A 284,000-nucleotide genomic window follows, 5' to 3' on the forward strand; every position below is an offset into this window, starting at 1 on the left:
AACTAATGGGTGAAGACTTTGTGTGTATAAGCGGAGATGAAGCGATGGAGGCGCTGAGTGCTGCGCACAAAAAGGAAAGAGAACGGCTCAATACGCTTGTGGAAGAATCACCTCCCGTCAGGTGAGATTTTTTGTTTATCGATGTTCAACCCGGTCAAACCATTCGGAATCCTGAATGGAGTCATTATGGATTCCAGCTCAAATGCAGCAACCGATTCCGAAATCGATTGAATTGGAACCGGTTGTTGCATTTGAGTTGGAATCCATACTGACTCCATTCAGGATTCCGAATGATTTGGACCGGGAATTCTTTTACGCCCAAGTTGACAAGTTCTGACCATTCTTGAAGTATTCAATTTAATTTTGTTTATTGATTTAGGAATTTGTCTAAATCTGATGGATTCTTACGAAGTTATCTAAAACTACAAACTACCCTAGAATCGCTACCTATAAAGCTCTGTAACACCTCAACAAAATGCTGTTCAATGCGACGATTTGTATTAGTAATATTAATTCCTGTAAGGATATTGTACTTAAGCTACACGTATTGTGATCGCAGACAATTTAAATCATATTACACCATTTTTTGAATGCGTATTTTTTATATAACGGAATAAAAACATCGTAATTCTGAGACGTAATGAAAAATGTGTGTAACAATTTAAATGGGGAAATCCAATGTGCTCCTGTAAATTAAGGCCTAAGGGCTTAACAAAATATGTTTTCGATCAGACGGGAACAGTAGATGGATCGGTAAACAATTTTTTCTGACTCATCTTCGAATACCGGTTTGTAAGTGTTTCTGTAAATCACTCTGTTGTTTACAATCCGACACGGTCAAAGTAGGGGAAAGAGGGTAACAGTGGAACTATGAAAACGTATTGTTTTCATAGTTTCACTGTTACCCTCTTTCCCCTATATCTTCATTCATTCGATGCTTGATGTTCTCATCTCGTTTTGTAAGCGCAGGGCTACCTAGCATTATACTGATACATCTGAATTTGTTTGGATAAAGAAGCGCTATGCATATTCAGAACATTTTAGATTTTGATTATGAGATTTAAAAAAAACCCAATCGAAAATAAATGTTTTATTAGACCCTTCCTATAGCCGTACAGTACAGTGGCATTTTCCTCGATGAATTATTGTCAACCGAACTATAACATTTTAAATTGCAAAAATAGTGATGATACTCGATAGATTGGATGTTTTTGTAGGTGGAGATAGGTCCACCACAAAGAACAGACGTCAACCTTCGGCATTCAACTTCAGTAAAATCTCTAACGGTTTCGATGGTAGTTGGGATATCCAAACCAGGTGCGCTACTGTCGTCATGTTTTTTTGTGGCTGAGTTCGACAGAATTGACAGCGGTTATTCCTCTACCCAGTCAAACTAGTCCGGAACCGGTTCGGACTTCCAGCATGAATTCCAGCTCAAATGCATCAATTAATAGTTGTTTTCTTTAAGCAAGATTCCTTACTGAATCCATTCAGGATTTCGAACCGGTTCCAGAATGGATTTGACGAATAGTTGGGATAGGTTGGTGTGGCGGCGCTAGTGTTTATCGTATATTAATTTAAATGTTTACACACGTTTTTTAAATATTTTTATTCGATCGTGGATGTCTGTTCTCTGTGGGTCCACTAATCTCTTCCCGGGACTTCGATAAACCGAATATCGGCGGATACATTCAAAGCGCGCGATCGCGAAGTATGAACGAAATTGAAAAATAAGCCGGAATTCAGGCTTAGTATTCAGGCTCCAGTGACAACCAATTCTAATTAGAATTGATTGTGTCACTGGAGTCGGAATACTAGCAAGAACCTAGCCAGAATTCCATTTTTTTTATAGCTGAACTTCACTGGAACCGATAGCGTTACAGAAACGTAAAAGAAACGGAATCATCCTTGATTTTCTCTAGAAGTGTTGACAACCGCCATGGACTGTGTCATTCCAGTTCACTGGCGCGGGGAAAATATCACTCGTATCAACAATTTTAACTATTTTGTTGTTCTCATTTCAAATTTGTTTTTGAAGTGTTAATTTATGGCTAATTCGCGAACAGATTTAGAAGTAGAATACTTTTAACGTTTCTTTTGGGGGGTCCCATTTAAAAAAACCCGTTTTGATTCGTTTTTTATTAACTTTTGTGAAATCTGAATGAAATCAATAGTGATTTTCACTTTCGTAAAATATACGACTACTATACTGCCGTTCTACGCATAATTTTCCCATGTAAAAAGGAAATCCCATGGAACGCGGGATAAATATGCTTAAAACGGCAGTATATTTAACTGAAATAATGGATTTTGTGAAAGTAGTAACTATCTGCGGGATGGTCTATTCCGCACTATTCGAACGAGCAAGCGAGTGCTGTTAGGACTGCCCCTTTGTCATCAAATCAACTGCGACAAACGTATAAACGAGCGCTATAAGAAAAACGCGTCAGTTTGCGGCAATATATTCCATGACTGCCGCCAGTCACTGAGAGCATTTCATTGCAATGATGCACTGACGTGCCAGTTTCATGCATTCACCGAGGATCAGAGTTAAAAATAATCGAAGCTCTTTTTTGACGGCTGAAAATGAACCTGACGCGACTCGCGGTGAATAGACAAAATATTCATTCAAGTATCCATCCTTATTCATTCAGTTGAATATCGTACAATATATTCATTTCACTAATTATCTAGGAAAATGTTTTCAAATGTCGGTAAAGCATATGAAACGACAATCATCATCGCTTACATTGTGCCAGGGCCTACTTTGATGCGTTTGATTCGTTGCTGCGCGGTCGCTTCGTGTAATAATCGGAGACGAATGAAAATCTGCGTGGATAAATGGGCGGTTTGTTCGTTTGACGTTTTCAGCTGCGTCACTGAATATTGAAAAGGAATGCGAGTGAATATGATCAATTTTCATTCAATGTATTTGAATATTTTCAACTCTGCCGAGGGTTCAAATACAATGACGACACACCAGTGTGACAGCCAGGGTGGCCAGATAGAATTCCTTAATATCGGTAAAGTCACTAAAAGTTTATCGGTAGTTATCGGTAGGCCGGGTTGTTGTCCCAAAAACGTAGTGTTGACATAGAATTGTAAAACACTGAAAACACAGATCTCAGACCAAATCCAACTCAAAAATGAATGTTAATGTAGGATGTGTCCAAAATCCAAAAAAATCGGTTGTTTTCGGTAGGGATAAGAAAATATCGATAGTTTTCCCTTGGTCGTCTGTGAATCGGTAGGGAAGACCAAAATCGGTAGGACTACCGATAAACCCTGGTGACAGCACAGAAAAAACAGAACGTTCTTTTTTTCGGAGCTGAATTAACGAATTTCAAGTGTACACTGGCGCCCACTAAAGTTCAGCTGGAAATGAGCCGGAATTCCGGCTGGTTCCAGTTAGTATTCCGGCTCTAGTAACACAACTGATTCTAGTCGGAGTTCCGGCCCATTTCCGGCTGAACTTTATTTGGCGATTGGGTAGTTTGGTGCGAGAACCGCGCTCTCTTGAGCTTTAATTTCTATGTGGCATGTTCAGATAAATTCACCAAGGCGCGCGGCTCTAGATTGGAATGTACATTGGAGTGTGCCCTGTAGTGTGCACTGGTATGTACTCTTTGGTTTGTTTTCTTCTGGCAATCGGAGGTGCGTGTCCGATATTTCTGGACCAACTGCGGACAGCGAAAAATATCTGGAGGAATTTTGGGGGTTTAACAGTCTATCACAATGCCAGTAGAAATGCAACAATCGTTTCTGGTGGAAAATTTCGCCTTACAGTTTAATAAGGATTTGGTTCGACCGGGCTCGGTCAAACCATTCGTAATTTGAGTCGGAATCCTGAATGGGTGCAGGATGGATTCCAGCTCAAATGTAACAACCAATTCCAAAACTGATTGAGTCGGAACCCATTCAGAATTTCAAACCTGTTCCGGAATCGGTTTCGCTGGGGAGTCGCTGTAGATTCCTGCCCTTAGTCAAATTCCCCAATAAGTCCTGCCGGAATTCTAGCTGGATCGATTTTTGTATTCTGTCCCCACCCACTGAGAAGCCCAAAAAATTGTTTCAAAATCGTTGAACAGTTAATTGGACGCTGTCCTACGTTGGTCCAACGAACGTCCTTCATTGAACGATTTTAAGACCAACCGTTCATAGAGGGCAGTGACAAAACCTATATAATTCTATATAGAATCGGTTGTATACTAACCAGCACCGTTTTGGAAAGAATGCTTGATCTTTGACAAACACCATCGATTTACTCTTTTTAACAAGCGTAATTGCCTGGGGTGTTAAATATTGCGCCAATTTTGTATTCGCAATATGAATTACTTGAATCCATTGTTAGAAAAAATATGAAGCCCTGGTGTATTTGAAAAAAATCCGAGGAACAAAAATTCAAGTAGTGGAGACTAAGGGATGATTCCGGGTAAGTCAACGGTAAATCGTTAGTGTTGCATGCGATTCGTAGTTGTATAAGCTGCTCGTTGTAAGCAAAAGCTTCCACAAAAACAGTTGGTACAAACCATCCTTCCCCAATGCTTCACTAGGAGAGTTTTAAATCCTGGAACCACATCGGAAGATCTTACACTCCCCGAATCGTGCTACCGCGAAAAATAAGAATTTAGGAGCAATTGGAATTTGCATGCTAGCTGTCAGCAACTTTACAACAGCAAAATGTTTTTTTTGTGATGCAAAATAAGCCACCGATAATCTGTGAGAAAAGACAACCCTAGAAAGAGCAAGACACTCCCACCCACTGAGAAGCCCAAAAATGATTTCAAAATCGTTCTACACGGAACCAACGATGGACGCCTGTTGAACGGTTATTTAGACATCGTCCAACGTTGGTCTAACGAACGTCTTTCATTGGACGATTTTGAAACCAACCGTTGTTAGGGGGTTCCCTCAAAACCGACGGTGGAATCCTGATAGAAACGGTTGTACTGATTTAGCTGCATCCCGGTCAGCGTGGCAAGCAGAAAGATAGCAAAAGTTGAGCAAAGCGAAATTGATGCTGGCAGAGTTTCTGCGAGCGATTTGTGCGAGAATTCGCTCAAATGCAACAACCGTTTCTGACAGAAGCGGTTAAACCAACCGATGCTGCTCACTTTTATCCAGAATCCAACCAGGAATGTATGGCCAAGATCTCTGTACGCTTCCTGCCACATCTTTATCAGATATTTTGCTCGAATCGTGCTAAATTCTACCAGGTAGGAATTGCCAGGGTCTTTGCACAGTTTATGTCCGAGTTATGTCAGGGTTTTGCTCGGTTCCTGTCAAAATTTGCCAGAAAACGCGAGCGAAACCGAGTTCGCCCTAGCTCAACTAACCCGACTGAATACGCGCAGAAATCTGACAGGGCTGCCAAACCAAGACTGACAGAAATCTAGCAGAGCGGTCTCTGCCAGAAAAGTTGATAACTGGGTGGGTACATACTTCGTCGCATTAGTCGTACTTGCTGGGCTGATCCTATGCTCTAAGCCATATATAGTTCGTAAAATTGACACATTTTCCGCCTTCGTCCAAATGTCACAGAGAACAGACATCCATGATCGAACAAAAATATTTAAAAAATACTTTTCTATTGAGAAAGGCAAAACGTTTTTTTTTTTATTTATTAACAGATTAAGGCCGAAGTGGCCTGTGCCGTATACAAAAGATTCCTCCATTCCACTCGGTCCATGGCCGCGCGTCGCCAGGCACGCAGTCTGCGAAGGGTCCGCAAATCGTCTTCCACCTGGTCGATCCATCGTGCTCGCTGCGCGCTACGTCTTCTTGTACCGGTCGGATTGCAATTGAGAACCGTTTTCACCGGGCCATTGTCCGACATTCTGGCTACGTGCCCGGCCCACCGTAGTCGTCCGATTTTCGCGGTATGACAGATGGGCGGCTCCCCCAACAGCTGATGCAACTCATGGTTCATTCGCCGTCTCCATGTGCCGTCTTCCATCTGCACTCCACCGTCCCAGTTAAACTCATTCCGGAACCGGTTCGGATTTCTGAATGGAGTCATTATGGATTCCAAATCAAATGCAACAACCGATTCCAACTCAGAATCGGTTGTTGCATTTGATTTGGAATCCATAATGACTCCATTCAGGATTCCGAATCAAATTCCGAATGGTTTGACCGGGGTAGATGGTACGCAGCACTTTCCGTTCGAAGACACCAAGTGCGCGTTGGTCCTCCACGAGCATGGTCCAGGTCTCGTGCCCGTAGAGAACTACCGGTCTAATCAGCGTCTTGTAGATGGTCAACTTCGTACGACGGCGGACTCTGTTCGACCGAAGTGTCTTGCGGAGGCCAAAGTAAGCACGATTTCTTGCCACGATGCGTCTACGAATCTCTCTGCTGGTATCATTGTCGGCGGTCACCAGTGAGCCCAAGTACACGAACTCTTCAACCACCTCGATTTCGTCGCCACCGATGCAAACTCGAAGCGGGCGGTTCTCATTCTCTTCTCGTGAACCTCTTCCTATCATGTACTTTGTCTTCGACGTGTTGATGGCAAGTCCGACGCGCTTGGCTTCTCTTTTCAGTCTGATGTAGGCTTCCTCCATCTTCTCAAAGTTTCGTGCAATAGTATCAACGTCATCGGCGAAGCCAAGTAGCTGAACGGACTTTGTGAAAATCGTACCACTCGTGTCGATCCCTGCTCTTCTTATTACACCTTCCAGCGCGATGTTGAATAACAGACACGAGAGACCATCACCTTGCCGTAACCCTCTGCGTGATTCGAAGGGACTCGAGAGCGTCCCTGAGACACGTACTACGCACATCACCCGATCTATCGTCGCCTTCACTAATCGCGTCAGTTTGTCCGGGAATCCGTACTCGTGCATAATCTGCCATAGCTGATGTCGATCGATAGTGTCGTATGCGGCTTTGAAGTCGATGAACAAATGATGTGTGGGCACATTGTACTCGCGGCATTTCTGCAGTACTTGACGAAGAGCGAACACCTGGTCCGTGTTAGATCGTTCGCTCATGAAACCCGCCTGGTACTGCCCGAACTCTCTTGCAATTGGTGATAGTCGACGGCATAGTATTTGGGAGAGTACCTTGTAGGCGGCGTTCAGCAGGGTGATTGCTCGGTAATTACAGCAATCCAGCTTGTCGCCCTTTTTGTAGATAGGACACACGACACCTTCCATCCACTCCTCCGGTAAAATCTCCTCCTCCCAAATCTTGGTAATCACCCAGTGCAGCGCTTTAGCCAGTGGCTCGCCACCGTGTTTTAGTAGTTCGCTTGGTATTTGGTCAACCCCAGCGGCTTTATTATTTTTGAGCCGGCTGATCTCCTCCTGGATTTCTTGGAGATCCGGAGCCGGTAGTGTAATGTCTTCCGCACGTGCTCCCAGGTGCGTTACCGTGCCATCCTCGTCGTCTGCTGCATCGCCGTTCAGGTGTTCTTCGTAGTGCTGCCGCCACCTCTGGATCACCTCACACTGGTCCGTGAGAAGATTCCCGTTTGTATCTCTGCACATGTCGGCCTGTGGTATGTGGCCCCTGCGCGAGCGGTTCAACTTCTCGTAGAATTTCCGTGTGTCTTTAGCGCGGTGCAGCTGCTCCATCGCTTCGCGATCTCGGTCTTCCTGCTGGCGCTTTTTGGTCCGGAAAACCGAGTTCTGCCTGTTCCGTGCCTGTTTATATCGCGCCTCGTTCGCCCACGTGCGGTGTTGCAGCATTCTCGCCCATGCTGCATTCTTCTCTTCGACTAACTGCTCGCATTCGCCGTCGTACCAGTCGCTTCTTCGGGGCCACCGTACCTAGTGCAGTGGCTGCGGTGCTACATATGGCGGATCGGATATCTCTCCAGCCATCTTCAAGGGCAACTGCGCCTAGCTGCTCTTCCGTTTGTAGTGCCACTTCCAGCTGCTGCGCGTATTCTTGAGCCACTCTGCCATCTTGTAGCCGCTCGATGTTTAGCCGCGGCGTTCGGCTTCAACGAGAGCTATGCACTGTCGAAAGTTTTGAGCGCAAGCATACTGCAACCAGGTGGTGGTCCGAATCTATATTCGCACTGCGATAAGTGCGGACGTTTGTGATGTCCGAGAAGAATCTACCGTCGATTAGAACGTGGTCGATTTGATTTTTTGTTACTTGGTCCGGTGATCTCCAGGTGACTTTGTAGATATCTTTGCGAGGGAAGAAGGTGCTTCGGAGTACCATTCCACGGGAGGCTGCGAAGTTCACACATCGTTGGCCGTTGTCATTTGATACGGAATGCAGGCTGTTAGGCCCGATCACTGGTCTGTACATTGCCTCCCTTCCTATCTGTGCGTTCATGTCGCCGATGACAATTTTCACGTCTCGCAGAGGGCAACCGTCGTATGTCTGCTCCAGCTGCATGTAGAATGCTTCTTTCTCGTCGTCGGGTCTCCCTTCGTGTGGGCAGTGCACGTTGATGATGCTGTAGTTGAAGAAACGGCCTTTGATCCTCAACTTGCACATCCTTGCGTTGATCGGCTGCCACCCGATCACACGTTGGCGCATCTTGCCCAGCACTATGAAGCCGGTTCCCAGCTCGTTAGTTGTACCACAGCTCTGGTAGAAGGTAGCCGCTCGATGCCCGCTTTTCCACACCTTCTGTCCCGTCCAGCAAAGTTCCTGCAGCGCCACGATATCGAAGTTGCGGGGGTGTAGCTCGTCGTAGATTATCCTGTCACATCCTGCGAAGCCAAGCGATCTGCAGTTCCATGTTCCGAGTTTCCAATCGTGATCCTTTATTCGTCGCCTGGGTCGTTGCCGATTGTTCTGGGTCGTATTCTCTTCTGTATTGTTCGTTATGTGGGTTTTTTAAGGGGCGGCTTATAGGGCCTACGCCAACCACCTGTCTCGCCGGTGGGCCGTCGTGCCAGGACTGCTTAAGGTCCCACCTGGACACCAGGACAGGTTTACACCTTCCGAAGAAGGGTAACCCCCCCTTCCCTGCCAGCATACGACCAAAGTTCCTACCGGGGTTGGTTACCCGATCTTCACTAAAGTTACTCGTATCCCAGTCGACGCCACGAGGAGGCCAGGGCTAGGAGTTACTGGGCAGGAAGCTAAGGACCGCAAGTGGGGTCTATTTTATGCCTTCAGGTACGCACTTCCCAGTCATTGTCGACCAAAAAAACGTGTGTAAACATTTGAATTAATATACGATAAACACTAGCGCCGCCAAACCAACCTATCCCAACTATCCTTCAAATCCATTCCGGAACCAGTTCGAAATCCTTAATGGATTCAATATGGAATCTTGCTCAAAGAAAACAACCGATTCCGACTCTATCGGTTGATGCATTTGAGCTGAAATTCATGCTGAAAGTCCGAACCGGCTCCGGACTAGTTTGACTGGGTAGAAGAATAACCACTGTCAATTCGGTCGAACTCAGCCACAAAAAAACATGCCAACAGTAGCGCACCTGGTTTGGATATCCCAACTACCTTCGAAACCGTTAGAGATTTTACACAAGTTGAATGCTGAAGATGGACGTCTGTTCTCTGTGCAAATATTGACCAAACACTAATCGAGAGTACTAACTCACGAAGAAACACTGTAAATTCCGGCTCATTGCCGGATGAACTTTACCGGATCGTATGCAACAATCGATTACGACTCAATCGCAGTTTCGGAATCAGTTGTTGCATTTGAGCTGGATCCAGCGATGCCAGATGTGAAGACATGTCCTCATTTTGAAGACATTTGAGAGGTTGTGAACAGAGATGCCAGATTTGAAGATTTGTCTTCATTTTCAAGACATTTGAAATGTTGTGAAGACGTGTTTTTCATTTCGAAGACAAATTTTTCTCGGATGTCTGACTGATTTCTGGTAGAATTCTGGCTCAAAATCAATAACCGATTCAGAATCTTGGCCGTTGAAGACAAATGAAGACATTTTTTATGAAATGTGAAGACATTTGAAAAATATACCTGGTATCCCTGGTTGTGAAGGTTTTTAAAGACAATTTTTTTTCGGATGTCACAAAAGCTAAAACTGATTCAGAATCCTGATCGGTGAAAAAAAATAAAGATATTTTTATATGAAATGTGAAGAATAAACCTGGTATCCCTGGCTAGAACCTACACTGACTCCGTTCAGGATTCGAATCAAATTCCGAATTCTTTTATTTCGTTTATAGAGGGTGTAACCTTATGGTAATTCGCCTCTATTTTCGAGTTAGAAAAATCACTAATCCTGTGTGTGGAGTTGGGAATCGAACCCAGGAGAGCTGTGTATAAAGCAATCGATTTGTCAACTACGCAATGCCCATCCCCTTCCGAACGGTTTGACCAGGTAGGATCCGACCCCATTGACATAACCGATTCTAATTAGAACCGTTTGTGTCGCTGGAGCCGGATACTAACTAGTGCCATCCAGAATTCCGACTTATTCTCCGATTGGACTTACTGCCCAGGTAACCAACAAGCATTAGTGTAGGCAGTAAAATAGCATATAATTTGCATTTCAGATGCTTCTTGCAGTATATTAGCGTTCTTTATGCATAACTGTTGTTAATCAGCATTCAAAAAACTGTTTAAAAACTTCTTGTCAGTAAGCAGCATTCTGAATGCACACAGCGGTAAAAAAGCATTTTAACCCTAGAACGATTTTGTGGGGTACATTTGTACCCCACAGCTAATTGCAATCCATGTTATTCCGTTACGGTTCATCGAAAATGCAAGCAATCCTTATCATAAATCAATTTGATCATTAAACTTCCATAAAAGCAGATGCAACCTATTTGTTTCACTTGACCAACTTAACAGTGCCCGCTTAAAGTTTGTCTGGGGTACAAATGTACCCCCACAAAACCGTTTACGTTAGTGTTTTGTCATGTGTACATGATTCGGAAAATTTATTATATTTTTTTTAAAAGAAAAATATCAATACATGGTAAGCGATAAACATGTGTCAAATTGTATAAACTTCAACATTGCTGAACAATAGAATCTGTTATTTGGTATAATAAAACTACTATAGCAAAGTTACTAGAAATGCGCTTGGATCGTTATAGTATTTTTTGCTTTTACGGATAAAACTGACAAAATACATTCGTTAATATAATTTGTATATGATATACACCAAGCACCACACGATTCGCAATCTTCTGTAGCCCAGGCTCTGGAACATTCTTACTTTTCATACGGCTCTACCTCTCCCTTCGACGCCTTACTGTTTTATCACCGTTACTGCATTTTGTTGTACTTTTACTGTTCGTATTGGCCGTTGGTCAAAAAAGCACCAGAATAAATGCACTTTTTGACCAGTTTTTGGATAATTGACTACTTCTTCAAAAGGCAATTTAATAATCTTCACAACGCCGTATAGATGGTCAAAATCAGTTTTAACTACCGGAGTTATAGCATAATTAAGCAAAAAAGGGAATTTTGATGTGTTTTAAAGACTTGTTCTATAAAAAATGAAATAACACATAATAAAATAGACAAAACACGAATATTTTTGAACAGGCTGCTTTACGAATGATTTTAGAATAAAACTCCAATTTAATTATAAATCCAATGAAAATTAGACATATTCAGGAGCGATTTTAGTTCTGGGGTACAAATGTACCCCACAAAACCGTTTACGTATAGAAACAGTCACGAAACAGTTGTAGGGTTAATGGCACAGCAATAATTTGGCCGAATATTTTGCCAAAAGCGACTTTTAAATAGCATTTAAAACGACTAAATGCTTATCAGGTAGTCGTTAACACGCATTTTGTATGCATATTGGTTACCGGGGCGGGCACGTTTGAGCAGGATTTGTTTACATTAAATTGCATTTGTTAGGCTGATCGCAATACTGTGATGTAAATCTGAGTCAAAATGACAAGCCGTTGGATATTTTGATCTGTCAAAAATACATCTAGAACACGGTGTTCTCAATACGATGAGTTAGCCAACTGTTCTGAATATTGCTTATTCGATTTTGTTACTGTTTATCACTCATGTAACACACTCTTATTGTTTTTTTCTGCTGTCAGTCGTATATTGCAGACTAAATTTTTTGAAACATAGTGTTCTATTTGTGTTCCAAATTGTGGAAAATTTAAAACAGAATAGTCAAGCTTTCAAAAAAGTGCTCGAAAAATAAAACTGCATCTTCCCCATAAAAAATCCTCCCGATTATTCCACCGACTAAATCAGTTTGCGTCGGCACGATCGTCCGACTATGCCACCAATTAATCGGTCGATTGTTGCACCGATTCTTATGGGAGCTTAACATAGGCGTCTACCGACGCGACAACCGATTAAATATGTCCGACGAAATTTGCTAAAATCGGTCTATTTCAAACAATTATGCATGTAAATGAATAGGGGAGACTGAGGAGACTTGATCCCCTTTTTTATTTTTCAATCCTACTCCGTGGAATGATACAAAAACTATGTATTTTTTGTAGTTTTATATTGTTTCTAGGGTTGACTGATAATCATAAAAAAATTACATGGAAATATTATACTGGACATGAGCTATGAGCATTTTTGGAAAACAACGAAAAACTGGAAAATTCTTTGATTAGTGGAGACTCGATCCCTAATTTGGGGACACTTGATTATTTTTTGAAAACGTGTTTAAAAGAGCATGTAGGGTAGTAAGCCTATTTTTACCCTTTTTCTATTATCATCCTACCCATCTGAAGCCTTTGGTTAGAGCAGCTTCTGCCATCTTGGCTCAACGCATTGGCTCAAATGGTGTTGCGATAATTGGGGTACTCGATTAGAGTTTTTGCTACGCTCAAACAGAAGATATTCACCATTCTCAAGACAATTTTGTTATTAATTATAATAAGAGGCGAATGACCTTAAGGCTAAAACCTCTATAATCGAAAAAAAAATGGCTCCTAATAACAAAGCAAAGAAGCTGAAATAATAAAATGAATAATGAAATAATGTGGTATTCTCCCTAATAGGACAAAAATAGGTACCTAACTCCATTCAATGTTATAAATGTATTGTGGTATTGATTAAATGGTTGTGATTACATATTACTATTTTTGTTACTACATATTACGCATCTCTCACAAGATTTTTTTACGAATTCCCCAAATCTCTGTGCAATGTCGTTATTATGGTTGAGGAACATCAAATGTGGGATGCATGGTTGCTACGTATACTGTAGTAAACAATTACAGTTAAGTTTCTGTACGATGAAGCGTTGATTTTTGACAGTATTTTTTGTTATTTTATGGCAACAATGACTTCAATTGTTCTGGTGTGAATTTGGTTATTTTCAGTGGTGTGTATGAAGCATGATGAAGGGGATCAAATCTCCACAAATTTGAAGGGATCAAGTGAACCCATAGCATCTATTTCAGCAAATTTTAGCACAAGTGTAGCTGAACAAAAAAATCAGCTCAATCATAACGTATTCATATAATTGACATTCTCCTGTAATTCTGTATGCAAAAATATAGTATGTAGTGGGTTACTTTATCAATTGTATAAAAGTTTGAAAATTTAGAAAACAAATCTTCTTCAGTTCTTCCGAAATTTTTTTCTTTGAATCGGTAAAAATTCAGTAACACATGTCCAATTTATTTTTTTCTGTTAAAGAAACATATGTTTAGATAAAACTGCGCAACTTTCTAGTATATTCGATTAATGTATTCTGATCCGCCTTTGAGTTACAATGATGGGATCAAGTCTCCCCGGGGATCAAGTCTCCTCAGTCTCCCCTATAACGAGTGTTTTTTTTTTCGTTTGATGTTAATAATTCTGGCGTTTACTTTGTAAAGATAAAGACAAGAGATAAAAGTATTTCACGTGAGATCTTTCGATCTTCAGAGAAAATGTATCAATACTCAATGTTTATCTACATTACTGACCTTTGGAGATGTTATTAGCTGACAATAGATTTATCCAGGTGCGTTGATGTTGAGTTGTTTTAACAATTGAATGTGAAGGTAAACAAATCATTTACACGGCGAATTTGGAGTCAATCAAACCACTTCTGGCTTTAAGGGATAGTATAAACATACGAGATCTCAGTGTGCGTATTTTCAACAACAATCAATATTTCGTATCCAGAAGATTCAAATGCTACACAAGAAGATGAGCCTACTACAATAAGTTTACTAAAAACTCATCATCGCAATTAAAATGGCTCGAGTTCTCTCGAAAAAATAGCAAGCGGTCATATTTGGTCCACGTGATGACAACTCACAGTATGTGTACATAACTAATTACTTTATTATTAGTGAAATCAAGTGTGCACTTGAAAAAGAAAAGTCATCGAATATGGGTTAATTCTGCCCATGCTTTGCAAACATTGCAAGTAGATAAAATTGCGCCTCATGCTAATTTCTCAACGCTACCGGACCGGATGATAAAATAAAAGAACCCATTCCACTCTGGACCCAAGGTGCTAACCGTGTCATTCCTCGGCTGTCGAAAGAATCTGTTTTGACAAGTTGTTAGCATAACGATTGGCACCTCTGATCAATCAATATTGCTACAGTGTGATAAGCATCGCACGGTTTTTTTTCGGTAGGAGCGAGCAGTCACAAATCAGACCCTGTCAGGAGTTGTAAAATATTCCCTTTTTGCCGATACGGAACGGGCGCAATGGCAAAAACCGTCCTTGATAAGCGGCTTTCGGCCAGTACAAGCTCAATGTCATCGATGGACAGTGACATCGAGCAGATGCGATTCCTTCAGAGAATGTAACAATCTTTTAAATCTTAGTTGCTAATCAATTTGATCATTTTGAATTTCTATGCAGTGAACAAATGGCAGCACCGGAGTTTCAAGTAGTAGTAACAAAGCCACCACCGGATATCGGCAGTTCACATTCACCCAGAAAGTTAACGCCCAACACCAGCTTCGTGTATAAACCGGAAAGTCGGCGGCAGACCACCATCAGTACACACAGCGATGATCTGCCCGAAACTGGCTCGCGACGACCTTCGCTATTCAACGGACAACCGAGACCGTCGTTCAGTGTGTATAAAAAACAAATGATGGAATTCCTGCAGCGTCACGGCAGCCGACTGTCACTATCGAAAAAGGACGAACTTCCGATTGTCACTGAAATGCGCAACAGAAACCGAGCGGTTGCCGAGTAGGTCTTTCGTGCGTAGTAAACTATAATATAACTCGACTAATCTATTGAACTATTTCACTTTCAGGGATCAATTCAGCACTGCCATCTCTGCGTTGTACGCCAAACTACTTATCGTACTCGGTATTGCATTCCCCATCACTGATGTCATTTCAGAGCGAGCTGTACACGGTGCCTTCCAGGGATTCTATCTCTACCTGTACTTTGTCAGTGTAGTTTTCGTAGGTTTTTTGTACATCGTCCGATTGCGACATCAGACTAAGCTGAAGATGCTCCTGGAACAGTACCGTAAGTACCATTATAATCCAATAACGCAAGAAAATTCTCCATCACTGGTCCCAGTTTGAAAAATCTGCCCTATCATGAATCAAGCGCTTTAAAACTTTCTAAATTAAGACAGACGCATCAGCGTCAGTGACGGATTGTTTTGTCGGGCCTATCATAGCAATCTTCAATGGGAATTTATTTGCGGTTTCTTTTTTCTTGTGTCGAGTGTTATCACGAGACTATTATAAGACTAGGTCTAGCTATCGGCTTTCACGCGTCATTACCGCTTTATAGCTCTCGTGCTGCAATTGCATCTATAATGCTAACCAGTTAAGATTAGATAGAAATTCTTCAAAAGAAGCATTTGCCGTCCAATAATTAGATTGAATATCTTGTTTAATCTGCCTTTGCTGCCCTCCCAAGTAGTACACTGAGAATTTTTTATAAATTGAAAGTGATGACATATAGCAGCACTTACATTTTTGAAAATGTTCAAAAGCATCCTTGCAAGAACTTGGTGTCACGTCCGTCCCCACACAGTTGATCACAAAAATACTTAATTCTATCAATTTACAGAACATCCCAACACCGTACCGGATCTGCTGAAGCCCAGCCGAACTCGGTTCGGATCGTTTTATCTCCGTGCCGGAGCAGTTGCCTTTGGAATCGGCAGCATGGTGCACTCCAGTCTGGAGTTCGGTCAGTACTTCGAATTGAAACGTAAGTCAAATATTAGCTTCAGCTACGACGACGAGCTGTCGAAATCGAATTTTACACCGATTCAATTCGATTCAGTCTCTCTCGGGAGGATCGAATCTATGCTGCACTTTCGAAACTAAAATTCAATCTGCTCTGTTCAGTGATGGGGCCATTTTGACATTTGGGGTGATGGTCATTTTTAGAACTTTACAAATTTTTCATTTTAGGATTAAATTTTCACATCTTCTCAATTTTAATTTCGCTTTATATTTTTTTAAATCTATTTTTAATAACGCCAACACCCTAAACCAATCGCAAATATTGAAAACCCTGCCGTAATCTCTATGCTCTCCGGTTCCGTCCAAACACGCACACACACACAGGCGATGAAAGATGTCAAAATGTTCTAATTGCATTAATTCCGGCCGCCCGGATGGCCCTGTGCCTGGTGCAGATGCAGTTCATCTTCTTCAGCAGCGGTCAGTTCCACATGGACCGCCACAAGTTTGTAGCCCGCTTCGGCCTGATGCACATGCTGGCCACCAACATCTGCGAGTGGTTGTACGTGATTATCGAAGAAGCCAAGCACGAGATTGTACACATTGCCCACGGGGGGTTGCACGGCGGTGCGGCGGCGACTGCGGCAGCATCGGCAGTTACGGCGGCTGCATTAACAGGTAAGACTGCGTACTGGTGATGGTTGGCACGGTGGGAAATTTGTTAGTCAATAAAATATCATTTCTTACATTTCATCAAAGAGAACAGACATCCATGATCGAAAATATTTAAAAAAAAACGTGTGTAAACATTTGAATTAATATACGATATACACTAGCGCCGCCACACCAACCTATCCCAACTATCCGTCAAATCCATTCCGGAACCGTTTCGAAATCCTGAATGAATTCAGTATGGAATCTTGCTCAAAGAAAACAACCGATTGATGCATTTGAGCTGGAATTCATGCTGGAAGTCCGAATCGGTTCCGGACTAGTTTGACTGGGTAGAGGAATAACCGCTGTCAATTCTGTCTAGCTCAGCCACAAAAAAACAAAAAGACAGTAGCGTACCTGGTTTGGATATTCCAACTACCTTCGAAACCGTTAGAGATTTTACACAAGTTGAATGCTGAAGATGGGCGTTTGTTCTCTGTGATACGACCATGAAGTATTTCCAGGACTCATTTTTTTTAAATGTTCGGTATTCCATTTGTCAATTTCCAACTATTTAATTTTTTTATTTTGGATGACTTTTTCTTCTCTAAATTACTAATTATCCCAATCTAATTTTGGAAATTAAAAATTATCCTAATTTTTTATTTCCAAGGTAACAAAATATTTATTGCAAAATCTTTAATCACTATTTCTAATTTTGGATTACTTAAACTAAACAAAATAAAACTAGTCATTTTTTGTTTAGAATCTCCTAAATGGATTTCGGATTCTTCATGCCCTCCATCTTCTTGTTCACCGGAACAAAATGTTTAGAGAAATCGATCGACGTTTTGATACTATAAGTAAACCGTCAGAGTAACAATTTAGCACTGGGTGGAAATATACCAGTTTTTGCGTACTCTCCCTGTAGAGTGTATTTGTTTTTAATCTTTTATACTCACCGCAGTTCTGGACCGTTCACATTTAGTTGTAAATTGTCGTTTATTTTCGCCATTGTGAACGGTTTTGTTCGTGCAGATAGGTTAGATAAATATCGTTTTATGTTTGTGAATAAGTAATATAAAGTTAGATAGGCCACAATCCTCCCTCGCTGTCGAAAAGTGTGCTGAATTGGTGGAATAATGAGAGACAGCGACGGCAGTGGTGGAAGGCAGGCGATTTGTTTACATCGTGCAGAAGACAGCCATCGAAGTTTGGGTATAAAGTGGCGGTTTAGGACAAAGGTCTGGAAAATATTCTATTTTTTTCGAGACAGTTTCCCGCCACGACCAACCAGTGAGGTTAAGTGTGCACGTGCGACAGTAAAAATTTCTGTCGAAAAGTGCCGGCCCGTGGTCCGGGTACTCAATAAAGAGTGGTACTGCTTTGCCGAAGGGGGACAGCTAAGTGCCAAGGAGTTTTTGCTTCCCCGGGTAATCGTCAAAGATCCTAAGTATCCGCCCCTCTCGCTGTAGAGGATAAGTCGAACGAGTCTTGCTCTCCTCTACAGCCATGCGAGGGAAGCAGGTAGGACAGCTACTCCGCCTGGGAAGAACACTGTGGGATCTTCCGGGATTTCTTACGAGGAGCAACCCAATCCGACAATATTTCGTCACCGACGCTAGGGAGGTTCCAATAAAGGAGCCTAGCTCAACTCCATTGATAAACGTTAAATTGTAGAGTGGACGTGGCGACTTAAAAGTTGGTAAATTTAAAAAAAAATGTTTTGTTTACCTTTTTTGTTTATATACTTGATTCCGAATCCGCGTTAGAAGCATCTAGGCCGCCCTGTCAATAAGGGTCCGCTGTCAAGAACCCAAGTAGTGGGGACACCACTACTTACATACGGAAACGACTGTCTGGATAGTGCGAAGTCTTCGTGCAGTTTGACAAATATGACGCGTGGTGGCACATGTCGTGCGCTGGTGTATCGGAATCGATCGAAGGTCGAACATTGCAAAAAACAAATACTGGAAGCGGAAAAATGACATCTGTTCTGAAATGTTTCAACTTCGAAAGACCTAACCGGAATGTGCGGAAGAAAACACGGATGTGAACCGGAAACGTGAGAAGGATAGTATCAATGAGTTGGATAACCAGTATCGTCATCTCCAAGGACTTCCGATCGCCAGTTAGAAAAATGCAAACCCAAACTGTTGATAGGAGTAAACAACTTGAATCTGAGTGTCCCACTGCGTACGCAAGAAGGATTACGTTACGAACGAGCTGTTATCAAGACCAGATTTGGGCTGGTGTGCCCAAGACGTAAAAAGTGTAACGGTATAACACATACAGTGAACTGTCATTCTTGCAGCCGCTCTTGTACTCAACAGCTTTATGACACAGTGAGAGATTTTTTTTGCGCTAGATGATGTTGCGATCGTATTGGCAAATGCTTCGAGACGGGGCTATTATGGAGGTATGATCATATGGAGTTCCCTGACAGCTAAAAAATAGTTCTAAGACGTCTGGAGAAGAAACTGGCACTAGAACCATAGCTTAAGATCGTCTAGAAACAGTTGACTGCATACCAAACAAAAGGCTACGCTCATATACATCCAAAGAAGGAACTACTCTTTGCGGATCTGAAACGAGTTTGGTATGTACCACTAAGAGTGTTGATGAACCCTCGGAAGTCAGACAAAGTGCGAATAATTTTGGATGCAGCGGTGGAATCTCAACGCGGCGCTTCTGAAAGGTCCTGATCAGCTGATTTCACTAGCAGCAGTCGTGTTACGCTTTCGTCAGTTCAAAGTTGGAGTTACAGCATACATCAAAGAGTTGCTCCATCAAATCTTCATACGCAATGAAGATCGCAATTCATAGCAATTCTTCTAGCGTTCGGATCCCTCACGCCGTCCGGAGATCTTCGTGATGGATGTTTGGATCATCATGCTCATCCGTGTCAGCGCAGTTCGTGAAAAAGAAGAGTTCCGGGAACAATATCCCCAATGATGGATCGATAGATGCAGGGCACAGTCGAATACCATTATGTGGACGACTGCTTGGAGACTTTTGAGAGTGTAGAAGAAGCCTTGGGCGCCAGTCGAGAAAAGCGTATGATACACGAGGAAGGAAGTTTCCAGTTAGCATTCGAAACAGTGTAGAAGAGGTGACACATAATCAGCTAAAACGAAAAGCGTCGTTTTATGCGGTGGATTCGAGCGTGTACTGGAACTGCTGTAGAGTGTGGAAGGAGATGAACAAACAATGATCTACAACGATGACGAACGATATTCAGAACTTGATGGAAAGCTATCAACGGCCAAATAAGAGACAAAAATGTTGAAATGCCTAACGAGTTTCTTTGATCCACTAGGTTGTATAAGTTTCTTCCATATCTACCGTAAAATCAATGGGATGATGTTGAGAGTAGGCTGAAATGGAGAAGATCCTTCAGCGATGTTGGCGGCGTTACTTTCGCGAAGCGACTCTAGAACTCTATCATGAAGTGGAGCTACATATTTTCGTCGATGCTAGGAAGCAGTGTTGGGGACGCAGTTGATGAAATTCCTGGATGTTGCTCATAGTTTCATCATAGCGCTAAGGTATTTGTGGACCGCTGTTCGTGACCTGTTGTATCGGAGAAATACCACAACGGATTCCGGCGACTGGCATATTCCGAATGGTTTGACCGGGTCGATTTCGAAACCAATTGACACCCCCTACGCCCCCCCCCACCAAAAAAAAAACGGTTGGTTTCAAAAGCATCCAATGAAGGGCGTTCGTAGAACCAACGTAGGACAACTTCCAAATAACCGTTTAACAGACGTCCATCGTTGGATCCGTGATGAACGATCTTGAAGCATTCTTTTTTTGGCTTCTCAGTGGGAATTCACGTGCAGTTGCGTTAGTGCAGGATTACGGTTAATCGGTTGTAATTGTTGACAAATGAGGTTAAATCACAATACACTCTTATTTCATATACATTGCAACTGATTCTGATCGCAGTAGGCGTACGCGTCGGTCGCGGGCATTTTTCTCGTTCCCGTCAATTTTTTCAACAACAGAATCGAAGCGTATCTTTTTCAATTTGTCTTTTATTCTGGTGAAGCAAATATCATTTGTGTCGAGAAAGGATTGTGAAAAATTGATCTTCCCGATTAACAGTAGGTATCTAAAGAAATTTAATTTCAACGCGTATCATTCGGAAGAGGTGATAGGTTGTCCCGTGGACGGCAGATTCTACGCGTTTTGCAAGTCGTTTGTGCGTGCAAAATAAGATGATCTGTGGGCCGAATTTGGTATCCAGTCGAATATCGAGTTAACAGATAGTTGCCCTCCTATACTGAGAAGAACGCTTTGACCAAACGCGGACGCGATTTCTTAATCTGTGACGTTTTTCGCAAAAAAAACCCGGCCCTTACACGTTCAATATTTTTGTCAATACACAGTATTGACGATATTGCTTCACTATGTCAATCCCATTTGAAATGCACAATACAACTTTTTTCCATTAAACGTACAATACTTTTGTCAATACTCTCTATAGTATTGAAACGTGTAAGGGCCGCTATATATGTCCATACACATTGCAACTGTGCTATTGTCCTACACGTCAAATAACTCAATAAAGCCGGATGTACCTGTTCCCAGTTACCTAGTCAAATCCACCTGGAAATCGAGCCGAAATTCTTCATGATTTCCCCCAGAATTCCGACTCCAACGAACCGTCAAATTCCGAGTCGGAATCGGTTTCCGCAAAAGCCAACCAGAGTTTCGCTTCATTTTCTGGCAAGTTAATTTGAGGAAAACTGTACAGAATTTAAGTCTCTATCCCGGGTACTTCCCGTCGGAATTTTATTACTTAAATGGCTCAACTGATTCCGAGTAGGCGTTTGTTGTCATTTGAGCTGGAATTCTGTGCAAAACCAGTCAGAATTTCGGTAATCATTTCAGTCCTGTCACATGCATATATCCGGTCAGCGTGGCAAGCAGAAAGTTAGTTGAGCAAAGCGAAATTGATGCTGGCAGAGTTTCTGCCAGCATTTTGCGCGATTTGTGCGAGAATTTTGGCAAAGAATTCGCTCAAATGCAACAACCGTTTCTGACAGAAGCGGTTAAACCAACCGATGCTGCTCACTTTTATTCAGAATCCAGCCAGGAATGTACGGCCAAGATCTCTGTACACTTCCTGCCACATCTTTGTCAGATGTTGTGCTCGATTCGTGCTAAATTCTACCAGGTAGCAATTGCCAGGATCTTTGCACAGTTTATGTCCGAATTATGCCAGGGTTTTGCTCGGTTCCTGTCAAAATTTGCCAGAAAACGCGAGCGAAACCGAGTTTGCCCTAGCTCAACTAACCCGACAGGATGCGCAGAAATCTGACAGGGCTGCCAAACCAAAACTGACAGAAATCTAGCAGAGTAGCCTCTGCCAGAAAAATTGGTGACTGGGTGGGAGTCGGAAATCGGTTCTGTATTCAACCAAACCCAGCCAACAAAGCCATCCATAAAATAAACCTGAATTCTGGCTTACTTTTGCCAGGATTCCAGCCCAGAGACAACCGATACCGAGTCGGAGTCAATTGTTATTTGAGTCGGAATTCTCGCAGAAATCAATCGGAATTCAAGCTCATTTACCCAGTTAAACTCATTCCGGAACCGGTTCGGATTTCTGTATGGAGTCAGTATGAATTCCAACTCAAATGCAACAACCCATTCCGACTCAATCGGTTTCAGAATCGGTTGTTGCATTTGAGTTGGAATCCATGCTGACTCCATTCGTTATTGGAAAGGAGAACTTCTACTCAACCACCAACGACAACGCTTGAGCTTGTGCGACCACCCCTGGCTACTACTCCGTTTTTGATCTGGACTAGCTGAAGTTGTACAGGGAATCAATAGATAATTATGCACAAGTGTCACGGGAGGACGATATTTGTTAGCAAATATAGAAGTTGGATTCTACTTCTTCTTTACCGACACCAGAGAGGTGACTTTAATATCTGGACTAGAGATATCGATCCATCAACTCATGGACCGGAGACCAACGGTTTTACTTCCCTTCCGAAGGAAGACGTGACCACAGATTTTTTCACCTCAGAATAATCTCAACGACCATGGCAGGAATTGAAACCAGGCCAACTGAAATGAGGGTCGGTCACGCTTACCGTTTCTACTCAACCACCAACGATAACGGACTAATAATATTGGGCCGCAGCCAGATTTATTCTGCACGGAAGAAGATTCGAAGCACTTGGAGACTCCTAGGGATGGACGAAAAACTAGGCCTGAAGCTGAAAGCCTGCAGCGGTTAAACGTCAGAAGAGGGAACGATAGGATGAGATGGTAAAAAAAATACATGAGACGACAGAGGAAAGCTTTGCTAGAAACGACGCGCGAAGTTTAACAAGTAGAGAAAGCATGAGTACAATGAAGATAGGGAATAATCAACGAGCTGTGGATCCACCCGCGCTAGACAAAATGCAAAGGTTATTCAAAAGCTGAAAATCGAGAAGGTCATTGGGAAGGACGAAATCCCGACCGGACTTTTAACAGTCGGAAGTGACCGGCTGTACGAATCAAGAAGGACCATCAGGACATGTTTGATTCGATGAAATGAATAAAAAACTGAGGAACATCCAGCTCGTTCGCGACGTTAGATTGATTAAAGCAGGGCAATGGCACTCTCCGATGTATTGTTCAAAATAGCACTCGAAGTTATGATCACAGAGAACAAACATCCATGATCGAACAAAAATATTTTAAAAACGTGTGTAAACATTTGAATTAATATACGATAAACACTAGCGCCTCCAAACCCACCTATCCCAACTATCCGTCAAATCCATGCCGGAACCGGTTCGAAATCCTGAATGGATTCAGTATGGAATCTTGCTCAAAGAAAACAACCTATTCCGACTCTATCGGTTGATGCATTTGAGCTGGAGTTCATGCTGGAAGTCCGAACCGGTTCCGGACTAGTTTGCCCGGGTAGAGGAATACCCCCTGTCAATTCAGTCGAACTCAGCCACAAAAAAACATGACGACAGCAGCACACCTGGTTTGGATATCCCAACTACCTTCGAAACCGTTAGAGATTTTACACAAGTTGAATGCTGAAGATGGACGTCTGTTCTCTGTGGTATGATGCTCAGATCTGACGTGCAAAGGAACGGAACCATGATCACGAAATCTCACATGCTTCTTGGGTTCGCGTACAAAACCGACACCTTATTGGCGTTGATCGCAGAGTAGTGGAAGAGGCGCGTGTCACTTTTAAAAGGGAGGCTGCAAGAATCTGACTGCCTTAATAAACCCTGATAAGACAACTTCCATTATAGCTGGTAGCGAGCGAAATAGTCCGAAGGGTATTGGTTCCGATTTGGAAATCGATGCGGAATGGTTCGAGATTGTTGATTCGTTGAATATATCTTAGAATCTTGTGACAAGTGCGAATGGAACTTACTATAATTTTTGGGCGACTAACCCCGACACCAGAAAGGTGACTCCACCTTACTGAATCCTAGATATCGACCCATCAACACATGGACCGGGACCAACGGCTTTACTTCCCTTCCGAAGAAAGACGTGAACTATCACCGAGGATGAACAAAACTGAGTGATCGGCAATCCATAGATAGATCCATTCAGATCCGTGTTATCCATGATTTTTCTCATGTCGTTAAGAAATAGGTAAAATAAAAGAGGTTCTAGAACACTACCCTGTAGAACACCAAGGCCAATTTCGGCTTCCGTTGATGTAGTTTTTAAACCTTGGAACGGACGTACATCTGAGTAGCTGCGAAAATCACTCGAGTATTTCCTTATACGCAATAAGACCTACTCGCGAACAAATTTTGAACCCAAAAATTTGTGTGGCAGAAAATTAATACAACGTTTGCTTTTGAATCTTATATTTTTACTTATTAGGATGCATGCTTTCGTAAAATCTAAATTTCTAAATTATTGATGTGAACCCAAGCTTAATTTGCGGACTTTCGATTTTATCCACACAGCGGTTCTCAACCTTGTTTGCTCCGCGGACCCCTTCGAAATCGCCTTGGGTCATCGCGGACCCCTTCGAAATTATCCTGGGCGGTCGCTGACCCCTTCCAAATTACCCTGGGCGCTCGCGGACCCCCACGGCTTAACATCGATTTATATGCTGTCAATATATTTTCAGCCTGATACGATAAAAAAATTGAAGCTTCAATATCCGTCCGGAAAAGATTTTCCTCTTCGCGGACCCCCAGCAACGACTTCACGGCCCCCAAGGGGTTTGCGGACCCCAAGTTGAGAGTCGCTGATCCACACCATTAAAGTTTTGATCGGATTTAATTGCGATTTTTGTTGCAATATTCGACATTTTTAAAAAAAATTCTAGTTCTAGCAGCCTGTTTGGGTTTGAACAGTTCTCGTTTCACGAGAACTCAATATCTTATGATTGGGTGCACCTCCGGGGGGTTAGGTGCATTGATCTCTTCAGTATAAAATGCACAAAATTCCTAGTGAAAAAATGTTAAATCTAGTTCCGAACGAGCTAAGTTCCCTTTGAGAAAGTAACAGACAAGTATTCCTTCGCTCATTGAGGAAGATGTCCTTGTTAACCATTCAATTATGAACTGATTACTGCTTTTATCTGCAACTACAAATAGCCTGCCACACGGAATAAGCCAATTTTTTGCCAGCTGTCTAATGGATTATCAGTGCGGCCGCACATATTCATTTGTCTTGCGCATTTTTCTCTCGATTTCATGGTTGACACTATTGATGTATTTAGTTATCTGACTGTGTTTATATGGACGGTACTAACAGGCCACTATTTCCTTCAGTGTCTTGCATCTCTTTCCCATCAAAATCTGCTCGCACACCGTCATCACCGCACACCGTCACGCATTTTCTTGTCCCACGCACGCCTCCAAAAGTTGCCTAATTGATGGAAAATTATTGTCCACCCCCTCTTTTTTCAATTGCAGACAACGACGACGGTGGGCTTAGCATTCGCAGCAGTATCGCCCTGAACGGGAGCCATCATCATCATCCGCTGCGCCATGCAACCAGTCGGGATCTATCGTCCAGTGCTTCCATCCACGGTTTCGAATGCCAGCGGACCAACATAATGGGGTCATTGGTACAGAATGCGGCCCCATTCCTGTTTCCCTGCACGATTGAGTACTCGCTAATCTGTGCCGTCATTCTGTTCGAGATGTGGAAGAAGGTACGCGAGAGCACCCGGGAGGCTAATGGATCGCGAAGAGGTTCCCGGAAAAGTCTGACCGGAAAAAGTGCCAACCTGCTGTCGGTCGACTGTTCGAATGCCCAGCGGGGGATGTTCGGTGGGATTCTGGTCATCGTACTGACCATTATAGTGCTGATTATGTACTTTGTGCTGCAGAAGGAACGATTTTATAAAAAAGCGGCAACCATTGAAGTTACAATCAGCGAAATCATCATCTATAGTATAACGGCAGGGGCCGTTGTTTGGGCTATGTTTCGAATGAGAGATTTGAAATTTTCCCAGAAGAAAGGTGACGCTGGAATAAGTCTGGACTGTCGGTTGCTGGTTCTGGCGCAGGTCGGCATTTACATCTACTGTATGTTCAGTATCATTGGGACATTTTTCTCGATTGGCATCTCCGAGTATGCCACCGTTTATTCTTTGCTTGCTGAAATAATTTCCTTGATTCAAACATCCCTGCAAACGCTGTTTATCATGAACGCGTGGTGGCGTCGCTGCAAGGGTGCCAAACAGAACCGGACCAAACCGGGACGAGAAATTATCACGTTTCTTCTAATTGCCAACATGTCGATTTGGTTCATCAATACACTGATCAAGACGAACGCTAGCTTTCGGCCGACTTTGATGAACTTCTACGGTGTGTGGGCCTGGACGATCATCACGCATCTCTCGATGCCGCTGGCCATCTTCTACCGGTTCCATTCCACTATCTGTCTCTTCGAGGTATGGAAGAATACATTCAAAGTGAGATACGATCGCGGTAATTAGAGTTGAAAGACTGGGGTGTTTACAACGAAACCATGTGATTTCTAGGCTAAGGTTTTATTAAGTTTTGTTGATGACATACCATGTCATTTTCGTTTGTTCAACGAATAAATGTCCATTTTATTTTTTAACATGTGTTATTATTTATTATTCACTCTTTGCTGAAATGAAGTCACGACAGTTTTATTTACAAAAACGTAACTGATGGTCATGTCATGCATTTTAAGTGGTGATCAATTAAATTGATTCTGGACCAATAAAAGCAGTGCAGAGAATCCAAATCATTTGGTTTGGAATTGTTCTTTTCAATAAAATGTCCGAAACCACAATCTATTTCTAATCATCTCGAAAAAGACGCTGAATAAACAATGATAAATACTAATCCTACTGTGTATCAGTTTCATACTCCTACATTATTTATGCTGAAAGAAGTAGCGCTTAAATCTATCACGAGCGTGAGACTAGACCGATAGTTCACCCGAACGACTGGAACTACCATACGGTTAACACGTCAACATGTGGCCAAAACTATCGTATCATTATATATCAGTCACCGAGGGCGACAGGTTTGGCTTGGGCCGAACCCCGAGACCTGTTTGATTTATGCTACACAAGGCAGCTAGTTTGCCACTGGATAAGTGTGGCTACATTTACTAGTATGGAATTAAAGGCAAGCGAAACGTTTAATTTCATGCTACCTCCGTACCGGTAGAAGCTGCCGTTGCTTGACTAAACTGTGAGCAATTTATTGTGAACTTATAGAAAATATGCTGAGTTAATTATATTGACACCAGTCTCGCTAGCAGACAAATTGCATTCTCGGAGCTCTCGTAAATCAGGAAGCCGGTTTCAAACCGGACAGCATGATGGTTTAAATTTAATGCGTGCGTTCAAGAAATATCCATGTTTGAAAAACGGTTCAACAATTCGGTCATGTTTTCTTTTAGTTTCCAACTCTTTTTCTTTATTTGCTTTATTTGCGTAAGTCTCAGTTCCAATCTCAAAAAAAATTGTCATAAATCATTAAGCTAATCTTGCAACAACGCCAATCACGGTAACGCGATTGGCTGTGATTTGGTAATTCAGGAACCGATAGCAGTTGGAACGCTTTTCGATATCGTCCAAAAACTTGCAATCGAAACTTAAGCCAGGGCCACGAAGAAGCCGATACGATAAAAACTAATCCCTACTTTAAATTTATAACAACCCGATTGATTGCAGCCAGATGTTGATTTGATGTAGCACCACCGTTCGAAAAGTTAAGTTGAAATAACAGCTCGAGGTCATAAATGAATCAATTGAGTTTACGGTTTATTACTGATTACACAGGGCATGATCCATGTTCAATTCCCGAGTCTTAAAACTTTAACTTAATGTTGAAACGCTGCGATTGCGAGTATGGTGATAGATTAGATTTCAAAATCGAGCTGGTATTATTGATGTCAAATGACTTCAAAATGCATAAAGCGTCAAAATTTGATGTTATCTCGAAAAATAATTTTTGACGAAAATTAACTTTTTTTTGGTAATTTTTGTTCAAAGGGGGGAGTAAAGAAAAATTTCAAAATCGAATTTGCATTTTCGATGCCAAATGACTTCAAAATGCATGAAACGTCGAGATTTGATGGAATCTCGAGAAAAAATTTTTTAACGAAAGTTCTTTTTTGGACTTTTTTTGTTCAAAAGGGGAAAAATTTCAAAATCGAGCTGGTATTTTTGATGCCAAATGACTTCAAAATGCATAAAGCGTCAAAATTTGATGTTATCTCGAAAAATAATTTTTGACGAAAATTGACTTTTTTTGACGATTTTTGTTCAAAGGGGGGAGTAAAGGAAAATTTCAAAATCGAATTTGCATTTTCGATGCCAAATGACTTTAAAATACATGAAACGTCGAGATTCGATGGAATCTTGAGAATTTTTTTTAACGAAAGTCCTTTTTTGGACTTTTTTTATTCAAAGGGGGGAAAATTTCAAAATCGGGCTGGTATTTTTGATGCCAAATGACTTCAAAATGCATAAAGCGTCAAAATTTGATGTTATCTCGAGAAAATAATTTTTGACGAAAATTGACTTTTTTTTGACGATTTTTGTTCAAAGGGGGGAGTAAAGGAAAATTTCAAAATCGAATTTGCATTTTCGATGCCAAATGACTTCAAAATGCATGAAACGTCGAGATTTGATGGAATCTCGAGAAAAATTTTTTTTAACGAAAGTCCTTTTTTGGACTTTTTTTGTTCAAAGGGGGAAAAATTTCAAAATCGGGCTGGTATTTTTGATGCCAAATGACTTCAAAATGCATAAAGCGTCAAAATTTGATGTTATCTCGAAAAATAATTTTTGACGAAAATTGACTTTTTTTGACGATTTTTGTTCAAAGGGGGGAGTAAAGGAAAATTTCAAAATCGAATTTGCATTTTCGATACCAAATGACTTTAAAATGCATGAAACGTCGAGATTCGATGGAATCTCGAGAAAAAATTTTTTTAACGAAAGTTCTTTTTTGAACCTTTTTGTTCAAAAGAGGGAAAATTTCAAAATCGGGCTGGTATTATTGATGCCAAATGACTTCCAAATGCATAAAGCGTCAAAATTTGATGCCACTTCGAAAAAAAATTTTTGACGAAAATTGACTTTTTTGACGATTTTTGTTCAAAGGGGGGAGAGTAAAGGAAAATTTCAAAATCGAATTTGCATTTTCGATGCCAAATGACTTTAAAATGCATGAAACGTCGAGATTCGATGGAAATTTTTTTTTAACGAAAGTTCTTTTTTGGACTTTTTTTATTCAAAAGGGGGAAAATTTCAAAATCGAGCTGGTATTATTGATGCCAAATGACTTCAAAATGCATAAAGCGTCAAAATTTGATGTTATCTCGAAAAATTTTACGAAGATTGACTTTTTTGACGATTTTTGTTCAAAGGGGGGGGGGAGTAAAGGAAAATTTCAACATCGAATTTGCATTTTCGATGCCAAATGACTTTAAAATGCATGAAACGTCGAGATTCGATGGAATCTCGAGAAAAAATTTTTTTTAACGAAAATTCTTTTTTGGACTTTTTTGTCAATCAGATACTAAAAATGCGATTTAGAAATCTTAAATAGTTTCTGATTAAATTCAAATTAGTTTAATCAATCCGGTTGGAAAAAATTGATCCCGAATGGCAGAAGCATTTACTAGCACAATTCAAGTAAACTCGCCCACCAATTAGGTTTAAACATATTTCAAAATCCTCCAAAACGGGTCAAACGATCTGTTGGACGTCGTCGGCATCAATTTCTTAGGGGGTAATTAAAATCGTCCCAGTACCCAGTCACAAAATTTTCTGGCAGAGTCCGCTCTGCTAGATTTCTGTCAGTCTTGGTTTGGCAGCCCTGTCAGATTTCTGCGCGTATTCTGTCGGGTTAGTTGAGCTAGGGCGAACTCGGTTTCGCTCGCGTTTTCTGGCAAATTTTGACAGGAACCGAGCAAAATCCTGGCATAACTCGGACATAAACTGTGCAAAGATCCTGGGAATTGCTACCTGGTAGAATTTAGCACGAATCGAGCAAAACATCTGACAAAGATGTGGCAGGAAGCAGGCAGAGATCTTGGCCGTACATTTCTGGCTGGATTGTGGATAAAAGTGAACAGCGATTTAACCGCTTCTGTCAGAAACGGTTGTTGCATTTGAGCGAATTCGTTGCCAGAATTCTCGCACAAATCGCGCAATATGCTCGCAGAAACTCTGCCAGCATCAATTTCACTTTGCTCAACTTTTGCTAACTTTCAGCTTGCCACGCTGACCGGGTACCCCGATACACATCAGTTGACAAGCCCATCAGAATACGTTATCTTTAGGTATTTTAATATAATAACCACAGAGAACAGACATCCATCTTCAGCATTCAACTTGTGTAAAATCTCTAACGGTTTCGAAGGTAGTTGGGATATCCAAACCAGGTGCGCTACTGTCGTCATGTTTTTTTTGTGGCTGAGTTCGACAGTATTGACAGCGGTTATTCCTCTACCCAGTCAAACTAGTTCGGAACCGGTTCGGACTTCCAGCATGAATTTCAGCTCAAATGCATCAACCGATAGAGTCGGAATCGGTTGTTTTCTTTGAGCAAGATTCCATACTGAATCCATCAGGATTTCGAACCGGTTCCGGAATGGATTTGACGGATAGTTGGGATAGGTTGGTGTGGCAGCACCAGTGTTTATTGTATATTGTATATATTGTATATTAATTCAAATGTTTTTTAAATATTTTTGTTCGATCATGGATGTCTGTTCTCTGTGCTTTCTTGTTTTAAGATTATTTTCTTTTGTTTTTCTTTTATTTTTTTGTACATTATTTCTTCTTTTGTTTTGCCTTTCTCATATAGAAAGGTTATGCAATCACTCTAAAAATCGTCAACCTAACCTCCGGGCCGGGAGTCATATACCATTCGACTCAGGTCGTCGAGATCGGAAAATGTCTGTTTTTTTTTGAGAGCAGTAAGGAGGGAAGGGAGGGAAAATGTACAAAAACCCCAATGTCTCAGGAAACGGGTTTGGGCTGCCATCACCCGACCCGCTAAAAAGCACTGCTCTTGCCCAGAACCTGATTCCTCTCCGGCACTACCATACGGCATTACTTCGGGGAGGGGTTTTTATGCGCATAGCACACACTCTAATTCAACTACTTACTAGTTCGTTTCTTCCGCAGGGTTACAGCACCACTCCTCGACTCACCATCAATTCTCCACCATCCACACAGACTGGCAATTTCTGCATGGCAGTCGGAAAGCTGGCTGTGAGTCAAGACTTAGTGCTCCTCCCCTACGAAAACTTCAGACTGTCTAATTCACCGAGCCCTTCGGTTCCCTTGTGCCAGTTAGCACCGCAACTCCCTTCTCGCACCATTCAGCGCCGTTTACTCGTTGAGCACCAGACTTGTTCGCGAACTACTCGGTCTAGTCCCCGACGATGGACCTAGCCTACTCCGAAGGAAAATCTCCCGGCGAGAGAAGTTCTCCCGAAACCGAGCCAACCAACCAGGTGTCGAGGTCAGTTTGGCGATTCCGGTGGAGCAGGGCGTCCGGTTCACTGGCGCCCCGATGACCCGAACCCGGTGCTACGTCGCGTACTACTCAACTGGTCCCCGTCGGTGGACCTAGTCTACACTATGGTCGATCTGGCGATTCCAGTTGGAGTGTAACTTCCAGTTCATCGGAGCTTCAATGGCTCGAAGCCGTGTACTGCTACGTTGATGGTCGTTGCTCCTCTCGCCAGCTTCGTTGCAACGCTGACATGATTTGAACGACGGTCTTTGGACAATATTGTTCATGTTAACGTCCTCACCGACAATGGTTCTCATCTCGTTTTGCTCGTGCTCGAATCGCGGGCATTCGAGGACCACATGCTCAGGCGTCTCCTCTGCATCACCGCACGCGATGCAGAACGGCGAACTCGCGTGGCCGAACCTGTTCAGATACTTTTTGAAACAGCCGTGACCAGACAAGAACTGCGTCATGTGGAAGTTCACCTCCCTGTGCGCTCTGTTCACCCAGACCGACAAGCGTGGAATTAGTCGATGGGTCCATCTACCGTTAACAGCATTATCCCACTGATGCTGCCATTTGATTAAGGTGTCAGCTCGGACTCGTTTACGGACTCCTCTCGTGCCTCGATCCCTATAACACTCGCTATCTTCTTCGAGTAGGAGGTTTATGGGAATCGTTCCACCTATCACGTAGGCTGCCTCTGACGAGATAGTTCGATACGCGCCAGACAACCGCATGGCCATCAGCCTAAACGTGCTGTTCAGCCGAGATGTGTTCCTCTTCGTCTGCAGTGCCGTCACCCAAGCAGGTCCTGCATATCTGAGCACCGATGAGTCGCTTTTTACTGCTGCTGATCGTCGAATTGTTGGGCATGATCCGAGATAGTGCCGAAATCACTTTTACGGCCTTCCCGCATGCATGGTGGATGTGGCTATTAAAGTTTAGCCGGTCGTCTATCATCACTCCCAGTTGTTTAGTTTCCCGCTGTGAGTCGATGATATAATCTCCGACCGAAATTCTTGCCTGCTGCACTGCCTTTCGATTGCTTATCAGAACCATTTCAGTTTTGTGGTGAGTCAACGTCAGCTTCTTCTCGCGCATCCAGTCCTCCACAACATCTATCGCCTCCGTTGCGAGTACTTCCACTTCCTCAAGTGATTCGCCGGTCACTAGGAGCACAACGTCGTCCGCAAAACCGACAATCTTCACGCCCCTGGGGAGGCTCAGCTTCAGCACTCCGTCGTACATAGTATTTCAGAGAGTTGGGCCGAGAATGGAACCCTGTGGAACGCCCGCTGTTACAGTTACATTTCTTGTGTGTGTGTGTGTGTGTGTGTGTGTGTGGAAAAAAGTGTCACCTCCGTTTTCGAGATGGCTGGACCGATTTGCACAAACTTAGTCTCAAATGAAAGATACAACCTTCCCATCGGCTGCTATTGATTTTTTTGTTGATTGGACTTCTGGTTCCGGAATTACGGATTGAAGAGTGCGAACACACAGCAAATTCCCATATAAACTGAAATGAAAAATTCTCAAAGGGGGGAGTAAGGGAAAATTTGAAAATCGAATTTGTATTTGGGATGCCAAATGACTTTAAAATGCATGAAACGTTGAGATTTGATGTAATCTCGAAAAAAAATCCTATTTCAAGTTGTGAAGCAAGCCATTATATGGAGAGATGTCCCCATTTTCCCCACTCTCCCCATCCAATACGCTTCAAAGAGTGCTCAGACGGTTCCTCCTCTTTTCCAATAATGACGTGATAAACTTGCTGCCAGCTAGACAATATACCCGAACTAACACCGAATTGGCGTCAGTTAGACACTAGATCAAAACAGTTCACACAACGTGTGTGAACGCCTAAAGCTGCTTGACTGGTACCGAGTGATGTCTCGGTTACCCAAGCACAGAAGATCTGGGTCGCTGACGAGTGTAGGGAAACAAACTGTCTTTTGGCACGAGAGCGACATGCTTGTGAGTATGCAACCTTCATTTTTCCCTAACGGAAACTATCCTTAACGACGGTAGAAATACAAAAAAACTCATTGGTTTGGCAAGCAGTTGGTTCCCGCATACTGAAAAGCGAATTTTCGATAAATCTTTGACAGGATCGTAAAACCACTGAGAACAGACGTCCATCTTCAGCATTCAACTTATGTAAAAATCCCTAACGGTTTCGAAGGTAGTTGGGATATCCAAACCAGGTGCGCTACTGTCGTCATGTTTTTTGTGGCTGAGTTCGACTGAATTGACAGCGGTTATACCTCTACCCAGTTTAACTAGTCCGGAACCGGTTCGGACTCCCAGTATGAATTCCGGCTCAAATTCATCAACCGATAGAGTCGGAATCGGTTGTTTTCTTTGGGCAAGGTTCCATTCTGAATCTAATCAGGATTTCGAACCGGTTCCGGAATGGATGTGACGCCTAGTTAGGATAAGTTAATGTGGCGGCGCTAGTGTTTATTGTATATTAATTCAAATGTTTACACACGTTTTTTTTAAATATTTTTGTTCGTTCATGGATGTCTGCTCTCTGTGCTATTAGTTCGATTACGAAAGACCTTTTATTCATTTACTATCCTTTGAAATGTACTTTACTATCACTTGAAGATGTAATTACCGGTTGATAAAATATTCGACAGTCATCCTCGTCAACCATCCGTATCAATGGCAGTATCTTCAGCAAGTGCGCAACCACTTATTGACGGTGCATCTGTAATAATGCACCATACAAAAATTAAACCAGATTAATCAAACGGTCGCTCTTCTTTCGCAGGAAATGTTATGGTTTTTCGCCAAAAAGGAAAAAGAGTTTTAAATGGCAGCTTCGAGCGATAACTCCCTGCTGAGTAGATTCGAGGGAGATTTTTTGTCAAATGATTATAAGCCTCTATCGAACCACATTTGAACGATCGCAAGAGTTAATCTAATCACTTCATTGCACTACAATAAAGCGCTGACGTGTGAAATGTAGCCGGACGTCCATTGATCTTGGCATTGTGTGACGATGCTTCGCCTTTTTGGGAGCAACTTTGTTTCATATTTGCCGCAAGAAAACTGACGTCATTGGAAAAATTATGAAGGGGAATTGTGGGAAAAACCGACACTGTGGGTAAAACCGACACCCCACAACTTTTCCTAGAAATCAAATTTTTATTCATTTCATAATGATACAATATTATTAGTACGTTTATTCAGAGCATTTGAAGAAAAATTGGATTTACGTTGGTGCGCCGAATGTCATAAAAATTAACAAAACATTCGACAGCAGCGTTCATATTCGTCTGGATGTAAAATTTCGTTGGTAGATTTTAAGGTTTTAACCGAACGAAAGCTTTTCAAATCACCCCATTTTTCAATACCTATTATTATCAGCCTGTCCTATGATCAACTAGGTGCATTGAAGACGAGTTTGAAAAATTCAATATTTTTAATTGCTTTTATAAAAAAATGTGCGCTGTTGGGGTAAAACCGACACTCTATGGTTAGGGTAAAACCGACACCCTGTTAAGATGGTTGTGTATAGTTGCGATTCATTTCAAAATACTGGGGGTCTTTGTGACACTTCAATTAGCCTATTAGAACACTATAGTATTAGCAGAAATACACAGAAATACTTTTATTGTGTTTATTTCTTGTAAGTCTCCTTAAAAATCAAAAATTGGAATTTTTGCTTATCTGATTCTAACGAAGCTTTTGCTATTTCTGCAAAAAGGTCATCAAACCGAAATTTTAGTGTTCTCTTGGTTTGTCATAGACGAATTTTATCACAATGAGACAATGATATTATGTATACCCCAATAGATCGTTGATGATCAGAGTCCGAAAAATCAAATCTGAAAAAGATAGTTTTACTAAGAACTGTGGGTGTGTCACTTATAAGTGAATGAATCCAATTAGCAGAACGTAGAACGCTTGAAAATCTTCTCTTATGAAATAAAATGACACTGGAGGTTGCAATGATGTGCGCAAGGATTATGTGGAAATACTCATATCAATAAATAATCCTATAGCATAAAATACTCTTATTTATAGTACTACGCTTTCGAACTTTCTTCCCCTCACTACATGATGAAGCAATAAAAAGCACATATTTGCATCATACATACTCACACTTTTTTAATCACGCATATATCTCATTTTTAATAAAGATAAAGATTTTAATAAAGTGGAGAGAAAATAAATTAAAGGGGTGTCGATCTTACCCCTATGGGGTGTCGGTTTTACCCGCAGTGCTTACAAAAAGTCACTTTGTTTTCCAAGTTTTACAACCAATATTTTTTTATGAAATTAATTTTTTGAAGCGCTGAAAAAATTAAGTCTTGTTAAGAATTTTCTGAAGAAGAATTCTGCATAAAAATTATAATTTTATTGGTTTTGTGGCAACTTAGAAAAAGTGTTAAGCTTAAGGTGTCGGTTTTAACCATAATTCCCCAACCCTAAATCTCTCTCTCGGGGAATGACGCGTTTGAGAATAAAAAATAATGAGGAATTGCGAAACATGTTTTACATATAGTAGAACCGATAATAACGCTGATAAGCTGAGATTGCAGTCGATCGGTTCCTATACTGTAAATTTTGTGTAGGGATTTGATGTAATCTTGAATATTTCAGCAAGTTCAATAATCGCATCGAATGTTCTGCACTGATTTTAACACTTGGGCTATTTTATGTTGATCGATCACATAAGGATTGGGCAGTAAATTATATTTTCGGTTATTTGATAACATATCGATATGGTTGTGAAAAATAGGTGTTTTGAACAAGCGAACGAATGAATCATGATATTTAAAATTGGGCTAAGCAATTAAAGTGTTTTCAATGAAAGCTTAAAATGTCAAAAAAGCGACCAAGACTTTGTAAATAATTATTTTTATGACCTTGAATTGGATATTTTCGAGCGATTACATGAGATTACGATGCGCAATGAAGCAACATGGTGAGTTTTTAGACGAAACTCAAAGACGAATATATTTTTAGATATTATTAAGTTTAAAAAATTAAAAGGTTCACAAATATCAGTTTCAACCATAAAAGTTTGACTTGATTATTAACACATGTTTAATGCTGTAATTTGTACAACATTTCAAATCGAATTAGGTGCGAAAGCTCCACAGAAACCATCGCTTCAACATACATTAATTATAGATTTTTTTTATTTGGATCGACTAAATATAGCAATTTAACTATTGTAACCTTTGCTTAAAATATCGACATTTCTGATTTGTTCCATTTATTTCGTGCCATTTCCAATCCAACCAGCAGAGGTTAAAAGTTATTCAGTTGCGCCAACCGCAACCGAACCTGGCATACCTCAATTTATGTATAATAAAAAGCTTCGAACATATTTTCATTACCATCAGCCATCCATTCCGCTCACCCGGCGGAATGGCACGTTCATTTAAAAATAAACCAGTCACTTGCGCGAAAGCCAATGAATAAAATCATAATTCAGTGCACTCAGCTCACGTTCCGTTGTGCATTGCATAGCTACCTACATACATGTGCACTCCTTTCGCGCCCATTAATTAAATTCGCATCGATACCAGCTCAATGCATTTGGATCGGTTTTCTTCTCTCACCGTGCGTTGTCTCCAACTCCGACAGTGGATAACATGACTCACGAGTTCGGTATCACCACCGTTCAATTCTGATAGCAATTTACATTTCCACGAGCCACACAATAGGGTCAGATACTCGAATATGCGTACCCTTGCTTTTTTTAACTCACATAATAAAGCAATGTTTGAAGTAGATGGAATTATTATACCCAATCTGATGAAAATAACACATTAAAATTCATTGTTTCATGACGCTTGACATTGACAAAAACACATCAGCATAATCGACACGAACCCTATGCAGCAAGGTTGACATCGGATGGCAAATACCCCCTTGCAAAAAAATATGAGCAAACTTTGTAAGCCAGTAATTATTACTTGTATTAATAATCAGCTTTTAATGTCAAATTGTCCACCGTTTTCGCCCACAAAGATCAAAATACTGCTCGATACGTGTATAGAGACATTTATGAGAAATTATTTAATGTCATAAGTCGAATCGAAGTTGGCCGGCCTGCTAGTTAGCCGAGTGCAGTGGAAAATCACGTGAACCTCTCTGAAACGGAAAAGCACATGACATTAACGATCGAACATGCCCCGTAAGGCAAATTTGCCGTTTAACATGACACTATATAAGTCAAGCCTGTTTTGGGTAAGTTGGGGTAAGAGTTGAATTTGTCACATTGTATCACTATGCGGTGGACCAACTGTCAAAATACACATGAGGGATTGTATGGACGTAGTCTTACTTGATAAGCAGAGCTGATAACAGTTTCACAGAAGAGAAAAGCTTCAAATTGTATTTAGACAGTGATCTTTCACATGCAGATCATCACGAAACTTTTACAGAAGCATTGGTTTCCCATTTGGAGGCAAGTGTTCAAAATATTATACACTTACAGATAGGCTGACACTTTTGCCTCACATTCTCCTCAAGTATTACAGCAGTAGTGGCGCCAGTCAATCATGCCTGCAGCCAGTTCGATCTCTATTCAAACAAAGTGATTGTAAGTGATCGACATGCATCTCGTGACACCGGACTCCATAGCTACCGGCGCTGGTTATATTGTTGCTGGGTTGACACACTAAGCACACCGATATCTTTTACGTCGACAGGGCCAGGGTCTCACCGGAGACCCTAAATGTCCAACGTTGCGTTGCAATAACATCAACCGAAAATGTTATGGGCTGTTCTATTTTACATCACCGACTAAAACAGATCGATCACAATGATGTTCTATTTTTCGAGCACTTTTTTGGATGAGATTTGGAACAGCTCGACTATTCTGATTTAAATTTTCCACAATTTGAAACAAGAATAGAACACTGTTTTAAATATTTTTCATTGGTATGTGACGATTGGCAGCAGAAGTCAAATAAGTGATAAACAATAACAAAATCGAAAAAAAAACATTGGAACAGGTGGCTAAATCATCGTATTAGGAACACCGTGTTCTAGATGTATTTTGACAGATCCAAATTATCCGACGGCTTGTCACCTTGAAACGAATTTACATCACAGCATTGTGACCCAGTTAAACTCATTCCGGAACCGGTTCGGATTTCTGTCATTATGTCATTATGGATTCCAAATCAAATGCAACAACCGATTCCGACTCAGAATCGGTTGTTGCATTTGATTTGGAATCCATACTGACTCCATTCAGGATTTCGAATCAAATTCCGAATGGTTGGACCGGGGAACAGCCTCAGGGGGAAACTGCATACACGAACCACCCCATTAACGTTCAAAAAAATTGTTTCAAAATCGTTCAACACGGGTCCAACGATGAACGTCTGTTGAACGGTTATTTGGACGTCATCCAACGTTGGTCCAACGAATGTCCTTCATTGAACGATTTTGAAACCAACCGTACTTAGAGGGAACCGATTTTAGTTAGAATCGGCTGTGTCACTGTAGCCGGAATACTAACTAGAACCAGCCAAAACTCTGGTTCATTTTCCGGCTGAATTTTACTGGGACTATGTGCAAATTCGAAGTAGATCTTGTTTCATGGGATGTACACACGATGATTTGCGATGTGCATACTCGATTCATTTGGGTTTGGATTGAATCCAACTTTCAATGTTTATTCATGGCACAGAGAACACACGTCCATCTTCAGCATTCAACTTGTGTAAAATCTCTAACGGTTTCGAAGGTAGTTGGGATATCCAAACCAGGTGCGCTACTGTCGTCATGTTTTTTTTTGTGGCTGAGTCGACAGAATTGACAGCGGTTATTCCTCTACCCAGTCAAGCTAGTCCGGAACCGGTTCGGACTTCCACCATGAATTCCAGCTCAAATGCATGAACCGACCCACTGAGACGTCCAAAAAATTGTTTCAAAATCGTTCAACACGGGTCCAACGGTGGACGTTTGTTGAACGGTTATTTGGACGTTGTTCGAATTGGTCCAACGAACGTCCTTCATTGGACAATTTTGAAACCAACCGTTCTTAGAGGGGATGGAGTCGGAATCGGTTGTTTTCTTTGAGCTAGATTCCATACTGAATCCATTCAGGATTTCAAGCCGGTTCCTGAATGGATTTGATGGATAGTTGGGATAGGTAGGTGTGGCGGCGCTAGTGTTTATCGTATATTAATTCAAATGATTACACACGTTTTTTAAATATTTTTGTTCGATCATGGATGTCTGTTCTCTATGTTTAAACCTTTGGAGCAAAAATATATTTTCACCGATCGAGCTAAAAATTTGCACAGTTGTTCTGGGAGCTAAATGGGACCCAAAAAGTTACTCGGAGCATAATTTTATTTTTTTCATATAATCATGTCCCACTCTACTATCCATAAAACCCATTCCGGAACCTCTTTAGAGTCCTGAATGGATTCAGTATGGATTCTAGCTCAAGGTAAACAAGCGATTCCGACTGAATCGGTTAATGCATTTGAGCTGGAATCCATACCGAATCCATTCAGAATTCCGAACCGGTTCCGGAATGGTTTGACTGCCCACTGAGAAGCCCACAAAATTGTTTCAAAATCGTTCAACACGAGTCCAACGAAGGACGTCTGTTGAACGGTTATTTGGACGTCGTCCAACGTTAATCCAACGAACGTCCTTCATTGGACGATTTTGATACTAATCGTTCTTAGGGGGTGGGTATATAGTTACTACCCTCTAAGAACAATCCGTCCAATGAAGGACGTTCGTTGGACCAATTTGGACAACGTACAAATAACCGTTCAACAAACGTCCTTCGTTGGACCCGTGTTGAACGATTTTGAAACAATATTTTGGGCTTCTCAGTGGGCAGTCAAACCATTCCGGAACCGGTTCGGAATTCTGAATGGATTTGGTATGGATTCCAGCTCAAAAATTGTAAAAATTGTTTCAAAATCGTTCAACCCCGGTCCAACGAAAGACGTCTGTTTAACAGTTATTTAGAAGTCGCCCAACGTTTGTCCAACGAACGTTCTTCATTGCACGATTTTGAAACCAACCGTTCTTAGGGGGTTGGACTACATTCAGGATTCTGAACCGCTTCTGGAGTGGGTTCGACGGGGTAGTTGGAATGGGCAGGACTGGCTGCACTAGTGTTTTAACGAATAATCATTCAAATGTTTACACAAGTTTTATTGATATATTTGTTTGATCATGGATGTGTGTTCTCTATACTATCACTGAGAACTGACATACAAGTAAAGTTTTCAACTTGTGTAAGAAATTAAACTGTTGCTTTGAAATGACAACAGCAAGTAGCAACTTGCCACTGGTTGGCGCTTCGATCGGCCTGCAATCGCTATACGGAACTTGTATGCAAACTTGGATACAACGGTGATTCACGCATGCGAACCTGTATGCGATGATTTTCAACGTATTTTCATTTAAATGTTTACACTGTTTTTTCGGGAAAGTTTGTTCTAGCTTATATGTCTGTTCTCTGTGGTACTATTGTGTAGGTATATGTATTACGAAGGTTATTTCCAATAAGTGCAACCGGAATTCTGACTGGCTCTAGTTAGTATCCGGCTCCCGTGACACAACCGGTTCTATTTTTGCGCACATACGTTTGATATTTCAAGTGATCAGTCGATATTTCTAAAGCACGGGCAGACTTAGATGGGTTTTTTCAATACAAATTTAAACCATTGAGCTCGCTGTTCATTTTCCGTCGAATCAGATTACCACAATTTAGTGGCCTAAAATCAACTCGGATGAAACCAAGATCAATGAAATTGTTCACCGCCAATTGCACATTGTTTAAAGTGTATGAGAAGTAGAGTTGTGGTAATTTTCCATGAAAATTTCTCATCGCAGACCTGCAATCAGGAATCAACAACTGGTACCGAAATTCAGTGGAACGGCGTCGTCGAGGCTTATCACAGACCAGTATATTTAAGCGGATTTGGTATAGGAATTGGTGTGATAGAACAATGCGATCCCAGTACAGCTTGAAACGGGTATTTGCCTGTGCCTGACAGGCAGATAATGGTAGTTCGGCACGATCTCTTCCAAAAGACCATGTTGCAGCGCCAATTGTTGTAGCAAAATCTTAGCAAGGCTGTTGTGATGCTCGGTGTAGGTTGCCTTAGCTAGTACGCAACAGCCTGCCATAATGAGGTCGATGGTCTCCCCCGGGCGAATGCCATATATCCGCGACATCTTGGACAAACATACCTCCTGCGATTCCTCGTCGGATGGCTATCCTGTCGGACTCGATTACAAAAGAGAATATACCTCGTTTGAGCCACAGGTTCGATGCAGCCTTGTCGACGTACGGCTACGGCGGACGAGTCTAGCTACTGGACCAACCTGTTCGAAGTTTGTATGGTATTTTTCGACAATTTACATGAATGAAGTGTACTGACATTTTCACCACTAGGTGGCACTGTATAAATCATTTTATCACTGCAAGTGCAAATAAGAAAGATAATTTTATTACCTACAACTTTGTCAAAGACTGCAAACCAATCTAAATTTCTTACGAGAAATTGTTAAACTTCTAATGAAATGCTGTCTGAGTCAGTTTTGCATGGGGCCTAACAGCACATGGTGGTGAAGCACCAGTTGATTCCCATGAACTTAATTTTTTGCGAATTAATAGTTTGGTTTTACTGAATAGTATGGTTGGAACAATTCTAGAACATAATGAGTCACCTTTTGACTACAAAATTTCAGTTCCATATTTCACCGAATAAAGGGCGCCAACACAAAATTTAAAAAGGGAAATAGAATATGGACATTAGAGTGGCTCGCGGTTGTATGGGAAAACTTCAATATGATTTAAACTAGCGGGCACAGTACTTTTTGAGTTCCTTTTGTGGTCCCAAATGCCTGTGCAAAATTTGGTAGCGGTTGGTTGCTTCCCGGGTTTGCGCGTTCAAAGTTTGTATGGGATTTTACATGGGGAAATCAATTATTTTGCATTTACGTTAAAAAAATTGCTATTTCACTCAATATGAAAAACCAGCTTTATAAAACTATAGTTCAAACGTTGGTTAACAACTTTGTCGAAGACCGTAACTAGTTATGAGTTTTCAAAAAATAGTTATAACGATTTTAAAACTTATTATCAAAAACCAAATGCAGCAATTTATTACTTTTCCAACACTGCCGGTGCACCACCGACATCGACATAAAAACACAGAGAAAGCCTTGAGCGCAGTTAGGGTTGTGGTATCGGTAATACCGGTACCGAAAATCCCGGGAATACCGACCCATTTTGGTACCGCAATACCGGTACTGAACAAAAGCCAGTACCGGTATTGTCGGTACTATACAATTTTTTATGACAAATATGTTAACTCTGCAGGGAGATCTGGTTCAAAATATCGGTCTGCAAGGTAACGTTTAATTATATTAATTTTCGTTCTAGATAAATCGTTGAGATATCATCTTCATAATAATTCTATAAGTTAAAGTTTTATTAGCGACATTCTGATTGGTTTCCATTATTCACTTATCTATAAAAGAACGAACAGCGATTTAGTAGCTAACAGTTTTAAACTTGGTGAACTGCTTCGAATGGGGCGATTTATAATTATTGGTGATATGAAAATTCAGCAAAACCCCATAGTTTACAGGAAAGCAAGGAGCCTTGATATGCATTAGAGAATAGTAGGCAAACGACATAAAGGTCGAATCCAATTTTCAGAAAAGCAAGAGAGGAAATGCGATTAACCTGTTCGGATTTACTGCCATTCTCGCTTTGATTTACTGTTGTTAATAGGGTTTCATACATTTACCATTTGTTCAAGTCGACGAAAGTCGCACCACTTAGCAGTTATTGATTTCAAAGTGGCCTAGATTTCGAAATAAAAGAAGGTGCCCTATATGAAAAATATTTTCTATAAAATGAGTCTTGCCATTCCGAAGCAATTAAAAACAATAAACATGTTTTTTGATCAGCGCAAATCAATCATCTGAGAATAAGATCATCAGTTTGAGCATTCAATTTCAGTTTGAAGCTTTTTTCGAATTTTTTAAAGAAATTTTCGAGTACCGGTACTTTACCGGTACTGAGGGCTTCAGTACCGTAGTACCGGTTCTCGCCAAAAAGGGTCAGTACTGCGAACCCTAAGCGCAGTCCACTGGACCTAAAAATAGATAATGAGAGTTTTGGTCCGATCGGCGAGAGGGAGAGGTGACGATCTGCTTATAGGAGATATTGGGGGTCGATGGGTCAATCAGGAGGTATTGGAGACTGCAGCGGTGATCACAAAAACTGTTGGGAACATGTGATGGCATCATCACAGTTTCTCGATGGCGGAGTGGTTAACGTACCCAACTAGAGACTGGGAGATCTCAGGTTCGATTCCTGCTTGAGGACATCTTTTCTCAGTGTTTCCAGTAAATGTGAGTTTTCACCGTTTCTTCATTCTCTCTGTTCCGGTCATTCTTTCTCTGTCTGTTTTCCAGTGGACACGTTCATAAAGAATCCTTAAGAAAGGAAAAAAACAAAGACTCACGTCCAAACAAGGAATATATAAAAAAAATTGTTCGATCATGGATATCTGTTCTCTGTGGCATACCGTTGGTAAGATCATTTCTTCTTCTCTCCAAAGCACTCCAAGAATTTAAAATCGGTTGAAAAATGACTGCGAATGTTTTTTTAGTGTTTTGAGTACCGAAGAATCTTTTTTTTTGCTATAAAGATTTTGAGGGTATATTAAATTGATCAAGCGTGGTTTTGTGTTGTATTTGACCTGATCTACAACCTTTACTATATCACTTTTAAAGTAAATTCAATTATTTTTATTTTGTAGCACCGTGGAATCCATACTGAATCCATTCATGATTTCGAAACGGTTTCGGAATGGATTTCACAGGTAGATGAGATAGGTCGGTGTGATGTTGCTGATGTTTAAACGTATATGGTATACTCTTTCAAATGTTTACACAAGTTTTATTAATATACTTATTCGATTATGTATGTCTGTTCCCTGTGCCAATAGTATTTCTATATTCTAGTTGAAAACAGGTAGAAATATTATTACTTTTAAAGATCGAAGGCCTTTGAGCAGCAGATTGACGGAGATTGCCTGCCAAAATTACCAGTTCCGTAAGCACAGATGTTTCAATTTCTGATGAGGTCATAATGGAAGATGAAGTATAATTTGGCCGGCAAGCCAATTCAACTTGCTATATTTCCCCTGGCAGAAATTTGAATTGATCATCCGAGAAGATTCGATACCTGCACTACACCTGCGCTTTATTCTGAGTTGTACTGTAGCATCGGGTAATCCGTTAGCGTTAATACAACTTCCTGCTTAGAGAAATATATCGGTTGCTTGTGTCCGCAAATAAGTGTTTCTTTATAGATTCAATGTCCATCTGTGTGGCCCAGTCGGCGGTCAGATACTGACGAGACAAAGCTGATTATCGAATCGCCTAGATAAATCTGAACTAATCTGGATGGGATAAATAATAATGTTTGTTCTCAGCGAGAACCTAAATACTTTAAAGCGGGAACCTAAATATTTTAAAATGAATTAGCTTTGGTTTACTTAGCTTTGGCTTTGTCTTGGCTATGCTCTGCCTTTGCTTTGTCTTTTCATTTCGATTGGCATTGCTTGACATTAAATATGTTTCAAATTTAATTATTAGTATCATACAAAAAGATAATCGAGTTAATTGTAGTTGTAACTTGCAATGCAAACTGCCGCAATTAATATATCACATGACTGGACTTCAACTGTGGATTCCCTTTCCCAGATGGGAATTCGCCCTCTAGCGCTTTGGCGATTGTTGCCGCAAGGTCTAAGTTGAAATCAACTATATTACACGTGATTTAAAACACCCTACCTACCTACTTATAGGCAGATCCGAATCAGTCGATCACACTAAAGCGTGTTTCGCTTGGATCTCACCTTTGCGTGTACAGCTCTGCATGTGACATAAATAAGCCACATTTTTCAACACAAATTGGATCTCATGGAAATTGAGGGCATGCGCTCATATGTACGTTTTGAACATAAAATCTCGGCTCCCTTCCCTTCCCGATAGGGCTTCCAACCATACAAAACTAAAGTTCTGCAATTGGTCGCAAGTCTATAACCTATCGTTGCCCTTTTCTGCGCCAAACACTAACTTCAACTTAAACTTCGTTTTTTTTATCGTCAATCTGTCGGCAAACACTAGGTAGTTGTGGACCGCCTTCGGCGTGTCGTATTTGTTCCCATACCGGCGGCTACCCTTACCGCAGTTTTGCCCGTTAAATCCACCGCCGCCGTCGGGTCAAAACAACCTTTTTTGCTATGACGCGCTTCGCGGAACGCGCTTTATGCTGTCATCAGCTCCGTTTCAAGCAGTGCCTCGCCGGTCGTCTAGCTTTCAACAACACAGCTCGATCGAGGATCACCGTCGTTGTCGTCGTCGTCATCGTCGGGTATGGCAGCGCGGAGAAAAGCATACCCCGAATCTCAGACACGCCTTTTATAATCGATTTCCTTATCAACAGTGCGATAAAGTTTAACTCTCAATCAAACCTGTATTGGATTACAAGCTTGTTTAGTGTGTAGCAAAAAAAATGTGATAATCAGATAATCATGCCCTCATTGCTGATTTTTACAATTAGACTGGTGTCGACGCTGCGAAAGCAGGTTGTGAGTGTGACCTATGCGTTAGGCTAAGATAATTCAAGTTGAATCATTTACTGCATTGGTCTGAGTAATGGTTTTCGAGAAATAAAACTTCAAACTGCTTGACCTTGAAATAGTGTCTTGGTAACAATAACTTTGGAGGATTGGACGATTTTGGCCTCACAGGAACAAATGATCGAGACAAGTCCTCCTTTCCAAAACCAATAATCATACGTCAACAATACCGTATCCACTCGTCCTAATTTATTACCTTATTATTGTCATGGCTACAGTTCTCGTTATCTGTCAGCAGAGGTACCCTCACCTGTTCAGTATAGTTCTCTATGGTCGAAGTAGCATACCGGTTTCATGTTGTATGTAGTTTGATGTGAAAAGCTGTGAGATTAATGCACTACTGATTTAGCTCGACAGGAAGTGAGTGCAGTATTCAGTGCGAAAGGCGATTTGTCGGATCAAATTTGACCGGATATGAACATGAGTAGCAGCAACGGCGGCAACAGCAGTGGAGGCAGCAAGAATTACAAGAAGAATTCGGTGACCTTCAGGTAATGATGCAGTATAATTTTCAATTGAAAATGCGACGTAATCAGTAAGCTCATAAATTCGTTGGTGTAGCCACTATTTAGTTATCACAACTTTTAGGAGATTGACGATTCTTATTCCAGTAAGTTTTCTATGTTCAGAAAACCATACGGGTTATTATTTTCCAACCAAACGGTGTTCTATCCAATAACCATTGATATTTACTCATTAACACCTATCGCAATCGTACACAGTAATGAAAGATACTTAAACATCAAACAAAATCTGGGAACGAAGCACCTAACGAAATTGGGTAATTAAATAAAGAATAAAATTCTTCTTTGATTACGTACAGTTCTCAACAAAATAATAAAGTCACTCCGATGTTAACATTTCTTTATACACCGCAACTACGTTAAGATTACGATGATGTCATCTAGCGGTGGCGCCGAGACATCCTGTTGTCAGATGGGACAAACGATTGGTTCGAAGTTCAGAAATATCTGATTGTTAGCCACATAACATTTAAGCATGAAAGGGAGAATATTATTGTTGAGTGTTGTTTCTCTTGGTCAGGCTTGTTATTTGCATTTTTTAAAATCAACGAAATTAAATGCATTTAGTTTCCATCGAAATATATTTTAAATGTATTTTGCGTTGCGTGTAAGACGTCTAAGCCCTCCCACTGAGACGTCCAAAAAATTGTTTCAAAATCGTTCAACACGGGTCCAACGATGGACGTTTGTTGAACGGTTATTTGGACGTTGTCCAAATTGGTCCAACGAACGTCCTTCATTGGACGATTTTGAAACCAACCGTTCTTAGAGGGATCTAACAAACCATCGAAGTAGATAAACGTAAGACGTTTTTCGAACAGATTTTTCGACGAAGAAGCGCAACGTTCGTGCAAAAAAGGGAAATGAAATGCATTTTTTTCGAATTGGAATGTATGACGAATTTGCCCCTAGGAGTAGCTTCTATTTGACTGTTCATACCATTTATGGACAAAAATTATTATGCACAAATCTTTGGAGATCATACCTTCATATACTGAATGATAAGTGTCTTTGTAGTGGCAGTTTTTACAAGACTCTGAACCAAAGAATTCCGCTAGAACCGTTAAAAAGTGGTCGAACGACCATAACATCCCCCTAAGAACGATTGGTTTCAAAATCGCCCAATGAAGGACGTTCGTTAGACCAACGTTGGACGACGTCCAAAGAACCGTTCAACAGATGTCTATCGTTGAACTAGTGCTGATCGATTTTGCAACCATTTTTGGGATTCTCAGTGCGATCTGCCAAATGAAGCACCAAGCTCAATTTTTGAATAATTCAACTAAAAATTTGTAACAGATTGTTATGAAAAATCAATCGACCTAGAAAAATCACGATATAAATAGTGGAAAAAGGTACAAGAATGCCGAGTAAAATCCGAGCATTAGTAAGAAACACTGGTTATGCTACCTATTAGGTTTTACACCAACCGACATAACCCCACAAAATGACCCGGATGAACTTTGTTTGACAATTCTCGGTGGTTTGTTTACATGGAAATTACGTGAGTTCGAATGTAACAGATGAGCACCCGTTGCACTCGCACTCACGGAATTGACAAAGTAAACAAACCACCGAGAATTGTCAAACATGAACTTCATTCATCATGAGTTCATTCGTGTCGTCATCTTGTAGAACTCAATGCCACGCGGCTAACCTCTTTGAAGACTTTCCGTGAAATGCTTCCATTCGCTGACGCCAGTAGTGTATTTTTTCTCTGGTACACATCTTTAACACAATCCTTCACTCACCTGGTAAAAAAATCCAACCTTTCCCTTCATCCGGGTGGTAGAGTCGGGTGGGACTCGGCGGCTTGAGGTTATTTTTCCATTATTTGCTCAACGGTAGAACTAAAACTGAATGGAAATTGAGGAAAAAGCTATGGAAATTGAGTACAGTGACGCCACAATCGTTTAAAAATGTTCTTCTGCAATAATTATAACAATAATCACACTGCATAACAAACATACAAAAAATCAAACAAAACAGCATCCCGCTTGATGAAAAATCCGGCAGCATCCAGGCCCAGTTAAAACCATTCGAAAATCTAAACGGAATTCTGGCTGGTTTCCGCAGGGATTCCGGCTCAAATTATGCACTCGATTCCGAGATTCTTTTGAATGTCTTGAACAGCAATATTCGTTCCATTCAATAAAAAGTCACCTTTGGTGAGCATTTTGGCTGAATTATTGGTGTATAAATCCCTATGGCTTCAAATAACACTTTTTCTCGATTTCGTTGTTTTCAAAAATTATGCTTGAATTGTTTTCCATTCTATCCCAGTAAAGAAAAAGGCGGCTAGGCGCCCTCTAAGAACGGTTGGTTTCAAAATCGTCCAATGAAGGACGTTCGTTGGACCAATAACCGTTCAACAAACGTCCATCCTTGGACCCGTGTTGAACAATTTTGAAAATTTTTTTTGGGCATCTCAGTGGGTGGTTTTAAACTAGAAAAACTCTAATATCTAGTAAAGTTCCGCCGGAAATGAACTGGACTTCTGGCTGTTTCCAGTTCGTGTTCCGGCTCCAGTGACACAACCGATTCTAACTAGAATCAGTTGTGTCACTGGAGCCGGAATACGAACTGGAACCAGCCGGAATTCCGGTTCATTTCCGGCTGAGCTTAACTGGGTAAGAGAACTGCGGAGAGAAAAACAGCATTCTTGGCATCTTAAATGGAACTGTCAAAGTTTTATTTGCAAAAGTTAACTTGTGACAATATTTCCACAGAGACATCCATGATCGAACAAAAATATTTTAAAAACGTGTGTAAACATTTGAATTAATATACTAAAAACACTAGCGCCGCCACACCAACCTATCCCAACTATCCGTCAAATCGATTCTGGAACCGGTTCGAAATCCTGGATGGATTCTGCATGGAAACTAGCTCAAAGAAAACAACCGATTCCGACACTATCGGTAGACGCATTTGAGCTGGAATTCATGCTGGAAGTCCGAATCGGTTCCGAACTAGTTTGACTGGGTAGAGGAATAACCGCTGTCAATTCTGTCGCACTCAGCCACAAAAAAACATGACGACAGTAGCGTACCTGGTTTAGATATCCAAACTACCTTCGAAACCGTTAGAGATTTTACACAAGTTGAATGCTGAAGATGGACGTCTGTTCTCTGTGATATTTCTTTGTAGCAGGGTGGCCAGACCTACCGATTTATCGGTAGTCCTACCGATTTTGGTCTTCCCTACCGATTCACAGACGACCAAGGCAAAACTACCGATATTTTGTTATACCTACCGAAAACCACCGATTTTTATTGATTTTGGACACATCCTACTCAACTTTCCTTTTTTGGGTTGGATTTGGTCTGAGATCTGTGTTTTCAGTATTTTTCAATTCTATGTCAACGATGTCAACACTACGTTTTTGGGACAACAACCCGGCCTACCGATAACTACCGATAAACTTTTAGTGACCCTACCGATATTAAGAAATTCTATCTGGCCACCCTGCTTTGTAGTGGAAATTGGCGGCAAACCTCGACACCTACCACGTCGGCTCGTTGAGGATGCTAGATCTACCACAGAGGACTACAACGAGTAAATCGCGTCGAAGCGGGGAGCCACATGACTCCTGGTATTGTGACAAAACTGGGAACTTTTTGGTTCACGAAATGGACATCGGTACCGAGAGAAATTCCGCCACATTCTGTAGTCCTTGACTGACGGCGTACATGGACTGAAGAGTGTGCGAGAACTGTCCCCATAGCGACCACCAGGCGATTCGCTACCACATCGGCCTATGGAACTCTGCTGCAGCATGGAGAAGGACGACCCGCAAGCTAAAGTGGAAGACGAAAGTCTTTAACAAAAACCTCTTTGTTGAGTCACTTCAGCGAACAGCGGAACCAAGTACGTTGATGCGGCTGATCTAACAAGAAGGAGCGTGACGCCTTGTTACGTTACAATGCCGCGCAGTAGACGGCTCAGAGCCAGAAGGCAGGCTATGAGGGCATGATCGAAGAGTGAGAGAGGAGCGCAAGCGCGGTTTGGGAAGCTAGGACCGCTTTAAAAAGGGATATTAAGCTTAGCAAACCAGTTTTCCAGAAGGACCTGTGCTGAGAAGTAGACACCAATCCCTGAGGGACGTACGATCCAATTTCCTGGTCACCGACACCGTAGGGCGTAGAAGAAGGAGCAAGCATAGCCGAGTGGCAAGCGACTAACGAAGAGCTCATAGAAGCGTCGATGCGACTTAAATAAAAAAAAAGCCCTCGGTCCGAATGGCATGTTCAGGACGCTACTGCGGAAGTGTTTAGATGATGGCAATTTCCCCGAAATGTGGAAGATATAGAAGCCGGTGTTGCTGTTAAAGTCAGGGAAGTCACCCGGCCACCCAGCCTCGTATAGCCCAATGCCGCAGCGCTGCATAGAAGATTGAGCGAGATCCTGAAGAGTTACTTCCAGAGTAGAGTACTGCTGTATGGGAAGAACGAAGGGCAGAAGTCAATGCGAGTCACAGCGGGCATTCCTCAGGGCTCCATTCTCGGTCCAACTCTATGGAACTGGATGTACAATGGGGTTTTAACACTGCGGCTACCAGCGAAAGTGAAAATCGTGCGTTTCGGGGACGACGTGTTACTAACGGTGATGAGTGAGACGCTTGGAAAAATGGAGTTGTCAGTTAAGGAGACAATAGATCAACAAAAGACGGATGTGTTGTAGGTCAGCAACTGCAAAGTGGTTCAGCAGATACAGATCACCGTCGAAGGGCACGTGATTGCATCGAAGCGTGCACTGAAGTAGTTGGGAGACGACCGGTTGAACTTTCACAACCACGTTGAGTACTTCTGCGAAAAGTCGGTCTGTAATCTGGTGTTCTGTTAACGATACTGCGATACGGGGTTCCTGCCTAGCGTGCAGCGCTGAAAACGCGGAACTGCGAAAAACTGAACATGACGTTCCGGTTGGCGTTCGTAGGAGTTGCGATTGCGTACAGAATAATATCTTCCCCTAGAAGACGTTAATATAATAAAAAATGAAATTTGGCCAAACAGTCACCATATTCGATCCGCCATTTTACATTTACCGCAATTTTACAGAATCAGAATCAGTGACCTCGAAAACCCCCTTGTAAGATGCTTTGGGCCAATATAAAAAAATGAAATTTAGCCAAGCGCAGACTTCCAGCATGAACTCCAGCTCAAATGCGTCAACCGATAGAGTCGGAATCGGTTGTTTTCTTTGAGCTAGATTCCATGCTGAATCCATCCAGGATTTCGAACCGGTTCCGGAATCGATTTGACGGATAGTTGGGATAGGTTGGTGTGGCGGCGCTAGTGTTTTTCGTATATTAATTCAAATGTTTACACACGTTTTCTAAATATTTTTGTTCGATCATGGATGTCTGTTCTCTGTGGTCAAACCATTCGGAATTTGATTCGGAATCCTGAATGGAGTCAGTATGGATTCCAAATCAAATGCAACAACCGATTCTGAGTCGGAATCGGTTGTTGCATTTGATTTGGAATCCATAATGACTCCGTTCAGAAATCCGAACCGGTTCCGGAATGAGTTTAACTGGGTGGTTTAGATATCCAAACTACCTTCGAAACCGTTAGAGATTTTACACAAGTTTACATAATAATTTTGAACACAGAGTCTTACCCCACTGGCACTTCCAAGTGCATTAGATTTATACATCTGCCCAACATCGCTGACTTTAGACGATGTACACAACTGCTTACGGCTTAATACCGCCATAAAAAATCAATATTTCTAAAGACCTCACAGGAAACATTGATTAGAAGAGCTAAGCGATCACTGTATCCTAGCTACAAAAGAGCTTCCTCCGGAGAAAGAATACACACTGCTTACTGGTTCGATTCTCGACAGTATGGTTAAAAATAGGGCGGAACGCGCTCCAGACGTAGGTGCTCCACGTAGTAGAACAAATAGTGCTCAAATTTTCACAGTTATAAACACTTCGAGAAGGTTGGAATGTTTGACAACTGCAGGATCTACGCAACAGTAGAAACGAGAAAGAAGAGTTTGATTAATGTCAAAAAACGTGATTATTGGCACGGATTCGTCAACGTGTTAACGAGAGAAACGTCGATGAGCACTGTTTATTCCAAATACTGGATATTCGATATCGCCGAAAAAAGCCTACCTGAGCTCACTAATCACTCTTTTGCCGGTGCACTTTTGGTCGTTAACCCTTTCATGCCCATGTTGTTTGTGGACAACAACGTTTTTAAACAGCTATAACTTTTGATTGAGGCAAGATTTGTTCACAAAAACAAGTAAGGCTTGTAAATGTGACTATAGCCTTTCATTTGAGTACTAACGGTTACAAGGATCGGCTCTAGAAATGAAGTTATTACAGTTAGTCTGACTGGATTCCATTGGAGCAGTGCTGCCAGGGACAGTTTAATTTGACGACCTAAAATGAATTTTTCATATATCTTCGTTATGGCGCAATATTATTAAAAACTGATAAAACTTATCAATTTAAAGTAGCTTTGGCTACGTTTTCCACGCAATTGGACTATTGTAAATATTCTAGAAGAATTGTATTGAGCATTGGAAGGTAAAAATTGAGCAGCTTCTAGCACTGCGAGGGAAGCGCCTATCTTTATGAAAAACGGCTTTTTGTGTTTCTTGGCCCCACCTTTTTGAAGGAAAAATAGTTTTGAAATCCTACATGAACTAGAAAAAAAGTTGGGCATGAAAGGGTTAAGCTGTTTTCGGTCTTTTCCGTTGCAGTTATCACTAAAGATCTGTAGTCAAACTTCTTTTCCCTGTTGTACGTAAAATGATAAATAATTTTTTTTAATCAATATTAATAGAGAGTCTCTATTAGAGACACATTTTTCATTCGATTCCTTTTTGCTGGGTTAAGTAACCATCGGGATAATAAAAGAAGAATTTTATTCATTATTAAATGACATTATTATAATATGTAGTTCTCAAGCAGTAATCGAAAGTACCGATAATAACTTTTTGTGGCAATTATGTATCGCAAATATTAAAAAAAAATCTGCTTCGTTAACCTTACGCATTGAGCGGATTAAAATAAGCTAATTACAAAAAAAATCGATCGATCACTTTGCCAATAAAGTTTCTATCAAATATACCTACTACTATATGTAAAACAACCGAAACAGGGCACACGTACATAATCAAATCCGTATCGATCGATAACACTCAACCATGACATTCGATAACGATTCCTTATCGGAAAATTCGCACAACTTCTCTCTCTCGCAAACCACCCACAGTTTAGCAACTCCACCTACCCGAACGAGCACATGTCATAATCTTCGGTTGCAGGCACTAACCGTTCACCATATAAAAGCCAGTTGCTTTTTCTCTTTCCCTCTTAGTATGCCCATAACCTCCCACCCGTAATGACCGCGTCGGAGTTTTTAATCGAACCGTCGGTGACCAGTGCGGTGATACCAGTTCAAGTACCATCTAGTCCTAGTTGTAGTCCCAGTGTCCCGACATTCACCGACGCCGCGCGCAATAAAAGTACAACACCCACTGAGCCACCGATAATCACGTGGTCTCTTGGCGCCGATTGTGATGGTGATGATGATGATCGTCGCCTGTACACAAATGCTTCACGGTAATTGATATTTTTTAATTTAAATTTTTCAAGATATCGAACGCCAACAAATTGATCGATTCACTAATTGAACACACGACTCACGGCTCGTTAGAAAGGTGATAAACGGTCAATTAGCGCGCGCCGTTGAAATAAATCTTCGAACTATGTTGATAGTTGATACCTGCTGGTGTGGATCTTAGTAGGAAACAGTCTGGTGTAGATAGTAGACTTGTAAAGGTGGTTTGTCTATAATTGAATGTGCACCCTCGCAAACAACAAAGTTGGCATCAGGAAAAATAAATGTACCCCTTCATGAAGCTTAAGCTAATCGAAGAAATTATCACGGACGGGTGCGTTTCAGTACAGCAGCTAGGAGAAGAGAGGAAAATCTAGTTTCCCAGTACACGATCGTTCATCCCTAACGCTCATTCGCTAACATGCATTAGGTTTTCAGTTATATTTAAACTTTTTTCAAACGAAATACTCTTCAGATTTGAAAGATACTACTTTTCAAAGTTTCAAAAAATATCCAAATTTTTAAAATTTTGCATTTTAAAGCGAAAGTCGGAGAATGGAAATTAACATACTAACAAAAAGTGTCCAAGTGCTTTAAGAAAGGTGATATACTCAAAGTAGTAATACAATTAAAATGTGGTTGAAATATGTGAATGCTTTAAGGAGTAACTATGCATGTCATGAAAAAAGATCAGTTTGAAAAAATGGGAGTTTTTTAATGAAAGCTATCAAACGTTCAAAATCTTGATTAAATGTATTTCAAAGCACAGAAAAAAAATAATTATTCCAGTTTTTAAGTGTAAAACGGACTGATGTGAGGTTATATGAGAGGCTGTACCTAGGTTTGTGGTACCGGTACCGAAAATACCGGGAATACACCAACCACCCCCCTGACCCATTATTAGTACCGAAATACCGGTACTGAATAAAGGTAAGTACCGGTATATTCGATACTATGCAAAACTTTGGATGACGAATATAATTAACCATTTTAGCATATATAGGGGCCTGTTTTAAAACATCGGCCAGCAAACCGTTGGTTGCATATGGATATTTTAACTATCCACAATTATTTAAATTTTAATGAGCTTTCACCAAATTTGTGTGCTTAGAACTACCATGAATAATATAACAATTAATTCGAACCTCTCATAAGCTACATTCGGGTTGGTTCTCATTAGTCGATGTATGCCGGCATAATAAGTTTGTGGCCCAAGTCACGCATTTACTAATTTTGCTGTTAAATATTAATCTATAATTTATTTCGACATGAATCCTTTAAGGAACTCCAAGTTAGTGTGCGGTCCATATACACGGAAATCATCTTCACAATGATGCTTGCAGCTTCAGCTAAACTTCTGACGTCCTTATCACCTTTTTAGAACTATTCCATCTGCCGCACATTTGGTGTAATCTGAGTTTGTTTAAAATCAGTCGCAATGGTAATTCTCGCAGTGGAGAGACACGTTTCACTTCTGCAGTTTTCTGATTTCACTGTGCAGCCGGAAGATCGATACTGTGTTGTTTGTGCAGTGGATAAGCAACAATGCATTAGTAATTGAATTTTTTTCCTTCACCAGAAAAAGACTGACGTAGACAGACCGAAATTCACATCCTTAGCTAGTAAACTTGGTTTGGTAGCAGAATTCAATTTTCTTGTCTTGGAAAATCAAGACATGAGCGCATCAAAATCATTAGCAGCAAAGATTGCAGCAACTATGGGGCAAAGAACTAAAAAAACTTATCATCAAATACCACGATATATAATTTATTTCTATTCGGGTCTTACTGCCGAACCTCTTAGTTCTTTTTCCCTTTTGAGGATTAGGGATTGTTTTCCACACATCAAACAACGGATACTTTTGCAAACAGCGTCAAGAAATGGTTGGGTGTGATCTGTTCAAAAACCCGAACTTGACCCGAATTCGAAAATTCCAAATTCGAAAAACTCGACCCGAGCCCGCAAGCTTAAAATTTCAAAAACCCGGACCCGTCCCGAACTCGAGAAATTGAAATTTGAAAACCCGACCCGAACCCGAGAAGTTTAAATTTTTAAAACCCGACCCGAAACCCGTCGGGTTCGGGTTTCGGGTCCAAAAAACCCGAACTCGACCATCTATAATTCCGGCAACAATGACAAAACCGATTCTAATTAAAATCGGTTGTATCACTGGAGCCGAAATGCTAACTAGAACCGATCAGCGTTCCGGTTCATTTTCCGGCTGAACTTACTGGCGTTGGGCCCTGTCGGACAAGCCGTTTGCACTTCCTAAAGAATTTTTGACAGAAATCGAGCAAAATCATGGCAGAATTGTGATAGGAACTGTACAAAACTTTAGTAATAGCTTCCTTGCAGAAATATAGCAGGAGTTGGGCAGAAAATCTGATAAAATGCCGACAGGAATTTCTATATCAGATCCGGGTTCATCTCTGGCCGAATTTGGTTGAAACCGAACAGCACTGCTTACCCAGTAAAACCTATCCGAAATTTGAGTACGAATTTTGACTATTTCTGCCAGAATTAAGACTCTGGCTTGTTTTTCGACCGTTTTAACTAGGTAGTTTTGCCAGAATCAGTCGATTAATTTAAGCTATTACTCTGCTAGAAACAACTTTGCTTTTGCTCTGCTTCTGCTAATTTTCTGGCAGGACGCGGGGTCAGGGTTTTGAAGATTTCCCTCAAAGATAGGTTTCAAGTGTTTTTTGCCCAAGATAATTTCATGAGGCGAAAACATTTAATTTAGTGGGTCTACAAATCGCTTGTTACATAAAAATATTCCAACAAACTCCATTGATTTTTTGTTTTGCATTTGCTTATTTCAGAGCACGGGAAATCTTGCTGGAACCACAGAGAACAGACATCCATGATCGAACAAAAATATTTAAAAAACGTGTGTAAACATTTGAATTAATATACTAAAAACACTAGCGTCGCCACACCAATCTATCCCAACTATTCGTCAAATCGATTCCGGAACCGGTTCGAAATCCTGGATGGATTGAGCATGGAATCTAGCTCAAAGAAAACAATCGATTCCGACTCTATCGGTTGACGCATTTGAGCTGGAATCCATGCTGGAAGCTGGAATTCATGCGAATCGGTTCCGAACTAGTTTGACTGCCCTCTAAGAACGGTTGGTTTCAAAATCGTCCAATGAAGGACGTTCGTTGGACCAATTTGGGCATCGTCCAAATAACCGTTCAACGAACGTCCATCGTTGGACCCGTGTTGAACGATTTTGAAACAATTTTTTGGACGTCTCAGTGGGTGGGTAGAGGAATAACCGCTGTCAATTCTGTCGCACTCAGCCACAAAAAAAAACATGTCGACAGTAGCGCACCTGGTTTAGATATCCAAACTACCTTCGAAACCGTTAGAGATTTTACACAAGTTGAATGCTGAAGATGGACGTCTGTTCTCTGTGCTAGAACTTTCAATTCACTCTCCAGCAGGCATAAAACCTCCTCATCTTTTATATCAACAGATAACAAACATCCAGATGTCACATTTCAACACTTATCACGCTCAATTCGCCTCGGCAATTTTCCAAAAGCCGTGTAGTAGTCGTTTGCTGATTTTCGGTGAAATATTTTCCGAGTATCAGCTATCGAACGTCACTTTTACTGAGATCTCAGTATAAAAATTGTTTACTGATATCTGCCCTGTTGAGATTTCGGCCAAAGATACGATAAAACTGAGTTGAGATTCAGCAGAAAAAATTAACAGTGTACTACAATTTAAATGAACAGCAATAGATTAATATCTATAGGAACTAGCACTAGACTACAGCTAACAAGGTAGCGAGCACGAAAAAAGGATTTCTTTACAACATTACGGAACAAATAACAGTCGAAGACATTGGAACAGCGATAGAACGACGACACATACTGACGAAAAGTTCGTTATAACCGTATTTTGTTCTAGTTACTGGTATGTGAAAAAATAGAGAGTCCCACGACTATGACGACGCATGTCGGTTTGGGATTTAGGTAGACTCCCAAATCTTGAAAGGACGATTCCCGTTAAAGAACGGTTTATGAGAAGTGCAAGAATGCTGCACCTTCGGAATTCTTGATAAAGTGGAATAGTTTGAAGCCAACAAACAAAAGTTTCGTACACTTCGACAAATGGATTAAACCACAGAGAACAGACATCCATGATCGAACAAAAATATTTAAAAAACGTGTGTAAACATTTGAATTAATATACGATAAACACTAGCGCCGCCACACTAACCTATCCCAACTATCCGTCAAATCCATTACGGAACCGGTTCGAAATCCTGAATGGAGTCAGTATGGAATCTTGCTCAAAGAAAACAACGATTCCGACTCTATCGGTTGATGCATTTGAGCTGGAATTCATGCTGGAAGTCCGAACCGGTTCCGGACTAGTTTGATTGGGTAGAGGAATAACCGCTGTCAATTCTGTCGAACTCAGCCACAAAAAACATGACGACAGTAGCGCATCTGGTTTGGATATCCCAACTACCTTCGAAACCGTTAGAGATTTTACACAAGTTGAATGCTGAAGGTGGACGTCTGTTCTCTGTGGTTGAACCGTTATTTGTACGTTGTCCAAATTGGTCCAACGAACGTTCTTCATTGGACGATTTTGAAACCAACCGAGAGGGAAGTCAAACCATTCCAGAACCGGTTCGGACTTCTGAGTGGATTCAGTATGAATTCTAGCTCAAATGCATCAACCGATTGAATCGGTTGTTCCTGTGAGCCAGAATCCATTCTGGATTTCGAACTGGATCCGGAATGGATTTGACGTATAGTTGGGATAAGTTGGTAAGGCGGCGCTACCCAGTTAAGTTCAGCCGGAAATGAACCGGAGTTCTGGCTGGTTCCAGTTCCTATTCCGGCTCCAGTTACACAACCGATTCTAATTAATCGGTTGTGTCACTGGAGCCCGTGTACGAACTGGAACCAGCCAGAATTCCAGTTCAATTCCGGCTGAGCTTTACTGGGTAGTGTTTTAAAGTATATTCATTCAAAAGTTTACGCAAATTTTATTAACATATTTGTTCGTTCATGGATGTCTGCACTGATTGCTTTGTTCACGGCAGGAAATTCGAACACAAAGATCGTTCGGGATATCATTTTAAGTTGTGCAAAAGTTTTGTGTACCGCACCATCAAAAGATACCATGAGACCGGTTCTACCAAGAATCCGTATGATGGTGGACGTGAAGCTACCGCAACATCATCTGCCAATTGCAAAAAAAATCCTCGCTATGACGCAAATAATTTGGCGAAAGATCTCAAAATATCCGAACCAAGTGTCCAACGAATACTGAAAAAAGCTCAATTCCAAGCCATACAAGATCTAAAAAGTACAGGAACTGACAGCACAGCAAAAACTGCAGAGAGTAAAAAGAATGAAGGCTAGAAATTGTTCTACTTACGGATGAAAAAATCTTCACTGCCCAACAGTTCGTAAATAAACAAAACGATAGGGTATGATTGACGGAAAAATCACTAAACAGTTCGGCTGAATTAGTGGCCGTGATGGTTTGGGCAGGAATTACCCACAACGGTCGAGCTCCATTGGTTTTCGTTTCTGAGGGAGTGAAAATCAACCAACATATCTTCTTCAAATTGGTCTTGGAAGGACCAGTGGAACCATGGGCCCAAGCTCACTTCGGTTTAACACCTCGAGTTTTCCAACAGGATTCAGCACATCGACATAAGGCGAAACACATTTCTTGAGCGTTTTTTCAAAACGTCATATCTGCAATGAGTTACTCTCTTTGTTTACTTTCTCTTCTGTTAATAATCCGGTCACTTTAACATTTATCCCTCAACTCTTTGCATAATATGCTAGTTAAAACCACCGTCTTTCGATCTGTACTGTAAAATAAGTGAAAAGTGTTATAGTGACGCCGTAAAAATCGAAAGAGAAAGTAAACAAAGAGAGTAACTCATTGCAGATATGACGTTTTGAAAAAACGCTCAAGATTTAGCTGTGGATTACGGAGCACTTTCCAGGATTCGTTTCTAGACCCGAATGACCGCAAATTGACCAGATTTTAACCCGATGGAATATTCTGTGTGGAGTGTGTTGGAAGCCAGGGTCTGATCCAAAAAACACGACAGCATGGAAGCTCTCAGAAAACATCTTGTGGTTGAATGGAATCAAATTTTTGAAGAATATCTGCAGGCAGCGTGCAATGCGTTCTTAGGTCGTCTGAAGTAGGTCATTACAGTCAAATGCAGACAACTTGAAGCTGTATTGTACTACAATGTACTTTTTTAAGTAAAATGGATTGAAGTTGAAACGAAAAAACATTTTGTTTACTTTTTGTACTTTTTTATGAAGCATTTAAATTGCCGGACGCTGTATGAAAATCAGACACATATTTTTTAAGACAGCTTGTTAAATCATCGCATTAGAAACACCGTGTTCTAGATCTATTTTTGACTACAACTCTTCAATTTGAAAATGATTTACATCACAGCGGAAATTCGTTTGAATACAGGCATTACTGAATATTCCGGCCAGTTGATCATTTTCAATTTCGATTTGAGTAAGAATGATCCGGAAGACGGCAATGCACGAACAGGAATGTGTTTGACCATTTGCTCCAAAAGAAAATCTTTCAGCAGATAATCTTAAAAATCTGGTTTCGAAGACAAATTTCAATCTTAATTCCCAAAATATTCATCCGGCAACCAAAAAATTAACCGAGGAGACGTCTTGTCTTTGTAGCATTCTTCCCATTCTTCTGGCTCTTATCGCACAATTGGACACCGAAAAGGTGCACTTGATAACAGTGAATCGAGTCATTTAGATTAAATTTGATGACGAATGTGGTTTCTATAGCTATATCGTACCTGTCGCCGGAAAAAAATATGCTAGTACTGAAGTTCAATTCAGTAGTGAACCGGCTCGTGAGAGGATTAGGCCTATTTTTAAATGCTAAGCAATCGATGATTGAAGACCCGCTTAAGGTATCGTTATCGTGGGTGTTCGAGGAAGTTTCCGCACGCGGTGATATAAGCACGATTAGAATGCAAATAAGTTCCGAGGTGCTAATTGATTGGTGTCACGTGACGGTATCACTGGCTTCAACAATCGAAGTGCAGTGTTTACACAACCGGAACTCATCTGTCCAATAGGAGAATAATTCAATATGAGATGATTGTTGCCCGGATTGCATTGTGATTGATCCCTATCACCTATTTTTAGTTCCATGGGTGTCATTTAGATAACATCAGTGTTTTTTCCTTTCACTGAACGATACCCGGACTCGGACGACAACCCAGAACAGGGCTTCTGTTTATCAATCGCACGTGAAGATGCTTGTTTTGGCACACCACCGCATCATTTGAACCTAATTTTATTGTTATAGCGCAATCTTATCGGACTGTCGACTCTCACGTAGATTTTTCTTGTTGATGTTTACTATCTCGTCTACCTCAGTGAGTTACTGTCCGGTTATAAGGTGTATTTGATCATTCATTTAGCAGAGATTACGTCGGTTGCACTAAGCTAGGATGGTTCTTATATCGTCGCGGCTCGCTTTAATTAAGCTTTAAACGTGAAGCCTTTGAGTTGCAATTAAATAATAAAATATTTATCAACGTTTCTTTTTTCAGCGAACAAATTGACATCGACTCCAAAAATCTCCACAATTACCTGCCTGTGCCTAGATCAGATGGCGAGTCCAGTCAATTGATAACGAAAGCTGCCTCCATTGCAACGATGCCCGTAAAGTATAACCATCATGGATCAGCCACAATCCTTGATCAAATCCCAGAAGACGCTCAACCAACGAAAAAGGGCACTACAACAACCCACACGAACGGTGCAGCACCCCGAAGACCATCGGTCGTTGTGCAAGACATCCTATCGACGCACAGACCTTCAGCAATTCTCACCGCATTACGGAGAGGGTCGCTAGCATGGCTTCCAGGGAGAAGAAAAAGTGTTCTTCAGACCCACGACACCGAATCCAACATGGGTAGCAAAGCATCTCTGAGCCAAATTCCGCATGGTTCCGGTGCCCACAGTGAACTAGCGATAGAGTCGCGCCGGAAGAACCGACGAATCGGAGAGTAGGTAACATCACCAAAATAGTAACAAGCAGTAGGCTAAACTCTCACTTCCAGCGATGCTCTCAGCACAGCTCTCTCTGCGCTGTACGCCAAGGTCATTGTGATTCTCGGAATAGCTCTACCCGTGACAGAGATTCTATCATCCCAGATACCGGCGAACGTTTATCAAGGTTTCTATCTCTATCTCTACATAACCAGTATATCGTTCGTTATCTTTGTGTATGCGTCCAACATGAGGCGAAGGGCAGTGATGACGCTGATCAAAACGTATCGTAAGTTACGCATATCTTTACACCTAAAGGTACTAAACTAATTCGCAACACTTACAGATGAGAAAACCAACAGTTATCCGATCAAGAAACGTGTACCTCACTTTGGAAGTTTCTATCTGCGAGTAGGCGCGATCGCCTTCGGCATCGGTACAATGGTCTATTCAGGTCTCGAATTCGGCCAATACTTTGAACTGCGTACGTCGGAAGAGTGTTCAAGTATTTTCATAGCAATGACACCAGCGGCCCGGATGATCCTTTCCATCGTCCAGATGCAGTTTATCTTCCTGAACACCTCGGAGTTGGACATGGCACGCCACAAGGTTTTCGCACGTTTCGGTTTGATGCACATGGTAGCGACGAACCTCTGCGAGTGGCTGTACGTGCTAGTCGAAGAAACGAAACACGAGATTCATCATCTGGCACACATTGCTGGACATAGCAAGATCGGTAAGTTCGCAGGTTGAGTTAACGAGACACTAAATAAGCCTTTCTCGCTTTAGTTTCCACCATCGTTGAAGTCACCACAGCAACACTAGCTCCATCTACGACAACCGAGGACACGTTCTTAAGAGATTCAACTGACAGCAATCACACGCTTGTCAAACGAGCAACCCAGAATGCCGTCGATTACGTAGACTGTCAGCGAACCAACATCATGGGTTCGTTGGTCCAGAATGCATCTCCCTTTTTGTTTCCATGTACTATCGAATATTCGTTGATTTGTGCCGTGATCCTGTACGAGATGTGGAAGAAAGTCAAAACCATTGCCGAAATCGATCGCACTCGACGAAATTCCAATAAAGTTCATAGCGCCTCCAGTACCAAGAGCGCTCATCACTTCTCGGTAGACTGTTCCCGGGCACATCGTGGAATGTTTGGTGGGATAATAATCACCGTCCTAACGATCATTTGTCTGATTATGTACTTCGTGTTGCATGATGAACCCGGGTACGAGTACTTTGCCCTCCAAGAGGTGACGATCGCTGAAACTTTACTCTATGCGGTAACCGCAGCCGGAGTAGTGGCCGCTATGGTCAGAATGAGAGATTTAAAGTACTGCAAGAAAAACAACGACCCACACGCTGGATCCGTAAGTCTCGATTGTACGCTGCTCGTACTTGCTCAAACCGGTGTCTATGTGTACGGGATGTTCAGCATCATCGGTAGTTATTTTTCCATAAAGGAAGGAATTGTTGGATCACGGGAAGGATTGATCGCGGAAATATTCAGCTTGGTTCAGACGTCCATGCAAACTCTGTTCATCCTGAACGCCGTCTGGCGGAAGTGTCGAGGTGCTCAACAGAATCGGACCAAACCGGGTCGTGAAATTGTAACCTTTCTTCTCGTGGCAAACATGGCCATGTGGTTTATCAATACGCTGGTTAAAGGACGGGCAAGCTTCAGGCCCTCGCATTTGGACTTTTTCGGTACCTGGGCCTGGACCGTGATAACACACGTCTCGATGCCACTGGCAATCTTCTACCGGTTTCATTCGACCATTTGCCTGTTTGAGGTGTGGAAATCTACCTACAAGGTCAAGAGCGGGGATCATCATTAGCGAATAACGTTGGATTAGGCTTCGTAAGCTAGAAAGTGATCGAAAGCCATTAAATTTACCCGCTGAGAATTTTTGGTTGTACGGTGGCATTGATGATTTTGGTTTAGTCTGAGAGAAAGACAGAGACCTGGCTCCTCCATGTACAAACAAATGAGATTCGATGGGCCTTTCGGGAGAACAGCCACAATCAAAACACTAGTAATGGGCAGCAGTAATTTATATTGAATGACAGTATTAAGCAACCAGTGATGTGTGTATTGGAGATTAATAAATATTTAATTAATAAGAATCTATTACAAATTGAACGGTGAATTTATTTAATTGTTTCCATGACAAGCTTTCGACTTTTGATTTTAACTGATTTGCCATATCAACTAATTTGTCAGCGACGACATAAATTCTCATTTGAATCTAAACCGGATGATTTCGAATTAAGTTTCGATGTGGATCAATCGATATATCCTCACTAACATCCCTCTAAGAACGGTTGGTTTCAAAATCGTCCAATGAAGGACGTTCGTTGGACCAACATTGGACGATGTCCAAATACCCGTTCAACAGACATTCATCGTTGGACCCGTGTTGAACGATTTTGAAACAATTTTTTGGCTTCTCAGTGGGATGGCTACCCACAGAGAAACCCAATAAATTGTTTCAAAATCGTTTAGCACGGGTCCAACGGCAACGACGGACTTCCCACTGAGAAGTCCAAAAAATTGTTTCAAAAACGTTCAACACGGGTCCAACGATGGACGTTCGTTGAACGGTTATTTGGACGATGTCCAAATTGGTCCAACGAACGTCCTTCATTGGACGATTTTGAAACCAACCGTTCTTAGAGGGTTATGTTGAAAGGTTATTTAGACGTCTTCCAACGGTCCAACAAACCTCCTTCATTAGACAAAATTCACCCTTAACTGGCTCATCTGAAAACCTCTAAGAAAAGGTTGTATCATAATCGTCCAATGAGTGTTCTTCGTTAGACCAACGTTGGACGACGTCCTAATAACCATTCAACAAACGTCCATCGTTGGACCCGTGTTACACGATTTTTTGGTCTTCTCAATGGGATCTCCGCCATTATGACAAAATTCAAGCGAGCTTTGGCTACGCCACACCAGATGGTGCAAGTGTTCCCATTACAGTCGATTTTTTTTCGATCTAGGTTTCAGTAAGAACGACCGGAAGCCTGAAAAAACAAAACTGAACGATAGCGGAATACGATAGGAGCATTATGATAAAAGATTTTGATATCCAGGCTATTCGATAAGAGAGCAAGACATATTTTGCGTGGAATTTTATTTATCCTTCAGAAACAGAAGCAACTATCGATGCATCTATTCTGTCAATGTTTTACAAAGATATTTTCCCTGCTGCCGACCTAAAAATGTTGCACCTCCGAATTGGAACCAATGCGCAAGGAAACCAACATAATTCTCCTTCGCAACACATCCCCGAAAAACCTAATGGCCGTACTTCTGGAACTCCCATTCTCTGTTGTCCAATGGACATACCTGTCGGGTTTTAAGCCATCTCGAAATACAGTGGAAGTGGAATGCATGCTGTTGAGAAACAAAAATAATGATTAGTGAGTTCCGCTCGATTACCGCATTCTCGAGATCCGGAACTTACGTTGCATACACCCCATGCGACGGTACATTCTTCACTGGTCGCCGAAGCTTGATTCGCCTGACACTCGATGCACAGATCCATGATGTGATTACGGCAAATTGCGCAGTTGTCTACCACGATATCTGCGAGAAGAAAAGTTTGTAATATTGTAATTTTTGATCAAAACTATCAACAATTCGCCATTATTTCAGTCTAAGGTTTTAACCAGGGTATTTGATCTTAAGGCAAGTTGACGACCGCAAAGACTTACCCCAGGCCCACAATGCGACGGCATTCCACTGCAAAGAATTAAATATAATTTTAATAATAAAATTATGACGCTAAAACAAAGAACGGATACCTTTTTCACTTCAAATCGCTTCCGCTCTCCACGGCTGCTGCTAGATGTAGGTTGCTCAAACTCTTCCTCATCAATCTCCATTTTGAAAGTTTGTATTTAGGTCCTGAAGAAAAGTTACAAACTGAAAGGACAATCGAACACGTACAGATGAAACTAATGAACAAATCTTCGTATTTCATAATAATTCAAGGCTAAAAACTTACGCAAAAAGGTATTTGAAGGAATAATGAGGATGCGTTCCTGTGTTCGATCAAGACTTGGCAGTAATGCGAACGACGAATTTTGACAGCGGTAAAACTCCGACTTCAAATCCGACACGGAAATTGACTGATAAACACTGTAAAAAAACTGTGAGAGCAACCATAGGGAAATTTTTCGAAAGGGCTCGACGGGTTTTATCTACTGCTGGATGCGAATACAATGTTCTGGACTCGATTTTATAATAACTGTCATATCACTCAATTCCTAAAGGAGAAGCAAAAAGGAATTGAAATTGGTGAGGTACAGTAAAGGATTGTAACCAGCCCCCTGCTAGGCAGCCATTTTGTCCTAGCCAACATCTGCCTTTGTTAAAATCAAAACAACCCATTGCTAATGCACGGGCGATGTGGACCTAGATGCAGCTAGGCCCATCATATGTTGACTACTGTCAAAGTCCGTATATCTCCATAGCGGATGACAGGAGTGACACCCCCTTGATTGTGACCGAGTTCATACGTCTTGAAACAGAAGTGACGTGTGATAACGATGTTAGCTGTGAGGTGACAAGACGCGTCTCACGACTGTGAATAGACTTTTTGCGTAGTTAGGCGAAGTTCCGTACACAACAGTATTACAGCATTTTGTATTGTTACATTACAACGAAAAACAATGTTATTAATCAGAAATACTGGAAAATTAACAACGAAAATATAATCCTATTCTTTCTACATACATTGTAAACCCGAGCTTAAGGCTAGTTTACAGTTCGGAAAACGTGTCACGGGATTTGGGTCCCTGTGTATTTTAAATGGAGCTCGGGATTTCAAATCCCGTGACGGGAAATGAGTCTACACAAAAATGACAGTTTTCCTGAAGTGTAAACCCAACCGGCCGGGAACAATTCAACACAAATTATTTACGACGGGAAAAATGGTATTTTTATAAGGTTTGCAATTCGCTGCAAGTTTGATACTGTTTGTATTTTTGAAAAGCAGTAGAGTTTTTGGTTTGACAATTTGGAGAGATCTCGGCGGGGGAAATTTTCCCTGATCAAATCCCGTGCGAAATCCTGTGACCCATTTTCCGAACTAGCTTTTAACATTGAAAAAAGGGATTTGTTAAGAGATGTAACAAATACAAATTAAATACGCCAAGGTTCCACACAAAAGGGTAATCATTTTTTTTGCTCTCCGAAAACTAGATTTAATTAACTTTATGCATGAAAAGTAATATGAAATGGCAACACATTTTGATAAATCTGATCAGAGCGTGCCGTTCTTAAGTTTATTTTTTTTGTTGACATTTGTTTATGTTTCTGTGGGGATTTGTAGTTCGATATAGTTTCGCATATGCTGAAAAAAATCGTATCGTGGCTGGAACCTCAAATCAACCCTGCCAGGCCATCAATTTTCCACGATCGTTTCGGAAGCAGCTGCCCTTGGGTTGATACTTTCTTCGGATCGAAAACAATCCTCACATCAATCTGATCAGTCTAATTCAAAACTGGAATCAATTTAGCCTACACCATATGCACTACGAACTATTGGACGTTATGAAGAAGAAGGAAAATTTTATTCCCCACGATACGGTTAGTGGTATGTGAACAATTCAACTATCTGTTTAACCACGACCGTTCGTTCCGGGGCGTAAATGCTTGGCAGCGAAGTAAAGCAGTATGATGCTAACAATGAAAAGTTTCAATTCTTAGTAACCAGTAGTGGTAAGTTGGGTGGTTTCTTTAAATAATCTCTTCTCGTTAGATTACGATCCGACGTTGGCAGCCGAAACTGACATCTATACTGATATGGCAAAAGAAGCACAACCTACTCGTAGTAACAAGGATGAAACGGAAATCAGTCGCCTGTTAAGCACTCAACAAAAAATTACTCAACGTTGCCTTCAATCCAACACCGAAAGTGTCAGAAATAACATCCATCTTGTGTGCAATCTACTGTATCCAACCAACACCAACAACCGACATGTCGACGGAACATTTGCTTCAAGTTTGAAAAAATATATGTCTGTTGAAAAAACTACACCGGCCTGGTGTGAGAAGTGCAACAAGTTCACTCCCGCTAATCAAAAGAGTCGTGTGGCTGATCTGCCGGAAATTCTTACGGTTAACAGCAGTCTGGAGATGGACAAAGAACTTGAATATCTAAAGAAACAAATGCAGCGACCCTCTGCCCAAGTGTCGATGTGGGCTCGCGAAATGGTGCAAACGTAGGTAATGGGAAAATGTGTCGTTGCGGGATGCACTGCTCTCGGGTAGATTGTCACTTTTTCATTTTTTTTTTTTTTTTTTTTTTTTTTTTTTTACCATTTTTTTGTTAACCGTTTTTGTTAACGACCTATTGAGTTAATTTGTCAACAGTTTTTTCGGCATTTAATTAGCAAGGGACTGGAAGGTGTCGCCGGTGAGCTCTAAGCTTGCATATATGATCCTTCCACGCTTTTCTAAACTTTCTCCTTTCAACACCTTGCTCTCCCTTGAGTACTATGGCTCTAAATATTGAAAAATATACTTCACCTTCCAGTCCCTTGCTAATTAAATGCCGAAAAAACTGTTGACAAATTAACTCAATAGGTCGTTAACAAAAACGGTTAACAAAAAAATGGTAAAAATAGAACTTACCGTGATGGGGATTCATCGTTGCAGCGTTGGGTGAAAGCTGCCGACACCGTGCAAATCAGCAACACATGTGACCATATTGTCACACACGCTGAGACAGTCACAATAGTCGATAAAATAAAATCACTCAGGCAGGCAATTGGTGAGGGAACAAACAAAACTGGCTCATTCAATGAGTTTCAACGTCGCAAATGCTTAGTGTGGAAGTTTACCGTGACTTAACTTTTTGTCGGTTCCGACAGCATGAAGTAACAAGTTACTTTACGCTTGTTCGGACATGCCGTAGACTCAGGTGATTCGCATTTCTAATGCCAAAAGACCTTGACCACTACGGTAGCAGACAAAGGGTTAAGTCGCCGGTGAGCTCTAAGCTTGCATATATGATCCTTCCACGCTTTTCTAAACTTTCTCCTTTCAACACCTTGCTCTCCCTTGAGTACTATGGCTCTAAATATTGAAAAATATACTTCACCTTCCAGTCCCTTGCTAATTAAATGCCGAAAAAACTGTTGACAAATTAACTCAATAGGTCGTTAACAAAAACGGTTAACAAAAAAATGGTAAAAATAGAACTTACCGTGATGGGGATTCATCGTTGCAGCGTTGGGTGAAAGCTGCCGACACCGTGCAAATCAGCAACACATGTGACCATATTGTCACACACGCTGAGACAGTCACAATACTCGATAAAATAAAATCACTCAGGCAGGCAATTGGTGAGGGAACAAACAAAACTGGCTCATTCAATGAGTTTCAACGTCGCAAATGCTTAGTGTGGAAGTTTACCGTGACTTAACTTTTTGTCGGTTCCGACAGCATGAAGTAACAAGTTACTTTACGCTTGTTCGGACATGCCGTAGACTCAGGTGATTCGCATTTCTAATGCCAAAAGACCTTGACCACTACGGTAGCAGACAAAGGGTTAAGTCGCCGGTGAGCTCTAAGCTTGCATATATGATCCTTCCACGCTTTTCTAAACTTTCTCCTTTCAACACCTTGCTCTCCCTTGAGTACTATGGCTCTAAATATTGAAAAATATACTTCACCTTCCAGTCCCTTGCTAATTAAATGCCGAAAAAACTGTTGACAAATGTCACTTTTTCCATCCGTGATAAGATTCCTTGAACCTGAATGTTGTTCTGACAGGTCCTTTAATATTTTACGCTGTTATTACAGAAAACCCTTCCGCTTCCGAATGACGTTGGATGAGAAGGAGAATTTGGAAATTGGATCGTTAAAAACTGATGAAGGCTCTGATGTTCACGAAAGCTGCAAACTAAGTGAGTCAGAGCATATTCCGTAGTAGCAACAATTTGAAATCTTTTACATTTCAAATATGCCGCTTCGAAAAATATCGCTTGTCGGTGGCCGTTTGCTACATCAATGACAGAACTCAGTGTAATATGAATGAACTATTGCTACAGCTTTGGTGCACGTACCAAAGAACTAGAGAGATCTCAAAACGGATCGAAGTGGAGGAGACTGGTACATATTCAATGATTTTAGTATTCCCTGGTTTCTGTGCAGGAAGCGGTTTGGTTTGCACTGGATTGGAAGATTCCATGTTCTGATTTACACCAGTACCGCACTCAGGAACGAGCAAGAAGAGAACAAGGAATGTTTGACTCAGTACGTAAATCCATTCACAAATGATCTGTTGCCAAACCAAACTCCGGTGAAATCCGAGGGGACAAACATTTTAAACCGTTGGATAAAAATTAGATCTTTCTGTTGGGGGGGGGGGGTGGCAATGGATCCGGAAGAAAGTGAAATCCGGTCCGATGGTAAAATGTCCACCATAAAACCTCGTCACATGAGTGTGGCTAGAATTACGTGTATCCGAGGGCAAGGTATGAAGGAGTTCCCTTCGTCGATGATTACATCTCCTCTCAGGAGCAGGTTGTCGATTATCTGACAAAATTATCCGGAACCAGGCGATCTGGATACAAACTTTAGCAACAAGAGACTGACGACGCTGAAAAGGTCCTACAAAAAATACGCTATCATTTCGAATTAAGCAGTTTACACAGTTGAACGTAAGTTCATAAAAATAATTATGTACATGACAGCAGTTGGAATTAGAATTCGATTCAGTTTTGCATCAGATAAAAACCATCGAATTAGGCACATACACCATTAAACCAAATACATACCATATTACGTAGAAAATGTAAGTGCTTATGAAACTTTCCACACCTTTTTCTTTTTGGATTAGGAAAGTGCGAAGGACCTGTTTAAAATGCGGGTGGACTTTGTCCAGAAACTAATGGAGAAACAGCAGGAAGGAACGGAATGAACTATTGCTACATGCTCCTTAAGCTTAATCGGAACCATACATCCTTCAACAGTTTCTTCCACTCAGCCCTTAATCAAACCGATCAAACAAATATTATCCTATGAACTTCACGTTTCTAGCAGCGTTGTCAACTGTTAGCATATTTTGTTTCCACCTGAAAATACACAGCGTTTATCGACACATTCGATTTTTGTAATTCTTGGTTCTTTATTTTACACGTTTATTATTCATCCCTCTTTAGCATAAAGAAATAGTCAAAAGGATCCAGAAAGCATATCACTCAAATCGGGAACAACGACAAATAATATTAGCATCATTGACATTTGTGCTACTTAGGCATTCATACCTATACCAAACATATACCTTTCCGATCATATTCAGTGACGGTTCACGATGCCTGTATCGGCCAAACGTAAATGCTCGCACATGAAGTGTATACACTTTCATATATAAAATTCTGCCCTGTTGGTGTAGGTCGCAATATATCTTTTGAAATATACTCGAGTGACTAACTTTGAAATATTGGTATTTTTTGGAAGACAAAACAACACGGCACGTTGTTTCTTGTGTATATTTGATATGTTTGATCTAATGAAAAAATTCTATGAAAAATACAAAATAGCGTTTGTAAAGACGATCTCCCAAAACACCTCTCCGTGGAACGGTGTTTGGAGTCGTAAATTGCCATATGAGACACCATTAATAATTATTATTAGTTAACAGGCCATCCATTTTCAGTGTCCGACATAATACCTCTTCAGATTTAAATTTAACCTTTTTCATAGTTGGGAATTGTACCTTAGTGACATCTTTACACCAAAGCTATTGATATGATGGAATTGGAAGGAAAGCTCCTGGAAAGCCTTTAGCAGAGTACGAAAATAAAATGTTCTCTGTGGTAGTTCAAATTTGATTCTGGAACATATTCACTTTTCGGACACTACTGAAATGACTGGTTCATCTGAATACCGGAAATGAAGATTTCTGGCGACATATCGGTGCTGGCATACTATTTATGAATTTGAACAATAATGGACATAGTTATAAAGGAATCCTTGTTAAAGGTGATTTTATCTGACAACTAACTACCAGTGCAAGTTTTTAGCAAGGCCGAGCAAAATCTTTTCTTCCATGGCAAGGTAACTATTTGTTCTTCGGAATTGGGTCATTAAATGAGAGAAAAAAAATCTTTTTTTATTACATGCATCGATAAAGCTGATTTTCGTGATTGCAACAATGTTTTTTTTCCAACTCAGGAAACGTGAAAATAATATTTAAAATTTAAAATAAAGAAATACACTATCAGAAGCATTTGACATATCGAATTTCACGACAAATGATGCCCTGTCAGAAAAAATTAATACATGTTTTCCCGGTTTTCCCGCTGGGTTATTTTTATTTGACATAAACACCATCCAATGCATATAGTTTTTTTCATTTTGGGTGTTGTCTTGATAGGCCAGATGTAAACAACTGCAGTTTTCCTATGTATGGTTTCCAAGTTTACATAAGATTTATTTTAAAAAACAAAAAAAAAATCGTTTTTACGTATTACAACGATTTTTTTTTAAATAATGTTATATTATGTATATTGGACCTAAAATTTATCGAATGGAACGGAAAACTATATATAGCTTAATGACCCAATTGACCAACGTTAGACGACGTCCAAATAAACGTTCAATAAATATCCAGCTTTAAACCCGTATTGAACGATTTTGAAACAATTTTTTGTGTTTCTCGGTGGGAATAGATTTGAGTTTTATCCCGGAGCTTGGCCAGGTAAGGAAAGTAGTGCGAGTTATGCGTAAATGATTCCGAGATTCACTTAAGGTTGGTTATTCGAGATCCTATCACAGACTAACAGATATAACACTATGAGGGAATTCTCTTAAAAAACATCAATCCGACAATTTTCCCAGAACACTAGCTCCACCTTTTATTCACAGTCCCAAACACTCATTTACTGGTGGGTTACCCCTCAGGTTTGGGAACAATTTTTCACTAGTGGTCTATCCCCCATATGCTTGTTCATATGTCAGTGACGCCATAATTTTAAATGTGGCCACAGTCCCAACTACAAATATTTTTAAAATGACCGTTAAAGCGGGCGAAGCTTTGTTTTTGAGTGTTATGTCTGTTAGTCTGTGCTATAGGCATACAGTCGGTCACAGATATATGGAAAAAATTACCAGAGCGGCAGCACCAGTACAAATTGTTGCGGGTCGAGTTTCTCCCTCGTCAGACGATGTGTCGAGATTATCTTACAGACAGTGTAGTGAACAAACCAACTAGAGCAATTGTTTTTTTTTTTTTTTTACACCGTCGAGGACACTTTATTCATGAAACAAGATTAAACAGCTTGCAAAATACATTGAATCAAATACAAATTTGTATTGGGTTTGAAGCTCTACGTCCGATAAACTGTCCATCGAAAGACATTTGTTGGACAAAATTTTCTGCGCGAATTTCACTAGATGTGGAAATGAAACAACCATAATTTCTGAAAAGCGGAAATAAGGAGAACGTTACATTATGATTTAGCACTTTTTGTTTTTACCCTGTATTCAACGTGTGAAACTAATTAACTATTCATAAAATACGTAACGCAAAAATTGCCATAATTACTTCCCTCTTCCCACCATGTCGTAAATTTTCACAAATTCACACAATCGTGAAATATTCGATAGCATTTTACGTTGCGTGTAAATTGAACGAAACTCCGACAACGCTTTGCCGATCCCCTTTAGAGGGTGCACCCTGTGATTGCGGTGCCAAAGAACTGTCAGAGAAAAATTTCGCTGTGGCATCGATCGGTTTTTCTTCAAAAAGAAGTTTGTTGTTTAAATTTTTCAGAAAATATTACAAATTTGTGTTCAGAAGTCGACGAAAAGTGTTGCAACCGATTCCCGGCGCTCGATTCCGACAAACTAGTGACCAGGGGTTAAGAACGCTGCTGTATTACGGTGTTTATTTTCGGTTTCATTTTTCGCTTTTCCCCCACTCGGCGAGAGAAGTGCAAAATATGTGCGATTCACTGCGACGGGCGTCGAAAATAAGATGTCTACACCTGTAAAGCGTAAAATTACACTCGAGCTCAATCCAAACAAGAAAGTGCTTCCAAAGGATCGTCCTAGCGTGTTCCAGCGTCTCGGTACGAAGAAGTTTCCGCTTCCGGTGTCATCCACGGGTGGAATCGTACCCGGAAAGCAGCACCAAGAGCAGGAATCGGTGAGTGTTTTCTGTACTTGTTACAAAGTTGATTTTTTACATCGAAAAAATGACTTTTCCTTCCATCAGGGTATCAACAAGGAAGAAATTGTTAAACGTATTGTTGGCTGTGACGAGCCAGAACCGGTTCCAGCGCCGAAGATCGTCCCGGAGAGTGTATCAGCACACGCCCGGTTAATCGAAGCTCAACTAGCGGCCAAACTTGGAAAAGTTATAGTCAGTCGAGGTGAAACTATCGGCGGGGTTGCTCCTGTTCCGCCCCCAGGGCCCGTCTCGAGCAAGCACGAAACGGAACGCGGTGGTCATAGTACCTCAACAGCCAGCGACCGTGGAGGTGGTGGTGTTGGAAATAATAATTCCGCACCATCTGCCAGCGCAGGAGGAGGAGGAGGAGGTTGGGATCAATCCACACTGGAGAATGCTGATCAAGACATCCTAGAGCGCAAACGCAAGGAACTGCAGCACGAACTAAAACTGGAGATGGATGCCAGCGGAGGTGGAAGCAGCCACCATCACCATCATCGTCACATGTCATCGTCGACGATGAAACAAAAGTCCGCCAAAGAGACGTTGGTGGTCAAAAAGATCCGAAAAGTACCGGCACCTCGACGATCGTCTTCTAGCTCGGACAGTTCGAGCAGCAGCGGATCGGATTCGTCTGATTCTGACTCGAGCTCTAGTTCAAGCAGCTCTAGCCGCGATTCTCGAAGGGTGAAGAAACGGGTCATACGACAACGGCGGGATTCTAGTTCCAGCTCAGATGGAGGTAAAAAAGTTATCAAGAAGCATACGAAAAAAGTAGCTCCGGACGGAACGAAGCGCATTTTGACTAAAAAAGTTGGCACACATTTAACTACCAAGATTCGAGTTAAGAAAGTAACAAGTCCAGGTGGTACAAGCCACCTACGTAAGGTGGCCCGTGAATTATCTCCCAGCGGAAAAACACCCACAAAATATTTGGTGAAGAAAAGTGTGGCCGTGAAGAAGGACAAACACGCTGTCGTTGATGCTCGTGAACGGGTTCGCGAAAAGGAACGTGAACTCGCTCTTCGAGAGAAGGAACGGGAAAGGGAGAAAGAACGATTGCGTCTTCGTGAGCGAGAAAGGGAACGGGAGCACGTAAAAAGTCGTTCACCTCGTACGCTTATTCGATCCCGTTCTCCACGCTCGCGTATTTCTCCCGCAGCAGTTTCGTCGTCTTCTCGTGGCAGGGAGATGGCAAAGAAGTCACCTGAACCATTGCGGTATCGTGAACCACCTGCAACCGTCGTAAGACGCCCCGAGCGTTCGCCGGAACGCATCGACGATCGAAGGAGACACGAGTCATTAAAGGATCGCGAACGTCGGGAACGCCAAGAGAGGGAACTGGCTAGAAATAAGGAACGTGAGGAAGCACTGGCCCGTTGTCAAGAACGACAACGTGAACGTGAGAGGTTAGCAGCCGCTGCAAAGGAGAAAGCCCGTCGACCGGTTGAAAAAGATGTTGGATTGTCGAAAAGTGATGGCGGATTGGAGAAACCTGATCGCCACCGCCCGGTGGAACGTTTGTTGCCTCGTCCGGCTGAACGGGCACGAGCTTTAGCGGCTGCTAGATCGCCTGGAAAAATTGATCACGATCGTAGTCGAACTCCAAATTCTCCCAGAAGTCGTGACAGGATTGTTCCCCGAGAACGCTCGTATGACCGTGGGGCCGTCGAAAGAGGTGAGTGGATTTGTCTAAAAATATTTTGATGAAACTGACATTTTTCTACTCTTTATCACTTAGGAGGATACATTGATCATCATGATCGACGCAGTCGTTCCCGTGAGAGGGAATATGTTACACCGATAGTTAGAGGTGCACGATCACGGGATAGTCCATTTGAGCGACATGTACCTCCACCGATTCCAGCGCGCGAAGTCCGAGAATATCGAGAACCTGAACCGCGGGTATTTGTGGAGAAAGATCGTCGTGTCCATGACTACGCCAGAACCGATTATCCTGATGATCCTCCACCCCGTCGCGAGCATGAAAGGGAGTGGGAACGTGATCGAGAACGCGAACCTGATCGTGGTCCGCCGCAACGTAGTTTTGATAGGCGTGGCGATGACCATGGAAGGGACTGGGATCGGGACCATAGCCAGCCATCGCATAGTCACAGCCAGGAACCTTATCAAGGAACATCCAGAAGCTGGGACGATGCACATTGGAAAGAAAGCGACGGGTGGGCTAAAGAAAAAGAACGCGGTGAATGGAAGTATCAACAAGAGCGCCAGTGGGAGCATGAAGATCATCCAGCAGTTGGACCACCCCCGCATGCGCATAACCATGGCGGTGGAGCTCGTCGATGGCAACAGAGTCACCCGGAACAGAATCAAGGTTCTACTTGGCATGCAAAACCGAAAGAGGAGATGGACTATGTCCCACGCCATAAATTAGCCGGAAGACTTGGCGAACCACCTGGCGGTGGGAACGATCGGGGAATGTTCCGGCGTCATCATCCTGGACATCAACCAATATTTAATCCTGGTCGCAAAAGTCACATAGGAATGGGTCCAAGTCGCTTCGGCGGGAATCAAGGCAAATATAGTATTAATCGCACTATTGGAGGTCAGCATCAACACCAACCAACGGGATCTGAAAATTTGCATCAACATTCTGGTCCGCATACACAACAGCCACCACTAGGAAACGAAAGTCGAGAAAGTCCTGCTATCATCGGACAAACCGCTCCGCGGTCAGAAGTAGGAAAGTTTATCTCTAAAACATCTGAAAGCCCTTTCGGGCAACCCACGCCTTCCAGTAGCAAGCTAACGGATAGCGTTGCACCGGCTGCTGCCGTTGCCGAGTGGGATGATGAATTGGACGTAGTTCCAGTTCCCGTTGTTCCAGCCGTTGCAGCGGATGGTGTTGCTTCGACTACTGCTGTAGTCGGTCCCGGGACTGGTTCTGTTGTTGCGGAAGGTGTCACAGCGGTTGCGCCTGTTGTCGAAAAGGTTCCAGAAACGGCTGTTCCCGATTTGCCGGCACTGGACGAGGATAATCTCAGTGAAATCAGTGACGATTTGGATGATATTTTGACAAGAGAAGAGGTACGTAAATTGTTTGTTGTACAAATTTGATACTATGCTATATTTCTCCTTAGGGGAGAACTATTTTTTCTCCACTAAGGAAAGAATTGTTCAAAACCACCTTTGTGCGTTAAGGGCACAAAACCTATAACTAAATTAGTTGTGGAATTTGCGTTTCGGCTTCGTCTCGGATTTGCTAGCTCCAAAAAGGAAAATATGATTTGTGTTTTTGAGCAAACCCTGAAACCTGTGTGATGTTCCGCAAGAAAGGGAGTTCAATTTTAACATGATGAGAACTAGTGAAATCGAAACATTTGGTTTGGTTTAGCAATTTGACACGTCTGCTGGTTGCATCGACTGAGCTTAGTGTGGTACCAGAATCATTGTGCGCGAAGCTAGCAAATCGAAATCTGGACAGGGCATTAAACCTACGAGCGAGCAATATATTCCGAACGTCGAATTTAAACTTTCGAGCCTTCCATCCCACTGTAATGTATTAAATAATCTAAGTTAATTCGATTAACCTGTCATCGATACTGTACGTTCAGTACTAGTGGTGGGTAGATTTCTCCCTTTTGATGTGTTTATGGTAACTCTTAGCAATAAAGATTGCAATTTAGTATGGAAAATTTCCTGTTGAAAATTTTAGTAGCGAAATTTTCAATCTCGTGCCCAAACTGTCCCATTTCTAGCTTGCATTTCTTCGATATCATAAAGGCATCGATGCCTAAAGATCTTTGTCTGTATGTCTGAATTTTCCACGCAGGCGCTTCTTCCGGAGGAAGAGTACGTGTTTGCGGTTGAATTGATTCCCGCCAATGCGATTCAAGCTCAGACGAAACAACGAGATTTTCGCGTAAAAGACTTTCTGAAGGATGGAACAGTGCCTTGAGGAAGTACTCTTCATTGAAAACAAAGGGCCCTATTAACAGTGAGAATAGGTTTTGAAATCTTCATGGAAACCAAAAAACTCATTTAGCTGCAACGGTTCGTCGACGAGTTAACGAGAGAAACATCGATAAACATTCTTTGGGGCACTCCCCAACGTAAGCACAACCGAAATAATACAAACAACTTTATCGAAGACTGCAAGTCCAACTTTCTTGAAAGAAGTTATTAAGCTTTTAATGGAATGATGCCTGAGTCAGTTTTGCATGAGGCCCAACAGCGCATTGTGGTGAATCAGTAGTCGACTGCCATGAACTTCATTTTTTTTTTTAAATAATGATTGGATTTAGCTACATAGTATATTTGAAGGAATTTGAGAACATGCTGAGTAATCTTTCAACTAGAAAATTTTAGTTCTACATTTCACCCCTATGGAGGGCGCCCAACACTAACTTCTCAACGGAAAGATAGAAATTAGATCTTTGCTACAAGCCTTTCCCAGTAATGCTTGTGAACATTTCCATATTCTATCTCACTTCCTTTAAAAATTTGTGTTCGTTCAAATAAAGAACTAATATTTTGTGGTCAAAAGATGATTAAAATAGCTCCAAATATACTGTTCCGTTAAATTCAACTACCATTTCGCAAAAAAAAGTTCGTGAAAATCATCACCATGTGCTGAGTGCAAAACTAACTCAGACATCACTTCATTGAAACTTTAATAACTTCTCCAAATAAATTTGGATTGATTTGAGTTTCGGTAAAATTGTAGACAAAATGATTTTTCTTATTTTTACTTCCAATGACGAACTGATGCATATAGTGCCACCTACCGGACAAATGCAACATAGTGTGCTTTCTCCATGTAAATTGTTGAAAAAATCCATACAACCTTCGAACACGTTAGTCCGGTGGCTAGACTTATCCGATTTGGTTCAAATTTGGAGCAGAGACTCCTGGGTATCACGATATCGAGAAACGTTGTCTGGGAATGCGCCTGATATCGTAACGCCAGGTCTCAGTTATTAGACTCCCTATTAGGCTGTCCCAAAAAAAATCGATGTTCGAAAAGTCATGGTGCTCAACCCTATAATGAATTATAAGCACATTTTAAGCACTTTTGTAGAACAAATCAAGTTTCTAAAAAATCATCTAGAGGTTCCGCAAATGCGATTTATGAAAAATGGTCATTTTTGAGCAATATTGTCGTATATAAGTGGTTTTCGCAACTTTTTCAAAGCCCAATTATTTTTTGAACATCGATTTTTTTTTTTGGGACAGCCTACTCCCTATGGACCCAAGGTATCCTGGGAAACCGCAATATCCATCATATGTCTCTCGTATACTTCTTAAAAACACAAATGTTCCAAGTTTAGCTCTCACCTTTTTCTTTTCCTCACTCAATCTCAGAAGTACGCCGTAAGACCTTCTCCACTCTACCGAATAATATCAATATTACACGGATCCTACATCATACGCCTAACCTCGAGTTGCCAATTCTCACTGTAAGATCGTCTGTGAATCTAAAACTGTAAAGTGAACAATTTGACACTAGGTACGGTCCCTTTCGAAGGATTTCGATGCCTTTGTTTGTGTCGTTGATGTTCCATTTGCCATATTGTTGCGTTTGTTTTCTTCTTTTCCCTGTCTTCGTTTTCCACTTTCAGTATCCTGTTCCTGATACGGTTACTGATATTCCGTTGTTGGAATTAATCCCCTTTTTAATCCTGTTATGACGACATCGCCTTGACTGAAACGTGCCTTGACAACCGAAATTCCCCCGAAATATTTTGGAGAAATTTGAAAAAATTGAATATGTTAAACAAAAATATGCCTAATATTTTAAATGAAATTCTCAAAGTTTCATTTGCAAAGTTATCTTGTGAAAATATTTCCTTGTGGTGAAAATTGGCTGCAGACTCGACACCTACCTGTCGGCACGTTGTGGAGGCTAGCTCAACCGCCGAGGACTATAACGAGTAGATCGCGGCGAAACGAGGAGCTCGGAGCTTAATGGTTCACGAAACGGATATCGGTACCGAGAGAAATTTCGCCACATTCTGTAGTCTTTGACTGACGGCGAACATGGACTGGAGAATGTGAGAGAAGTATCCCCAGAGAGAAGTATTTTCGTGCATTGTAAATAGTAAGTTTCGTTCATTTCATGAACAAGAATGGCCGTATGGTGAACGAAAGCTTTCGTAAATTTTACACATTCAATGTACACTGCACGAATGTTATCGTTGATAACGACATTATTTTTCGTGAATGAAATGAAATGTTTTGTTTATTTTAATAAACGTTTGTGTATATTACGAACGATTTCGTTGGTCGGACGAAATCTTTTCGTTTATCTTAGAAAAGTTTTCGTATTTATTAGCCTCTTATTGTTTTCAGTCGATCTTTTGGGATCGATGCTTTTTTATTTAAAAAAATCGATGTGGCTAAATCGATTTTATTGTGATACGAAGAAATGGCCGCTTGATTGATGAACGAAAGTTTTTCTAAATTTTACTTTTTAAGTTAACATTGCACGAAAGTTATCGACATTATTTTTCGTGAAAGAAACGAAATGTTTCGTTTATTTTAATAAACGTTTATGTATATTACAAACGATTTCGTTGGTCGCATTCGATCTTTTAGGATCGATGTTTGACAGCACCGATATTGCTCCGGCAGAGAAAAACTCAAAATTATTCATACAAAATCAACGAGCAGTTCGCGACGGCTCAACTGATTCTGTACTGCTCCAGATTATGAATCAACTGGAAGCGAAAGAGCTTCAGGAAATCTTCCTGCAACCGGCGGACACGGATACGACTATTAAATAGTCAGACATCAATTATCTGACGAATAGCAACAATGGCTCCATATTGCTTAATATTATAAAGATATTCGTATATAACAGCGAACGACTCGTTTGCTGAATGAAGATGTTTCGTAATAAGCTAACGAAAGTCATTTCGTGGTTTTCACGAAAAACTCGTAATAAAAAATAAGTGTTTCGATAGAACTACGAACGATTCATCATATGTACGAAAAATTCGTATATTTTATGAAAGTTGTTTGTACGAAATTAATTCCTAGCGATTTACGAATATATTCTATCAGCGTGGGGTCTTAACACTGCGGCTGAACAGGAAAGTGAAAATCGTTGGTTTCGTGGACGATGTGTCAATAACGGTGAGACACTTGAAGAAATGGAGGTGTCGGTGACAATAGATGCGATCGAGAGCTGGATGAACGGGTCAAGCTGCAAATAGCTCACTACAAGACGGATTTGTTGTTGCACAGCAACTGCAAAGCGGGTCAGCGGATACAGATCACCATCGAAGGGCTTGTGAATGCATCGAAGCGTGCACTGAAGCAATTGGGAGTGATAATCGACGACTGATTGTGCTTTAACAACCACGTTGATTATACCTACATGCGAAATGTCGGGTCTTTATCTAGTGTTTCGTCATCGATACTGCGATATGGGGCTCCTGCTTGGGGTGCGGCGCTGAAAACCAAGTGAAACCGCGAAAAGCTGAACAGGACGCTTTGACTGCTGGTCGTACGAGTTGCGATTACGTACCGGAGGCAGTATGCCTTGGCGCCGAGATGATCCCCATCTGCATTACCCTGACGGAGGATATCAAGTGCTACAATCAATGAAACGTCAGAAACGTGAGGAAGATGATGAGAATCGATTCGATGGTGACGCAGCAGCAGGAATGGGATAATACGGAGAAAGGAAAGTGGACCTTAAAACGGAAGGACCGGACATCAACCCGGATAGTGTAGCCTACAGAATGACAAGCGACGTGGAACGCAGTAAACAGAGATATAATGTAGATCAGTGATTCTCAACCTGGGGTCCGCGGACCCCTAGGGGGCCGCGAAGTCATTGCTGGGAGTCCGCGAAGAAAAATATATTTTCCGAGTGCATATTGAAATTTCAAGTCATGTTTCCTAACAAATTGAAAATAACATATTGATAGCATACAAAATTGATGTTTATCGTGGTACGAAAAAGGTTGAAAACCGCTGATGTAGATCATGACCGTCTTACAGCGGAATGGACATCGAACAACGGTTTCGGGAGAGTAATCACCGACAGGGAACTCTCCGCAGGTATAAGCTAGATCCACCGCCGAGGACTAGTCGAATAGACTGCAACAGAGCAGCGAGTATGGGTCGTCGAAACGCCAGTGAACCGGACGACACGCTCCATGCGGATTCGCCAGACCGACCACGGCACCCCACAGGTTGTTCCAATAGAAAAATAGCGAAAACCAAAGAAGAATCGATATTGGGAAAACTTTTTTCGCCAGGGAACTCTCCGTTAGCGTAAGCTAGATTCACCGCTGAGGACTAGACTGAATAGACAGCGACGAGACACCACTATTCGCGGGTCATCGGCGCACCAGTGCATCGGATACCCTGCTTCACCAGAATCGCTGAACTGACCTCGGCACCTAGCTGATTAGCACGATCTCGGGAGAACTTCTCTCGCCGGGGAATTCTCTGTCGGAGTAGGTCAGGTCCATCGTCGGAGACTAGACCGAGTTGTTCGCGAACAAGTCGAGGACTGAATGGACCATCAAGGAAGTAGTGCTAAATGGCCCAAGAAGAGAACTAAATGGCTTAAAGGAGTTGCGGTGCTACATGGCACCGGTTACGGAGTCAAAGGGCTCAAGAATTTATGGTACTGAAACCAAATAAGAATCGGTGTCGGGAGAACTTCTTTCGTCTGAGACCTCTCCGTCAGCTTACACTCAGATTCACCGCCGGGAACGAGACCGCGTAGACCGCGACGATACACCACCAGTCGCGCCGGGGCTCCAGCAAACCGGATGCCCTACTCTACCGGAATCGCCGAACTGCCCGCAGCACCTGGCTGGTTGGCTCGAACTTCTCTCGTCGGGGAACTTTTCGTTGGAGTAGGCTAGATCTATCGTCGGGGACTAGACCGAGTAGTTCACGAACCAGTCGGAAGCTCAACGAGGAAGTGGTACTGAATGGCACAAGGGAACTGAAGGGCTCAGTAAATTAGACAGTCTGAAGTTTGCCGCCCAGATTGTCCTCGTAGGGAAAGAGCATTTATTCTATACCAACAGCTAGCTTTCCTACCTTGACTACCCAAACCCGTTCCCTGAGTTGTTGGTTTTTGAACATTTTTTCCCTGCTCAGAATATTTTTGAACATTTTTTCATATATATACAAAAAAAATTTCATATCCCTCCCGAAAAATTTTCTTACTACGCCACTGAGCGGAATATTTGTTAAAGGTGCAAATGAAGCATATACTCACGCAAGTCGTTGTCATCCAATTCCGTTACACTCGTTATGCTGTCCTGATATTTAAAACCTTGGCCATGGCGGTAAGTTTTGCTAAGGAAAACAACTTGCCACACACGTCGTTGAGCATGACATTATTAGAATCAAGCTATCCGTTTATATAGACGAGGATAAGATAGATGTGCGTCTACATGACCTATCCCAGGCGGAGTTGGATCTCCAATAAGAAAGTAGATCTTTACGCGACGTAAGAAAATGCGTACACAAGATCCGATGGACATATAATTTAATTCAATTGATTTTTTTTCTATTTACACATTGTAAATATGAAAAAGTCCACGACTCAGTTAAGCTAACGCATTAGGCCGTGTCAAATAATCGAAATTAAAAACAAATCATTTTCCCCCTCATCTTGTGCTCGCTGGTAACTTAAGATGTGTTCGGCTTTAGAATCGAGTCGCCCTAGGTTCGCTCTAATGTTTACAAAATCCATACAAAAATGACAGTTCGGAGCGAACCTTGAGCAACTCTAATCTAAAAACGAAATCAGCATTGGGAGCAAACTTTGAAGACGTCACAAACTCTCGTCTACGTTCTTGAAACCGCTGACCACTGTTGAGTAAAAACAGGGAAGAAAATCTCAACAACGATGACGTTTTATAATATTCTAACTACCTAATCTATTGTCACATGTCCAAACGAACCATCGGTTTCAATCAAAACCCTCCCTGGCAACCAACCATCCTTAGTCAATCAAAAATTTCTCTACTTGAAGATATCTAGTTTCTCGGGTCCAGATGGTATTCCATCAATTTTTTCCAAAAACGCAACAAAAAGGCTCCTTGAACCACTTCGATGAGTCTGCAAGCTATCTCTCGCTGCTGGAATATTTCCTGCCTGTTGAAAAGCGACCCAATTTTTTCCAATCCGCATAAAAAGGAAAGAAATCGGGGAATCTCATGTTTTATTGCCGTATCAAAACTATTCGAGCTGGTTTTTTAGACCCTATTTACTGGCAGACGACCAACACGGTTTTATACCGGAACGATCGATAACGACCAACGGTCTCTCGTTGACAATTTGATAAATTCACCGACGGATTGCAAAACGGTGGATTCCACAAAATATCGCAATAACCAAGAGAAAGATATTCATGGCCAACTTCTTCGCTGGTCTTGTTCCTATCTCGATGAAAGGTTACTTCAAACAGCATTAAGGACTGTTTATCTGCACCTTTGCTCACTTCATCCGGCATCGCACAAGGAAGTCATCTCGGCCCAGTTCTCTTCTATTTCAATGATGTCAATATCCAATTATAAGAACCTTTCTTCCACTGCGCTTGTTAAAGCGTTTTCGACGGGTACTGGAATACAACCAATTATTGGTACGCATAGCCTTCATTCTGCTACCAATGATAATGGCCTGCGGCTTGTAACTTTTGCTGCTGCTAGGGTGATGGCAATCAGTAGTACCTATTTTGCATGTAAGGATATCCGAAAGCACACCTGGAGACACCCAAGTGACAGTACTACAAACATCGACTCGGATTATTATCTCGTAGTAGTGAAGATTCGTGCGCGATTATCCGGCGTCACGAGTCCAAGAAACAACAGAATGATGCGATTCAATATCCAACGTCGTTCGGTTGAAGGTGTAGCAACTGAGTATCGCTAGAAGCTGGATGAGCGGATAGATGAGACCAACGTATCTCGCAATGTCAACAGCATGTGGGAGGCTGTCCACGAAGCCGGATGCTAGTGGCTGGTACAGGCCGGTGCGCGGCATAAATCAGCGCCAGTGCATTTCGAGGTTTTGTTGAATGGCGGAAGTGAAAGTGTATCTGGGAACAGGATAATCATTGAAAATGGCGTAGAAGCTGTGGATCCACTAACACTAGGCGAGGTTAAGAACGCTATACGTGGACTGAAAACCGGTACAGCTGCTGGGAAGGACGAGAGCCCGGTTGAATTTCTCAAACTCGGTAGTGAGCAGCTTCACCAAATAATCCACCGCATTATTCTAAGAACACGGGCGGACGAAGAATTGTCTGCTAGTTGGCTGGATGGACTCATTTGCACAATCTAAAAGAAACAGCACAGATTGGAGTGCGGGAATATTCCTCCTGAACTCGGTTTACAAAATACTGTCGCGTATTCTGTTTAGCAGACTGAGTCCTTCGCCGGCGAATACCAGGCTGGTTTTCGTGAGGACCAATCAACGACTGATCAGATGTTCAGCCTGCGGATGATCCTAGACAAATTCCGGGAATACAACTTGCAGACCCACCATCTGTTCATTGATTTTAAGGCGGTGTGCGACTCAGTGAAACGTAATAAACTGGCAGATTATGTCAGAACATGGTTTTCCAGCGAAACTGATTAGACTGATACGTACGACGGAACAAATCACGTATTCGGATTGCAGATGAGATCTCAACCTCATTTGTGACCTTAGATGGACTGAAGCAAGGCGATGCACTTTCAAATTTGCTGTTCAATATTGCTCTTGAAGGAGCTATCCGGAGAGCTGGCGTGCAAAGAAACGGGACTATCATCACAAGGTCGCATATGCTCGCTGGTTTTGCGGACGATATTGATGTGATTGGAATCGGTCGTAGAGCAGTGGAAGCAGCCTTCGTGCCTTTTAAGAGGGAGACAGCGAGGAGAGGCTTAGTCATCAACTCAGCCAAGACAAAGTACATGGTCGCAGGTAAAGAGAGAGGCAGGTCTAGTGGTGTTGTTTCCGAGGTAGTGCTTGATGGTGACGTGTTTAAAGTGGTCGAAGAATTCGTTTATTTTGGTACACTTTTGACTTACGACAACGATGTTTCTCGTGAGGTAAGCGAATGTCAACAAAATTCGCCTTATACAAGACACTGATCCTCCCTGTCGCTTTTTATGGTCACGAAGCGTGGACGTTGAGGGAGGCAGGTAGGAGAGTTTTCGGAGTCTTCGAGCGTAAAGTGTTGCGGACAACACTCGGCGGGATATGCGAAAATGGAGTGTGGCGCAGACGCATGAATCATGAGTTGTGCCAAGTATACCAAACTTCGGATATTGTTAAACAGATGAAATACGGCAGACTGCAATCGTCACGTTCGCTCGGAAACGTCATCTGATCCAGTTCAACTACCATTTGTTCGATTCGAGCATTCCAACACACGCTCACGTCAAGGATATCAGAGTGATAATAGATTCGGTGCTAACGTTCAAACCACATAATTCATACATTATGGATAAGGCATCACAAGAATTACGGTTAATCCATCGGCTAGTCAAAAACTTTAGGGACGTATACTGTCTAAAATCGCTTTTTGTGCGTAGGTTCGCTCAACACTAGAATATTGTTCTGCCGTTTGGAATCCGTACTAACGCCGGTTCATACGCTTTACACTTAGACGTCTTTCATGGCTAAACTGATTGCAGCTGTCAAGCTACGAAAACCCAGTGCCAGTTAACACACCTCGACATTCTCCGCTCTCGAGCCCTATTCTTCTCGGACTCTGTCTGCCGGAATCGATTGCTCTACAATTCTCGAACGCCGTGAACTTCAGACCCGCATTCTAGTTCTACGTAATAACACTTCTGTGACTACTTTTCAGGAGAATCAACCACGGTCGCCAGAGCGTTTTTACAGCCCTTCAACGTATTTTTAAATGTTGCTGTCGCACTCGGCTTTCACTTGAAGAAAAATATCTATTTGTAATATACTTGGTAGCCACCATTGTGGCCATAGGGGACTGATTACATATGCACAAAGAAAAACAAAATAGGTTATGGAATTTGCGTTTCGACTGCGTCTCATCAGAATCTGACACTAGCTTAGTGACAGGACTAAGCTAGCGCCGGATTGACGCTAGCTCCGAAAAAACGAAAACACGATTTGTGTTTCTGAGCAAATCTCTAGTCTTGCGTGATGTCCCGTAAGAAAAAGAGTTCATGCTAAGCTGAACTAGTAAAATAGAAAAAAGTGGTTTGGCTTAGCATGCCAATGCAAAGTGCACTATGCCATTTTTCTCCTTAGGTGGGAAAATTTAGGTAAAAGCTATTTTTCTCCACTAAGGAGAAAATTGTTTAAAACCACATTTGCGCGTTAAGGGCACAAAACCTAAAACTAAACTAGTTATTGAATTTGTGTGTCGACTTCGTTTCATCAGAATCCGACACTAGCTTAGTGACAGGACGTTCATCTCATTAGCAGGAGTGCCACCATTTTCCTCGATCATTCAATAAATAAATTGAACCTGTATCGAAATATTTCCTCGTAACAGTAATAAAAAAAACATTAGGCTCACTGCAGAAATTTGCGCTCCCTCAAACACCCGAAAATTCACACTCTGACCCGAAGGGGTATAAACCTTATTTGCACCATAACTAGCCAACGCTGATTACCCAAAAAACCCAATTGACCACACTGTATTGCTATTGCTATATATTTTGCTACACGCTGCTTGGATTAGGATGACGAACTGAACGATTCCACACCGCATACGATTCCAATTGGTTCGTCGGATACTACCGCATCAGCAGCACCCTCCAGTACAGCAACAGCAGCTCTTAGCACGTCATCTTCGATGATGATTCCATCGCAGGTCCTGCAGCACAACCCGCACCCGAGCCAGTTTCAGCAGCAACCATCCCGCCCAATCCCAAGGCGTCCTTTTTTATCTAAAGCTCGATACAAATCGTATGACGGTTGTATCGGAGGTCCCGGGACGGGACACCCGCCTGATCTTTATGCCAATGTTGATGATGGCGATAAAGGGTCATTTCCGATCGTATGTACTTCTCTTCCTTCCGTTCATAACTTGTTTTGACGTTGTACGATTGTTTGATTTTGATGTTCTTTTTTATTTGTTTGACATGTGTTCCTTTAGAGTTGCAACGATTTATCCAAAACTGTCCACTATAAAATTATTAAGGGCGCGAAAAGAACGACCGGTAACTTCAGAAAGTATTCTTTTCTTGCCTAAAATATTTTGGCTGGTTTATTTGTGGACTTAATCGTTTATTTCCGCCTGAATATAGATTACGAACCCTTATCAGGTTTTTGTGAATTTTTCCCAAAACGATGCATTTGCGCAGACGAATGTGTTTTTTACCAAAGAGACTGTATTTTTGAGAAAACGTTAACCTCCAAATTTTCCGTAATCAACCCTTCCTAAAAGAAAAGAAAATGTTATATCTATAATCAGTGTTGCGTTAAAAATGTCGTTCTATGTGTAGAGCTGTTTTGGTTCATTGCAAGTACAAATTTTATTTCCCTCGCACATAATTTTCCTTTCCATTCACGACCATCTTTCGAACTACGCCAAATAATGATACAGCTTTTTTTCTTCGCAAAGGACGTGACGAGTCAACCGAACGAATCGGCAAATGACGATAAGCGTCCATCAACTGAACACGACCCTCTCCTTAGTCAAGGCACCAGCTCGGAGAAACCCCTGGCGGGCGAATCACAACAGCACACCTCGGCCACCAACCGCCCGGAAGGGTCCGGCTGTTCAGCCGTATCCGATCAGGATCTGAAGGATGCCAAGGAAGCAGGCAAGCTGCACGCCAATAAGGAGCTGAAGGAGGAGATGGACCTAGACTTCGAGGAAATTTCAGATGGCGAATTAGAGGAAGAGAATAAGGTTAAAGGTAATTTATTTGAATTTGGTCTGAGTTGGTACAATTCTAACCCATTCTTCATATTCAACAGGTCTTGGGGACGCTCTGGGTGTCGATTGGGCTAGCTTAGCACATGAAACGCGTGCCAAACTGAAACCAGAACAAACTATTCCCGTGTCGGCACGCAATCGCTGGAAAGCTCATCACATTCTGCTGGATATTGGAATTTCCGTGCGTCTTGCTGGGGAAGCATACGCACAGCGCGTCCTTACAGAATCCAAGGAGAAGCTACGTGAAGAGATAGAAGAGTTTAAAGCTGCTGCCGCCGCAGTCGAACAGCAAAAGGTTGCCGCTGTAAAGAAAGAGCAAGAAGAGCAACTCTTTAACGGAATAAAAATCAAAAAGGAAGTTCTGGATGAGGACGAACAAGAAGCGCAAAAAGAGCTGGAGCGAAAACAGTCGACCATCAAAAGTGAAGAACCAGCAAAAGCTAGTGAAACTAGCGAGCAGGAAGCGAATTTAGCCGGAATAGACAAAATTCTACATCCCGTAGCATCCGTTCATGTAGCCATGCGTGATCGGGCACAGGCCCGTCGCAATCTTATATTGCGATCTTCGGGACCGCACAGCCGTGCGTTGAGTGCTCGTCGTGATTTGGAAATCCGACGTCAGCTGTGCGGTTTCCCGCCACAGGAATGTAACGAGCGCATCACCGAACACCAGTCGGTTCCTACCAATCCGGAATTGCACGAGACCGTAATGAAACTGTTCCAATCCACGATGCAACCGAAGAAGATAGAAGTGCAGTAGTTATTTTACGAATATTGTCATGATTTTAGCTTGCGATCAATGATACAACAGTTCACTTTAACGCTAATAGTTTCTAGGATTAAGCTGTTTACCTATACCTATATATATTATTGAATGTTTCCCCTAGGCATCGGCGGGCACTACATAGGCGTTAGGAAGAATGCAGTACTCTTTGCTTTGCACCAATTTAACCTACTGATAGCGTATCGTGTTTGCAGCAGTTGTCTTCTTCTTCTCCGTTGTGTATCGAAACCTGATGTGTAGATCATGAATAAAGTGATGAAAGTTTTATCATCCAATAGGGATCCAAAAGCGTGGCGTTTTAATCCAAGTATCACAACGGGCGAAGCAGAATCTGAACCGTTCTTAAATACAGGAACGCACTTCCATTAATCATCGTGACGAATGAACAAATTAATTTTTAATTTTCTAATACTTCAACAATAGTACAATAACGCAAAGCTTTGGTACTACATTGCGTTGCGGAATTTGATCTCCAACTTCGCAGTCAATTCTTAGTGTGAAGTACAATAGCAGGGTTAACGCTACGGTCCCACTGTTGATGGTTGTGGACGTGATGCGTCTAGTTGCCGCGGATGTTTCAGAAATTTCGATCATATCGTTCAAAATTAGACTAAATCCTGTCTGGAAGGAACAATCGTTCGAGAATTCAACTTAGTCAAGCGGACTTCTGTTCAGGGAATTTGTGGAACAGCCTAAAAACACGTTTCAGCTAGAAAGTAACCCCTTTTGCCAACACAGAAGAGGGGAATCAACAACCGTTACTGCAGCTTTCGATCCGCCGCAACCAATAACAAGCATGGAGGTAGGTGATGGCAGAGGGGACTTCCGGCATACTATCCCTAGCGAGTATATTCATGGTTTTGAATCTGCTGTACCTGACAATTTCTCGCATTCCAGCATTGCTGCTTTAAACAGCCTCCGCATGTACTACCAAAATGTACGTGGATAAGTACGACATAATCGTCTTAACCAAAGCCTTGCTGAATGAGCAAATCTATTCCACGCGACTGTTTGGATATCAGTACGGTCACTGCATTGTCGTCGGCCGTCCAGTCCCTGATTGACCTTGACGTTGATCATCCTGCTCTTTGTGTTGCATTCAATCTGGCTACTCAAATCGTCTATGAAGAGCCTTCTGTTTCGATATCTCTGGATTTTCGTCGAGCCGATTATGACGCAATAACCAATTGGCAATTTATTGAATCGTTCACCAGTACTGACCAAGCTGTGGACTATTTCAGTGCCGCTGTACAATATGCTGTTTCTTGTGTCGTTCCGCCTAATCGCCCCCAGCTGCCACGTTCTATACAATCGTCATGTCAAGCGCACCGGAGGGAATCTTCATCGAAACCCGAAACGTTTTTGATCGTTTGTCAACTTAAAACAGAAACGAAACTGGTCCAACTACCATACTCCATGTTTTTAGAAGACTGAAAGCGGGTAGTGCAATTTTTTGCAATGTACTTTAAACGAGTATTGCTCGATTGTACACTAACACGAAAAAAATCTAAACTTGACTCCTGTCATCGTCAACACGGGTTCTCTCAGTCATGACAGAATGAATTTTAGATTTCTAGATTACTCGATCTTGGACCGCCATTTAACAGACTCCTTGAGAGCCCACCGCACACGCATCTTCCTTGTTTGCAAACAGCCAGCGACTGCGGGGTCTGCTCCAAACCCGGCTATCTTTTACAGGTTCTCCACAGATCATAACTTTAGCTGGTTTCTTCTCAGACATTCGCGCTAAATGTCCAGTCTGCCGTGTTTTATCAGCCTTTTTGGTATACTTGATACAGCTCGTGGTGCATGCGTCTGTGCAAAATCTCCATTTTCTACTGTGCCACCGAGTATCGAACCAGCCATTCACTTCTGTGGCTGTTGTACTGACCGCCTCACGGGCCTATTGTCATGCTGGCCGATCTTTGATTCGTTCGTCGAGCGTTCGTACATAATCCTCTACATTATCCTCGGTCAACAGTCGCTGTACGTAAAGTCGCGTGATTTTCTCACGCCTGGAAACGTTTATGTTGGGCAGTCCTTTGCGAATTTTACAAATCGCCAGATAATGATCAGAGTTTGTTATTCCGTTTAAAATAGGTGCTACAGGTAGCCATGCCTTTGACTGCGGTAAGATGGATTAGGCAATTAAGGTTAGTTATTGAGTGGAATCTCTTCAAACCAAAAACTAGTCGAAAGAATTCTTTACTTCCGGCTTACGCATTTGCGTTCCTAATGATCATATTTATCTCGAATTGTGGGCACTCTCCGTAGATCTTGTCTAGATGCTCATAGAACTCTTTCACATCATCGTATTTCTCGTTTGTAAGCGTGTGGGCATCCAATAATACATAGTTAAAGAACTTGACGCCCTTGCAGAACCGCTGTGCAGAATATTCAACCAATCGTTCGCTGATTCGAGATTTCCTGCGATTTTGAAGAAGTCGTTCATGGTTCCTTTTCAAAAAAAAAGCAGACAGGTGTAATGTCACGAACTACAAAGGGATCACCCGTATATCTGTGGCTTCGAAGATCTTGAAGACTGTTCTAGCGACCAACGTGGATTCATACCGGGACGATCGGTTACAACAAATCTTCCCGATTTCACTACTACCTGTTTTGAACATTTGGATCGCGGGACACAAGTCGACGTTGTTTGCACCGATCTAAAAGCAGCGTTTGATTCGATTAATCATAATAATAAGTTATCCAAGCTATGTGCATCGGAGGTTCAATGGCTGAAATCTTATTTGACTGGTATGACACTTCGTGTCAAACTCGAGTCGAGAGCATCGTAGTGTTTCATACTCGGTCCACTATTGTTCGTGGTGTACTTCAATGATGTAATGCTGTTACTTGCATCAGGATACCGACGCGCGTACGCTGATGATCTGAAGCTGTATTTTATTGTGCGTAATATCGATGGGGCGTTCTTTGTGCTTTCGTCGCATCTTTTTCTTATGCTGACGAGTTTTATGCAGCTATCTTGGAGCCTCACTTGATCTATTAGCTATTTAACTCTCGACTCTTCTAGTGCTTTCCACATCTATTACGTCGCCATTTAGCTCTTGTCACTGTGAGCCGTTTAGATGCTGCTTCCATGAACCATTTAGCTCCTGTTTCCGTGAGTCATTTAGCTTCCAGCCTTATCCCGATCTACTCGAATAATCGCCGGTGGTGAACTCACCCTATTCCGACTGACAGATCCTTTACGGCGGAATTTCTCCCCATACCGATGTTCGTTTCCGTGAACCATTTAGTTGTTTGCTCCGTCCCGATCTACTCGACCTAGCACCTGCCGGTGGACCTAGTCTACTCAAAGGAACAACTAGTTACTAGCGCCCTAACGACGCACTGCTAGCTGTTCGACGCGATCTACCAGCGTTAATCCCTGGCGGTGTATCTAAAGGGCGAACACGAAATTATTGCGACACCGAAAATGTCATGCCAATTTTTTTATGTTTAAAATCAAACCAAAAGTTTAGGATAGTTTTATACGTATATTTACCACAGACTAACAGACATAACACTATGAGGGAAATCCCCTTAAAAACACCGATCCGACAATTTTCCCAGAACACTAGCTCCACCTTTTATTCACAGTCCCAAACACTCATTTACTACTGGGTCACCCCTCAGGTTTGAGAACAATTTTTCACTAGTGGTCTATCCCCCATATGCTTGTTCATATGTCAGTGGTGCCATAATTTCAAATGTGGCCACAGTCCCAACTACAAATATATTTAAAATGACCGTTAAAGCGGACGAAGCTTTGTTTTTGAGTGTCTGTTAGTCTATGTATTTACTTCAAAAATCAAAAGAAAAGTTAATCGATGGAGCCTTGAGTGTGAAATTGAACGCATTTTCGGTTGATGCCCTCCATCGAAGTCTTTACAGTGTCACCCGGTACCAGTTTCTTAGTTATTTTTCATTTTCTTAACATGTCCTTCTCGTCTTTGACTGTCTTCTTGCTCTTCCGAAGTTCCCGCTTGATCATTGCCCAGTACTGCTCCACCGGGCGCAGCTCCGGACAGTTTGGCGGATTCATGTCCTTTGGAACAAAATGGACAGCATTGTCCTTATACCACTCCAGGACACTTTTAGAATAGTGGCATGATGCCAAATCTGGCCAAAATAGCGGAGCTTCGTCGTGCTGCTGTAAGAACGGCAAAAGGCGCTTCTCGAGGCACTCAGATTTGTAGATCTCGCCATTTACTGTGCCCTTTGTCACGAAAGGCTCACTCCTCAGTCCGCAAGAGCAGATGGCCTGCCAAATGAGATGTTTGGAGGCGAACTTAGACATTTTCTTCTTCTTAAATTTGTCGTCCACATAGAACTTGCTCTTGCCGGTGAAAAACTCCAACCCCGGAATTTGCTTAAAATCTGCTTTTATATACGTTTCGTCGTCCATCACACAGCAGCCATATTTTGTCAGCATCTTCTCGTAGAGCTTCCGTGCCCGAGTTTTAGCCGTCGATTGTTGCCGCGGTTTGGGAAGTTCTGTACCTTGTATGTATGTAGTCCAGCTCTCTTCTTTGCATTCTGGACGTAGCTCTGCGACATGCCGATCTTTTTTGCCAAATCACGGCTTGAGACGTTGGGATTTGCTTTAATCATCCGCTTCACCTTTCCCTCCGTCTGTTTTGTTCTCCGGTCCCGGTTCCAGCTCCTTTGCCGTGGTCCAACGTCAACCGCTCCTGGAACCGCTTCAACACTCTGGAGACGGTTGAATGGTGAATGTTAAACATTTTTCCCAACTGCCGGTGCGACAGGTCAGGAAATTCCAGGTGTTTGGAAAGAATTTGTTCTCTCCACTCGCGTTGGTTCACTTCCATTTTCGTTGAATCGAAAAACACGACTTCGAATTTGACAGCATGTAAACAATACACATCAATGAGAAAGTGTGCAAAATTTGGTTGATTTTTACCCAATGGTAAAAAAATTATGCCCTGTTGAATGTGTCGCAATAATTTCGTGTTCGCCCTTTAGTCTTCCCAAGAGCAACAGATAGGGTGTAAAGGTCGGCCCGGCGATTCCGGTGGAGTCTGACGTCCGGCTCGCTGGCGCCCCGACGTCCGAACCCAGCGCTACGTTGCGCACTACTGAATTGGTCCCCGACAGTGGACTTAATCGACACCGGCGTAGAGTTCCCCGGTGGTGGAATTTCTCTCGAGACCCGATTTCTAGCCGGTGGCGTTACTTTGCTGGTCCTTTCCTTTGACAGCATCCCAAATATTCTCGTCGTGGAACATCTCTTCGATGATATTTTCAACTGTCACACCAGGTATACTCCTTAGAGCTTCTTCGAACCTGGGGCATTCGAGGACCACGTGTTCCGGTGTCTCTTGCACGTTCACATACTTAAATGGAAGTTCACCTCTATGCGTCCTATGCACTTAAGCCGACACATTTTGGATGAGTCGGTGGGTCCACCGTCCTTTCTCCGCGTTGTCCCACTTAGCCAACGAATCCACTCTGATCACTCTCCTTGTATTTCGTGCATTCCTCCGCTGGTAGCATTTCACGTCCTCAGCCAGAGTGATACAGATGGGGACCATCCCGGCAATTACGCATATCGCCTCCGACGATATCATTATGTATGCACTCGCGCCACGAACAACCATTAGACGAAACGTGCTTGTCGGCTTCGTCCGGTTCTGCTTTGAGTTCAGCCCATCAGACCGGGCTAGGCAATACCTCAGTATTTAGGATGAGACACCCGCCAGGAGACGTATGGTTCTGCATCTTGCTGCACCGTGATTCGGCATGATCCTTGCCAATGCGTTAGTTGTCCTCGCAGCCTTCTCACATACGAATTCGACATGGCTGTTGAAATTTAACCGATTGCCGACCATCACACCCAGGTGCTTCAGTGAACGCATCGATGGGATGGATTGTCCCCCGACGCTGATCACGACGTGCACAGTTACTGACCAGCTTTACCTCCGTCTTGTGGTGAGCCAGCTGCAATTTCGCGTCAGCCATTCAGGTTTCCGCGATGCCTATTGTCTCTGCTGTCAACATCTCCACCTCCTCAAGGGTCTCACCCAGCCAACTGGCATCCCTATCTCTATATACAGAGTTTGACAATAGGCAACATCGTTTTTCCATCGATCGATGGGGGTCAGTTTGACAACGTCAAAATCGCTTAAAGCGTCATCAACAAACAATAGTAGCAGTAAATAAAAGAAAACAATGAACACTTTAACTGATTTGATGTAAACTAAAGTGCTCCTCGTTCGTATTAAAAATTAATTTCGTTCATTTTGTTACAAGCAGAGTTCTTATGTTGGCTACGCGAATATGACGTCACGTCACCCTCTTGGACACACCGGTTATCGTCAGGACAACGTTGTCTGCAAAGCCGACGATCTCCACTCCCATGGACTCCAGTGCTAACACTTCGTTGTACATTATATTCCAGAGCGTTAGGCCGAGAATGGAACCCTGAGATGTTGTCGTCGTGACTCTTATCATCCTCAGCCTCTTGTTCGTCTCGTAGACCAGTACTCGGTTCTGAAAGTAGCTTTTCAGAACCTTACACAAAGTGTCCGGGAGCCACATTGTGTGCAACTCTACAACTGGCGCTCTTAAACGCGTTCTTCACGTCGATAGTAATCAAGTCACGGTAGTGATTATTCCTTCTCCTTTGTTAAAATGCTTTCTCCGTGCTCACGATGACTTTGTAGCTAGTGTCCACCGTTGCGATCCCTTTCCGAAATTCGGACAGCCTCTCCGATAGCCCGTTCTCCCTTTCAGCGTATTTCGTCAGTCTGTTGAGGAGGATCCTTTCCAGAAGTTTTCCAAGAATAGGCATACAGGCCGACACGATGCTGAATATCTTGATGGCTTGCCTGGTTTCGGCAGCACCAGCTTCTGGATCTTCCATCTATCCGGGAAGTAGCCTTCGTCCAGGCATTTATGTAGAAATATTGTTCAGCTAGTCGTCTTAAAGCTGAGATGCTTCGGATGCCCGGACTTCAAGCCGTAACTCATGATCGCAACCAACAAAACATTAATCCAAATCAGCATTTACATTTATTCACTAGTCCTCGACACTTTCCTGCCATTAACCATTAATATTTTACTTCCTAGCTACTACTACTACTCACTTCAGATGGGCCCATCTTTCTATTTGCCTGACTTGCCTTAGCCTTCCCGTGCCACGTAAGCCAACGCCATGAGACCTTTCCGTCGTCCGGAATCTTTCCATCGCTTTGACGAATATCGACATCACAGCTTCTCGAAGCAAAAATTTAAATGGCGATCTTCCTTCGCTTAGCCGTCAATACGCTACCACTCCGTAATGGCTTCCACTCCACCTGGAGAACCTCCCTTCGTTACTATCTCCGTTCCGTTTAGCCAACAAAACCGTTACCTCGTAGTGTGTACAGCGTGTGGCAGAGATAAATCGCTCCTTCGCAGTTTCTGTTGAATCTTGCAAAAAAAACCTGCTGTGAACTTCCGACTCCGGAAAGCTTTAAGAATTCGTCCTGCCTGCCACGTCCTTCGCCTGTACGATGCTTCGTACAGTTTCGTCGTTCCGTTCGATTGGAGATTTTTTCTTCGTAATTAGCTCTTAGCACGGATCACGCGAATCAATCTGTTCGTAATGGTGGAAACTGGAATTTCATGTCATAGTTGTTTGCATTTGTTAATAGTCATAATTACCTTATACAGTAGCCTCAATTCATCCGAAAATGGTGCTGTCTTACGAGATTGAATCCGAGTTTGGCTCGATGTCCTGCTTGTCGTGCGTTCCTCACGGAAACGTTCGATTTCAGTAATGCAAATAATTAGCGTATAGTTTTTTCTTTCTGACAAGAACTATTACCTGCACATATTTTTGCTCGATCAACGCTTGGTTTCGTCGTCTGAATGCTTCTTAGAATAGAGCTGCTACAGTACAGAATGAATTCGAACTCAGTCGAATGTTTTTTTTGGTTATGATCTCCACGTAGAGATGACAGCCTTTCGTCTCCTCTACTGCTATAAACCGTCTCCACGCTTTTCCGTTTGGTTCCGTCGCTGATTGAATCCGAGATCGATAATTTGTCTCTTCGTTGCACGCTTATCGCGGAGAAGCGAATTTTCTGCAATGCTCATTGCCAAATTACTTGTCAAACTCCACGTTTGCTCGAGTTTTTTCCTCGCCTGAATGGAAATGCGGCCAATGCCCGAGGCGGAATGTGACGTCTGCTTACTGTGTGCCTTGTCACCAGCAAAATGTCAGTGGAATTTGCCGTTTCCGTTCTGTTGTGGTCTGATCGTACTTATTAGAAAAAAAAGAGAACAGCGGAGAGAAAAACAGCATTTTTGGCAACGTATGCCCGGCTTTTTATGGCAACACGTCCAATGTTATAAGGATAGGCAGTGTTCGATTTGATTCGTTTTTGACAGCTAAACTTGAATCCAATCGATTCAAAATGGAGTCTCTGCAGTTCTCTTTCTAGAGTTTTTCTAGTACTTATGTGATGTTGGCAACATTTACGTTGCCACTGCACTGATCTGACATTGACGGTGTAATTGACTGTCAAACGGAGTGCTTAGTGATTGCCGATTTTGGTCAGTTGGCGAAGACATTATTATCGAAGACTGTCTACACTATTGCTAACGCTAGATTAGATTCATTATCTCAACTAAATATGGTACAGGATTTAATCGTAAATGCTACACTATCCTGAACATGTCCGGAAACGCCAGGATCGCGGTCATCAGTGCCACGTTTATTTTGAGGGTGGCGAAAATGAAGGTATGTTCCGAGGCTTGGGGGTACGAGATTCACGATCGTATGGCAAGATCGCAGAATGTACAGCGAAAGCTAAAGCCCGAGCTCTCACGCGAAACCCGAGTATAGTCGAAGACGATCAAGGTCAGAAAATGACTTCGCGCGAAAAATTACCAGAAATGTAATACGCACCCCCGCGCCAATTGGACCAGAAATGCATGAAACGTTGAAACCCAGTATCATCTCTAAGATAATCCATCCACTGACAAAAGCTCCTCCAAGAATTCTCCAAGTAAAATTCGGAAATGCGTTCTCCACCCTTTTCCCGGGTATCTCAACTCCTAAAATTGCCGGGGCAAAAAAAATTCAAAGCTGTACCTCCAAACCCAGGTCCTATTCTGACCCAACAGTCGTCCAAGCTCCTAAGACGGCCCAAAAAATGTATCCCTTTCGGAAAAACCCCGAAACTACAAATGGTCCTTCCCCCACGATCACCTCACGACCATGCCCGACTGAGCCCAAACTCCGCACAACCTCCTCCTCATTCCTTGCGAACCACTTTACGGATACAGAGAAAGTGCTGCGACGTTCTGATTAATTAAAATGCAGTATTTATACTTTCTTTTCGTTCCACCATAAAAAAGTGACTATATTCGCGTAATTGTTGAATCGCATCGATTTTATTATTAATATTTATCGGAAATTCCATTACAGGTAGATCATGAATTACTTGTGTGTTTTGTTTGCTTGCTTATCGTGACTGCTTTTCAAGTTTTTGTTTTGTTTATATCAAATTGGTTGTTCCTATAGAAAAATATATAGAAACAATCCGTAAGCATCTTAAAACATTTTGAAATAACCTCTAGCGTGTGTTTCAATATTAATTTCATTGTTTTTGTTTTCTTTCCTTCTAAAGAGCTTATTTTCTGGTTACCAACGGTACGATATTAATTATCTACTAAATTTCATGCTGCTTACTTTTTGAAGATTTTGTTGTTTTAATTTTTTATACTTATATACGATATTCTATATACCATCACTAGTTTCAAATAGGTAGAGAACAACGTGTGGACGTGGATGGTTGTTCCTTTTGCTTAATTTCGTTTGAATGTGAGTAATTTACTTAGCGTTTCACTTGCTTGCTCCTTTCATCGCAATTACATTTGACTACGGGTTCTAATAAATAAGTAAATCCGTGCTATATGAAACAAGATAAAATCATATTCCAACAAGTTGAAGTGTGATCATTATCTTCTAGACGTGACTCTTATCCGTAAAATCAACAAGCTACTTTTAGCAACCTAGGAATGGTCCCTGAAATCCATGGGAAATTGCTGAACATTCTATCGCATTAGATCAGGCTGAAATAAAGTGATGTTGATTTTGAGTTTGCAATCAAATTACGAGAGAAAGTTCTAATTTTCCAGTGATTTAAGGGGAACCGCTGATTAAAATGCCAATTGCTGTTGGTCAATAGTTATACACATTAGAGAACACAGTTCTCAAATAATATAATTGAATATGTGAAAGGCTATTACGATGAACAGCTCTACACGAAATAAACACAAAAAATAAATAACAAACAATGAAAATCTCAATAAACTGTGTATCTTTACATGCATCGCATTCGCCCACACATTCGATAACCTAATGTTTTAAACAAATGAAAATTTAAATGAAAAACGAAAACTCAGTCGCACGTATAACATATACTTGTCGTTTTCCATGAGGATGATCCGCAAAAAAGATACGCAAAATTCGACTTTTCCTGATTATTCAGAAAAAAAACTGATCCCTATCAAATATACACATGATAACAACAGCTAACCCTCTAAGCTTACCTCTCATCGGAAAAAAAACTAATCCTAGTAATAATAATACAGCTAAAGCCTATCGTCAGATAGTGTATAAAGAAGTTCGTCGGCCGCAGCCTTTCCTAAAACCTGACCAGAAATACGGGTTGCGACCAGCAAACCGAACGGTCCGAGCCCCGTTAAACTGTCACCAGTGCCCGAACATCCTTTTGCACCACGTAAAACTTGTGCTTCTTCCCGACAAGGCCCCAGATCACGGCCACATTCTCAATGATCACATTTATAGGAATGGTACACAGAGCCCCCAGTACGCAGGCCAGAAACTTGACCACCCCGAACCGGTACAGCGAAAACGATTTGATCACTCCGAACACATACATGTAGATATTGAACCCGGCAATGAACGCACACAGAAAGTCCACCGCATTCGGGCACGGTATCGGGTACAGCCCGGCGAAGATCATGTTCGAGGTGGACAGCGGCATCGTGACCCAGGAGTACACACTGATACTGAGCAGCAACTTGTTCCGCATCGGGATCGTGTTCGAGTGAACGACCAGCAGGATACCCTGGAGCCAACGCTTTCGCTGCTGCAAAAAGTCCAACAGCGTAAACGGGGATTTCTCGTACATTTCGCCCTCGATGAAGTTGAAAGTGTAACCCTTGGCGAAGGCACGCATCGCGAAGAAACAATCCTCGGCGACCGATCCGTCGATGCCGTTGTCGAACGAAACCTCCTTCTCGGCGTGGACCTGGCAAATAGGGGAATAAGAGAGAGAGAGAAAGGGAGAGAAAAAGAAGAAGGAAAAGGAAACGTTAGTTCGAGGTTTTGGGAGAATTTTTAGCGCTAGCGCGGTTTCAGTTAAAGTAGGTTGTCATAAGATGTCGCAGGTCTGGTGTACTGTAAGGTACAGCGGAGTTGGTAAATCAAAAATAAAATAATTATTAACTAAGCTATATTTCTTCTTAAGAAACTTGAGAAAAAATTGGGTAGACCCATTTTTGATAGTGAATAGAGTAAAGTTTGATATGGAATTTACATTTCGACTTCGTCTCATCAGAATCCGACACTTACTTAGAGCCGGACTAAGCTAGTATCCAATTGACGCTAGGTCCGAAACGCAGATACAATCTGTGTTCCTGAGCAAACCCCATGGTCAGGCGAGATGTCCCGCAAGAAAAGGTGTTCTGATTAGGCTGACAAGAACTAGTGAAATCGAAATTTTGTTCCACTTAACAAGCCAATGCTATACTTCTTCCTAAGGAGAAAAAATTGGGTGAAAGGTTTTGCGGCTTTAAGCGCAAAAGTGGGTTTACCAAATACTCTTCTTAGTACAGAGTGCAGAAAAATTGTTTGCAAAACATCACGGTTGACTAGGTGTTGGCTCAGGAACACAAATTGTGTCTACGTTTCAGAGCTAGCGTCAAACTGATGCTAGCTTAGTCCGGCTCTAAGTTAGTGTTGGATTCTGATGAGACGAACTAACTCATTTTATTAAGTTTACCCTCAAGTGAAAAATATCTCAACATAATCGCAGGATCTTAATAAAGCCACGTAGCGATTTTTGCATAACTTAAATAAAATGACCTTGTGCCCTTAAGGGTTAACAAACGATTGTGGAATGGAAGGCGAATATCAGACTGTGAAATCTTATCTGAAGCGTGCTAAATAAGAAAATGATGGCACAGCCCATTAAAATGGTTCTTATCGACGCTACACCGAGCGAGCAAGCCTCTAACAGATTAACGAAGGTCATGAAGTAAGCTAATGGATTTAGATAAGAATTAGTTTGGAGCAATTCCACATGGAATACGAGAAAAAACATGAAATCAAATCGATCATTTTTTATTTAGATTTGTGTAAAATGGCAACTTGAATTCTTCTCCACAATATTAAGTACGTTGCCGGATAAGGCGTGCCCAAAATGAAACCCGGTCGTATAGGTGATCTGAGTCAGTCTTACAATGTCGTCTCACAACAGATTGCTTCAGAAAACGTTAGAAGAGTTCAGACTATTTTAGAAGGTTTCGAAAGAGTTCAGAAGATCCAAGAGCTTTAAAGGATTCCTTAAAATCCTAGAAGACTTAAGCAGAGTTCATAAGTCTTTAAAATATTTCAGTAGATTTCTGAAACGCTCAAATGATTTCATTACTGCCGTGATCCGCATAACAGTCCCATTTGCTATGGGTTTCCTATGCAGATGGGACAGATATGCGTATCACGGCAGATTAGTTCTTAGAAGATTTCAGATGGTTTTTGAAGATTTCGAAATTACTCTGAAACTGTAAAAGATTTTTAGCAGACTTCAGAAGATCTATGGATATTCCAAAGATTTCAGAAGACTCCACAAGGTTTCAAAGTCTCTAGGAAACATTGCCAAGATGATAAAGCAAAAATTCGGCCCTAGAATATTTTACCCCAGAGGTCGAACGTTGGACTACTTCTACAGAAACGTGCCTCCAAATTTAAAATATTTGACGCTCACCTGAGTAACCACGTAGCTTCCCTTCCAGCTGAAGAATGGTTTATGGAACATTTTAAACTGCAACCGCAGCTTTCCCATATCATCCGATACGCGAAAACTATCCGCCAGTGTCGTCAGCCAGTTGACCACATTCTCGTTCGCGTACGTAATCAATCCCTGCCCGAACGGGTGCTTCCCATCCAGCACAAAATTAATGATTCCACGCACGCTATTTTCCGTCAGCAGTGTTTCCTCGTCCAGATGTACCACCCAATCGTTATTGTTAAGTACGTTCACCGAGTCTTCCAGGCAGTACTGTAGGGCGCGCGATTTAAACATTGCGCCGGTTTTGGTTTTGTAATCCTTCGGGACAACGATTTCCCGCGTTCGCCGATGTTTGGGCATGTTGACGGCCTTATCGGTAACAACTTCGATGAGGAAATTCTCCAGGCCCGTGTCTAGACAGGTATTCATGTTACGCGTAACATTAGATTTGACTAGATCCGGGTAGTCACCTCGTGTCACTACCCTAATACAGATGAAGGGTGCTAGCAGTGGTGACCCTTTCAGCACCACCTTCTCCGGGAAGGCATTATAGAACACCAGTCCGAAGAAGTTGAACAATACCTGTGGCAGCGTGAGGAACGTAAGCAATCGCAGTGTGTAGAGCAGGAGCGTCGGTATTGTGCCATATTCCTCCCATGGATCGATCGAAACGAAACTGTTCTCGTTGACTTTAATACCGCCGGAGAATACTTCGAACACGACTAGCAACGTGACGAGCAACGCACAATGCAGCAGATGCTTGGAGATGGAGTTCAGCATTTTAATTTTTTTTTGTTATTCGATAACAGACGTTGCGTTATTCTCACACTCGCTAGACTTAACTGAATCTTACAGGGAGCAGCTTCTCTGAGATTTTGCCTGGTATCACTTGTCAGTTCTATCCACTATGAACTTAAAATCTAGCTTCCCATTCTATCTATCACCGATTACGCATGGAATTCCTCGAGCAGGACTTTGGTTTTCAGCGCAGTCTCTTCGGATGGACTACGTTTCCGGTGGAGCATAGTGACTCGTCATATTCCTGGATCGCTGCTAGATATCAGTCTCTCGCTTGGTTCGGATCCGTCGTTCGTCGTCGTAGGGTTTCACCTGTGGAGAGAGAGATAGAGAGAGGGAAAGCAAATACTTGATTCAGTGCGGGTGATATCAGCTGATAAGATAGATCAAATATAAATATGGTATAACGATTACAGCGGACCTCCGCCTGACACACGAGGACGTCAAATGGACTTATCAACGACGTCCTATTCTATCACAGAATGAGTACAATCAAGATAAAGTAAATAAAGCTTCAAATAATAGCTATTGAATCATTTGATGATTACTTATTATCTTCATAAGCGTTGGGCAAAACACTTCATTGTTGGGTGATTTCACAACTGAACTTGTTTGTCATAACTGGAAATTTTCATGGAAAGACCACTCCCTAGTAACAATTGAGGTTTTACGGTACTCTTGAAGATCTTCTTAAAACTTAGAATGCACTTGTAGTGTGCTATAAAACTAGAATTGATACTTGGGCTGGCCGAAGCCTACTACTATTTCCTAGAATTCGTTACCTGGACATAACAATCTCCAGAGAAAAAAAATCTCCGCAGAAAGATGAAGCTTCAATCATAGCCTTAAATCCAGTACAGTATTTTCAAAAAAGACCCTTCTAGAAGATAGAATATTAATTTGTAAGCTTGTAGCTTTCCACGATAATGGAAGAACCGATCCACGTGAAATGTCTCAAGCAAGCATACTCACCACTGGAACAGGACTAACAGGACTCACGTATACCCCCACAACCGAGCAGATTTATCAATGCACCTGTAAGTAGGAACACACAGCCACCAACGAGCCATTAACACATCCGAATCAATGAGAATGGATTTTACCAGTCGAAGGCCACATGCCCTGACTGACAGTTTAACCCTTTAGAAGGCCCAGAGTTTGGGGCTATTAATGGATGTTATATTCAAAGAAACACGGTTCTTTCACTAAGTTTAGTATATATTTACATTTATTTCGTAATAAGAACTGTTTTGAAAATATACTTCTTACCGCCCGTTAGAAAACGACAGTCTTCGTAGTGTTTGATGTATTTCCAACGAGGTTGGTGCAAATATAAGGACAAATGGAGCTGGATCAGAAATTCAGAAAGAAATTAAGGTGGGTTACTGATTATTACCTAATTATCAGTAGTTATTTACTGGATTCTGAGGATAAGTTGAAAAACGAGACCACAGATTATAGACGTTCATTTATTCATTTTATTTTTTTTTTCTTTGCAATTTTTACCACTCATACACCAAATTTTCGGAATAAAAATAGTTGTTTTTACAAATTTGCATGACCAACTTATAAAATCTAGAGTATTCTTTTTTCAAAATCGAGCTAATTTTATTGTTAAAAAGGAAATCGCCGTATTTTTTTTTCAAAAAAACTCTTCACCAATCTGACACTTTTCACTGTATATCAATAAAATGTAATAAGAAGAGTTGCCAGACTCCTAACAAATAGATTTCATTAGATTGGAACACTTCTCACCTCAAATTCCTGCGTTATGAACGAAACGAAAAGGTTGCAATATAGTTGCCACCGCCTTATTATAAAGGATTAATTTAATTAAAAATCATCCATTCGTCGATAACAAGAAACTGCAGCCATCATCCTACTCAGACAAAACTATGCGTATCTCATCTGCATATTAAACTTACCAGATATGAAAATTCAACTAATCAACCTGGACAAATTAAAGATATAGTAGGCTGTTTTGCACTGCCCAGTTAGTTACGCATTACGTAATTTGTGAATGTTCCCTAAATTAGTGAAAAATAGCAACAATAAGACAAGGAGAAATTTATTATTGATGAAAATGTACGTGACCTTTCTGTTTTGTAAAGAAAAGAGAACCTTTTCAGTAGTGCAGAAAATATTCCACTCAGTAAACGATATTCAAATCAATGACATTAAAATTCATAAACAACTTCCACCATTTATACTCAACCGTGATCGAAGTAACGGATACTTCTAGCTTTTATACTTCTACCAACAACAACAACAAATTGATAAGTCACGTCACATTATTGTTCAGTATTAGGCCCGCAGCGTTGACAGAATTGAGTTGTGAAATTTTCATGTTTTTACAAATTGTAAGAAATAAAAAACGCGTGTGAATCTTTTTCTTGGTGGTGCTTCACTTGCTGGTTGTTGATCATTGAGTTCCACTCCTTAGCTCTCGTGCACCTATATGTCGCCTTCGCTAGAGCAGTTTTGATTTTCGTTGTTGAATGTTTATGTGTGCTTATTGTGTTTTTGAGTGATTCTGGTATAACTGTCTTCTTTTTGGTTTACTATTTAGCTTGGCGTACTAATTGATGTCCATATCAGGTGTTATCATTGATTATTGTTTGACCGAATCAATTGTTAGTTGGCTAATTGATTGTGTTTTAGCAGCGTATGTCGAAGGCTGTTTGTTAGTATTGATTGTAGTAGATTAATTCTCTTTATTGGCTTTGGCACATGGCTTTCTTGAATTCTCTTTAGTTGTCTTGTCACATCAATTTCCGTACGGTGCTGTCTGGTTTCAAAACTGGCACGAGGGCGTCTGCCCAGGGAACGTGCATAGCTTTGAGTATAAAGAAAACCATGAGATGATTTGGGTTCGAAAGTCAAGTAAGAAGGAATAGGTTGGTTCAGTCGCATTCTCACCACCCGAACACTGTAGAGCAGCGGTTCTTAACCTTTTTTATGCCACGGACCCCTTACAAATCACCCTGGGTTATTGCGGACCCCTACTTGAAATTTCAATATCCACTCGGAAAATATACTTTTCTTCGTGAACCCCCAGCAACGACTTCACAGCCCCCTAGGGTTCCGCGGACCCCAGGTTGAGAATCACTGAACTAAAGCATAGGAAAGCTTAAGTTACAGGTTTGCGTTTCAGCTTCAACTCTTCAGAATCATGGCACTTGAGTACAGAACCAGGCTGACGCTAGTCCAAAATTGGAAACATACTCAATATGTCTCATCAGCTAACAGAACTTCTTCCCTTACGAGACATCGTAAGTTGGGAGTTGTTTAGCGTGTTCACAAGTAGTGCCATGCCTTCGAAGAGGCGATACCGAAACGCAAACCTCAGGATGTATGTAATTAGGTTTTGTGCCCTGGTTGTGGTTTAAACCAATTTTTCTTCTTAGGAAGGAATATTGCATATGAAATAGAGATGGTCGGGTTCGGGTTTTTGGATTCGAACCCCGAACCAGACCCGAACCCGACGGGTTTCGGGTCGGGTTCGGCTTTTGTAAGTTTAAACTTTTCGGGTTCGGATCGGGTTCCGGGTTCTCAAATTAAAATTTCTCGGGTTCGGGTCGGGTTCTTGAAATTTTAAACTTTCGGGTTCGGGTTTTGTGAATTTGGAATTTTAGGATTCGGGTCGGGTTTCAAACAGATCACACTCAACCATTTCTTGACGCTGTTTACGTTTATACACAACTCCCAGTCTCTTTTTGTAGTAATTAATTTTGCTTCGTGATACGAATGGATGACACATATAAACATACTAAATTTTACCATGCCCAATGTTGTATTTTTTATTCATGCATAAAATTTCCTCTCTTCAAATTTGCAAACAGCCCGAATATTTTATTTTTTAAACAAGCACTCAAGAGAAACCATTCAACAGTTTGATCGTATCAACCAGTACGCGGGTGACGTCGTGTAAACTGTCGAATACGAATTGCCAATTGACATTTATCAAATATGTAATAAATTATATCAATCTACTCTAACAGGAATAGTTTTCGATAAAAATTGAAATTTTAATTAAGTACGACGGGCAAGATTGTTTAAATCTGTCTTCATTACGCTTTTTGGATCCCCATGCGTTAAACGCCTATTTATCCTACTCTCCGCTTCGTGTTTTTAAATTTTGAATTTATCGGGCTCGGGTTCGAGTTTTATAAAATTTTCATTCTCGGGTTTGGGTTGGGTTCGGGTTCTTCAATTTTAAAATTTCCGGGCTCGGGTCGGGTTCGGGTTTTTCAATTTTAAAATTTCGGGCTCGGGTCGGGTTTGGGTCTTTCAATTTTTAAACTTCCGGATTCAGGTCGGGTTCGGGTTTGAAAAAATTGAAACCCGACCATCTCTAAAAGCATACCAATAAAAGCATATTCTTGAAGCTTGAAACCGCAGCTGAGAATTGCTTGCCAGATTATCAGTTTCTGGGCTAATTTATCGGCTAAATCAACTTTGAATTTGATGAGGACCCCGCACTTTTTCCCGGGAGCCCGCAGAAACGACGGGTTTCGATGTGAGTGTGCGCAGAATCAATTTTCTCTTCTCGTCTTCCATCTAGCACAACATTTTACTAATCGTATCAAGACGACACTGTGGATAGAATTAATAAAGTGTCCGGATTGTGAGTGCAACAGACTTTTACATTTGATTGAACGTGTCGTTAATTTGCTCTCAGAAAATTCAGTAACCCTACAGCACGGGTTATTGCACGATATGTTAAAAATGTATTTCAAATAGTAACGTTACGGAACTAATGCAGATCTGGAACTACGGATTCGAGATGTTTCGATAAAAATATATGTTTTTTGCGAACACTTCTTACTCCAAGATTTTCTGAAGCAGAACAACTTCTTGTGTATTTCTATTCGTTAGTGATCATTAGTTGCATCACCGTTGACATTTTTAAACTAAAGTTCTGGGGTCGAATATAATGATTTTTGAATGATATTTTAATGTTTTTTCCTTGCTTTGATTAACACTTGTAACTAAAGCTACTACGACAACTATTGAAATTTGTTAAGCATTTTAATAAACCTGCATAAATATTTTCAGGCATTATCAAATGGTGAGTACGGTCTACGCCGCGGGGACGGGAATCGCTCATTCTAAGTGTAAACTATGTCAATTATTTTCTAGGCGTTCTTCGTACGTTTTACACATTTATTAATTGTTTTTGGTGATACATAGAGTGAAGCTCAAAATAGTCAACCTAGCGAGTAACATCAGATTCCACGTACAGAGACATCAGACTTCCAATTGCGTTCGATTGGTTGACTTGTTTTGGGTTCACTCTTAGCGTAACATTACTCACGGGAATGACCTATGTACAGCTACACCATGCGCGTAATTGTGTACTGATAACGTTTGGAAGTTTAGCTGAAATCTTCACTCTAAAGAACAATCGAAAACACGACAACGAATACAACAACGTTAGAACCAAGATCGTCTACATCACTCCGCACCGCGTACTGAACCAGACTACATTAAGAAGTTACACCACTGTAGAATATTTTTATAAATTTAAATTATGTCATTATATGGAATATAATACGATAATATATAAATGTTCAAATTTTCAATTCTACCGCAACGCCTTTTATGTATATCCTGAACGTACTGAAAACTTCAACAGCTTTTTTTTCGAAACCACTTTTTTGAGCTGGCTAGACATGTAACTTACATAAATGATTTTTGATCGTTCTGAAATTTTCACAATTTATTCAAAATTTCTTTCTCCAGCGACTTATGTAGGATTTTATTTTTATCACATATTTTTTTAAGAAGTAACTCTTGGTCGATTTTTATGACATTTTCTGCTTTTTATTATTTAAAAGTATTCAATTTCGCGAAAATACGAAAATTCTACTTACGTCACTTGCTATCATTCTAGAGCAGTGGTTCTCAAACTGGGGTCTGCGGACCCCAGGGGGTCGTGTTGGGGGTCCGCGAAGAAAAATATTTTTTCCGAGTGCATATTGAAATTTCAAGTCTTGTTTCCTAACAAACTCAAAATAACATATTGATGAAAGTTGGCAAAGCTCGTGGAGCAATGGGAAGCTAGAAAGGTGGCTGCATTCGATAGTGCCCAAGGTATCGACGAAACCTTGGTTCAACGGGATGGATGTGGGTCGTGACTTCATTCGTGTGATGTCCCGACTCATGGCAAACCATTACACGCTGAATGCACATCTCCGCCGCATTGGGCTCGTGGCGACGGCTATCACGACATCGAGCACATTGTCCGGGCGTGCACCGAGTACAGTTCCGCCATGTCTCGGCTAATGGATACCCTGCGGGCCCGAGGAAGACCAACCAACGTCCCGGTTCGAGATGTGCTGGCAAGCCGCGATCTCCTCTATATGTCCCTCATATACACCTTCGTAAAAACCATCAATATACAAATTTAATTGCCGCTTCTTATCATTCTCAAAAGCGCTCTCTTCCACCTGTACCATACACCCACAAAGGTTTGATGTGACGCCAAGGCGACACAAAACATCTCTGTCGAATGAGCCAACAAACACAGGACCTACAGCACGAACAACACACGCGCAACTCGAAGTGTTGCCGATCCACATCTGAGCCGTACTACGAAATCGAAACCTCTGCCGTCTTGAGGAGGACCACCCAGCGTCCCAGTATATGATTCTTCCTGATGAAGGCCACCTCAGTCTGTAATCTATGTCGTTGATCTCCTGATGCCTGAAACTGATAGTTTATAATTTTCTCCACTTGTAATCTTGGCAACCCCCCCTCCCTTGACTCTTCTACCCAGAAGCATAAACCCTACCCCCCCCCCCTCCTTGCCACAAATATCTTCACGAAACATTTAGTTCTTCCTGTCTCTTCTAGTTTTAACTAATATATTACATTATCTCGTTGAAAATGCTCAACTCTACTACCACATAAAACTAACTCTATTTAATCTCCTCGAATCTTTACAAAATTCAATCATGCCCTCTAGTTATTCCTACTTTTAAGATAGTTGTAAAATTATCCCCCTTAGTTAAAAATTATCTGCTGCAATAATCTCCCTGCTTAAAATGTCAAACCATATTGCCATAAAATATGTATAAGATAGCTATAAAATCTTGAGAACCGCTGCTTTATTTTATCTTCCAATATCGCCCAGAGAAGAAGCAAAAAAAAATGCTCTGCTATAGCTAGCTGTCAATGAAGCGAGCAATCCATTTCTACCATTTTGTTGCTTATTCACTGCACAATCAGTACAGTATCGCACTACCGCCGTAATAAAAGAGCGATAATTACCATTGCGATTGACTTGAGTTTGAGCTTGTGCGGCCACCTCTGGCGGCTAATCCGTTATCGATCTGGAATAGTTGAACTTGCACAGGGAATCAGTAGATAATTATACTTGGGAGTTGCGAAACATCTTTCCATGTGCAACTACTGGTGATCCTAAAGTGTTTTGTTGATCCATACCGGCGCCGGCCAGCCCCGAACGTGAATCGCGAAAGGAAAGGAAAGGAATTTTAGTCCGATACTTGCTTTTACTAGAGGCCGTTTATACTACTACGCACTCCACAAGTATCACGGAAGTAGGATATTTGTTAGTAAGTATAGAAATTGGACTCAGTGGCACGACTTAGAACAAAAGGTGGACTAAAGTCCAAACTTTGCCGTATCGGTTCTAATAGGACGATTTTATGTAATTTTGGTACGCTGAATTCGTTTTTGATCTTAAAACATTTCAAAAATAAGCGTTTACTAATCATTAGGGTGTCTCAAAAATATTTTTTTTCGAAATCGTTCTTAAAATTTGTGTATATTAATTTTCGTGTGCTAAATCATTTTTGATATTAACACATGCAAAAAAAAATCATACGTTAGGGTGGCTCAAAAAATTATTTTGTTGTGAAGGTTCAAAAATTTGTTTAAAGAAGTTTTTGTGCGCTGAATATCTATTTTAATTATAAAAATAGAAATTAACTTTACTACTTATTAGAGTGGTTCAAAAGTAATTATTTTGTCTTTTATAATGATTTTTTTCAAATATTGTTTTGGAATTTATTTACCATATTGAAACGAATTAATGGACATCTCATTATGGGGCTTCAGAAATTGCTATTTTGTTTTCACGGATCAAATAAGATGTGTTCGACTAATTTTGGAACATTTAATTCATTAGTGAGTTACTTGATATGAAAGCTACATTTTCTATCATTTTCAAAACAAACATTTTGAGTGTCTTAGTAGAATGTTTTATTGCATTCACGAGTCAACAAGATGGTCAATGATTTTATTTTTCGTAGGTGTGTTTTAAGTTACTTAGAATACTTATTTCTTTTTTTTTTTTTTTTTTTTTTCGAGAGTTGTCCTACTGGAGCTGTAGAGCTAGGTTCTCGGAAGGGCTCCCCGTCAGAATCACATACTACAATTTGCAGACGAGACAGGCAATGTCGCCCAATAAAACACTGCAATAGGCCAATTGTAGCGGGCCGTGATTCTGAATGTGATATTCATTGTACGGTTCAGGCATGTGCGGGCGTAGGGAATCGCGTGTATCATCGCGAAGGGCTCGAACATTTGTACGTTAATGTGCTCGATCGCGTGTGCGTTTGTATGTCGCGTGTGCTAACGTGTAACTTCGCGTGCATAAATTCTATTTCATAACCGTGTGCCTTTCGCATATTCGCGTGTGTTCTAGAATAATCGCGCGCGGACCGTGAATCTGATACTTAATTTTTTGTGTACGGTTCAGATTCCAGAAGGAAGTGGGTTCTTCCATATCATTAGAGTTCCCAATCATGTCGTCGTAGAACGCGTGGTCTAGTGGATATGAGCTTTATATTTTTTTTTTTTGATTGATCCAACTGAATGTATAGACCTAAATTGCTAGAATGAAGGTTAAAGATTTCCGGACGTGACCGATTCATGATCGCGCATTTGCGGGTTGGCGTTTGAGATCGCGTTTGTAACTTCGTAAGTACTAAAACGTTCACACAATTGCCGCAGTGTTATCAAGTTTACGCGATCGCGGGCATAGGTGTGCGTAGATGATCGCGAAGGGCTTAAGCGTTCGTATGTTGACGTGTTTGTCGCGTGTATGTGACTTCGCATGTATAAATTCGATCTGATCGATTCTGATCTTTAGTTTTCGGTGTACGGATCACATTCTGACAGGGAGAGAGTTACCCCATATCACTAGAGTTTCCGGTCATGTCGCCATGGAACGTTTTGTCTAGTGGATATGGTAGTTATTTTTCAATTTTATTATTTTTTTAATAATTAACAAGGACCTAGATTGTTTGTACCGAGGATAGATACTTCTGGACGATCCCGATTCATGATGGCGCGAGCGCGGGAGTTTGTAGGTTGACACTTGAGATCGTGTTGGTAAGTTTATGAGTGCTGAGATTTTCACCTTATCACCGGGGTGTAATCATGTTTGCGAGTTCGTATGTTGCTTGGAAAATCGCGAGGGGCTCTAACGTTTGTGCGCTGACGTGATTTTGTAACGTGTGTTCTTGAATGGTCGCGCGAACCGTGAGTCTGATATTGAATTTTCGGTGCGCGGTTAGAATTCTGGCAGAGAGTGGGATCGTTTATATCGATAGGGTTCCCGGTCATGTCGCCATGAGACGTGTTGTCTAATAGGTATGAGCGTATTTTCTTAATTGGTCCAGCTGAAGGCATGGACCTAGACTTCTAGGATCAAGGGTAGACTTCCGGACGTGATCGATACGTAACCGCGTGCGCGAGGGCTTTTTTATAGGTTCATGCTTGAGACCGCGTTTGAGAATGTGTGAGTGTTAAGACATTCACTATCACCATCTTTGTTGACCCAGCTGAAGGCGGGTGTACAATGGCAGTATAGGACTCGAAAAGAAGAAATAAAAGGCAATATATGAGAGACGTAATAGATTAGATAGGTACAAGATACAGCTGAAGTTATGATCATCACATGAGACATACATTAGTACTTCAAACACTACTAATACTTGAATAGCCAATCACCACACATAGCACATCCTTTCTCAATTATCTATTTGTTACTGGTTGATTGTTGGTTATGAGCTGGTGAATAGAGGAAAGGTATAGAACAGACAAAAGGCTCATATCAGCCCTCCCGGCCTCCCCGACACACCACTATCGAGGCGTATTGTAATCAACATCTTGAAGCGGGCTTCTTATATAAATCAAATCCTCAGTAGTCATAATGTTTGGTGGAATATTAACATGAGAACTAATTAACCTCTAGTAGTAGAACTTGGTGCAAATAAAAACTAAAAAGAGCGAAGGTCCTTATATTTAGATAACTCTATTGAATATATTGTGGCTTGATGATGTTTACAATACCGTCAATCCCATCAACCTGCGAGAGGGAGTTACTTAGAATACTTATTTCATATCTTAAATGAAAATAAATCCAAAACCCTTTTTTCGAGTTATGGTTCATTTAAAAATGGTGCTATTTTATTTGGATAATATCGCATACCCTTAAGCTATATCAGTGCTATACAATTCGGATCAAAATATTCTCACCAAACGACTAGAGCTCAACTGTATTCACTCTATTTGACAGTTATTACGCAAGTTAACAAGAAAGAGTTCCAGAAACATTTTATAACCTATTTCAGATGGTTGAAATTTTTTACTGATTTTCAAACAATCTTAATGCATCTACCATTTATAAAACATGCCCCCCACTCGGCTCCTTACTCTTGATCACTAGTAAAACCCTTGTTCATCATGCTCTCAATACTATTTGACAGTTGTGCATGTATTCGTGTCATTATTCTAGCTATAAAGTGATTATTCAAATTCAATATCAGTAATAACCATGCGTCTCCATTCAGTTTTTTAAAATTTTGACTGCTTATCGCAAGTTTTCGCAAAACTAGCATATTCATTTTAAAGAGAAAATTAAAAGCTTTCGAATGAGTATAGTGTGATCGCGGGCATTCACGGGCGTCGTTGTTGTTATCGCATTAGAAGTTCGAATAAAAATTTATGACAAATAGTTATCTAAACACTAACCAAACCAACTATTGACTTATTTTTGGCGATTTTATTATGTAATTTTATCACACGGATAATTTTGGTGAAGTAATGCAATGCATTAAATCAACCATTTCTTTGAAAAACGAAGATAACCGGATGTAGTTCCTATGGTCAAATTATGCAAAAAACCCTTAAAAAAGCTGCCAAAAATTCATTTTGCGTTCAAATCACTTAAAATCTCGCAAAAATATCTCTGATGGCTCAGCTGATAGGAGAAAAATACTAGCGGGAATATCGCATAACATTAATATATCGACTTAAGTCTGGGCTCGTTCCACTGTGCTATCCATCAACTCATGCACCGGGGGACCAACGGCTTTACTTCCCTTCCGAAGGAAGACGTGACCACCGATTTTTTCACTTCAGAAAAATCTCAACGACCTCGGCTGGTATTGAACCCAGGTGAACCCAGCACTCAACCACCGGCGCCGTCAGTAGATCCTCAAATGGTCCCGTAGCGATCACAAACGGACTTCTAAAGAAATTCTCCACAATTTTAATTATAGTATTGTTAAAATTCTATTAAAATTCATGAATACAGTAAAGACCCGTTTTTATCAGCCCCTTCGCGAATTTTAAGCTGATAAAACAGGGACATTGATAAAATCGGGACGTATATTTTTCTGTCTTTTTAATAAACCGAAGCTCTTAAAATATTGTTCTCAGTTTTTTAGATATAGACTTGCAACCTTTTCTGATTATTTACTTCAAGTACCCCTTAAGGGGGTCTGACAGTGCAAAATTTAAAAAAATAATATTTTTATTTTTGCATTTTTGGATCTCTAGGATAAGAAATATATGCCCAAGAAAGGATTTACTCGAATTCAACTTGGTTCGTCTGCTACAGTCCATCAAACTACCAACTATCAATTTTCAAGTGAAGCTGATAAAATCGGGTCAAAAAGCTGATTAAATCGGGGGTAGATAAAATGGGGGTCTGATAAAATCGGGTGCTCATAAAATCGGGTCTCCTCTGTAGTATTCCAATACTGGAACAACTCTGGCGAAATCCGGATTTCCCGGAACCGGGTCGGATACCCTGTCGGCATGTTAACCCTCAAGCAACACGAAAAACCTTTTATCATAAAAATAGTTGCTTTCCTCGCAGTGCTAGAAGCTGCTCAATTTTTACCTTCCAATGCTCAATACAATTCTCCTAAAATATTTACAATAGTCCAATTGCGTGGAGAACGTAGCCAAAGACGGTCTAAATTGATAGGTTCTATCAGTTTTCAATAGTATTGCAACATAAAGAAGATATTGAAAAATTCATTTTCAGTCGTTGACGTAAACTATCTCTGGCAGCACTGCTTCTTCGGAGTCCAATCAGACTATTTGCAATAACTTCAGTTCTAGAGCTGATCCTAGTAACTGTTAATACTCAATTGGAAGGCAAAAGTCACATTTATGAGCCTTACTTGTTTTTGTGAGAAAATCTTGCCTCAATCAAAAGTTAAAGCTGTTAAAAATCGTTGTTGTCCACAAACAACATGGGCATGAATGAGTTAATGGTATTTTTTGTTCGGTTCTGAACCTATCTCACAAACCGATAGATATTGGTAGAGTATTGCCAGGCACCAACATTTACTTCTACTTCAGGAGCACCCCAAGGAAGCCACTAAGAACCTTTAATGTTTCTGCCGTACTCAAATGATGTGCATCTAGACCTGAAGACACCATGACTGTCTTTGGCGGATGATCTCAACATATTTCGTCTGCTTCGCTTAATTGAAGATCTTAAATGTCTCCAACAAACGCTTCAGGTATGTACTGATTGGTGTGGCACGGAATGCATGTGTGATGATCTCATTTTCACAGAGGAAAGACTCGGTTTATCTTAATTATAGCAAAAAACTAGAACCGCAACTATCCGAATACAGCACTATAGGAACTTAAATGACACGTTGATTGCGTTGTTCTCGTATTAACTATAAACCCGAACTCCTGAAAAAATTCGCTTGTGTGCTCTTATCGATAATTATTTCAACCGACCTGCTATAAGTATGAAGATAAAAATGCGCTAATATTCACCAGCACTTGAACTATTGCGGTACGTTTCCTTCACGGTAAATCAGCTGATTGTTTACGTCTACGTTTATCTTAATCTTTAGCAAACACAGAACTGCGCGCTTGCGACAAACACATACTAGGCGGATGGTCACCCTGCAATAAATCCGGAAAAAACACTGCCGAGAAAATTGAATATTTTCCCTTTCATCTATGCACTATTTTGCTTCAAGGAAAAACACAACACGGCGAACGGAGTCCTGCCCCAACCGGGAGGACGATAGTAGCGGCTAACCTGCCGTACACACAAAGGGACACGCTACAGAAAAAAATGCCTGCAATGCTCGCGCACGCGTCTGTCTACTCACTTTCGATTATGCAACACAATGTCGCAGCTGTCGGTGTCGTCAGTTGTCGTCGTCGTCGTCGTCGGCGGCGGCGTCGGTGAACCGCATCAACACCAACTATGAGCCCCGGTACCCCGGTCGATGCTGCGATGGTGACCTTCTCTACGCTACCAATCCTATTACTGCACCTCTCCCAGTGTCTGAACCGATATCCACGGCGGTTCCAGCGATTAATATACACACCGACCGACACCGGCGACGTACACTCGTACAAGCGTGCGCGTATAAGACCGTTCTAGACTACCAAACCAACTACCACCGGTGACGGATGATTGTGTCAACCCTGACCAACGATACGACGAGCACTGAACAAGTGCCGATACAGTCGTACTGCTAGTATATGGAAAGCCGTACCGCACCGCACCGCGCGCGGCAGCAGTTTCCGTTATCAGCTGTGTTAGCTATAGCGCACCCTCTCTCGTTGTCACGTTGTCTGGTGCGGCGACAAAGCGGAAAAAAGGAATTCCTCGGATTTGTTTCGTTCGGTTCTTATTGGAGGTCTGAAACTAGGTCGCCTGTTTGAAATTTGTACTGTGAATTTTATCCGAATTGCGAAGCTCTTCAAATACACAAGAGTGAGTGAAACAAAAATTTAGGCGTTTGAAATCATTTCATTCACAATCAGATGATTATAATAACAAAATTGACTATTATCTTGGGATTACGCCGACACTGTTGTCATTTTTATATGCCTCAGATAGCAGACATTGTGCCGAACTAACAAAATTCACTTGATAATCCAAAATTTACTACACACCCACTTTATTGCTCGTATCAAGCATCAGATAAACCAAACCACCAGACTACATGTACTAACAGGTACACCATCGCCGGTGGTGGGCGCATGTTCCCTTATCGAAGCTCAACGGATTCTTCCCGTCCGGTTGCCTTAAACTTGAAAAAAATAGGCCACTTTACGCGCCATATCAGTTGGTGGTAGCCCCGACCAGAAGGCAACGACTGTAGAATCACAAGTCTCAAGCGTTTTTTATTCATATAGTATACCCGTACATTTCTCAGTACTAGCTGATTACGCGCCCGCCCGTAGCAAAGACGATGCGTGACTCATCGTCGTAGCTGGTGGCGGAGGGGAGTATTGTGTGTTTCAGCGGATGGAAAATTATCAGAAATTAGTCCCCAAGTGCACAATCACAATGGAAGGCGGCGTACGAGGGCAAGCAAATATTGGCAGCAAAAAAAGTTTGATTCATGGATTCCACCAGCGACCGAGTAGCAGCAGCAGCAGCGATTTATCAAACAATCGCTAAAATTAGAGTTGTTGCTAATGTGGGGCCGCAGATGAGAAACTCTGTGTTCTGCGGAAGAGGCGATTTAGCACGGCCGAAAATGCTTGTCTCGTTGGCGAGTTTACTGCAGGATGGTTGAAATTCTCACGTTCTGGCACAAAATAATTATGATGAATTAGTTGGATTAGCTAAGCTGATATCGAAAAAATATGTTCCAAAGGGTAATCTTACCACCAGAAATAAACCCCACAGATTCACATGAACCCGAAAAGTCACGTATGCGAAATAAAAAAAAAAGAATTCGTGATGCACTTTACTCTCTTCTAATAAGCTGTAATCATACCGTGATAGGACAATCAGTTCTATTGATTTCCGGCCCCGTGGTTATGTCACACTCGATAAGCGAAAACACTCTTAAAACGGCTGATTATGAAGGAATTCGACTGGTTAGAAGAAAAAAACAGATTTTCCTAGAATTAGTTTTTGTTTACGTATTGAACTTTGAACAATGCGTATAATGTTGGGAATCAACAAACGACCTTACTATTCAAAGCGCGAAACCCGCGTAGTAGGCTGATGTTTTATGATGGTCATAAAAACATATCTTTATTAGGTTCTTTACTGATTCGGTTAACCTCACTTTTCTTGACAGTTCGCTTGTACTGTTTACATGGACTTAGAAAAATTTGTGGACGACTAGATTCGCTCGAAGCAAATCGTAAAGATTTTGTCCAAGTCCATGTAAACAGTACAAGCGAACTGTCAAAAATGAACACTCAGTTTATTTGTGACGTCACTGTAAAGTATTCAATAGTAAGGGGATGTCAAATGTGTCATTTTTCGGCGACAATTTACGGATCACCTACACATACATGAGAGAGAGAATCTGTCACGTCAACTAACTAATGAAACTGATTACACAACAGAAATGTGTTCTAATCTGATCGAATTACAGGTCATATCAATGAACCATTGCGGTGGCAATTTCATTTCAGCCATTAGTGTATAGGCTAATGATACTCATTAGATACCGTTGGACAGCGTTGGACTCGCTATAAAAATGAAGATTGAAACAATGATATGGGGCAAGATAAACCAGACACACTACGCGTTCCAAAGCTACTAGGTACATACGTGGACGTTCTAGTGCTTTATTCGACGATTACCGGGATACGGCTTTCGAAAAAAGGTACCAGTAATTTGTCCGGTGATTACCGTATTATACTTCCTATAGGTATATATGTCACAACGTTAGAGGTGGAGGCCGTCATTACTGGACAGCAATTTCAAGGCTATTTACTGACTTACGCTTCGATTCGAAAATAATAATCGATGACCAGTTGGAGTGGGTGTTTGTGTACTGAAACATCAGTAAGGTTGCACAATCAGGTAATAGTATTGATTGATTCTCTAATGTGTATTTGTTCTAATGGGCTATTAGGTTTCCAGCTATCTTCCTACGCTAGAACACATTGATCGCACACGAAAAAAAATCCGTTCATAGACTCATGAACAAAAAATCACAATTTCGGGAACAGAACGATTTACGAAAATCGTGACGAAGTTCCTGAAATTATGGATAATAAATCTCGTATTCATGAAACTATGTGTGTTTTCAAAAACCTAGTTCGCGCAAAAATGTACATATCATGACATTGTAATGTTTGGTTGGGTTACTTTGATTATTCCCTGGACATGTTTAGTTTTTGTTATGACTCTTGTTCATACTTTGTGGACTACTAGTTTGTAGTATATTAATTAAAACGATATTCATGATGTCAGGAGCTTAGTTGCTTATATTCACGTCCTCGTGATATTTCATTCACGAGTTTCGTGTTGGATTTTTCTGGAAGAGTAAAGTGACTTATTTTCATGATTTCAGGATCTCAGTCAGATTTAGGTAATTTCTATTCACGTTATCGTGATATTTTAGTCACAAGTACAGTGATTTGTGTTTATGATTTCAGGATCATAGGTACGATTTTTGATATTTTAGTCACGACATTCATTAACATAAATTACAGTTCATGAATTAAGGCTCTTGGCCACAATTTTCGTAATTTATTTGCACGTTATCGTGAGATTGTATTCTTGAGCTCACTTTCGAATTTAACACGTGTAGTAATGTGACTCGTGTTCATGTTTAATTACTATCGGATCATTTACTCGGAGTGACGTGACAATATGAATTGGTTCATAAAAGCGTAACTGATTCGCGGTACCATGTTTTGTGAACTACATCACGAACACGATTTGTGGCTCAATAATAATATTAGGGCATTGCAAAAAAAATTTTTTTTTTTAATTTTTAAAGGCCCGTCCCCCCTCTTATATTGTGACGTGTCAAAGTAAACTCAGATGCCAAATTTCACATCATTTGGACAATTCTAGACTCCCGCCCACTTCGTTTAAAATTTTTGAATTTGTCGGTTGTCACGGTAAAGATGGACACGTCTATCGATACCAGGGCACATGTTAGTGAACTCGGGTGATTCGTAGTTATACTGCCTAAGCTCGACCCTCATTAACAGAAGACAAAGATTAAGCCCGTACGATATTAAGCCTGTTCTAATGACTCTGCCACTTCTAGTTTTCCGATCTGTTTACTTCACATCCTTGCTCACTTGAGTACTATGGCTCCAATTTTCATAACTTTCCCTACCCAGTAATCTCTAGCTAATTGAATGTCGTTAAAATGTAAAAAAGAAAATGTGACTAACATAGTCGAAATAAAGGAGATATTTTTGAAATTGGTGCAACGGGAAAATATGGAGAAAAAATATATTAAATGCTATAACTTTTGAAGTAGCAAACAGATATTTTCAATTTATACCTCTTTTTAAAGGAAATAACCTTAGTATTTTAATGGAAGAATTTTTACTTCTAGGAAAATACGGGAAAGAAGAGTACTAGGATTATATTCAGCGCGCTGAGTCTTTTTCATGTGATCTTTGTGAATCCGACTACGGAACCTCATATCATCTGATATGCAACTGTCCAGCGGTAGCGCAATTGCGATTTCGAGTTTTCGGCCGTCCTTCTATAGACGAAACCATGTTTGGACGACTGAAACTCAGAGACATACTAAAGTTTCTTATCCAATGTGGTAAAGAGCTTTAGGCTTATTCGCAGTCAAGTTGGACTACTTGTGAGTTTAACTTACCTGTTGTTTATTTTTGTTTTTGTGCTGAAATTTTTCCCGCCTTTCCAATTCTACTTCCCCACACCTCCTTGTCCTTTTCTTTCGCTCAGGAAATGATGAAAACGCACGGCAAGGCACAAATCTCCGACTACATACGGGGAACGTGCCATTTAAGCCAATGTATTCTGATTCCGGGGTACTGGGTCATTTTGGCCCTAACATCCCCTATTTTTAATCATTTTTCTGCTTCGTGATGCAAATCATACATATTTTGCAGTTTTTCTAATGTGAAAATATCTCAGAAATCAAACGAAACCTTTCTGATCTTTGTCCGAATACGAGAGTTGGGGTTATAGGGCCTTTTGTCATTCATGTTAAATTTTATCATTTTCATTTATTGTTGTTCACTATATTTTAATAAATTGTACCTTGTTGAACGTGGAAAATCCTTAGGAACAAAATAAAAATAGTTTCCTTATAGGTAAAATTCAGAAACATCAAAGTATCGGACATATAGTCTCGATTTCATATTTTTATCATAAAATCGCACATATTAACTCCATTTAACAACAAAATTCTTATTTAATTTACTATTTTTATTATAGTTTGCTTAGGGATCACATGAGATAAGTTTCATTGAAAAAAATGTGATTTGTAGAGTTAGTCAAAAAATTTAATGTTTCTGAATTTTATCGTTAACTAATCTATTTTTTTTTGTTTTGCTAAGAATTTTCCACATTCAACAAGTTACATTTTATGGAAATTTATTGAAGAATAAGAGAGATATATGCACGAGAAAATGATAAAATTTAATATGATTGACAAAAGACCCTATAACCCCAACTTCTCGTATTCGGACAAAGGTGAAAATTCCGTTAGATTTCTAAGATTTTTTCACATTAGAAGCACTACAAAATATGTATGATTTGCATCACAGAGCAGAAAAATTATTAAAAATAGGGGATTTTGGGGCCAAAATGACCTAGTACCCCATTTTTCCTTATTTTTCTAGGAACAAATATCTCCACTCAAATATTAAGGTTATTTTCTTTAAAAAGAGGCATAAATTGTAATTTTCTGATCGCTAGTTCTAAAGCTATATCATTTAATATATTTTCCTCCAAATTTTCCCATAGCAGCAATTTCAAAAATTTCAAGAGAAGTGGGCTGGGGTCTAGAATTGTTCAAATGATGTGAAGTTTGGCATCTGAGCTTACTTTGACATTTGTCACAATATGAGAGGGGGAAGGGGGTGCGAGAATTAAAAAAAATTCGCGATGCCCTACTATAATATAGTTTTCGCAGTTTTCGTTTTCTCTCCAGACATCATATTGAACCTCATCAAATGAATAATGATGTTCGAGAACCTAATAGTGTTCTTATATGTACTGCTCGCACCTATTATTTCATGAAAAAACACAAATTTTGTGAAATAATTTACGTGAAAATTTCAAGACCATGTGCAGAGTTGACTAAAATTGAAAATGATTACGGATGTCTTCTAAATATCACAAGCACTCATAGTGGTACATGATTCACATAAATCGTTAATCATGTACTACAAATCAGGAACCAGTTCGATTCTATGAATAATATTTTATGATTCTGTCAACTACTTCACGGGTCCACATGGCCAGTTGTCACTATTACGCTAGGAATCATGAATCAGTTCTCGTTTCCATGAATATTATTTCATGTTTTTGTGATCTATTTCATATATTTCGATTTTGTTAACTATTTCAGGAGCATTAGCATGGTGAGTTGTGACTAATTCGCTAGAAATCATGAAACAGTTCACGTATACATGGAAAATATTTTATGATTTTGTGAATTATTTCACGAGCACATATATTGAATCATGGCTAATATATTAGGAATCATAAACTAGTTCACGATGATTGAAAGGATTCATGGATAATATTCCGGGCTTCGCGGAACAGTTCACAACCACGAACAGGGATGCGAACGGTACCGATAAACTACATATTTTCCGGTATATTTACATTTGCACAAGCCAGACAGCCCGCGACAACGACGCATCACTGCTGCTGCTGCCAGAACGGTAGCCAGACCGAATACACTTTTCCGTGCAGTAGTAAAATACATTTTTGCTCGTTCAGAGTGTGGCGCAGTAAAGTTTGACCTCTCGCTTTGTACACTCTTCGCTGCCCATTCAAAGAAAGAGGACCGCACACGAACGCGTTGATGCCGGTCGTGGCGTAAATGAACCGCATTTATTGTCGTTGTATGTGGTTAAACATATTGAATAGATTAACAAATATTAAAAAGTGTCATAGAAGGAAAGAAAAACTGTACCGCTCGCGTCTGGTGTCTGTACTAGGGGCAGTATTTTTTATCATGTTACTGCTGAGCGTCCTGCAATAGCGAACGGCAGCAGCGTCGAACAAGAATGGAGAATGTAGGCAACAATATTACAGCCGTAGGCTGTAATAAGGTAGGCATGTTCCAAAAACTATGAATAGAATCACGATATAAGCTTTGGTTTTATCAATAATGTTCACAAAACAAATATCTCCTGATTTTTATGGTTATATTGAGTTTACGGTTCACAGGTGGGGATTACATGATCGCGTGGGAACGAGCGTTTATATGTTCGCGCTTGAGACCGCGTTTTTATAAGTGCTAAAAGGTTCACTTAAGGGGTTACATACCTTTTAACGAGAAAAATTTAAAGAAAGTTTGACTTACGTAAAGGCATAAAGTAATGATTTTGTAACATCAAAATTATAGTATTTTGGTAGAACATATTTCAGTAAAAAACATCCATTAGTTTATAAAAATATATTGATACTTGGCGGAGTTACGACTATTTCCTTGAAACCCTTTTATATTTAAGAATTTTGTGTTACTCACGAATGCAGACGAATAGATCAACTAAAATCCCAAAACTTTATAAATTTCATTAATGTAGGAGTATTCCTTAACGATTAGTTGCATTCTGGAACGTTTTTCATAAAAAATCGATGTTTGAAACTCTAAAAATTGTATTAAAAAATCTTGTCGATGGAACAAAAATTTATGGATAAAAAAGGAATCGTTAACGTACGAGAAAAACTATTTACGAACAATTGAAAAAAAATTAAAGCAAGTTGGTTGAATAGTTTTTCGGCTATCGTGATCACGGAAATTCCATTTTCGGAAAAAACAGTATTTCGAGAAAAAAAAAGTAAGTTACCACTGCTCTAGGTAGATGAGGCGCGCTTCAAAGTGCCGTAACTTTGGATCTATTGATCGGATTGCTATGAAAATTTAGGAAAATATTCTCAGTTGTACTTTTAGATAAAGTAATAAAAAATCGATTTTATTAAGAATAAAAAAGGTGTGTAAGCCCTTAATCACTGGAGCATTTTCATGTCCACAAGATCACCGGCCGAGATGTGCGTGAGTGATCGCGAAGAGTTGGAGTGTTTGTGTTTTACCGTGTTGAAGGAGTGGGCGTTTGTATGCCGCGTGTTCCAGCGTATATGAAGTTTCGTATGTGATTGTATGACCGTGTGGCTATTTGCATAATCAAGTCAGTTCTTGAATTTTCAAGCGTACCGCGAGTCTGGGGTTTAATTTTGGGTGTACGGTTTAGATGCTAGAAGGTGAGTGAGTTCCACCATTTCACTAGAGTTCCCGGCAAATGTCTTGTCTTGTTCATTCTGGACCACTGTGTAGGAGCGTTTTTTTGCTTGTGAGATCGCGGGCGTAGGTTTGTGTGGAAGATCACAATTGCATTGTCGCACTTGTGACTACAGTTGTATTATCGCGTAGAGATCGAGCGATTATATGTTAACGGGTTTGATCGCGAGGGAGTGTGTCGTGTGTGTAAAATTCGTTTGTATAATCGTGTAACCGTTTGCAAATTCGCATGGGCTTTTGAATGTTTGCGCGAACCGCGAATTTTAAGGTGCAGTTTAGATATGGAAGGGAGTGAGTTCTCTCATACCTCTAGAGTACCCGGCCATGGCGACCTGAGACTTACAATGTGTATGAATTCGTTTTTTTTTTTGAGACAAAGATTGAAGGTATGGAGCTGGGTTGTTCGGACCAAAGGTAGAGGGTTCCGCATGTGACCGATTTATAATCGCTTGGGAACGGGCGTTGCTATGATCTTAAGACGGCGTTTATAAATTCATAAGGGCTAACATATTGACTTGATCACCGGAGCGTTTTTATGTATTTTATTTCCTGGACAAGTAGAATTAAAGATCGTACTAGAGTAGGCATTTATAAGTTGGCACTTGAGACCGCGTTTATAAATTCGTAAATGCTGACACGTTGACTTAATTGCCGGGACGTTTTTATGGCTGCGCGAACGCGGGTGTAGGTATATGTGAATGATCGCGTTTGCTACCGGGTTTGTACTATTGCGGAAGACTAGAGCGTTTATATTTCGTATACAAACGTATCTGAATCGTATATCGTTCCGGAAAATCCGGAACTGGCTCTGGAAGTCTATGGTTTTCTCGAAGTTTTTTTTTAGAATTATTATTGCACAGAAATTGTATTTGTGACCGGAACAAAGACTATTTGTGAACTGGCTAGTTCTTCGCTGGATCATCCGAAAGGTGTCTGTCCCAGTCACAAGTACAAATTTATCTGAATGATATACACTTATAGGTTTTCGAAAATATCTCAGAGCTCTAGGACAAGGTTCATTAATTGACCAGCCACACGGATGTTCCAGACCTTCCGGAAAGCCATTGTGATCAATTTTCCAGTTATAACTATGAATTTATGCCAATGCAACAAATATTTTAAAACTATATTCATGAATTAACCAATTATACGGATGTTCTGGATCTTCCGGATAATTTTCACGTAGAATCCAGGGTCAATAGTTGAGTCACAGTGTTAATATAGTTTTGGACGAGATTTTTTTCCGGAACGATCATTGGAATTTGAATTAAGATTTCCGTACCGTTGGACCCGTGGACTACGGAAAAATTGAGACAGGTATGGTATATTCAATTATGTTTCATGGTCAAAATGCGATTGAACCAATTCATTCCTTCATACCTGACCATGAACTACAAAACTGAAGGGAGTATCACTACACACACCACGCTTTGCACATATAAAGAACAAATTAATACGTGCTAGTTCTGTGAGCAAACAGCACAGTATTACATTAAACCATGCTCAGAAATCGCTAAAAATAACGCATCTATGGTAATCAAATCTACCACGCTGTCTGAAATATGAACTTGCGTCCAGTACCGCAAAATCAACAGCCAGCACAATCAGCGAAAAATATTTTCCTCGAATTTCTACTGATTTGAAATGTTCTACAAAATGATTCAAAACATAGAAAATAAATTTCCTGAATGTTATAATCGTGAAATAAAAAAGTTATAAAATGAAATAAAAATAGTTCAACATTTAAGTACAATTTGCAACCATATCTCACTCACGAGGCCCTAAGTGTGAATAAATGCACTGCAGACTTGAGTTGTGTCTTTTATAGACATTACTGTTTCATTGTTATCATATCACGATTTTATTACAATTAGATGGTAGCCACAAACGTAGTGTGTGTGTGTTATATAACACCAAATTTCTCTATTCAGCGTGGACCAAAATGTGATTGAATTACTCATTCCTAAATTACGTAAATCTTGTTTAGATTGCACTGAACTTGTTCTAACTTGTTTAAATAGAACTACCCTTCACGCGTCTGAGTAATTTCTCATGGAGATTCGGTTATAAATAGAAATAACTCGTACACCACTTAACATGTAATCAGTAATATAGATTCGAATGAGAGTGAATCATCAAATAGTCGGCTAATCAAATGTTTTGATTTTGAGCGTCAGTAAACCGACTGTTGCCAGACAATCGACTATGTTCAGTCATCAGGTTATAAAAAAGATTGAGACAGAAACTAATTATCATCCTTCCGTATAGATGACAATATTCAATTTATTGTGGGATCATTAAAAGCAGAGTTTTCAACAAAACATGATAATATTAATACGCTATGTCTAATCCCGTTCATACTGCCGCGCATACAGATTATTATTCGGTTTATATAACACCCAACAATTACTAAACCAATTACTATAAAATGTACAAACAGCGATTCAAACACGGGCACTTAAACTGCTCACAGGCATGAAATCAGTGCAATATGGCAACGAGATTGAAATAGCCAGAACTGATCTGTTTTATCGCCCGTGTAAGTACCCCTCAGTTTATGAATTCCGAAACTTCTATATTCGTTTTATGGACAGCTGAAGCATTCCAAGCAAAGAGAGCGATAATACATTTGCGTTATTGCTGATTATTGTTTAGTAGGAAGAACTATCATGTGCACATGTTCAGACGATATTTAATATTTGTCTGTTGTACTGTTTCTGTTGTGGAACAGAAGAAATCTTCTCACGCTATAAAATGTTTTTTTTTGTTTAAATACCTGAAGGATAACAAAACGTTCCAGTTAATTTAAAAAAAATATGCATTAAAATTTATATTAAATTATATTATATTAAATTAATTTTTCCATTTTATAGTCGGGTTAAATATTATAGCACAACGTTTCAGAGAAGATCTTTTAACAATTCAAAACATTGAAAAGCAACCGAAGACATATCTTCTGATATCCGTAATATTATGTCACATTTTCTATTTGATAGGTAAATATGCGAGGGTGGGTGTAGTGTAGTTGGTAAATCGATTGCCTTGTACGCAGCGCACCTGGGTTCGAGTCCCGACCCCACACATAGGGTTTTTTCTAACCCGAAGAGGTGAATGACCATAAGGTTAAAACCTCTATAATCAAAATAAAAAAATAGCTGAAATGATCATTAAAACGTCATTTTATTTCCGAGACAATCGTCAAAGAGAAGTTTTTTCATAACAATACACATATGATATCAAATAAGTTGACCTAAATTGCATTACGGGCAAACATAGTTAAATACCAATGATTAATTATAATGATGATTGCAAACGGATCCGCACTTGCACTGCAATCTCTTTCACGTTATTTTTCACGAATGTATAAACTAATGAAGAAAAGTCGCACTTTTATAGCGAAAGTTAATTATCATAACGAATTCTTTCCGGCCTTCACCGTTTTCAACTATCGTTCGGCTCCGACTGTAGTACTACGGCAAGAACGGTGTGGAACCGTAATTCAGTAATCACTGCATAGGTAGGTACCGAGTTCCATTTATGCCACGCGGGCAACAGTTTACTAATCCTTGGCCTCCTCATTATATTCGCACATGTGATTGAATTAAACGACAACGCGGACGGATAGTTTGTCTAGACCGTGATAAAGAAAGCGGAACCTACACAGTAGCGGCCAGCATTGCTCGTTTTTTTTCGAGAGGAATGGAACGCCGACCGGAATTGCATCATTAATTATATTGACTGATAAGGAGTCTGTTACGGTATGTCCCGCTGACCCCTTCCAACTCCACGGTGGACCACCTGTCGGTGGACAATTTTGATGTAGTGAGGATCATTTGAAATGGAAGGATAGGAAAAGGGAAGAAGGACCGTTTGAAATGGAAGGATAGAAAAAGGAAAAAAAAGGATCGTTTGAAATGGTAGGATAGAAAAACATAGACGTCACGTAGAGATGAGAGAAAGGTATAAGAAAAAAGAATAGATAGAAATTGTTGGAAGTTTAAGTAAATAGAACGTTGAATTCGTGAAGATATAAGCAAACATTTATTTCCGTAAGTAGATCCTATGGCAGCACGAATTTACATGAGTACAATTTCTGAATTAAAACCTAAACAGGTGCCGGAAGGCCAAGAAACGCACTCAACCGTTCGAATTGCCCTGTAATCTAGCCGTAATTGTTGGGAATTAACGAGATACAATAATTGACCGATGTAAGTAAGCTTGAATATTACTCTAAGCATAATATTAATAAATTACATCAGCTTTTAGCTGATACCGTTTGGAATACATTCCTTAGGGTGTTGCTGAAAAGCCTCTTATTTAATCCACCCAACAATCTAAAAGATCGTCCAAGATAACCACGAAGCAATGCCGAATTGTACAGGAAGTGCCCCCACCGTGGAAACACACTGTAACCAGTGTAATGAACCTGACACGGATCGGATGGTAAGCTGTTGTCACTGCGATTCGTGGTGGCATTTTACCTGTGTGGGTGTGAACGACAGCATTGATGCGACAGACCGACCGTTTACATGCCCAAACTGTCAGAGACCGTCGGCACAGATTCCGATGATTGATGCACCCGGAAGCAAGGCTAACAGCAAAGCAGGAACGAGCACTTCAACCTGTAGTGCTGGAGCAATAAGGGCTCGCCTACAGCTCGAGAGACTTGAGGCCCAGAAGGCTTTGGCGATGAAGCGTATAGAGTTGGAGCGCCGGGAGCACGAGCGGAAGATGGAGCAAGAGAAGCAGAAAAAGGAAGCAGAGTTTGAGCGGAGGCAATTGCAGCTAGAGCAGGCGGTAATGAACGAGTCATTCCGTTTGAGAGAGGTGATTGACCTAGGTGGGGAAGGCGATGAAGACAACCGGAGTGTCGCCTCAGTGCAGAGTTCCTTCAGCAAGGTACAGCAGTGGAAGGCCGCCCATTCGACGTTGGTTGTCCCGACGGAGAAGGCTCCAGCTATTGGTACGAGTAACGCGACGACCGCAACTGGAATACAAGCTAGGCGGGACGGCATGCAGCAACCAACTAGCATTAACGAGGGTATTCTAGAAGCAGCGTTGGCAGGTATTTCGTTAGGGCAGTCAGGGTTTGAGCCAACGTTAGGGGGTATTATCGGTCGAGCCGAAAGCACAACAGCGCCAATAGTTGGTAGAGGTCAGGCTAACATTTTCTCGGTTACCTCCGCGCTCGCCAGGCCTAGCAAAGGCATCGCAAATGTAATCCCCAAGCAGCATGCTTTCCAAAACTATCCCTTTCCTCTCACCCAGCCTCCTCCAGCAGGCAATTCGTTTATCATTCCGCGAGTTGGTAATCCGAATTTTGCAATCGCCGCGCAATCGACCGCAGTGAATAGAGATAGTGCAGGCCCGATTAGAGGTCCAGTGACAGTGGAAGAATTACTGGGAGGAGAGTATTCCCAGTCGTACGCCGGCCAACCGTTACCGTCTGTGATCCCCACTGAGCAAAGGTTTTCGAGAAGGCAGACGGTGCCACCAGGAATCCAATTGGGACCGCAGGAGCAACCACGGTTTGCGGAGTTCCAGGCTGGTGCGCAGCAACCTCCGTTGCAAGACGAGCAGGCGTATTGGGGACCGACACCGCGACAATTGGCGGCAAGACACGTGATGAACAAGGAGTTGCCAATCTTTTCTGGTAATCCGGAGGACTGGCCGCTATTCATTAGCTCGTACGTTAACTCTACTCAGACGTGCGGGTTTTCGAACGAGGAAAATTTGGCGAGGTTGCAACGGTGTTTGAAGGGGCACGCACTTGAATCGGTGCGGAGTCGACTGTTGCTACCGGCGAGCGTCCCAAATGTTTTAGCTACGCTGGAGATACTTTATGGTAGACCGGAATTGTTGATCCATGCGTTGTTGCAGAGGATCCGAGGGGTGCCTGCGCCAAAACAGGAAAGACTAGACACGCTAATCGGTTTCGGTATGGCGGTGCAGAATTTTTGTGATCATCTGGAAGCCGGGAGGCATGAAGCGCATCTCAACAATCCGATGCTACTGTTCGAGTTGGTAGAGAAGCTTCCAGCACATATGAAACTGGACTGGTCGCTATACAAGCAGCGCTGCGGGGAAGTGAACCTGCGTTCTTTCTCGCAGTATATGCAGACGCTCGTGCGAGCGGCATCCGACGTGACCGTGAACTACGATCCTAGGCCGCAACCTGTACAGCAGCAGCGAATAGTGAAGGAGAAGAACGGAAAGGACAAAAACTTCTGCGGAACTCACTCAATGGAGGATTCTTCTTTGATGGCGACGAACAAAGAAGCATCTGGCGTTACGATGCGCCCATCAAGCCCAGCGTGTTTCATTTGCAAAAACTCGGGGCATCGGGTAAAAGACTGCTCAGAGTTCGACAAGAAAACGGTCGATGAACGCTGGGAGACAATACAGAAACTCGGCTTGTGTCGGCTCTGTCTTGGAGCACACGGAAGGCGCCCCTGCAAGAATCGCAAGCAATGCGATATCGACGGATGTCAACGGCGTCACCACCCTTTGCTGCACTCCAAACGGGACACAAATGAAGCCCAGCAGGCCAGGGAAAACGGAAAGACGCCAGGAAATGGCTGTAAGAAGTTTGGGAACGACGGAAATTCGGCGAAGAATGGGTCCAGGCAAGAATCGAGTGAAGCTAAGACAAGTAGTTCCAAAGCGGTCACCAACCATCATTCCGCTGGGAAGACTACGCTTTTTCGTATTATTCCAGTGACTTTGTATGGGAACAATCGATCTGTGTCCGTGTATGCTTTCTTGGACGACGGCTCGGAGAGAACGCTGATTGACGAAGAGTTGGTAAAGGACCTTGGGGTTGTAGGAGATCCGCAACCATTGTGCTTGCAGTGGACGGCGAACGTGAAGAGGTCAGAAGCTAATTCTCAACGGGTCGCATTGGAAATAGCAGGACGGTCAGGGGCATCCAAACATTCTTTGTCGGACGTGCGCACCGTAAGAAAGCTGGACTTACCACGACAATCCTTGCGGTACGCGGAACTCGCAGAAACCTTTCCGTACCTAAAGGGCCTACCGATCGATGATTACGATCAAGCGGTACCGCGCATCCTCATCGGAAACGACAACGCTCACGTTACATCGACACTCAAGCTACGAGATGGCCGACCGGGAGAGCCGATAGCAGCAAAATCACGTTTGGGATGGACGGTTTATGGATCCAACCAGGACAAGTCAGGGGATATCGTTCATAGTTTCCACATATGCGAGTGCCAGGAGGCCGAGCAAACCCTACATGAGCTCGTGGAGAAGTTTTTCTCAGTCGAGAGTCTGGGTATAATGGAAGTCGCCCATCCTGAGTCCGCGGAAACTCAACGAGCAAATCGGATCCTGATGGAAACTACTAAGCGGGTCGGACAGCGATTCGAAACTGGGCTTCTCTGGAAGTACGATAGCTTCGAGTTCCCGGACAGCTACCAGATGGCGGTTCGACGACTGCAGTGTTTGGAAAGGCGTATGCAGAGGGATTTACTCATCGGCGAAAGTGTGAGGAGACAGCTTTCTGAGTATCAAGCGAAAGGGTACATACACAAAGCGACCCGGAAGGAGCTCGATGATTCAGATCCACGGCGTACGTGGTACTTACCTTTAGGAGTGGTCATCAATCCCAAGAAGCCGTCCAAGGTTCGTATCTTCTGCGATGCAGCGGCCAAAGTGGATGGAGTCGCACTCAACACGATGCTGTTGAAAGGGCCGGATCTGCTAAATACGTTGCTCAATGTTCTATACGGATTCCGGGAGAAACGGGTCGCTCTGTGCGCGGATCTGAAGGAGATGTTTCACCAGATTCGGATTCGACGAGAAGATCGACATGCGCAACGACTGCTTTGGCGAGATGATCCTATACAAGCCCCCGATGTGTATTTGATGGACGTCGCAACGTTTGGTGCAACGTGTTCACCGTGTTCGGCACAATTCGTGAAGAATTTGAACGCTAAGGAGCATTCAAGACAGTATCCAGTTGCAGCCGACGCAATTATCCGGAAGCACTACGTGGATGACTACTTGGACAGCGCTGACGACGTTGACGAAGCGGTGAAGCTGGCACATGAAGTCAAACTGGTCCATTCTCTCGGCGGATTCCATCTGCGGAACTGGCTTTCAAATTCCACCGAGGTTCTCGCACGGGTCGGGGAGAGAGACCCAGTCACAGAAAAGTGTCTCCAGCTGGACAAGAACAGTTCAACCGAACGCGTGCTCGGGATGTACTGGAAGCCGGTCGACGATGTCTTCACGTTTACAACGACGCTAGCGGTGGGTGCGGAGCATCCAACTAAGCGCCAGGCACTGCGAGTAGTGATGAGCCCATTCGATCCGGCAGGATTGTTGTGTTTTTTCCTCATACACGGCAAGGTACTAATCCAGGAGCTGTGGAGGGCGAAGACGACATGGGATCAACTAATTCCGGAGGAGTTACTTGGGAAGTGGATGCGGTGGACGAGTTTGTTCAAACATCTGGACCAGATTAGCATTCCGCGTTGCTACTTTCCGCAACGTTCGGTGAAAGATATCTTGTCGCTGCAACTGCATATCTACGTGGATGCTAGCGAAGAAGCTTATGCGTGTGTCGCTTACTTTCGGGCGGTATTTCCGGATGGGATTTCTGTTGCGTTAGTCGGTGGGAAATCCAAGGTGGCTCCACTGAAGGCACACTCCATCCCACGGTTGGAGTTGATGGCAGCGGTAATCGGAGTACGCTTGATGAAGACCATCCTCACTGGGCACTCGCTCGTAGTCGAGAAGACAGTGTTATGGTGTGACTCTAAGACGGTGCTGGCTTGGATAAATTCAGATCATCGAAGATATCGCCAGTTCGTAGCTTGCCGAGTAGGTGAGATTTTGTCCAAGTCGGAGGCGAAGCAATGGCGTTGGATATCATCGAGAAAGAACGTCGCCGACGATGCGACAAAGTGGGGAAAAGGGCCGTGTTTGTCCTCAGGCGGCCGTTGGTTCCGTGGTGACAACGATTTATATTTGCCAGAAGATCAATGGACCATAGATGCAGATTCAGTCGGCGCGACGACCGATGAAGAGCTGAGGTCGTGTTTGGTGCACAAGGAGGTTATCGTACCGCCACAACTTGTGAGGTGGGAGCGATTCTCGAAACTGACGCATTTGTATCGATCGGTAGCACATGTTCATCGCTACGTACAAAATCTACGGCGAACGGTAAAACGAGAGACTCGACTGGACGGACCACTCACTCAAGAGGAATTAGCAACAGCCGAAACCACAATCTTTCGTTGGGTGCAGTGTGAGCAGTATCCGGACGAGGTGGCGACTTTGTCAGTAATGCGGGACAAGCAGCCAAAACAACAGGCGCGGCTGGAGAAAACCAGCAAAATATACAAACTGTCTCCGTACTTGGACGAAGCAGGTGTTATTCGTTCTGATGGAAGGATATCTGCTGCGACCGTCGCCGCGTTTGACACTAAGTTTCCAGTAATATTGCCGAAAGCCCATCCAGTGACTAGACTGCTGGTTGAATGGTACCACCAACGATTTCTTCACGCCAATGGCGAGACTGTCGTGAACGAAGTGAGACAGCGTTTCCACATATCGCAGCTGCGCCCGTTCGTGCGTAAGGTGGCTAAAGAGTGCGCCTTGTGTAAAGTCAAGAAGCCAAGTCTGGCGACACCCCGAATGGCTCCACTCCCGGCGGCCAGGTTGCAGGCGTACGTACGTCCATTTTCCTACGTAGGCGTCGACTATTTCGGGCCGATCGGCGTGCGGGTGAACCGAAGTATTGCAAAACGATGGGTAGCTCTGTTCACGTGTATGACCACACGAGCAATCCATCTCGAAGTCGCTCACACACTTTCAACGGAATCTTGCAAGATGGCGATCAGGCGTTTCATCGGACGCAGAGGAGCACCTGTGGAGATCCGCAGCGACAGGGGCACACATTTCGTGGGATCGAGCAACGAACTTAAGCAGGAGGTGGGCAAAATCGAGCGCCAGCTTTCCGAAACGTTCACCAACGCGAACACGAAATGGGTGTTTAACCCACCTGGATCACCTCACATGGGTGGCGCCTGGGAGCGTCTAGTGCGGTCGGTGAAAACCGCTCTTGCTGCAATGGAGTCTTCTCGAACGCCGAACGAAGAAACGCTGGCAACGTTGCTAGTGGAAACTGAGAGTGTGGTCAATTCGAGACCGCTAACATATATTCCTCTGGAGACGGCGCAACAGGAGGCTCTAACACCGAACCACTTTCTTCTAATGAGCTCGAGCGGCGTAACGCAGACTCCGAAGACGCTTACGGATCCAAGACAAGCCTGCAGGAACGACTGGAATCTATGCCGTACAATGGTAGATCAGTTTTGGCGCCGGTGGGTGCGGGAATATCTTCCTACCATCACACGTCGTACCAAGTGGTTTGAGGAGACGAAACCGATCGATGTAGGAGATTTGGTGATCATCGTGGAGGAGAAGATACGCAACGGATGGATTCGAGGACGTGTAGCCAAGGTCGTGGTGGGCCGAGATGGGCGAGTTCGCGATGCCGTGGTGCAGACTCCCGACGGAATGGTGCATCGACCTGTAGCAAAGCTGGCGCGGATCGACATAGAAAAGGTGGGGCTTCAGCCGGGAACAGCAGAAGGTAAAGCTGAACCGGAGATATCTAACCAGCCTTACGGGTCGGGGAGTGTTACGGTATGTCCCGCTGACCCCTTCCAACTCCACGGTGGACCACCTGTCGGTGGACAATTTTGATGTAGTGAGGATCATTTGAAATGGAAGGATAGGAAAAGGGAAGAAGGACCGTTTGAAATGGAAGGATAGAAAAAGGAAAAAAAAGGATCGTTTGAAATGGTAGGATAGAAAAACATAGACGTCACGTAGAGATGAGAGAAAGGTATAAGAAAAAAGAATAGATAGAAATTGTTGGAAGTTTAAGTAAATAGAACGTTGAATTCGTGAAGATATAAGCAAACATTTATTTCCGTAAGTAGATCCTATGGCAGCACGAATTTACATGAGTACAATTTCTGAATTAAAACCTAAACAGGTGCCGGAAGGCCAAGAAACGCACTCAACCGTTCGAATTGTGCACGATTGAGGTTAGGTGATACGTGACTTGCGTATTGCCCTGTAATCTAGCCGTAATTGTTGGGAATTAACGAGATACAATAATTGACCGATGTAAGTAAGCTTGAATATTACTCTAAGCATAATATTAATAAATTACATCAGCTTTTAGCTGATACCGTTTGGAATACATTCCTTAGGGTGTTGCTGAAAAGCCTCTTATTTAATCCACCCAACAGAGTCTGTGGTAAGTGCAGATATAAACATATACACTAGCAAATATGTGCACGCTGCTACTCGCCACTAGAGGGTTCTAAATCTTAAAAATGCTAGAGGCGTTTTGCGGGTTAGTATGTTTGATGTTGATTTGTTTGCAAATAAAGTTTATAGTGATTCCGGATATAATTATTCGTTATTTAATCATTTGACTAGTTATTTTCATTACATTAATTTACAGTTTGTTCAAAACTGTGATTAACAACAACAACAATAATTGTGTAACGATTTATGTTTCGCAAGTCTTCTGAACCTTTTCATAGCTCGAAATTTCATCAGTGGTTAATACGCATTCGTTCAAACCCAAAAATGCAATGACTACTGTGAACTGTCTCGTGCTGTATCGCTCACGTTATAGTGTAACAGGCTATTTTAGCCCTATTAGAAGGGTGCCGCCATATGCCATTAATTCCTCGGCCTTCAATCGATGGAATTCCTATAAATTATTCTAAATTTATTTCGCATTCTCAACGGAATGTGGTTGAAACACCTAATACCTTCCTTTTTGATCCCGCACGCATATTCTCAGGCCACGCTGTGTACTTATGACAATCAGTCTTCCACGTGTCAATACTACCAACAATCTGCACGCTACGTAAAACGCTGCGCAGAAGGACAATATGCCAAAACATCTACACTAATTTGTAGTAACTTTATCGACTAAACGAGCCGAGAAGTAATGTTCATGATTTTAAGAGGTTGGTCATGATTATCGGAAATACTCTTCGTGTTATCGTGATATTTTATTTACATATGAATTCACTTTTGAATTTTTCGCGTGGAGTAACGAAACGCTTCAGAATTATAAAATAACTATTTTATTGAATCTTCATTCAAATCTTGGTAAAAAATGTACAGGAATTTAAACGTGTTATGGAATATATATTTTGAAGGGTTTTATTCCCCTCCTGTTTGCGGCTTCCAAACAAACAATAATTCTAAGACAAATTCCACTGAATATCAATAATGAATGCATTTTTCAACGTAGAATAGACTTTCGGTATCCAATTTTTAAATGACTTGAAAAACCATATTTAGAATGTGTGTTTGTGTTTTTTTTGAGCAGGGCTGAAATCTACGGATCTAATACTATGACAATCTGGCATCGTTGCTGACACTACGATAACCGCTTCACACCAGCAACACCAAACTTAGCGCCTCCGCTCAGATTTTAAGTGACACCACTTGAAACAAGTAATTGTTTCATCTGAATAAGGTCTGTGTAATTTGATTGGCGCCGCCGCCCCTATCCAGCTCGTCGTGGATGCACTGCATTTCATTGCAGCTATAGCTAAACGTGCATTCAGTTTTATCGCCCGCCACCGTCAAACCTCTATATGACAGCCGGGGTGTTGGCTCTTATCGTTTTTCTACAGCTTCCGCTGATGTGGGTAAATGTATGTATACGGTTACTCATAACGAGGGGAAAACCCGTAGAAACTAAATGCACATTTTATTCTAAGTGGAAATTCTTTGGGGGTGGATTCAACGGTAAAGATGTCGATTTTTGTACTTATCGTGCAGTTGCAGTCTACTTCACGATCTAATTAAAGCAATTTAATTTTTTTAATTAATTATTCGAGCCTTATTACTAGATAAAACAAATGACAAAATATTATTCGCTAGTTAGCAAAGAATTTTGTTATGACCGTTCTGATCGCGATGTCACGTGTGACAATCAGTCACGGATGGGGGGATTGTTCCCCTTCAAAAATATCACTTTTGGCCACTTAGCACAATTTTATTATTTCATTCATACAAGTGAGAATTAAGTATCTGCGTTGTTGTTTCGCCGGTGGCAAGTTCCGTGTTATGCTCTAGCACCGTCGTCGCCCTGTCAGACAGACGAGACAGCGCTGAATCGCCCACTATTTACCGAATCATGAAATCTAATAACAATCAGCCTCCATAATATAAATTGACGGTGTGACGGTGAGTTTGTTTGTTGGCGTTTTAGTTTGAAGGGAGACGCAAACAGATACTACACGGAAAAAAATGTTCCCAAAATTGTGAATAAAGTGTCATTAATTCTGGAAAAAACACGTTTTTACGTCACGAGAGCAGGACATTGAACAAATATCCTGTTTCATAATTATGTTCAATTTCCCTTCACTAACGTCCGCAATAACGGTTTTATTAGTGAATTTTTTTTTTGTTTTGTGAACTTCAGTCACGGTTTCTGCTATGTCATTACCAAATCAATTTTCTGTACGTGAACTAGTTCACAACTTTATGAACATTATTCATAAAACCAAAAGTGGACTGATGATTTTATTCATAGCTTTAGAAAATTAGTTCGCAAAATCAACAGTCTGGATATTTCACAAAATTCGAAATTTTTTTCACGAATCCATTCAATCCTCGTGAAATAATTCCTGATTACTAATATATTAGTCACGATAAAATATACATGTTCGTGAAATAGTTTACAAAATTTTCAAATATTACTCCTGTATTCGTGAACTGGTTCATGATTCCCAGTATAATAGTCACTATTTACCAGTCATGCTCGTGAAATAGTTCTCGAAATCGTAATATTATTCATGCATAAGTGAACTCGTCGGTGTTAAGTCAGACCGGACTAAGTGACAATATATTGATTTCGAGAAAAACGAGTTTTAAATTTGAATCGTAGCATCTTTTACATTATAATTGGAAATTAATTCTTTTTTATTGCTACATATTTCAAATCTGTCAAAAGTCTTATACAGTAAAGACCCGTTTTTATCAGCCCCTTGGCGAATTTTAAGCTGATAAAAAAGGGACATTGATAAAATCGGGACATATATTTTTCTGTCTTTTTAATGAAGCGAAGCTCTTAAAATATTCTTCTTTGTTCCTTAGATATAACCTTGTCACCTTTTCTGATTATTTACTTTAAGTTCCCCTTAAAAAAATAAAAAATAATTTTTGCATTTTTCGAATCTCTAAGATAAGAAATATATGTCCAAGAAAGGAGGAGCCCATCATACTACCAACTATCAATTTTCATATGAAGCTGATAAAATCGGGTCAAAAAGCTGATAAAAACGGGTGCTGATAAAATCGGGTCTTTACTGTATAGCTGAAGAAATTCTTTATCCAGTGCTATCATTTTCCCATTTTTTATGTTTTGCGACTTAATCCGGTCTGAATTAACACCGATCAACTGGTTCATGATTCCTAGTACAAGAGTCAGGACTTCCCATTAATGCTCGTGAAATAGTTCACGAAATCATAAAACATTATTCATGTATTCCTGTACTGGTTCATGGTGCCTAGTACATGATTTACGGTTTATCTTGAGTGTAATGGGATATTATACTATGGGATATTTAGCAGATATCGCTAAACATTTTCAATTTCATGTAACATGGTCATGAAATTTTCACGTGAACTGTTTCACAAAATTGGAAGTATTATTTGTGGAATCATTTATGTTCCATACACTATTTTATGAAATCTCATATATGGCCAGCTGCTTGCGACCAGTAATAGGTATGAACAGTAGATATAGGAAAACTATTTGGACCTCGAACATCGATATTTATTTGATAAGGTTCAGTGTGATGTCTTGACAGAAAACGAAAAATGCACAGAGCACCAAAAACATTATAGTTACAAATCGTGTTCGTTATATAGTTCCCTCCCCAAGGTTGAGAGGTTTGACGGTATTGCAAACATCATCAAGTGCTACAGAACCTCTGACAGACAATTGCTTGAAGATGGTTATTGCATTACGCCTCGATAGTGGTGCATCGAGGAGACCGAGATGGCTTATGCGCTTTTTTATGTTCTATGTTTTTTCATACCCTGCATCTGCGCATACCAACGCCCAACCACTAATCTGTGCGCGGTGACGTGGCCGACTGGCGGGTCGACGTGGATTGACTTTTACTGTGTGCCGTGTTTGCTAACATTGTTCCACAATTTGATGGCGGTATTCGTGGACGGGACTCACAGTGGGAGTCATTGTGTGTCCATTTATCGGTCGGCTTCGTTATCGTGCATAGACTAATTAAATTAATTTAAATTGATTTAATGAATAGATAAGTAGAAACCTATTAGTTGTCGTTTTGTAATAATCGTAGTGCTTCGTACTAGTATACAATTGCTATGTACTAGTCGTATGTCTATCTGTGTATGTCTTCGTCTCAGTATACGTGACATTTGGTTCAGGGAATGGATGCGGAGCTGGCATATAATACTTCCGGTATTCAATTTGTGCATTTGGTTCTATTCATTCCGGAAGGTCGGATTGGATTAACTTGGGTATAATGAATTTACCGACGCACGTGGATCATTCATTCCCGGCCAGCACAGCATGATGAAAGTCTAACAGAATGCAATTGTCGTTAATGGTAAATATACATGTTACATGTGTATTTCTATTCTACTTCATTAGTTTCTTACTTTTATACATCTATTAGTTTGCTTTTCCATATACCTATAATCAAGCTTTTTGTATCTTTTTTTCTTTATTCGGCATGTTATGATTTCTTATATTAGTATCTACCTGTTATACGCTATCTATACTCATATAGGTACATACGCTATCTATACTCATATAGGTACAAACGCTCGTGGCCTTCGCGATAACACAAACCTGGTCACAAACGCGACCGTGCAATTGCAATAATCCACACATAATTACACCCACGATTTCGCTAACATGTAAACACCCCGGCAGTTAAGTAAAAGTAGCACATTTAAACTTCCAAAGGCGGTCTCAAACATTAACTCACCACTCGCGCGATCATGAAACGGTCTCGTCAAGAAGTCTTACCTCGGTCCTAGCATTCTGGACTAATGCCTTCAATTGAACCAATAAAAACGTGACGCTCATATTCACTAAACAACATGTTCCATAGTGAGATGACCTGGAACTCCTGGGGAAACGAACTCTCTTCTACCATATGTACCATACACTAAAAATTAAGCATCAGTTTCACGGTACTCGCGCGATCAAACAATACATCATCACAACATCAAAATTATACTCGCGAAGTCACATTCAGGCGACAAACACGTTAATGTACAAATGCTTGAGCCCTTCGCGACCATCCACGACACATACACCCGTGATCTCGTAAATAAGATAACATCCCGGTGATAAAGTGAATGTCTCAGCTCCTATAAATTTTCAAACGCGGTCTCAAGCGTGAGCCTAAAAGCTCCCGAGCTCGCACGATCATGAATTGGTCACTTCCGGATGTTTCTATCCTTGATATCAGCAGACTAGGTCCATGCCTTCAATGGGACCAATTAAAAAAAGCTCTCATATCCACTGGACACCACATTACATGGCGACATGACCGAGGATTCTAGTGATATGCGGTAATTCACTCCCTCGCAGAATGTGAATTGTACACCGAAAACTATCAGAATGAAGATTCGCGTGACCATCCAAGAACGCACGCGTATATAGGAATGACCACACGGTTACAAAATCCAGTTTTGTACACGCGAAGTCACATGAACGCGAGCACACGTGACAAACGCGTTAACATACGAACGCTTAAGCCCTTCGCGATTAACAACGCACACCTACGTTCCCGATCGCGCAAACTTGATAACACCCCGTTAATAAGGAGAACGTTTTAGCACTTACGAAGTTTCAAACGCTGTCTCAAACGCGAACCTACAGACGTCCGTTTTCGCGAGCTCATGTATCGGTCACGTTCGGAAACCATTACTCTCTGTCCTAATAACTTGGGTCAATACATTCAGTAGGAGCAATAAAAAAATAAAGCTCATATCCACTAGACAACACGTTCCATGGCGACATCACCGGAAACTCTAGTGATATGGAAGATCTCACTCTCTTTTAGCATCTTTTAGCCATGCACCAAAAATAAAGTATTAAATTTACGGTCCGCGCGCGATTATCCAAGAACACACGCGAATATGCGAAAGGCACAAGGTTATACAATAGAATTTATACACGCGAAGTTACATACACGTTAGCACACGCGACATACAAACGCACACGCGAGCGAACACGTTAACGTACAAACACTCGAGTCCATCGCAATGATACACGCGATCGCTAAGACCCTACGCCCGCACATACCTGAACCCTGCAATGAATATCACATTCAGAATCACGGCACGCTACAATTGGCCTAAAGCAGTGTTTTATTGGGCACCATTCGCCTGTCTTGTCTGCAAATTGTGTGATTCTGACTGGGAGCCCTTCCGAGAACCTAGCTCTACAGCTCAAGTAGGACAACTCTCGAAAAAAATCGTGTTCATGATACAGTTCACAGAATGAAATAACGCGAATCAGTCACACTTCAATATCACGATAACGTGAATAGAAATTACGAAAATCGTGAATAAGATCCCGAAATCATGAACATAAATCAAATTACACGTGATTAAAATATCAAAAATCGTGACTATGATCCTGAAAGCATGAACATGAATTACTCTACTCAGGATTAAAAAATCACGATGACGTGAAAAGAAATTATGAAAATTGCGACTAAGAACCTGAAATCATGAACATAAAACACGCTATTCTGACAGACTGCAAACTCATTACGGTAACGTGATGAGAAATTACGAAAATCGCGAATAATCTCCTGGAATCGTGAACATCATTTAACCGTTATGTGTCTGACGCGGTACCCGGGTACCTTTTTTGGTTTCAATTAATGAAATTCCTATGCTTTCCATAGCTGGTAATTGAAACTTTGTGACATCTTAGAACTTCACTAAGTCAAGCTTTTGGGTTAATAATATTATTAATATAGTAAGGGGGGAGTTAGGAGGGGCTCCTTAATTTTTTTTACTACGTAACAGGCCGACGTGGGCACCCGGGTACTCACAAAACTGAAATACCAATAACTAAGGTGATTTCCAACCGATTTTGATACTCTTTGGTGTTTTGGGTGTTTTGGATTCAGGAACTCATCCACTTTTAGACTTGGTAAAAATAAATCGGGCTACTTTATTCGGTTCCCGGGAATCCGGATTTCCGGATGCAGGTTCCAGTACTGGAATACTATTTGTGAACTTCAATGGAATACCAGCAATATGGGTATCAAAATTCTTGGAATTGCATCAGTAGGCTTATCTCGTGGTTTGGAACTATTTGGTGATTTGACCCGGAACTGACATTCCGCTGCAGATTCCCGTGGGGCCGTTAGTGGCCATTCCATTCCAACTCCATTTTTTAAATTACCATAGGGTCCCGTAACAATAAATAACAGACTTCCGAGACAATTTGAAGAGTTTTGATACTCATATTGCTAGGACATCATTAAAATTTACAAATCATACACTAGTACTGGAACATTACCCCGGAAAATCCGGATTATCAAGCACCAGATCCATTCATCCGGTTCGATTTTTGCAAATCAAAAAGTGGACGAGTTTCTGAATCCAAAAAATCTAAAGGTGTCCACATCGGATAAAGGAAACCATAGCTATGAGCATTTCAATTTGTGGGTACCCGGGTACCCACGTTGGCCTGTTAAAGGTGTTTTTTTTTGTTGGACACATAACTGTTAACCAAGTCGGCTGTGTATCCCCAAATTATGAACCAGAATCCGTGTCCAGGAAACAACCTCAGTAACTCAAACAAACATTCGAATGTATATATTTGGGGCAAACTAGTCTTTGGAAACACAAATAGTTTCATGAACTTATTCAACTTATTAAAAAACTGACTTCAATTTGAACTTAAGATTTACTCCTGGGTAAAACCTCTCGTCATACGAGGAAGTATCTTTCTTCGATAGTAAATCACCATTAATTCCAAGAGTGAAAAACAAATTCCCAAATGTCAGTTTTTTTGTCACTTTCCCCTTTTATTCTGATGTGACATTGGAACCCCGCGCGAGTCAACTCAGTGCGGTTTGCGCTAACCATGGCCATCTCACACATTGCCTCACTCGAATGACTGCAAGTCTTTTGTGCGCACGGGATCTACCTAGGAATAAAACCAGTTAATGTTTGAGTTAAAATTAACATCTCGCGACGAGCTCAGTCGTTTCCTCGATGTCTATCGGGGTGAGGGTACGATGGGGTTTGTCACAGTTTAAGATTAATATTATGAGTAATTTCTTAACGCCATAAAATTCTTACAAAAAGCTGATAACCTTGCAAAACCAAGTAACTTTTGATAGGTCATTCAAACGACAGTTGGTTAAATAAGATTACCGAGGGGGCTAAAAAGTGTTGTCCAAAGATGCAATTCACTTTTCTATTTTGCCTCACATTACCCCACGCAAGAAATGCTACGTCTATGCAGATGGATGGTTTCGAAGAGCGATATGAATTTGTGTTGATCTTTGATCCATGCTACTTGCCGGACTCGATTGGTTCTAGGTTCACTAATAAAAGCATTTTCCTCGGCGGAGGTCAAGTTCAACCGTTTATCACGTGGGGTGGGGGAGATAATTAACTTCTATGGTATGTTTAATTCCATTTGTGCGTCCTCCTTGACACGAGCAAGTTGTTTTTTTCGTCTTGACTAAGCGCTGTACCTCACATATGTGCATTTGTTTCTTCAAATGGAGGTTGGATAAAACGCCTTTTTGCTGTTCTGACTGAGCGCGACAAAGCGTATGGTTGGTTGTACGTAGTAATTGACAAAACAGTTGGTGAGTTTTGTTTTTTATGGTTTACGTTAAAATTTCATGAGTACACATTTGCTGTGATACAACTATTCATTAATAATCCACACAAGGTGATGGATGCAGTGAGGCTATTTCACAATTTTAACAAAATAAATTCTGTTGAATATGTTACTTAGTTTGAATTAAAATAAAAGTCAAATTTTTCCAAAAAACTTACACCTACTTAAAGTGAATCAGATACCTATGTATAGTACGTGCTAAAAATGTCATAACAAATCCACAAACAGACACAGTTCAGTAAATTTGTCGCATTCCCTGCCGGCTTCCGCTTACCAATCATACTGTACCAATTAACCGTTGTGTGTTGTGTGTACCTTTTTAAGTTTCAATTAATTAAATTCCTATGTTTTATCCATAGCTGGAAATTGAAATTTTGTGACAACTTCACTAAGATAAGTTTTTGGATTAATAATATTGTTGATATAGTAAGGGTGGAAGTGAGGAGGGGCTCCTGAATTTTTTTACTACGTAACAGGCCGACGTGGGTACCCGGGTACCCACAAAACTAAAATGCCCATAACTAAGGTAATATCCAACCGATTTCGATACTTTTGGTCGTTTTGGATTGAGGAACTCATCCACTTTTGGACTTGGTAAGAATGAATCGGGTTACTTCATTCGGTTCCCGGGAATCCGGGTTTCCGGAAGCAGGTTCCAGTGCTGGGGTACTATTTGCGAACTTCAATGGAATACTAGCAATATGGGTATCAAAATTCTTGGAATTGCATCAGTAGGCTGTATCTCGTGGTTTTGGAACCATTTGGTGATTTAATCCCGGAACGGACATTCCGGAGCAGGTTCCCGTGGGACCGTGAGTGGCCATTCCATTCCAATTCCATTTTTCAAATTGCCATAGGGTCCCGTAACAATAAAAATAGACTTCCGAGACAATTTGAAGAGTTTTGATACTCATATTGCTAGGACATTATTAAAATTTACAAATCATATCCTAGTACTGGAACATTACTCCGGAAAATCCGGATTACCAGAAACTAGATCCATTATTCCGGTTCTGTTGTACAGAATCAAAAAGTGGACGAGTTCCTGAATCCAAAACATCTAAAAGTGTCAAAATCGGTTAAAGGAAGCCATAGTTATGAGCATTTCAATTTGTGGGTACCCGGGTACCCTCGTTGGCCTGCATAAGGTGTTTTTTTTGTTGGACACATAACTGTTAAGGACACAGCGAATAAAAAAAATCATGAATCTGCCACACCCACGACGACACTTCCATCCACTCGCTATATCTCCGAAAAGCAATTCGTTCCTGTAACGATATACGACTTTTATTGTTTGTACTACACTCGAGTAAACTCATTTCCCCGATATGCAGTTTCTTTCTACGAGTTACATCGTACGACGATGGGGGTAAAAATCAACCCCCATAGGTGCGAGTATACCTGATCTATACACCTTTGTGGCGTGCCGGGCTGTACCGTGCTATATATGCTGCCACTATAACCTTTCTCGCCGGTGAAACCTAAAAACTAATTGCTCTTGTTTCGTTTCGTTTGCTTTGCTGCTGCTGTATGTTTGCCAATTTCTGCTTGAAATTTAGTGCGCCTCTAAACGAAAATGAACGGTAGCTAGCCTTTTTGGCCGGAGGTTCAAAATTTGAAATTATTGCAACACACCAGGTAAATGTTTTCGGTTTGGAGTTTACTAGACGCCCCTGTAAAATTGATTGGAGTTCGGTGAGCATTGACTATCTGTTGTCATTCGTGTCTGTCCTTCTTGTTTGGCTTCGAGGTGACAATGTTAAATGTCTCTGTGCGTTTGGTTTTGTTTTGGTTCCATATATGTCTAGACTCAACTACCCTAATGATTCTTGTATTAAAGATTAGAAACGGCGGAGCTAGTTTTGGTATATATTTTTGAGTTAGATCTCACAGATTAAGCGGTAGTCAGCTGTTTTCGTCCGCGTCCCTTATCGCTTATTTTTATAAAGTGATTCATCAGCAGTGCTATCTTTAAAAATGATCCACCTCGTATATGCAACTAGTTTTTTCCGATCTTATGTTAATGCAAATAATTAAGCACTTTTCATTTCATTATATTCTGTAAGGGAACATGTATCCGCCGGTTGATGCCAATCGAGCTGACTCTTTTTTTAGGCTGAGCAAACTAATTTCTTTGTTTGTTTAGTGGTTGTTTGACTAACTAGGAAGCTAATCCACTGGGCATTTAATGCGCGTGGGGAATACGCATGGTCTTGTCTGAGTGAATGATGATTTTTTAATTATGTACAGGGGGCGCCAGCTGGATGTATCCTTTTTCAACATCGAACAACTCCGCAATTTTTCAACCGATTTTCACAAGTTTTTTTAGGATATTTTATGCCATTTATTATAAACCAGGTTTAGAATACAACGTCGATCAAATGACATTGCACAGCATTTCGGGCTTAATAGCAGCAATTTCAGCTCGTATATTAGTATCTTATATTCATTGTACGTGCAGGTATGTGCGGGCGTAGGGACTTCGCAATCGTGTGTATCTTCGCGAAGGGCTCGAGCATTTGTACGTTAACGTGTTCGATCGCTTGTGCGTTTGTATGTCGCGTGTGCTAACGTGTATGAACTTCGCGTGTATAAATTCTATTTCATAACTGTGTGCCTTTCGCATATTCGCGTGTGTTCTAGAATGATTGCGCGCGGACCGTGAATCTGATGTTTAATTTTTTGTGTACGGTTCAGATTCCAGACGAAAGTGGGATCTTCCATATCATTAGAGTTCCCAGCCATGTCGCCGTGTGGTCTAGTGGATATGAGCTTTATTTTTTTCGATTGGTCCAACTGAATGTATGGACCTAAGTTGCTAGAATGAAGGCTAAAGATTTCCGGACGTGACCGGTTCATGATCGCGCGCGTTTGCGGGTTCACGTTCGAGACCGCGTTTGTAACTTCGTAAGTACTAAAAAGTTCACATAATTACCGGAGTGTTATCAAGTTTGCGCGTTTGCGAGCATATGTGTGCGTAGATTATCGCGAAGGGCTTAAGCGTTCGTATGTTGACGTGTTTGTCGCGTGTGCTCGCGGGTATAAATTTGATTTCAAAACCCTGTCATTCTGATATTTAGTTTTCGGTGTACGGATCACATTCTGACAGGGAGTGAGTTACCCCATATCACTAGAGTCATATCGCCATGGAACGTCTTGTCTAATGGATATGGGAGTTATTTTTTTCTTAATTTTTCAATTTTATTTTTTTATTAATTAACATGGACCTAGACTGTTGGCACCGAGGATAGAGACTTCCGGAGGATCCTGATTCATGATGGCGCGAGCGCGGGAAGTTGTAGGTTGACGATTGCGCGTTGGTAAGCCTATGAGTGCTGAGACGTTCGCCTTATCACCGGGGTGTAATCATGTTTGCGAGTTCGTGGGCGTAGGTTGCTTGGAAAATCGTGAGGGGCTCTAACGTTTGTACGCTGACGTGATTTTGTAACATAATTTCGTGTGTTCTCAAATGGTCGCGCGAACCGTGAGTTTGATATTGAATTTACGGTGTGCGGTTAGAATTCTGGTAGAGAGTGGGATTTATCGATAGGGTTCCCGGTCATATCGCCATGAGACGTGTTGTCTAACAGGTATGAGCGTATTTTCTTAATTAGTCTAGCTGAAGGCATGGACCTAAGCTTCTAGGATCAACGATAGACTTCCGGACGTGACCGATTCGTAATCGCGGGCGCGAGGGCATTTTTGTAGGTTCCCGCTTGAGACCGCGTTTGAGAATGTATGAGTGTTAAGATGTTCACTATCACCATCTTTGCTGACCCAGCTGAAGGCGGGTGTAGAATGGCAGTATAGGACTCGAAAAGAAGAAATAAAAGACAATATATGAGAGACGTAATAGATTAGATAGGTACAAGATGCAGCTGAAATTATGATCATCACATGAAAGACATACATTAATACTTCAAACTCTACTAGCATTTGAATAGCCGGGCACCACACATAGCACATCCTTTCTCAATTATCTATTTGTTACTGGTTGATTGTTGGTTATGAGCGGGTAAATAGAGGAAAGGTATATAACAGAAAAAAGGCTCGTATCAGCCGACCCGGCCTCCTCGATACACCACTATGGAGGCGTATTGTAATCAACATCTTGAAGCGGGTTTCTTATATCTATCAAATTCTGAGTAGTCATAATGATTGGTGGATTATTAACATGAGAACTAATTAGCCTCTAGTAGTAGAACTTGGTGCAAATAGAGGGCAGTATACAGTTCCACCATATGCGAAATTCGGGTCAAATAACATTCGATAGGTTTACCGAGAAGATAAATTTTGCTGTGCTTAACAACCTGCAACGTTCTGTCACCACATACATCGGGTTCCTGGGTGAGATGAGAAACAGTGGTGAAACTGTGTTGTTTTAGGTGGTCCGCGTATGGTCTACCTTCGGGGGGTGAGTCTGCGTTGTACGGTGTAGATTCGCAGTTTAAGCGATAAGCAATGAGTGGTTTGATGTGCTGTAATAGAGTGGGCCCCGACATACCTTTCCAGCACGCGCTCATTCCTACTCGTTGTAAATATAAAAGGACCCACGGCACAGTGAAGCTAACGCATTGAGTACTGTCTAATTAACAAAATAAAAAAAAACTGTACACACCAAGCCTAGTACTAGAATTTTTTGGGATTGTGGGAAATTGTAGACATAAGAGAATACATTTTTAAATTCTCTTGAAGAAAAATAATCGCGTCTACAGGACATGTTCGGTTCATAGTGTTTCCAATTCAAAACATAATTTTTATATGACTGCTTGAATTTTGTTCCTGATTTGTATGCAGTATGTATATACGTCGGTCCTTCAACACATGTACCGGGACCAATGGCTTTACTTCCCTTCCGAAGGACGACGTGACCACAGATTTTTTACCTCAGAAAATCTCAACGACCTCGGCTGCGAGCTCAGAGCCATTGGGGTAAGTGAAAGTCACGCTCACCATTCAACCACCAGCGCCATCTGAATTAACATATTGTTTTTTCTTAAAAAAAAATGAGGAAAGAATTTTTTTTAATTCATTGAGTATATCATCAGAATTTTAGCTGTTTTCCTTGAAATGAAAAGAAAAACATTTAAATTTATAATATTTCAAATTTTTACACTAAGACCCCCGTTCGCGTATATATTGTGATTAAAATTTATGTTAGAAGACGTTTGTTATCATCCACCCGCTGTTGCTCGACATTCTTTCGACAATTAATCGGTTATGAGACTTTCACACCAACAAGGACAGTTGGCGGCGTGTGTGTGAATGGACAAAAATGAGTCTGGTTTATGATAGACTGGATGGTGAAACCAAGTTAGTCTTGGGTCATACACATTTGGAGCAACTACAAAATTATTGGAATTGATAAAATTTGCGTGAATATTAGATATTATTATTTTCATACGCTCACGGGATTATGGAACAATGCGGTGTCCGTCTTAAGACGGTATGAGACAACATGCCAAATGATCAAATGGCACAAATCTATTTCATTTTTAGAAAACTTTAATACAAGGACCGATATTCTACAAGAGCTTAAAAATATCTAAAAGATAATCCAAGAATCCACTTCCTACGTGAATGAGATTGATTGGCATTAAAGAACGCACAGGATTACGAGGAAAATAAAGCAAATGAGGACTCGAGAGTCACAGAAAAGGCGTTAATAAGGGGATGACAACTCTAAACTCTACATAGCTTTTGTTAAAACATCGCAAATTACAAATTCCTGCTGGGAGTAGAAAAAATGTGTAAAATAACTTCTCATTGCTCAAAGTCATCGTTTTCAAACAGGATATTTTCGGTTAGAATTTCGTTACGCCCAACGCATTTCATGCCACCCTTGGTAGAGGTCAACACACAAAAAAATTAAACAAGGCACAACAGAAGCACGTGAACGTTAACGCAACCCAATTTCTCAAACAGCCTCGTGCCTAGCAGTGGGTTACGCCGCTGATGTCATCGTTGTCCTTGTGACTGGTGATTTTTCTTTCTTCCTTTCTTTTCGGTTAGACAGCGCAGGCAGCCGTGTGATCATCAATAATATATCCAAACAATAAAATTTCCAAGCTACGCGACAGTCTAACTAGACCGAAAGTGAACCGATTCTTTTTTTCAGTAGTGAGAACAGGAAATAGCGACGCTGTCAAATGGTCCTAAAGCCGCTAGTATACTAGAGCACTCTAGTTAGAGTGTGGCCAAGAAGCCATGACGTATCCAAACGAACACGGAATTTGACGTATACACAATAGAAATACGTCAAATTTCATGTTCGTTTGGATACGTCATGGCCTCTTGGCCACACTCTAATTAGAGTGCTCTATAGTATACTGCTTGTCTATTTACTCGTAGTCTGGGAAATTGGTGCTAGTGGAATTAAAAAGCGACAAAAAAGTCCTTAGTCCCAAGTGATTATGTTGCGCTAAACCGTCCGTGTATCTCGGAAAAGGGTAAAAAGTTTATAGCTGAGGTTCAGAGTTTTTTGTTTCATTTTTTGCCGATTCCAAGGATTGTTTCTTCTAATTAAGCCCATAAAACTTATTTGTCATGAAAAGTAGCACAGTGTTAATTATTGTCACGTAATGGACCTAATATAGTTTTTAGGTTCGATGCTTCTTAAAATTCTTCATTATTATTCATTTATTCTACCTCACGTACTACATATGTCGTGATATTCTTTTTTTTTTAAATGTAGTGCAGATTATACACAGTATCGGGTTGTAGTATGAACTATTACGGCTACGATACAATTTCAGAACTGTTTTGGTGTAAATGCAAAAAATGCGAGACGTTTCTCTATAAGGCCAAGACCATTGATAACTCTAAGGTATAAGCATAGAGAAATGCATTTCAAGGAGGTAAAAAGTTACACCTCTAGAACAGGAAGAAAAATGTCACCAATTAAACATTAAAATTCCTATAGTGTCGACGACCGGAAACAAAACCACAAACTCATCCGTGAGTTTTGCCAAAAAATCCCATGCCTCAGCACGCTTGATCCGTCAACATTTCTCAACACTTGCTATAATTAATGGATACCTTGAGAAAAAAATGAGGCAAAATATAGCTTGCTAGCACGGGCTAGCAAAACACACCCCACCAAGTAATTCAATTTCGATGTCCGTGGCGACGCGGTGGTATCCGAATTAGCTTGAAGAAAGAAGAGCAAAAAAAATAGCAACTACTGCGGCATTAGCTCACCGCCGTACCGGCTAGTGGCTGGCAATAAATGTGAATCAGGCAGGCAATTTTTCTGCACTGCAAGCAAGAAATCGCCATCTAAAAGGCCGGTGACTCAACCGAAGAAAAACGAGGGAAAGCGTAGGTAAAAAAAAACAATATACTCAAAATTGACATAATAGACAGCCCCCGGTGTGGCACGGCAACGTCGCGTGTGATGCAAGTGTCGATCCAGATATCCAGAGTCCATGCATATGGGGTGGAAAATTTCACCTTACGTGAGAAAATCAACAAATCACTGATCGAACCATTGAAAGTTCTTCAGCAAATTCTACACTATTATCAATAAAAATAGATAAAAATTATTGAATACTAGAGAATTGATATTTTCTTGTTGCGTCCTAACCAATACATTGATTATTGACGGTAATAATAATGGGGTAATGTTCAGTTTCGATAGAATATTTAGATATAGAGACAATGAAAACATATGTTTACAGTCAAATTTCCGTGTCCAGAACCATTCAGTCAGCCGCAGCTTTGGATCGCGTGCATTGATGAGCATTGCGGTCAAACCAGCAACTCATTAACTATAGTCACGTCATTCGGAAACCTGTTCGCTGGTGGCATATTAATTTACAACTCACTATTCAAACGACCTAGGTAGGTATGCACACAACTGTACAAGGAAGCTGAATGTAGTTAGTTGGTTGGGTCGAACTGGCCATCGGGTTTTAGAATATTAAACAGAATGAGTTGGTTCTGCGCTGTTTGACTTTAATGAACCAATCATGTTTATCGACTCAAACCCTAGGTAGAGGAATCTGCAATATCTACCTACTTTAGTAGAAGTAATTCGGCATAGATCTTTGATAGGGGCCTAAATCGAAAGTCTACTAAAATACTACAAGATAGAGGTGAAAATTTGTTAAGTACGTCTTAGTTCGATTTAGAATAAAAGATAATAAAACGGCGAAACAAAGAATTCCACTTTGGCCCTTCTTTTTTTTCTAAACACCTATGCATAAATACAGGGGTTTACCCCAATTTAGATTCTGCATTATTTACAAAAAGTTTCGATTCAATTTGGCCTGCGTTAAGACAGACCGAGCTGAGTGCCATAATTTTTTTCTGGTATTTTTCATGTTAAAATGCATTTTTAGATAACTTATCATTAACGTGGCAAATTAAAGACCACTTATTTGCTTTCGTTTGATATTTGTATTCCCAAAAATAATTAGATGTGGCTGTTGCTGGTGCTATGTTGGATGCGATAGCGATTTTAGAGCATGTATCTCTAAATGGCCCTTGGTCCTCTTTGGCTTAACACAGGCCATTTGGTCCTCGTTAGTAAAATAAGAACTTCTGTGCAAACCGGGACATCAGTCTCGTCTCGATCAGTCGTTTACGGTACACATAAGTTATGTGTCATTTTTTGGATCTAGTGTCTAGCTAGCGGCCCAGTTCACTGTTAGCTACTGACGAGGAGAATCTGAAACACAAAAAATATGACTTAATTTGAAATAGATTATATGCACCTATGCATAAATACAGGGGTTTACCCCAATGTAGATACTGCATTATTAAAAAGTTACCGAACAAATTTTTTTTCTGTTGCCAACAGAAAGCTGTAATTTGCGGTGGTCTAAGCTATATAGGGCTTTGGGCCGTCCACACGTTAGTAGCGCTTCTCCTGTGGTTCTCGAGTAGATTCTTTTTTTAAATAAGACTATGGAGGTTTAATATCCGCTTTTTCTTTGGGTTATAAAAATTTGGGAAGCCCAGGTGAGCTGCGTACAAGGCAATCCATTTAAAGGGCGAACACGAAATTATTGCGACACCGAAAATGTCATGCCAATTTTCTTATAATATTTAAAATCAAACCAAAATTTTAGGGTTGTTTTATACATATATTTACTTCAAAAATCAAAAGAAAAGTTAATCGATGGAGCCTTGAGTGTAAAATTGAACGCATTTTCGCTTGATGCCCTCCATCAAAGTCTTTACAGTGTCATCCGGTACCAGTTTCTCAGTTTTTTTTCCATTTTCTTAACATGTCCTTCTCGTCTTTGACTGTCTTCTTGCTCTTCCGAAGTTCCCGCTTCATCATTGCCCAATACTGCTCCACCGGGCGCAGCTCCGGACAGTTTGGCGGATTCATGTCTTTTGGAACAAAATGGACAGAATTGGCCTCATACCACTCCAAGACACTTTTAGAATAGTGGCATGATGCCAAATCTGGCCAAAATAGCGGAGCTTCGTCGTGCTGCTGCTAGAACGGCAAAAGGCGCTTCTCGAGGCACTCAGATTTGTAGATCTCGCCATTTACTGTGCCCTTTGTCACGAAAGGCTCACTCCTCAGTCCGCAACAGCAGATGGCCTGCCAAATGAGATATTTGGAGGTGAACTTCGACATTTTCTTCTTCCTAAATTTGTCGTCTACGTAGAACTTGCTCTTGCCGGTGAAAAACTCCAACCCCGGAATTTGCTTAAAATCGGCTTTTATATCCGTTTCGTCGTCCATTACACAGCAGCCATATTTTGTCAGCGTCTTCTCGTAGAGCTTCCGTGCCCGAGTTTTAGTCGCCGATTGTTGCCGCTCATCGCGGTTTGGGAAGTTCTGTACCTTGTATGTATGTAGTCCAGCTCTCTTCTTTGCATTCTGGACGTAGCTCTGCGACATGCCGATCTTTTTAGCCAAATCACGGCTTGAGACGTTGAGATTTGCTTTAATCATCCGCTTCAACTTTCCCTCCGTCTTTTTGTTCTCCGGTCCCGGTTTTCTTCCAGCTCCTTTGCCGTGGTCCAACGTCAACCGCTCCTGGAACCGCTTCAACGCTCTGGAGACGGTTGAATGGTGAATGTTCAACATTTTTCCCAACTGCCGGTGCGACAGGTCAGGAAATTCCAGGTGCTTGGAAAGAATTTGTTCTCTCGACTCGCGTTGGTTCACCTCCATTTTCGTTGAATCGAAAAACACGACTTCGAGTTTGATAGCATGTAAACAATACACATCAATGAGAATGCGTGCAAAATTTGGTTGATTTTTACCCAATGGTAAAAAAGTTATGCCCTGTTGAATGTGTCGCAATAATTTCGTGTTCGCCCTTTACCAAATGCGCACCCTCAACTGTTTCATTATTTTCCTCGGAATTCTGTACATTCTCAGATGCCACCCAATCTCTTTCGCGAATGAAACTTTAAAGTCCCTGGTTAGGTTAGCCTTTTTTAGATTATCTGTTGTCGATTTACAACCTTTGTTGGAATGTTGATCGTTGGGTAAAATTCTCCAAAAAGATGAGGTAGATTTGTTCCATCTGAAAGTTTTGCAGCTCATCTTATCCTGATAGAAGGAACATCAGATTATTCGCTACACGCACAAATTTTTGGCGTATTTCGATTATTTCACAGTGCGTTCATGAAGTTTGGTCTTACCAAACTGTAACACGGGTGGCGTCGTGAAAACTGTCGTATAGAAGTTGACGACAGGTAAATGTAGCATCCGATGTTGCCATTAAAATGTATTTGATCCAAGAATAATTTAATTCGCCAATGTTAAAGTCTGATCTGATATGAAACTGATTGGAGAATAGAATATTGAGTTAGGGACCATCCAACAATTACGTAAAATTGCCCATAATTAATCTCTTTAATGTAACAAATCGTCTCAAATTTCTCTATCCTCTCCTCTCGTATTACGTAACACATTAAAAAACCTTCAGTAAAAACATGTTACGTAACGTTCTAGCTTACTCCACCTTCCTCATATGTCACAATTTTTCGTACCAGACACCCCCCCCCCCCCCCCCCTAAAAGGCTTACGTAATGTATGAACGGTTTCTCACAACTTTATTTTTTTTAATTTTGTGGTCAAAAACGTTTTCGAACATACTTAACTTAAAAGTCGTGTAAATTTGTATCTATTGATTCCAAGGAAGGCAGATACAAATTGGAGGAAACATCCAATGAAATGCGAGAGCGGTTAAGGTGACAGCTGATTACCAAAACTATCAGACTATTGATACCGGTGTATTGCGCATTTTGCTGTGAATAAATAATCAGTTTTAAAGAAACTTAAATGTAAGTTATACAGAAACATAAATGCAAGTTTTACAGAAACTTGAATACAAGTTTTACGGAAACTTGAATGCAAGTTTTACGAAAACTTGAATGCAAGTTTTACAGCAACTTTAAAGCAAGCTTTACATAAACTTAAAAGCCAGCTGTATACAAACTCGAATGCAAGTTTTCTAGAAATTAGTAAGAGTTTTACAGCAATTTTAAAGCAAGTTTTGCATAAACTTGAAAGCAAGAATTTTATTTACAGTAGAATTCCGTTTTTGGCAACAATTTTATTTTTTTCAGTTGCCAAAACCGGAACCGTGCCAAAAAAGGAAACTTATTTTTAAAGTTTGGATTTTCAATTCACGACTTCAAAAATGTTTCAAGGATTTTTAATCATATGTGAAATGAAATGAGATGAAAGAAAAAATAAGCAAATTCAATTTTATTCATGATTTTATCAAATTCAGACGTCGTACAGTGGGGTAAGCTTTCGCAAAACCTCTACCGCCCTGGGTATATATCCTGGAGGATTAGTGTCTTTAGCAAAGCATCTTAGATGGAAATGATCATTATTTTGACAACTTTGGTTTTAATCTAGATAAGTAGAAACTGATTTAGATCAGTTCTATCTTTTGATAGAGGTGTTCTATCAAAAAACTTTCTTCGGCAAAGTTGTTTGTTTTGATATTTCTAACACATGTACTGAAGACATTTATACTTTATAACCTATGTAGATGGCGCTACATGCCATTAAAAAAATACTCGATTGTCGGCACCCAAACATGGTCGGTTGTCGGCACCCAATTTTTTGTGGCAAATGCTCTCAATAACCTAATCAATATGGGTATTTTGGAACGGGCTTTACGAATAGATGCCAGAGATCGATCTTTGGCACCATTCTGAAAACCAGGAAGGCGACTTCCGGTTTAGCGTTTTACATTTACATGAAGAAAGCCCACCTGTTCGTGTTTTCACCGCTAGGTAGTACCGTATATACCAGATTGAAGCTTTGGTAATTGTACTGAATAAATTATTATTGAACTGAATAAATTTTCTATAATAATTATTGGTATTGAACTGAATAAATTTTCATTTTCCCTTTGAATCGTGATGATCATCATTCATATTTTTCCATTTTTAGTAAATTTTTTTAGGGTGCCGGCAACCGACCACATTTTTCAAAATGGTAAACAGTTATCATTTTACTAAATTGTTAATAACTTTTTTTAAGTTGACAAATGAAATTAAATTCTTCGATAAGTTATTAGCTAAGGCCTCTAGCTTTCTATTGTTATGCTTATTCCCATATATTGTTTAATTGGAGTAATGTTGTGAGCCAAAAACAAAAGTGTTCCGGCAACCGAAAATGCATGCCAAAAACGAAATCTTACTGTACTTGATTGTACGTTTTATATTAATTTGAATGCAAGTTTTATATTAACTTGAATACAAGTTTTATATTAACTTGTTTGTAAGTTTTATAAAAAACGTATACTACCTTGGACACAAGATTTAGAAACATGCATACAAGTTTTTATAGACTTGTATATAAGTTTTATAGAGATTTGCATGCAAGTTTTGCAAAAAATTACATAAACTTGGATGCAAGTTTTACAGAAATTTGGATGAAATCTTTACAGAAACTTAATTGCAAATTTTACAGAAATGCAATGTTTCACAGATTTTACGGAACCTGAACGCACATTCCACAGAAACTTGAATGCAAGTTCTACATAAACTTGAATGCAAGATTTATAGAAGATAAAATACAAGCTCAATATAAACTTGAACACAAGTTTTATAGAAACCTGATTACAAGTTTTGTATAAACTTGATTAAAAGTTTTATAGAATGCAAGTTGTATGGAAACTTGAATGCAAATTGTATGAAAACTTGAATGCAAGTTTTATTGAAACTTTAAAGCAAGCTTTAAATAAGCTTAAAGTAAGCTTTATACAAAATTGAATGCAAGTTTTCTAGAAATTAGTAAGTTTTACAGAAATTTAAAAGCTAGTTTTGCATAAACTTATATGCAAGTTTTATATAAATTTGAATGCAAGCGTTATATGTACTTGAATGTAAGTTGTATATTAACTTAAATGCAAGTTTTATACAAAACTTCAACCTTAGAGACTTGCATACAAGTTGTATAGAGCCTTGTTAACTTGAGTTTTATAGACTTGTATACAAGTTTTATAGATTTGTATACAAGTTTTACAGAATCTTGAAATGCAAGTTCTACAGAAACTTGAATGCAAGATTTATAGAAGATAAAATACAAGCTTAATATAAACTTGAACACAAGTTTTATAGAAACCTGATTACAAGTTTTGTAGAAACTTGATTAAAAGTTTTATAGAATGCAAGTTGTATGGAAACTTGAATGCAAGTTTTATTGAAACATTAACTAAGCTTAAAAGTAAGCTTTATACAAGCTTGAATGCAAGTTTTCTGGAAATTACTAAGTTTTTGCAGAAATTTAAAAGCAAGTTTTGCATAAATTTGAATTCAAGTTTTATATAAATTTGAATGCAAGCGTTATATGTACTTGAATGTAAGTTTCATATTAACTTAAATGCAGAGGCGATGCGTGGTTTCACCGTTAACCTGTTCAATGTACCACAAAGGCCCTCAAAACGTCACAATCATCTCTAATTCGACTCCATGAGACGTTTTTAGATCAGCTGAGTATTTCTTGTTTATCTCTTCTGATGTTACTTGGGTGGGTTCGACGTCCGACAAAATCGTCGATTCCATCCAACATCTAAAGAATAGGACCAATGAAAGATGTTCGTCGACGGGTTTTCTGTTCGCAAGAGCTGAGCAAAACAAATTTTTTGTCAGAACCCACCGGTGAATTCTCAAACAAACATCTATTCTACCAGATTTAAAAGAGCAAAAAGTACACTGAGACTTTCGAACGCTTATCACGAATCAGTTACATAATTCAAACGAATTGTTCCATAAAATACACGAATGTCTTTATAATTAATATGAACAATTTTTTCTGAAGAATCCCCAACATAAATATGAACCAAAAATTCATATCGCGAATTTATTCGCACATCTGCTAAAAATAGATTAGATGCTTTAATTTCGTGAACAAACTGAAAACATGGCGACTTGATGGACGAAAATTTTTGTAATTTTAAATATTTTATGTACATTGCACGAAATTCATATAAAACGAAACTGCGATGAATTTCGTGAGTAGTTATAAATCAAGGTATGATATGAATTAACTTGAAATGTAGAATCTTGTGTTTTACACACAAAGAAATATTCGTCCTTCTGTATAATAAAGATTGAAATATTTGTCAACCGGTTTAAAGTCTTCCCTCAACTATTTCAAATGGGATATAAATTTGAATGTTCCTCGTGCAATTCATTGAACCTAGAAAAAAAAAAAATTTCTCGTGAAATATCGAAGGCATATTTAACATCAACCCGTTCATTATTCCAATAGAACACGAGATCATTCGAACAATCCCTGGTTTGAGTTTATGTCCATTTTCCACTCTCAGCAGACAAGTTTTCAACAAACAATTTATTGGAGCAAAAGTAGTCGGTTCGTTATTATTGTTGAACCAACGAAACACATACGCGCCTAAAACCAATATGCCCCAAGTGCAGCAACATTTGTTCAGGCTACCAAGAAAGCGTTCGACCGACTGTTATGAACATACGGCGCCAGGCGCTCAAAAATTATAAATCGTTCTCGCTTGCACACCATATGGACGCTATAGCAATGCACGCTGGTTCAATATTTGACTTGAACCGGTGAACAAGGAAATAGAAAAAGCCGTCGCCCATGGCACTCTCGCTGCTGTTCCGGCCGTCGCTCATGCAGCTGCTCTATCCAGAGCATGCAGTGAGAGTATGAGATGCGTGCATGGCTGAGATTGAACCGTTCATGGGCAGAAAGAAAATTTTTGAAATGTACTTGCTTGGTATGTTAGGTTGGTTTTGTCGTTTGGATCAAATTGTCGAACTTCAAGGTTGGCAGATTATTACTTTCATTTAAATTAATTTGAGTGCTGCTGCTATTAATTTTGACTGAAATGGATTTCGGGTCAGTTTTTGTTTACCTGTTCAATGAACAGGTTGAACGTACCGACGCGTCGCCTCTGCTTAAATGCAAGTTTTATACAAAACTTGAAATTTAGAGACTTGCATACAAGTTGTATAGAGCCTTGTTGCCTTGAGTTTTATAGACTTGTATAAAAGTTTTATAGATTTGTATACAAGTTTTACAGAATCTTGAAATGCAAGTTCCACAGAAACTTGAATGCAAGATTTATAGAAGATAAAATACAAGCTTAATATAAACTTGAACACAAGTTTTATAGAAACCTGATTACAAGTTTTGTGGAAACTTGATTAAGTTTTATAGAATGCAAATTGTATGGAAACTTGAATGCAAATTGTATGGAAACTTGAATGCAAATTGTATGGAAACTTGAATGCAAGTTTTATTGAAACTTTAAAGCAAGCTTTAAATAAGCTTAAAAGTAAGCTTTATACAAAATTGAATGCAAGTTTTCTAGAAATTAGTAAGTTTTACAGAAATTTAAGAGCACGTTTTGCATAAAATTGAATGCGAGTTTTATATAAATTTAAATGCAACCGTTATATGTACTTTAATGTAAGTTGTAAATTAACTTAAATGCAAGTTTTATACAAAACGTGTACTACCTTGGATACAAGACTTGCATGCAAGTTTTATAGACTTATATGGAAGTTTTATAGATTTGCATGCACGTTTTGCAGAAACTTAAAATTTACAGAAACTTGGATACAAGTTTCACAGAAATTTGAGCCAACTCTTTACAGAAACTTAACTGAAAGTTTTACAGAAATGCAGTGTTTAACAGACTTTACGGAACTTGAATGCAAATTCCACAGAAACTTGAATGCAAGTTATACAAAAACTTGAATGCAAGATTTATAGAAGGTGAAATAAAAGCATAATATACACTTGAATGCAAGTTTTATAGAAATTTGATTAAAAGTTTTATAGAAAGCAAATTTTATGGAAACTTGAATACAATTTATATGGAAACTTGAATGCAAATTTTATAGAAACTAAAGTAAGCTTTACATAAGCTCAAAAGTAAGCTTTATACAAACTTGAATGCAAGTTTTCTAGAAATTAGTAAGTTTTTGCTGAAATTTAAAAGCAAGTTTTTCATAAACTTGAATGCAAGTTTTACATAAATTTGAATGCAAGCGTTATATGTACTTGAATGTAAGTCTTACATTAACTTGAATGTAAGTTTTATATTAACTTGAATGTAAGTTTTATATTAACTTGAATGTAAGTTTTATATTAACTTGAATGTAAGTTTTATATTAACTTGAATGCAAGTTTTTTATACAACTTGAACTTTAGATACGTGTGTGCAAGTTTTATAGAGCATTGTACACTTATATACAAGTTTTTTCAGAAACTTGAAATTTACAGAAACTTGGATGCAAGTTATTTGGGTGAGATCTTTACGGAAACTTAACTGCAAGTTTTACAGAAATGTAATGTTACAGATTTTACGGACACTTGAATGCAAATTTCACAGAAACTTGAATGCAAGTTCTACAGACACTAATGAGATTTATAGAAGTTAAAATACATAAACTATAAACTTGAATGCAAGTTTAATATAAACTTGAATGCAAACGTGCATGATTGCTGAGGAATTCCATGAGAAACCGGCCGACCGCAAAATATGACCAACGTCGATTCGAACGAAACTTTGCAGGTGTGTTCGCTGTATGAATCTCCATGATATTCTCTGGCAATTGGAATATTTTGATACAAGAGTAATTTTTCAAAAGGGCGTAAACGTTTCTACGTGTATGAATTTCAAATTTTTTTTTGTTCGATTACTGTATTTTATACAGCAAAACTATCTGAGAACAAATTACAGGGAATGAATACTTCTGTCCGAAAAAAATATACACTGAAAAAAATGTTGTGTCATTTTTCAAAAAAACCAAAATTTATGATAAAAATTTAAATTGCGAAAAAACCCATTTTTTTTAAATTTTTTTATATTTTGTTACCAAAAACCTAAAGAGAAAAGAAACATTTTGATTGTGATGGCATGATGGAGAAAAAATCGGTAAAAAAGTTTTTCTAACAATAACTTCGTACATGTTTTTAAATTTCATACTAATTGACATACTAAATTGTAATTTTATTACAGAATATAATTCTAAGCACCATTTAAAATCAAAATGCATTTAACAAAAATCTTCCAAAATGCGATAGTTTTCGAGATATTTGAAATTTTGCTACTTCAAAAACAATTAATTCGTGTAATTATGCTCTTTTTAAAAATTATTACCCCATCAAAAAATGTCAAAAATTTAATGTTTATTGTTTTAAAGACGTAAAAGCAACTTTTTTAGTGTATTTGGATCATGGAGAAGCTTTCAATAAAAAAGTTTTCCTAACAACATTTTTTTATAATTCTTACTATTTGCAGTCAAAAATACAATTTTCTTTTTGAATATTTTCTAAACGCTATTTTAAATCGAAATGCTCTTAACAAAAAATTTCTAAAATGTAGTATTGTTATTTATTTATTTATTTATGTTTATTACCTTCACCAACAAGCCCCTTGGCCCCAATGGTGGTTGCTTAAACTAATTACATTTTAAAATTGACAACATTTTCGCTTTTATAGCATTCCGCGTCCGGTTGAAGTCGAAGGCCGTCGCCACACTGTTAAAAATTCGTTGGAGTCCGGTTACAGCGCTCTGGCAACCATAGTTGGTTCTCCTGAACGGAACTCGCAGAAGGGAGTTATTACGTAGAGCTCGAACGCGGGCTTGAAGATCCAGACGTCCGAGGATTGTAGGGCAATCCACTCTGGCAGAGAGTAAGTCCGAGACGAACAGGGCTCGAGAGCAGTCCCTCCGAATGCTGAGTGTATCGAGGTGTATAAGCTGGCAACGGTTTTCATAGCTCGGCAGCTGAAATCTGTTTCGCCATGGGAGATGACGAAGGGCGAAGCGTATGAACCTGCGTTGGACAGCCTCGATTCTGTCAATCCCGTTCTGGTAGTACGGATTCCAAACAGCTGAACAATATTCTAACGTTGAGCGGACCAACGCGCAGTAAAGCGATTTAAGACAATATACGTCCCTGAAATTTTTCGCTATTCGGAAGATGAACCCAAGCTGTCGTGATGCCTTATCCACGATGTATGACGTATGTGGTTTGAATGTTAATGCCGAATCCATGATGACTCCGAGATCTTTGATGTGAGAGTGTCTTGGAATGCTCGAGCCGAAGAAATGGTAGTTAAACTGAGTCGGTTGGCGTTTCCGCGTGAACGTAACGATTGAGCATTTGCTCGGGTTTAAAACCATTCTGTTTTGATCACACCACGTGCTAAAGCTGTCCAGATCCCTCTGAAGAAGCTCGGCATCGGTTTTATCCCGTATTTGTTGAAAAATTTTCATGTCGTCGGCGAAAGATAGGCGGGGTCCTTGTAATGTGAAATTGACGTCATTAAAGTAGAGGAGGAATATTACTGGACCGAGATGGCTTCCTTGTGGTATGCCGGATGTAGCGAAGAATGGTGCAGATAGACAGTCCTTAATGCTGATTTGGAGTTGCCTTCCATCGAGGTAGGAACGACACCAGCGCAGAAGTTGTCCATGAATGCCGAGTTTGTCCAGCTTCGCTATTGCGATATCATGGTTGATTTTGTCGAAGGCCGCAGATAGATCCATATAAATAGCATCGGTTTGCAATCCGTCAGTAGTTCTCGAGATATTTGAACTTTTGTTTTAACAACACAATTATTTTGTTTTATTACGGCCTTTTCATAAGTTAGTCGCGTTTCTCCATCAACAATAATAGGTTTTTCAATAGGCCCGGAAACTTTCGTGCAACTTTCTTTTTGACATCAAGGCGATATTGTAAACCATTTGAAAGTTACATGAAAACAACCAAAATATATTTCAACCATAGGGTCTGTTGATTAAACAATATAGCTGAATCATATGTTGGTTGTTTTCATGTAACTTTAAAATGTTTCACAATATCGCCTTGATGTCAAAGAGAAAGTTGCAGGAAAGTTACGGGCCTTTTGAAAAACCTATTATTGTTGATGGAGAAACGCGACTAACTTATGAAAAGGTCGTAATAAAACAAAATAATTGCGTTGTTAAAACAAAAGTTAAAATATCTCGAGAACTACTACATTTCAGAAATTTTTGTTAAGAGCCATTTTATTTAAAATGGCGTTTAGAATCATATTCAAAAAGAAAATTGTACTTTTGACTGCAAGCAGTAAGAATTATACAAAAATGTCAAAAGTTGTTGCTAGGAAAACTTTTTTATTGAAAGCTTCTCCAGGATCCAAATACACTAAAAAAGTTGCTTTTGGAAGATTTTTGTTAAATGCATTTTGATTTTAAATGGTGCTTAGAATTATATTCTGTAATAGAATTACAATTTTGTATGTCTATTAGTATGAAATTTAAAACATGTACGAAGTTATTGTTAGGAAAACTTTTTTACCGATTTTTTCTCCATCATGCAATCACATTCAAAATGTTTCTTTTCTCTTTAGGTTTTTGGTAACAAAATATAAAAAATTTGAAAAAATGGGTTTTTTCGCAATTTAAATTTTTATCATAAATTTTTGTTTTTTTTTTTGAAAAATGACAACATTTTTTTCAGTGTATATTTTTTCAGACAGAAGTATTCATTCCCTGTAACTCGTTCGCAGATAGTTTGGCTATATAAAATACAGTAATCGAACAAAAAAAATTTGAAATTCGTACACGTAGAAACGTTTACGCCCTTTTGAAAAGTTGCTCTTGAGTCAAAATAATCTTATTACCTGTGGAAAATATTTAGTCTTGCATGACGGTGAAACGTGTAAAGTTTCATTGGAATCTAAGATGGTCGGTTACTATTTTAAAGATTTTCGGACGGATCTTCGTAGAATTCCTCTGCTTGTAAAACGGGCATCCAAGTTTAAGGTAAATTTGCATTTAAGATTCTATGAAACTTGTATCCAAGTTCCTTTGGAATTTGCACCCGAATTTCTGTAAAATTTGCCACCGAATTACTGTAAAATATGCTTCCAAATTTCTGTAAAACTTACATTCAAGTTTCTGTATACATTTCAATAAATCTAATCAAAAGATAAAATTTCAATAAAACATACACTCAAGGTTAAATTTGCAACCAAGTTTCAGTAAAACTTGCATTCAAGTTTCTATAAAACTTGCACTCAAGCTTCAATGAAGCATTCAAGATTCTATAAAGCTTACTTTTAAGTTTCTATAAAATTTGCATTCAAGTTTCTGTATTCTAAAAAACTTATATTTAAGTTTCTATAAAATTTACATTCAAGTTTCTGTAAAACTTGCATTTAATTTTACATACAATTTGCATTCAAGTTTATAGAAAACTTGTATTCAGATTTCTGCAACAAGTATTTAAGTTTGTGTAAAACTTAAATTTAAATTTCTGTAAAATTTGCATTCAAGTTTCTTTAAATCCAATCACCAGTTAAACTTTCTATAAAGCTTGCGTTCAAGTTTCTATGAAACTTGCATTCAAGGTCCCGTGAAACTTGTATTCAAGATTCTGTAAAACTTGCATGTAGATTTGTCATCATGCAAGTTTTACGCAATTATGTTGATGTATGTTTTAGTGCAAATTTCACAGAGACATGAATGCAAGTTATTCAGCATCTTGAATGCAACTTTTGCAGAATTATTCATGTAAGTTTCACACCAACTTGAATCCCATATTTGGGTGCAAGTTACACACAAATTTGAGCGCTTGCATGCAGGTGTTGCACAAACTAAAACTCAAGTTTCAGGCTAACTTGAGTTCAAGTTTTACATAAACTTGAATGAAACTAACACAATAACTTGGGCGCAAATTTAAAAAAACACTTGGGGTAGTTTTACATAAATTCGGGTGCATGTAACACTTGCTAAATTGCAAAATTTACGCAAGCACGCAAACTCGGGCGCAGTTTTTACACAAATTTGGGGGCAAGTTTTACAAACTTCGAAACAGTGTTGAACCCGCTTGGGCACAAGTTCAAATTTCTGTAAAATTTGCATTCAAGTTTCTATAAACGTGCATTCGAGTTGCTGTAAAAGTTTCATTCAAGTTTCTGTGGAGCTTGCGTTCAAGTTCCTGTAAAACTTGAATGTGCATGCATAAATGCAAGTTTTTATGCACTAAATTGGATACAAATTTGACACTAAACGTGGATGCAACTGTAACAAAATCTAGAGGCAAGTTTTACAGAACCTTCAATGCAAGTTTTACAGAAGCTTGGATTGAAGTTTTACGCAAACTTGAATGTAAGATTTATACGTATTTTGGTGCAAGTGCTGAGGACAAATTTTACTCTAACTTGAGTGCAAGTTTTACACAAATTTAAGGGTTTGGATGCAAGTTTTGCAAAAACTTAAATAATCTCGGTGCAAGTATTACACAAACTTGGACGCAAAATTTACCCAAATTTGTATGGAAAGGGGGGCATGGGGCAAATTTTGCATATTCTTCGGTGCAAGTTGTGCACAAACTTAAATGCAAATATCGGTTAAACTTGGATGATAGTTTTACACGCAATCTGTAAGCTTGTTTGCATTCAAGTTTCTGTAACACTTGCATGCAAGTTTATGTAACACTTGCATGCAAGTTTACGTAACACTTGTATGCAAGTTTATGTAACACTTATATTCAAGTTCTTGTAAATCTTGATTTCAAATTCCTGCAAAGCTTGCATGCATATTTGTCTACATACAAGTTTTTATGCACTTACTTAGATGCTAGATTTACACTACTTTAAAAATCCAAGTTTTTCACTAAAAATGGATGCAAGTTTTACAGAAACTTGATGCAAATTTTGCAGAAACTTGAATGCAAGTTTTACATAAACTTGAATACAATTTTCGTATAAACTTTAATGCACAAACTTGCGTGCAAGTTTTAAACAAACTTAAGTACGTGGAAACAAGTTTTGGTCACACTTACACTCGTTTCAGACAAACTTTAGCTCACGTTGTACATAAACTTGAATGCAAGTATCACATAAACTTGGGGCACGTATTACACAATATTGTAGCCGAAATTTACACAAACTTTGATTCAAGATTTACACAAATTTAAGCGCAAATTTAAATAAAAAAACTCGGGCGCGTATTTTGCACAATCTTGGAAGCAAGCTCTACAAAACTTTTGCGCGATCTTGCGCACAAACTTGTACGCACAGTTTTACACAAAGTTATGGTAATTTTCCACAAACTTGGGTGCAAGTTTAACAAAGCTTAGAAGATGCAAGTTTCACAAGAGCCTTTGATGCAAAAGTTGCACAAAATTTTAAAAATTTATACGAAAATGTACACAAACTTGAAAGCGAACTTGTACGCGCACAATCCTACATGCAAGTTTCACACAGCCAAGCGTGTATGGACACTTGTGCAAGGTTGTACGTAGACCAGCATAAAAAATTGTACGCAAATTTGACATGCAAGTTTAAAGGGCAAATTTGTATTCGTGCTTGAACGCAAATTGATACACAAACATGTGCACACGCGTATACACACACCTGTGTGCGAACTTGTACACAAACTTGCTATTTAAACGTCATTTATATGTAAATTAACATCAAGTGTACGTAAATTCACCTATAAAGTAACCAAATTGTATGCAAACTTTAACGCAAATTGGAATGCAAGGTCAAAACGCCAATTTGTATTCGTATTTGAACGTAAACTTGAACACCAACGCGTGTAGAAGGTTCACTCAAACTTGTATACGAACTTATTCACAAACTTGTATTATCACCTGTACGCAATTTTGTATGGGAACTTGTATGCGAAAGTAAAATTGCGTTAAGTGTGCGTTATTTTGCATACAAAATTGGGTAATTTTACACCATCAACCCTAGTTTGCATACCGTATATATCTAGACACATGATTGTCGATTTACCCATAAAATATTGTGCATATTTTGCGTCAAAAATTGTTTTGAAATTGTAGAATTGGCCAAATTTCATAAACTAATGATCTCATCAAGGCAGATTATTAGCCGTGCTATTTATTATACATTCAAGTTGAGCCTATAAACCTGAAAAGTAAAATCTTGACCGAACGATAGTTTTTAACTAAACATTAATATCAAATATTCTAGCTAACCATTGTTAGTGGAATGTTCAACATCTAATCAAATCGTTTACCAACCCAAACGAATAAAGCTTTGTTTATCTGGAAGTATACCCTGCTAATTAAACCGAACCCATCATCATATACAGGATAAAGATTGTAAAAATAAACACCATTCGCAGTTCTCGGATTTTCCCCGACTATTTCATATCGGACAACGCTCGAACCACGAGCAAGATCTTTTATATTTACCCCGTAGCGCGGCTGATTCTACTTCTATGAAATTGTCGATCGTGTGCTGACTTGTGCCCGAATTAAATTTTTATTTTATCTCCCATTTACCATAGCAGATACAATTCTAAAAATTAAAATTCCCATTTTACAAGTGCCAAAATCTTTGCTAGACACCAGGATCAGCCGATTGGCACCCGTCCGGCTAAATGGTGCAAATCTCAGGCACCATGTTTAGGATGACGGCCGGCATTGTAAGCTACCCGCCGCCGTCCGTGTACAATCATCGGTGGTGGAAGCTATTTTTGGACCAAATGCCTCAGCTTCAAAAAAGCAAATACTCGTTAAAAGATCATTTTCCTTTGCTTACTTACTACACCTGATGTGGTGGCATCGAAAGAGAAAGTAATTGAGCACTGATCGCTAGGACTTACCCGATTATTGCTGTTGTTGCGGGGCGCGGAAGCATCAATCAGCGGGCAGTGAAATTATGATTATTGCTTCTGCGAACGAATTACACCGAATGCGATTGTTTACATATTTTGAAAATCTACAAACTATGTAAATCTGGGCGGAAACGAAAACTCTCATTCAACCCACCAAACCGACACCAGTGTTCATTGACCCTTGCAACGTCCGGTCTCCGTGGAGTTCATTTTTTATGGTGGTTATCTTTTAATGCAACATCAGTGGTTGGTAAGCCCTGCTCTTCGATTTTAATTATTCCGAAAATTACGGTATACGTTCTGATGGATATAATCCAAAGTACCACTTGTTGGAAATCCTGGAAATTTATTTTTTTTGTGCTACATGATTGAGTAAATAGTTTGATAACTTTTGTTCGCTATGTCAATTTGACTAAAAATATTATGTTCTGTTGACATAGTCACGATTTTACTTAAAATTTATAAAAAAATAAGTTCAATATTGTTAATTTCGAGTACGGCTTTTGTACCAGAAAACCCCACACTTTATTAGAATACTTAACTATTATTCAATCGTTGAGTTGAAATAATTTGCATTAGAACCACTGGCTTAGCTTGCCATTAATGAATGTGGGTCAACTACTTACCGTCGAATAAGCTTCCTGCTGGGGACTATGCAGTCGATGAGCTCCTTCGTCCACCGGTTCCTCCCGTTGCTAAGCAAAATACTTTTTTCAAATACTTAAGTTCTCGTCTCACGAAGCAGACAGTAATCTATCATTTCCTTGGAAAATATGCTTTCCTGCTAGATAAATCACTTGATCTTTCCCACGGTTCGCCTTCCGCGCACTATCACTGTTTCTTACCAGCAGATAAAAAACTTTATCGAAATCAGAGGAAATCTACCGAAAACGTATCCACTGAACCCCTCCCGTTTTTTATTCTTTCATCCAAACGTTGACAGATTCACGTCAGCGGCAGCAAAAGCAGCGGAGAAATCGATCGATAAAAATTTGCTCTTCTTCCAATGTATTATCACTTCCTCACAGTGCGATTTCGGTGCGGTCGGTCGCTTTTCCGTAATCACCAGCTCTGGGGCGTACCGGAGAACACTTTGCTTCAATCTTCCCGCAGAGATTAACGCCCAATATCGAACGACAAACTTGTTGGTTGAACTGGCTAGGAAAATGAAACGACGCGATCCGAGCTCGCGATTTTCGTACGACGCACTCACCAGCAAACCGCAGTAGGCTACGGGCGAAAAACTCCAACTACTGCTATATGCTGCTAGTCGGTCGCTAGCCGTCCATTCAGTAGTATCGAAAAAAAAAGATCTCACAAACACACTTGCAGTTTCAAATAACTTTTTTGTATGTCGATTGACTGGTAGCACTGGCAGTCAAAGTGACACAAACACCCGGTTGAAAAACGATGGGATCGAGGGGGAAAGATCTTCGATTTATTTTTTCAACACGCTACCGAGAAAATATTTATCGACGATGTTAAAACTAGCTAATGGCAAGTACATCATGTTATTTACATTACCCGAATAAAATTTTACAATAGCAAACTTTACAAACAATCATAAAACAATAAATATTATAGTTATTACTGTTTCCACGTTGTTCGACGCAGCGTTCTCGCAGTAGATTTACAATAAAATTTAATGTAACACTCAATTTTACTGGTCAGTAAAAAACAAGTACAGAAAATTCACATTAAATATTATTGTTTTCGGGAACAAAATATACGGACAAAATGGTTTTTTAATGTTAAGATACATAACCACCCCCTTTTTGCCTTTCTCAATAGAAAGGTATTGCAATTGCTCTGAAAACCGACTTTTTAACGGAGGCCCGGAGGGCCGAGTGACATATACCATTCGATTCAGTTCGTCGAGTTCGGCAAATGTCTGTGTGTGTATGTATGTATGTGTGTGTATGTGCGTATGTGTGTGTATGTGACCAAAAATGTCACTCATTTTTCTCAGAGATGGCTGAACCGATTTTGACAAACTTAGTCTCAAATGAAAGGTGCAACGTTCTCATAGGCTGCTATTGAATTTCTAGTGGATCCGACTTCCGGTTCCGGAATTACAGGGTGATGAGTACAAACACGCAGAAAATGTCGATTTTAATAAATTCTGCAATGAATGTATAAAGGTGAAAATTCCAAAATATGACCACAACTGCTTCGATTTGTAGTATTAGATCACTAACATCCATTCAAAGTCTATTTGGCCACATTGGCCACCATCATCGGTTCCGGAAGCCCCGGCGGAAGTATCTAAATTCAGAATAACAGTCACATCGGTTTTTCGGAGATGGCTAGACCGATTCGACTAAGCTTGGCCTCAAATGAAAGGTATTGCGTCCCCGCAAATGGCTATTTAATTTCATCCCGATCCGACTTCCGGTTCCGGAGTTACAGGTTGTGGCGTGCGATCACATAGCAAATTGTGATTCAAACCGATACTCCGATGAAAGCAAAAAAGGTAAAAATTTCGCTAAAATGTCTCTCAAACAACTTAAATTTGCTGTTCTAGGTCACCGACGGCCAACCAAACTTTCGTTGACTACATTGACCACCATAGACGGTTCCGGAAGTGCCCGGGAAAAGCGGCCATCTTTCAAAATTTACGAACTCACATCAGTTTCCCTAAAATGGTTGGGCCGATTTTCACAAACTTAGTCCCAAATGATAGCTATAATATCCCCATAGATGTCAATAAAATTTCGCACGGATCGCTTATATGGGTCCGGAAATATAGACTAAATCCTCCGGTCACATATGAAATTCCCATATAAGCCGGAATTCAAATTTTTTTTCAAAGGGGGGACCTCATGAAATTTCAGAAATCGAATTCGTATTTTTGATGCCAAACATCTTTAAAATGCATGAAACGTCGAGATTTTATGTTATCTCGAAAAAAATTTTTTTTATAAAAATCGACTTTTTGGGACTTTGCCGATTTCGCACCTTTTTTCAGTTCAATATTACCATGGCTGTTTTTTTCTTTTTCAAAATTTTAGAACTCGAATAATGGTTTATTTTCCTGTATATAGTTGTCATGTGATGTATAATAATAAAATGTAATATATGCATTTAAAAGTTTTTAATGAATATAAACAACGCACACATTCCCGTGATTCATGATTGAGAAAGGCACAATTGCACCGCTAGGTGGATTAAAATAGGTTTTTACTGTAAAAGTCAATTTTACATTGAAATTAACTGTAGAAACGTTAAAGTTTATTGTTTTTGTATTGTAGAATAATACTACACACAGAAAAAAAAAATATTAGTAAAAGCACAGAGAACAGACGTCCAACTTCAGTATTCAACTTGTGTAAAATCACTAACGGTTTCGAAGGTAGTTTGGATATCTAAACCAGGGGTGGCATTTCGCATCTCGAAACGAAAGGTTTTTTGTATGCAAACTTGTATGAAAAAGTCGATTCGAAATAGTTCCATAATGTCGCCCCAGGTGCGCTACTGTCGTCATGTTTTTTTGTGACTGAGTGCGACAGAATTGACAGCGGTTATTCCTCTACCCAGTCAAACTAGTCCGGAACCGATTCGGACTTCCAGCATGAATTCCAGCTCAAATGCGTCAACCGATAGAGTCGGTATCGGTTGTTTTCATTGAGCTAGATTCCATGCTGAATCCATCCAGGATTTCGAACCGGTTCCGAAATCGATTTGACGGATAGTTGGGATAGGTTGGTGTGGCGGCGCTAGTGTTTTTCGTATATTAATTCAAATGTTTACACACGTTTTTTAAATATTTTTGTTCGATCATGGATGTCTGTTCTCTGTGGTAAAAGTAAGAGTGTTCCGCTCTTAGCAAAAAACAACCAACGCCAACTATTAGGTTGAAAGTAAAACTTTTAAATTAATCAAGAATAATAATCAAAGTAAAAGTTTTCCTTTTAAGCAAATGAAGAATAGTACTCAAAACAAAAGTTTTATTTTTAAACTAAGAGTATACGTTGGTTGTTTTTTGCTAAGAGTAAAAAACTCTTATTTTTACCACAGATAACAGACGTTTAGGCTCGATTTGAATCGTGTGTAAATAACCGCTACTGAAATTCTGAATAAATAAGACGTCTGAAACACGTTTGGCAAACGTTCGTAGATGTCGCAGTGATCGATACAATGCAGTTAGAGTGCAGCTGTCAAGCATGTGTAGCAAACAGTTGCGCAGATGGCAATAGTGAAACACGGATTTCCAACGTTTATCAATTTGAAAGTTTACACAGGTTTTTGAAGAAATTTTGTTCTAGCCTAAACGTCTGTTATCTGTGGTAAAATACAAAATGAATTTCTATGTTGATGGAAAGAAATGCATTTAATTTAGCTGATTTTTAAAAATACATCACAAGTGATCTGCCCCTAGATTGAAGACTTTTTCTCGCCAAGCCTGCCATTGCGATAGTTTGGTCGACCAAGTGCTAACCGGAAGCAGTTTACGATATATATTCTGGCTGCAGTTGAAAACTGGAAAAACCAACCAGCGACAATCGTATTTCCTCTGGTTCTTAACAATGGAATCACGTCGGAAATAGTGCGCTGTATTCGTACAATGATGCGCTATACAGCGCACTACAACTGCAACCAGAATAATTCCAGTATCACTAGCGAACCTGCAACGACATGATCGGTCGTGCAATCAAAAACGAATTTTGTAGTTCGTTCACGAAATATCTTTGGATGTATCTGCCCGAATAGAATTTTACAATGGCATTTACCCTACAAACAACCATAAAACGATAAATATTATAGTTATTACTGTTTCAACATTGTTCGTCGCAGTGTTCTCGCAGTAGATTTACAATAAAATTTCATGCAACAATCAATTTTACTGTTCAGCAAAAACTGACACAGTAAATTCACATTAAATTTTACTTTTTTCGAGAAAAAAATGCATGGAGAAAAATCGATTTTTTAAATGTTAAGATACATAACCACCTCCCTTTTTCACTGTAAAAGACGTTTTTACATTGAAATTTACCGTAAATACGTTAAAGTTTATTGTTTTTGTATTGTAACATAACATTAGAACTTACTGTAAAATATTGTAAAATTACTGTACTGTCACAGTGAAAATCATGGTTTTGTTACAGTACATTTCTAATCGGGTGGTGACAATCGAAGGAGTGTGTTTGATGAGAGGAAGCTGCGCTGATAAAGTCTTAGCATTGAACATCTCATACGGCAAAGGTATACGATTGAGCGATGAAACTACCTATAAAACGAACGAGACTGAACCACAAACTAACAGACATAACACTATGAGGGACCCGTCCCTGCTTCTGCGATTCCAAGCTATTCTACATAACTTTTTGAGTTCGGCGTTCCACCAAGGTGTACCTCTAGAAGCACGCATAACTCGAAGCGGACAAGCCTCTTGGTATGCTGCTACTATAAGTGAGTTTGTTTTAGCCACGACCTCATCCAAGTCGCTTGGAGATTAAATCGCTCGAACCCCTTTCTTGTTTACGTTATCAACAGTCATATTCACCGTGACAGCACAAATATCGCATGTTGCGAGGTCGGATATAACCCAGTTAAGCTCAGCCGGAATGAAACTGGAATTCTGGCTGATGCCAGTTCGCATTCCGGCTCCAGTGACATAACCGATTCTAGTTAGAATCGGTTGTGTCACTGGAACTGGGATACGAGCTGGAAGCAGCCAGAATTCCACTTCATTTCCGGTTGAACTTTACTGGGAAGACATGCGTCAATATCACTATTCGAACACATACATACATACACGAGGCATTTCATGTGGATTTGCCATGCCATTTTCAACATGGAGGTTTCCTTTATGCTAGAAGCTTTTCCTTCCCGTACAAGCCGGGATAGATCCATAGTCGTTGTACGTTAATACGGTAATTTTCATTTTTCGGTTTTCTATTTTCAACTTACGATTTTTGATTTTCGAACTATGCATTTCGATTTTCAAATGCAATTTTTGTTTCCGAGTTTCGATTTTGGAAAATAGATTTTCGATTGCCAGGTTTCATTTTTCGTTAATCGATTTTCGATTCGGTTTTCAATTTTCAAATTTCGATTCAAGATTTTTCGAAATTCGATTTTTTTTAATTTTAGTGTTTTCCAATTTAAATTTTGTAATATTGTCTTGCTACAGCCTCGGCGACAACTTGCCTCAACTGGGCCGACTGCTCATAAAACCAAAACCTACACGTGTCATTTTGAACATCCTACCCCTTTATTCATCTCTCTTCACACATTCCTCTATTTTCTCTGACTTCTTCTATCCACCTATTCCTGCTGCTCTGCCCTTCCAGCCTACTGATTCTATTCACTTCTTAAAAGCTAGTACTCACAGCCCCGCCATCCGCTGCGGCATCTCACGATATGAACCGTGTGTCTCGCCACCTTCCGTTCCATCCGGCGTGCCCTCGTTAGTGACAAAATCCCCTTGAGCTCGACCGTGGGACCTATTGCGTCACGGTCTCCTATTACCCGCTTGTACTCAGGCTGCTCACCTGCGTCCAGGTGCACAGCTGCGGTGACCAGATTCCTTCCACCAACTGATCTGCCTGCGAATTGTTCCTGTTCGACCGACGCCTTGATGGAACTTCTGATGAGCCGGTATCTGAGTCCCGATGCTTGTAGTAGGACACTTTAAGTGTCGGAAAAGGAGCCCTACAATATACCACGTGTCGTCATAAAATCTATAATCGCTGTGATTTACTCACTTCTCTTGGAAGGCGTTTTCCGTTTCGTGTTTGCTAGGCTGGTTAAAAGCGTATCGCTTTTCGTTCGCAGATCACTGCTTGCTGGTACTGATACCTTCAGGATTCTTATCTGGTGGAGCAGTGCATGGCTTTACTTGTATGTTCTAATTAGTGCCGTGAGTATCCAACCTACCTTCCCAGTGCAATCCGGTACGATTTGGTGTGGTCCGGAATCAACCCTGATTAGATCAACAGGCCTTGTGTGAACGGACGTTGTGTTCCTGCTTGTACACTGCCAAGAAGAAGGCAATTAGCGTCGGAACGATTGTTTCATCTCATCCTGCTTACCTTGAGTTTTGACCGGATTAACACTCGTGTGACTGTCGGAATCGCGTATTTTTTTCCGTGCGACCCTTTCCAAAGTAAAATCGTTTTGTAATTTGTGCGTTCTGTCCCGCACGAGTATTTTTTCTGCCGGTTTAAGCGCACTGAGCAGGAATCACGGCTGCACCTTACACCATTACTTTTTATTGTGATTCCTTTTTTTAGTGAGCGGAAACACTCTCTTTGCAACTGACAGGTAGAATGGATATAGTTACTGCAGAAAGTTTGTTGATGATGTTTCACTTTCAAGCTGGCAGGCGGCCCTTGTGGTGGATTCATACACGCTTAACTTTAACTTAGTATAATGTGTGTGTTGAAGATGTTCAAATTGAGTTAACATCTAATCAAATAATTTAACTGCTACAATTTTTTTTTAGAATTTTGATTTCCGTTTTCCATTTTGGATTGTCAATTTTTGATTTTCTAGTTTCGATTTTTGGTTTTCGATATTCAATCGTCAATTTTCAAATTTTAATTTTCAGGTATTTAGTCTGTATTTTCGATTTCAAACATTAATTATTGGCTTGCGATTTTTGAAATTCGGTTTTTTCACTGTTGGTTTTAGATTGTCGAAACTTGAGTTTCAATTTCTAGCTTTTGATATTCAATTATCGATTTTCGTATTTCGATTTTTGAATTTTAGTTTACTATTCTCAATTTTCGAAGTTTGATATTCGAGTCCCGTTTTTTTTGTATTGCTAGTCTTCGTGGTTTGCTTTTCGTTTTTTGGTATTTAATTTTCGCATTTCGATTTTTGATCTTTTTTCGGTATTTGACTAAATTTATTTTTATTTTTTTTTAATTTTCATTCAATTATTAAATTCCTTTTCTATTTTTTAATTTTTTTCAATTTTTTTTTTTTCATTTTTATCATTTTTTCAATTTAAATTATTTAAAAAAATATTCAATTTTTTTAAAGTTGGCTAACTTTTGCAAATTTGTTGTTTTAATTTTCCTAATGCTTTAAATTTTACTTTTTATTTTCTTAAAAAATATCGGCTCGGAAATTTTCCCAGAACACTACCTCCACCTTTTATTCACGATCCCAACTACTCATTTGCTGGTGGGTTACCCCTAATGCTTGCGAAAAAAATTTCGCTAGAGGCCTATCAAATGCTTGTTCATATGCCAGTGGCGCCATGATTGCAAATGTCGCCACAGTCCCATCTATAAATACATTTAAAATGACCGTTAAAGCGGACGAAGCATTGTTTTCGAGTGTTATGTCTGTTAGTCTGTGACTGAACATCTAAGCAACCTTTGAATTTCAGATGTTAGAATCGGTCCTATTACAGCGTTCGCTGTGGTAAATCACTGGGTAATATTGTGAACCAGGCAGTGTTACTACGTACTGAGAATGATATGAGCAATTCTTGTTGCCGAGATCTGCATCGTCATGATTGATGAATTCTCGACAAACATATGATTACGGCCAACTGTCAAAATCCACTTTGAATGGAAATTCCAGACAAACCGTTGCACGCCAATCACAGATGTTGGTAGTAAACGAAAGAGAAAAGTTTTCTCTTTCATAAACTGTTGTGATCTGTGTTCGGCTAGTAACGGTTTGTCCGGAAATTCCATTCAAAGTGGATTTTGACAGTTGGCTTGTAGGCCGTAATCATATGTTTGTCGAGAATTGTATTCTAAAATTCACTGAAGCCGGATACTAACTAAAGCCAGCCAGAATTCCAGCTCATTTTCCGGCTGAGCTTTATTGGAGTAGACATCCAACAGTAATGCACTCTTATTCTTGTTATTACAAATGTCAGATTCGTTGAAAACCGGCTTTTATTCGGTGAAGTGTGAATAAATTGACCGATACAAAATCGTTCTTCCCGCTGAGTGATTTTTTCAACCAACCAAGGAACTTAAAAATTAATAATGTGGCGGGTTTTTCTTAAAATACTGCACATAATATAGCCTCAATTGGGTACACCCGAAATCTAATCTTTTTAACACAAAACTAAGTTTTAGAAATTGAGTATCGAAACTCCAATTTTGAGTGTTTTTTAATGAGAAGCATATCTTTTTTACCGGGCCACGTTTTTTTGATTTTTTTTCCATCCGTTAAATGACAATCGACGTAATAAACAAAATAATTTGATAAGGCACAGCTGTCATGCAGCTAGAAAAATGCTTTTTCTTCTAGTGCCTTGTTTTAGAATTAAAAACTGCTCCTCTGGCACTATTAGCAGTTTAATTTTACTTAGAAAAACACATTACGAACCGCTAAGATCCGTCTCCAGTTTCGTTCTGCGCCATCGGTACAACATGAATATCGCTTATTTTCGTCAACTTCCCAACGAGGAACAGTGTTCTATCAGCTTTCATTTGGTCAACGAAAGGTACAAAATCAACAAGGTTTTTAACTTTTGTCGGAATGTCACCGAAAATATTGATGCCAGTGCCGAGCGGATGCGAGCTAATATTGAAAAGGAGCTGAAAAAAAGGACTAACAAGAAAAGGAAAGCTAACGTCGGAACTGCTTCAGAAGAGCTTGTAAAGACAGATCCCGTGCCAGAAATGAGTTCGTCTGTCAGCGAAGTTAGCGTACGATTCTTTGATATGGAAAAAGAACAGGATGTGAAGGACATGCCTTTTTCGGAACTAATAGAGAAAATACAAGTTGAAAGGCATATACTACTGAAGGTGCTTGACGACGATTTTCGAATAACCTTGAACTCACCATCCGTCCAGACAATCAGCTTACCGCAATCTATTCTGGCAGGATTCTACGTGTACCCTTCAAAGCTGGAACTGATATTCGCCGATAAGGATCAATCGGATTTTCAGTGGTTTCGAGGCAGAATGCCGAAATCGAACAACGCTCAGCTAATTGAGTGGGAAATGGTTGCTACCGGATATTCGTACCTGGTCAGCCCTGCCGATGTTGGTCATCATTTGAAATTTGTTTGCATACCGAAAACATCCCAGGAAGTGGGAACTTTGTCGGAGGTTATTTCTGCAACCGAAGTTCAAGCCGGTCCTGGCCAATGCCCTTTCGAAGTTCGTCATCTGTTCACTCAAAGTAAGCTTGCCAATCAGTACCAGTTCCGGGTTGTAACCTACAATATTCTCGCTGATACGTACGCGGACAGTGACTACAGTCGGACGGAGCTGTTCGGATATTGTCCCAACTATGCACTGCACATCGACTATAGGAAACAGCTTTTCATTAAGGAAATTGTGGGATATAATGCGGATATCATCTGCCTGCAGGAGGTTGATAGGAAAATTTTTGATTTGGACTTGCTGCCGGTGTTGCGACTCAAGAACTTTGATGGAAATTTTAAAGCCAAAGGAAACACCGCTGAGGGGTTAGCCATTTTTTACGATGTGAACCGATTTGAGTAAGTGGTTGATTTTTTTTTTATTTATTTAATGTGGAAATTAGCTATTATATTTTACAGAGCATTGGATTCGCAGGGAATCACGATAGGAGAATGTTTGGAAACATTGGAACAGTTTCAGGGTCTATGGAATCAGATCAAAACAAACGAGAAGCTTGCGGCTCGAATTAAGGCGCGTTCGCAAGCGGTTAGCTTTACGTTGCTACGGTGTCGACAAAATCCTCTCAAGCATCTGCTCGTGGCCAACACTCACTTTTACTTTCATCCGGATGCGGATCACATTCGTCTGCTGCAGGGAGGTTTTGCTATGCTCTATATTCGCGACATGTACGAAAGATTTGAGCGCGAGTTACAGTTGGACCGAGCTCATTTTGGGATAGTATTTTGCGGGGACTTCAACAGCACTCCCGAGTGCGGAATGTATCGGCTAATGACGGAACGTTTTGTCGGTGATGAAATGGCCGACTGGCAGAGTAACGAGGAAGAGGCGGTGCGGGGAGTTACGCTATCGCAACCGTTCCCTTTTCAATCGGCTTGTGGGTGCCCGAAATTCACCAACTATACGATTGGTTTTCAGGCGTGCATCGATTACATCTATTACCAGTGCGATGTCCTGCGAGTGAACGACGTTGTTCCGCTGCCCAGCGAGGAAGAACTGCTGGCTTATGACGCCATTCCATCGCCCGTGTTTCCATCTGATCATGTTGCGCTGGTGGCCAGCCTTGAATGGACAAACAAGTCGTGATGAGAGGTAACCGTTTATGAGCAATTTGTACGATAAGCTGTATTAATTGTATTATAGTGTACAATGGAATAAAAGATTTACCCGCAATTATTGAAACTAATCAGACATGGCTTTCTTTTAGAATGAATATTGCATGTTTGTTATATAAAAAAGACAAAAAAAACTTATTCCATATCTACAAGGCTGACATCAAAATCATCATCGTCGCCCCACTCGTTAGCGGCCTCAGCTGGACGCTGACTCTTGGTTTGCGTTTTAGACTCTTTGATCAGCAACAAACTTCCTGGTTTCTCGCTTTCGTTCGAATCCTTCTCCTTACTCTCCATCAGCTGCCACAGCTCCCCGTCGTCGTCAGCGTTCAGTGTGGTCGTATCTTGACTGCGACCGATCTGCGAAGAATCTTGACTGTTGAACGTCCTACGGTTGCTTCCCGCCGATGGTTTTGCCTTTGGAGCCCGCGCTCCCATCGTGATCTGACTGAGTTCGAAGTACTGGTTTGGATGGAGGATTCCTTCATCTAGTTTATTCTGATGAACTGCTTCGTGATACTTTCCGCAAGCTATCTGGTAGTGGCCCTTGCTCACGTAACTAACGATTTCTTCCGCATGGGCTACACTCAAACCGTAGGAAGTTAATTTTGTTTTCACCGTACTCGAGTCCCAGATTTTGAACGGACAACCATGGGTTTCCTGTGGTCCAACGCTTGCCGTGATGATTTTCATGCAAGAATACGGAGAATAGTTGATTCGAGAACCTTCCTTGCCGTAATTGAACCGAATACCGTAAGCGTACTCTTTCTCGAACTTCTCTATAGGAATGGTCCCACGCGTGAGCTCTTCTCGCCAGAAACGTAGCGAATCTTCCATAGTTACTCCAATACCTTTCAAAAACAATCCATACTGGAGTCGACCTCCGTACTTCAAATGATGTTTAGCTCGTAAAGTGTCGTGACAGTAACGCATACAAAGCGGGTAGGATTTTTTCGAAAGTTGATCTAAACTTTCGATCGGAACGGCTCCAGCTTTCGAAATAGTGTAGTCTTTCCCGGTATACGAAGTATGAAGACCTTTAAGCATAACAGAAAATCTTTCGTCGTTCTCCAGCTCAGGTAGCAATCGGAGATGAGCTTGCAAACCATCTTCCAGCAGTTGTAGGTGTTTGTTTGCGATAATCGAAATAAAATCATTTGCACAAACATACGCAAATCCGCCCTTCAGGTAGCACTTCCGACCACGAACCAAATCTAGCACGTCAGTGAAACGTACTTGGTAGAAATCCATCGCCTCAATCTGAACGATACTCTGATAAACGGTACTTTCGTAAAGTCCATCCTTAATTTCGTTCTTCTGCTCCGGTGTGAGTGGCGTATAACTCATTTCATACTTTTGAATGAAATCTTTCACGTCCTGCGCAGAAAGACCACCGAACTTCAAGCGAAACAATTCCATTTCTCGCGAAATAAACCATCTGCAAAATAAAACATCTTAATCAAAATTCTAGTGAAAATAGTTTCTTACCTTCTCAACTCTTCCGAGCGACAATACACAAATCGCAGAATAAAATGCGACAAATAATCCTTCCTTCGGGCGGCGATGTCCTGCTCCTTCGAATGGTTCCCCTGGCATAGCCTCACGTAGTGCTTCAGCCCATCGTTGTTCAGCTCGTTGAAAATAGCTTCCCGCCATTCGTCCGACATCGGTTTTAGATTTTTGGCAGCCGTCTGTTCCAGCACACGCAAAACCTTCAGACGCTCCAACGCCAGCGACTCGAACTCGGAAATGGTCAGATCGACCATCGGTGGTATTACGTACAGGGCTACATTGTGCGGGATTAGCCACTCGAGTACGGAATCTAGGTTGAACTGCGTTTCCGGTCGCAGCCGGCTTCGGCGGGAGAACTCCATTGGCGAACACTGCCGAGGTCGAATATTAGGTGAAATCAATAAATAAATCACATGAATTAAAATATTTAAAAAATTTAATATACCCGAAGCCTCAAACCTATATACGCTTGGCGCGAAAGTAAGAAGCAATCATTCAAATGTTGTTTTTGTCAATTGACATTCACATACACTTACCACTAAACGATGCACGATAAACACATTGAGATCAGGAAATGAGTAAAACTACTTTGTGATTTGTGTAATTTTATGAAAAATGAAAACACGAATTTTTGGAGTCCGAGTTTTGTTCGCCAGCTTGTTGGAACTTTTTCGTTCAGGAATGCATGCTGTCGACCTTTACACACTACACACCAATGTGTTGGGATGAAAATTCGTCAAATGTAAATGCTGAAAGCTGCTGAAGATTCTGCGATTTAGGACGTATCAGTAATCCAGCCCAGATTACTGAAGATTCGGTCGCCGTACTGACATTTTGATAAATCAATTGCCAAATTTTCAGCAAAAAGGATCTATATCAGATGGTTGAAATGAAATCGCTGAGCTTTCAGCATTTTGATTTACTAAATTCTTATCCCAAAATTTTGGTGTGTTAGATATGTAAAAGTTGTTCAGTAATTTATTTTGAGGATTTGCATAGTATTCTGGTTGCAGTTGAAAATCGAAATTGTGAACTTGCGCCTTTTGATTACACAAGATGCGCTTTAGTTGCACAGTTTGCAAATAGGTAAAAAACCGAAAGGCGCAAGTCAATTTTTCAATTTTCAACTGCAACCCGGTCAAACCATTCGGAATTTGATTCGGAATCCTGAATGGAGTCAGTATGGATTCCAAATCAAATGCAACCACCGATTCTGAGTCGGAATCGGTTGTTGCATTTGATTTGGAATCCATAATGACTCCATTCAGAAATCCGAACCGGTTCCGGAATGAGTTTAACTGGGAACCAGAATATATTCACAGAGAACAGACGTCCATCTTCAGCATGCAACTTATGTAAAATCTCTAACGATTTCGAAGGTAGTTGGAATATCCAAACCAGGTGCGCTACTGTCGTCATGTTTTTTGTGGCTGAGTTCGACAGAATTGACAGCGGCTATCCCTCTACCCAGTCAAACTAGTCCGGAACCGGTTCGAACTTCTAGCATGAATTCCAGCTCAAATGCATTAACCGATAGAGTCGGAATCGATTGTTTTCTTTAAGCAAGATTCCATACTGAATCCATTCAGTATTTCGAACCGGTTCCGGAATGGATTTGAAGGATAGTTGGGATAGGTTGGTGTGGTGGTGCTAGTGTTTATCGTATATTAAATCAAATCAATATTAATTCGTCAAAAGGGCGAAAGTGTTTTTTGTAAACAAACTTGTTTCGCTCATTACTCTGCTGCCGAGTGGAATTCTATGAAAAAATTGCGTTAATGTAAATTTTTACCCTTCGTAGAAGTAATTTTAATAGTTTTCTGCTTTGAAACTATAGCAAATTAAGAGAAACCATCAAAACAAAAGTTTGTTTACAAATCTTATTCGCCCTTTTGCAAATTTAATATGGAAATGTTTACACACGTTAGGCCCTGTTGGTCAGGTATCGGACGGTCATGAATTGACAGTTCATGGATTTATTCACCCCTTCACTACCTGTTGAGCGAAAATCGGAAATTATTTGTGACTATTTTTTGGTACCCATTTAATTTATTGTTTAGTGTGCCTTTTTGATTCCTAACTCGATTCCTTTGCATCCTCCTAAGTTTTTCCTTGGTTCAAGAGCAATAGTCGCTCGAACACTTCATATAAAAATCAATTCAAATTACATTTTTGTAGCCTTACGGAATTGAAAAGGTTAAATCTTAAAAATGGCGGTTTCGCAATCTTGTCGCGATCTTGTTTTTTCGCTATTTTTGCTAATTTCCAGTGATAACCACAATATAGACCACTAGCGAAAATCGTTCCCGAGCCTTAAGGGTAGCTGGCTTATTCAAATTTTTTCTCTCGAAAACGGGAAGGCAGCATGTATTAAGGTTTTTTGCATATAGATAAATACACTTTAGTCTTGAATGATAATTTTTAATTGCATACGAAAACTCCTTCACCATTCACCTTTGGCTCTTTGAGGTTATCGTAGTGCGGCAAGGTTCGAGACTAGTAAAATCAAACGCCAAACATTTACAACCAGTCTACAAATCGTTTCACAATCATCGCTGTGCAATTTGCCAGATAATCATCGCCACTCTCCATAACGCCGACTAGTGGCAAGTTGCTGCATGCTGGTGGCATTTCAAAACGATAGTTTTTCTTTTTACACACAGAGAAAGTTTTATTTGTATGTCAGTTTTTAGTGCGTAATTGTAAACTTGCTGTAAAGTCATAGTGAAAATTATGGTTTATTTACTGTACATTTCTATTTGGGAAATCGCTATAACACTATTTTACAAATTTTGGGTTAATTGCATGAAGTTAAGAAAAAAGGTGTTTTATTAGTCAATTTTGGGTCGCTGAGCACGAAAATTATATCCATTTTCTTTTTCAAAGAACCGTTTTTGTGATTTTTTAAAAAAGGTGTTTTTGAGCACTTTTTGCAGTTTTTGGTCAATATCTCAGGAACAAATCTTCCGATTAACACTCCGACTCCCCATTCGAAAGGTATTGATGTGCCCATTCCAAAAATGTATAACATGTTAGGATTAATTATCAATAATTTAGGGTTAAGAGCAACCAAAGTCAAAAAAGTAGTGTTTGGTAAAATTTCAAATTTTAGTTGATTTTTCATAAAAAAAAATAAATCAGCAAAAATTTTTTTTAAAATCTTATGTGACAGAAAAACTCACGTGTATTTCAAGCCTAAGATCACGAAAATCCGACAAAAACTAGTGATGTTATTAAGCACCGAGTGAAAATTGCTCTGTTTTTCACATATCTCTTTTGGTCTTAAATAAGATTACACTAGTTTGCAAGAAAAATGAAGTTACGAGAAAAAGTGTTTTCTAGAATAATTTTGGGTAGCTGAATACGAAAATAATACTCTTTTCTTTAACTTTTTCTTTTGCTTTCGCTTTTTTGTTTTCTGCTCTATTTTTTATTACAGAAAAATAATTTTTCATATTTTTAGAATCTTATGTGACAGATTTTAACAATTTTAAGAGAATCGCGATAAGCTAAGAAGAAAGGTGTTTCCTCAGTTAATTTTGGATTGCTGAATACGAAAGCCAAGTCCATTTTTTTCCAAGAAGCATTTTCAAGATTTCTTTGAAAAAGATGTTTTTCAAATAGGATCAAATCTCGACAAACATATGATCACGGCTTAAAAGCCAACTGTCAAAATTCTCTTTGAAAACAAATTTCAGACAAACTGTTACTCGCCATTCACAGATGTTTATAGTAAACAAAAGAAAAAAGTTTTCTCTTGCATTAACTGCTATGAACTGCATTTAGCCAGTAACGGTTTGTCCGGAATTTCCTTTCAAAGAGAATTTTGACAGTTGGCTTTTAAGCCGTAATCATATGTTTGTCGAGAAATGTACATTTATTATGATTACAATCGACCAAAGTAAAAAAAAGTCTAATGTCATATTTCTAGTAATTTTTTTATAATAAATCAAGGACAGAAGAAAATTCTTTTAGAATCTAATGAGAAAAATAATCTTTTTGCATAAATTTTAACCCAATGGTCACAACAGTCGGATGGAAAATGTAGATGGTATGAAGCACTGAGTGAAAATTGTAACTTTTTATTTTTCGCACAATCATATTTTCGGCTGAAATAATCTTCTATACCTGATAGTTATTGTTTGCGTTGGGTACTGTCTTCTCGAGCTTACATCCATCCATCCCGCGGAATTTGAATGGTTTTGGATATTTCATTGTACAACTAAGTGCTTTTTTCAAAATGTGGAAATATCGTTGGAAAAGTTTTATTTTGTCTGTGGTGAGTACATATTTTACGAATTAAAGGAATTTTAGCCTTCTGCTTCAACAGGCTTCACAACAGATTCTCAGTTCACAGAATATTACGTAGCTAGTGCTACGATCCGACTGAGACTCCTTGCCGATAGGGATTCGAATATTTGACGACTGGCTTATGAGACCAGTGCTACACCCTCTAAACCGCCGCACCAGGGGCAGGGTCCGCTAAAATCATAAAATTTCAATTCGCTCGATGTGCCATAGCATGAACATTTTCATCCGATGTTAGTGATATTAGGCTTAAAATTAACGTAAATATATTATTTGTCATCTTAGATTCTAAAAGGTCCGAAAAAAAATGTTTTTCGGTAAAAAATCATTTCAAAATGATTAACTTTTAAAAATGGTCAAAAATGCATTTTTTTAAACTTTGGTCGCTTGCAGCACTAAAAATTTTACATGTTGACTAAAATAATTGAATGATTTTGACAAGAAATATTGACTAAAAACTACAAAAAGTGCTCAAAAACGAGTTTTTGGAGAAAATCACAAAATCACTTCTTTGAACAAAAAAAAAATGAATTTTGTTTTCGTGTTCAGCGACCCAAAATAAGTCTAAAAATACTTTTTCTTGAAGTTTCATTTTTCTTTTAAACTAGTGTTATTAAGCGACAGGAACGAATGCAACCTACACAAATTTGTTATGTATGAATCCGTTTATGAGGTTATATATGTTGAGATCAGTAAAAAAAATCGAAATTTCTTTTGTTCTTTTATCTTAAATAATATGTTCCTAAGAATGTTGATTTTACAAATCAGATATTGTACTACGCAAAACGTATAACACTCAATAAAAATATGGCTACATACCTTACCTTTACAAAAAGGTGTTTATATTCTCTCGCACCACAACATATTACCTCCTTAATTTGGAGAATGGCATAAAGCACTTGTCGTTTATCATGTGAACAACGCACTATTTCACTTTGTGTTCATTATTTCTAGAGCTTTTATTTATAACGTCATATCTACTATGAGACTCTCTTTGATTATTTTCGCTTTCGATTTTTACGGCGTCGCTATCCAGTTTTTTACTTGCCATAATGGCGGTCTAAATTGTTAAGTTTGTAATACGTTTTATTGCCCCTTGTTGGCAATAATCGTTTACGCCATCCGCCCAGTGAGAGAGTCATCCTACGTTAGTCCAATGCATTGGATGTTTATGCAATGAACACCCGACATACTCAACTGGGCGTTGCTGTTACGCTGGCGTAAACGATTATTGTCAAAAAGGGGCAATAAAACGTATTACGAACTAAACAATTTAGACCGCCATTATGGCACGTAAAAAGCTGGATAGCACTTTTTACTTATTTTACAGTACAGATCGAAAGACGATGGTTTTGACTAGCATATTATGCAAAGAGTTAACGGATAAATGTTGAAGCGACCGAATTATTAACAGAAGAGAAAATAAACAATGAGAGTCTATCATTGTAGATATGTCTTATTGAAAAAAGCCTCGCTTTACGTTTTTAAACAGGCGTTTAAAAAGCCCACTGAGAAGCCCAAAAAATTGTTTCAAAATCGTTCAACACGGGTCCAACGATGAACATTTGTAGAACGGTTATTTGGACGTCGTCCAACGGACGTCCTTCATTGAAACCAACCGTTCTTAGAGGGTTCTAGCAAAAACGACGTAAAATATTCTCTCTGGTCACCCTGAAAGCAAAGTTACCCGTTTAAAGTTAAGCCGTAACTGGCCCGGGATTCTGGCTGGTTCTAGTTCGTAGTCCAGCTCCAGTGACACAACCGATTCTAATTAGAATCGGTCGTGTCGATGGAACCGGAATACGAACTAGAACCAGCCAGCAGTCTGGCTCATTTTCCGCCTGAACTTTACTGGGGGTGCATGTCTGTTCATGACATCTAAACGATCGATATCAACCATTGGGGCTGACCGTGCGATATTTGGCTTCGGCTCCCGGTCGCGACCTATGCCAACCAGAGTGAGTGCTGCAAACTTTCTTGCGCAGAGGGGGACTCATTCTATAAATCGTGGTCAGAAGGTGTTGTGTGAAGGAAATTTTTCGCGATACTACTGTCTGTCGTTTCGGTGCGATACGGGCAGATTTTCAGGTGAAAATTTAGTTCGTTATGAAGACGGGACGAAAGAAAACAGTTGTAGTGTGAAGGTATTGGCTCTGAAAACGCTATCTCGCGTTACGGTTTTTCCTCTTCGTTGCTAATTTCGCTGGTCGAGGCTCTTGAACAGGCAGGGGCGATAAGAGTCTTCAGTGCAAAAAAGAGAAAATTTAATGTGCCGAAATCGGAGAAACGGGCAAAATGGTTGATGATTGGTGTTGAGATTTTTTTAGTCATCAGTGCTGCTGGTATTTCTAGTCGTTAGTGTACCCTTTCAAACGTGATATTTCATTGAAGACGAAACGATGCTGATTCGGTTAGGAGCCATTTCATTATAGAACCTTTCCAAAGAATTTTCAATGTGGCCTTGCGAGAATTAAGACATGCTACTGTCATTACGGCGGAAATTTTTTCCAACTCGAATCGAAAACTGGCAACGGGCTAGCAAGTTCGTGGGAATGTGATTTTGTCGAGAAAGAGACAGGAGAGTGAGATCCACTGGATTTTCTGATTCGTCTCCTTGTGCACGATCGCCAACTTGACTTCCGTGGTCACTCATGTTTATTTTCTCTTCACTCGCGAGTTGATTGTCAGTCGGTGACATTTTCTTTTTATCGTTTTCCTATCAAAGTAGCAGTGTGACAAGCTACTGGGCGAGTCAGAAAATTTTGATGGAACAGAATCGTCATCAACGAGCCGTGCTAGCAAAACGATTGAAACAGGGAAGAGGAAAAACCGTAGCCATCTTGTAATACGACTTCATCAGCCTGGTTTGTACCGTTTTCAAAGGAGTATTTTTTCGCCGGAAAAGCAGAACGGTTCGCGTTTGTGTGGCTTATACTAGCTGATTCGAGTTTGCCTAGTTGCTCTATTGGACAGGGTCCCGGATCGTGCACGGGATTGGAACAAAATCGCTTGTTTTCTGTCGGACAGTTAATAGCCTAGCACCGAATCCCTACACGGCCACACTCGTTTTTTCGTTTCAGTTTTTCTTTCGGTTCTTTTTTCAACTCCCCTTTGTGAATTCCGTGCGTTTCGCGTGCGTGTGTGTGCGTGAGTAACGCAAAAGTCAATAGGGGAAGAATAAGTTAGCAAAGAAGCAGACGGACTTTTTCAATCGAGCAAGGAACAGCGGGCTGCGATTTCTCGTAGTTGGAAGCGGAAGAACCCGTGTACTTCGTTCTTCACGGAAAAACTTAGAGCCTAGAAGGGCCCACAGCACATCGCAGTACAGATGGCGTTAAAAAGAATTAACAAGGTAAGTCCAACTAGCGAGTGCACCCCGTACCTCCCGTTGCTCGTGTAAATGGGGTTAAGGTTGGGTGTTTCCATTAGTATGCAGGTTCCGGCCCTGCAACGTCCTGGTGGTTTTGCAAGGCTTTCATTAGCAAGCAGTGAGTGAAGGGTTTCGTGGCTTAAAAATGGAGTGAATCTAGATATTTCCAAAAAATCGCCGAGGGGCTACGGAAATGAAGATTGTGCAATTTTCGATACTCTGCTCTGTGTAGATACCGTAGAAGAAAACCTTCAATAACGGGGCTCTCGCTTCGCGATTATACCACCAGCAGGACTGTTTATGTATGTGTTCATTTTACGATGTGTTTGTGTTCATCAGAGCTGCCATCAGTGCTTTGCAATGGTTTACGAAAATTGTCTTATTTTAATCTATTTTCACGACATATGAAACAGGCTAAGCTGTTTTGAGAGTACTATTTCGTTCGTCAATGAAATGACCGTATTGGTTCGATAAGAATCTTGGAATGTTGGTGCCCGTGAGAAAATTGTGAAGTAGGACAGCCGTGGGCAATCCCGTGTCACCGTCTACTGGTAGAATTTTTGAGAGGAACAAGATACGGGCCTAATCATTTGATCTACCTTGTTTAGTTATTTTTATCGATCTATAATCTAATTTGTGGTTTTATTGCAAACGAAAATCTGTTAGTTTACACTGTACATCAGGTCAATGTACAATGTACCGGGTCTTATTTCCGCCCAGATTGCTTTGATTACTCATAAGTTGGACGATGAATAACAATTATAGCCACTTCTACTCCGTTTTTTTTTATTGAAGTTGGAACTGACTCAGTGCACAGTCTGATTTATGTCGTACCATTAGAAGCTAGTTTTAAACAAAGATTTTTGCTTTGAGAAGAATGTGTTTCTTGCAACTTGATTTATGTCAGCTCGCGAATCCTTCGATTCTCAAAATTTTGGACAACGGAAATCGTTCATCTATGAGTAAAACTACGATTTAATTTTTATGAATACATTTTGAATTCTGTTATGACGGTTGAGAACGACGAAGAGATACTCGCGGAAGCAGAAGAAAACTTCGACAGGAACGGATCGCGGAATCGGTCACGATCAACGACTGGGACGGGATTCTGTCGACATAATATAGAAGTGGATGTCAGGTGGAAAACACAGTATGAAATGTAACCAAATGGATAAACAAGTAGAAAAGGCAGCAATGCAATAAGTATTGAGGATGATAGGCAAACTGTGAGTCTACCTGGGTTGGGAGTAAGCGGCTTTATGAAGCAATCCACTGCGTGATCGAACTGATGGGTATATCTTCGGATTTGAAAGATGACTCCGTATCAACAAGAAAGACCACAATTTCGAGTGGTATAGAAAATCTAAATATTATGTATAAGGTACTTTTCTGTGCTCTGTTTAACGAACTGCGTCTGTTTTATCACCGATTATCGAAACGGGGATTTGAGAAAGAGGATTACCGACGGACCGGATGTTTGCCCTGTGATAAATCCTGGAAATGCTCTGTCATTTGTTTACGGATTAAAAGGCCGCGTACAATTCAGTAAAACGATATGAACTGTGGCATATAATGCTTGATCATGGCTTTCCGACAAAACTGTTTAAATTGATTCGTATGACGCTGGATGTGTCAAAATTAAGCGTCAAAATAGACGAAGAGACATCTGACTTGTTTGTGCCGTTGGATAGATTGAAGCAAGGCGATGCTGTCTCTAATATATTGTTCAACAATAGTGAATCTGCCTCTTTGCTTCACGGATCACATTGACATAATTGGAGGTTGTGAGAATCAGACTGACTATGTTAGTTCAATACAAATTTTATGGTAGTTGAAGGCAGTTCGTACTGCGTTCATGACATCAGAAACCGGAAAAAGCACATTAATTTAGAGTGGGCCGGGCATGTAGCACGAATACTGAAATATAACACTGTTAAATTTGTGCTCGGCGAAGAACCTGGCGAGGGAAGTCGATTCTCGTGTAGAATGTATACTTGCTGGTGGTGTGCAATCGAGAAAACTGAAAATATTTCGGAAAATACACAGTAAGAATTGAAATTTCCCAGTCAATTTCAGACAGCCGTCAAAATTCAGCACCTAATCGAATACTAGGAAGTCATAAATCCCGCATGTATTTTTGTACTGCATTCGTCGCTCGATAGTCGAACGAGAAGCATGTGGTTACACGTTCCTTTTTCTATTTGTTTTTGCGTTGTGAAAAAAAAAACAGCGAAGGACGTCAATGGAGCCACCAAAATGTTCATCGACTGACCGCAATGTCGTCTATATTTTATTGTCACCATGGCAACTGCGCGAGATCGCTGCGACAAGACCGCGAAATTGGACGAAGATTATCGAATGCACGGGCTTTTGCAAAAATCCGGTGCATATACAATGAGGAAAACAACTAAACAAGCTGTTCTTAAGACCTCTCATGGAAAACCCAAATTCATTCTGGATTTGTAACATCAAGTAGATGAAATATGTTTGTTTTCGCGGCACCGCTTACTCACTTGTGCGTGCTATCACTGTCAGGCCGAGTTATCCAAAAATAAACAGCAAATAACCCGCAACGCTAGAATGGTTTTACATCTACATCAGTTTGGTCAAATTCTGGTACTTCTCGACCACCTCAGAAACGTCAGCCCGAGCAGCATGATTAAGGCGCCACCTCCCACGCCGTGAGTTCACCCCAAGTACCGCGATACAGCTCTTAATCTTGATACATAGCCGAAGGGCTTACTGTTCAGGAAATTTACAAATAGCCGTTTCCAGAACATATGGTGTCCGCCGACTGATTTTTCTTGCAGAAAGCTTGCAATTCGCACCAGTAACAACCCTGTTGATTGTTGATCGATTGGCGATGCCATTTCACCAACTAACGACCGCAATTTTGATTTCAACCGCGTCCAGCATAACCTCCACTATGATCCTTCGTCGTTCTGGAACTTTGTTAAAGAACGGAGACACCATGACAAAGCGCCCATGAATGTCACGTACAAAGGCATCACAGCTCGACAGCCGCTTGATTCAGCAAATCTTTTTGCCGATTTCTTCTGCGAGGTCTTCAGCAACTCTGAGACAACTGCCCCGGATTCGTATATGGACACTTTACCTATGTATAATATTGCATTATAAAATTCACCTCTCTCTCTCTCTCTCTCTCTCTCTCTCTCTCTCTCTCTCTCTCTCTCTCTCTCTCTCTCGAGCGCGATATACACACTGCACTGAGCAACGTTGATCCCGCTATGGGCGCTGGCCCCGATCGTTTACCCCCGAAGCTAATCAAAGGATGTGCCGATGCTCTTGCGGCTCCGCTCTCCATTATCGTCAATCGATCTCTTGTCGGATGCCGCTTTCCTCGCGCATGGAAAACCTCAGCGATAACCCCCATTCACAAAACGGGAAGCGCAGACCGCGTAGAAAACTACAGACCAATGTCTATTCCAGACCAATGTATGCTGCCGCTAAACCTATCATCTCTGATTTCCAGCATGGCTTTTTCAAGAAACGCTCGACTCTTTCAAACTTAATGATCCCAGTGTCTTGTATCCTGCTGTGAACGATACCAAGTAGATGCGGTATACTTTGATTTTTCAAAAGCTTTCGATAAAGTTCCGTATAATATTGCCATTAATAAACTGGAAAGGCTTGGCTTTCCGATCTGGCTTACTAATTGGATGAAGTCCTACCTAGACAATAGATCAGCTTATGTGAAATTTGCCAACCTTACCTCGACAGTTTTCGAATTACCGACTGGGGTCCCACAAGGCAGTCATCTCGGGCCTCCTATATTCATACTTTTCATAAACGACCTTTGCGAGCGAATCCAGTCTGGAAAGCTGTTATATGACGACGACCTGAAGATTTTCCGAAAAATAAAATCTCTAGACTATGTTGTTATTCAAGCTGAAATCGACCTAGTTGAAGATTGGTGTAAACTCAACGGAATGAATTCAAACACAAAGAAGTGCAAAATGATTAGCTTTAGTACAACCTAGAAAGAGTGTTGTCAATTAAAGACCTAGGCGTTTTATTTGACTACAAACTGAAATTCAGCGGCCATATTTCCACAATAGCTGCAAAATCTCTTGCGACTCTCGGTTTTTTACGAAGAAACGCTTCAGATTTCAGTGATCCGTATGCACGATTTACTGCTCTCTGATGCGCAGTACCCTGGAATACGCTGTCCAAGTTTGGGCGCCACACAACGCAACTCAACGTGAGCGAATCGAGCGAGTGCAAAAACGTTTCTTGCGATTTGCTCTTAGAAATCTGCAATGGCTCGATCCAGTACGTTTGACTCCATACTCCGACCGATACAAGCTGTAGAATATGCAGACTCTTGAACAGCGATGGGTTTTACTACAGAGGCTTTTAGTATTCGACGTTATCACTGGAAACATCGATTGTCCTGATCTACTCCAGAAAGTAAACTTTTATGCTCCCGATCGATATGTGTTGTGTACAGTTCGGTCTTGCGCGTAAATTTCAAAATCCGCGTAAATGAAGACCGTGTTAATTTGAAGAATCCGCGTTAATGGAAACCTCGTTAACGGATACCGCGTAAATTTCAAAATCCGCGTAGATGAAAACCACATAAAAAATACCGCTTAAAAAACCTGAGTGTATCTGTATCGAACACTTCAAGCGCTAATTTATTTCCCGCTTTCAGTGATTTTCCTTTTGTTCCGACATACCAACGATCGTCGTATACCGGTGGCACAGCCAGGCTCCTGCTAGGCAGCCATTTTGTCCTAACCAACATCTGCCTTTGTTACAAACAAAACAATCCAATGCTATTGCACGGGCGACATGGACCTAGAAGCGGCGAAGCCCACATATGTTGACTACTGTCAAAGTCTGCATATCTCCAAAGCGAATGACAGATGTAACACCCCCCTGGGCGCAGCTGATAAGGAATGCCTCGAATTTTACACCACAGTCAAGTCAGCGATCAGCTGCCGTTCCTATCCTGTTCGTAACAACATTATTCTCGGCTGTCACTACAGTCGACGCCACTCCAAGCCGAACCTGATTCTTCTTTCAAAAGCATTGAGGTTTACAACCAGAACGTCGATGGCTTTAATTCATCAGCTGACAGCTACTATCCCACGAATACGGGCTTCTGTTATGATGTCATCGCCTTGACTGAGATTTTGCTCGACAACCGTACTCTGTCTCGCCAGGTATTTTGTTCAGCATGTTATGTTTACCACTGTCATCGCAACGCCCTCAACAGTCATAAGCTATTGGGTGATGGTGTGCTTATCGCTGATCGCTGTGGTCCAAAAGCCCGCAACACCAACAATAACCGATAGGCGAGTTCCGAGCAAGCATTGCTGTCAATGAAATGTGTCATCAACGAGAATGGATGTACATTGGACCCTTCGCTTTGAAAGTGCCCGGAATTACGCTCGCTATTGTTTCACTGCTCCGTCTCCTTTAGATCAGCATCATCATCTCCCACCACATATTGTGCTCGATGGTAACCTTGAAGTAAACTTTGCAGCAAGCTCTATCGTCTACGATTTTAAAAACTCAGGCTTCGATAGCATCGTTAGTACGCTGCTGGATAGGTATAAATTGGAACGAAATTCTTAATGACAAATTCTGCTCAATTTTTAATTTTGAGCTACACTTTCTTTTAGTTTATTTTTTTCAATTCAATTCGTTTACTTAATAGGCACAAATGTGTTAGTTTGGAGGCACCAATTTTGAATATCTTAAAACTTGGAGGTTGCAACGTTGAAATATTTTTTTTAACGTTAAGAGGAATTTTTAGTAAATGTTCCGAATCGCGGTTTTTTCGAAAGGAGGATTAATTTCTTTAGGAAATGGCTCTAAATGGTCTATTTTACAACAAGCAATGAAAAAAAAATCGGTGGGAAAGCTTTAAAGTAGTTTAAACTGGGAAAATAAGTTACTAACAATGACATTGCTCATGAGAAAGTGACGTTAAGGGTGAAGGTAGTGTGATGCGGCTTTGCCGTATAGTCGAGTCCAAGGATTCGAAGCGGCGCAAAGCCGCTGAGAATCCCACGGACGAGGTGGTTTTGATCTTGCTATCGAAGGGTGCAATCAAACCTGTAATCCACTCGTTTGCCCCCGGTATACTCAAACATAGGCCCTATCCTTAGTTTAAGTCCAACTGAGCGGCAGCGAAGTCGGACAGCATGGCAAAAAGCGATGTGGTGTAGCCACATTAGGCATTAACAATGTTTTATTTAGTAACAATAGGATAGTACTATGTTTCGTTTTTATCAGCCTGAAATAGGGGCTGATAAAAACGGGGTCTTCACTGTATTTATCCTCTGATGCCCAAATTTTTGTTTTGCTTAAAAAGCTATTATAGATTGCTTTTGTAATGAGAAAGTCGAAAAATATATTACCAGCTCACGAAAGCTACGGATTTTTTATTTAACCCTCAAAATGTCCAACATGGCTATTTTACGAGTCAAAATTTTAATGCCAGCAACTTTTATTTTCGGATCGACCACAATATAAGTTCACAGCTACAGAGGAGTACTACAAGCTAGCAACTTAAAAAAAATATTTTCTCCAAAAATTTTAAAAAGTAAGTATAAACATGTTTTAACTAAGTTCCACTGCCATACACAAAATATTATTTTTCTCGTTTCCCCAAATTTTCAACTTTCAACGTTGAATGTATTCAATATAGCGATTTCAAAATGCAAACAATGTAGTTGTATGATTAATAGGAATGTTATGAATAGGTTTTCATAGTGGGGACGACATACAATTGGAATATTCTATAGCCACTTTCCTGTAACCCGCCAAAAGGCTGGGCTGAACAGCAGAGGGTTAACTTCCTGGCTTATGTTGCTTTCAGTTGATTTTGGGTTTCTGGATGTTACCTTTACGTTTGTCATTATGGTCTGAGATACCTTTTTTGTGTTGGTTTGTCGTAGATGGAATAAGATGCACTTCTGCATCTTCTGCACAAGTTGTCCATGGTGAGCTGTCTGATTACAGTTTTTTCACGCAGGACTTTTCCCCACATGGGTGCATAACGTAGTTTGTTTAATAGTAGTTCCGTGAGTTTTGAGTTTTATAGTCAAATAGGATGGAAGAGAAGAAATTTCTCCATGTATCAGGTATAACGAATTCTACTTCTAGGTCTGAACCTTAACCTTAATCATTTCTGAGGCGATTTGTAACTGATGTTGAAAAGTGGATCCATTACTATACACCAAAAACGAAACGACAGTCACTGCAGTGGATTAAGAAGGGAGATCCTGCTCCAAAGATAACCATAATAATTTGTTTTGGTATAATTTCATCTGACATAGATTGTTTTAATGAAAACTTAAAACTAAAAATTAAAGCTATTTAAAAACTTAAACATCACGAACAACACAAATGTTCAAATACTCGTTGACGAAACACATTGGTCGACACATTAAAATCGAAGAAATCAGCGAATTCGTTGAATCGCGAGCGAACGAATCGAAGCGGGCCGTGCTGTCCGTACTGTGTATTTCGTGACTTACGTTACGACGACGAAGTTGTCTCTCAGGAGCGTACAAACTCAGCTGAGTAAGCAGAGCAGAGCTGTCAATACCGCCTGTGAGTAGCTTTGCAGCGAATAATCCCTGTGAGGTGATCCGTGTTACCCCCAGCGGTTCAATGTTTAACAGACGACAGCGTTCATCGTATGGCGGCAAATTAATTCGGCCTCGCCACGGCAGAAACCGCAAAGCGTACTTTACGAATTTCCGTTGAACGCCTTCAATCCTGGCGATCCAGTTTGCATGGTAAGGGCAAGCGAGCAGTACAATGGTTTTAAACAAAACGGATCACAAAACTCTCTAGCAATTTTAAAGATGAATTTTAATGATTCACTCGATCGAATGCTGCTTTGAGATCCATATACGCCGTACCTATTTGCCACACAGCATCCATGGTCCGTAAACAGTTGGAGATAAACTGCATAAGGTTGGTGGCTATCGAGCGCTTTGGGTAAAGGACATGTTATTCGCTGTCAATATAACTTTTACAGCTAGCGAACAGAGTGCCATTAGCGATTATTTCGAATAACTTTGAGCAGGCACACAAAGAAGTAACTCCATGATAATTAGAGACATTTCGTTTGTCACCTTTTTATAGAACTGGAAATAGATGGTAGAATTTCCAGCGTGCGGAGAACTCACATTGCTGAACCCAGAGATTAAACAGCCTAGCCAACGGATTACAGAGAGCGACTGCATATCGCTTTGGCACGGATGACGGTATATCATCAGGACCAGCCGCATAGGATAACTTCAATTTTTGCAAGGCAGTCGCTACTATGCTTTCAGTTATATGCGGAATACTGTAGTCGAACATGTCACGTGGCATTTCACGCGTAGCTTCTTCTATCGGCATCGAACTGGCGGAACTATCGTGGAATACCTGCTTAAAATGTTCTGCGAACAAATTGCACTTCTCGCTTTCGTTGCAGGCTGTCGCATTTTCCAAAAACATAAAGCGTGGCAGGCCAGTTTCCTTTCGCTTTGAGTTGACAAACGACCGAAAAAGCTTGGGGTTATGACGAAGATTATCTTCTGTGCGCTTCACATGTCGATTGTAGAGATAGTGGTTGTAGTGACGATATCGGTTGCTTGTGATGTTCAACTGTTGCTTGGAATATGGCGAACGAGAACTGCAATATTTTCGAAGGGCAGCGAGGGAGGTTTTTGCGGGGGCTGTTACCTGGAACAACACGTAAGACAGCATTCTCCACAATGGCGCTGAAATACTCTACTGTCTCATCAATGCAGGTGTACGATTTAATGAAGTGCCAATTGATGATAGATAACATAGCATTCAATGCGGCGTAATTGGCTCGGCGAAAGTCCAAAGAATTCGTAGCAATAGGCTCTTCATAGACGATTCGAGTGCGCATACTAAAGGTAACAGAAAGAGCAGGGTGATCAGCATCGAGATCAATAGAAGGTTCGATGGGCGAGGACACGGTAGTGACTGGTAAGGCAGTATCATTTGCAAGAATCGTTCCGATTCAATAAGGTGTTAATCTGGCTGAATGCCTGTACGTTGAACCCGTCGATAAGAGCGCAGCTGCCGGCGGGCATATGCGAGAGCAGTAGGTCAATGAACGGTAAGTCTCTCTCTCAGGAAAACGCCATTGCAGGTTTGACTGGTTATAGTCGCCAAATAGAATAGCGGGGGTATGGATACCAAATTGAGAAGACACTGAATCTAACGATTCTAAGTGATCATTAATACTCACCGCGTCGAATCTTCGGTCTGGTGGCAGGTATATAACGCCGATGCTGAGTGTATTTTGCGGTAAATCAACAATAACCCTCAGCTGTTCAAGGGTATTAGAGATGGTTGCGGGATCAATGTAGGAGTTTAATTTCGGTGATACTGCCACCTGTTCTGAATACGGCGTACTGATGTCCTAAAAGTTGTGCAGCATAGATTAGCTCATTCAGCCACCTTTCCGTTAGAACAATTATGTCGTACTCAGCCTCCGAAACAGCCAAGAAGAATGGGTCGATCTTGCTCTTTAATCCGCGCATATTCTGATAATATATGCGGAGGTTGTTAGAAGCAGCACGACTGGAATGCGAGAAATAATCAGGAGCAGCAGGTTCAAAACTGTGATTATACTCGCCTGGGATAGCAGGCTGGAAGCCCCCGCTGCCATCTCCGTCCTCAGGACAGGAACAATTATGAAGAGAGGTAGTAACGGAGATGCGCCGTAGACGTAATATGCAACGGATAGCGAAGCAATCGTCATGGTCGAGTATCTGGAGGAGAGAAGAGGGGGAGAAACGCGAAGATCCATTAAGATTCTGTTCTAGTTTGATGAAGATGAAAATACTGTTCAACTCTGACATTGTGTAATATCAACGGCCAAATTGAACTGCGGCATAAAATCATCGACGACCCACCATATTCACCTGTTCTGGCACAGTGTGAAATGTTTCTGTTCACCAAATTTAAATCTCACTCCAGTGGAGATAAATGTTTATCAAATGAAGATGTGAAAGACGCCGTTTCTCAATTTTTATGGATGTTTTTAGAAAATTGGGTGGAATAAAAGGTCTTTAAACAAACAAACTTTGCCAAAAAGATTACGATGGAAAATTAATGTAAATGTGCCTGAGTTCGCGCTTTTTTTCATTTTTAAACCACCTTTGTACATCACAACAAGTGTCACCAATCTCACCCCTACTGTAGAACATATCCATAAACCGAACTTGTTTCGATAATTCTGCCATTTTTCCAGCAAACTCCAAGCCGAAACTATCTAGTTTCTCGAACCTACGTGGCGTGTCCTCGATTTTCGTCTAAAAGAGCATTTGCGGACGTCTTGAACCACTTTCGACGAATTTTCAAGCTATCTCTCGCTACTGGCATATTTCCTTTCATCTGGACAATGGCCCACGAGTTTCCAGCTCACAAAAAGGGAAAACAAATCGATAACCATCGGGGAGTGCCGTATCGAAAGTATTAGAGTTGCTTGTTTTAGATCCTATTTTCTTTCCTTGCAAGCACTACATTGCAGACGACCAACACGGTTTTATGCGTAAACGATCGACAACCACTAACCTGTTTTCGTTCACACAAGGAAGCCACCTCGGCTTAGTAATGTTTTTCTTCTATTTTAATGACTTCAATATCAAATTACAAGGGCGCCGCCTTTCTTTAGCCGAAATTTTTCAGGGTGACCTGGACAGCTTTCGTACGTGGTGTGATTTAAACAGAATCGTTTGAGATTCGAGTTCGCTCACGCGGAAACGCCGTCCGATTCAGTTGAACTACCATTTGTTCGACTCGAGCATTTCTAGATACTCACGTAAAGGATCTCGGACTCATCATGGTTTCGGCACTAACGTTCACACCACATACTTCATGAAGCGTGGAATACAGCTTGTGTTCATCTTGCGAATAGCGAAAATTTAAGGGAGCGAACCCATTCGATATAGACCGATTTTAACCAGTATAATACTGGTTAAAATCGGTCTATATCGAATGGGTTCGCTCCACGCTAGAATATTGTTCTATTGTATGGAACCCGTACTACCAGAACGGCTTTGAGGATATCCAACGCCGGTTAACGAAACAGGTTTCAGTTTCCGAGCTACGAAAACCCGTTGTCAGTTAATACAGCTCGATATTCTAGGCATCCGGAAAAATTGCTCTCGAGTCCTGTTCGTCTCGAACTTATTGTGCGCCAGGGTAGATTGCTCCACAATCCGGACGCCTGGATCTTCAAGCCCGCATTTGAGCGCTACGCGCTCCTGTGATTATCGTTAAGGAGAACCAACTACGGTCGTCAGAGCGCTGTTACCGGACTTTAGCTTATTTTTAACAGTTTAGTGACGGTATTCGATTTCCACTAGGAATTCGATAAAGGCTAAAATATTGTCTATCCTTAAATCCTTAAACTAGTTTAAGCTACCCCCATTGGGTTCAACTGGTCTGTTGGTGTAGATACAACAAATAAACATGCATTGTTAAGGTATATTGGAAACAGGATGCTTTCTTGTGAACCTTTGGTAAGACTGTATCAGTATGATACAAGCTTGGCATTGAATAGTCTGTAGATTATGAAGGTTTCTAGCCTACCAGTGAAATGTTAGGAATAACATAGTCGTTGATCTTTGTTAGTAGCAGTTGATTATCTACCCAGTCAGCCTTGTGGTTAGTATAGACAATATCAATTTGTGTTCCATCTTCAAAAAGCTTAAGGCAATGCGATAACAACTCAGCGATATTTGTGTCAATTCAACCTTCTTTCGAGAAAATCTCTACTCAGCCGATATGTATAAATATGTACTGCAATAACCTTCCAAAAAGTCCAACAGATGGAAACTACTTAACTACGATATTTAAGCTTAATTTCTTTCCCTGGAATGCTTCTCAACGCATTGTCAATAGTAGTAGTATTTTACAGTATCCGTGCTCTTTACTATTTTGTTTTCAAATTACCCCAACTATTCTCCTGCCAACAAAACTACGATTAATCTGGTTTCAACTTGTCAAAGTCAGATTTATTGATTACTCATGGTCGACCGTGATTCTGATCAGCTTTGCGTTTAATTATCACAATGCTAATAATTGGAACTGCTTTAAAATATGAAAAAGGTTAAACACATCTGACATTGATAAAGGCTGTTAGCATTAAATATTCGATTGATATTATGCTAGGAATTTATCAGTTCAGGCGGAAGCTAACGCTTCGATCCATAGATTGTGAGCCTAATTAATGAAAAAGTGTGGCACACTCCCTAATAGGGCCAACATAGGCTCTTTACTCGACCTTTCTAGGAACATTCTGCGATTATGAAGAATTTTTAGATTCCCATTGTCGGATAATTATTCAAATATGGTTCAAAACGTACACGAACGGGTTTAATACAAGATATGCACATGTGTATTGTAGTCCCCATTATGTCAATGGAAACGTTAAGTCCGAAGACTTATAACAATAGGATCATCAAATCAAGAATGTTCTTTTTTTAAAAAAGTTTTATAATAAACCTTTCAGACCGTCTTGTTTGTGGTAAACTATATATGTAGCTGCGCACACCTCATTCCAACAGTTTTACAGTTTTTTTTCCTTCGTTCCAGTTGTACAACTGCACAACTTATGTTATCTTTGGCCTGTGTGTTTTGTTTTTAATCATTTGGAGGTTTCTGCAAAAACTGTTAAGCAACATCGCATCACCTTCATTACAGCTTGTTTTCTTTCTGTATCGCGTCCCCCTCCCTATATCGGTGAATGTTTATGCTACGAAATAGGGAGGACTGACTGAACGCTATTAATGAAACATATTACCAGTTTAAATTATCGTTTCTCATTATTTCTTCCAGATTCTACTCTCCGTAAGGAATTATCTAGTGTCGTTTAAACAAACCGACTAAGATTTTCGAATCGACAAATAACACACCATTCAAATGAACGAAGAAAGAAGAGGACAATCAAAAAACAGTAAACCGAACATGGACACTTTGACATGATTCTTTGATCAATTTTTTTTTATCTAAATTCATTTTTGTGGACAACTTTGGACACACGAAAATAAGAATAAATCCTTATAGTAAGGCTAGTGATTAGTTAACTGACTGAGCGTATGTTTGACCCACTGACTGGATGTGAAGGTTTTCAACCTAGCTGAAGTGGTGGACAGCAGCGGACTATTTGGCCCGTCTTCTGTTGCATCGGCATTGCACAAGTAAGGAATACAATTGGTAAGCTCCTTATATACTATTCAGCTAGATTGGAAACATTCACCAAGCGGGAGGCGAAAATACGGTTGTTTATAGGTGACTGCTGCGCTTTGCTGCCCGAAACACTACGACAGAAAAATAGTAGAACGTATACATTGCCGCCAACAATTAGCTTTCGAGTCCATAAAATTAACATCGAAATAAATTCATTTATATAAATGCAGTACGTCCGTTCTAGGATTGTCCCATGAAAAGAGCAAATGCGACATAACGCCGTGCGTTGAACGGCAGTGCAGATAATTTTTTTTATTCTGTATACAGTTTAGTCGTCAATTTTGTCTGTCTCGTTTATGTTAATATTATTCTATGTACAGGAAATGGTCATCATCGACTAGTAGGAATTCTACAAGTAAACAAATGCAATCTCGCCGCCTAGCATACCTAAATTAAATATTGATTAAAACTCTTCAAAATAGCAATAACGCAAGCTTTTTTTGTGAAAATTTGAGCAGATTGAGGGGAATACATCAAACTCGAATTTTTTGATAAAGTTTGTTTGCTTTTTTACCAATTATGCTAACTATTAAGACTTTTCTTAACCTCAGATAAATTAAGTTTACTGGTTGTTAAGGTCTCATACGACACGACTCGTATTCTATAATTTACCATGACGGGGGAACTGATTCATAAACATAAATTTTCTAAGTAGGTACATGTAAACAGTACTAGTGAGTTGTTAGTGAACTTTGTTAGTAAAGAACACTATTCAATATGCTTTGCTGTGTGAGTGTTCATTCAATCATCTGCAAGACGAATCAACCAAACATCATTTCTATATTCTATGCAATGAATAATGTAAATGTCGGGCAAACGAAGCACCCCTGGGTTCCATAGAACGGCCACCAATGTATTATTTATTTCCTCAGAAAACGACTCATCATTAGATTAGATAATGTGTCTGTCAAATGCCTAGAAAAAAGCAAACACATGAGTAGTAAAAAATTAAAAATGTCGTCGGGATGTCTAAAATACAATAATATAGGAATTTTATCTGTTGAAGTGTTTAAAAAGCATTTGATGCGTTAGCTTCCTATACGTACCTGCTATAATAAATATCGGTTCAGTATTGCCAAAAGAGCTTATAACTACTAGAGGGAGCAAAGCGCTACTGTCTCCTCCGTGTATTCACGGACTCAAACATGAAATCTCGCTCTAGCATATTGTATCCCATTACTTTCACATGTGTTTACCCAGGGTAATATGTGTCAAACTAATGGGCCTAGCATATGTAAGAGCGAGATGATACATTATTAGTGTTAACAGCGACATGCGACCTCTAGTAGTTATAATCTCTTTTGTATTTTCCATACGCGCAGTATCAAATCGATCGAGGGACATTTTGATTGAGTCAGTGGATTTCGTCTGGCGCGCAAAAGCGGCTAAGCCGATGGCGATGTTTTTAAGGACTAGGATTTTGCAGCATGTTTAGTTTATTTACATATTTTATTGCTAGTTGGCAATGGTCGACTCACTTCGCCCGCCGTTCCTTATCGCTTATTTTCCATGCGGCGATTCATCAGCAATGTTATTTTTGGAAATGAACCTGCATGAAAATGTGTGGTGTCTTAACATTATGCTGGAACTCTTTTTGGGCAGCAACTATTCGGGTAATTTCGTTGCTAAAAAATAAACATTACCCAATACAGTCGAAAAATACTTTTTAATTTTTGTTCAGCGAATTATACGTGAATCAATTAACCCTTTCATGCCTAATTTTTTTCTAGTGCATGTAAGGTTTCAAAACTATTTTCCCTTGAAAACGGTGGCGTCAAAAAAGACGAAAACGTCAAACGTAGTAACCACGCTAATGATTATTGGTTTATATCTTTCACCAACATTTGAAAATTGTACGATATTCAATTACTATAGGTAACATAGGTTTTTTTTATTGCTGTAGAGGTTGTGAATCGTATGATTGTGATTCTTTTAAAGTCACGTAAATAACAAAAGGTGACTTCTTGTGGTTAGTCTTGGCGTGTACTGTTTCTTTTACATTCGGTGCTTTGATACAGCTCAAGGGCCAGCTTGACTGAGCCGTGGACAGTTTTTGTTTACAATGTGTGAATAAAAGCTGGATGGACAATGGTAATGGCACAACCGAGGAGATGCAGAATTTTGACGTAGGACTACGTCTTTGTTTTCGATATAGGGGTGCACGTTGCAAATTCTACAAAAATGGTATGTAACGAGAAGTGGTCCATTTTTAAACGTATATAATTCTGCCACCTCACGATAAATTTTCATTTTTGTGCATATCGCCCCGAAATACTTTTAAGAATAGATTCCAATAGATAAACTCAAAGATTTTTGATATCATGGCATTAAAAATTTAAATATTGAACAACCTAATCAAAATATCGCGCATTTACACACAGAAGATAGCGCTTCCCTAGTCCAGCATGACAGATTTGTGTATCTAGCGCGCTACGCTTCTACGAATGACGTCATCATCGACTATTTAAGCGGACGGATTTCGTCGAAGACGCTTAGTTGCCTGTTGAGCGGCAGGCGAAGCAGATCACTCCGCTGTGTGCTTTCACAGCCAGAGTAGCAGAGTTTGAAGTTCGTTACACAGGCTGTGGAGGTACGCTACCCAGTGTTGTTCAACGCGCGCTTGAGCTTTTTCGTTCAAATACTATGCTTTATTTGTGCTGTGCTCGTTTCCAGCACACTTTTATGTATAATTATTCGAACACAAAATCGTTTGTACATACGAGCTCCATTTGCAAACACGGTTAACATAGTGTCGTGGTATTCGTTGTCTCTTTCGCTCTACCCATCATCATCAGCGTTCATTCATTTTGCTTTGTGCGCTTGGGTTTAATGTTAGAGGCGAATGTGTAGGTAGGTAGATCTAATTTGTTACTAAATTGCACAACGAAAGTTTATTATTTACGTTCGATCAATTTCCCCATCACGTGATTCATTTCCACTCAGCCTATAGTATTTTGATTCTACTAATAGGTACATACTACAAAGCCTATTTATGAATAGTGATGTCTGATTTTTGCAAATAATCGATTATCCGTTAATTATTTTATTTTAGAAATTAATCGATTATTTGCGTTAATCAAGTAAAAAAGACAGCACTATTTATGAATGAATACACTACCACTAGAAAAACCGTTGCAAAAACGCATCTTGTCCATATGTAAAATTGTTTTCGATTCTTGTATATTTATAGTTTCGATATATGATTAAGACCACTGCATTCGCTTTAGGAAAGTTACAATAATGGCAAAATATAACTAGACCAAGCATTCTGGTCTATACATGAAATGTGATTATATTGTCTAAAATTTGATTTTTCTTCGCTGATCCGGGTTTTTTACCACACAAAATCGAAAAGTTTTTACAAGCTAATCTTATGCTATAAAGATTTAGTTCCAGATATTAGTTCGGTCACAGTTTCTGTCTTCTTCAGATCCTCTTAAATAAGTTCAATCGGATTCGATCACCTACTACAAATGAAATGACCTGATAACCAAGGTTTGGTTAAATATGAAATACTCGATGTTGATTGGTTGTGATTAAACTATACGTAAGAAATATATTTGATTTATTATTACTATAAATGTACTAAGAAAATAAATATTTTACATTAAGTAGTATAGTCCTACGTCTACAGCTCGTGCAACCCCATATGGCTGCCCCTTGTAGTTTTTAACTACTTTATGAGTCTCCTGGTGACCAGGCACCCTACTCCCGTGACACATGTAAAGTGCATTGTAGAATATTCGGTCTCTAGTAAAAACAAATGTCTGGCTAACATTGCTTTCCTTTCCTGCTGAGCTACGTTCGGGCCCGATAATAAATAATAAACAACTTTCGATTACGAGGAGTTGTACATGGAAGGATGATTTGTTATTCCCAGGCATTCTCGTAGCAGCAACCAACGGGGTATACAGGCAAGCTTCCCTCGAGTGATGCTAAATTGCAAAGCTACTGCACAAGCTATTAATCTGTTTTGAACAAGCTAGCAGCTGATACTTGGAGAGCATAATATGCAGGGAAAATACGCATTGTTTGGGCTGAGTAGAGAATGATGCCTAATGATTCTTGTTATCAACAATTGACCTCTTAATGGGACAGGTACAACTTATATTTTTATTGAGATGGAGCGAGTTGGTGCTGTGTGTTTCGTTACTATTATTAATAATCGATTGATCCGCTTCAGACCTAGGAGACGAAAAAAATGAATTTTATTCAGTATAGATTAGGCATACATACTAGAAAACTCGACATCACACTCTGAGACAAACTTGTACAAAATTTTGTTCTAACGAGAACCGATGTTTACTTGGCAGGCAGTCGCCATTTTGTTCGATTTTGCAAAATTTGTCTTGTCCGACGGAGAAGGAATTCCGTACAAATTAATTTTTGACAGTTAGATATTTCTCTTGTTAGAAGCTTGTAGAGAGATAATCTTTGACAGCCTTCTTCCCTACATGGGCAAGCGTGGACAATTGCTGAACCTTTACCCTGCTAACCAAGATGTCCACGTAAACTTTTCCGACTTTTTTGTCGCATAGTGTAATAGAATGGGTTTCAAATTCCAGAAACATACGGACTTTCCCAATTTGCTGGATATGATCTGAAGGGCTGAATGGAAATTGAATTTTTAGACTTCTTTAAGAATATCTCTCTTCTGAACAAGTTAACGACTTTATAAAATTTGTACACCTAAAACACTATACTACACTACATTTATCACAATTCTATGAACAACAAATCGTCAAATTTGTTTTTTGTGATGTAGGGATGACAGCCGCAAACGCTATCATCGGGTTCGGGTCGGATTCCGGGTTTTCAAATTTGAAATTCTCGGATTCGGGTCGGGTACGGTTTTTCGAAATTTAATTTTTTTGTGTTCGGGTTTCTCAAATTTTATAATTTCGGGCTCGGGTCGGGTTCGGGCTTTCCAATTTTCAAGCTCTCGGGATTGGGTCGGTTTCGAAAAAATGAAAGCCGACCATCTCTACTTTACATGTAAATTTATTTTACCTATATACTCATAAAAAGAATCAAGAATCCACGTAGACACCCATACCCACACCTCCCTCGCCGTGGATAAACTGTTCCCTGAACTGGCCACGTGATATATGGATGGTCCCTAATAAAAACACTCAAAATCATAAGGCCTATTTGATTGTCACTCTTGATCATTGCTTGTCGTGTTTAGGGAAGGGAGAATGAGGGGGGGGGGGGGGGTTGCTGAAGGGAACCTTTTAGGTGTCGGGATCTGGTGTAGTCTCGAACGGGATTTCTTTGAACGACGCATTCTGAACATCGGCAACCGAATCCCAGCCCAGAGGGCCGTGTGGCATACCAGGTGCATAAGCTTTTAAATCCGCTGTTTGCTCATAGATGACGTTACTGAGCATATTTATCCACTATAGAACAGTCTTTTTTGTGTGAGTTCGACACATGTTTACATTAATCATTGCCCATCATAAGTTATTTCATATGACAACTTATATTTTCCCTTGCGTAATCAGGTCTAAGTTTGTGTCACAAAAAGAGCATATGAGGGAAGCTCTTTTTGCTTTAATTTGAAGAAATCGTCTGCCTAATCGCATCAAATGTTTATTGAGGCCTATACTGCCGTGATACGCATAACTGTCTTATCTGCATAGGAAACCCATAGCAAATGGGACTGTTATGCAGATCACGGCAGTATAGTGACAGTGCATTATCGAAAAAAAAATCAAATAAAAAAATTAAAAAGAAATTAGTAAAAACTAAAAAAACTGAACTGTCAATGTTCACTGCTACCACCAATAACTAATTAAATTGAGCCGTGTTTTGCGTAAGAAAGGCCAGATTTTAATCAAAGACATAAGAAGCTACCATCGCACAAGTCAAAAATGATCCAAAACTACTTGGAGACACTCAACTGGGAGGTGCCACCTCCCCCGCTAATTCACCAGACCCTAACCCCTTCCGATTATTATCTGTTTTCATCGATGGGTCACGCGCTCGGAGAACAGCACTTCGATTCGTACAAAGACACCCGAAAATGGTAAGTGGTAAAAAAAAAGGCGGAGGTCAAAAAAACAAAAAAATCAAAAAAAATTACCGAGAGATGGGAAAAATGTATAGCTAGCGAGGGCAAATACTTTGAACAAATTATGTTTTTGCGTTCTATATAAAAGATCCATTTTATGACAAAAAACAGCGGCATACCATTCGACTCAGTTCGTCGAGATCGCAAAATGTCTGTGGGTATGAATGTATGTGTGTATGTGCGCATGTTGAAAAAAATGTCACCTCTGTTTCTCCGAGATGGCTCGATTTGCACAAACTAAGTCTCAAATAAAAGGTACAACCTTCCCATCGGCTGATATTGAATTTTTTTCTTGATCGGACTTTTGGTTCCAGAGTTACAGGTTGAAGTGTGCGGCCGCACAGCAAATTCCCAGATAAACTGGTGCCATCATGATATCAAAATGGTGCAAAACTTGCTAAAATGGGTACAAAATAACGTTGACTTGTCAGTGTAGGTCAATAATGACTAACCAGAGACGCTTTAACCACATTGCCCACCTACGACGGTTCTTGATTCCATATAAGCAGGAACTGTTAACGATCCGCCGACCCGTCATTGGGAGCTATGACCCTACGACCCTGTAATCTTTTGCTCGTCATACTTAAACATAGAAGTTGATTCCTTATTTTAAACATGAAACTTTGAATCTGTATTGACATCAAACTAATGGGACATGTTGACAATAGTTTTTGAATGAGTTTTTCCATACTCAATGCTGATTTATTATCTGTTTGGACCTTTCGGAGCTAACCTAAAATTTTTTTTTGAAAAGGATTGACTTTTTTGTACTTTGGCACATTTTTTGGGAAGGTTATATAATCACTCACCCTCTCCTAGGTTGACGGGTTTGACGGTATTACAAACGTCATTAAGCAGCACCTGACAGACAACTGCTTTAAGATGGTTATTGCATTACGCCTCGATAGTGGTGCATCGAGGGACCGAGAGGGCTTATGGGCCTTTTTTATGGTTTGCGTTTTTTCATACTCCGCCCCAGCCCAAACTAACAGTAAGCCAACAACTTGTGCACATTGGCGAGGCAGGCTGGTGGATCGCTGTGGATTGACCTTTTCTGTGGGTTGTGTTTGCAAAAATTGTTCAACAGCTTAATGGGAATGTTTGTGGGCACAGCTCGCAGTGGGGGTCATTGCGTGTCGATTTAATGGACAGCATCGTCATCGTGCACAGGTCAATAAAGTAAATAAAGAAATGTAGAAGTAGAAACCTATTAGCTAGTTTTTAGTACTAGTGTACAATGGTTATGTGCTAGTCGTTTGTCTATCTGTGTGTGTTCGTCTGAGAATTTGTGACAGCTGGATCAGGGAATGGATGCAGAACTGGCGCATATGATAGAATAGTTGGTAAATCCAGTGTTCAATATGTACATTCGATTCTATTCATTCGGGAAGATTGGATTGGTAAATTAAGATACAATTAGTTTACCGACGCACGTGACTCATCCATTACCGGTCAGCATAGCATGATAAAATTCCTGTTTTTGTTGTAGTTCTATTAGTTTGCTTTTCGACTACTGATGTGTGTGTGTGTTTTACAATCCATCTCCCACTGACCAGCAGTGCTTTATGGAAGAAACTTGTCTGCATCAGTTGTGGTTTATCCATAGATGTACACAGGTTTAGCCCTGGAAATGAAAGGCGATAGTTCTCCTGTACATCCAACGACCCATTTCAAGAATGCGTGTTCCTACACGTACATTCTGAGACCGTCATCAGCCCCGCACGTATACATTCACGTATCAATTAGATATGTGTAATAAATTCGCACTTCCAGAATGAAAAATATTTTTGATTCTGGCACGTATTTACAATAAGGTGAAGCATATAATTGAAGAACAACATAAAACGATCTCACTGGCGTGTTGCTCTGAATTCGTTAATTGATGACATTTCTGCAAAGAATTCTCCTTCGCCCACTATCAGTAAAATCGTTGCATCAACTAGTCAAGTTCAGATAACGCTATGGATGCTAAGAGGATGTATTTTTCGGTGGCTTGATTCGCGCAGGTACATTGCAAAATAATTAGGATGTGACGACCAAAAATAATATCGGCCAATTTATGCACTTCTAGTTAATCTCATTGCACTTTATTTCTTTATTTGGCATATTATGAGCCCTTTTATTACTATATCCTAAATTAGATTCATATTAACACTCACTAACACAATTAATTGCATATACTCTCATATACACTCACAATCTCTCCCATTCCAAACGTAAAAACGCTCGTTTCCTTCGCGATAACACAAACGCCAACATGCAATTGCAATCATAGCATAGCATAGCATGAACACCTGCACAAATCGTAGATGGAGTTGCAGAATTGAGCATATCCATGGTCATATCAGACTTCGCAACGATCTACAATGACGTAGATCCGCTCAACTCCACACACCTGACCACGTCCTCACAAGCGTTTTTATTTCATAATAGTCCTATCATCTACTTTTGGAAAACGCTCGGAACCAAAACAGTTTTCGTAAATGACGGAGTTATAAAAAGTTATAAAAAGTAGAAAAAGAGGGAGCTGGGGATTATATAATTGTGCATATATTTAATATAATTAGTAGTGTTATTTAAAAAGAAAACGCAAAGAAACTATTAGAAACGATCTCACCGGTATCCAAAATGTGAAATTCGTCCTTGCTTAAAGGTTTTTGATGCCACTTCTTAGGGATGAACATTGTCGAATCTTCATGATCAATGTCAATATTGTCGCTTGAGACAATACTGCTCCAACTACAAATGTGAGGTTCGAAATTCTTCAAATTAGACGGTTTCATACTGGGATTCACCCCACCATCCTGGGATCTTCCGTTTCTGAAGCTTATCGCCTGGCGAATTGTTCTTTAGTTCTTCCTGAAAGACACTCACTTTTTTCGCGAATCAGCACTTAAAAGTTTTCAGAATGAACTGAACCTATGAAACTGGTTTTTACTATGGAAAACTTCTAAAATAGCAACAAAATGACGCAGGAAAAAATATCGCGAGAAAAAATACGAACTGTCTCGAATTCGCCAACATGCAATTGCAATCATCTACACATATTCAAGCAAACCCACCACTCACACGATCATGAATCGGTCACATCTGGAAGTCTACCCTCTGTTATAGAAGTCTAGACTCATACCTTCAGTTGGACCAATCAAACAATGACGCTCATACTCACTAGACAAAACGGCGACATGACAGGGAACTCTAGTGATATGAGGAAACTGACTCTTCTATTATCTAGCACTAAAAATTAAGCATCAGACTCACGTTCCGTGCGCAATCATTCAAGAATACATGCGAATATGCGAATGGCCACACGATTATAACATCGAATTTATGCACGTGAAGTTACACACACGCTAGCGCAAGCAACAAACACGTTAACGCTCGAGCCCTTCGCGATCACACTATCCACGCCAACAGACAGATATGCACCCCTGGAATGCTAAAACTCACACCTTCCACGCACACATCACCACAGAACTCATAATTAGACTTTACGTACAATGTCACACGCAATAATTACAGGCTTTCGTCTGGCAACCGGGGGAAGTACATCTCAAACGCAGAACTTATCATTTCAATGATGGCCTTGGATCTGCGTTGCCTGTGTTCAAGGTACCAGAGCTTCGTCCGTCATGTCAAGGATGTATGAAACCCGCTAGCCACCGCCCTGGGCCCTAGTCGCCCATAAAAAGATAAAAAAGTTGTAAGTAAACCTTTTCCAATTGTTCTGGACAGTAAAGGCGTATTCAAAAATATTCTTCGCTCGAGCACAGCAAGCATTCAAGGATGGATCTCGTGGCCCTACAGGGAAATAGTGTTAGCGATTAGTACAGTCAGTTTTGTACAGATCTGTAGGATACGCGCGTTACTGATGACAGCGCAAACAGTAGTTCTAATCGCATCTACAACAAGTGTTCCATAGTAAATGCAGTCGCCGAAAGCCTTGTACCGTCCCCCTTGTATTTCCACGTAGAGTTATTAAGTTAAGAGATTTAAGAGAGTTAATAGATATAGGCTTTTACATTAATTAAGCTTAAAATGCTGATCAATAGAATCATGAGCCAACATTAAAAGTGACAGTTCTCATTGTCGCCAATGATATTATTCTTTTTATACCTCCGACATTTCATTTCAACTAAGAAACATCACAAGACCAACATCAATTCTTCATGGTGAGTTGGAACAAGGTTTTTCGACTCTGCTAGATTGTGAACTATCAGCTAGAATAAATTGTGCGCTTACATCTCGGAAACGATGTTTTCCAAGATAAGACACTATTTGTATTTACCGCATAACCGTGTAGTACCGTCACTAGCTGAAACCGTATGCATACACGCTCTCCTAGTATGTGCTGTGGCTGTTGTGGTTGCCAAAAATATACGTTTTTCTTTTGAGCACATGATTGAGCGTGGAACTACCCGAGAGAAATTATTTTTAGCTAGGTAGTTTGAATCAGTAGAACTGGCTAGTTATTCCAACGAAATGTTGATCGCTGTTATTTCCGCAGGTTGGTGTGAGCATAAAACTTTCCAGGTTCTTTCGAATAATAATTATGTTCTTGTTTGGCAGAATTTTTTTTCCATATATTTAAGATTTGTGATTTTCATATTAACATAGGCATATAATGTAATGTACAAATATAGATCATGTAATGAGACATAATACGATGTGCTAAACTTGAAAAGATAACTTTTTTGCACGATTGCGCGCAATATTTTTAATGCACAAATTTCATATCAATACTCTCAATAACGGTATAGATTCTCCGCGCATGTATATAATTCGCGCTATTTCGAAAAACCAAGTCGAACAATCCGTGTTTTTTTAAAATAATGCAGAAACACTGATTAAAACAAGTTATTGAAATAACTGGTAAAATTGCAGTGTATATCATTGGCAAATTACTTGTCGAACCACCTGTATCCAAACATCCTAAAATTTCACAAAAATAACGTGTGGAAGGGTTATTTGGGTTTGGCTTATCTGAACAATAGTCTAATGTAGGATTTTTTCATCTTATGTTTATTTGTAGGAACTACAAGACCTGGGGAGAGATCCACCTGCACAATGCAGTGCCGGACCGGTAGGAGATGATTGTAAGTATTTCTATATTTAAGTATTTATTATATTTGTACATGTTTCGTAAAAGACTCATGTTAATGAAAAGCAGTATATTAGGATAATGCAGAAATCCATGAAATAATATTAGTCTAGCTTTCGGTGAAGAAGCGATAGAAAAAATGAATTCTAGAGAAAATTTTCAATAGGACGTAAGTAACAATGAGAGATTCTCTTTGGGATCTTTCTCTTCTGTTCATTACTCGACCATTTCAACATTTACTACTCCACTCTTTGCATAATATTCTAGTAAAACCCGTTGGCTTTCGATATGTATTGGAAAATTAGTGCAAAGTGTTGTAATGACGTCGTAATAAACGAAAGAGAAAGTTATCAAAGAGAGGCTCTCAATGTTAGTTACGTCCTATTGAAAATTTTCTCTAGAATTGTTAACTACAGTTGCGGACAAAACAATCAGACTACTGCGGCATTAACATTTATTTTTACGTCGACAAACTCAACCTTATCATTGGTGTGGTTTTTGTTTGAGGCGAAATTGAATCAGGTTTTAACCTCAACTGCTGTTAAAATATATGAACCAACAACAATTCAGTTTCGGGGTCAAGCAAAGATGGAATAAGATGCTGCCATCAAGCGGTGAGCCTAAGTTCTGATGTCCCAATGAACTAGATTTTAGCTGTCGAAATACTACTTACGATACTTACTGGTTCGATGCATTATTTTCCAGAGATTTTAATGCACGTTTAGAGAAAAAAACGGGGCGAATAAAGAAGATGTCGAAAGAGGAAGAATCGCAGAGATATTGCCCCTATCTTTTAGAAAGATCAACATTTTCTTTAGAATGTCAAGTGAAATCTGAAGGTAGCGGCTAGCAACTACACCGTCGATGGTGATCAGATCAACCAATTTTCCAATGTGGATAATAAGCAGCGTTGCCCAAAACAAAACTGTCCAGAGGAGAATTGTCAATAATGAATTTGTGTGTACAAGCCCAAGGTATGTTCCACTAGCCAAGTCGACACATGGAACGTCCAAATAAACAAATAACGCGTACAAAGATGTTTCGTGTGATATGCTTTAAGAAATTAGCCATGGAATGACCCTGCCTTTGTACGACCGTATAACGATATATGATTGCTACTTGTGTTACCGACGTTACAGTTTCGCCCCAAATTCTTACAAAGAATGTTTCTATTTAATATGTGTTTGTAACTCCTCGCATTCTAAGAAACTATTCTCATTTGTGTAATCTTAAACATTGTACTGTTTATTTGTTGTATCGTCAGTAACAGACCACATGACCCCAATGGTGTTGCATAAACTAAATACATTTAAGGATGTACAATGTTTTACCGTTTTTCAAATTTCTCGTCAAATGGAAGTCAAAGACCGTCGTCACACTGTTGAAAATACGCTGAAGTCCGGTAACAGCGCTCTGACGACCATAGTTGGCTCTCCTGAACGGTAATCGCAGGAGTGATTTATAGCGTAGAGTCCGAATGTGGGTTTGAGGATCCAGACGTCCGAGGATTGTAGAGCAATCCATCTTGGAACATAGGAAGCTCGAGACGAACAGGGCTCGAGGGTAGTCCATCCGAATACCTAGAGAATCGATTTCATTGATGTTCGAGAACCTATCGTCGACTCTTATCACTATCTGATGGGGGATAAGATATTCACAAGACTGTCCAGCATAACAGGTTCCATGCACAAGCATACCACAGAGAACAGACATATAAGCTGGAACAAACTTTCCCAAAAACCTGTGTAAACATTTAAATGAAAATACGTTGAAAATCACCATCGCATTCAGGTTCGCATGCATGAGTCACCATTGTATCCAAGTTTGCACACAAGTCCCGTATAGCGATTGCTGGCGGATGGAAGCGCCGCCAAGTGGCAAGTTGCTACTTGCTGTTGTCATTTCAAAGCGACAGTTTTACTTCTTACACAAGTTGAAAACTACTTGTATGTCAGTTCTCAGTGAGCATACCGCGACTATCGACCGAGGGTTTTGTTGAAAATTGAAAAATATCCTCAGAAGCTCACCGAACGGATAGAAGAACGACCAACTAGGAATAACCTGAATGCGGCATGATAGCCCAGTCCATGAAGCCAAAAGTGTTGTATTAGGTACACCGTCTGAAAGAAGCAGAGTGTGAGGAAATGGAACAGTTGTACCGCTCTGAAGAAACCCGAAAATTCTATCAGAAGCTCAACGAATCCTGCAAAGGCTTCGTTCCGCTAGCCGAAATGTGTAGGGATAAAGATGGAAACATTCTGACGGATGGATGAAAGGTGACTGAAAGGTGGAAGCAACACTATTTTGAACACTTTAACGGCAATGAAGAAACGGATGCAGAAGGCCAAGGTAGCGGAGGAGACTACTGCGTCAGTACGGCGGGCGATGGAAACCAGCCTATTCCCACGCTATGGGAAGTTAAAGATTCCATTCAACAGCTCAAGATCAATAAAGCTGCTGGTAAGGATGGTATTGGAGCTGAACTCATCAAAATGGGCCAGGAAAGGCTGGCCATTTGTCTGCACATACTGATAGTTAGAATTTGGGAATCCCAACAGCTACCGGAGGAGTGGAAGCAAAGGGTTATTTGCCCCATCTATAAGAAGGGCGACAAGCTGGAATGTGAGAACTATAGAGCGATCACCATCCTGAATGCCGCCTACAAAGTGTTATCCTAGGACTGGTGGTATCCAACGGGGAAAAACGATCTGAAATGGTGAGTGAAGCTAAGCAATCATGTGAAAAAAATTCCCCCCAGAGGCGAGACTCGAACTCGCAACCTTTGAGACTCCGGCCCAATGCACTCACCATTTCCGATCGTTTTTCCCCGTTGGATACCACCAGTCCTAAATAAGGTATTGGCACTTAAGTCAAAAGACAAAAAATTTGAATTATTGGTGTTATCCTAGGTTATCTTCCGACGCCTGTCACCTATTACAAATGAGTTTGTGGGAAGGTATCAGGCCGGTTTTGTCAACGGGCGCTCGACAATAGACCAGATCTTCATCGTGTGGCAAATCCTCCAGAAATGCCGTGAATACTAGGTCCAAACGCACCACCTCTTCGTCGATTTTAAGGCGGCATACGATTGCATCAACAGCACAGAGCTATGGAAAATTATGAACGAACACGGTTTCCCCGAGAAGCTCACAAAACTAATTAGAGCGACGATGGATTGTGTGAGGATATCGGGTGAACTCTCAAGCCCATTCGTATCCTGCCGGGGACTAAGACAAGGTGATGGTCTCTCGTGTCTGTTGTTTAACATTGCACTAGAAGGTGTTATGCGGAGAGCCGGGTTTAACAACCGAGGCACGATTTTTATACGATCCAGCCAATTTGTATGCTTTGCGGATGATGTGGACCTTATTGGGAGAACATTTGAAACGGTGGCTGACCTTTACACCCAACTGAAACAAGAAGCAGCAAAAGTTGGATTGATGGTGAACACGTTTAAAACAAAGTACATGCTGATAGGAGGGACCGAACGGGAAAGATCACGCTTGGGAAGCAGCGTTACGATCGACGGGAATGTATTCGAGGTAGTGGAGGAATTTATATACCTCGGATCCCTGCTAACGGCTGATAATAATAACAGTTGAGAAATCCGAAGAGGTATCATCAATGGAAGTCGCGCCTACTATGGGCTCCAAAAGAAATTGCGATCAAAAAAAAATATCCACGCTCTAAATGTACCATGTACAGAACGCTGATAAGATCGGTGGTCCTCTGCGGGCACGAAACCTGGACCATACTCGAGGAGAACTTGCAAGCACTTGGAGTCTTCGAGCGCCGTGTGCTTAGGACTATCTTTGGCGGCGTGCAGGAGAACGGTGTGTGGAGCCGAAGGATGCACCACGAACTCACCAGGCTCTACGGCGAACCAAGTATCCAGAAGGTGGCCAAAGCCGGAAGGATACGACGGGCAAGGCACGTTGCGAGAATGCCGGACAACAACTCTGCTAAAATTGTGTTCTGCTCAAATCCGGCAGGTACAAGACGACGAGAAGCACAGCGGGCTAGGTGGGCTGATCAGATGTAGCAAGATCCAGAAGGTATCGGACGCAACCGTGGATGGAGAGAGGCAGCCGCGAACCGAGTGTTATGGAGAAGAATTGTTTATCAGATTGTAAAGGGAGTCAAAAATTTATTCAAGCTATTCGAAAGCTGAAAAACGGAAATATCGTTGGGAAGGATGCGGAGTCCCGGTCGAACTTCTAAAAATCGAGAGTGACCAGTGATCAGACTGCATGATTGTGATCATTTGAGTGGAAGAAGAAATGTCTTCGGGATGGTTTGAAGGTCTCTTGTACCCTATCTACGAAAAGGGGATTAAACTTGAGTGAAACAACGATTCCCAATACCAACTATTAGGAACTCTCCCGTGTTGTATTTAGTATACTGCGTCCGTTAGCTGAATCCTTTGGTAGTGGTAAAGTTGTATTCAAGAAGGGATCAGATGTTTACCCTACGACAAACCCTGGATAAATTTCGGTAATACAGGATTCACTAAGCTGATTCATGTTGCGCTGGATTGCAGCAGAGCAGGTCTGTTTCCTAATTGGTTGTTTAACATAGCGTTCGAAGGTACGATACCATGATCTAATGTGTAAAGGAACACAACTATCATCACGAGATCTGACTTGCTTCTTGGCTTTGTGACTGATATTGACACCATTGATGTTGATCGCAGAGCAGTGAGAGAGTCTATTAAATAGGAATCTGGGAAAATCGAACTGATTATAACTGGCAGAAAACGAGGCAGTTCGAGCGTTTCTGAGTCTACAGGCCGAAGGTCATTCGGTAAAAGGACATTGGGCCAATTGTAATGTGCATTCAGTATAATGTCAATTCGGCCTACTATCCATTCGGCCTACTGACCTTCGACCTAACGGCGTGATGGCTGGACACCAGTCCGAACGGTGTTGATTTCCAGGTAGAAACGGATGGGGTAGGGTATGAGTCAATATATCGTCGAACACTAAGAACATTTGTTTATGTTTGTTACCTTCACCAACAGACCCCTTGGCGCAGAAGAGAGTTATTACGTAGAGCTCGAACGCGGGCTTGAAGATCCAGGCGTCCGAGGATTGTAGGGCAATCCACTCTGGTAGAGAGTAAGCCGAGACAAACAGGGCTCGAGAGCAGTCCCTCCGAATGCTGAGTGTATCGAGGTATCTGTTGTTGTAGCTGGCAACGGTTTTCATAGCTCGGCAGCTGAGATCTTTTTCGCCATGGGAGATGCCGAAGATCGAAGCGTATGAACCTGCGTTGGACAGCCTTCTGGTAGAACGGATTCCAAACAGCAGAACAATATTCTAACGTTGAGCGGACCAACGCGCAGTAAAGTGATTTAAGGCAATATACGTCCCTGAAGCTTTTCGCTATTCGGAAGATGAACCCAAGCTGTCGTGATGCCTTATCCACGATGTATGAAGTATGTGGTTTGAACGTTAGTGCCGGATCCATTATGACTCCGAGATCTTTGATGTGAGAGTATCTTGGAATGCTCGAGCCGAAGAAATGGTTGTTAAACTGAGTCGGATGGCGTTTCCGCGTGAACGTAACGATTGAGCATTTGCTCGGGTTTAAAACCATTCTATTTAGATCATACCACTTACTAAAGCTGTCCAGTTCCCTCTGAACATGTGACAATGATGTTAATTGCGAAGTACAAGGGTGTATTGAGGCTTTAAATAGGACTTTGTACAGATTACGCGGTCATCTGAAATCCCGTAGTCTACGGATTCACACAAAACTTGCTTTATTCAAATCGCTGATACTCCCTGTTACTCAATGCGGCCATGAAACTTGGTCGTTGAGGGAGACTACAGTGGTATGGACATGTAGCAGAATGCCAGAAAGAAATAAGCCAAAATTATATTCAGCCGAAAAGCTAGCAGAATTCATTGGGTCAAGATCGAGCCACTAGAACGTCTTAAATGATTCGGAAGATGGCACCGGTGGTTTAGTGGTACAAGTGCAACCGCTTCTCACACCGTAGGGTCTGGGTTCAATCCCAGCCGAAGTCTTTGGAATTTTCTGAGATAGGTAGGTAAAGCCATTGGCCCCAATCCACGTGTTGATGGGCCGATAACTAAGGTCCGGATGGTGAAGTACCTTCTCTGAGGACGGTAATAGGCCCTCGATGCGGACAGAGACCGAAGCAGATAAATATAAATAAAAATGATTCGACTACCACCAGAATTGTTCAGCCACGATGATGATAAGTTATTATTCATATTTATTGATTGAGTAACAAAAACCGTTACTAAACGAACCCGAAACGTGGGAATGATTTATGTCGTGATTATTATTGGACTTGACCCACATTACTAATATTCACCCCCATCACACGACAGTTACTGGCCTTCTAGGGCGGATAAACTACCCGAGAAAAAAACCGTCAATAGGAGAAGTTCCATAAGTTAGATAAATATCAAGCAACATAGCAACGTGGTGTCCAATACAAATTTACAACTGCCATCAGCACACGTACGTCTTGCGCTTGAATAAGTTATTCCCGATTACAGTAAAAAGCTTCGAGACGAAGCTTTTATGTAACACATGGTGATGACGGTGCACGGGATAGATGCTATGCGACCGAATAAAATCGTTGTGCCATAATCAGATTCAGAATGTACATTGATTGACACGACACGTTCATTCAAATTGATCGGATATGTGTGTAATTCAGTAATTTATTTGATTCAATTATCTTCGTTAACAATGCCAAATATAAAAAGCAGTTGATTGCAGGTATAGTTCAAGGCTAAAAAATTATTAGGATAATGGGGATGAACAGTTCATGAATATTATCGCTATTGAACCCATTTGCACCTTCAAGTTATAGCAGTGCTTTCCATCCTGCTCAACATGTTTTTTTTTTTTTAAATTTAGGTCGGTCATATTGCTTTTTTAAGGTCGAACCAAAATATGAGCAATTCATCATATCCTTTATATCTAAAATAGACCAATCTCCTACACCCAAATTAATTACATAACTTTTCTAATATCCTTGCCAGAACATTCACATAGAGCAATGAGCCTTTTATCACCCTAGTCCTATTATCATCTTGCCTATTTGTTTCAACGCATTTGTTTAAATGATAGCACGAAAATTGGGACACTCGATTCAATTTTTCTTTTGCGTCACAACGAGTGAATCATCATTTTTCTTATAATATTGGTTATGAGGAACGAAGCAAAGATATTCATACCAAATTATAGACATTCCAGCACTTGAAGGCCGAGTGGTGAATAATGAAACAGGGTGGCACCCTCCCTAATAAGGCCAAAGTAGCTTCATTACCCTACATAAACATAATCTGAAAACAAAAAAAGGAAAAAAAAAACAATGTAACACAAATTAATTCCCCTCTTTTTTTCTCCTTCCTTTGCAGTATTTCACTGGCAGGCAACAATCATGGGACCGGTAAGTGGACATCGATTCTTTTGACCCCGCAGCCACCGCAGCGTCATTTCTTCCGCTCGTGTCTTCTATTCATAATCTAATGTGATTCGGCATGATTGTAGGTGGAAGCCAACACTTCCGATTTGTGTGTTTTTTTCACGCTGCTTTATATTTAGCCAGAAGTGCTGCTCCTATGGTATAGTAATGTGTTTCGAAAAACAAAAAAAACACTATACACATACTACTACCAAATTCGGTTGAACTTGACTTCGGCGAGGACTTTTTAGCTATACAGGAAGCAGTTCCTTCTCGTCAGGGGAGAAAAAAACAAAGCGTTACTAGCGGTGGTTAGGTAAGACTTTCAGTTACATCGCTCAGCTTTAAGTTTAACTCGGTTTCCCATTTGGCCGGTGGCCAGCCGGCAAGCGTAACAACTGGCGGCAGTGTAGTAAAGATCGATGGTGTCAACAAACAATAATAGCGGCTTTGTATAGTTCGATGCGGAAGAGAATAAAATACATGGAAAAATTTTGATTTTCAGAACGAAAAATTCGAAAGTTTTGTTCCAGTATGTTGAGAAATTAATTAACCCCTTCATGCCCTTGTTTATAAACATCATTTTTAGGCAGCTATAACTTATGTTTTACGCAAAGTTTGCTTACAGAAATAAGTAAGGCTAGTATCTGGGATTATATCATTTGGAACCGCTGCCATTGCAATTTTCAATCAGCGATGAAAAATGAAATTTTGAAATATCTTTGATGTTGCAATATTATTAAAGACTGATAGAACCTATCTATTTAGACTGTTTCCGATTAGCTTTTCTAAGCATTTGGACTATTGTAAATATTCTAGAATTGTATTAAACATCGGAATGTAAAAATTGAGCAGTTTCTAGCACTGCAAGAGAAGCACAAATCTTGATCAAAACAGGTTTTTCATGTTTCTTGACAGTTTTAAAGAAAAATTGTGTTGGAATCATGTATGCGCTAGAAAAAATAGGGCATGAAAGGGTAAAATTAGGACAATCAGAAAGTATTGTATTTGTATTTACCAATCATTCAATCTGTACTTGTGCTCCAGCATATTGTTACAATACAGTTGATTGATTTTTTCTCCCATAGGCGATAGGGATTGGCGGTGTTTGAAACATCTTCAAGCAATATTACATATATCAGTTTGAATAAACATAGTGCATCAATTATCAAAAATTAAAACTAGTATACTCGTAAATCTCCATTTAAAGTGTCAACTAGGAAAGTAGCCATTCATATTCTATTGAACATAGTCGTAGTTTTTCATATCAATCTTTAACAGAAAGTTGCTTTAAGATGTTGATTGCAATGCGCCTTGATAGTGGTGAATGGAGGAGGCCTGGAGAGCGCATCGTTTTTTGCCTTTCTCAATAGAAAGGTGTTGCAATTGCTCTGAAAACCGACTTTTTAACGGAGGCCCGGAGGGCCGAGTGACATATACCATTCGATTCAGTTCGTCGAGTTCGGCAAATGTCTGTGTGTGTATGTATGTGTGTATGTATGTATGTGTGTATGTATGTGTATGTGTATGTGACCAAAAATGTCACTCATTTTTCTCAGAGATGGCTGAACCGATTTTGACAAACTTAGTCTCAAATGAAAGGTGCAACGTTCCCATGCTATTGAATTTCTAATGGATCCGACTTCCGGTTCCTGAATTACAGGGTGATAAGTACGAACACGCAGAAAATGTCGATTTTAATAAATTCTGCAATGAATGTATAAAGGTGAAAATTTTTCCAAAATATGACCACAACTGCTTCGATTTGTAGTATTAGGTCACTAACATCCATTCAAAGTCTATTTGGCCACATTGGCCACCATCCTCGGTTCCGGAAGCCCCGGCGGAAGTATCTAAATTCAGAATAACAGTCACATCGGTTTCTCGGAGATGGCTAGACCGATTCGACTAAACTTGGCCTCAAATGAAAGGTATTGCGTTCCCGTAAATGGCTATTTAATTTCATCCCGATCCGACTTCCGGTTCCGGAGTTACAGATTGTGGCGTGCGATCACATAGCAAATTGTGATTCAAACCGATACTCCGATGAAAGCAAAAAAGGTAAAATGTCTCTCAAACAACTTAAATTTGCTGTTCTAGGTCACCGACGGCCAACCAAACTTTCGTTGACTACATTGACCACCATATGAAATTCCCATATAAGCCGGAACTCAAATTTTTTTTTTCAAAGGGGGGACCTCATGAAATTTCAGAAATCGAATTCGTATTTTTGATGCCAAACATCTTTAAAATGCATGAAACGTCGTGATTTTATGTTACCTCGAAAAAAAAATTTTTTTTTATAAGAATCGACTTTTTGGGACTTTGCCGATTTTGCACTTTTTTCAGTTCAATATTACCGTGGTTGTTTTTTCTTTTTCAAAATTTTAGAACTCGAATAATGATTTATTTTCCTGTATATAGTTGTCATGTGATGTATAATAATAAAATGTAATATATGCATTTAAAAGCTTTTAATGAATATAAACAACACACACATTCTCGTGATTCATGATTGAGAAAGGCAAAATTGCACCGCTAAGTGGATTAAAATAGGTTTTTTTTTCATTTTTTCAAGCTTTCACCTGCCTAAACCAAATTTCAGCCAGCAGTTAATTTTTGTAGTATGGTAAAGACCAGATTTAATCAGCCCCCGATTTTGTCCGCCTCTCAATTTTGTCAGCCTCATATAAAAATCCATTTGATGCATTTTTTTTTAATTTTAGCACTGGAAGACTCTTTTTAGGGAAATTTCTACTGAATAATTAGAAAGGGTTGTTAGGTTATGTCTACAGACGACAGAAGAATATTTTAATAGTATTGGAATATTAAAAAAAAAGAAAAAAATAAGTCCCGATTTTGTCAAAAATACACCAAGGGGCTGATAAAAACCGAGTCTTCACTGTATTTGTATTTGTCATGTGTTGTTTGTTTTTGCTTTTCTCACTTTTCATTTAATTTTTTTCACCGTTCTGCGCATGATTGTCACAATAGTTAATGAAATCACTAATATAATTGTCATCTCAAACACCCACATATTAACTCCTGCTCAGTCGCGATCATAAATCTTGTACTTGTCCAGGAGCTCACTCTGTAGAATATAGAACTTATATAGAGGAAGTGGTCGGTTGTCGGGACCCCTATGTATCTTTTGACAGAAAGCAGATATGGTCATTCGGATAAATTTTATTTGTGTGTTATATTTGCACGTTATTTTTTGCCGATAGTTGAAGCAAACAGTTTCGTATGTTCTGCTCTACAACCAAAATATTTTTTGAACCAGTTCAAATCTCTTCAAAAGTTTTTTTGATAATTTGCTTAGTGTTGTAGAAAGAAGTAAAATATACGCATTGAATATTTATGAAGCGAATTTATTCTATATTGAAATTCAACATTGGTTCAGTTTTTAAAAAGGTTACCAAAATCGGCTGTCGGCACCCTATGTTTGTGGCAAATTCTGAATTCTCTATAAACCTTCTATATTTTCGGGACGGGCTTGACGAGTAGATGCCAGAGATTTTTTATGATATTTTTAAAACCAAAACGGCGACATCCAATTTAGCCGGGTTCTCTATATCCCAATCAATATTGATATTTTCGACACGGTTTTTATGAGTCGATGCCAAAAATCGAGGTCTGATGTCATTTTGAAATCCAAGATGGCGACAACTCTATTCTAAAAGCACCCAGATTAAAGGTTTTCAGATTTGTCTACATAGTAAAATATCCGTCATATCTATTATGACGGATTATCTATAGCGTCGACATGTTGGATTTTTGTACGGTGACGAATTTTGGATATACAGTAAAGACCCGTTTTTATCAGCCCCTTGACGAATTTTAAGCTGATAAAACAGGGACATTGATAAAGTCGGGACATATATTTTTCTGTCTTTTTAATAAGCCGAAGCTCTTAAAATATTCTTCTTTGTTGCAACCTTTTCTGATTATTTACTTTAAGTTCCTCTTGGGGGGGTGGGGGACTGACAATGCAAAATTAAAAAAAATAATATTTTTATTTTTTGCATTTTCGAATCTCTAAGATTAGAAATATATGCCCAAGACAGGATTTACTCGAATTCAACTTGGTTCGTCTGCTAGAGCCCATCAAACTATCAATTCTCATATGAAGTTGATATAATCGGGTCAAAAAGCTGATAAAATCGGGGGTAGATGAAATCGGGGGCTGATAAAATCGGGTCTCCACCGTATGGACATCCTACTATCACAACCTTTGCAAATCACAAATATCCACATTGTACGGTTTCATATGAAAACTCACCAAGGAAAAGTCACTTTTTGAATTTTGAAGTTTGCGTTATGAATGACGGTGAACATCAATTTTTAAGTTCTATAGATCATCTCGAAACCCAACATTATCCAAGTAGCCACTAAGGATGTACTAGAATATACAGTCAAGTAGCATTTTGTTTGGATTTCAGATGTCTCTTGCAACATATTAGCCTTTTTATGCATAATTATTGCAAAACTGCGTTCACCCTAAAAACTACTTGTCATTAATATTTTCATGATAAAGCAGTAATGGAGCGGTATATTTTGCCAAAAGAGGTTTTAAAAAGCACTTTCCATGCCTATTGGTTATTTGGGTAACATATTGATTTTTAATAAATAATTAAATTCAACTCTGTGTGGTACAGTTTGGTCACCCTGTAAATGAAGATTTAAGAAAAATGGCACGGTTACGTTTTTCGTCGATCACACAGCTAGCCATGACGTTTTTTTTTTTTAAATTTATATGAAGAAAACTCATTTGGTCGTGTTTTCATCGCTGGGTGGCACTGTATACACCAGATTGTCACGTCCAGGGAGACCATTCTATTGTTTGCAAATTTGAGTTTTTTGATTTGCGTCCATTTTAATTTTTTTCACAGCACCATCCTTCTCTGACTACGTGCCTGCGCGGACTTGTGTCTTATTTGTCTGAAACTTTTGCCAAAAAATTGACCACCTGAAACTCACTCAATTGCAATGAATGCGATCTGCCAGTGCGTTAGTGGCGCGTACTATGCGTACCAGCTTTTCACATGTACATATTGTTTTTTCTGATGAGGAATGATGGTAAAAGTAAAGTAAATTTCATTTTCTCTTTGAATGTTGTTGAATTTTATCCATATTCTGCCAATTTTATTAAATTTTGAATGTTGGTGATTCTTATACATATTCTGCCATTTTTTATTAAATTTTGTTAGAGTGCCGACAACCGACCACATTCCCCTACAATAGACAACTTGTCTCAGGGCGCCATAGTTGGAGGCATCGGTGAGATGAGGGAGCTTACTTACTTCCTTCATCTAAACCGTACACTCAAAATTAAACATTAGAATTAAGGTTTGCGTGGATATTCAAAAGCCCACGCGAATATGCAGATGGCTACACGGTTATATAAACGAATTTAAACAAGCAAAGTTATAAACACGCTAACATATGCAATTTCAACACACCCGCGCCATCACTCACATTCACATAGAAACGCTTGTGTCCTTTGCGCTGCACTAAAAGCACTCCGTTGATCGTCAATATGTTATTTTATATTAAATTTGTATAATTTTATATTAAATTTGTAAACGCGATTTCAAGTGATTTTCAAGCGATTTCAAGTGCGATTATACCAACGTTCATCCCCACGCGATTATGGAACGACCAACTCCGGAAGTTACTACCTTTGGTTCTAGCAGCCCTCGCTTCATAAAAATTAATGGGTTGTGTACAAGACACGACAACAGTTACATTGGAAATGTAGCATTAGCAAACACATGGAAGAAACACATATCAATGTGACAAAATTGACGGTGAATGGATTAAGAATCATGCTATGTGTATATAATTTTTAAATGTTATCATCTATTACCATTTTCTATTACGTAGAGCAACGTAGACAGAAGTGGGGACTAGAAACGCAACTACCTGGTATTATAGATGTATGAAATGGGGCTTTGATTTTTCTTGGATGTTTAAAAAGTGTGTTTTTTGCATTTGTAGGGAGAAGTTGGCCATCAAAAATTTTCTTCTCAAATGAAGTTGAATGTAGACCTGGGGATTTACCGCTTCGCTAATTACGAATCATTGCTTAGATTTGCAAAATTCATAATGGCAGATTTTAAATGAAGTGCAAATTACGGATTCGAACCACAGATTACAGTGAGGAAAAAGTTATGATTCGTTAAAAAGGCAGATCTGGGGTTTTTTTGGGGTCGCCCTGATAAGGACAAATTTCTGGTAACTATTACTGATTTCGTTTTATGATTCAAGTCGCTGTAGGTTCTCTCTAATGATTACACAAATTACAAATTCCATATAAAAGTGTCAGTTTCGAATAAACCTACAGCGACTCGATTGTTAAAACGAATATGACATATGTTTGACTTGTGATTCCAATAATTCATGAATGGGCGCTTCCATTCAGTAGCTCATGTCAAATGAGAACATTTCAAGCACGGTCACCTCTTTCATCAACTCGGCGATGCAGAATGAAGAGCCGCCTTTTTCCGTACCAACAAAAATATTTTCTCATTATTTTTGGTGCGACTTTCATCTAGTGGCAGGGTTGCCACATTTACTGTAATAGAAGAATTTTTCTCATTCATTGCTTTTTCCATTATGTATACGTCTTAATAAAGACGGTTTGCTGGTAACTATGTCTTGTTATTCGGGTCGAGAATCCTATGAAACGATTTGAATGGTGTAAATCAGTATAGAAAAGCTATTAGGGAGGTTGAAACGGAAATTAGAAGTATACTTTCGTTTAAGATCCCTCCTCTACAGATTTTACGTGAACGAAATGAGTAGTGAAACGATAGTAGTGTTAGCCCATACATTCTAAGGCAACTTGCAGATGATAGCATGGTTTCTGTTACAAGACCTACAGCGATAAATTTACAAAGACCATTGTAAGATAGCTTGGATAATCAATCATTTTGGGCTTCGATTTTTCTACGTGGAAAACAGAGGTGGTCGTTGGAGTGAGTAAAGGCGCTATAACCTAGGCTCATTGGCCAGGATAGTGCTTAATCCCACTGTCCCATCCCATCCCAGGAACCTAGGACCAAAGGAGTTACATTAACCCTCTTAGCCAAGTCACTCCCAACGATTTATCAAATCCCCATCAAACTGAAACGGTCGGTACGGTTGTCCACGTTTCTACCTTATTCAAGGTTAGAAATAGTTCGTGGATTAAATTCTTCATTAACAGTTAACAGTTGGCCTGGCCGCTTTAATGATTGTGTCACATATCATATGTACCACAAACATTAATATTGACAAGAAAAATTGTGGGCGAACGTATGCAATTGTCCAGGATCCCTACATGTATTGGCTGTGTATGTGTAGACTAGACTAGACTAGAGGAAAACAGAGTTGGTCGTTGTTTTTTTCAAGAGAGCGTGATCTAGTTCAGCTTCGGTTGGTTAGTAGAACCGTAGCCATAAAAGATAAATTTTCTTCGAACTTGACTCTTGATAATTTAGCCAAATTGCACTAGACGGTGAAATATATGAAAGGCCCATCGCTTTCACAGGATTATATTGAATGACTAAAATTAATCTTGGAAAGGTTTATATAATTTTGGCATTATCCCTGTCATTCTTTGTTTTTAACAATCAGCAATCCAGATACTCAAAAATCCACGAAACTCAAGCTCTGAGAGTAATTCAGAATGATATTTGCTTTGACGTGTGTTTGCTTTTATTTTCAATAATTCATAATAAAATATTCATATTACTAATGCTATCAATTATTGGATTGCTGTTTAGCATTACCCGGGTATATTACCCGCGTGAAAAGCCATTTGAGCGTACTTCTAATGTATAATAAGTGCTTCATACACTTTTATTGTTGTACATGTTGATTGTTGATAATAGAAGATATATTTTGCATTGAGTTTAGTATTCTTTATTATGACGTGTTGATTTACTAATGGGCGCTCTATTCAGAGTCGAAAAATGTTTTTTTCGTTTACCAAAATCAGGCGAAAATGACAAGAGAGCGATGCTATTCGCTAAAGCACCAGAACTTTGCGAAAACGAAAATGAGACAACGGTCTAGGACTAAGAATACGTGCAAATTCAATTTCATTATTTTCTCCGCACACTCGTTTTCGCTTCGAGAACGAAAATGCACTATTCACGATATTTCCTTGGCATTTTTTGATTTCGTAGAATTCTAGAGAAAATTTAGAATAGGACGTAAGTAACAATGAGAGATTCTATTTGGGGTCTTTCTCTTCTGTTTATTACTCGACCATTCCAACATTTACTACTCTACTCTTTGCATAATATTCTAGTAAAAACCGTCGGCTTGCGATATGTACTGGAAAATTAGTGCAAAGTGTTGTAATGACGTCGTAATAAACAAAAGAGAAAGTAAACAAAGAGAGACTCTCAATGTTACTTACGTCCTATTGAAAATTTTCTCTAGAATTAGTGATAATATTGGACGATTGAAGAACTATTGGTGTGTTTATTTTCCGTTGTTGCCGCGTTCTAGTTGCAGTTCTATGATGCACATGGCCATAATTTCATTTAATAAAAATTATAAAATGAGTATCAAAATTGCTGATTTAAAATTAAAACGAGATTAAATTTTTGTATTGTCATAGGAAAACGAAATTCGCTACTTCTGCCACTCGCTTTCATACACTCAAAAAAAAGTAAACGTTATGCCTATTGATTTTACACATAGATTTTTGCAATTAACGGAGGCATATAGACACTATTTGCTGGCACATAAACCTAATGTGTGTATTTACAAGAAATATTAATCTTACATTCACATTTCATAACTATTGGGCACATAAAACCCCATTCTATAACAATATGCACATATAACTTATGTGTGTTCATACATAGTTTATACAGTTGACACATAGAAGATATGTGTGCGCGAGATAACAATAGCATTTCTTCTTCATATGAATTTTAAGCGGTTTGAAGCAAATAGAATTAACGTTTGGATTTTTTTCAGTGTAGAATCGAAAGAAGAGGTCGGCTTTGTCTTTTTTATTTGGCTTTGCATGTATATAGTAATGAAAGAGGCAGCAAAAAGACGAAGATGAATCCAGTGGGTTTCATCGTTCATTGAAAATATATGAGAATTTTAAGCCCTGCTGCGGAATATTCATATATTATACAGTATAAAAATGCATAAAAATTAAAAAACCCGAAAAGTCCGAATTGTTATACTTCGCTTACATATACTACATAACATGGCGAATCTAATCATGCTGAGTTTTGGTTCACAAAGTTGCACAATTTTTAGAAATTTTATAATAAAAAAAAGCATTTTTTAAAGAAAAATAGATTTATATCCCGATGCACATGTCATACATCATCGGAGTGTTTGGAAAAGTTATGTGTTTTGACGATATCTGAAACTTTCTAGAACATACCAATGCAGAAAAAAATAAGTTGTAGAAGAGAAAGTTAAAAAGCTGATTTTGAGGTGCAACGTACTCTTAAGGAAAAAAAGGATGGCGGATATGTTCATCAAAATAAATTGCTCTACAAGATTCCGTGCAAAAAAAAAATTGTTGTTAAGCAATTTGTTTTTAAAAATGACCCTTGCACCTTAAGAAAAATTAAGGTGTTTATCCTAAAAGATGTAGGATGTAGTCCTAGGAAACTTTCCTGAAGACATCAAAGCATGAAAACATCTGTGAAGCTCAGGAAACTCTTTTTTCAGCTTCGCCCCACTGCGCAACGTCAACTGATTTTGCAGTCTTACGAGGAATGCTCCGTCCGTCACCTTTAAACATCTGACTTCGAATGATATTACAGACCAATTTTCAGTGAACCTATATTTAGAATTTCACAAAATTGTTCTGTTTGTACTCCATATCTGAAATAGGCCTGGAAAATTTCGGTTCTCTGCGTCGCATTGGAAAGATAGTATATACATACTTAGAACTTCAATAAAATTTGGTTAAAATTTCTCCTTCTGATGTGGTAATTCTGCTTAATTTTTCATCGATGTATTTCATACTCACGCACATTGGGGACCGATCCATTATTTACGTAACGCAAAAATTGCTTAGAACTAACTCCGCCTCTCCCTATTTAATAAATTGTCACAAATTTCTTTACACCCCCACCTCTCCCACTAGTACGAAACAAATTCTTTGAACAAGTTGTTTTCATCAGTAAAACATGTTACGTAACGCTCTAGCTTACTCCTCCTCCCCCAGACGTCATAATATGTCACATGTTGTCGAGCGCACTTTCCTCTAGTGTTACGTAATTTATGAATGGTCCATTGTCTGAATAAATAAGTTTGCGGGTCTGCAACCCGTCGATTTTTGGAGTGATTGCGTAGCTTTTCTTTATAGAAGAAAGGCAAAACATATTTGCTTCTGGCAACCCTGGTCTCGATTAACTTGGGATCGCAAAAGCAAACTGTCAATTTTCGCTTTGATTGAAATTTTTGGATGAAGAGTTACTCGCCAATCACAACTGTTGATAGTAAACAAAAGTGAAAAATTTTCTATTTCGGCGACTGCTGTGACCTGCACTTGGTCAATATAAGTTGTTAGTCATGAAAGGAATTAGTCGAAATGTGTTTTATTTAGCTGGCTTGAATGAAAAAAATATGTGAATTTGAAATGATGTCAATAGCCCCGGTCTCCCCTACCGCTTAACCTGAGAAGCAGTGAACACTGCCATGTAACTATGCGTTTGGAAAAGATATTTTAACGGTCTCTCTTCCTCATTCGTCTAGGGATCAAAAATAAAATTTTGTATCTTCACTGCTCACGCTGTGCGTCAAGTTAAATGTTAAAGAAAGTCGTATCGAGGTGTATTTCTCATTTTATGCTTTATGTACAGGTGTGGAGTTCTATGTAGCTATTCTATCCCAGGTATATGACCTTTAATCTAGCTGTTACTTGAAGGTTGCTAAACTACGATCAAACTTCTATTTCAAGGATTACATCTGGTAAACAAATCGTGTGTTGGCCTTCCTATCTAATCACTTCGTCCAAATTTATTTTTAAATCTCATGCAAATCTATTTTTTCTTCCAATTTCATGTGACCGTTCTCGCCGTTCAACTACGACGCTGTCGATGCTGATGATGCTGCTGCTGCTGCTACTACTACCCCGATGTTGCTAAAAAACCACTGCAGCCGGACAGTCCGTACCAAGGAGGTGTATTCTTCTTAACTATACATTTCCCCACAGATTATCCATTCAAACCACCCAAAGTGGCTTTTACAACACGCATATATCACCCTAACATAAACAGTAATGGTTCGATTTGCCTCGACATTTTACGATCTCAATGGTCACCTGCATTAACTATATCGAAAGGTAAGTGTCACCGGCGTATTTTCTTGCGGTTCCTGTTGGGATTGTTTATGATAAATTATTGCACGCCTTTAACATGAAAGTTTGTAAAAGAGCGAAACACTCACCTTGTTCACTGAAAGAATGCTAATAATAAAACGATACAGCGTTAAAGGTAACAAGAGATAAATACGTTAAAAGAAGAACCAGTTGTTAGATAAATTAGTTATGAAATTTGCGTTTCAACTTCGTTTCATCAGAATCCGATACTAACTTAGTGACTGGGTTAAGCTAGTCTAGTTTTTAAATGACACCGCTAACATAGGATTGGTTGGGGTTGCTATGAATAATATGTTCAACCGAAGTTCTACAAGGCCATGGTGCATGCGTCATAATTGTTAGTGGTGCTGTACAGAGACGGCCTTTAAAACGTGGTATTCATGATACAAGCATACGGCCAGTATACGTTTTGAGACATGCCCTTCTTATATAAGGGCTTTTATGTTCTACAACATTGCCAAAGACGCAAAGCTTCTATCTGTTCAAAATGGAAAGGGAGGTTTTGAAAAGGACCTTACATACCAATATGGAACATGATGGTCGACTCAAAACATCCGCCTTAACGATTCCAATAAATTTGTCAAATATTAAAGAGGGTAAAACGTGTTATTAAAATTCAATTAACGTCATGAATGCATAAACTGTCCCATGTGCAATGAAATACCCTATACACATGATCAATTATGCGTATAGCGGCAATGTAATTTACAATAAGAATGTATCCGTGTTAAATTTCCCCCGAGTGTGCATGTACTACTCAGGTATTATACGGTTCATTTATTCAATTATAATATTTGCTCCCATCCCGCGATATTGTTGCAATGCTAATATTGGTTTCTTTCTCCCATTCCAGTGTTGTTATCTATTTGCTCTCTGCTATGTGATCCTAATCCAGACGATCCACTCGTACCAGAGATTGCTAGAATATACAAAACCGATCGGGAAAAGTATAATGAGCTTGCGCGGGAGTGGACAAGAAAGTATGCTATGTGATGCGTTCCAGAAGATAACTTAGAAATCAACAAAAACAACAACAACAACAGCAACCAGAGAACCAACAGTAACCACAGCAACAGCAAGCAACACCCACTTGTATCAGAATTTCTACTTGTTCTACTCCTTCTACTACTACTGCTCCACCCATTGCCACTCATTCGCAATGATGATGCCGAGGATAATGAAGCTGTCGTCGTCACTGCAATTGACAGTGGTGATGGCCTTTCCGATAGCAGCAGTGACAGTGTGACTCCCTCTTTTTCTTCGATTACGACAATCGGCCCGAGTTTCCGTCGCCGGTCCCTCCTCCCTGTTTCCTGCCGTCGTTGTCGTCGCCGTCACCGTACTCGTCCCTGTAACTGTAAACATCCACGCACCGATCATTGGCTGGATGGACGCCAGGAGTACCGAGGAGATGAGCAGCAGCAAGAACAACAACAATATGCAAACGATACGTTTTCTATTATTTATTAACATACATACCAACAGATTAATGTCATGATAATCAGCTGGATAACAACAAGAAAAAAGAACAAGATCCTGAACCCGCTACTGCAGAAGAAAGCTGAAAACAAAAGAAAAACAGTAAATAAATCTATTGATTACTCGTAAAAAAAACCAATAACCACTGAGATGATCGTTTCGACGGCGATTGTGCGCGTTGATTTCTTGAACAATTCCTGTAGAACCCCTTTCTCCGTCTGTGTATAATAGTGAAAAAAATGCGAACATAACTTGGCTGTACCTCCTAGGAGCTAAAACTGCGTCACGTTACGTTGGGGTATTTTCCGTTCTCCAGTTTTCTACTCTTCTAGTATCTATCGTGTTTAGTTTTGCTTGCGTTAGCTTGCCACACATTTGTGAATTCTATTTGTTAGTCGATTTATTTTTTTCGCTTTTCCCGTTCTAGCTAGTTTTGGCACCTTGCCATAGGCAACGGAATACGATTGTTATTTTTTTTTGCTATTTTTCTTCCCTCATGCGCAAAATTGATGAGGGAATCTTACGGAACGATACCTTTGATCGCTTTCTCTTCTGAAACCGCAAATTGTGAAGTCATAAAATAACATAAATAGTCAACAGGAAATCTTACGTCGGATGAATTTGTATTTTAGGTTCGTTTAGAGAAATCTACCCATACTCTTCGTACATTGGAAACGGAAATGCTGCAAATTTTGAATTGTACTAAGACGCAGCATTTCGCAAGCCAGAAGGAGATACAAGATACTGAGATAGTGAGATTCGCGAACAGAACTTAATGAATGTAAAACAGCTACAGTTTGAAGGATAAAAAAACATGTGTGAAATTGAAGTAAAGTAAAAAAACAACAGATACAAGAAAAACCCTATAATTAATTTTTATTAGACTTTTTTAATTAGATTAATTATTACTATTACTGCTATCTTATTACTAAACACATGAAAATATTACTGGAAGTAAAGCGAAACAAGAAAGATACAAAACCCAGATGGAACGTGTTTTTGTTCACAGAAGTCTCCTCGTAGCACCGCAGGGACCGAAAATCCCACGTTATTATGGGCCGCTTATTTAGAGACTTACAAATTACTTTTCCCTTGGGAAAGCTTTAGATTTTATTTGTATGAATTTCACTCTAAAGTGTCAAAAAACCAAAAAAAAAAAAATGCTTGGAACTTCGCTATCATGAAATTGGAAGGACAGAAAAATCTCATGAATCGAATGCAAGTAGGTCCTATAAACCACATTCTTCTTCTGTTCTCCTCGTTAACCCAAAAGTATTTACTTGGATGAAATAATTGAGCAGTTATAATGTATTATTGTATACACTCAGACATTTTTTCTGTTATAGAAACAATCTTATACCCTTTATTAGAGCAAACTTGAGTAATTCTTGGTAATTTGCACTCGGACATTCGTGGGAATTTTTCCCATAAGAAACTTTGAGTTGCATGTTTATAAACCACCGGCAAATAATTATGTAGGATTTTGGGTTTCGGATTTGCACTGCGCAGCGGCAAAATGTAGCATTAAAAGTGGATTTTAGTAATTTGTTTTTTACTGATCAAATATTAATTTAGATGCAGCAGTATTTTAGTACAGAGAAATTCGACTTATCATCAATGATTCTCTTCTTTATTCATTTCGAGAAAAATGAAATATCTGGCCCTATTCCCACAGTCACGTCAGCTAGTAGTCACTAATAGGGGAATAGGGCCAGCTATTTAATGACCATCGACAACAGCTTATGTTTTAATCCTTTTCCAAAAACCACACACACAGTTTGTGGATTGTTGACGTTCTGTGGTCATATCAGTAATTCAGGGTCCATTATCGCTGAACTCAGATAGGAATGCACTCTTGAACGACACATGTGTGGTAGGGGAATATTTCATCAATCGAGTATACTTACCTCTGCAAGGCCTGTCCTGTTGTGAAGTGGCGAATAATGTATGAATTGCATTTTGCTGATTACAGAATTTCGATTCAAACTTTTTAGTGTGGATAGTGCAGTATTTTTGTGTTGAGAACTATAGTATATGGGAACTGTGAATAAGACGGACACATGGTTATTTTAGGGAGGGGGTCGTTTGGCATAATTTTGAGAATTGATCACGTGATCCACTCGTTTGCCCGGATTACTCTGACACAGGGGCTATAAATTAGTTTAAGTCCGACAGAGCAACAGCGATCTACACTTCATCAGCCGTAAATACACAGGAGAGTGATAAAACGGGCCTTTACTGTTCTGGTATCATTTATTTTCAGCAACACATGGATTGTCTCTATCATCACAATATTATCCCTTTGATTTCATTACTCATTATATGGACTATATTGTTTTATATTACTCATTAACATAATTAAATTCATGGCATTCATTATATTATTTGCATGTTGTATGATATTCATTATGAATCATAATTTTCATTACATACATTATCCTGATAACATATAATGCTGTAAACACACTATATAACAATTGAATACTGGGAAGAGATGGGAGCAACAGGGTATCATACGAATTGAGGACTGGACGAGGGAACGTGGATAGCCAGCCCAAGTCACTTGAAGGAAACTTGTTTTCTTCAGAAGGTCTTATATGAGTTTGACGCACCCTTCTCAAAACAAACCATCAGGTGGGTAAAGCATGTATAGCGAAATTGTTTACCTTTTGACTGGAATATTATTGTTGGAAGGGACTCTTTTCCTCCTTTTTCCCCAGCGGGGTGTGCGTAAGTGTCTCTGCTTACGGGCCCGTCCAACCCTTTTTGATTTCCCTTTAGTAACAGCAATAATGTGAAGGTTTCACGATAAACTATTTCGGGGCTACTGTAAGTCTACCCGCATTCACTGGAAAAACCTTGAGCTGATGGTGGCTTCAAATCACATCATCATCATCATCAGAGCGACAGCGATGTCGGACAGCACGCGACCTGAAGCGAGCCACATTAGGCGTAAATGTGATTTATTAATTTATAAAGAAGAATAACCTAATTAATTTTGGTTCAAGTTCAATTTTAGTACGATTGGTGGAGATCGAAGTAGGCTTTGACGCATTTTCTTCAAATGTCACTTTTTTTTGTCGAAAAACCAGTCGTTTGTGCTGCAAATTAATTTCTTTTCGTGCCTTTTTTTTCATAAACTTAAAAGTAATTTTGCACGTACGAGTACGTATGAACGTTTTATGTACAAAAGCCCGTAATCTATTATATATAGTTGCTTCGTGGAAGCGTTAGTTCCAGTCATCGGTATCGGTTTATGACGGATTTTGGAATATTATCCTTCGGAAGCAGTATTCGGGTATGGATATATAGTGTTTGGATCGTTAAGTATCCGTTTGCAGCACACCACTTGTAATGAGGACCAGGGAAACTACTGCGCTTGGAAGAGCTGCAGCATGTAAGCAGATGCATTGGCGTGAAGCAGCTACAGCTGATTTGAGGGGAATTTGCGAAAAAGAAGTGCACGACCGACTTGGTATACAGTTGTCAACATCACCAGCGGAATACTACAAGGAGGTGGTTGAACGGTGGTGTCTGAAATCCTTACCTTTTCCAGCCCTGCTAAGTAAATCCGGTGAGATAAATCTAATTGATTTGTTTATTATTAATTATGTTGCTTATTATATAAATCTAGAGATAAACGGGTTCGGGGTTTTGGACCCGAAACCCGAACCCGACGGGTTTCGGGTCGGATTCGGGTTCTGTAAATTTAAGCTTCTCGGGTTCGGGTCCGGGTCTTTGAAATTTTGAACTTTCGGGCTCGGGTCGGGTTCGGGTTTTACAAATTACCGGGGTCGGGTCGGGTTCGGGTTTTGAACAAAACAACCCAACCATTTCATGACACTGTTTGCGTCTCTACACAAAACGCAGTCTTTTTTGTAGTAGTGAATTATTCTTCGTGATACGAATGGATGACACATATAACCATATCAAATATTAGCACCTCTGAATCGCTAAAATTCGTCGTATTTTCTGGTGCTCAAATCTCGACAAACATATGATTACGGCCTAAAAGCCAACTGTTAAAATTCTCTTTGAAAGGAAATTCCAGACAAACCGATACACGCCAATCATAGATGTTGGTAGTAAACAAAAGAGAAAAGTTTTCTCTTTCATTAACTGCTATGAACTGTGCTTAGCGAGTAACGGTTTGTACGGAATTTCCTTTCAAAGAGAATTTTGACGGTTGGCTTTTAAGCCGTAATCATATGTTTGTCGAGAAATATTGTATTTTTTCATTCTTGGATAAAATTCCGTCTCTTCAGATTTGCAAACTGCCTGAATTATTTAATTTTTTAAACGAACATTCATGAGAGAGCATTCAACAATACGTGTTTCACATCTAAAATCTCTTTGCGATTTATTTTTCATGATAACTAGTAATAAACCAAGTCAACAGGAATTTATCGGAAAATTTCGGTTCAACTTTCTATAATGGAATAAATTTCGACAGGTAAAACCGATACTTAGGCCGCGGCGACTTTTTCTCTACGTAAACGGTTTTGTGGTGTACATTCGTACCCCAGAACTAAAATCGCTCTAATATGCCTAATTTTTATTAAATTTATAATCAAATTGGATAGTTTTATTCTGAAAGCATTCGTAAAGCAACCTGTTTGAAAATATTCGTGTTTTGGCTATTTAATTATGTAATATTTCATTTTGTATAGAATAAGTCTTTAAAATACGTCAAAATTCCCCTTTTTCTTCATATTGTTATAACTCCGGTAGTTTTAAATCAATTTTGACCATATTATATACGACGTTGCAAAGATTATTAAATTTCCTTTTGAACAATTTTTTCAAAAGCCGGTCAAAAAATGTATTTATTCTGATGCTTTTTTGAAAACCAAACGCCAATACATTGCCGCTCTACGCATAATTGTCCCAAGTGTATAGGGAATCCCATAGCACATGGGACATTTATGCGTATAGCGGCAGTACAGACGTTAAAAATACAGCAATATGCAGTAACGGAGATGAAACAGGAAGGCGTCGAAGGAACAGGTTGAGCCGGTGCATTGTACGTGCATTTAAAGTATGTTCCAGAGCCTGGGCTGCAGAAGATAACGAATCGAAGGATGCCTCTTTCATCCGCAAAAGCAAAAATTACGATATCGATCCAAGCGCATTTTCTAGTTACTTTGCTATAGTAGTTTTATTATATGAAATAACAGATTCTATTGTTCAGCAAAGTCGAAGTTTATAGAATTTCACATAAGTTTCTCGCTTACTATGTATTGATATTTTGCTTTTAGAAAAAGATATAATAATTTCTTGAATTATGTACACATGACAAAACACTAACGCAAACGGTTTTGTGGGGTACATTTGTACCCCAAACAAACTTTAAGCGAGCACTGTTAAGTTGGTCAAATGCAACAAATAGGTTGTACCTGCTTTAACGGAAGTTCAATAATCAAATTGGTTTATGATCAAGATTGCTTGAATCTAAAATAAACTGTAACGGAAAAATAAGGATTTGAACTCACAAATTTGGTGGTACTATGGTGTCATTATGGCGGCTCAAATTAAAAAAGGGCACATTATGTATTTTTTTAAAAGCAGATAGCTTAGGCCAAATTTATTTTCTAGAGACTGTCTTTGTTCCATCAGACCTAAACCTAGCTACACTTCCGCCAGGTTTCGCTGTTCATGACACTCGTATGGTGATGGTATAATAGCACCACTATCAAATCAGTGGTACATATATGAAACAAGCACTTTCTGTCAGATTGTTCCCGGGCTGAGCTGTTGCATGATCCGGATTCCTTCATGAAAATACATGAATACATACATTTTGTATGTTCTGTTGAAGCCATTAGCGGATTTTTAAAAGGTAGGATTCGTTCCGAGAGCTCTATTGAAGATATCGAAGCATCTCTACTGGCGCGCTTACCATATGTAATCTGAAGCCTAAAACAACTTAGATACCCCATCATAGATCGTCCTAACGCTAATGATGGGACATCAAGAACACGTCAGAAAATCTTGACTGATACCCTTCGATACAGGTTTGACCGTACCAACCAGTAACGTGGGTGACGTCATGTAAACTGTCGAATACGGATTGCCAATTGCTAAACTGCCTTGCAGGAATGGTTTCTGATAAAAAAAATAGAAATTTTGGTTAAGTACGACGGGCAAACTCGTTGGAAACTGTGACCATTAAGTTTTCTGTTTCCCCCTAAGTTAGCCGCCGATTTAACTTAATTTCCGGTTGAGATATCGACGATTTATAAGTTTCTCAGAACACTACAAATTCGACGTTCAATAATAGTAAATATAAATGCGGATTCTACTCGTCAGTGATTTGTTTTGCAATATGCAGATATAACTCAATGTGTATGGTGCTACTTCAGATTCGGCTGATTCTACTATTCTTAGATGAGCCTAGGGTCCAGCTCGGGTGTCTAGAATTAAAAATCTTCGAGATTTTTGGTTGATTCTCCGTATTTGCAAGTTGGATTCGGATCGGGCTTCTCAAATTTTAAATTTTCGCGTTCGGGCCGGGTTCGGGATTTAAAAATTTTGGGTCGGGTCGGGTTCGGGTTTTACAAAATTTTCATTCTCGGGTACGGGTCGAGTTCGGGTTTTTAAATTTAAATGCTCTCGGGTTCGGGTCGGGTTCGAAAAAATTGAAACCCGACCATCTCTAGTAGGAGATAGGATGGTTAACACACACACACACATTAGTAAACAAACTCATTTAAATATTTAGGTAGTTGGCCGCTATGCTCAAACATTTGAGCTACATGCAGTTGAAAAAATAGCAAATGACCTCCATTGTGATCACTTCTCCAAATTATGCCAAATGACCGTTATGCCGAATGTCCGTTATGCCAAATGACTATGCCAATTGACCCAGACCCTTATTTTAGGCATATAACATAAAATTCAAATGAATTGTACGTGTACCCTATCGTAATGTATAACCTTGAATTATGAAACACTCGATAACTTAACTCTCAAGTGACATCTTCGTTGAAAATAACAGGTAAGTTGATTTATGAGTGAATAAGTGCAACGTTTAATTGAGTGCATGGAAAACAGTAAGTCTAGTAATGTAAGGTATGAAAACTAGGTTCGATGGAACTATCCAAGTCAGTCTTGGATATCACATACATTTATCAGATGTTCATTCAAGCTGTTCTCAACCCCTATTCAGCAGTTTTCACGCCGTCACCCGCGTTACGGCTTGGTAAGGCCAACCTGGAGTCGCAGGGGGTCAATTAAGGTTGTCTGACGTATTCTTGATGGTCACGTCATTAGCGTTTCTGCATTAAAATCGACAGACAGCCTTTGTTGATTTTAATATGAGAGAATATGTATAAAGTGATATATAATGTCTTTTTCGCTTCAGATTGTTGGTATTCGCCTCAGCAGAGATCCGAAGGAAATGGCGGATTCGATGACAGAGATTTCGATTCCATGAGACGATCGACTGACGGTGTTAAAATGCCAGAAGAAATGAGCAGCGATAAGCTTCAATTTCGTAGGGCATCGAATTTTAAAAGAGAGAATGAGACACTTGCAAGTGGCACTAAACATATATTACATTTCCAGCTAAAACAGTTCAGGAATTGTACGGGATGGCACTTACCAGTGGATATATCAATTCGCTTGGGTGGGGGACATGTAGATCCTGCTAGTTGTCGACTCTTTTCACCTACGAGATAAATCATTATTCAGGACTCGTTTCTATGATTGTTTAACTCGACCAAGCATACCAGCTCCTAGCAATGCTGAGTAACCTTTTTTCGGGTCGAACCATAGTGTAGCAACTAATAGTGAATTTTAAGTAGGTGAAGCATCTACCTTTGCCGTCTACCTTACCCTTCCCCGTGATTGATGGAAATGTGGGATGGGTCGGCAATGGTGGTTGTCATGCTGTTGAGGTTTCAATATAGGTCAGATTGGTATTAACTCCTTCTTAAGCAATAATTCCTATGTAATCAACCGTGAAACATCACAAAATCATCGTCACAACGCAACAGGTAAGTGACAAATTTGCGTTAGCAATAGTTGACATTGCTGGAAGCTGGTCGTAGATCCAATCAAAAGATCACTTTCGTGACGTTACAACGATTTAACGAATCTTCATTCGACAAATATGTTATAACTTTGTCGAATGAACGTCTACATCAAAACTGATTACAAATTCAAAAAGTAGACAAACAAATTTCACAAAAGATTCAATCAACATTAACTGAATTTACTGGAAGAGGATTGTTTTATAAACGATAATGTAACGTGACGTTACAACGCGTGACAAATTAGAACTTTCAACGTATTTCAATAAAAGGCAAATCATCCAATTCTAGTATATTCAGTTTATGTTGATTGAACTTTTCGTAAAATTTTGTCTACTTTCCGAATCTATAATAAGTTTTGATGTAGGCGTTCATGTGATAAAGTTATAACATATTTGTCGAATGAAGATTCGTCAAATCGTTGTAAACGTCACAAAAGAATGTGTTGTTAGATGGAACACTGCGAGTTTTAATCATCATTATATTTGAATAAAAAGTTGTTCTTCCACGTATCCTTATCAAACTATAGGTGTGGTCCAGTATTACGAGAAACTGTAATTACTCCGGGGTTGGCAAAAAGAAAATTGTTTGGGCATGCGCATTCTTCTCATTTTTGAAACAAAGTGTAATCCATTGAGATTGGCTAGGAGAAAGACGCGATAGCTCATCGGTTATATCCAGGATAGCAATTCCATCTCAATACAAAAATGTATCACAGCCCTGGTATGGGGATTATCCCATGATCAAATAATACTATAGAAGGTTGGTAAGGTTGACCCCATACTATACAAGGTTGGAGCTTCAGTAGAATAAGCCATCGATTTGTTTCACGTTCCATGAACAATAGGGATCTGGGCACGGTGGTGTTATAAGTATTCCCAAAAATAGTAAAAATTGTCATAAGCACATTAATATTAAACTTCTGTGTTATGGAATATACTATTCAAATCAATTACCGCCTAACTATGCTGATGGTAATTATGTCGTTTTACACATGCTTACTCCAACAATATAAATCTCTAACAATATAAAACCACAGAGAAAAGACATATAAGCTAGAACAACCTTTCCCGAAAAACCTGTGTAAACATTCAAATGAAAATACGTTGAAAATCACCATCGCATACAGGTTCGCATGCGTAAATCACCATTGCATCCAAGTTTGCACGCAAGGCCCGTATAGTGATTGCTGGTTGATCGTAGCGCCGACCAGTAGCAAGTTGCTACTTGCTGTTGTCATTTCAAAGCGACCTTATTTCTTACACAAGTTGAAAATTTAACTTGTATGTCAGTTCTCAGTGATAAAACTGCTAAGCATGGAGGAGGCAGTATTATGGAGTGGGGGTGTTTCGCTTGATCTGGTGTGAGAAATCTGTTCAAGGTTGATGGGATAATGACAGCAGACTCCATTCTAAATGAAAATTTGGAGGAATATTTGCTGAAAATTGGACTGAAAAATAAATTTGTGTACAGCAGGATAACGATCCCAAGCACACTGCCCGAAAAACTACTGCTTTTTCCGTGCCAACAGAATTAAGTTACTGGAATGGCCACCCCAGCTGCCAGCCCGTAATCCTATTGAAAACTTGTGGTCTATTTTGGATCAACAAGTTAACAAGGGAGGTAGTTGTCACAGATAAAACAAAATTGTTTTCAGCCCTTGAAAATTGCTTGAACTTGAAATGATAAATCCAACTTACAAGTACTACATATATGCACTTTGAATACTTTAAGCATTTTCAATTTTGTGTAATCATATTAGATATGGCGAAGCGTCCCATTAGCTATAACAGAGGTAGACTTTCATTAATTATTTATTTATTTATTTAATTGCAGGCTTTAACCAACTTGGTCATTCGTCTGAAATTAATTAGTTTAATTACATAATAAGTAGATATTTTCATTACGACGCAATCAAGCCTAGAGACCCGTTGCTAAGAGATTAGTTACTTATTCGCGTTACTAGAGATGGTCGGGTTTCAATTTTTTCGAACCCGACCCGAACCCGAAAGCTTGAGAATTGAAAAATTCGAACCCGACCCGAGCCCGAACATTTTAAAATTGCAAAACCCGAACCCGAAAATAAAAATTTTGTAAAACCCGAGCCCGACCCGAACCCGATATTTTCAAAATCCAAAAACCCGAACCCAACCCGAACCAGAAAATTTATAATTCGAAAAACCCGATCTGAACCGGACTTGTTAATACGGAGGATCAACCAAAGATCCCGAAGATTTTTAAACTTAGGCATCCGAGCTGGATCATCCAAAAGTATCATCCAAAGCTCATCCAAAATAGTTATAGAATCACTCGAACCTGAAGTAGCACCATACGCATCCAGATATATCTACCTATGGAAAAACGAATTACTAGCGAGAGAAATTGGCATTTATATTTTGTATCATCAAACGTCGCATTTGTAATGTTTTGAGAAATATCGTCGATATCTTAATCAGAAAGTAGGGTAAATCGGCTAACGGCTAACGAATAGGGAAACCAGAAGCATAATGATGACAGATTCAAACAACTTTGCCCGTCGTACTTAACCAAAATTTCTTTAGTAAGTTTGTATAATTTGCAATAGTAGTTTTGTATAATTTATTACATGTATTTGGCAAGTCGTATTCGACAGTTTACACGACGTCACCCGCGTTACTGGTTGGTACTGTCAAACTTAAACTTGTGTCGAAGGGTGTCAATCAAGATTCTCTGTCGCGTTCTTGATGTCACATCCAGGGCCGAAAATTCTCATACCCATTCAATGAACGATGAAATTCACTGAATTCACCTTCGTCTTTTCGCTGCCTCCTTCGTTACTAAATTCACACAAAGGGAAACAATGAAGACAACGCCCCTTCTTCTTTCGATTCTATGAATGCGAGTAGCAGAAGTAGTTACTTTCGTTTTCCTATGACAATACGAAAATTCAATCTCGTTTTAATTTCAAATCAGTAATTTTGATTTTTATTTTAATTTTCATTAAATGAAATTATAGCAATGTGCATCATAAAATGCAACTAGAACGCCGCAAACACAGGAAATACGCACACCACTGCCCCTTCAGTCGTCCAATATCATCGCTAGCTTGCTATTCTCCCAAATCGAACAACGACAAATAAATATCGTTACTAGTTTCTTTTTGTTTGGTCAGCGCTATGTGCAATATCGAAGAGACTAATGTCGTTCTCAATTTCGAAGCGAAAACGAATGTGTGGAGGAAAAAATGAAATTGAATTTACCCGCATGCTTTGTCGTAGGCCGTTGTCTCATTTTCGGTTTCGTAATGTTCTAGTGGTTTAGAAAGTAGCATCGCTCGCTCGTCATTTTCGTCGGATTTTGGTAAACGAAAAAAACATTTTTCGACTCTGGTCACATCATTAGCTAGTACAGTATGCGCGCCAGTGCAGATCTCCAATGGAGTTCTCGGAACGACTCCAAACTTCAAAACACAAATCCGCTCATGGCTTGAACAGAGCACACAAGATTTTTAATATTAATTCCTTAAAATAGTGGAAATTCGCAATATTTTCATGAAGAAATCCTAATCATGCAACGGCCTAGCCCGGGGACAACCTGACAGAAAGTGTTTGTTTCATATATGTACCACTGATGTGATAGTCGCGCTAGCATACCATTATCATATGAGTGCCATCGTTGATAGATTGTGTCTACTTCCGATAGATTCTTCTTGCTTGAACCAATATATTTTCCGAAAAATTTACTTTGACTTGGTTTATTGATGATTATCATGAAAAGTAAATCGCTTATTGTTAAATGCTCTCTCAAGAGTACTCGTTTAAAAAAGAAAACAATTCGGACAGTTTGCGAATCTGAAGACAAGAAATACATGAATAAAAAAATACAATATTTGAGCATCAGAAAATATAACGAATTCTAGCGATTTAAAGGTGGGAAAATTTAGTACGGTTATATGTGTCATCTATTCGTATCACGAAGTAAAGTAAAGTAAATAAACTTAATACTACAAAAAAAGACTGGGTGTTGTGTGTAGACGCAACCCGGTCAAAAAAAATGCGGACGAACATGGTCAGGCGATTTAAACAGTTTGACGTTTGACTCAACTCGCCTGTGCTAATTGCCCCTAGGAACAAATGCAATTTGCGAATGCGATTTAAAGGCAATTTCAACACTAAGACAAATTTTCTGGCGGCTAAAAAGGACTTGGTTGTTTTTGCGTTTTTCAAACATGGCGGTTCATGCTTGGCTTAAGCTTAAAATAGTTTTTTCAAAACGGCGTGCTCCCGCTTGTATTTTGTTTGTCTATTGCTCTTTATTTAGCCAACGAATGTGGGAAATTGTGGAATCGTGTGTAAATATAGTGGAACAAGATCTCTGACCTAAAATCTTAATAAAAGTCAGATTGTGGTAAGTTTTAATGTGTGTAATGCCAATTTCACCATTGATTCTTCCTATAGTTTGGTGATGATTACCTAGTGTAGTGATAAGTTTATGTGAGTACATAATGAATCCGAAAATAAGTATTATTTGTAATTTTCATAGTAGGCAATTAAGGGCGATTAAATGGCGCGTTCCCTGGGCGATTTAGGGGCGATTTAAGGGCGGATTGAGCGGCTAAAAAATGACGGCGGTAAATCAATTGCCAAAAATAAGTCACTAGTTACTTTTGTTAGTGTTTAGATAACAGTTTGTCATGAATTTTTATTGAATTCAAACTTCAAATGCGATAACAACAACGACGCCCGTGAATGCCCGCGATCACACTATACTCATTCGAAAGCTTTTAATTTTCTCTTTCAAATGAGTATATGCTAGTTTTGTGAAAACTTGCGATAAGCAGTCAAAATTTAAAAAAAAACTGTGAATGGAGACGAATGGTTATTACTGATATTGAATTTGGATAATCACTTTATAGCTAGAATAATGACACGAATACATGCACAACTTTCAAATAGCATTGAGAGCATGATCTACAAGGGTTTTACTAGTGATCAGGACTAAGGAGCTGAGTGGGAAGTATGTTTTTTAGATGGTAGAGGTATTAAGACTGATTGAAAATCAGCAAATATTTTTAACCATCTGAAATAGGGTATAAAATGTTTCTGGAACTACTTCTTGCTAACTTGCGCAATAACTGTCAAATAGAGTGAACACAGTTGAGTTTTAGTCATTTGGTGAGTCTATTTTGATCCGGATTTACATAGCACTGATATAGCTTAAGGGTATGCGATATTATCCAAATAAAATAAGACCATTTTTAAATGAACCATATACACGAAAAAAGGGTTTTGGGTTTATTTTCATGAAATAAGCAATCTAAGTAACTTAAAACACACTTACGAAAAAAATCGTTAATAATCTTGTTGATTAGTGAATGTAATTAAACATTCCACTCAGATGCTCAAAATGTTTGTTTTGAAAATGATAGAAAATGTAGCTTTCATACCAAGTAACCCACTAACGAAATAAATATTCCAAAATTAGTCGAACACATCTCATTTGATTCGTAAAAACAAAATAGTCATTTCTGAAGCCCCATAAATTCCAAAATTACTATTGAAAAAAAATCATTATAAAAGACAAAATACTTACTTTTGAGCCACTCTAATAAGTAGTAAAGCTAATTTCTGATTTTATAATTAAAATAGAAATTTAGCGCACAAAAACTTTTTTAAATTTTTTTTTGTATCTTCGCTACAAAATAATTCTTCGAGCAACCCTAACGCATAATGATTTTTTCACGCAGAAAAATAATTTTTAATGTCAAATAATATGAGGGTTGAAATAATAAATTTGCCAAGTTGTTCTGTGTTCAATAAAAAATACATGTTTATACAAATAAAACAATTGTTGAAATAATTCTGAAGAATTTATTGGATCAAACATGGAAAATAGTTGGACCAACAAAATTTTTTATTGATTTTATCATAACAACAATCGAAACAACAAACAACTTTGTTGAATCAATGAGCTCATTTTGTTGAATAAAACTAATAAAATATTTGGATCAATGCATGTCAAATGTTCAATACAAAAAACATTTTTGTTAAATCAAATAATATCTTTTATTGTTTTAAACATAACGAATACACCAAATTCTTTTTTTGCACGGGGGATGCGTTCCGTGCAAAAAAAAACCGTGTAAAAAAAATCCGTGTTATTTCGAGAAACCGTGTAAAAAAAATCCGTGCTATTTCGAGAAACCGTGCAAAAAAAATCCGTGCTATTTCGAGAAACCGTGCAAAAAAAATCAGTGTTATTGCGAGAAACCGTGCAAAAAAAATCCGTGCTATTTTGAGAAACCGTGCAAAAAAAATCCGTGTTATTTTGAGAAACCGTGTAAAAAAAATCTGATTTTTTTTTATTTAACAGCTATTTTCTAATGGTATTTAACAATGAATACTGTTGGACATTTTAAATGCACAAGGGGGCTGTCAGTGTGCCCAGTAGAAGTTTTTTAATTTTTCGAGGTTTTTTTTTAGAAAAATGTAAGTTTTTTTATTCGTTAAAAGAAGTTATTGTCCTTTGAAAAGCAATAGTTAAAATGGTAAAATGTTTCAACTATTTAGAATTTGTTAACTTTTTGTAGATTACACTGTGCTACAGTGATTTTAAACTTTTAAAATGAACTAGTATAACAAATGCGATACAAAGTAATGTACACACGAAAATTTGAAGCAAACAAACATTTTTTGGGACCTTTGCCACAACAAAATTAGCTGCGTTGTCATTTTCAGCCGATTTTCGGTTTTGTAAAATTTTTTGAACGAAGAAAACTAGACCTTTCGAACAGTATGCGGTCATATACAGTTTGGTAAGAAACATTGTTCGATTCTGGGACAACAATATCAAAATTGTATTTTTTTGCGATTTTTTCATGTAAATGGTTATCTTCTCATTAAAAGAATTTTCATGAAAAGTAAAAAAATCATTTTGATGCAAAGACTCTTGCGCAATTGAAATGTCAGAAATTGTCAATTTTCAACGGCCTATTGATTGGCTTTTACTTAATTAAATACTATTTCCTGGAAAGAGGCAGCATTTGCCATTTTGCAATGTTGACATTTGCCATTTTGCAATGTTTGATTAAAAATTCTATATAGTTGAAGTTGAAAAATTCGCTATTTTTCACTTAGCGAATCTAGTTTTTTTAACGACTGCAACCTATGCCTTGGTGGATATCGGTCCGTCCCGCGAGGCAAACTTTGCAAAATCGTACGAAATTGCGACTATCTGCCAATTAAACACCGATCTTCAGGAGGACGATAAAGTTTTGTGCATGTGTGTCTCAAAAAGTGTGATGTCCTCTAATTTGTCTACTTCTAAAAAATATTCTCCTGCCAGTGCGTTTGAGTCGTCTATATCTATACTAAACCAATTTAGAATTAGAACCGCCTTTGTTTCTATTCTTTTCTTTCGTCTCCTAGGTCTGAAGCGGATCAATCGACTATTAATAAATATGATAAAAGATGCCAGCAGTATTGGCCCTTATTCGCAAATACTTTATTCACTACAACTGTGCTATATTTCTTCTCGATCTTATAACAGAATTTGAAAATCTCTGTTCTAAATAGTCGATATTGGTAGTTGTTATGATGTACAATACATTAGGAAAATATGCTAAAGTAGTGACAATATTTTTCAGTTCCACAGATACAATCTCCCTTTATTGGATACTTCAGAGTTATTCGCATCTGCTCTCGGAGACCAGCAATCCTCCAAACACATTTCAACCACTGAGCATTCAACTCGAGGAAGCGATTTGTTATTTCCAAGAACCAAAGCTCGAGTGAAACAATCAACATTCTCGTAGGTGCCAGTCCTGCACATCTTCTTGGAACCAGCTAACATATCCAAGCTCGACAGCTAGCTGAAGTCACATATATCCCCACCCAAGCGAAGTGATCAATTCGCTTGTAAGTAGGACCACTCATCTACAAACCAGTCATGAACACATCCGTACCAACGAGAATGGATCATACCAGACGAAGGCCACAGGTCCAGCACCAACTTGTCCCATCTCAGTAAAAAAAATAGACTTGTGCCTGTTCCTAACTCTTTGAAAGCTCTATTTAATCAGAGATCACTAATTGGTTGATAAAAAGAAACATCAGTCGTTATCTACTCAGACCAAACAATACGTATTGCGTATCCCTGCATATTAAAATCTCCGCTATCAGTTTCTAGCTTATCAAACTGAACAAGCAAAATTAATATACTTTGTGTAGTGGCACTACCCGGGGGAACTTGGCCAAATACCAATTGCTCCATTGCCAATGCGATGTGATATATGAACCGGAATATTATTTGATGATATCTAAAAAGCATACAATCCTATACAAACCATAGCCCAACATTATTGATTTTCAACTACCATAACTTGAATTTTGATTAACAACTCTTTTCCTAAAATTGAAAAATACGTGATTTTTACACATTGGCAGATCATCCCCATTTGTATTGCAAATATCCAATGCCATTAATTTTCAGCTGCCGTTACTAAATGCCTATTAAAAAAAATATTTTTTTTGCACGGTTTCTCGAAATAACACGGATTTTTTTTGCACGGGTTCTCAAAATACCACGGATTTTTTTTGCACGGTTTCTCGAAATAACACGGATTTTTTTTACACGGTTTCTTGAAATAACACGGATTTTTTTTGCACGGTTTCTCGAAATAACACGGATTTTTTGTACACGGTTTCTCGAAATAGCACGGATTTTTTTTGCACGGTTTTTTTTTCACGGGATGATCAAATCATTAAACTGGTATATCGAAATAGGTATTTTATACATAAAAATCGTGTTATTTTGCAAAACCGTGCAAAAAAAGTCGTGCAAAAAAAATCCGTGCAAAAAAAGTGCGTGCAAAAACAGAATCCGGTGTATTTGAATCAATGCATAGCAAATATTGAACCTCACAAAGTAAATACTTGCCATTGACTTATTGGCCTTTCTCTAAAAACAGGCTACAAACGCATTAATTTCACGCTGTCAAATCATTCTGGAACAGCTTCGGAATCCTGAATGGATGCAGTATGGCCCAGTCAAACCCATTCCGGGATTGGTTAGGAGTTCTGAATGGATTCATTATGAGTTCCAGCTCAAAGGCAACAACCGATTCCGACTCCATCGTTTGTTGCATTTGAGCGAGAATCCATAAGGGATTCCAAACCTGTTCCGGAGTAGGTTTGCTTGGAATGAAATGAAACTTTATTACATGCAGCGCATACGATTCCAATCACCGTCCCTTTATGTAGTACCTTTGGCCGTGCTCGTGGTTTATTCCAGATATGCGCTATAATGTAGTGCTTCAGAGTCTCGGCTTTTCCAAAAAGATTGCAGAAGGCGCACGAATACGCTGTGTCTTCCTGTTGGACCAGAGATGGTGAAGTACAGGAAACTGCCCTCTCGAACGGGTATTATTTATCTCTGGTGCGGCGACGTGTTTTCAGTTCTGCGATTGTCGTTTTTAAGCCACAAAGGGTGTTTTGGTTGAGTCCTGGAATAGAGGAAGGCACCATAAAACGCACCGTGTGTATTCGACTTAATTTATTCACTAACCTTTGTGCGACATCATGATTATTTTCAAGCTGCACTTGCGCCCTTCGAGTCCGGAAAATCTGAGCACTATACGAATTCACCGAAATCTGAATTCCCTGATTTAAAAATAGCGAATTTTTCCAGCATTGACGCACGTGGAAAGTTTTCTTCTTCGTAGCAACTTTTATTTTTAATTTGTTTCAATTCAACAAGGACTGTTGATGTAATGCATTCAGTCCTTTTGAATAAATTAGCTGCATGCTTTTGTTAGAATCACTGATTTGTTTGGAACAAACAATAATTTTGTAGATTTTCGAAAAGCACAGATAACAAAACTTGTAAGATTGATTCAAAAGATATTTTGGTTGATCCAACCAAAAAAATAAGTTTGGTTCAATAAATTCCTTGGTTCACAATAAAGAATTTTTATCGATTAAAAATGAAGAAATAATTTATAGAATCAAACATGCACAATTCTTTTGCGTGTTTTTACATGTGTTAATATCAAAAACGATTTAGTACACGAAAATTAATATACACAAATTGTAAGAACGACTCCGAAAAAAAATTTTTTTTTTGAGACGCCCTAATGAATAGTAAACGCTTATTTTTGAAATGTTTTAATATCAAAAACTAATTCAGCGTACTAAAATTACAAAAATCGTCCTATTTAAACCGATACGGCAAGGTTTGGACTTTAGTCCACCTTTTGTTCTAAGTCGTCCCACTGTGCGTTAGCCAGCAACTTGCCCTTTTTGACTGGGAAACAGCGTCAAGAAATGGTTAAGTGTGATCTGTTTAAAAACACAAACCCGACCCGAATTCGAAAATTCCGAATTCGAATAACCCGAACCCGAAAGTTTAAAACTTCAAAAACCCGGACTCGAACCGAACCCGAGAAATTGAAATTTGAAAACCCGGAACCCGACCCGAACCCGAGAAGTTTAAATTTACAAAACCCGAACCCGACCATTGATATTCATTCTGTGGGTACTTCACATCTTCTTCGTGTTTAGACCCTAACCAGAAAACTAGTCGAAAGCGACAGTAAGTGCGAAATATGAGAATGTGAAGAATAGGGGTCTTCCCGAATAGAAATGTACAGTAACAAAATCATCATTTTCACTGTGACAGTACAGTAATTTTGTGTAAAAGCCCCTAATATTATTATTAACTATATTTAGTATCGTTATGACACCTCCTTAATTCTCCTAAAACAATTTATCATTTCCGCAATAAGATAACATGAACCTTACAACCAGATTTCTCCGATTCTCTACCCTCGGTATAAATATGTATGCAATCTTCTCTCGCTCCCTAGAAATTTTACTTTCAGCAAGGCCGACCGACAAACCGTACTGTACGTACTAGCGTAAACAGTTTCTCTCCGGGCTGCGCATGAATCGGTCCGCAGCAGCAACCCGGCAGAGCCGCGGTGCGTGTCGTGTGGTGCCCCCTACCTACCCTATACATAAGCTGATTAATTCATGCATTCATTGTGATCAAGTGCCCTTTACAAGAGTGAAAGTTTCGACACGCATCTTCTTCAGTATTTTGCTGGGTCAATATATATCAAAGGCATAGTGTAATACGGTGTGTTCTGTTTGACGGAATTCGTAGAGCGAAAATTTTAAGAGTAATTTGATTTCTTTAAAAATACCCAAGCAAGCGGCGAGAAAGCATCGAGACCGGCAGTGTCTGTGCAATAGGAAAATCCGGCAGTCAAACGTATGCGCCCGCTATATTATTTACCTACATCATAAATTGTTTAATGACTTTTTATTGCAATACAATTCCATATCAACTTTTGAATAGGGCTAATAAGATTTGTAAACAAACTTTTATTTTGTTGATTTCTCTTAATTTGTTATAATTTCAACACAGAAAACATTTGAAATTGAATCTACCAAGGGTAAAGATGTTGATTCATGTGTAGTGTTCATGAAATTCAACTCGGTAGCGTAATAATGAGCGAAATAAGTTTGTTTACAAAAATCTTATTAGCCCTTTTGAAGAATTAATATTGAATTGCCAGTTTGAGACGGAGAGAGAGAGAATGGATGCTTTGCGAATGTGCAGCGTGTGGCATGTGCTGCGACGAGACGATACGCGTTCCTCAACTAACTTCAAGTATAGTCCCGCAAATGTGCTGCAGTGTCTACGTCAGAGAAAAGATGCGATATTTACAGTGCAGCAAATTGGAATGCACTTTTAAGAGCAAACTGGGAGCGAGAGAGTGTTCTCTTTTGATCTGTGAATTTTGACAACATATTTAGGGTGCCCGTCGGTTGTTCTTTATTATTTATTTGGGTTTCATACACACGTGATTAGGGTGTAGGTAGGTGCTCAGACGGTTTAAAAGTTGTTGTAAAACATTTTGAAGAACAAGATCATCGAATTTAAGCTCAGACTTGTTTTTAGACATTGATGTACATATTCTCAAACTCAAAGCCCTGTTTGAATCTGATGGGTAATTGAGATGGTTGGTTTCATAGTTTTGAAACGGAAACCCGTACCTGAGCCGAATTCCTCGGATTTTTACTCATTAATTTGCTTTGTCGTATGCTAACGCTCGGCAAATTGAGACAATTATCACAAATCTTGCAATAGTATTTTTCATCACTTTCAATAGAATCTATTATTACCTCAAAATTTTAGTTTTTTTTTAAGAATTTCCATTGTTTATTTATGAGTTTAAAAATGATGAAAAATATTACTTTAAAAACTATTTGGATTTACTGCTTTTAGTGAAGTGTATTTGAACCATTTTTTAACTGAAAATCTCTACATTTCAGTTGTAACTAATAGTTTAATTTTTTTTTGGAATTTTGGTACTCAAAACATACTTTAACTAAAGGAATATCTAATCAATTACTAAAAAAGCCCAGAAAGATTCACACTTTGAGGTGATTGATCTCTATTACAAATTTTAAAAAAATGTAAAAAGATTTGTTATGTTGGCACTTAACTATTAACGCCGTTTTGGTTAACCAAAATTATTAACCAGCCACGGAAATACTCAGTATTAATTATTCAACCTGCAACTGATGTTTTATTCGCCATTTATAGACATTGGTATAATTAAGTTATGTTAGTTGAAAGAGTATTACTTCAACCAACGCTTTGGTCTGTGGTACCCGGTGACACCATTCAAGGCACCCCGGGGATGCAAGTATTTCGTTATTCAGCAGAAATTTTTAGTTGTTTTCACTAGGCACATTAAATTGTTTATTTGTTTCAGTTTAAATGGAAACAACAGGACGCAAATTCGTTTTCAAATCAAAGTAACCAATGCCGGTTTTCTATACATTAATGCTGACGCGACCAAAGCAGCGCACGCTTATAATTGAGTTCAAGCAGTTAGTGTGAGGCAACCTTTGCAGTACTACTTTTGACACCAATTTTGTCAGCAACTGAACAGAAAAATCAAATCTAACAGTTTTTAGCAGGCTTGGGCAATAGCAATACGATGTTTATGTAAATTGTCATAGTTCGTTGCACTCGCCACGAAAAACAAATACTTAGAGGTTAGTTTATGCCTAAATTCAGCTACGACAACCGAACTAAATTACTATAAGAACGTAAATCATAAAAACACAAGAAATGGAGTGATTGCATAACTTTCCTCTGACGAGAGAGACAACAAACGGTTTGTGCGAAATACAATTTTCTGCTATTTTTAAATGGAAGCACGAGTGGTTGTCGCTTCTTTATTGTCTTAAATTGATCATATCAGAAAATGGATGGGAGTTTGATTAAATTGGTTTCATTTTATTGTAACGAGTTTACCAAGGACATTGGCGCCAAACCTTTTCTGTAGTTTTATATATTTTGTTTGTTTGGTTTTTGAAACACCGAGTGCCTGTATAAACGCTGCCATACGCATGCGGTCTTTTGTTTACAAGCGGCAACACAGTGGTCTAGTACTGTGACAAAACTGGTCAAAAGTACTTATTCCGTGTAGCCCTATTGTGTTTTAGGGAGTTTCTGGGCAAGAATAACTTCACTTTTGACATTAACAGGTCATTGGAAGTAAGATCTAAAATTATTTATTTTTTCAGGACGTTCGTTTTATGATCTGAATCTTCGGTAAAGCTTTAAAAAATATCCTGCTTAGACATATGGCACCAAGTGTGGTTTCTTTATAGTTTTTAGTGCACAGCTTTCAATCGTACATAGTTTTAACTTGATTATTATTTTTTCTAACTTCTGCTGGTATGAAAGATTCTACTGAATCATCCGACTCATTAATACACATAAATTGTTAGGATATTAGCATAATTTAGGTTGGTTATTGTTGATGACTTTCGCAAGTTACACACCATTTTTTGTTTTTGTTTCAGCAAAATATTGTACTGAAACTGCTCCAGCTAAACAGAATTTGCTGAATGTTGAGACTTGCAATTATTATTTCGCTGATTTTTAGTAAAGACACTTATTACGCCGAAAATCAGCAAATCCGTTGAGCTCGATTGCTGCCACAATAAGTGAAAGAATGATAATTATGCCAAGTTTCAGCAAATCAAACCAAAATTTTGACAGTTTTGAGTTGCTGAAATTTCAGCGAAATATTTTTTGCTGTAATTTAGCTCGACAAAATTCAGCAAAATTTTGCTGACACTCGACAATCATTGGTGTTGAATTGATACGGCCAAGTGCATCATTATTATTCGTCTCCTGATTATGATTTACTAATAATTTCTCACCACTTTCTACAACAAACAGAATAACTATTGAATCGGTTGAGTGTGTTTTATTAAATACATTTAAGCTTTCTTGCACAAATGTTGTGCAGATGCATTAAATAGATTGGTAATGCAGTAAGATTCCGTTTTTGGCAACATAGTTGTTGTACATAGTATGTCTTTGAAAAATGTGCAATACATATTTTGTTGTAAAAATTGATACTACATTCGATTCTATTTCAAACATGAGAGTCATGCTTATTATATTTGACGCTATACGCATTGTATTTCATGTACACAATGTCACATGGTTATTTTAGGGATACAACATAAAAACTTCAATTATTTTGTATCAGTATGGGTAACCTTGAGTTATGAAACACTTAGTAGGCCTTGACTACTGTAAAACGTGTACAATTTAAGCAAATATTTATAATCAGTAGTGCAGACTCACGCGGATGTAATTTTGAAGTTTTCGATTTTAATGTTTATCGAGAAAAAAAATTCATGAAAACATTTCACATATTTTTATATAGTTAAAAACCCTTACATTTTTGAAGCCACAAGTTTACAATAGAAACTATACAATTTAGGTTCCACAAAGGCTGCTCCACTTAGAATCAGATCATTTTTTTCCTGTAGCAGCGCTTCTAGCGGTCGGTATGGAATTGTTTTGACAGTGACAGTACACTTATTTTAATGATAAAAGTTTCGTCTCGATACGTGCATCATAAAAAAAGTTGCGGTAGATGGAAAATGAGAAAAGAATATTAGTCCTATACTTCCACGTCGCAAACCCGATGTGGTCGCTCATATATTCGCCTAGAAACTGATCTAGCAAGGAATTCGCAGTCTCGGACTCACAACCATACTTTTGATCGCTAACAAAACGATGACTCGAAGCTGTATAAGCAAGAGTGTACCTGGCGACATGTTTACCTTTCATTAAGGTTTACAAAGGTCCAGTTCTGGCCAGATTTGGTAAGCTGCCACTACAACCGGGAGGTGTTACAGGGATACCGTAATAATAAGGTGGACTTCGTTCCCAAGAATATCAATCCATCCAACTACCTGCAATTCCGCCCAATCGAAAAGTATTGGGGAATTACCAAGCGTAAAATAAAAAAATCTTGAAAGACGACTCAGAACGCTGCACAAATGACTCAATGTTGTACAAAAATGGCCGCTAAGGTTCATCAGTTCAGTGTCGGGTTTTAGATATGGGTGTACGGGATCAATTTACTTTTCTGATCTTCCATCTAGCATAACATTTCTATTACTTGGAATAAAAGCCTACGAAATTTTATTAAACGCCTGAGAAAAGCCTGAAAACGATCCTTCAGAAAAAGATGCGAAGGCGACAAATCGTTCGTCCGTGATTTAGAATGCCAATTCGAAGCGCAAATTTCTTTCGCTCATATGTTTCCCGAACTGAGTACAAGTTTAATGATGACCATAAACTGTTTTGCTGTTATCTGTGAAGCTGTCAATTATAGAGACAGGATATTAACGACACCGGCAGAGACAGCAAGTCTGTTTACGTAATTCTTTCAAAACGTACGAAGTAATAAATCACCAGTCTGAATCGTGCTGGAGTAGTTTGCCGATGTTCCTTTTGAACTTTACTACAACTTCATTTACCGAGCAGGATATATATAGGATATATATCAATATTCGTGGTGTTGACAGTTCATCAAGAAAGGCTCTTTTTTCTGACACTATCGGCATCTATGCTGTTCAAACGTTCTCTTACAGAGAATGCTTATTCCACGAAGTGGAAAAAGGTTTTAATTACACCAATCTACAAAACCGGCAACGTACATGATATGATAAATGTTTGAGGAATTTCAATTCTAAGCTGCCTCCCAAGGATATCCTACTATATTACATCTTCTTTGGAGTCATTTCGGGCCTCTTTTTTGTGCTGTTTTTGTGAAAAGTGTACCGTTGTGTCATTTGTTTTTTTTTGGGAAGCAGGGAAAAGCCCGCTGGTGCTGAATTTTATTGTAATTATCTCTCCAGCAGGCATAAAACCTCCTCATCTTATCAACAGATAACCGATATCCAAATGATACATTTCGACACTTATAACTATAATTAAAACTAACAACATAATCTTAATAACAAATGGAAGTCGAAGGCAGTGGAACAACGATTGAAAAGACGACACATACTGACGAAAGGTCCGTTATAACCATAATTTGTTTTGGCTACCGAGATGCGAACGAAAGGATGGATTCGAAGACTACGACCACGAATGTCGATGTCCAAAAGATGTAGAAGTTCGAAGCAATCGATTCGAGATTGTGTTATCTTGAGAGAAAAAAGGCTCGCTGACCCACTAACAAAACCGAACAGAGTGCCTGAGGTAAGATGAGACATGTGCAGACTTATCGCTCAACCGTCGTGGTTCCTCCTCCTCCTTTGGAGAGTCTATTGGTGTCCGTTCAACCTGGCCAGGTAAGTTGACGTTGGATTTACTGCTTGAAGATTCTTCACTGTCCGGCACGCATTCGTCTGTCTTCTTAACCCTTGCCGGTGGCGCTTGTGTCGCTCCCTTTGATGAACAAGCTAAATAAATGCTGCTTGCTAGTGGCAATCCTACAACTACCACGAGGACGGCCCACATCCAACGGTTTTCATTGGCGAACTTCTAAACGCGGGAGACAAATGTTTCCGCTCTATCGTACGATACACTGGCCGTCCGTATTTCTCCGGCTCACAAGTTACCGTTAGCTTCTCGCAATCACTCCGAAAAAGATAGCGACTGGACCCGTACACTGCAACCTACACTCGCGGGCCGCGCGAAGAAAACTTATTGTGCCACGGAGAATAACTGCTCCTACCTTCTGCTGCGGGCTCGCACGACTAATTTGCGGCGTTTTTTTCCTTGGCCGCTCTCGCCTCACGTCCGCACTCAACCTGCTATCCAAAATTGTGAACATGCGGTTTTCTTTTCTGACAGCTCCAGTGCTGCCGTTATCCCGACAACCCGTCGCGGGTGGGGTGCGTTCACGCGCGTGCTGCACACTCCCGTCTAACACCTCATTATTGCACTTATAATTACCCTTAACCCATTTTAAACGTACCAATTGCAGTAGATCGGCAATGAAAACGATCTTCGAAACATCCCGGCGTACATACAGGAGATCGACGTCAATACACGGTGTCTTTTTTTAACAACTTTATGCAAAAAAATTCAGCATCTCTGAAACTTCAGGATATGAAAGAATGGGCTTTCCCCTTTCATTTGAAACCAAAATCTAAATAATCCGTCGGGGGGTCCAGAGCAACTTTTTTTTTGAAGTTTTTTCGTGAAAACATAGATTTTACAATGGAACTAGTTCATATTTCTGCCCCCAGATGGTGCTTTAGACATTCGAACAACACTAAAAGTAAGATTCTGATAGATTATTTAATTGTCTACAACTTTGTTACCAACTAAAAACTGATTTGAAATTATCCCGAAAAGTAGTTTAAAATGTTAACGAATTTTAAGTCTAAGTTAGTTTCACAGAAGACCTAGTGGTTTGTCAATTCACAAGCACTTTTTTTATTTGCCAAATAGTTGTGTTTAGTTCAATAGTGAATTCAGCGGAATTTGAGAGCTTGGAAAGTCTCATCTTTTAGCTGAAAATTATAATTCCCTGATACAGGGCACCATTAATATTTTTGGGATGAGAAGTTTTAGATAAGTGTTGACCAAACTAGTATGATATTAATATTCTTTTTCATGATGGTAAGTGATTCCTCCCGCAGAAACAGCTTTTTCAATTATGTATGCCTTCTTTTTCATTTTTTTCGATTGTCCTCAGGGATGACTGATAACTATTCTTACATGAATCTCCTACTCTGTTAGCATCTTCGTATAAAATTGACTTGTCCTGAACTTCAACCTTTATATTTGAACAAACTTAATAAAACTTTTAACGCACCATTGCAATATTTCGCGGATTTCATTGCAACGTTTGGTTAAAAACGCTGATTATCCGTTTTCAAAATTAACTCAATGTGACAAACAGTGAACAAAAAACTTTGGATCAAGATAATTTTTTTGGGATATATTCGAAGACTTCTATGTATATAAGATTATTGTTGCACTCAAATCATATTTTGTTTTCAAAAGTAATACATATCGCATAATCTAGGACCAATTAAGTAACGATATCTCGCATAATTGATAGGAAATAGCCGTAAAATCCAATTGCCACAATATGCTTTGCGGAGAAAATTTGAATAAATCGTTTCACACTAACCACTAATTTGGACAGTTACTGCTGTGGTTTGCGTTAAATTAGGAACGGTGTGTCCCAACATTTCGTCTTGAACGGAATTATAATAGCTAACTTAAGCGATCATAACCTAAATTATACGACGCATGAACCTTTCTAAAACATAAATGTAAGCAAACCCTTGTAACCAAGCAGTAACTTCCGATGAATGGTAGTCCCTTCGAACCTATCGGGAAAGATTACAAACCAAAAGCACAAATAGTTTTCTGACTCTGTCAAACATCCTTATTTTCAGAAGTTCAATTAGAATTGTCAACGTAATGAATCCCGTCTAATATGTTCATGCCACAAAACCCAATTATTTTTTTGGTGATGTAATAAGTGCGAGAAAACATATTTCCAAACCACTAGGCCTCGTGTGAAACTATCTTAGATATAACTTTGTTAAAATCTTAAACAACTTTTCCGGATGATTTCAGATCAATTTTTAGTGGTCAACAAACTTGTAGACAATTAAATTTTCTATCAAATTCTCACTTTTAGTGTTGTTCGAATGTGTAAAGCACCATCTAGGGACAGAAATATGAACTATCTCCACTAGTAAAACTTATATTGTTACGAAAAAAACTTCAAAAAAAAGTTGCTCTGGACCCCCCGACGGATTATTTTGATCTTAGTTTCAAATGATAGGGGAAAGCCCATTCTTTCATATCCCGAAGTTTCAGAGATGCTGATTTTTTTTGCATAAAATTGTTCTAATAAATACACCGTGCAATAAGCTTACAGCGATCTATGTAGCTCAATAGGTTCAGTGGGTCCCTCGATGGGAGTCGAAAAAGTGCGAAACGAACAAATTTGCGCTGAATAGCTTCAATGCGTTGAGTATCATTTTGGTAATAAGGTACCCAGACTACATTGCCATATTCAAGTGTAGAGCGAACCAAAGCACAAGAGAATGCTTTTAGACAATGTATGTTGGTAAAGTTCTTAGTGACTCTAAAAATGAATCCCAATAGCTTAGAGGCCTTAGCAGTAGTGTACTCAATGTGGTGCTTGAAGTTTAGTTTGGGATCTAAGTAGACTCCCAAATCATTAACGGATGATTCCCGTTTGATAACGATTTGTGAGATATTGTAGTCGAAATTAACTTTCGAATGTCTTTAACGAGTAAAAGATATAATCGAACACTTGGAGGCACTTAACATCGTTCATCTGGGACTGCAAGAATTCTGCGTCTTTGACATTCCTGATAAGCTGAAATAGTTTGAAATCGTCAGAAAACGAAAGTTTCGTGCACATCAGCAAATGGTTTAAGTAGCATTACATTAAATTAGCAGTTATGTAACGCAGACGATGAAAATTTATCTTGTTATAACAACTATGGTAGATGCTCCACATTACAAATGGTAGTCGAAACCCCTGACCCGGATTGGTGTGGCTATTACATAGCTGCTAAAATATCTTTTCAGGCGAAGCTTATTTTTGATTTATGACAGCGATTGTCAACCCCCAGGGGGCCGTGAATTAGTTACCAGGGGTCCGCGAGGAAAACTATTTATCTCGGAAGGACCTTTTTTGTAACAGAATGAAAATAATATTTGGATAGTACACAACATGGACATTAGGCCGCGGGGATCCGCAACAACCCTGAGTAAATATTTGAGGAATTCCGGGGTCCGCGGGACGACAAAGGTTGAGAACCGCTGATGTATGGGGCATCTATTAAACAAAAGTTCCCATTAAGTGCGCTGAACAGCCAGAGACGATCCTATAGATTCCATTTTATTCTGATAAACTGTTGTGTGTTCCTTCAAAACTGTTGTGTGTTCCTTCAAAAATCGATTTATTGAAAACTAAGTTCGATGAATGAAATTCAAACAGAGCGGCAACCCTAATGTGTATAGACGTAAACACAGACAAGAAATGATTGGGTTTGATTTATCCGAAACTAAACCCGAATCCGAGAATTCCAAATTGAAAAGCAGGAAACCCGACACGAACCTGAGAATTTTAAATTTATAGAACCTGAACTCGGACTGAAGGTAGCAGCCATGGCTTCAAATAAATTTTGTAGGATGGAAGTTGACTTCTCCGTGCGTGTTATTCATCAACCTGGACACGGCCGGGATCAATTCGTGCTTCCATTTTCCATTCGCGCCACGTTGTCCTATTCCTATTGTCGCTTCCTCTTGGTGTAAATTCGCGTTCTTTGTCGGCCTGCTCAGCTGGGCCTTTTATCTTCGCCATGGTAACTCTGTAAATGTCTCCCCAAGAATTCGCGTTGGCTTAGTGGCAAAGCCCCTGAAGGCAGGCTTTCTTGCTTTGTTGAGAATGGTCGCAGCTCTGTGCACCAATTTTCGTTCCTCTCTTTCGGTTTCATTGCAACCCCTGGAGCTGTTTCTCCAGTCTCCGAGATAACTTACAATATAATCGGTAATCGTATTCTACGTTTGTTTGCTGGTTAGCGATTGTTTCTCGGTTTTGCATTCCTCAGCATAGTTGTATCGTTCGTCTTTGTTAGTACTGCCATGAACTAGTCCTCACTTAGGTTCAAGAGGATGCTCTCAAATCTAAGTGCTTCTTCGACCAACACGTCCTTGTCAAAGATCGCCGTTTTCCTTCTTTACCCGTTTATCGACTTTCTCCGTGATTCAAACTGTGTTATGTTCGCAATGCCGTACCGGATCGCTTGATGGTCGCAGAGGGTATACTGCTAATACACTTTTCGGTTTATATTCTCTGTCAGTCTAGGACTGCAAAAAGTGACATCGATGAAAATTTGCGGTAAGTTTTGATGGTGTTGATGGTACCTTAACAATTATCGAGATCACTGATGGTCAATCAAAGTCCCTTTGAATACAGTGTCCGTAAGTCTCGGGTTCTGGGAAAACTCCATATTAAAGTTTTATCGGTTTCTTGGAAAAGCCTTTTTTGATTGTCACAAACTTAGTCTCAAATGAAAGGTTTAATATCCCCAAAGGTAGAGGTAGGTAGAGTTCGCATGAATCAAACCTCCCAAGTAACAATTGAAGTTTTATAGCATGCTACAAGTGCAATCTAAGTTTTATGAGTGGCTATAAAACCATTATAAAACCTCAATTGTTACTAGGCCTGTGGCTGCGGAAATACGGTCTGAATATTACGGTCCCATATGGAGTCTTTCAATGTCAATGAATTTAGAATGGTTTTTTAGCAAAATTCATTCCGAATGAATCAACTGATTTTGACTTTATCGAATCTAAGAAAACAATCTGCATTAGCCTTTTCATGAGACGTTTGTTTTACAATTCACAGGTGGATCCGACGAACGTCACTCGTCATTCATATTCATTTGAATACGGTTTTGTCGGACGTTGAATCCACCCGAGAAACGTCAATACAAAAAAAAATGGAAATGTCTCATGGCATAGCAAATTACAAATCAAATCCCGGGTGGTTTTTGAGGATAGGAGAAAAACGTGCTCTTAAACAATATATAATATAATAATGCGTGAAAGTAATTTCCAAAACTGCCATAGTAGTATTCAAGTTCGAAAGGCAAAATTATACGAAAGTTGTTTTATGAAACAAGACCGTAATAATCTAAAGCTTATTCCAAAAGAAGCACAATTTTATCTTGAGAAAATTTCCTGTAAAGACCAAGCATGAAAATGCAAGCGAGAACCCGAAAATATTTATGACCACCTTTCCTCCAATTTGAGACCACTGTGCGCCACTAGGGAAGCAGACATAAACCGCGAATGATGATATTAATTCACGTGCCCGAGCAGTGCGCCGCTCAACTCAAACGGCAAATGTGCCAAGTGTTAATTGGGCAAAATGAGGTTTGCGGTATAAATTTGCCATTCTAATTTGGGGGAATTAATCGAGTAAGGAAAGTATGTCGAAAGGTGTGCTGTTTCGCTGCTTGTATTAGATCTTCTCGGTGTTCCTGAATCTAAGTCTGTCGATTCGTGGATACTTTCATGTAAATTTTGCCATAAATTAGGAGATAATGTTATTGTGCAGAGTATTTAAGTCACAATAAAATATTAAAAAGCATCAACGTACATACTAGAATTAATACTTCAAGGGTAAAGTATTTGTTTATACCGCCTAAATTTTCAACCGCGCGAAAAGTTTACAAAACAATCATAGGCTTCAAATTCCGCGAAAAATTGAGTTACCTCGTGGAGCAAACTTTCGTGAAATTAAGAATGATTTGTACTCGTCTAATCAAATGTATGTAAAAGAGCCGGACGTTGCTCAGGACTGCTCGAGTGTGCACGCGGCAAAGTTGATTGATATGTCATTTAGGTTCAACAAATTTTTCCTACTCAATAATGGAAATGACGGCGAGATTGCCGCCTCAGCCGAACGAACACAAGGGGCTTAGAGTGACTAGCGTGAACAATTCCTTTTATATTGAGTACCTATCTTTCAAGCAGCACGCTTTCGCTAAAGCTAACTATTCAACTGGCATATGCGGTGGTCGTGTTGCACATGCACACAGGCTCTGCTGCAATTTGATTTCCTCTTAATTTACAATTACCCCGGAAAACGGAGCCAGTGCACCAACAGACATCGCTTCATAATGTTTGTAGAAAGTTTCACTCGTAGTGTATCCCGTCATCGCTTTGCATGATCTCTCGCAAAAAGGGCAATAATCAGTCATTAAAGGACAGCGAAAGTGTTTTAGTTTTAATATTGACAAAATTTTACGTCCGGAACAACTAAAGTGTAGTGTGCTGCAATGTTCTAAAAAGCCTTCGGAAGCTGAAAACAAATAGTGCTATAATTAATGCTGAAACACAAGATGTGATAGATGCAGAATAAACCATCGGTTACAAAAATGGAAGAACTAAACAACTTACTTCAAACGGACCTGCTAACCGCTGCCGGTTCTGCGACCCTGTCGCTCGACGAAAACATGAGCTCCGGTGGTATGATGGCGTCGACGATTCTTACGACCACTACAACGGCTGCCACGTGCTACCAGCGGTTTGCTAGAAGTCGAAAGGTGAGTTTTTTACATTGCTTGTAGAAATTTGGTGCTACACCAGTGACGTATGTTTACAAAAACAAAAATTACTTGCATTGTACTGGTGGAATGCGAATTGTTAGTTCAAGTGCCTAACAGTGGGTTACTGTTGAGATGGATGTAAATTCGTCAAAATTGTACATGTCCGGGTTAATTGCTAGGTACCAACGGTACACACACTTAGTACTATTACTTCACTTGGTTTACAAGCTTTACTTCCTTTCGACATCACGATATTATCAACATATCTGAATTTTGACGTACAATACGATCCAAGCAGCCGCTGCAATTCTTGGTTCGTATTTCAATGTGGTGTTAGCAATATGAAACTATTTTGACGCATCGCTAGGGATGGTGCGGTTGTTTTGATAAAACTAGTGACTGTTTATGCTTATTGTGCATTCTCAATAACAATTTTATGTGCACAGGAACAATTATTAATGTTAGATTTACGCCTAGGGTATTTATCCATTCCGTTTGCTGTGACCACGAACTATGATCCGAACATGTGATTTTATCTCAAATACTTTCTAGTTAGCTTCTTATGTTAAATCGTTCAGGTATTAAATATACTGATACAAAACAAATGGCATAGTAACAGTGATTCATTACTCCTACAAACTATTAAATTAATAAGATAGGCTAGAAAAATTATCCGTAATAACTATAATTTGAAATTCATCACGCAATGAAAAACTCAAACAGCCAACAACGATGATAAATTGTTCGAGGTACAAGTATACCACAATGTAATTGGGTGTATATCTATTGGAAGGTATTATGTGATGCTTTTAATGTGACGTTCCTTCCTAATTATTCTAAGGTTTTAATATTTTTCCCGGATCGAATATTTACGCAGTAGCGTAACTTATTCTGGCTCACAGACTTCTCTAATGGTACAAAGTCTGTGAAAAGAAATCTGATAATCATCAGCACCGTATTCTGATATTTAAACTTTTATGAAAATGTATATAAAAATTCAATTATTAACGGTTAAGATTTGAGCGCCATCTTTAAAAAATTTTAGGACCTACAAAGTTTGTATCTTGAGAAAATATTCTTATAATTACCGTAAAATGGGGGAATATTGATCAATTTTTTTACAGTTCTTCGAAAAAATTTCCTCAAAACAGGTAGACAGTAACTGTTTGCATTTTTAAAACAAGTACTGGTACCCATAGATTGAAAACGTCCAAATTCTTTGGTAATTTATTCCGTTTTACTATAAAAATAAAATTAATTTGTTATAAATTTTCATTCGTTGTTTTCGGGGTAACTTTGATCAGCGAAATATGGGTATCGAAATAAGAAATAAAGCTCCAAATGTTGTGTAATTTGCATATCTGCAGGCGATTTTATGGCCCGATGTTGTGTCGTCTCGTAAGAAAACAAAATTGCCTGGAAGGATACGACTGACTTTTATCGAACTTTTTCGGGAAAATAGTCGAAATTAAATAGTTAGTAGTAAAAATCTCGGAATATTTGGAAAAATTATTGGATAAAAAAAATTACGGTTTCTAAAAAAGTGAATAGTTCAGATGAAATTGATTGATTTCATTAATATACAAGGAATTGTTTGAACAGATTGAAACGATGTGTGAAAGTTGTATCATTTTCAAATTGAATTTATGTTCATAAAAGGTACATTGAATGACAAAATAATCGTTGCCGGTAGATGTTGAACTTGTTTAGAATATGGTTTGTATTTTGTTTCTATGATTTTGTTAGAGGGAATCATCTTATCGCACGCTACTGAAAAAAGTCTCATTTGATCAAACTTACCCTGGTGATCAAAGATACCCCGTTTTACGGTACCCGACTTCGTCGTAGACACCATTATAATATCTAGTTCCGTTATAAAACTTGATAACGGCACCGCTCTAGGGACTGAATTTCGAACTAATATGGTACGATGAAGTAAAGCGCTAGATAGTACAACCAAACACAAATAATAAAGACATAAATCGCACGAATTTTTTTTTTTAAATTTGTGGTTCATTTTACAATTTTAAAATGAGCGACACCGGTCCCTTAATATTTGACCACACTCACCGCTTGATGGCGTCCCAGTTTTGAGAGAAAGAAAATCACCAACGCAGGCTAGATGAATGCAAATAAATATAAACAATGTTTCGAAAGAAGATTGGCAAGTTTCTTCGTCATGAAGTTTGACATCGAGACGGAATCCAATTACGTTCTGGCTTCCCATGAACGTCGACGATGTGGAGCGCAGCTGTTTCCAACAAAACAGTACTGGAATGGGATTGACCGGTTGACACACTTGGCGAGTGTATAGTGGATGGTCCTGGTTTTCTCACATTTGACAATGTGGGAGGATTCGGTTGCTGGCAGGTATCTGCTACGCCGCCATGATTTCAAAGCCAAAATCTAAAACGTCGCGTTGAGGTCGATCCACAATAAACATAATCGATTTCATTCGACACAACTTTGTGATGGTCCAGTTCGTTTAATTTGTTGGTATCATGGCGAAAAGTTTTTGTTATTCACTGACATGTTCAAAACAACACTTTTCTTCCCTTTTCGGTCCAATTTTTTCACTTTTCGACAAACATCTAACGATTGAGTTATACCGTACGGTGTATGATTAGTGCAGAACGAGCTTCAAGCAAAATGAGCAGAACAATCTGAACTGTCAGTGATAGGGGTGCCATATACGTGGTTGCTGGGCTAGAGAAGAGGATGTCACTGTTGGAGTAACAAAGCTTTTGGATGAAAAGTTGGAATCGTGTATCAACTTATGATAGCGATCGTGACAGATGCGGCATGTGAACTTGGATCCGCAACTTCTAGCGTTATGACCGGTGCGGAAGTAGTTCCAGCATAATTTTCGTTGGGAGATTTACTCACAACTTGGGTTGATGACCATTTTGGCAAAGGGCGGACATTGGAACAGGTAGTGACTCTCGGTACAGGCAAGACAAGACGCAGCGGGTGACTTACCTTCGGAAGCAACTGCATTTGCTGCTATTCAGGGACCTTTACTTGAGTCGACTGTGACCGTTGAAACAGATCTCCGACGCAACAGAATACAATATTCTCATTAGTTGATATAGGAAGTCGACGAGGACGTCGAAGAGCACTTCGTCACCTTGACTACTTCTTTCCTCCCATGCGTTGCTGGATCGAGATTATAACCGAATTCGTCAAGCTTAGCGAGAGCTCATACATGATGACGTAGACACTCTTCGATGAGTTCGTGTAACTGTGTAGATCATCAAGAATTCGAAAGAGGTTTCAGTGCTCAAGGTGAAGATATGTGGAAGCCACGAACGCACGCTTGTTGCTAGGCACCGACTCGCTTGTTTACATTCAGAAAAATTGAAATCTGAAGTGAAAATTCAAACGCACAAATGAGAGTTTTCGGACATTTTCCTTCTGTCATCTGCACAGTGGCAGAAAGTTTGAAGTTTTGTTAATAAACGATTAAAGTTTCGCTTGTGTTTTTGCAGTGGTGTGTGAATAAAGTGCATTTTAAAAAGTGCAATAAAAATGAAAAGAAGAAAAATAAGAGTGTTTGAAAAGAAACCCCGAGTGACGAGGGGTAATATTTTTGCACAAAATATGAACTACAGACGCAGTGGCGTAGCCAGAAATTTGGTTTGGAGGGGGTTTTGACGAAAATCATAGATTTTTCAAAAATGTTGGCGGGTCTATAGGGATATTTAGGAGTGTGCGGGTTAAGGCATATTCTGATGCAGATTAGTACCGTGAGTTAATATCTCAGTCCTTTTTCAATTTTTTGGCCCGAAACTATTGAAAAAAACATTTTTTAGTTTGTTTCCTTTTAGGACAATAACACATCCAAACCCATGCGTCTTGCACGACTGTCTTATCAGATCTACCATAGTTTGCAGATGAAACTTGGGATGGCAGGCTGCTAGCGGATTGAAAAAGTACCAGATCATGCTGTGTGAGGTGCCGTCCCGGTTAACAATGAGGCGAACGAAATATTTGCAGATACGTCATTTAGTAGGACAACTGTCAGTTTGCTGGTTGAATTCAATTTGGTTTTTTTTTAATTTAAAAAACTTAAAAGAATAATTAAGGTTTATGAATGATATGAGTATACTCGTAAGGACACCCGCTATCAATACATATGAAAAACTGGCACAATTTTTCAAAATTAAACATCCCTATTGATGACATTTAATCTGTAGGCCGCGATCGACTGGGTACTACCGTGTTCTGCAGTAATAGCGAAATGGGATGGTGTGAGCGGGCATGGGCGCTATAACTCTACCGTAGGCAGAACTAAATACCTGTCGCAGGTGTCAGTTATGTTGGGTGGCGGACTACGAGACAGGTTAGGTCAAGTTCAACGAGTGGCCCACAAACACCACTTTACTAACAATCAAGGAGAAAAGGATGAGCTGAAAACTCGCAACTTCGAAACCGTAGCATTGGAGGAGTTTTGCTAAACGGGGCAGAAGGTGTAGAAACGCAGGGAACGAGCGACGGCACAAGAGTTGGGCAAAATGCGCCAACGCGTGATCAAGCGGCAGGCGATCAGCGAAAGGATGTGTGTAGTGTGGATCAAAGGCCATTTCTTCGACTAGAGCATTATCAATGTGCACTGACCTCACGAAGCCGAGAAAGATGCATTTTATGCGCAGCTGGCGCATGTCTATGATAGCTGCCTATGGCGGAATATTAAGCTCGTCATCGGTGACATAAACATCGTGATAGGCCAAGAGCATTGTATAAACCGGTTATCGCACAGGATAGTCTGTACACCGTATAAATAATGTGCAGAAATTCTCACGATTGATGAGTATATTATGACGAACACCTAAATAGCGAAGCAGTAGACGACAATAGTATTGCAAGAAATTGCAGTCGACGACAGATTCCGGATCTACCTAAGATTCATGAAAAAATAGGACGGTTGAACAGCTGGCAATGATCAGCTGTCATGTGAGCTACTCAAACACAGAGTAGAGGAATTGGCTAGAGCGATGGATTTTGAAGGAAATTCTGCAAAAAATGGCAAAAAGTGCTATTTCAGGATGACGACCAGAGAATAAATAACTCAGCAAATTTGTTGACAATGTTTTTCAAAAACTGTGGCTATTTTTTAAACTGTAAACTAGAATAAAATCGCAATATGGCCCTAGGTAAATTTATCGCTCATTTGGATAAGTTTTAAACTATAACTATAACGAAGAAGAAGAAGCAAAGTAACCGGAACTATATTAATTCGGAAATCAACAAATTAAACAAACCAGTTACTATTGGGTTTGCCCCAAATGATATGATGGACATTTGCGTCATTAACAAAACTGACTGATGGAAGTTAATTGCCTTTACATACACAGCGCATAAACCATAAAGTAAATATATACCAGACAACCTAAAGCGCCATCTGGTGGGTGTCGGAATGAGCCCACAAAGAAGCTGATAAAACTCCCTGTTCTTTTAAACCAACCATAGTACGTCAAACGAATGCGCACGGTACCCGAGCAAAAAAACTTAATTTGATGTTGTGATATTTCAGATAATGATTACTCAGACTGTTACCGGTTTGGTCGTTTTAACGATTCCAAATACAAATTTGAGAACAAAAAAAAATGTCGTAGAGTATTAAACGAGGAAGATTGTTTCTGCTATCAGTGAGAGCAAATTTAAATTTCAAACAGTTCTTGTTGATAATAAAACTATATTTTATCTAGAAAAGGAAAGGAAAAAGACTATTTCATCAACCAAATAAAGCTTTAAAATTTAATTTCAATTTGCTTCAATTTCGAAATTTAACTTTACTCGGGTATGTTGACCTTAGCACATACAACCGCTACCGTATCTGAATAATTTCATTCTGATTCAGTGTAATTGGAGAGTCTGTACAGTGGGCTTTCTAATAACTATTTACTTTGTGATGAAACACTTTTGCTATTGCATACTTTACGCTGACGTCGCAAATGAACTGAGTTTTGACAGTTCGCTTGTACATACTGTTTACATGGACTTAGAAAAATTCTCTACGATTTTCTTCGAGCGAATCTAGTCGTCCACAAATTTTTCTAAGTCCATGTAAACAGTACAAGCGAACTGTCAAGAAAAGTGAGGTTAACTATGCCAGTAAAGAACCTAATAATCAGTAGGCGAGGAAAAATATTAATATTTTTCTGTCGGTTTTCAGCGGTCAGTTGAATTGTGATAGAACTTGCATTAATTAAACGGTGTAGTTCAGTTGATGATATTGAAAGCATCCTAAATAAAATTGTAAACAAACAACCTTGGCTTGCTTTAAATTGTTTTTGTTTATGCAGAGGATTATTTCCACTACGTTTAAGTAGAGCGCACTCTAGGCACCAAGACACACTCCACATCCTGTATCCAAGATTAACTGGCATTTGATAATCGGTACTGGGGGGAGTACATCCCTTTTCGTCCAATAAAAAATGAAATGAGTCCAATTGTAACCAAAATTTTTAAAATATTCCACAGAAACTGGATAAAATCAGTAAGTGATCATCGTAAAAAGACGTTCTTACTCAAATTGGACGTCAGCTAGAAACTTTGAAACAAATTTCTTGAGAATTTTTTTAAAAAGACATGTACAATGAGTGACACTTATTGTTTACTTTCTCTTCTGTTAATACGGTCGCTTTAACCTTTATCCCTCAACTCCTTGCATAATATGCTAGTCAAAACCATCGTCCTTCGATCTGTACTGTGAAATAAGTGAAAAGAACTATAGTGACGCCGAATAATCGAAAGAGAAAGTAAACAAAGTGAGTCACTCATCGTAGATATGTCGTTTTGAATGCAAGCTCTAGATTTGGTAAACTCAAACAAGAAATCAATCAAAACCGTTGACGATAACTGAAACAGCTAGGATCAATCTATGACAGCCGGAAGCAGAATGTCCTTCCACTTTCCGGTTCTACTCACAAACAGCCCAAGTCATTAAACCCACCGGCATCAATCATCTATTCGGCGCGAGAACACGACCACGAATCTCCGCACACCTCGTGACATTTACCGTTACACTGTGGGACAGCTGACCGCGGATTGTTCGCGCATTACTTGAACCACTCCTCCTCGGGTTCGATGGATGGAGAGGGTATTGTCGATATATTTCTTGTATATAGCATTTTGCAACACCACCAACAGGGGTTGCCGTACCAAGGTCAACTAAATAAGCGCCTCGGCGAGACATTCAGAGGAACCAAATAACGGCAGCGGCGGCGGTGGAGTCTGTCAAATTATTAATGGCCGGGTGAATGGCCAAGAGAGCGTAGAGCGTTTCTTGAAGGAAAAATCGGCTTCATGATTTGCACCTTTCTACAAGTGTGCCCACTTGGCGCGCGGAGGTATATTTGAGCCTATTTTGTACGGCTCAAACTGTTTCGTCACAACGCACAGCTTTGAAGGTTAACCAAAAGTTGGAAACCTAGTTCGTAGTGTTGAGATCCACATTGACTATAGTAAGGTTTTTTTCTGGCGATAATCGGCTGTGACGCATGGCGAAAAATATCTGAGATAAATAAGCCGTGAGTTAGCAACTTTCAATATTTTTTTCGGAACTGGTTTTATAAAGTGAGATGTATTTTCTGCGAATGGGATTTTGATCTCAAGGACATTTCGAGGAACGGCATCACAGGTTAATTGAAAAACAACTGCTAATGACGGAATAATTATCGATGTAAAAACCTCAATCCTCGAATGGCGTAATAATGATTTGAGAATATATGTACACGACCAAGTTTGATCATATATCCAACCTAAATTTTAAAATGCTTCTGCAAATATTTTTAAATAAAAAAATATTATTTCGAATTTGGGGGGGGGGGGGGTGGAGATAGCGTAGTTGGTAAATCGATTGCGTTGTATACGTAGCTCACCTGGGTTCAATTCCCAACCCCGCACATAGGGTTAGAGAATTTTCTAACCCGACAAGGAGGCGAATGACCCTAAGGTAAAAACCTCTATAATAATAAAAATCGAATTTTGTTAACCATTAAAAAGGTTCTAAGTCATTTGACCGAGCGCCGTTTGGCCGAAATACATTCGGCCGATAGGGCCATCTGGCCGAATGCTGTTTGGCGGAACGCTATTAGGCTGAAGGGGTCGTTTGGCCGAATGATATTTGGCCGAATGGGTCATCTGTCCGAATGGGCCATTTGGCCGAAAAAGCCATTTGGCCGAAAGGGCCACTTGGCCGAATGGGCCATTTGGCCGAATGGGTCATTTAGCCGAATGCCGTTTGGCCGAATGCTATTAGGCCGAAAGGGTCGTTTGGCCGAATGATATTTGGCCGAAAGGGTCACTTGGCCGAATGCTATTTGGCCGAAAGGGTCATTTGGCCGAATGGGTCATCTGGCCGAATGGGCCATTTGGCCGAAAGGAACACTTGGTCGAATGGGCCAGTTGGCCGAATGGGTCATTTAGCCGAATACCGTTTGGTCGAATACTCTTTGGCTGAACGTCATTTAGCAGAATATTTCGTGGCCCTATACCGTTTACCAACCGATGACCCAAATAGTGGTACCAATTTTTGTTTTTGTACACATTCCCATAAGTTTTGTGATAAGTGAAAGAAGCATCCTGCTTGTTTGGCATCTGGGAATACATGGTGAGACGCATTAATGATCGATTTTTCGAATTCGGTTAGAATGAGAACAGTAGCTAGATCCGTTTCAAGAGTGTTCGCTGTGTTCAACATTTCTTCGAGCACCCGTCGATATAAAATTTCCGTTTTTGTGGTCATTAAAGCGTAAAACATTGGAACCGTGTTGACATGATCCGGACCAATACTGGCGTGAACAGTGAACAGCTGCCGAAACAACCCAGGCACAGTATCAAATGTGCCATCTGAAACCCAGTGGCGTGCAAGACCTAATCGCCGGATATCTTAATCTGGCTCGAAAAGAAAAGCTACATTACCTTCACTTTCAATTCTGCCTCTATAGAATTGTGCACCCGCTAGAGTAAGCTTATATTTGTCTGGAACAGTGAAATTGGTCAACGTGTCAGGCGCAAGCTCGCTAGCTACCGACCGAGATCGCTTTATAATTTTCATTTGCGCGTTTTGCGAGAGTCAGTCGGGCGTAAAATTGGTTCCAATTTTCCTTGCAATCCTGACAGGAGGCCCACTATCTTCCGCTGCTACTCGTTTATCGTGCTTCGCATCCTCAGCTCTTCGATTAAAGTTGGATCAGGCTTATCGGGATGATTAATTTGGCCTTGAGTTACAGTGTGCTTGATTATTATTCTTGCTGAGCAGTTTTTGGTGGGACTTCAAGTGTGATTTCTTCGCCTACATTCCCAATAGTGCAGATCATCAACCTTGAGTTTTACATTTTTTACATTAAACAACTTTAACGTTTGTTCCTAACATACAAGTATCCATTAACTATAACAGAACGTCTCCACCCCGGGAGCTCTTCAATAGTTCACAAGCACGATTTTCGTCCTCCATCGTCTAGAAAATGATCTTCCGTTCGCTATTCAGGCTGAACAAATAATTCTTACCTTTTTGCAAACGTTGTTTCGTTATTCCATGGTAACCATAAATGGTTGCTAATAAAAACGGTTGCATTGTTGAGGCATACGTTGCGCAATGACGTTAGGTAACGTGGTATTTTTCCACAAACAATATTTGAAGATTTAATCATAGCAATCTTTGACAATATATTTCAAGAACTTACAACACGTTTGTTTATTATTAGTACAGTAATGAAATTGCATGCTGTTGTTCTACGAAAACCTGTGTTAACATTCATGAAACAATCATGGAAAACCAATTAGAAAAATGTCACGTATTTACGGAAACGCTGAAAACTCTAACGATATCCTTGTTACAGTTCAAGATGTGATTGGACCTGTATACTTATGGCCACCATACATACGGAAAATCATCATGTCGAGATCGCTAGACTACAGTGAAAGGTTAAAAATAACGACCTTTTTTTGGGTTAATGGATTCTGGAATAGTGAAAACTGGATTGCTTTCTTTGTAAGCACTAAGGGTACCTTTTCTACAAACCATTCACGAGAGATACATGAATCGGCACTGCGTGTTGCTGAAAAAATATGTATATTTAACTGGCGAGTTACGCTATGTAAGACAATAAAATATAGGTTTGCATCTAGCTGGTATGTTTATTATCGACTAGAAAAAAACATTGTAGTAAGTTCGTGTGGATGAATATTTTAAAAGGTTTAGCAAGAACAGCTCATATTATAAAGAAGAAAGATAACACGATTTTTTGGATGAGCTTCACAAATAATATAAAGGAAACATAAATCCAGTACGATCTCAATTAGTGTGATTTTCCCACTAGAATTATGAGATCAAACAATCGCTTTGTCATGTATTATTCACTTAAACACTCGTATTGGCTAAATAGTGTTCGGCCGAATTGTATTCGGACAAAAGGTATTCGGCCAATCGACATTCGGCCGATCTACATTCGACCGATCGACATTCAACCGATCTACATTCGACCGATCGACATTCAACCAATCGACATTCGGCCAATCGTCACTCGGCCAATCGTCATTCGGCCAAATAGCATTCGCCCAATTGACCCGTTCGGCCAAATGGCATTCGGCCAATTAACCCGTTCGGCCAATTGTCATTCGGCCAAATGACCTCTTCGGCCAAATGACCTCTTCGGTCAAATGACCGGACACCGAAGAAATGGTTTCCGTTACCGATAAGGACTACACCAGTGTTTCAAGGTAGAGTCGAATCCTGGTATCCTCTTAGTAGACAGTTTCCGGACAAGAAATGGATCGAAACTGGTGTAAAGGTTCGTATCCCGTCAGAAGAGTTTAACTATCTTTTATGGGTTTTCAGTCCCATTATTTCACTCGTTCATTTTGTGTTGTTTTCCTGTTGCACGAAAAAAATCCGTTCATAAAAAAATGAACAAAAGATCATGATTTCGTGAACTGAACGATTTACGAAAATCGTGACCAAATTCCTGAAATTGTGAATAATAAACCTCGTATTCATGAAACTATTTGTGTTTCTAAAAACTAGTTCACCCCGAATATATACATGGCGTTACATTCGAATGTTTGGTTGGGTTACTGTGGTTGTTCCCTAGACATGTTTAATTTTTTGTTATGATTCTTGTTCATAATTTGGGAATACACAGTAGAGTGCACAGAAAAAAGATGAATTTTTGAAAACTCAATCGGCCCACCCCTTAGTCGATTCCTAGTCCCACCAGGAGTACTTGCTCCAAATTTGAAGAAAATCGGACAAGTCTAGCTACCGGCCCAACTTGCCTGAAGTTTATATGGGATTTTTCGACAATTTACATGGAGAAAACCCACTAACTCGCATTTTCGCCGCTAGGCGGCACTGTATGTATCGTATTATCACCGTAAGTGAAAATAAGAAAGATAATTTAATAGCCTACAACTTCGTCGAAGACTGCTAGTGAATCCGGTTTTGTTAAAAGAAGATAATAAACTTTTAACGAAGTGGTGTCTGAGTCAGTTTTGCATGGGGCCTAGTATGCATGGTTGTGTATCGGTACTCGATTCCCACCAACTATACATTCTTGTGAGATAGTGGTTAAATTTAGCTGAATAGTATGTTCTCAAGAGTTGTAGTATTTAATACGAATTATGTTTTGGTTAGAAAATTTTAGTTCCACCTGTGATCGCACAGAGGGCGCCGAGATGTTCAGAAGAAATATTTAGAAATGTTTGTTCTACAACTTTGTAGAAGACACCTAATCTCTATCTCTTTTCGTTGAAAAGTTAGTGTTGGCGCCCTCTATGCGGTAAAATGTGGAACTAATATTTTCTAACCAAAACATGACTCGTATTACTTACTATAAATCTTTTGAACATACTATTGATCTAAACCTAACCTAAAGATCCGATGTAAAATGAACATTTTACAGCCAAAACCATTTACTAGTTCGGGTTTGCCCCACCTTACCCTACTATGTACTCATATAATAGTTTATTTAATCTATCCATATAATATTATAATATTGACATCATATGTGTATCGTTTACAGGATGAGGAGGGTACATCAGGACATCAGAACATTAACTAAATTCCGAATTCCCTATTCCTGTAAGACATCTTGAAATCTGTTAATTATCCTTATAACAATTCGTTGATTATTTATTAATTTATTGAATAATTAAATTATTAATTCAAATATTTATTTATTCATTCTTTTTTATTATTTTTTCTCTCTTTTTTCATTTACTTATTTATTTATTGTTTCATATAATTATTAATTGTTTAATGATTACTTCTTATTTATTGAGCTGTTTATTTAATTTATCCATATAATGTTATAATATTGGTACTATATATATGTATATCATTTACGGGACGAGGAGGGAACATCAGGACATCATTGAAGTTACAACTGGACAATGAAGTGGCAGCCAATCGGAGTCAAGGAGGAAAGGTGGTTGTCGCACGCGACGGCCACAGTTCTCTCCAACAGTTGTTAACAATTTGACGCGTCCTTCTTCAAACAAACCATCCCGTGGAAAGCTTGACAAGTATCGCGAATTTCGTTATTCAATCTGTTGGATCATATTGTTGGAAGGAGACTCTTTGATTCCCGCTGATACTGAGTAGGTGTAATTGCCTGCGGGTCCGCCACCCCCCTTTTGGCCCTTCATATGTATGCTGAATTCAGAATGGTAACGAACTTTAAGCGTACTGTTTAAGTGGAGCCGCATGCAGAGCAAGACTCAAGCTAGGATGGTGGCTACCTACATACATACTATTGATCTAAACCTAACCATTATTTCACAAAAATGTTTAGTTTGTCCAAATCAAGTACTGATACACAACCATGCATGCTAGGCCCCATGCAAAACTGACTCAGACATTACTTCGTTAAAAGTTTAATAACTTCTTTTAACAAAGCCGGATGCACTAGTAGTCTTCGACAATGTTGTAGGCAATTAAATTATCTTTCTTATTTTCACTTACAGCGATAATACGATGCATACAGTGCCACCTAGCGGCGAAAATGCGAGTTAGTGGATTTTCTCCTTGTAAATTGTCCAAAAATCCCATTCAAACTTCAAGCACGTTGGTCCGGTAGCTAGACTTGTCCGATTTGCTTCAAATTTGGAGCAAGTACTTCTGGTGGGACTAGGAATCGACTCAGGCATGGGCCGATAGGGGTCATTTTTCCTGTCACTCTAATACACAGCCGACAGTCAAACGATGTTCTTGATTTCAGGAGTTTATTCGCGATTTTTGTGATTTCTCATCACGTTACCGTGCTGTTTTATTCATGAGTTTACTATCAGATTTTTCTTTAAGACTGGCGGGATTTCATGATTCAGGTTCATGATCTCAGGATCTTAGTCACGATTTTTGATACGTTAATCACGAGTAATGTGGTTGATGTCCATGATTTCAGGAACTTTATAATGATTTTCGTGCTATTTATTAACGTTGTCTTGATATTTTAGTCACGAGTAGAGATTTATTTTTACTTATGTTCTTGATTTCAGGATATTAGTTACGATTTTTGACATTTTTGTCACGAATGGTGTGGTTTATGTTCATGATTTCAATATCTTAGTCACGATTTTCGTAATTTCTATGCACGTTATCCTGATATTTTATTGTAGAGCTTACTTTTCAATTTGACAAGTGGCGTAATGTGACTCATGTTCAAGATATCAGCAGTTTTATTCTGTGAACTATATCAACAACTCGATTTGTGGTGCTCAACGCAGTTTTTGTTTTCTGTCAAGACATCACACTGAACTTTATCAAATGAATAACGATGTTCGAAGCTCTAATAGTTTTCTTATATCTACAACTCGTACCTATCACAGGTCGCCAGCAGCTGAACATTTCATGAAAAAGTGCATGGAACAAAAATGATTCCACGAATATTACCCCAAATTTCATTATCTTGTTGCATGAAGTTGAAAATGATAAGAAATGTATTTGAAATATTACAAGCACACAACATATATCGTAAATCATGTGCTATGAATTATGAACTAGTTCACGAATCCATGAATAATATTTCATAATTTTGTGAACTATTTGACGAGCACGAATTGTCAAACGTATACTAGAAATCATGAACCAATTCACTAATACATGAAACATATTTTATGATTTCGTGAACTATTTCACGATCACGAATGGTAAGTCGTGACCATTATGTAAAGTATCATGAACCAGTTCACGAATACACGAGCAATATTTGATGATTTTGTGAACTATTTCACGAGCATGAATGGTAAGTCGTGACTATTATACTAGGATTTATGAACCAGTTCACGTATACATGAAAAATATTTTATAATTTTGTGATTATTTCACGGGCACGCATGGTCCATCGTGACTATTATACTAGGAATCATGAACCAGTTAACGAATTCATGAAAAATATTTCATAATTTTGTGAGCTATTTCACGAGCAAGGATATTGGATCGTGACTAATATATTAGGAATCATGAATTAGTTCACGAGAATTGAAGGGATTCATGAATAAAATTCCCAGTTCACGATAAAATATCCAGAATGTTTTGATTTTGTGAACTAATGTTCCTAAATCTAAGAACAACATCATGAGTTAACCATTGGTTTTATGAATAATATTTATGAAGTTGTGAACTAGTTTACGAACAGAAAATCGATTTAGTAGTGACATGGCGGAAAGTGTGACTGAAGTTCACAAAACAAAAACAAATGTTTCCACTAATAAAAGCGTTATGTGGGTGTTACTGAAGGGAAGTTGAACATAATTATGAAACACACGTAACGTAAAAAAGTGATTGTTCCAGAATTCATGGCACTTTATTCACGATTCTTTTGGGAACATTTTTTTTCCGTGTGAACTACTTTAGTAATATCTACCAAGTATTTTATTCATTTATTAGAAGGCCCCATTTCCATCATAATTCTACTCATAGAGAAACATAAGAAAAATAAATACTGTAGGTACCATCACCAGAAGCGTAGGCTAACTACCACGTGCATTTGGGGAAATCCCCGGATCAATAAAGACGACGGGCAAATTTATGCAGTCTAGTTATTCGACTACGTACATAAATATAACAATCAAGTTCAAATAACTTTGTCTATCCGGTGTAAAGCAATTGGAAATATCTCATGATAAATGAATGTGCTATTATATATCTTCTTGAGGGTGGCAAATTACGTGTACTAGCACTCCGACGCGACCGACCGACCGACGAAGCCACCAAATGACTTAGTTCTCATCAAAGCAATATACTTGCTACCCCTGAGGCGTCGCGACGAAACGAAGAGCGAAAAATACATTTTTTTTCTTCCAAGGCTACTCTACTCGCCGCCTGCACCTTCCAATGTACTATAGCCGATAGGTCGGCAGCCAATTCGCTGGCTAGCAAGCAGCAGACAGAGGGCGCGTGGTAGTGCAAGAAATTCACGCCATTCAAGCATATGTGCAATGCTAAACCAGCGCAGCAGCGGCAGACCACGAGAAGTTAGTTGACTTCTCGCCAGACTCAGTCTTTGTTCGCGTTTTGTGGTGTATCGACCTGCGACCATACCCTGTTCTGCGTGGTGCGGCAGGGACCATCGTGCGCAGGATATTTATCTTCACCGTTGTTGCGCAAGCCAATCGGTCAAGTGTTGTGTAGTTTCAACGCGAAGGCACTATTCAATTGGGCCAACGAATTCTGGGACAGCTGGGCGGGTTGCCGTTCCGTCGTACAGCAAGTAACCACAACCCATTGCCAACAGAATCGGACAGGGGGAGTGTGAAGCGATGAAAAAAAATTGCACACAGTGCAGAACATAGAATTTAAACAATAATAATCAACAGTGGCCCAGAAAGAAATCGCTAGAATAGCAGCTGCTTTCGTGTCGAACAACTGCCGGAAGGTTAGATAATTGCGCATAGTGGTGTGAAATCGTTGAGCCTACCCCACAATAAGCCACTAGTTTTTCGCGGTGCTCAGCGATCGGAAACTGAATTTTCATTTTGCATTGGTGTTGGATTGGAAATGATATCGTTCTTGCCTCAGCAGTGGTGATTTCTAACGCCGATGGACACTTGTTTTCGGTGATGATGACAAAGTTGAATTGATGTTTGTTGGAGGAAAATTAAATTACCGTGCGGTTCGATATACAAGTGATTCAAAGCAGCAAACAAGTGTCCAATAAATTAAGTGGAGAAGTGATAATTACTTGACCGGACCAACCCGTCGTGTTGTAAGATGCAACCGAACGAGAATTATAATAACGTACGTATGACATTCGCAGGTCACACCACGTGTGGTCAAAGTTTTGAAATTTCACAAGTAAACGATATATTGTTTTCGGAATATACGGGAGGCACTGACTGAGGGGTGGCCATTAATTTCCGATTTCGAATCGAGTTTGTCGTGGTGTTGATGTTGTATGTGGACGTATCCATAGAAACTGCATAATTTTGAAGCTTCATGGACAACAACAACAGGCAACGGAAGACTGACGGATCGTGTAAATGGTACTTTAAGTGACAAATAATAACCTCTGTGACTTAAACCGTTATTTAGTTCGGTCGATAGTATCGAAAAAGGACTAACTATTTGAACAGTGAAATGTATTTCTTTGACATTTCGTTATATTTCATCATTTGTCAACCTCTATAAAATGTGCGCAGTCAACTTGTAATTTAGTGTAAAATGGAGTACAATTTTTTCGATTTCTAACCTTGAATTTAACGATGCGACTTATTTCTTTAACGATACTAGTCCAATTTTCTCAACACGCACCTGCACGTTTCCCCTAATTACAGGTTCATTCCCATATCTTTACTTCCCAGAGAACGATTTCGCGTCTATTTTAGAAGAGACTGAGAAACTCAGAATTATCAAGCAATTAGTTTAGAATGAGTCGAGAACAATTTAGTTTAGAATCAGATGAGGGCGGATTTTGTACAATAACAATATAGTTTCACCCTAATTGATCTCAAAAGATGACTACGAAACCTTAAAGCACGCGCAAGTTTGCCAAATCAATTTATTTGCTATCGTCGATTTACAATAAATGATATATTTTGACATGTGTCAGCAATAACTATCCGGTCTTAGATTAAAGGTAAGGCCAAAATTCGTAGAAAAGGTTGATCAAAAAACCTTATCTTGTTTAAATTAATACTCTTAATAGATAATTTTTATTTTGTTAAAGAAAATACTGCATTATGCTGAATTCAGCATCACTTACACTTTCTATACCAACGTGTACGTAACATTGCAGAACCTCGGGGAGATTTTGAATGATCATTGTAGATCTATACTGGGACCTCGTGTAAACAGCGAGGGGACTAGAAACAGATAGAGCCTAATGGATAAAGACTATTAAGGTACCGTTCCCCTAACCCCAACACGCCAGTAATTGTCGGTATTAAGCAAGCTAAGTTTTATCAAAAGAGGCCTAACGAGATACATAAGGGATCACCTACCCTTAGTCCCAACACGACACGGTGCTAAATGTTCATTGCGAAAGATTTTTGTTCTCTTTATCTGTTTAAACATATACTTCAACATCGCTCAATAGGGGGGACGAAAGTTTGCCATTACCCATTGCATAACATTTGCGACAGTCAGCTGTCTCGGGGCTTTCCCACCTCAACGAAAAATCATTCATTATAGTCGGCAGCCTTACCTGCACTCTGATCAAGTCACAAGAAGAAGATGATGTCGCAAGACTTGTTGTTTTGCATGGCATTCACTGACAGAC

At 39.8% G+C, this 284,000-nt stretch overlaps 11 protein-coding genes and 1 pseudogene across 30 annotated transcripts; 8 read left to right on the plus strand and 4 right to left on the minus strand.

The window, feature by feature from the left end:
* The first annotated feature begins 6 nt into the window (after window positions 1-6).
* LOC131684828 (proton channel OtopLc-like) lies at window positions 7-26,755 on the plus strand. 2 transcript variants are annotated; one of them, XM_058968033.1, is made up of 6 exons: window positions 7-121; window positions 14,718-15,056; window positions 15,124-15,344; window positions 15,900-16,043; window positions 16,406-16,699; window positions 25,597-26,755. In XM_058968033.1, the coding sequence occupies exons 1-6, from the start codon at window positions 45-47 to the stop codon at window positions 26,625-26,627; spliced, it is 2,106 nt and encodes a 701-aa protein (XP_058824016.1). In that variant the 5' UTR covers window positions 7-44; the 3' UTR covers window positions 26,628-26,755. The 2 variants fall into 2 exon arrangements, with proteins under 2 accessions (XP_058824016.1, XP_058824006.1); XM_058968023.1 differs by lacking the exon at window positions 7-121 and adding an exon at window positions 14,398-14,658.
* Window positions 26,756-45,975: 19,220 nt separating this feature from the next.
* LOC131684836 (proton channel OtopLc-like) lies at window positions 45,976-64,642 on the plus strand. 10 transcript variants are annotated; one of them, XM_058968062.1, is made up of 6 exons: window positions 45,976-46,283; window positions 46,684-46,825; window positions 62,054-62,512; window positions 62,567-62,784; window positions 62,842-63,231; window positions 63,285-64,642. In XM_058968062.1, the coding sequence occupies exons 2-6, from the start codon at window positions 46,749-46,751 to the stop codon at window positions 64,340-64,342; spliced, it is 2,202 nt and encodes a 733-aa protein (XP_058824045.1). In that variant the 5' UTR covers window positions 45,976-46,283; window positions 46,684-46,748; the 3' UTR covers window positions 64,343-64,642. The 10 variants fall into 10 exon arrangements, with proteins under 10 accessions (XP_058824045.1, XP_058824037.1, XP_058824053.1 ...); XM_058968070.1 differs by having other exon boundaries at window positions 45,991-46,066; XM_058968054.1 differs by having other exon boundaries at window positions 45,976-46,825.
* A 984-nt stretch (window positions 64,643-65,626) lies between these two features.
* LOC131684887 (RING-box protein 1A) lies at window positions 65,627-66,604 on the minus strand. 2 transcript variants are annotated; one of them, XM_058968139.1, is made up of 5 exons: window positions 66,518-66,604; window positions 66,315-66,417; window positions 66,225-66,252; window positions 65,975-66,096; window positions 65,627-65,904 (listed from the first exon to the last, which is right to left on the minus strand). In XM_058968139.1, the coding sequence occupies exons 2-5, from the start codon at window positions 66,393-66,395 to the stop codon at window positions 65,806-65,808; spliced, it is 330 nt and encodes a 109-aa protein (XP_058824122.1). In that variant the 5' UTR covers window positions 66,396-66,417; window positions 66,518-66,604; the 3' UTR covers window positions 65,627-65,805. The 2 variants fall into 2 exon arrangements, with proteins under 2 accessions (XP_058824122.1, XP_058824116.1); XM_058968133.1 differs by having other exon boundaries at window positions 66,315-66,435; window positions 66,518-66,535.
* Window positions 66,605-67,824: 1,220 nt separating this feature from the next.
* LOC131676128 (PAN2-PAN3 deadenylation complex catalytic subunit PAN2-like) lies at window positions 67,825-71,164 on the plus strand (annotated as a pseudogene).
* A 3,074-nt stretch (window positions 71,165-74,238) lies between these two features.
* Window positions 74,239-90,630, plus strand: LOC131684899 (fl(2)d-associated complex component-like). 2 transcript variants are annotated; one of them, XM_058968151.1, is made up of 6 exons: window positions 74,239-74,674; window positions 74,744-76,376; window positions 76,440-77,746; window positions 88,356-88,673; window positions 89,241-89,538; window positions 89,600-90,630. In XM_058968151.1, exons 1-6 carry the CDS (start codon window positions 74,504-74,506, stop codon window positions 90,316-90,318), a joined length of 4,446 nt encoding a protein of 1,481 aa, XP_058824134.1. In that variant the 5' UTR covers window positions 74,239-74,503; the 3' UTR covers window positions 90,319-90,630. The 2 variants fall into 2 exon arrangements, with proteins under 2 accessions (XP_058824134.1, XP_058824140.1); XM_058968157.1 differs by lacking the exon at window positions 88,356-88,673.
* A 10,026-nt stretch (window positions 90,631-100,656) lies between these two features.
* LOC131684915 (beta-1,4-mannosyltransferase egh) lies at window positions 100,657-170,984 on the minus strand. Of its 4 annotated transcripts, none has more exons than XM_058968169.1 (3): window positions 170,327-170,984; window positions 103,371-104,504; window positions 100,657-101,636 (listed from the first exon to the last, which is right to left on the minus strand). In XM_058968169.1, the coding sequence occupies exons 2-3, from the start codon at window positions 104,172-104,174 to the stop codon at window positions 101,064-101,066; spliced, it is 1,377 nt and encodes a 458-aa protein (XP_058824152.1). In that variant the 5' UTR covers window positions 104,175-104,504; window positions 170,327-170,984; the 3' UTR covers window positions 100,657-101,063. The 4 variants fall into 4 exon arrangements, with proteins under 4 accessions (XP_058824152.1, XP_058824160.1, XP_058824179.1 ...); XM_058968177.1 differs by lacking the exon at window positions 170,327-170,984 and adding an exon at window positions 117,599-117,951; XM_058968196.1 differs by lacking the exon at window positions 170,327-170,984 and adding an exon at window positions 117,255-117,494.
* On the plus strand, window positions 130,238-135,624 carry LOC131676130 (uncharacterized). Its single transcript, XM_058955253.1, has 2 exons — window positions 130,238-135,467; window positions 135,530-135,624. The coding sequence occupies exons 1-2, from the start codon at window positions 130,238-130,240 to the stop codon at window positions 135,622-135,624; spliced, it is 5,325 nt and encodes a 1,774-aa protein (XP_058811236.1).
* LOC131684929 (uncharacterized) lies at window positions 135,669-136,958 on the plus strand. Of its 2 annotated transcripts, none has more exons than XM_058968209.1 (2): window positions 135,669-136,837; window positions 136,889-136,958. In XM_058968209.1, the coding sequence occupies exon 1, from the start codon at window positions 135,716-135,718 to the stop codon at window positions 136,406-136,408; it is 693 nt and encodes a 230-aa protein (XP_058824192.1). In that variant the 5' UTR covers window positions 135,669-135,715; the 3' UTR covers window positions 136,409-136,837; window positions 136,889-136,958. The 2 variants fall into 2 exon arrangements, with proteins under 2 accessions (XP_058824192.1, XP_058824202.1); XM_058968219.1 differs by having other exon boundaries at window positions 135,669-136,639; window positions 136,704-136,955.
* A 4,943-nt stretch (window positions 170,985-175,927) lies between the features above and the next one.
* LOC131676454 (uncharacterized) lies at window positions 175,928-177,124 on the minus strand. The gene is made up of 4 exons (XM_058955520.1): window positions 176,735-177,124; window positions 176,580-176,678; window positions 176,408-176,516; window positions 175,928-176,354 (listed from the first exon to the last, which is right to left on the minus strand). The coding sequence occupies exons 1-4, from the start codon at window positions 177,047-177,049 to the stop codon at window positions 176,191-176,193; spliced, it is 687 nt and encodes a 228-aa protein (XP_058811503.1). The 5' UTR covers window positions 177,050-177,124; the 3' UTR covers window positions 175,928-176,190.
* Window positions 177,125-178,859: 1,735 nt separating this feature from the next.
* Window positions 178,860-180,971, plus strand: LOC131684937 (2',5'-phosphodiesterase 12-like). Its single transcript, XM_058968231.1, has 2 exons — window positions 178,860-180,123; window positions 180,184-180,971. Exons 1-2 carry the CDS (start codon window positions 178,907-178,909, stop codon window positions 180,866-180,868), a joined length of 1,902 nt encoding a protein of 633 aa, XP_058824214.1. The 5' UTR covers window positions 178,860-178,906; the 3' UTR covers window positions 180,869-180,971.
* Window positions 180,972-181,004: 33 nt separating this feature from the next.
* On the minus strand, window positions 181,005-182,936 carry LOC131684947 (DNA primase large subunit-like). Its single transcript, XM_058968241.1, has 3 exons — window positions 182,855-182,936; window positions 182,386-182,780; window positions 181,005-182,335 (listed from the first exon to the last, which is right to left on the minus strand). The coding sequence occupies exons 2-3, from the start codon at window positions 182,769-182,771 to the stop codon at window positions 181,033-181,035; spliced, it is 1,689 nt and encodes a 562-aa protein (XP_058824224.1). The 5' UTR covers window positions 182,772-182,780; window positions 182,855-182,936; the 3' UTR covers window positions 181,005-181,032.
* Window positions 182,937-188,672: 5,736 nt separating this feature from the next.
* Window positions 188,673-234,948, plus strand: LOC131684955 (ubiquitin-conjugating enzyme E2-17 kDa). 4 transcript variants are annotated; one of them, XM_058968259.1, is made up of 6 exons: window positions 188,673-188,805; window positions 189,798-190,069; window positions 214,456-214,519; window positions 221,928-221,959; window positions 233,108-233,291; window positions 234,181-234,948. In XM_058968259.1, exons 2-6 carry the CDS (start codon window positions 190,046-190,048, stop codon window positions 234,318-234,320), a joined length of 444 nt encoding a protein of 147 aa, XP_058824242.1. In that variant the 5' UTR covers window positions 188,673-188,805; window positions 189,798-190,045; the 3' UTR covers window positions 234,321-234,948. The 4 variants fall into 4 exon arrangements, with proteins under 4 accessions (XP_058824242.1, XP_058824235.1, XP_058824251.1 ...); XM_058968252.1 differs by having other exon boundaries at window positions 188,708-188,861; XM_058968268.1 differs by lacking the exon at window positions 188,673-188,805 and adding an exon at window positions 189,435-189,581.
* The last annotated feature ends 49,052 nt before the right edge of the window (window positions 234,949-284,000 follow it).

The sequence above is a fragment of the Topomyia yanbarensis genome, chromosome 1, assembly GCF_030247195.1.
Source record: "Topomyia yanbarensis strain Yona2022 chromosome 1, ASM3024719v1, whole genome shotgun sequence".
In the NCBI taxonomy this organism is placed as follows: Eukaryota; Metazoa; Arthropoda; class Insecta; order Diptera; family Culicidae; genus Topomyia; species Topomyia yanbarensis.

Coding starts and splice junctions, on each gene's coding strand:
- LOC131684828 (XM_058968023.1), top strand. CDS start 14,561: ATGGCAAAAACCGTCCTTGATAAGCGGCTTTCGGCCAGTACAAGCTCA. Junction 14,659..14,717: donor ATGCGATTCCTTCAGAGAAT/GTAACAATCTTT, acceptor ATTTCTATGCAG/TGAACAAATGGCAGCACCGG. Junction 16,044..16,405: donor TCAGTACTTCGAATTGAAAC/GTAAGTCAAATA, acceptor ACACACACACAG/GCGATGAAAGATGTCAAAAT.
- LOC131684836 (XM_058968045.1), top strand. CDS start 54,229: ATGACCGCGTCGGAGTTTTTAATCGAACCGTCGGTGACCAGTGCGGTG. Junction 62,513..62,566: donor AAGAACCGACGAATCGGAGA/GTAGGTAACATC, acceptor TCTCACTTCCAG/CGATGCTCTCAGCACAGCTC. Junction 63,232..63,284: donor TGCTGGACATAGCAAGATCG/GTAAGTTCGCAG, acceptor TTCTCGCTTTAG/TTTCCACCATCGTTGAAGTC.
- LOC131684887 (XM_058968139.1), bottom strand. CDS start 66,395: ATGGAGATTGATGAGGAAGAGTTTGAGCAACCTACATCTAGCAGCAGC. Junction 66,253..66,314: donor AGCGATTTGAAGTGAAAAAG/GTATCCGTTCTT, acceptor AATTCTTTGCAG/TGGAATGCCGTCGCATTGTG. Junction 65,905..65,974: donor TCGCATGGGGTGTATGCAAC/GTAAGTTCCGGA, acceptor GTTTCTCAACAG/CATGCATTCCACTTCCACTG.
- LOC131684899 (XM_058968151.1), top strand. CDS start 74,504: ATGTCTACACCTGTAAAGCGTAAAATTACACTCGAGCTCAATCCAAAC. Junction 88,674..89,240: donor ATAAAGGGTCATTTCCGATC/GTATGTACTTCT, acceptor TTCTTCGCAAAG/GACGTGACGAGTCAACCGAA. Junction 89,539..89,599: donor GGAAGAGAATAAGGTTAAAG/GTAATTTATTTG, acceptor CATATTCAACAG/GTCTTGGGGACGCTCTGGGT.
- LOC131684915 (XM_058968169.1), bottom strand. CDS start 104,174: ATGCTGAACTCCATCTCCAAGCATCTGCTGCATTGTGCGTTGCTCGTC. Junction 101,637..103,370: donor GAAGCTACGTGGTTACTCAG/GTGAGCGTCAAA, acceptor CCTATTTGCCAG/GTCCACGCCGAGAAGGAGGT.
- LOC131676130 (XM_058955253.1), top strand. CDS start 130,238: ATGATTGATGCACCCGGAAGCAAGGCTAACAGCAAAGCAGGAACGAGC. Junction 135,468..135,529: donor ATGGGTAGCTCTGTTCACGT/GTATGACCACAC, acceptor GAATCTTGCAAG/ATGGCGATCAGGCGTTTCAT.
- LOC131684929 (XM_058968209.1), top strand. CDS start 135,716: ATGGGTGGCGCCTGGGAGCGTCTAGTGCGGTCGGTGAAAACCGCTCTT.
- LOC131676454 (XM_058955520.1), bottom strand. CDS start 177,049: ATGAATCCACCACAAGGGCCGCCTGCCAGCTTGAAAGTGAAACATCAT. Junction 176,679..176,734: donor TAATCCGGTCAAAACTCAAG/GTAAGCAGGATG, acceptor TCTTCTTGGCAG/TGTACAAGCAGGAACACAAC. Junction 176,355..176,407: donor GAAAACGCCTTCCAAGAGAA/GTGAGTAAATCA, acceptor GGTATATTGTAG/GGCTCCTTTTCCGACACTTA.
- LOC131684937 (XM_058968231.1), top strand. CDS start 178,907: ATGCTTTTTCTTCTAGTGCCTTGTTTTAGAATTAAAAACTGCTCCTCT. Junction 180,124..180,183: donor TACGATGTGAACCGATTTGA/GTAAGTGGTTGA, acceptor TATATTTTACAG/AGCATTGGATTCGCAGGGAA.
- LOC131684947 (XM_058968241.1), bottom strand. CDS start 182,771: ATGGAGTTCTCCCGCCGAAGCCGGCTGCGACCGGAAACGCAGTTCAAC. Junction 182,336..182,385: donor CGCTCGGAAGAGTTGAGAAG/GTAAGAAACTAT, acceptor TTTATTTTGCAG/ATGGTTTATTTCGCGAGAAA.
- LOC131684955 (XM_058968259.1), top strand. CDS start 190,046: ATGGCGTTAAAAAGAATTAACAAG. Junction 190,070..214,455: donor CGTTAAAAAGAATTAACAAG/GTAAGTCCAACT, acceptor GTTTATTTGTAG/GAACTACAAGACCTGGGGAG. Junction 214,520..221,927: donor CGGACCGGTAGGAGATGATT/GTAAGTATTTCT, acceptor CTTCCTTTGCAG/TATTTCACTGGCAGGCAACA.